A 265,216-nucleotide genomic window follows, 5' to 3' on the forward strand; every position below is an offset into this window, starting at 1 on the left:
TTATTCCTCTTTCACTCCTGTCAAACTCATTCTGGTTCCCACAATGTGGATGTAACACCAGAGTAATAATAACATGAAAGAGGGAAGAGGAAGAGGAGGAAGATTATTATTATTATTATTATTATTATTATTATTATTATTATTATTATTATTATTCATTACCTTGGACCTTAGTCTTGGATAAATATATTTGGAACCACTATCTTTGACCTTTATCAGTGAAGATACTGTATAATAAGAAAAGAACATACCAGCAGCTAAAAGTGGCAGAATTTGCATCCATATCAACAACGGGCAATAGATTTTTGCAAGTATTCCCCGAAAATGTTGTCTTGGGGTTGTGCAGCACACAACCTTTCTGAGTCCGCACCTAGCAGCAGGCTTTAATTCTGCAGGAGAGGAGACAAGTGCTTGTGTTCCCAGAGGCGCACCAGGAGAATCCTGTGTGTTTGGGATTGGTTGCTTTGACAACCAGCGCTGCCCAGCTATTTATGCCTGAGCGCACAAGCATGCCTTTTCTTCTGAGCAAAAGTTGTCTGCGTGGGGGAAAATGGTCAGTGCCAAGGAGAGAGTATGGTTAATGCAGCACTTGAAGGATTCGGCTTGTGTTACTCCATGGTGGTTTAGAGATGGCTTAGGTAACTGGAGGCTAAAATATGAAGGACGGTTACAGGAATTGGGTATGTCTAGTTTAATAAAGAGAAGGACCAGCGGTGACAAGATAGCAGTGTTCCAGTATAGGGTATAGGGTTTCCTGCCTGAGCAGGGGTTTGGACTAGATGACTTCCAAGGTCCCTTCCAACTCTGCTATTCTATTCTATTCTATTCTATTCTATTCTATTCTATTCTATTCTATTCTATTCTATTCTATTCTATTCTATTCTATTCTATTCTATTCTATTCTATTCTATTCTATTCACTGGAGGTTTTTAAGCAGAGATTGGACAACCATTTGTCTGAAATGCTTGTGGGTTTGGACTAAAAGACCTCCAAGGTCCCTTCCAACATCATCATCATCATCATCATCATCATCATCATCATCATCATCATCATCATCATTATTAAACATGAAACTCAGTCAACTGAACACTCAAACTGACTGGCACTAATGGTTGACACGGGCTGCTGCCAGCATCCTAGGTATCAACCAGGTATCTCCTTAAATAGTGCAGTTTTTTGTAGCTTTGCTGGAGTTATTGCAGGAAGCTGCAATTTCTTGATCTATTTTGCAAAGTTTTTGGACATAGTTCCCAGTGCCCTGATGACAATGGGTATCACTGTTACACATTTATCCATAATTGTACAGTTTCGATGGCATTATTATTATTATTATTATTATTATTATTATTATTATTATTATTATTATTATCATCATCATCATCATCATCATCATCATCATCATCATCTCAGGGGCTGCTACAAAGAAGAGGAGGGGGTGTCAACCTATTCTCCAAAGCACCTGAGGGTGGGACAAGACACAATGGATGGAAACTCATCAAGGAGAGAATCTAAAACTAAGGAAAAATTTCCTGACAAAGCAATTAATCAATGGAATAAAATGCCTCCAGAAAATGCGGGTGTTGTATCACTGGAGGTTTTATTTATTTATTTATTTATTTTATTTTATTACATTTATATACCGCCCTTTCCCGAAGGACTCAGGGCGGTTTACAGGGTGATTAAAAAACCAAGATACAAAAGTTAAAAACAATTTTTTTAAAAAAATTATATTTGTCCCTGCATAAATAAAACCCCAGTTAAAATTAAGATTAATCCTCAGCCTGGGCCAGAGAGCTCGAAGAGCCAGGTCTTCAGGTCCCGGCGGAATGAACGGAGGTCGGGGGCAGTCCTCAGCTCCATGGGCAGCTGGTTCCAAAGGGCAGGCGCCCCCACTGAGAAGGCCCTATCCCTGGGTGTTACCCGCCGGCAATCTCTTACCGGTGGGACCCTGAGAAGACCCTCCCTGTGGGAGCACACTGGACGAAGGGAGCTTGATGCCGGCAGCAGGCGTTCCCTCAGATATCCCGGACCCAAGCCATGTAGGGCTTTATAGGTCATCACCAGCACCTTGAATCTCACCCGGAGGGCAACCGGAAGCCAATGCAGCTCGCGGAGTAGAGGTGTTTTCAAGAAGAGATTGAACCACCATTTGTCCGGAATGTATAGCGTCCCTTACTCAAGCAGGGGGTTGGACTAGAAGATCTCCAGGGTCCCTTCCAACTCTGTTATTCTGTATTGGGAACTTTTACAAGGAGTTAAGGGCAAGATGGGTGCTTTGAGCCTTTTGGGATTAATCACAGTCACAATCATAATAGAGTTGGAAGGGACCTTGGAGGTCTTCTAGACCAGGGCTTTTCAACCTTTTCACCCATTGTACCACTTTTAGGATATCACAACATCCGAGTATCACCAGTCGCCTAGCAAGGTGTCAAAAACTTGATGACCAAAAAAAAAAAAAGGAAAAAAGTGATGAAGTACAGGTAGTCCTCGACTTACAACAGTTCGCTTAGTGACTGTTCAAAGTTACAGTGGCGCTGAAAAAAGTGCCCCCCAAGCCACAGCCGAGCAAGACACCTGCCTGCCCGCCCGGCGGCGCTCTTCCTCCTGTCCGAGGTTTTCATTGTTGTGAGCATTTCTGTTGAGGATTGGCAGTGGGGGTGGGGTGGTGCTTGGTTTTTATCCCCCCCGTCTGCTGGGTGGTTGCAGCAGGTTTTGGTCACTTCACATGACCCTGGGACACTGTGACCATCATAAATATGAATCAGTTGCCAAGCATCTGAATGTAAATCACAAGACCCTGGAGATGCTGCAACATTCCAGCTGATCGGTGCTTCTTCTGGGCTCAGCAGAAGGGTCAGGATCAGCGCCGAGCTCCAGCTGGATCCTGGCACTGATCCTGGCGCTTCCGCTGAGCCCTGACAGCCCTGCAGCTCCAGCCGTCTCTCGCTCAGGCTTGTGCGGTGCTGCCACCGGTTCAGCTCATTCCCCTCCCCCGCTACCACTTGTCTAGAATGGTCGCATACCACCTGCCAGGTGCCAATGGACCACAGGTGGTACCCGTACCACTGGTTGAAAAGCCCTGTTCTAGTCCAAGCCCCTGCTCAGGCAGGAAACCCTATACCATTTGAGACAAATGGTTGTCCAATCTTCTTCTTAAGGTCCCCTACCAAAAAGCTTTTCGAATATGGCTATCGATCCACTCACTAAAGTCTGATACATCTTTTGAGTTGACACCAGTTATCGAATCTGGTTTACCATCTTGCACAGCAAACTTGAACCTGGCATGGTGCAGAGCCTCTGTTCAAGGGTATCCAGAGGGTATAGTTCAAAAAAAATGAAGATGGCAGCCACAGCAGCACAACACACAGAGAGAGAGACACAGAGAGAGGTGGAATTCTGATCGTAAACCACCTAGATCTTTCTGACTATAGGCTGGGCAGGACCTATTGAATTCTGAAGCCAATGCTGTCTTAGATATCCCCCCATATCTGGACAGTCAAATATCTCCCAAGTTAAACTTGACAAGACTGCACGAATACATCCATGAAATTACATGTGGAATAAGAAAGTATGGAAGTATTATGTAGTTCCAAGAAACAAGAACTTAGATTTTCCCAGTCTAGGAATGCCTTGAGATTCTGTGGTGGAATCCATCCAAACATTAGCCTCACCTGTCCCTGCTTAGCTTCCCATCCTTGGTTTTCTCCCTAAAAATGAGTGGTTTTTTCCTGGCTCTCAAAACAAGGTTTTCTGCCAGCAAAAGCTGATTGCAACCAAGGAAATTTGGTTGGACACGTCCATACAACCTTTCTTCTCTTCTCGTGACAAAGCTTGCAATTTTTAATCAATGTGAACACTGCTAGCTGTCTGCCTGGCTTGGTTATTTTTTTAAAATTTATTTTAATTCCATTTATATCCCGCCCTTCTCCGAAGACTCAGGGCGGCTTTACAAACTTAGCAGTAGGTTATGTCTTATCATGAATTGTGAACCAGCTTGATCAAACCGAGGTCTTCCCAATTATTGAATATCTATCTGGTCAGGCTGCAAATTTGTTGGGGTACTATTTTCAGACTTTTCTCACGGAACAATGGGCTTTTGATTCAGTTGACACTTGCATCTTTCATTCATGGGTGATGCTGGCTGAGAAGTTTGGGAACGTCACTTCCAAAATGTTTGGATGGTGCCGGAAAAGAAGTTAAAAATGTCCAGATTCCATCATCACCTTCACCCTAATCTAAAAACAAACGCTCTCTGATCATCTTCAATTACTAAAGATAGAAGAACTGTGAGGTCCTTGGTGCTCTCTGAGCTTGGTTCTTTTCTTGCAGACGTTTCATTACCCAACTAGCAACATCATCAGTGCTAGAAAGGAGTGTGGCAGAAGAGGAGAAGGAGGAGGAGAAGGAGGAGGAGGGGGAGGAGGAAGAGGAGGAGGAGGAGGAGGAGGGGGGAGGAGGAGGACTGTAGGGTCCTTGGTGCTCTCTGAGCTTGGTTCTTTTCTTGCAGACATTTCATTGCCCAACTAGCAACATCATCAGTGCTAGAAGGGAGTGTGGCAGAAGAGGAGGAGGAGGAGGAGGAGGAGGAGGAGGAAGAGGAGGAGGAGGAGGAGGGGGAGGGGGAGGGGGAGGGGGAGGAGGAGGAGAGGAGGAGGACTGTTGGGTCCTTGGTGCTCTCTGAGCTTGGTTCTTTTCTTGCAGACATTTCATTACCCAACTAGCAACATCATCAGTGCTAGAAGGGAGTGTGGCAGAAGAGGAGGAGGAGGAGGAGGAGGAGGAGGAGGAAGAGGAGGAGGAGGAGGAGGAGGAGGAGGAGGAGGAGGAGGAGGAGGAGAGGAGGAGGACTGTTGGGTCCTTGGTGCTCTCTGAGCTTGGTTCTTTTCTTGCAGACATTTCATTACCCAACTAGCAACATCATCAGTGCTAGAAGTGAGTGTGGAGAAGAGGAGGAGGAGGAGGAGGAGGGGGAGGAGGAGGAGGGGGAGGAGGGGGAGGAGGAGGAGGGGGAGGGGGAGGGGGAGGGGGAGGGGAGGAGGGGGAGGAGGAGGACTGTGGGGTCCTTGGTGCTCTCTGAGCTTGGTTGTTTTCTTGCAGAGGTTTCATTACCCAACTAGCAACATCATCAGTGCTAGAAGGGAGTGTGGCAGAAGAGGAGGAGGAGGAGGAGGAGGAGGGGGAGGAAGAGGAGGAGGAGGAGGAGGAGGAGGAGGAGGGGAGGAGGAGGAGGACTGCAGGGTCCTTGGTGCTCTCTGAGCTTGGTTGTTTTCTTGCAGATGTTTCATTACCAAACTAGGTAACATCATCAGTGGTAGAAGGGAGTGGGGGTTTGCTCTCTGTTTATATGCAGTGGCTTGCCTTGTGAGTGTTGGTACCAACAGTGTTATATACGTATATATAAACAGAGAATAAACCCCACTCTCTTCTAGTACTGATGATGTTACCTAGCTGGGCAATGAAACGTCTGCAAGAAAACCACTAAGGTCAGAGAGCACCAAGGACCCTGTAGTTCAACCCTGAGCTACAAATATTCTCTTCTATTGAAGAGTTGGCAGTTCTTTTGTAACATCCAGTATTTGACCTGGGGAGTGAGCAACTCTTAATCCGGACCTACATAATTCCATAATCACAATACGGCTCATACTCCACCACTTTTTGGAGACAATTGACCTGGGACTATGGAGAATATCTCCCATCACGCCTGAAAGGAGCTAATTAAACTTTATGGAAAAACCCTGAGTTTCAACTTCTAATATTGCTACCATTTAGGAGAACTTGGTGGAAGTTTCGGGAAAATCCCCATGCTAAATCTTCCTAAAGATTATATCATATTGAAGTTAACGATTAACCGCAAAGGCCACTGTGTTCGTGGTGTAGAGATATTTTGAGAAGGACATGTCTGTGGACCCACAAAATGCTCCCCACATGGCATTTCGTAAGGCTTGCCAAGCGAATGACTCAAAGAGTTCCGCTCAGTTGTATAACTGTTACACAATCTACTTACAAATAAATTAGCATAAGTGTTTTCTCTAAAATAAAGTTGCATTCCTTTACTGGGGATTTGTCCAAAGCAGATGTGGGGGGTTGAAAGCTGGGCCAGATGTAGTGTTTGTTTGTTTTTCCCCAAGGGCCAGAAAAAAATGAACTTTAGTCAAAGGAGAAAAATTTCCTTCCGAAGCCATAAATTATTTTGTCCGTATGTGTCCTCTTTTCTCCAGTTAGCAAAACATGATTTGTAAGCAGAGAAACAAGTAAACAACTGGCATTTTTCATAAAAACCATCCGTTCCTACAGTTATTGCCCATTTCTATTCTCCCAGCCAAAAAAATACTTTTTGTTTCATTTCCAGGACCCAAGTCCCATGTTGACTGATTCTCCAAAACTTTCTTTGCAGAATTACCCACATGGGAAAAATCAGAAACAATGTTTTAGATGAGTTCCTTCCTCTTTCAAAATAGCATTGCTAGGATTTGCTCTGCTGGCTTTGAGGGAACACACACACAAACACACACAAACACACACACACACACACACAAAGACAGAGAGAGAGAGAGAGAGAGAGAGAGAGAGAGAGAGAGAGAGAGAGAGAGAGAAACACACACAAATGCATATTTATTATTTATTTATTTATTAAATTTTTATACCGCCCTTCTCCCGAAGGACTCAGGGCGGTGTACAGGGCAATAAATATCAGAATATAAATACAAAAGTTAAAAATGGTTTTCCACATGCTAAAGATATTTTTGCATTTTGTATTTTTGCAGGGTTTCCACATCCTAACCCTAACCCCTTTTAAACTTTAATTTTAATCATGGTGAGATAGTTAGAGGTGTTGAGGATCCAGAGTCAAGAAAACAAATAGATAAAAAAAATAGGAAATAAACGAATCAGCAAGTTGCTTTTTGTAATGCAAAAATACATTAAAAAAACAGACAATCAAAAAAGACAAACCCAATCTGTTCGTCAATTAACCATCAATTAAAGTTTCTCCTTATGTGCCAGGTGGAACAAGGAGATTTTAACAGTTGTTCCCAAAAGCCAAATGAGATGGGGCTGAATGAGTCTCTGTGGAAGAGGGTCCCAAAATGTGGAGGTTATCTATGAAAAAGCTCCTTCTGAAGCCTATCAGATAGCAGTCCCAAAAGAAACAGAACAGGCAGAGGACTATAGGAACATTTGGTTCTTCAGATAACAAGATTGTCAAGCCTTCTTTAAGAATAACAGAATAACAGAGTTGAAAGGGACATTGGAGGTCTTCTAGTCCAACCCCCTGCTCAGGCAGGAAACCCTATACCATTTCAGATAAATGGTTGTCCAATCTCTTCTTAAAAGCCTCCAGTGATGGAGCACCCACAACTTCTGGAGGCAAGTCATTCCACTGATGAATTGTTCACACTGTCAGGAAGTTTCTCCTTAGTTCTAGGTGGCTTCTCTCCTTGACTAGTTTCCATCCATTGCTTCTTGTCCCGCCTTCAGGAGCTTTGGAGAATAGCTTGACTCCCTCTTCTTTAGGGCAGCCCCTGAGATGTTGGAACATTTTAGCTCTTCTTTGTTTGAAGGAGTGTTTCTCCTCAACTCCTAGCATAATTTTTGTCATAGGTACTATTTGGGGCTGTTCAGCAAGACCCAGTTTGGTCTTGCAGTTATTTCTAGGCACCGGGGCTAAAAACAGGGAGGCAGGGAGTTCTAGTCTTGCCTTAGATATGGAAGCCAACTGGGCGACTTTGGCCAATCACCAGGAGACTGTGAGTTCTAGTCCTGTCTTAGGCATGAAAGCCAGTCGGGTGAATTTGTCCAGTCACACTCTCCCAGCCTAACTCATTGCATTGGTTGTTGTGGTGGGGAAAATAGGAGAAAGAAAGTGTGTTGGATATGTTCACTGCCTTGAATTGTTTGTAATTATCATAAAGGTGGGCTACAAATAAGTAAATAAATGTCGTGGATGATGTCATCAGGGCTGAGATTCAGCTGTGCAGGTCATCTGCTTTCCTCAATCTTCAGGATCCTGGATCATGAGTCCAACAGCCTATAGGCATCTGGATATTAGCACAAACATGCAAGCATAATCACAAAAGTCGTGGATCTTGAAGTGAGGCCCAGGGGTTTCACTCTTATCTGTACCCTCGAAATATTAAATTGTGACAAATAAGTATATGTAGAGGAGAAAACCAAGATCATGGCATCCGGCCCTCTCAATTCCTGGCAAATAGATGGGGAAGAAATGGAGGTAGTGACAGATTTTATTTTCCTGGGCTCCAAGATCACTGAAGATGGGGACTGTAGCCAAGAAATTAAAAGACGCTTGCTCCTGGGGAGGAAAGCCATGACAAACCTAAACAGTACACTAAAAAGCAGAGACATCACCCTGCCAACAAAAGTGCGTATAGTCAAGGCTATGCTCTTCCCAGTTGCAATGTATGGCTGTGAAAGTTGGACCATAAGAAAGGCTGAGCACCAAAGAATGGAGGCCTTTGAACTATGGTGCTGCAGAAGACTCCTGTGAGTCCCTTGGACTGCAAGGCGATCAAACCGGTCAGTCCTAGAGGAGATCAACCCTGACTGCTCTTTAGAAGGCCAGATCCTGAAGTGGAAACTCAAATCCTTTGGCCACCTAATGAGAAGGAAGGACTCAATGGAGAAGAGCCTCATGCTGGGAAAGATTGAGGGCAAGAGAAGAAGGGGACGACAGAGAATGAGGTGGCTGGATGGAGTCCCTGAAGCAGTAGGCGTGAGCTTAAAGGGACTCCAGAAGGTGGTAGAGGACAGGAAGGCCTGGAGGAACATTGTCCATGGGGTCACGATGGGTCGGACACGACTTCGCAGCTAACAACAAGAGGAGGAGGAGGAGGAGGAGGAGGAGGAGGAGGAGGAGGAGGAGGACAATGACGACAGGGAATTACACTTCCTGTGATGTTCTTCATTCTTTTCCTTCCTTCCAAATTTGACAATGACAATTTTGTCATTGTGGGATTTTTGTGTGGGCGCACTTCCCTATGACTGTTGCTTCCCTGTAATTATTTTCGATCAGTTTCTGGTTTGCTATAACATCTGCTTTCGCAATGTCTCAGTCTTGGAGGCCATCCAAGGAAGCAAAGACGACGTCCAACTACTCAGATACTCATCTGTTTGGGAAGCTGTTTTTAAGGAATGTTTCAGATAAGCTGGAAAAGTAGTGGAGAGGATCAAGAGATCAATGAAGAGAGAGTGAAGTAGCTGGTCATGGGTCCCCTTGAAAAGAGAAGGCTTCAGACATTGAGAGTGTCACACAGCAGAAGATCCAGAACTGGTCTATAATGAATCAGAATAGAGCTGGAAGGAACCTTGTAGGTCATCTAGTCCAACCCCCTGCTCAGCCAGGAAACCCCATACCATTTCAGACAAGTGGCTGTCCAGTCTCTTCTTAAAAACCTCCAGTGATGGAGCACCCACAACTTCTGGAGGCAACTTCTGTTCCACTGGTTAATTGTCCTCACTGTTAGGAAGTTTCTCTTTAATTCCAGGTTGCTTCTCTCCTTGATTAGTTTCCATCCATTCTTTCTTTTCCTGCCTTCTGGTGCTTTGGAGAATAAAGTGACCCCCTCGTCCTTGTGGCAGTCTCTCAAATACTGGAATACTGCTATCATGTTTTGGTTTTTTGATTGTGGAAAATGTTTTGGACTGTGGAGAATGGAAATAAAGGAGAAGGGAGGCAAGGCACCTATCATGTTGTGAAATTGATTTCTCTCCCAAAGGAGGCAAGTAGAAAGGTGAAAAGGTGAAACTTGGAGGTCTTCTAATGATCCAACCCCCTACTCAAGCAGGAGACCCAATACCAAGGATCTCCAACCTTGACTACTTTAAAACCTGTGGACTTCAATTCCCAGAATTCTCTAGCCAGCGTGGCTTTGCTTCATGGCTGGTGGAGGAATTCTGGGAGTTGAAGTCCACGAGTCTTAATGTAGCCATTTTTGGAGATTCCTGGTGTAGGATCTCTTGCTTGAGCAGGAGGCTTGGGTTAGAAGACCTGCAAGGTCCCTTTCAACTCTGTTATCCCGTTATGTAGTCTCTCGTCCTTGTAGTATAACTGCATGTGGCTAATGGTTTCACCTTTTCTCCCTCCCACTTCGGGGAGAAATCAATTTCACGAGAGATTAAAAAAAAATCAAATGACACCTACCCCGCAAAAGTTGATCAAAAGATGTGCGAGGGCGAGTAACAAAAACAAATCCAAAGTTATCAGCAGGCCACAAGGTCCCGATCCACTTTGGATCGGGAGCCGTCAAGTCATCTGGGGCAACAGATTGCTTTCAAGTTAAGTGTTTGCTTCCAAAGAGTAAGGAGAAAAGTCAATATTGAACTGAGTCTACACAGAACGCCCGACTTGCACAAATAAATAAGGAACGCTTAAGCCACATACAAAGCAATTAAAACTAAACACAACATCTAACTGGAGCAGTTAAGCACAGAGAGAGAGGCAGAAATACTACGATGCCCAATGCAAAGTCCTCTGCTACAGATAACCCTTGACTTATGACCACAATTGAGCCCAAACTTTCTGTTGCTAAGGAAGACAGTTGTTAAGTGTGTTTTGCCCCATTTTATGACCTTTCTTGACGGAGTTGTTTAAGTGAATCACTGCAGATGTTAAGTTAGTAACACGGTTGTTAAGTGAATCTGAAGTTCCCATTGACTTTGCTGCTCAGAAGGTCACAAAAGGGGATCACACGACCCCGGGATGCTGCAACCGACATAATCATAATCATAATAGTAAAGTTGGAAGGGACCTTGGAGGTCATCTAGTCCAACCCCCTGCTCAGGCAGAAAACCCTATACCATTTCAGGCGAATGGCTGTCCAGTCTCTTCTTAAAAACTTCCAGTGTTGGAGCATTCACCACTTCTGGAGGCAGGTTGTTCCACTGGTTAATTGTTCTCACTTTCAGGAAGTTTCTCCTTAGTTCCAGGTTGCTTCTCTTCTTGATTAATTTTAATTTAATTTAATTTAATTTATTAATATTTGTATACCGCCCTTCTCCCGAAGGACTCAGGGCAGTGTACAGGGCAAGAATAAAACACAAAGCTACAAAAATTAAAAAGTAATTAAATACATGCCCAACAATAAATACATTAATAAAACCCCAATAAAGTGATAGTAAAAACCCCACCAATCCCCCCTCAGGCCAGGCCGGCTTGTTCGAACAGGTATGTTTTCAGATCGCGGCGAAAGGAGCGAAGATCGGGCGCCGTCCGGAGCTCAACCGGTAACTGGTTCCATAGCTCCGGGGCGCCCACAGAGAAAGACCTCCCCCTGGGGGCCACCAATCTACATTCTCTGACCGGTGGCACCCTGAGGAGGCCCTCTCTGTGGGAACGCACAGGGCGGAGGGAAGTTGACGCCGGCAGCAGGTGTTCCCTGAGGTACTCCGGACCCCTGCCATGTAGGGCTTTAAACACCATGACTAGTACCTTGAATCTCACCCGGAAGACAACTGGCAACCAATGCAGCTCACGGAGCAGAGGTGTAACATGGGAGTATCGGGAAACTCCCAACACAACTCTCGCGGCTGCATTCTGTGCCAGTTGGAGCTTCCGGGTGGTCCTCAAGGGCAGCCCCATGTAGAGAGCGTTGCAGTAGTCTAGTCGAGAGGTCACGAGCGCGTGAGTGACTGTGCATAGATCATCCCGGCTTAGATAGGGCCGCAACTGGCGCACCAGGCGAACCTGGGCGAAAGCCCCCCTAGTCACAGCCACTATGTGGTCTTCCAGAGTGAGCTGTGAATCCAGGAGGACTCCCAAGTTGCGAGCCCTATCTACGGGGGGTAATAATTCGCCCCCCATAGAAAGAGATGGAATGTCCGAATAAACCCGGGATGAAGGGTATGCAAAGCCACTCGGTCTTGTCGGGGTTGAGTTGAAGTCTGTTCCTCCCCATCCAGACCCGAACCGCCTCCAGGCAACGGGACATCACGGTGAGGGCATCACTGGGGTGGTTTGGGGTCGAAAAGAAAAGCTGGGTATCATCAGCATACTGATGATACCCAACTCCAAAACCACGAATGATCTCACCCAGCGGTTTCATATAGATGTTGAACAGGAGAGGCGAGAGGACCGACCCCTGAGGAACTCCACAAATGAGAGACCTCGCGGTCGACCTCTGCCCTCCTGCCAACACCGACTGCGAGCGTCCCTGGAGATAGGAGGAGAACCACTGTAAAACCGTGCCTCCCACTCCCAATCCCCTAAGACGTCGCAGCAAGATACCATGGTCGATGGTATCGAAAGCCGCTGAGAGGTCTAATAGGACCAGAACAGAGGAATGCCCCCTGTCCCGGGCCCTCCAGAGATCATTCACCAGCGCGACCAATGCCGTCTCCGTGCTGTACCCGGGCCTGAAACCCGATTGGTACGGGTCTAGATAATCCGCTTCATCCAGGACCAGAGGGAGCTGATGTGCCACCACACTCTCAACAACCTTCGCAAGAAAGCGAAGGTTGGAGACAGGACGAAAGTTGTTCAATACAGCTGGGTCCAAGGCAGGCTTCTTGAGGAGAGGCCTCACCACCGCCTCTTTCAAGACGGCGGGGAAGCTACCCTCACTCAAAGAAGCCGATATAACTGCCTGGAACCAGCTGCGTGTCCTCTCCCGGGCTGCATAGACCAGCCAGGAAGGGCACGGGTCCAATAAACATGTGGTGGTGCTCAGCCTCCCCATGATCCTGTCCACTTCCTCCGGAGTCACAGAATCAAACTCCTCCCAGGTGATATCGACAAGACCACCCGTGTCCTGCTCGACAGACTCTGCCCAGTCAGAGTCCAGACCGATCCGAATCCGAGCGATTTTGTCCGACAGATGCTGGTTAAACTCCTCGGCACGACCCTGCAAGGGATCCTCCCTCACCTCCTGATTCAGGAGGGAGCGAGTCACCCTAAACAGGGCGGCCGGGCGATTATCTGCGGACGCGATAAGGGTGGCGAAGTGGTTAGACCTCGCCTCCCTTATCGCAGCGAGATAAGACCTAGTGTAGGTTCTTAGTCGCAATCGATCGGATTCGGATTGGCTGGATCTCCAACCGCTCTCTAGGCCCCGTCTCCGACGCTTCATCTCCCGGAGCTCCACGGAGAACCATGGGGCTCGACGGGATCTGCACCGGGTCAGGGGCCGCAGGGGTACAACTCGGTCAAGAGCCTCAGTGGCCGCCCTTTCCCAGGCTTCCACTAAGGCGTCTGCCGAGCTGTGAGCAAGGGAGGCAGGTGGGGACCCCAGCGCCGCCTGGAACCTCTGGGGATCCATTAAGCGTCTGGGGCGGTACCATTTGATAGGTTCCACACACCCACGGCGGGGGGTGGCAAAACGGAAGACCAGCCGCAGGAGATGATGATCGGTCCATGACAGGGGCATAACAATTGGGGAGCCCCCACCAAGATCATCTAACCACCGTCCAGATAAGAAAACTAGGTCAAGGGTGTGGCCTCCCTCATGAGTCGGTCCCGAAATTACTTGCGTCAGGTCCATGGCCGTCATGGAAGCCATGAACTCCCGAGCCAACTCAGATGATCCTCCCAGAGATGGTAGATTGAAGTCCCCCAAAACTATAAGTTTCGGGAACTCAATCACCAACCCAGAGAGGACATCGAGAAGCTCAGGCAGGGCTGCTGCTGCGTGATTAGTTTCCATCCGTTGCTTCCTGTCCTGCTTTCAGGTGCTTTGGAGAATAGCTTGACTCCCTCTTCTTTGGGGCAGCCCCTGAGATATTGGAACACTGCTATCATGTCACCCCTCACTCTTCTCTTCGTTAAACTACACATACCCAATTCCAGCAACCGTTCCTAATACGTTTTAGCCTCCATACCTCTAATCATCTTTGTTGCTCTTCTCTGTACTCTTTCCAGAGTCTCGACATCTTTTTCACATCGTGGTGACCAAAACTGGATGCAGTATTCCAAGATGCAGTATTACCAAGGCATTGTAAAGTGGTATTAATACTTCACGTGGTCTTGATTCTATTCCTCTGTTAATGCAGCCTACCACCGTGTTGGCTATCTATCGTATCAAGTAGTAGTTTGTGATCTACTTTATCAAATGCCTTACTGAAGTCCAAGTAAATTATATCCACAGCATTCCTCTGATCCACTAATTTTGTCACTTGGTCAAAGAATGCAATAAGATTTGTCTGGCACGATCTGTTTTTGACAAACCCATATTGGCTTTTAGTAATGACTTTTTTTGAGTCAGTTGCCGAGTGTCTGAATTTTGATCATGTGACTATGGGAATGCTGCAACGGTCTGTGTGAAAACGGTCATTTTTTCAGTGCCCTTGTAACTTTGAACAGTCACTAAATGAATTATTGTAAGTCAAGGACTGCCTGTATTTTGTAAGCTGGACACACACAGACACACCTCAATTTATTGGAAATACCAGCTGTTGGGAAGGTGGAATTTCCACTTGTTTTGCCAGTTCAGGCACAAAAAGATCTTGTTCTATTTCCCCCCAAACTGCTTTTTTCTCGCTTTTTTAAAAAGCTTTTTACATTTCTGCCTAGGAAAATCTTCTGAATATACATGCTATAATGCCCACGCCTGAGACATAAACAGGATTTAAATTCTACTTGGCATTTAGACTGGCAGGGAAGAACAGAATAGCAAAGGTTAGCTGCTTAGTCATAACAGCTTTCCTGGCAAGTGGCCATTTACACTGTTCCCATGAGACAAAAAATAGTCAGTTTATTTTTTCCCCTTCCGTTCTATCATATCTGATTCTTGGAAACTGCCTGGACAGGTTTTCTTGGCATTTCTTTAAAAAGTGGTTGGCCGTTCTCTCCTTCCTAGGGCTGAGAGAAAGTGACTTGCCCAAGGTACACTATACTGCCTCTCTTATTCCATTTCCGCATGCAGGATATTTATTCTAATGTAGGGGTCTTCAAACTTGGCCCTTTTATGACTTGTGGACTTCAACTCCCAGAATCCCTCAGCCAGCAAAGCAAAGCTGGCTGAGGAATTCTGGGAGTTGAAGTCCACTAGTCATAAAAGGGCCATGTTTGAAGACCCCTGGTTTAGATAGTTGACTTAACAACTGCCTGATTTGCTTAACAACTGTGAGGGGGGGTGGGGTGGGAAAGGTTGTAAAATTGCGACTCACTTTACAACGGCCTGGCTTAACAATACGTAGAAATTCTGGTTCCACTGGTTCCATTATCTGCATTAGAGCCTATAACAAAGCAGTAGGATTCTAATATTTTATTTATTTTAATTTAAATGTTGTCTACCTCGCAAGCTCCAGCCAACCAAGAAATAGGCAGCATTTCCTGTGGTATCTGTTTCCTGAGTTGGCCAACTACAAAGAGCTGTGACAGGACCTTTCTCCTTAAGGGGGCAAAAAAACAGTCACTTTCCCTAAAGGGATTGGCTTTCACTGTTTCCCTCCAAACTATAAAGTAGTATTGGTAGTCCTTGCCCAGGGATAGGCAACCTTGGCTCTTTTATGACTCGTCAACTTCAACTCCCAGAATTCCTCAGCCAGCCATGCTGGATCAGGAATTCTGGGAGTTGAAGTCTGCAAGTCATAAAGGGGCCATCGTTCCCCCATGCTGGCTCAGGAATTCTGGGAGTTGAAGTCTGCAAGTGATTGAGGGGTCATCGTTCCCCCATGCTGGATCAGGAATTCTGGGAGTTGAAGTCCATGAGTCCTGAAGGGGCCATCGTTCCCCCATGCTGGCTCAGGAATTCTGGGAGTTGAAGTCTGCAAGTGATTGAGGGGTCATCGTTCCCCCATGCTGGCTCAGGAATTCTGGGAGTTGAAGTCCACGAGTCATAAAAGAGCCAAGGTTGCCTACCCCTGTACCTTGTCAATATCTGTGTACTTCTAAAAAGGACTTTCTCATTCAAACTTTCCCTATTTACACAACTGCGTGACTGCACAGCTGCTCCTTGGATTCAGCGATTAGCACCAGATTTAATAAAATCTGTATTTCCTGCCTTCCTTTCTGTTTGTCTACAGCTGGACTGCAGGAATAAATCCAAGGCAGAATATGCCCATTTTCCCCAAACAGGCAGACAAACAGACCAGGAGCCCCAATAAATTCGATTTACTGCAGAACCCTTGCCCGGCAGAATCTGAATTATATTTTCTCAGTCCCACCTGGGTTTTGAATAAAGGATGTAACATCATGCACATCAGTCCCAGATGCCGTGCCCACCCCATTGCCGGCAATGGCCAAACCGTCCCGATACGTTGCGCGACGTCACGTGAGTTGACATGTCTGTTCTAGAGTTAAAATTGAGTACAGTAGTCCTTGACTTAACAACAGTTTGTTTAGTGGTCATTTGAAATTGCAACGGCATTGAAAAAAATGACTTATGACTGTTTTTCACACTTAGACCCTTGTGTCATCCCCATGGTCATGTGATCAAAATTCAGACTCTGGGCAACTGACTCATATTTATGACGGTTGCAGTGTCCAGGGGCCATGTGATCTGTTCTGCGACCTTCTGACCAGCAAAGTCAATGGGGACGCCAGATTTCACGTAACAACTGTGTTACTAACTTGACAAGTACAGCGAGAAAGGTCATCAAATGGGGCAAAGCTCATTTAAGAAATGTCTCCCTTAGCGACAGAACCTTTGGGCTCAGCTGTGGTCGTAAGTCAAGAACCCTCTATAGAGGTGATTCAGGTTTCTTGCTAAATAAACAAAGGGCAGTCTAATGTGGTATCGGTTTCTGGACTGCTAGAAAAGTAAACATTTCAACATAAGAGAAAGAGACAGAGATTTGGCAAAGGACAAAGGGAAGGTTTTCCCCAAGTTTTACACCTAGAGACGCACACGGATTTAAAGGTAGTAATTTTATTTACAGGAAGTCTTGTGGATTAAGAACAAGTTCCCATCTCTGCCTATAACTCAAACTTGTATGTAAGTCAGAAGTTGTACTCACAAATGGACTAAAAGGTAAAGGTAAAGGTTCCCCCGCACACGCGTGCTAGTTGTTTCCGACTCTAGGGGCCGGTGCTCATCTCCGTTTCAAAGCCGAAGAGCCAGCGCTTGTCCGAGGACATCTCCGTGGTCATGTGGCCGGCATGACTAGACGTCAAAGGTGCACAGAGCGCTGTTACCTTCCCACCGTAGTGGTCCCTATTTTTCTACTTGCATTTTTACGTGCTTTCAAATTGCTAGGTTGGCAGAACAGACATGTCAAACTCACGTGACATCGCGCAACGTATCGGGACGGTTTGGCCATTGCCGGCAATGGGGTGGGCACGGCATCTGGGACTGATGTGCATGATGTTACATCCTTTATTCAAAACCCAGGTGGGACTGAGAAAATATAATTCAGATTCTGCCGGGCAAGGGTTCCGCAGTAAATCGAATTTATTGGGGCTCCTGGTCTGTTTGTCTGCCTGTTTGGGGAAAATGGGCATATTCTGCCTTGGATTTATTCCTGCAGTCCAGCTGTAGACAAACAGAAAGGAAGGCAGGAAATACAGATTTTATTAAATCTGGTGCTAATCGCTGAATCCAAGGAGCAGCTGTGCAGTCACGCAGTTGTGTAAATAGGGAAAGTTTGAATGAGAAAGTCCTTTTTAGAAGTACACAGATATTGACAAGGTACAGGGGTAGGCAACCTTGGCTCTTTTATGACTCGTGGACTTCAACTCCCAGAATTCCTGAGCCAGCATGGGGGAACGATGGCCCCTTCATGACTCATGGACTTCAACTCCCAGAATTCCTGATCCAGCAGCTTAAGCATACACAGGATGTCAGCACAGCAGGAGGTGTGGGGCTGGACAGCTCCAGGCTATAACTGCATTTGGCGGAAAGCCTGGTTTAAACGAGTTTGACAGCCCCGGGCTATGGCCAGCTCTGGCGGGAAGCCAGGGTTTAAATCTATTGGTCACCTGCACTGGCGGGAAGCCCAGGTTTGAATCTATTGGCTGGTATTCACCTGGGCAGGTATAAAGGTACGCCAGGTAACCCCTTTTCCTCAGCTCCGTTCCTGACTGCAATAAAGAATTCTACATACCCAAGCTGAGCGTCTGTCATTGTGTGAGACCACGCGACTTTACAGTCCCTATTTTTCTACTTGCATTTTTACGTGCTTTCGAACTGCTAGGTTGGCAGAAGCTGGGATGAGTAACAGGCGCTCACTCTGTTACGCGGCACTCGGGATTCAAACTGCCGACCATCTGATCGACAAGCTCAGCATCCTAACCCACTGAGCCACCGCGTCCCTTACAAATGGACTGCCTATTACTAAAAAAAATTGTAGCCCCACCACCACCTGTCCTTCCTCAAGTCGACAAAATGCTGAAGCTGTACAATGCTTCCAGGAAGTGAGGAAGAATGACGGCACACAGGTAGTCCTCAACTTACCACCAGCCCAAAAGTTTTGTTGCAAAATGAAACATTTGTTAAGTGAGTTTTGCTCCATTTTATGACCTTTCTTGCCACAGTGGTTTAGTGAATCGTGGCAGTTGTTAAATTAGTAACACGGTTGTTAAATGAATCTGGCTTTTCCCCCTTGCCTTTGCTTGTCAGAAGGTCACAAAACGGGATCACATGACCCCGGGATGCTACAACGGTCATAAGTGTGAGTCAATTCCCAAGCGTCTGAATTTTGATCACGTGACCATGGGGATGCTGTCTTAAGTGTGGAAAAAGGGTTGTAAGTCACTTTTCTCAGCAACGTGGTAATTTCGAACGGTCACTAAATGAACTGTTGTAAGACGAGGACTGCCTGTATTAAAAATGTGTGGCTTCAGCATTTCTTGAAAACATTCTGAGGCTTCCACACTTTGTTGGCTTCAAGGTACACGGACTAGAAATTCAAATCATATACGTCTGTGCTACTTTTATTGTTAGCTTATAGCAGGGGGATCTTCAAACTTGGTCACTTTAAGACTTGTGGACTTCAACTCCCAAAATTCCTCAGCCAGCCCTCAGGAATTCTGGGAGTTGAAGTCCACAAGTCTTAAAGTGGCCAAGTTTGAAGACCCTTGGCTTATATTAATAGAACTGTTTCCATTTTATATTTTGTTTTCATAAACTCAAGAAATGCTAAAAATCCTATACTTGAATTACTTGAAGGCATTCCATTTCCACACAGTATTTTTTTTTATAAACTGAAAAATAGTTAAAATGGCTCTCATGCTTGAGGTACTCAAAGGCGCACTGCTTCCTTATTTAGAAAATGATTAACTATGGGATCAGTATGCCTTCAAGTATCCCAGGCGCAAGAGGCATTTTAGCTACAGGGAATCCTCGACTTACGACCACAAGCCCAAAATTTCTGTTGCTAAGCGAGAAAGTCGTTACGTGAGTTTTGGTCCCATTTTACAACCTTTCTTGCCACAGTTGTTAAGCGAATCACTGCAGTTGTTAAATTGGTAATATGGTTGTTAAGTGAATCTGGCTGTCCCCGTTGACTTTGGTTGTCGGAAGGTTGCGAAAGGGGGATCAAATGACACACACACACCCGGGGCACTGCAAACCATCATAAATACGAGTCTGTTGCTAAGCATCTGAATTTTGATCATGTGACTGTGGATGCCACTACAGTCGTGAGTTGAAAAGCAGTCATAAGCCATTTGCTTCAGTGCTGTTGTAACTCTGAACAGTCACCATATGAATAGTTGTAATTTGAGGACTACCTGTATTTTTCAGTTTATGAACACAATACCTAAAATTATAAGAACTATTTTATTTTGTTATTTAACATCAACATTTATTTATTTCATCTTAGCTTACAGCCTATGAGAGCCACTAGAGCAACTTTAGATGTGTGGGCTTCACTTGAAAAACAGTGAACTAGGATAAAGAAATGAGAGAAACTAGAGAACTTTTAAAGGTAAATTTAGATATGTCACCGAGGATTGCATTACTGTTACTGGTGGAAAAACAAGATATATACGAAGCAAAAAAGGAATTGATTGTAAATTTGACAAGGGCAGCTAGATTACTGATGGTTAAATATTGAGAATTGGGTTATTCAAAGAAATGAGCGGTATAATGAAATATGGCAATAAATGATAAATTAACAACAGAAATTAAATTTAAAAAAGGGATCATTAAAGTAAATAATTATAATGAAATATGGGATGATTTTATAAAAAAAAGTCTTGGTGGAAGGCAAAGGGAATGAACCTGCTCAAGAATATATGCTGTTTTGGAGGGGATAAGGGCACAATTGAAATATATTGTACATTGTGAGTTGTTTTTATGAGAAGAAATATAGGTAATAAAAATGGTCTTCAGGGGTGCGGGTGCACTGGAGTATTTGTATTTTTATATATTGCTTTTATTTAGATTTATATGTATTTTGTATTATTGTATTTGAATAAAATAAAATAAAAATAGAATAAAGAAACGAATTAAACTGAGCAATGAGTCTTGATTCCTACTTTGTACCAAACCATGGTTTGTTTAACTACAATGTTTTGAATAAAACATAAAGCACTGGGTTCACACAGTGTACTCCAAGCCACATCCTAGCTTAGAATAGCAAAAATCCAAATATTGGGTCAGCAGCAATTTGAATTCACACGAAAGACGATGGTCCATCCAAGCTGATTGTGGAGGCATTCCATAGAAAGGCCTGCACAGTTTTGTTGGCAACAAAATCAGGAAATGGAAAAAGGGAAGAAGTGGAGGGTCAGCGTAGGATTGAAAGGAAAGCAGCTTGTCTCTTTTTTAAAAAAAGAATTGCAATACACAGAGCGTGGGTGTGCTTTAGTAGTTACGACCTACATAATTGTTTATTTGCTAAGGTAAAATGAGTGGGAAGTGAAAGTGAGTAGGATGGGGATTCCCTGAAGAATAACAGTGGGTGAAGTTTGGCAATAAATTAGCAGTTCACCGAGTCAAGATCAGTTCTTCTCTGTCTGGATCACAAGCAGGAAAGGGACTCAAGCGTAGAGATGCTCAAACAAAGTTTCCTCGCCGTCCTTGTTCTTCTGGCTTGTTTTGTGGCTCTCATGAAAGGTAAGAAAAAATGATCTTGTTCTCTTTCGGGTTCTAGAAGGGAGGCATTACCAAGCTCGCCCCCAGATTTTCCTGTTTCTTCTACTTCTCGCCCCACTGTCCTTGGTGCAAGTTCTTGGTGTCACTTCGTGTACCCTTTCCGTAACCTAGAAATAAGGAGAAATTTCCTGACCGAACAATTAGGAACGGCTTGCCTTCAGAAGCTGTGAGCGCTCCGTCACTGGAGGTTTTTGAGAAGAGATTGGACAACCGTTTGTCTGGAATGGTGTAAAGATTTCCTGCTTGAGTAAGGGGTTGGACTAGAAGACCTCCACGGTCCCTTCCAACTCTGTTGTTTATTATTTGGTCTCGCTTTCTGTATTCCTAGTCTTTTGGGATATCTGTTTCTGGCTTTGAAGGGGGGGAAAAGAGAGCTGAAAGGATCTGGCTTAGGAAAATAAGACTTACCTTATGGGAGCAGGGTCGTGAGAAGGCAGCCGCCGAGCCCACTAAAGGGATGTATTCATGGGTGAAACCATACATGCAATCCATGCTATTTATTTGCCATCTCTGTTTGAGAGATTCTCAATCCTAAGGTTCCCCCTTTGGGACAGATCAGATAGCACCTCACCTCTTTTGTAGAAGAAGCTGTCCCTTCTCATGAAAATCAGTTGGCTGGGGAAAAACAGCAGGGTGAATTTATTTATTTTTTATTTTTTATTTATTTTAATTCCATTTATATCCCGCCCTTCTCCGAAGACTCAGGGCGGCTTACAAGCTTAGCAGTAGCCTTCATTCTATGTATATGCCTGCTTATTAGGGCTTTCACACACACACCCCAAGCGGCATTATTACAAAGTCAGCTTAATTGCCCCCAACAATCTGGGTCCTCATTTAGCCAATAAATTTAGCCAATAAACTAACCGTTAGCCCAGATATTGCATCACCACAAGCAGGAATAAAGATTCAGCACAGAGATAACCATACAAAAGTTTCTTTCCCTTCCTTGTCCTTCTGGCTTGCTTGTCGTAATTCTCATGCAAGGCAAAACTATTTTTTTTCTTTTTCCTTCTTTAGTTTTAGCAGCATTTCCAAGCTCACCCCAGATTTTCAAGAGCGGGGGGTCCCCCAATAGACCCTTTTCCTGATTCTTCTATTATTATTTTTTTGCTCCTTCCTCCTTTGTGCAAGTTGTTTGTGTCCCTTTCTCCAGCCCTGGTCCTGGGGGAAGGTCTGTTTCTGGCTTTGACAATTATCAGTAGAGAAATTATGGATTTCTGGGATTTAGCTGGAATGGGAGAAATATATATTTTTTTTCCATGCAGGCTGCTGGTGTAAGTCATAGTATAGTTTGATTTTACTTCACTGTAATGCACAAACACTCTGGAGAGAGAAAGAGAAATTAAAAAGAAGGGGAAATGAGCTATTTCCATGACCTTGTATAAACCATGACACAGTAAGTGATGAAACATTCAGCGCAGAAGCTGGATTTGCAGAGCAATATAGTTTTGAATTCTTTGTAATATGAAGTTTCTGCTCCTCATTGAGATTGGCTGATGCAGACACACACACACACACACACACACACACACACACACAATTTCTCCTTAGTTCCTGATTGCTTCTCTCCTTAATTAGTTTCCATCCATTGCTTCTTGTCCTGCCTTCAGGTTGATAGAATAGGTTGACACACACACCCCTTTTCTTTGTTGCAGCCCCTTAAATATTGGAAGACTGCTATCATGTCACCCCTAGTCCTTCTTTTCATTAAACTATAAAAGGTAAAGGTAAAGATTCCCCCGCACATGCGTCGTTTCCAACTCATCCGGCTCATCTCCGTTTCAAAGCCGAAGAGCCAGCACTTGTCCGAGGACGTCTCCGTGGTCATGTGGCCGGCATGACTAGACGCCAAAGGCGCACGGAACGCTGTTACCTTCCCACCGTAGTGGTCCCTACTTTTCTACTTGCATTTTTACGTGCTTTCGAACTGCTAGGTTGGCAGAAGCTGGGACGAGTAACAGGCGCTCACTCTGTTACGCGGCACTCAGGATTCGACCCGCCAAACTGCCGACCTTCTGATCGATAAGCTCAGCGTCCTAACCCACTGAGCCACTGCGTCCCTTCTTCATTAAACTAGACATACCCAATTCATGCAATGGTTCTTTCATATGTTTTAGCTTAATGAAAGCTTAAGGATATAAAACGATGGATATATAAAAAAAGGGAATCCTTCAAAGAAGGAAAGTTGCCTTTAAATCCTAGGGAAATAACAGCAAAAGTGATAACCTCTATAGGAAAAGAACCCCATTCCTAAAAAAAGGTCTCAAGGGAAGTTTTGAAGACCAAGTTAGTCAGGAATTAACTCAACTATATAGTAACAAGCCACTCATAGTTAAAACTGATTAAATTATCTACTGGGCTGTCCTGCCTTTAGGTGCTTTGGGGAATACATTGACACCCCCTCTCATAACAACAACAACAACAACAACAATAAGTTGGAAGGGACCTTGGAGGTCATCTAGTCCAACCCCCTGCTCAGGCAGGAAACAAATGGCTGTCCAGTCTCTTCTTAAAAACTTCCAGTATTGGAGCATTCACAGCTCTTGGAGGCAGGTTGTTCTACTGGTTAATTGTTCTAACTGACAGGAAGTTTCTCCTTAGTTCTAGGTTGCTTCTCTCCTTGACTAGTTTCCATCGGTTGCTTCTTGTTCTGCCCTCAGGTGCTTTGGAAAATAGCTTGACTTCCTCTTCTTTGAGGCAGCCCCTGAGATATTGGAAGACTGCTATCATGTCCCCCCCTCGTCTTCTCTTCATTAAACTAGACATACCCAGTTCCAGCAACCGTTCTTTGTATGTTTTAGCCTCCAGTCCCCTAATCATCTTAAAGTTACTGGGTTGACAAACACTGCTTTAGACGTTGGTGACTGATGGGTAAAGAATTCACCTTCTCTAAATAACCCCTTGCAGGATTACCCACCTCCAGCCGTGAGCGCTGTTTGTGCAAAAGAGCAGGAGTGGTGTCTGTGAACATGGACCGGGTGGCCTCAGTGGAGTACTACCAGCCAAGCAGCAGCTGTGGCCGAGAGGAATTGCTGTAAGTCCTGCTGTCTTCTCCTGTTGAAGCTATTGAATTGCTCTATAGCAGGGGTCTTCAAACTTGGCCACTTTAGGACTTGTGGTCACACAGTCAAATGGTAATATGGCTGAAAACCAAGTAGGAGCAGCGCCTACTTCAAGGCCCTAAGGTAAAGGTAAAGCTTCCCCCGCACATGCGTGCTAGTCGTTTCCGACTCTAGGGGCCGGTGCTCATCTCCATTTCAAAGCTGAAGAGCCAAGCGCTTGTCTGAGGACGTCTCCGTGGTCATGTGGCTGGCATGACTAGACACCAAAGGCGCACGGAACGCTGTTACCTTCCCACCGTAGTGGTCTCTATATTTCTACATGCATTTTTACGCGCTTTCGAACTGCTAGGTTGGCAGAAGCTGGGACGAGTAACAGGCGCTCACTCTGTTACGCGGCACTTGGGATTTGACCCGCCAAACTGCCGACCTTCTGATCGACAGGCTCAGCATCCTAACCCACTGAGCCACCCTAGGTGTGGTTTAAAACAGATGCCCTAAAGGAAAAAAAAAGAAGAAGATAAATTTGTTTATTTTGTTCAATCCGTACAAATGCACAGTAAACCTTATGAGCAGACCATAAAAATAATTAATTCACACAATAAACTGGCACAGACAGAAATAAACCTCAGAAATAAGAAAGTGTTTCTTTCAAACAACCAAATTCCAAAGTTGCTCCCCAGAGGGATATGAAAATCTTGCATATGGTTTCTCCACTTATGCCTGAGGTCTTCTTTGTTTGAGGCCAACTGGTGTGGGTATGTTGAATTTACAGCTGACAGTCTAGAGAGGTAGGAAGGCAGGTGGGTGGCTTCACCACCCTTGCACTGACAGTCAGTTAATGATGAATGTTAATAACATCAAGCAATCCTTTGTCTAATTTGGTCTCTAATTTGCACATATGCAGAGTGATCCTTAAAAACAGACGGAGACGCTGTATGAACCTGAACGAGGAGCAAGGCAGGACAATTAAAGAGGTAAGCACAGATCGTGTGGGTAGAACTTTAGATGTGTTTCTGTTTTTTCTGAGGACCAATAAATCAAAATCTTTTGCCAGCTGTCTATTTACATGCAAATAAGAGAGCCTCAGGCTTGGGAATCAAGCATCCTGAGTAAAAGTTGGCTCAGATATTTATACAAAAAAACGTTCTTTGTTATTTGCCGCATGTCATTCTCTCAAGGTTAGCATTCACACTTGGCTGATCACATTTCTCCTATTTAGTACACAATTACTCATAGCGGCTACTTCGAAACCTTACGAATTCTATCTCATTGACAGATGTCTATGGAGGTTCTCAATCATGCAGGTCAGAGTTGTCTCAAAGGCGCTTTTTCAAAAGGCAACTGGACGTTGATTTTTCCTTGAGGAAAAAAGAAGTTTCGCTTCTCATCCAAGAAGCTCCATCAGATGATGAAGACCAGATGACTGCAAAGAAATATATTCCTTCCATCCCTCCACCAGAATCCTGTCAGAAGCTACCTTTCCATATTCCTACCGTCCAGCCAGAACTGATGAAGCTTCCTGGATGAGAAGCGAAACGTCTTCTTTTTCCTCAAGGAAAAAACAGTCCAGTTGTCTTTTGAGAAAGCATCATTGAGACTCACGGTCAGACATTTTCTGCTTTGTATCTGTATATTCTTACGCTATCAACATATGAAGAACGGTTGCTGGAATTGGGCATATCTAGTTTAATAGAAATAGAAATAGGAACGCGGTGGCTCAGTGGGTTAGGATGCTGAGCTTGTTGATCAGAAGGTCGGCAGTTTGACGGGTCGAATCCCGAGTGCCGCGTAACAGAGTGAGCGCCTGTTACTCGTCCCAGCTTCTGCCAACCTAGCAGTTCGAAAGCACGTAAAAATGCAAGTAGAAAAGTAGGGACCACTGCGGTGGGAAGGTAACAGCGTTCCGTGCGCCTTTGGTGTCTAGTCATGCTGACCACATGACCACGGAGACGTCCTCGGACAAGTGCTGGCTCTTCGGCTTTGAAATGGAGATGAGCACCGGCCCCTAGAGTTGGAAACGACTAGCACGCATGTGCGGGGGAACCTCTACCTTTACCTTTACCTAGTTTAATGAAAAGAAGGACGAGGGGTGGCATGATAGCAGTCTTCCAATATCTCAGGGGCTGCCCCAAAGAACAGGGAGTCAAGCTCTTCTCCAAAGGGCCCGAAGGCAGGACAAGAAGCAATGGATGGAAAGTAATCAACCCTAACACCAAGGAGAAATTTTCTGACACTGAGAACAATTGTGGGTGCTCCAACACTGGAGGTTTTTAAGAAGAGACTGGTTGGCCACTTGTCCAAAATGGTACAGCGTCTCCTGCTTGAGCAAGGGGTTGGACTAGAAGACCTCCAAGGTCCCTTCTAACTCTACTATTCTGTTATTCTGTTAGTTAGAACGTGGAGTGAAAGGATCAGAAGAAGACCATTAACTTTCAAGGCAACCCTTTGTAGTCTGGGAAAACTAATCAAGGGTCCCACTTTCTATGCTTTCTTTATAGGCAATTATGAAGAACAGCAATGTCAAATAAGGAAGATCAAGCTGTTTTAAAGAAGGTGTTTCACAAATGCTTCACTTCCTGCAGACATGTAATCAGCTTCTGAAGGACCCAAGTTGGGAGCCACTGATGCAACAGCCGTATTTTTATCAAGCTGCTGGGGTTTAGAAGTAACCTCAAGAACGTCCTGTAGGAATTTCATTAAAACAAGCACAAGAACCATGTAATGGGGCAAAATGTCTGTGATTTTGTCCTGATTTTGACATATCCTCACCATGGAAGATCTTCATTCTTCCAAATCAAACAAGCCAGGACAATGTGACATTGGCATCCTTTTATTCCTGAATATTTTATGCTCGTTATACCAATACAGATAGTCCATGACTTATAAATATAACAAAATCTCGCCCAATGTTTCCGTTGCAAAGCAAGACGGTTAAAAGTGAGCTTTTCTCCATTTTGTGACTTTTCTTGCCGCTGTTCTTAAGTGAATCACTGCAATTGTTTGGTTAGTAACATGGTCATTAAGTGTATCTGGCTTCCCCATTGACTTTTCCTGTCAGAAGGTCACAAAAGGGGATCACATGACCCCAGGACACTGCAACCGTCATAAGTATGAGTCAGTTGCCAAGAGTCCAAGTTTTGATCATGTGACCATGGGGATGGTACAACGGTTCTAAGTGTGAAAAATAATCATAAGTCACTTTTTTCCAGTGCCGTTGTAACTTCAAACATTCACCAAATGAATGGTTGTAAGTCAAGGAGTACCTGTGTTTTATTCTTGTTATACCATTACGGGTTTCTATTCCTAATCATGAACTTTGTGTGCTGTAATGTTGCAATCCAAGCTTCATCATTTTTAGTAGCATTGCAATTTTGTGGGCAAGTACATAAATCACAGAATGGAATTTATGACACCATAACACACCATACTGCCCACTGAGTCTTCTGTGGGCACCTATATTTACAATCCACAGTAATTAAACAGAATATTTCTTCAATAAAATTCATTCTCCTATTCTGTTGGACCTTTAATCACGCAGTGTGTCCCCAAAGTACATTTAACTTAATAAACCCAAATCCTGGGTTCCCGCATACTCTAATAATAAGTTCACCAAACAGGCTAACTTACACAACACACACACCTCACGCAAGCAAAGCTTTGCCATTGTAGAAATGTAGCATCCAGATTTGTATCTGGTTTTGTTCAATTTACAATGCTTGTATTTTTCAACCAATATAAAGTCTCATGCTCAAATTTGACATGATTTTAAATGTGTATTTGTAGTTTACTTCCCCTATGTTTTTGTTGTGAAATGATGTCGTTTGACGGCTGAGGCGCCTGCAAGAGGGTTTTAAAAAATCAAGATGGCGGCCACAAATTGATCAAAGCTGCCATCTTGACAATTTTGACCTTCGTGCCCTCAGCTAAAGGGGTGATCAAAGACTGGGAAATGGAGCTGCCTGTCTTTCTCTGAAGCCAGACGAGGGGTAGGCAACCTCGGTTCTTTTTTGACTCATGGACTTCAACTCCCAGAATTCCTGAGTCAGCTATGCTGTCTCAGGAATTCTGGGAGTTGAAGTCCATGAGTCATAAAAGAGCCGAGGTTGCCTACCCCTAAGCCAGACTGAGAATGTTTCTCTTTTGACGCTGGATTTGGCCCTGAATGGCTTTAAGAATCGCAGGCTAGGAAAAATAAAAAATATATAAATAATAGAAAACACAAATGTAATTTGCACTGAGCCAGAGAATACAAGATAGAGGATTGTTAACATTTTGGCTCATGCTAAAAGAAAACAAAGCTTTTGGGAGCTGCGCATGATTAAATTAGCTCTCAATCTCTGGGGTCCTGGTTTGTATCTTCAATCTGGAACGAATTAAAGAAAAAAATAATAAATATCCATTATGCTCGTTTGTCATCTCTGCCTTCTGAGGAAAGTTTCTCCTCACTGGAAATCCATCGAAACTTTGGGGATTAAAAATTCAGAAATTCCTACCCAGGACAAGAAAAATTCAGTTCTAAATAGGATTACTAGACATCCTCCATCCAGCAGGCATAGCCTTAAAATTAAACATTGTACAGGTAGTCCTCAACTTATGGCCACAATTGAGCCCAAAATTTATGTTGCTAAATAAGACGTTGATTAAGTAAGGGTTGCCCCATTTTATAACATTTCTTGCCACAGTTCTTAAACGAATCATTGCAATTGTTTAAGTTAGTAACACAGTTGTTAAGTGGATTTGGCTTCCTCGTTGACTTTGCTTGTTTGAAGGTGATGCTATTACATGCCCCAACTACATGTATGTGTAAAAAAAAGCCACAGTTTGCACAACCGTGTCATGACATGAAAATGGACTTTCCATAGCAAAATTTGAAGACACTTGTATCTGAAATAATAATAATAAAGTTGGAAGGGACCTTGGAGGTCATCTAGTCCAACCGCCTGCTCAGGCAGGAAACCCTATACCATTTCAGACAAATGACTGTCCAGTCTCTTCTTAAAAACTTCCAGTATTGGAGCATTCACAGCTTCTGGAGGCAGGTTGTTCCACTGGTTAATTGTTCTCACTGTCAGGAAGTTTCTCGTTAGCTCTAGGTTGCTTCTCTCCTTGACCAGTTTCCATCCATTGCTTCTTGTCCTGCCTTCAGATGCTTTGGAGAATAGCTTGACTCCCTCTTCTTTGGGGCAGCCCCTGAGATATTGGGGCACTGCTATCATGTCCCCCCTCGCCCTTGTCTTCATTTAGCTACACATACCCAATTCCAGCAACCGTTCTTTATATGTTTTAGCCTCCAGTCCCCTGATCATCTTTGTTGCTCATCTTTGTACTCTTTCTAGAATCTCAACATCTTTTTTACATTGTGGTGACCAAAACTGGATGCAGTATTCCAAATGTGGCCTTACCAAAGCATTGTAAAGTGGTATTAATACTTCCCGTGATCTTGATTCTATCCCTCTGTTAATGCAGCCTAGAACTGTGTTGGCTTTTTTGGAAGCGGCAGCACACGGCTGGCTCATATCTAAGTGATTGTCCACTAGGACTAGTCCAGGGGTAGGCAAACTTGGCTCTTTTATGACTCATGGACTTCCCAGAATTCTGGCTCAGGAATTCTGGGAGTTGAAGTCCATGAGTCATAAAAGAGCCAAGGTTGCCTACCCCTGGACTAGTCCAACCCCCTGCTCAGGCAGGAAACCCTATACCATTTCAGACAAATGGCTGTCCAGCCCTTTCTTAAAAACTTCCAGTGTTGGAGCATTCACAACTCCTGGAGGCAGGTGGTTCCACTGAACTAAGGAAATTTCTCCTTAGTTCTAGGTTGCTTTTCCCCTTGGCTAGTTTCCATCAGTTGCTTGTCGTCCTGCCTTCAGGTGTTTTGGAGAATAGCTTGACTTCCTCTTCTTTGGGGCAACCCTGCTTGATCCTATTGATCCTGCTTGCCTGAATGTTCATTACATGATTCAAGGTTGGAACCAGCAACTTAAAGAAGTAATCCACTCAGTGACCCTGCCAATGGTAAAGATTGATGGAAAAGGAATATATCACGAGAGTCTTACAACAAAGTGCTATACCAGGGGTAGGCAACCTTGGCTCTTTTATGACTCGTGGACTTCAATTCCCAGAATTCCTGAGCCAGCATGGCTCGGCTTGGAAACTCTCCCTTTCCCCTCAGCACAGCTGGCTCAGGAATTCTGGGAGTTGAAGTCCACGAGTCATAAAAGAGCCAAGGTTGCCTACCCCTTTGCTATACAGAATAGTCCTCAACTTACAACCATAATTGAGCCCAAAATTTCTGTTGCTAAGCGAGACAGTAGTTAAGTGAGTTTTGCCCCATTTTATGAGGGTTTTTTGCCACAGTTGTTAACTGAATCACTGCAGTTGTTACTAACAAGGTTGCTAAGTGAATCTGGCTTCCCCATTGACTTTGCTTGTCGCAGTAGATGATTACGTGACCCCAGGACATTGCAACCGTCATAAATAGGGGCCAGTTGTCCAGCGGACAAATTTTGACCACCTGTGGGAAAGCTGCACCGGTCTTAAGTTTGAAACACGGTTGGAAATCACTTTTTTAGTGCCACTGTAACTTCAAACGGTCACTACATGAAGGGTTGAAAGTCAAGGACTTCCTGTAACCCACTACCAAGAAAATTGAATTCCCTTCAAAGTATTGCTGGATTCTTACAAGAAATAACAACCAGAATTCACCTATTGTCTTTCAGAGAACATCTTGGGCTTCCCCTTGATTTATCTGGCAGGCACATTCCTTCCCTTTCCTTGAAAACAAGAGATTTCGCCTAAAAACCAGATTTGGGTTCAGTTTCAAGATTGTAGTGAGTCATAAGCAAAGAGAGTGGAAAGAAAACGAAGGCTACACTGATTGTCTGATAATTTTTTTTTTAAAAAACACCTTTTTTAGTTAATTAGCTTTTTTCCTAAATGCAGATTAAGGAGGAACTATTAGAACTATTAGATAGAAAAAAGATATTGAGACTCTTGAAAGAGTACAGAGAAGATTATTAAAATGATTGGCGGTTGGAGGCTAAAAGACCGGAATTGGATATGTCTAGTCTGCTCAAGCAGGAGACCCTATGGTTGTCCAATTTCTTCTTAAAAACTTCCAATGTTGGCGCATTCACAACTTCTGGAGGCAGGTTGTTCCAATGATTAGTTGTTCTCACTGTCAGGAAGTTTCTCCTTAGTTCTAGGTTGCTTCTCTCTTTGATTAGTTTCCATCCGTTGCTTCTTCTCCTGCCTTCAGGCTCTTTGGAGACTAGCTTGACTCCCTCTCCTTTGGGGCCGCCCCTCAGATATTGGAACACTGCTATCGTGTCACCCCTCGTCTTTCTCTTCATTAAACTGGACATACCCAATTCCGGCAACCGTTCCTTATACGTTTTACCCTCCATACCTCTAATCATCTTTGTTGCTCTTCTCTGAACTCTTTCCAGAGTCTCAACATCTCTTTACATCATGGTGATCAAAACTGGATGCTGTATTCCAAGTGTGGCCTTACCAAGGCATTGTAAAGTGGCACTGACACTTCATGAGATTTTGATACTATCCCTCTGATGGCCTTCTCGGATACTTCCCCGTACACCTTGCCGGATGTCAGATCGGAGGTGGATGAGCCATTCCCAGGCACGTGGGGCAGAAGGGGGACGGGACAGCACGCCCGGAGGTAGCACCAAGCCAGGACCAAGTGCAGTGGACCAGTTGCAGAGGGAATGACCAGATGAGCAACTGGCTGAACGTGGGACAGTTAAGGCACAGTTGCAAGAGGACACCCCTGAGACTGCGGGTGGAGAGATCCCCAGTTGCTGCCAAGCAGAATGGATGAGGAAGAACTGCTTCTTCCATGCAATCTAAGAGCACGCAGAGCAGAGAAGAGGCAGGAGCAACAGCGGTCAGCCCAGCTACCCGCGAGGCAGAATAAACGAATGCTTGTAAATTGAGGATTACCTGTATTTTTTTAGCTTATGAAAAAAAATACAGAAAATTATAAAAAACTAATTCTTTTATTTTAAGATTTAATATCAGTAATATTTGTATGCTTTATCACAGCATAAAACCAGGACAACCATAGCAGTATTTTTCAAACTTGGCAACTTAAACTTATATACCTCTTCACAGTGCTACACTGTCCTCTCTAAGTTGTTAACAGAGTCAACATATTGCCCCCAACAATCTGGGTCCTCATTTTACTGACCTCAGAAGGAAGGCTGAGTCAATCTTGAGCTGGTCAGGATCAAACTAGTGGCAGTTGGCAGAGTTAGCCTGTAATACTACATCCTAACCTCTGCGCCACCACGGCTCTACACTCATAAAAAGGTGAATTAAATGGAGCAAGGAGTTTTGAGTCGTACTTTGTGCCAAACCATGGCTTATTTATTTGAATAAAGCACAAACCATTTTTTTATACATGGCGACAGCAGCAATATAGCTTTATGTACAAAAATGGAAGGATGTAAAAAATATATGAAAGAATTTTTTATAACAAATATGCATAAAGGTACTTCTATTGAAATGGTTTGGGACGCGCAAGTAAAGCTTATATGAGAGGTATGCTAATATATTTAAATAATAAATATAGACGTAAATTGGAATATAAGCGCAAAGAGCTAGAGGAGGAAATAAAGATGAAAGAGAAGGCTTTTATTTTGAACCCATCTAATAAGAGGGTGAAAGAAGCAATTAATCTGTTGAGGGCAGTTTAATATGTTGATGGCAGACCAAGTGGCAACTAAAGTAATTTACGGTATGCTAAGCATAATACTTTTTCTAATGCTAATAAGCCAGGTAGGTGGTTAGCTTATCTGTTAAGGAAAAAACAAAAGTTACGTAATATAGATAAGATAGAATATAAGGGTAAAGAGGTATTTCAGCAAAATTTTATTAAAAAGGCTTTTGTTGAATTTTATTCTCAATTATATGCTAGGGATGTAACTCAAGGTTTAGATATAGATAGATATTTACAAGGTGTGAATATCCCGGTACTTACACAAGAGCAAAGGGAAGGAATGAATCAATTGATAACTGTTGAAGAAATTACTTTAGCAATTAAACAATTAAAAGTGGGTAAGGCACCTGGAACAGATGGTTTGACAGCCATTTATTATAAAAACTTACAATTAGAAATGGTGGAACCTTTAAAAGAATTATTTAGAACAATTCAGTCTGGAGGAGAAGTTCCTCCTTCGTGGAAAACAGCTTTTATAACGTTAATTCCAAAGGAAGATCAAGATCTTACTCAAACTAAAAATTACAGACCAATATCGCTTTTAAATACTGATTATAAGATATTTGCTAAAATCTTAGCAAATAGATTAATGAAGGTTATGCAGCAAAAGATTCATAGTGATCAAACAGGATTTATAAGTGGTAGACAAATGAAAAATAATGTGAGACATATTGTAAATTTATTAGAATTTTTGGAAAAAAATAATCAAGTCCCCGCAGCGCTGATCTTTTTGGATGCTGAAAAGGCCTTTGATCAATTGAATTGGCAATTTTTATTTAAAGTTTTTGAGAAGATGGAGTTAGGGGATAGGTTTTTACAACCTATTAGGGCAATATATCAGAAACAAACAGCTGAAATAATAATTTCAGAGCCTTGGTGGAGCAGTGGGCTGATGCCTCCTTAAGTAACACCAGCTGCCTGCAATTAGTGCAGGTTCGCATCCCACCAGGCTCAAGGTTGACTCAGCCTTCCATCCTTCCGAGGTAGGTAAAATGAGGACCCAGATTGTTGGGGGCAATAAGCTGACTTTGTAATAATGCCGCTTGGGGTGTGTGTGAAAGCCCTAATAAGCAGGCATATACATAGAATGAAGGCTACTTCTAAGCTTGTAAGCCGCCCTGAGTCTTCGGAGAAGGGCGGGATATAAATGGAATTTTAAAAAAAATTAATGGTAGTTTAACAGAGGCCTGTAAAATTGAAAAGGGTACAAGGCAGGGTTGTCCGTTGTCACCTTTGTTGTTTGGAAATATTATTGATTAAGATACGTGATTCAAATAAGATAAAGGGAATTAAAATAAAAGATCAAGATTATAGATTAAGGGTGTTTGCGGATGACTGTTGCAGAAATTACATTATTACATTAACTCAACCAACTTTCTTGGTTGTAGATTTGATGGAGATAATTTTGCAATATGGAAAAGTTTCTGCATTTAAGATAAATAGTCAAAAAACTAAAATACTGTCTAAAAATATGACCATAGAACAAAAGGAAGTCCTAGGAAAATTAACAGGATTTGAAATAGTTAAAAAGATTAAATATTTAGGGGTATATATTTCAGTTTCAAATGTGAAATTATATAAAAATAATTATGAATTGTTAGGGTTGAAAGTACAAAAAGAGTTAAATAGTTGGAGAAAATTACAATTGTCTTTATTGGGAAGAATTGCAGCAGTGAAAATGAATATCTTACCAAAATTTTTATTTTTGTTTCAAATGATACCTATACTTAAAAAAGATTCAAATTTGGAAGAATGGCAGAAAGGTATTAATAAATTTGTTTGGGCAGGGAAAAGACGGAGAGTAAAACTTAAGATAATGCAAGATATACGTGAAAGAGGTGGTCTTAAAATGCCCAATTTTAAATTATATTATGAGGCTGCGGTTTTATCATCAATTAGTGATTGGTTTAATTTAACACAAGGAAGATTACTGAATATTGAGGGATGTGATTTATTATATGGTTGGCATGCATATTTGTTGTATGACAAGAAGGTGGATAATATTTTTAAAACTCATATATTAAGATATGCTCTGTTGCGAGTTTGGAAAAAATACCGATATAAGCTAAATTATAAAATACCAATTTGGGCAATACCTAAACATGCAATAGAAAATATAAGTGTGGGATTTAAACATGATGTGATTACATATAAAGAAATTCTTAGAATGGAAAGGAATGTATGGCAATTAAAGTCCTTTAATATTTTAAAAGAAGAAAAAATAGTTCAGACCTGGTTTCAGTATGGGCAGTTACAAGCTAGATGGAAAGAAGACCAGAAAATTGGCATTTCCATAACTGATGAAAATTTGGTAAAACAAATTAGAGATCAAGGTCAAGCACATATAAGAAGGATATACTGTATAATGCATTAATAGAAATAGATTCAGAAACGGAACTTGTTAAAGGTTGTATGATAAAATGGGCCCAGAATTTTCAGGAGCCAATAACGATGGATATTTGGGGAAAAATTTGGGTCAGAAATGTAAAATTTACACAGGCACAAAATTTAAGAGAGAATTTTTATAAAATGTTTTATAGATGGCATTTAGATCCGAAAAAATTAGCATGTATGTATCCAAATTATCAGCCTAAATGTTGGAGGTATGGTTGTGAGGATACAACGTATTATCATATATGGTGGACTTGCAAAAAAGTTAAAGCTTTTTGGATTAAAATTTGGTGGAATATGCAGAAAATATTTAAGAAAAAGATAAGGTTTTCTCCACAGTTATTTCTGTTGGGTATTATTACAGATTGTACTGTTACAGAAACCAAATTGATGTTGAATTTAATAACGGCAGCAAGACTTTTGGTATCTCAATATTGGAAGAAGGAGGATGCAGTGGCGTAGCGTGGGGGGTGCAGGGGGGGCCGGCCGCACCGGGCGCCACATCTGGGGGGGGCACGCTCGCACTCGCAGCTCTCTGCCCCTGCCTGGCTCACTCACTCTCTCTCACTGCAGTGCTGGCTGTGCGAATCTGATCTGAGCCGCCGGGTCGCCGCCCACTGTGGAGGGGGGGTGCCAGGCGTGCGGTGCGGTGCGGAGAGAGAGCGAGGGACTATCTGGGGGAGGGACAGTGCAGCGGCCGGGTGCTTGCCCCGGGTGCTGACAACCCACGCTACGCCACTGGGAGGATCTGCCTACGATAGAAGAGTTGACTTTAAAAGTTTCAAACCTGGCAGAAATGGCAAAAATTTCAGCATATTTGAAAGAACAATCGCAACAGAGATATATTGTGGAATGGAGAAGATGGATCGATTATATTCAGAATAAATATGGGACTAAAAAGTTTCATTTAGCAAATGAATAAGTATTAGTATTATAAGATGTATTATTATTTAGTTATTATTATTATTTAGTTATCTAGTTATGTTTAAGGGGAGTTAAAGTGCGATAGAATTTTAAGTGTTTTTTTTTAGTTAGGTAGCTTATTTTAGCTTAAGCTTGTAAAAGTTTATACCCTGTATTCAGCTCTGGGAAGTCGGGGGGAGGGGGAGGGAGGGAGTTTATGTTTTTAAAATGTATTTTAAAACTTTTCAATAAAAAAAAATATGGAAGGATGTTTTGATTCCCACCATGGAAGAATGGCTACGAAAGCTGATGGAAATAGCAGATGAGAGCTAAACTGACTGTTTTGATAAAAGAAGAGAATTCAAGTATTTTTGCTTCTACTTGGAAACCGCTTCTGATAAAGCAAGAAAATACTGGAGTAGGGTCCATATGTTAATAGAGAAAATTCTTAAACTAAATATAGAAAGAAAACCAGAGACTTGGGGCTAATGGATAAAGACCTGGGGGGGGGGGGAAATAAGGAACTTTGAGGTCAACATGGGGGGGAAAAATGAAATTTTGATTGTGGACTTTACCAATTAGATAGATTTGATGTTATTGAAATGGCTAGTTTATGTTATTTTGTAAAAGTAAAAAGTTAGGGTTTGAAGTTGATGCCCCAAAGGAAGTCGGAAGTCAATGCCTTTCCCCCCCCCTACTTTTCTCTCTTACCTCACTTCTCTACTCTCTTTTCTCTTCCCCATCTTATCCGCTATTTACTTTGTATTTTGATTGTATCGTATATTATAAACTAATAAAACTTTGAATACAAGGAAACCGCTTCCGGACTTAGTGCTTGAGGTGGAAAAAAAAATGATATTATGATTTTGGGTTTTAGTGATTAGATTGATTTGTTGGTATAGAAATGGCTAGTTCATACTACTACAGAAATGTAAAAATTTGTGATTCGATGTTTACTGTAACAGAGGAAGTGGTAAGTCACGCCTTTTCCCCCCCCTTCCTCTCCACACCTCTCTTTTTCCCCTTCCCCTACCGTTGCTCCTTCCTGTTTGCTTTTCTACTTTATATTTGACGTTATAAGTGAATAAAAATTATTTACAAAGGAAGAAATGAAAAGGGAAAAAAAGCACAAACCATTAGATTCAAAAACAGACTAATCCAAACCACATCCCAGCTTGAATGTAAAAATGTACAAATCCCAAACTTTGGGTCATCAGCAACTTAAAATCAACATGAAAGTTGATGATCTGTCAAATAATTGCCTGAGGATTCCACAGACATGTCTATACATGTGGAGGGAAAGCACAGAATAAAAAATGAAAGAACAAATTTTTGGAAAAAGATAATTGCAGTACGCTACTGGGAAAATGGCAGTACACTACTGGGAAAATTGCCATATACGACCGTGGGTGTACTGTAGTTGGGACCTACCATAAGGAATGATTTCTTTCTTTATTTAAATGAATGGGAAGTGAAAGTGAGTAGGATAGGGGATTCCCTCAGGCATAATACTGGGTGAACCTAGGCAATAAATTAGCTGTTCACCAAGACAAGGACACCTCTGTCTGGATCACAAGCGGGAAAGGAGACTCAAGCGCAGAGATGCTCAGACTATCTTTCCTCACCGTCCTTGTTCTTCTGGCTTGTTGTGTGGCTCTCATGCAAGGTAAAAATAATAATAATGATCTGGTTCTTTTGGGGTTCTAGAAGGGAGGCATTTCCAAGCTCACCCCCAGATTTTCAAGACCCCTTTCCTGTTTCTTCTACTTCTCGCTCCTTCGTTCTTCATTCAATTTCCTTGTGTAACTTTGTGTAACCTTCTGAAGAAATTTCCTGGCAGGGAGAACAACTAATCAGTGAAGTGGCTTGCCTTCAGAAGCTGAGGGTGCTCTATCACTGGAGATTTTCAAAAAGAGACTTGACAACCATTTGTCCGGAATGGTATAAATGCAGGGGTAGACAACCTTGGCTCTTTTATGACTTGTGGACTTCAATACCCAGAATTGCTGAACCAGCCATGCTGACTCAGGAATTCTGGGAGTTGAAGTCCACGAGTCATCAAAGAGCCAAGGTTGCCTACCCCTGGATAGGGTCTCCTGATTGAGCAGGACATTGGACTAGAAGACCTCCAAGGTCCCTTCCAATTCTGTTGTTCTGTTATTCAGACTCTCCTTCTCTGTTGCTAGTCCTCTAAAACGTATTTTTCTGGCTTTGAAGTAGGGGAAAACAGAGTTAAAAGAGCCTGGATTAGGAAAGTAACATTTGCCTTCTTGGAAGAGGTGAGAGTCAAGGGAAAACAGCTGACAAGTCCATTCGGGAAATGCATTTGTGAGCGAAACCATACATGCAATCTGTGCAATTTATCTATTGCCTCTATTTTGACAGATCCTTAATCTCAAGGTTCCCCTTTTAGGATAGATTCCTGTGTTTCTTATGTAGCATTTCAGGTATTTTGTAAAAAAAAAATAGGTCCTTAAAATTAGTTGGTGGGGAAGAATTTAGCCAGTAAAGTAGCCGTTGGCCAAGATATCTGAGGGAACACCTGCTGCCGGCATCAAGTTCCTTTTCGTCCAGTGCGCTCCCACAGGGAGGGTCTTCTCAGGGTGCCACCGGTAAGAGATTGCCGGCGGACGACACCCAGGGATAGGGCCTTCTCAGTGGGGGCGCCTGCCCTTTGGAACCAGCTGCCAGTGGAGCTGAGGACTGCCCCCAACCTCCGTTCATTCCGCCAGGACCTGAAGACCTGGCTCTTCGAGCTCTCTGGCCCAGGCTGAGGATTAATCTTAATTTTAACTGGGGTTTTATTTATGCAGGGACAAATATAATTTTTTTTAAATTTGTTTTTAACTTTTGTATCTTGGTTTTTTAATTACCCTGTAAACCGCCCTGAGTCCTTCGGGAAAGGGCGGTATATAAATGTAATAAAATAAATAAATAAAATAAATATCACAACTAGGAAAAGAGACTCAACACAAAGATGATAAAAGACATCTTTCTTCCCATCCTTATTCTTCTGGCTGGGTAATTCTCATGCAAGATTTAATGATTTGATTCCTTTTTTTTCTTTTGGTTTTAGAAGAGGCACATTTCCAAGTTCACCCCAGATTTTCAAGAGTGGGTTGTCCCCCAATAGACCCCTTTCCTTTTTTTTCTTCTACTCCTTGCTCCTTTGTTCAAACTGCTTGTGTCTCCTCTAGATCCTGTGAAATGTCTGTTTCTGGCTTTGACAATCATCAGTAATCTAAGTATATGTTTCTGAGATTTAACTGGGACAGGAAAAAGATTTTTTCTCATGTAGGTTGTTGAATAAGTTATAATATAGCTTGATTTTAATGCACAAACATGGAAGGGAGGGAGGGAGGGAGGGAGGGAGGGAGGGAGATGCAAATTGGACTTGTTTGATTAGGGAAAAATCAATAATTACATTTTTTAGTGGCTGGAAACCCTCTATGGGCTTTTTGCTGCAGACTCATGATTTATGGGTTTGATAATTAGAAAGGGTAGACTATGGAAAGAAGGGAACCACAATATAATCTTAGACAGAGAGGATAAAATATAAATATAATTATAACTGTAAAGAAGATGAAAAGTCACTGCTGTCTATCTTTTTCTTCTTTTCTGCCCCTCTTCTTTCTTATTTACTTCATTTTTTCCCCCTTTACATTTGTACTAATTTCATTCTGTATAAAACTTTTCAACTTTTTTAAAATAATAATAATTTATTTTATTTATTTATTTATTTGGATTTATATACCGCCCTTTCCCGAAGGACTCAGGGCGGTTTACAGGGTGTTTAAAAAAAATCAATACAAAAGTTAAAACAATTAAAAAGATTAAATCAGTCCCTGAGAGAAAAATAATAAAACCCCCAATTAAAATTAAAATTCTCAGCCTGGGCCGGAGAGCTCAAAGAGCCAAGTCTTCAGGTCCCGGCGGAATGAACGGAGGTCGGGGGCAGTCCTAAGCTCCGCGGGCAGCTGGTTCCAGAGGGCAGGCGCGCCCACTGAGAAGGCCCTCCCCCTGGGTGTTACCCGCCGGCAATCTTTAACCGGTGGCACCCTGAGAAGACCCTCCCTGTGGGAGCGCACTGGACGAAGGGAGCTTGATGCTGGCAGCAGGTGTTCCCTCAGATATCCCGGACCCTCGCCATAATAATAATAATAATAATAAATGGACGGACGGAGAGGCAGGTAGATAGATAATACCAATTACACTATATCATGATGATAAACTGTAATCAGTATGCTGGAAGGCTTGCAAGCGAACTTTCTCATACTTTAGATCAGTGTTTCTCAACCTCAGCAACATTGAGATACATGGACTTCAACTTCCAGAACTGAACTGAACTCATCTTAAAGTGGCCTGTTCGAGAAACGTAGGTTATTACAAATGATGGGTGAAGAACTCACCTTCTCTATATGATCTCTTGCAGGAATACCCACCTTCAGCCGGGAGCGCTGCCTGTGCAAAGAATTGAAAGAATTTGTGAGGAAGAATCATATGGTTGAAGCTCAGTACCATGCGCCAAAGAGCACCTGTAGTAAAGAGGAACTGATGTAAGTAGTTTTAGCAGCATCCTGATGCCTTCTCCCTTTATTGTTGTTAGCTGCGAAATCATGTCCAACCCATCGCGAGCCCATGGACAACATTCCTCCAGGCCTTCCTGTCCTCTACCATCTTCTGGAGTCCATTTAAGCTCACGCCTCCTCCTTCAGTGACTCCATCCAGCCACCTCATTCTCTGTCGTCCCCTTCTTCTCTTGCCCTCAACCTTTCCCAGCATTAGGCTCTTCTCCAGTGAGTCCTTCCTTCTCATTAGGTGGCCAAAGTATTTTGAGTTTCAACTTCAGGATCTGGCCTTCTAAAGAGCAGCCACGGTTGATCTCCTCTAGGACTGACCGGTTTGATCGCCTGGCAGTCCAAGGGACTCGCAGGAGTCTTCTCCAGCACCGTAGTTCAAAGGCCTCGATTCTTTGGCGCTCAGCCTTTCTTATGATCCAACTTTCACTGGCATACATTGGAACTGGGAAGACCATAGCCCTGACTATACGCACTTTTGTTGACAGGGTGATGTCTCTGCTTTTTAGTGTGCTGTCTAGATTTGCCATTGCTTTCCTCCCTAGGAGCAAGCGTCTTTTAATTTCTTGGCTACAGTCCCTGTCTTCTCCTGTTGGAGCTATTGAATTGCCAAAAACATTCATTGCTAAGTGAGACAGTTCTTAAGTAAGTTTTGCCCCCCTCTGCAATCTTTCTTACCAGCGTTGCTAAGTGAATCACTGACCTCGTTCAGTTAGTGACACAGCCATAAAGTGAATCTGGCTTCCCCATTGACTTTGCTTGGCAGAAGGTTGCAAAAGGTGACCACATGACCCTGGGACACGGCAACCGTCATGTATGCATGCCAGTTGCCAAGTCTCTGGATTTTGATCATGTGATCATGGAAAGGCTGCAATGATTTTAAGTGTGAAAAATGGTCCAAAAGTCACTTTTCCCAGTGCCAGTGCAACTTTGGCAACTAAATGAATGGTTGTACATCACTGATTACTTGTAATTGGTCACATGATCTTGTTTCCATTGAATCTTTAGGCTGTCTTCCCACCATCATCGCCACTCTTCATGCATATCACCCATCTGGTTCATAAAAATGGGGGAAAGTAGGTCTACTAGTAAGCTGGCATGGGGCCTCTTTCCCTTTCTTTTTCCTTTTTCCCTTCCTTATTTGCACTTTTTTCATTTACTTGTTTCTTTTCTTTACTTCCCTTGCTTTAAATTCCACATGTGTGTGGGTGGGTGTCTATGTATCTTGAAAAAGCAGCAAAGCTGTGGGATTTTAACCTAGTCGATTTTCCATATTCAATATGTTAAACCACGTTAAAGCAAAGTTTGATGTCATTGTATGTATGTCTGTATAAATGTATATGTTATGTATTGGGCTTGTGGTGTTATACCACGTGCGTTGCTGGAGGAGCTAACGGCTCTCCGGCAACCCAGACAAGCCGTCTCCGGTCCGGCAATTGGTTAGCCCCAGGTGGCAAGAGTGGGTTCAAACCTATTGGCTGCCGCCTAGGGGCTAGACTATATATTGTGGCTGGTTGCGGCCCAAGTTCCAGTACAGTTCCAACAAGAATAAAAGTATGAGTTATCCTGTACTCAGCCTCGTGTCATCATTCCTGCTCCCAAGAGCCCACAACATAACAGTATACATCAGACATGTCAAACACAAGGCCCGGGGCCCAGATCTGGCCCGTGAAGTGGTTTCATGTGGCCCGCAAAGCCATCCTGGAAACAGTGAGGGAATGGCCCCCACTGCCTTGGCCCTGGCCCAGAGACCCTCCTTCTGCCAGAGACCCTCAGATCTGTCCCACTCCTGCCCAGGCCCCCATAGGCACCCTTGATGCGAACGATGTAGAGCTGGCCACGCCCACCCAGTAGGCCACGCCCACCCAGTAGGCCATACACACTCTAGCCACGCCCACCCAGGCCACACCCACCCGGCCCCTTGAGGGCAACCGCAATGCTGATGCGGCCCTCAATGAAATTGTGTTTGACACCCCTGGTATACATGATTCTATGCCTGTCTGTCTGTGTGTCTTTCTTCAAAAGTAGTCCTATTCATACAGCAGAGTGTTTTTTTTTCCTGCCCCGACACGGTGCAGCATCCGGGCTGATAGTTAGGGTGGAAAAATGGGTGATCTCAGAATTGTTTCATTTTTCTGCTCTGTATAGTTGCTTAGTGGTTTCCAGTTTCCTATCCTCTGACAGATAAATACAAGGATAGGCCAAACTGCCTAATTTAAAAACAAAACTGGAGAACGTAAACAATTATTTTCGTTGCTTTCAATAGTCACGTGGCAAACATGTAGCTACCAAGAAATAAGACCAGAGAATCTCTCAAGGCCAAGAGGTGATTTAAAACAGATCCTCTAATGAAAAAAAGGATAAATTTATTTTGTTCTACAGGTGAAACTCGAAAAATTAGAATATCATGGTATGAAATAGACATCTCTGTCTTAATTAGAGAAAGTCCTTCTAAGGACTCCAGCTTGGATCTCCAAGAGCAGGGATCCCCAATCTCTGGGTCCATGGACCAGTACCGGGCCGTGGCATGTCAGCAACCGGTCCACAGAAACGAGCAAAGCCCCATCCGCGAGATGCAGGCAGCACACAAAACCACTCCCCCTCCAGTCCACGCAAAAACCTCTCTCCACGTAACCAGTCCCTGGTGCCCAAAAGGTTGGGGACCTCTGTCCTAGAGTTTTTCTGATTCTTGCTGAAACCAGGATCAGAATAAGATGATCTTAGTTCATTTACCTGTCCTAGTAGCCAGATATATAGTATGGATTTTTTAAAATCCCAGAGTTTCTCTCCAGAGGGAATATGAAAATCTTGCATATGGTTTGAGGTCTACTGGAGTGGGTATGTTGAGTTTGCAGCTGACAACCTGGAGTGGTGGGTTGGCTTCACCACAGTTGCATTGATAATTAATGAAGAATGTTAATAACATCAGACAATCCTTTGTCTAATTTGGTCTCTAATTTGCATATATGCAGAGTGACCCTCAGAAACAAACAAAAATACTGTCTGAACCTGAACGGGGAGCAAGGCAGGAGAATTAAAGAGGTAAGAAGTGAACATGTTTGGTGGAACTTGAGCTGTGCTTGTGTTTTGTCAAGGACCAATAAATCAAGCTGGACTCTTTTTTTCAACTGTCGATTTCTGTGCAAATAGAGAGCCTCCAGCATGGGAATCGAGCATCCTGATTAAAAGTTGGCTCAGATATTTATACCAAACTTTGTCATTCTCTCTGTGACTTCTTTCACAAGGTTAGCGTTCACACTTGGCTGAATACATTTCTCATATTTAGTACAAAATTACTCATAGCGGCTCCTCGAAACCCTACCAATTCTCATTGACAGATGTCTGTGGAGGTTCTCAATCATCCAGGTCAGAGTTGTCGCAAAGGTGCTTTTTTCAAAAGGCAACTGGACGTTGATTTTTCCTTGAGGAAAAAGAAGTTTCGCTTCTCATCCAAGAAGCTCCATCAGATGATGAAGACCAGATGACTGCAAAGAAATATATTCCTTCCACCCCTCCACCATCTACGGTAGTCAGAACTGATGAAGCTTCTTAGATGAGAAGCAAAATGTCTTCTTCTTCCTCAAGGAAAAAAACAGTCCAGTTGTCTTTTGAAGAAGCACCTTTGAAAATCATTGCCAGATGTTTCCTGCTGTGTACCTGTGGCTTGTTTGTCAGTTTTGCAAGGAAGCCAGCAAGGAGAGGGGAAGTTTAAACAGTCTAGTGTAGGGGTCTTCAAACTTGGCCCTTTTATGACTTGTGGACTTCAACTCCCAGAATTCCCCAGCCAGGCACACTGGCTGAGGAATTCTGGGAGTTGAAGTCCACAAGTCATAAAAATGACCGAGTTTGAAGACCTCTGGTCCAGTGGATAATTTAATCAGTTCTAACTACAGGTGGCTCATTTCTACATAGTTAGGTTAAATCCTGACTGACTTGGTCTTCAAAACATCATTTGAGACCTTCTCTTAGGAATGAGATTCTTTTCCTTTAAAAGCTATCACTTTTGTTGTTGCTTTCTCTAGGTTTTAAAGGGGACTGTTTGAAGGATTCCCTTATTTTATACTCTTCATCATTTTATATTCTTAGGCTATCAATATATGAAGAACCATTACAGGAATTGGGTATGTCTAGTTTAATGAAGAGAAGGACGAGGGGTGACATGATAGCAGTTATTCCAGTATCTCAGGGGCTACCCCCCAAAAAAGGGAGTCAAGCTATTCTCCAAAGCATCAGAAGGCAGGACAAGAAGCAACAGATGAAAACTAATAAAAGTTAGAAGCAACCTAGAACTAAGCAACATTTTCCTAACTGTTAGAACAATTAATCAGCAGAACGACTTGCCTCCAGAAGTTGTGAGTGCTCCAATATTGGAGGTTATTAAAAAGAGATTGGGGCTATCATTTGTCTAAAATGATATAGGGTTTCCTGTTTGACAGGCATTTGGACTAGAACACCTCCAAGACCCCTTTCCAACTCTGTTATTCATTTTGTTGTTGTTGTTGTTAGTTGCGAAGTCGTGTCCGACCCATCGCGACCCTATGGACAACGTTCCTCCAGGCCTTCCTGTCCTCTACCACCTTCTGGAGTCCATTTAGGCTCAAGCCTCCTGCTTCAGTGACTCCATCCAGCCACCTCATTCTCTGTTGTCCCCTTCTTCTCTTGCCCTCGATCTTTCCCAGGATTAGGCTCTTCTCCAGTGAGTCCTTCCTTCTCATTAGGTGGCCAAAGTATTTGAGTTTTAGCTTCAGGATCTGGCCTTCTAAAGAGCAGTCGGGGTTGATCTCCTCTAGGACTGACCGGTTTGATCGCCTTACAGTCCAAGGAACTCGCAGGAGTCTTCTCCAGCACCATAGTTCAAAGGCCTCAATTCTTTGGCGCTCAGCCTTTCTTATGGTCCAACTTTCACTGCCATACATTGCAACTGGGAAGACCATAGCCTTGACTCTACGCACTTTTGTTGACAGGGTGATGTCTCTGCTTTTTAGTGTGCTGTCTAGATTTGCCATGGCTTTCCTCCCCAGGAGCAAGCGTCTTTTAATTTCTTGGCTACAGTCCCCATCTGCAGTGATCTTGGAGCCCAGGAAAATAAAATCTGTCACTACCTCCATTTCTTCCCCATCTATTTGCCAGGAATTGAGAGGGCCAGATGCCATGATCTTGGTTTTCTTAATGTTAAGTTTCAACCCAAGTTTTTGCACTCTCCTTCTTCACTCACAACAAGAGGCTCTTTAGTTCCTCTTCATTTTATTATTCATTTTATATTCTTATAAAACGAACCTATCAGTCAGAACATGGAGCAGAAGCATCAGAAGATGTTCAAGGCAACGTTTTGTAGACTGAGAAAACTAATCACCTGTCTTAATTTCTATGCTTCTTTTACAGGAAATTTTGAAGAACAAGAGTGCCAAATAATGAAGTTCAAGCTGAGTTTTGGAGAAGCTGCTTCACAAATGCTTCCCTTCCTGCAGACATGTAATCAGCTGCAGAAGAGCTCATAATTTAGTTGGCAGCCACCGATCCAACAGTGTTATTAACTCCAAGTATTACCTATAGGAATTTACTAACACAAGTACAAAAGCCATATGAAGAAGCAAAATGTCTGTGATTTTTTTCTTGATTTTAATGCCTTTGACCATGGAAGAACTTCATTCTTCCACTCAAACAAGCCATGACAATGTAACATTGGCATCCTTCATTCCTGAATATTTTATGCTTGTTATAACATTAGAGATGGTCCTTGGCTTATGATCACAACTGAGCGCAAAGTTTCTGTGGCAAAGCAAGACCCTTGGAAGTGAGTTTTTATCCCATTTTACAACCTCTCTTGCCACAGTTCCTAAGTGAATCACTGCAGCTGTTAAGGTAGTAACATGGTCGTTAAGCGAATCTGGCTTCCCCATTGACTTTGCTTGCCAGAAGGTCACAAAAAGGGATCATATCCCCCTGGGACATATGCAATTGTCATATATGCATGTCAGTTGCCAAGCTGACAAATTTTGATCACATGACCATGGGGATGGTACAACGGTTGTAAGTGTGAAAAGCAGTGATGGGTCACTGATTGCAGTGCCATTGTAACTTCAAACAGTCACTAAATGAATGGCTGTAAGTCGAGGACTACATGTATTTTATCCTTGTTATATCATTATAAGCTTCCGTTCCCTAAGCATGAATTTGTGTGTTGTATGTTGCAGTCCAAGCTTCACCATTTTCAGTAACATTGCAATTTTTTGTGCAAGTAGATGGACAATGGACAATGGAGTTCATGACCCCATAACACACCATACTGTCCATTGATTACTCTGTGGCCACCTATGTATATCATCTACTATCATTAAAGAGAATATTGCTTCAATATTTCAATGTCTCATTCAGTTATTTTCTATCCAACGTTTATTCACACAGTATGTCCTCAAAATGCATTTAACCTGATTACTGAATAACCCCAAATCCTGGTTTCCCCATATACCTCAAATCATAAATTAGACAAGCAGGCTGAATTACAAAACACAAACATCCCTCACAAAATAAAGCTTTGCCATTGTGGAAATGTAGCAGCTAGATTTGTAACTGATGATGCTTGAGGGTATTTTTTTCAACCAATATAAAGCCTCAGGCTCACATCTGACATGATTTTAAATATGTATTTGTATTTTAGTTGCAGTGTATTTTTGTGGGAATATGACATTATCTGACAGCTGGGGCATCTGGAGGCAGATTTAAAAAATTCAAGATGGCAGCCACAGCTGAGTGATCAAAGCCACCATTTTGATTTTTTTTAACCTTCATACCCTCAGCCAAAGGAGTGATCAAAAATTAGGAAATGGAGCATGGACCTTCTTTTCTTTCTGTGAAGTTAGCTTAAGAATGTTTCTTTTTTTGAAGCTGGATTTGACACAACGTAGGTTTAACAACTGCAGGCTAGGAAAAATAAAAAATATAAAAAATAAAGGACAAAATGTAATTTGCACTGAGCCAGAGAATCCAAGATAGAGTGTTGCTAATATTTTGGTTCACGCTAAACAATTTTTTTAAAAAAAAGGTTTTGGGAGCTGTGCTTGATTAAATTACTCAGTAGGCCCCTTTTGTATCTTTGAAATAAAAAATAAATATTAATTATGCTCATTTGTGATCTCTGCCTTCTGAGGGAAGTTTCTCCTCACTGGATATCCAACAGACTTTAGGGATTAGAAGTTCCCAAATTTCTAGTTAGCACAAGAAAAATTCAGCTCTAGGATTATTAGATCCATTCAGCAGATATAGCCTTAAAATTAAAATAAATTAAAATTAAATATTGTACAGCTTTTTGAGTGTCTTGAGTTTTTAATTCTTTAGTCTGCTTTTACAGAATTACAGGTAGTTCTAGACTTACAACTACAACCGTTGCTAAGCAACTTTTTTTTTGCCATGGTTGTTAAGGGAATCACTGCAGTTGTTAAATGAACCATGCGGTTATTGATTGAATCTGGCTTCACCCATTGGCTTTGTTTATCAGAAACCGGCTAGGAAGTCACAAATAACAATCTTGTGACTCTGGGACATTGGAATCATAAATACATGCCAATTGTCAAGTGTCCAGATTTTGATCATGTGACCAATTGGGGATGCTGCTACAGTCGTACGAGTGAGGACGGGTCATAAGTCCCTTTTTTCAGTGCTGTTGTCATTACGAATAGTTGCTAAAATGAATGGTTGTAAGTTGAGGGCTATATGTAGTCCTTCAAATTTTTGTTTATTTCTACCTTGAAAATTATCTGCTTCTTTTGTAACTTGTCTGTCAACTAACTCAACAGCTATTTATTTCCTGATTTCAGTCATCAGCTTCAGTGCAGCCCCTTCTAGTGTACAGGTAAAACTCGAAAAATTAGAATATCATGCAAAAGTTCATTTATTTCAGTAATGCAACTGGAAATGCTTGTCCAGTCTACTTTTGAAAACCTCCAGTGATGGAGCACCCACAACTCCAGGAGGCCAGCCGTTCACTGTTTAATTGTTCTCACTGTCACAAAATTGCTCCTTATTTCTAGGTTGGATTTCTCTTTAACAAGCTTCCACCCATAACTTCTTGTCCTGCTCTTTGGTGCTTTGGAAAATCAGACGATCCCCTCTTCTCTGTAACAATCCCAGGGGACTGCTATCACGTCTCCCTTATAATAGATTGGATGCTCAGATACAATATTCTAATGTCATTTGCACTTTTATTAAGGCTCAGGAACCATGTCTGTTTAAGATTAGTTGGCTATTTTACACTTTATTGTTCACGCAACTTGACTCTTCCACCCATTACCTCTTCTCCTGCCCCCTCTGGTGCTTTAAATCAACCCCTTATTTTATGTGACAACCCCTCAGATTCCAGAAGACAACTATAGTATTTTTAAGTCAGACATCTAGCTGCCTCAACCGCTCAGAAAACTTAAAAGATGACAGCAAAGAAGGAAGTTCCTTATATGGAATGATGTGAAGAGGGAAATGAGCAACCGGAGAAGGGTTACATACAGGTGAAACTCGAAAAATTAGAATATTGTGCAAAAGTTCATTTATTTCAGTAATGCAACTCAAAAGGGGAAACTAATATATGAGATAGACTCATTACATGCAAAGCAAGATAGTTCAAGCCGTGATTTGTCATAATTGTGATGATTATGGCGTACAGCTCATGAAAACCCCAAATCCACAATCTCAGAAAATTAGAATATTACATGCAATCAATAAAACAAGGAGTGTACATAGAACAATATCGGACCTCTGAAAAGTATAAGCATGCATATCTACTCAGTACTTGGTTTGGGCCCCTTTTGCAGCAATTACTGCCTCAATGCGGCGTGGCATGGAAGCTATCAGCCTGTGGCACTGCTGAGGTATTATGGAAGACCAGGATGCTTCAATAGCGGCCTTCAGCTCTTCTACATTGTTCGGTCTCATGTCTCTCATCTTTCTCTTGGCAATGCCCCATAGATTCATTATGGGGTTCAGGTCAGGCGAGTTTGCTGGCCAATCAAGCACAGTAATCCCACGGTCATTGAACCAGGTTTTGGTGCTTTTGGCAGTGTGGGCAGGTGCCAGGTCCTGCTGGAAAATGAAGTCAGCATCCCCATAAAGCTTGTCTGTGGAAGGAAGCATGAAGTGCTCCAAAATCTCCTGGTAGACGGCTGCATTGACCCTGGACTTAATGAAGCACAGTGGACCAACACCAGCAGATGACATGGCTCCCCAAATCAACACAGACTGTGGAAACTTCACACTGGACTTCAAGCATCTTGCAGTGTGTGCCTCTCCATTCTTCCTCCAGACTCTGGGTCCTTGGTTTCCAAATGAGATGAAAAAGTTGCTCTCATCAGAAAAGAGGACTTTGGACCACTGAGCAACAGACCAGGTCTGTTTTTCTTTAGCCCAGGTAAGAAGCTTCTGACGTTTGTTGTTCAGGATCGGCTTGACAAGAGGAATATGACATTTGAAGCCCATGTCCAGGATCCGTCTGGGTGTGGTGGCTCTTGATGCACTGACTCCAGCCTCAGTCCACTCCTTGTGAAAGTCCCCAACACTTTTGAATGGCCTTTTCCTGACAATCCTCTCCAGGCTGCGGTCATCCCTGCTGCTTGTGCACCTTTTTCTTCCACACTTTTCCCTTCCACATAACTTTCTATTAATGTGCTTTGATACAGCACTTTGGGAACATCCAACTTCTTTTGCAATTACCTTTTGAGGCTTTCCCTCCCTATGGAGGGTGTCAATGATGGTTTTCTGCACAACTGTCAGGTCAGCAGTCTTCCCCATGATTGTGATTCCTACTGAACCAGACTGAGAGACCATTTAAAGGCTCAGGAACCCTTTGCAGGTGTTTTGGGTTAATTAGCTGATTAGAGTGGGACACTTTGAGCCTAGAATATTGCACCTTTTCACAATATTCTAATTTACTGAGATTGTGGATTTGGGGTTTTCATGAGCTGTAAGCTCTCTTCTGTTCCAGCTGCAGCTATTTGGGGATGAATTGTGATCGCAAGGCGAAGACTACCTGTACTCCATCATGCATATGAACCAGTTGCAAAGCATCCAAATTTTAATCACATGACCAAGGGGATGCCGCAATGGTCCTAAGTATGAAAAATAGCAATAGCACTTAGACTTATATACCACTGCATAGTGGCCCTCTCTAAGCAGTTTACAGAGTAGTCGTCCGTCCATTTTTTCAGTGGCCTTGTAACTTTGTCACTAAATGAAGCCTGGTAAGTTGAGGATTACCTGCTGTTTCAATACACAACTGCAAAGGTAAAAATTTCCAGGTTCACTAGCAGTCCTCAACTTAGGACCACAACTGAGATGTTTTGTTGTTGTTGTTGTTAAGCAAGTTGCTTGTTAAGTGGGCCGTGAACAATTCTGCAACCTTTTTTTGCCATACTTGTTAAGGAGCCTTGGTGGAGCAGTGGGCTAATGTCTCCTTAAGTAAGACCAGCTGCCTGCAATTAGTGCAGGTTCGCATCCCACCAGGCTCAAGGTTGACTCAGCCTTCCATCCTTCCGAGGTAGGTAAAATGAGGACCCAGATTGTTGGGGGCAATTAAGCTGACTTTGTAATAATGCCGCTTGTGGGGTGTGTGAAAGCCCTAATAAGCAGGCATATACATAGAATGAAGGCTACTGCTAAGCTTGTAAGCCGCCCTGAGTCTTCGGAGAAGGGCGGGATATAAATGGAATTAAAATAAAATAAAAATAAAAAATAAGCGAATCACTGCAGCTGATAAGCAAATATGCAGTTGTTAAATGAATCTGGCTTCACACATTCACTTTGGCAACCTGGAAAGGTCACAAATGGCAACCACATAGCCCCAGGACAGTGCAACTGTCATAAATATATGCTGGTTGCCAAGCACTCAAATTTTGATCACATCGCTGTGGGGATGCTGCAACCGTTGTAAATGTGATGACTGATCGTGCCGTTGTAACTTTGAATGCTCACTAAATGAATAGTTTCCAAGTCGAGGATTCTCAGTAACACGTGGACTCTCACTTTCCTCTTGGCCTCCAGAATTGACTGCAGATGGTACTCAATTTACAACCGTTCATTTAGTTACAACTGCAATAAAACAGTGACATTTTTCAAACTTATGACCGTTGCAGCATCCCCATGGCCACGTGATCAAAATCTGTATGCTTGGCAACTGGTTCGTATTTATGACGGTCGCAGCATCGGGGGGGGGGGTGTCACGTGATCCCCCCCTTTTGTGACCTTCTGACAAGCAAAGTCAATGGGGAAGCCAGATTCACTTAACAACCGTGTTCCTAACTTAGCAACTTCAGCGATTCGCTTAACAAATGTGGCAAGAAAAATCATACAATGGGCAAAATTCACTTAACAAATTTCTCACTTAGCAACCTAAATTCTGGGCTCAGTTGTGATTGTAAGTTGAGGAGTACATGCATTGAAGTTGAAGATTTTGATAAAATCTTCAACCAGAAGGCAAGACAAGAAACAATGGATGGAAACTAATTAAGGAGAGAAGCAACCTAGAATTAAGGAAAAACTTCCTCACAGTGAGAACAATTAGCCAGTGGAACGGCTTGCCTCCAGAAGTTGTGGGTGCTTCATCACTAGACGCTTTTAAGAAGAGACTGGACACTTGTCTGAAATGGTATAGGATCTGTGCTTGAGTAGGGGGGTTGGACTAGAAGATCTCCAAGGTCCCTTCTAGCTCTATTCTGATTGTTTGGGTCATGTGATCATCTTTTGTGACCTTCCCAGCCAGCTTTCAACAAATAAAGTCAATGGGGGGAATCCAGATTCCTTTAAGGACCAAATGATTCACTTCACAACTGCAGGGATTTACTTAACAACCGTAGGAAAAAGGTTCATAAAATCAGACACAACTCACTTAAGAACTGCTTTGCTTAGCAACAGAAATTTTGGTCCCAAATGCGGCTGTAAGTCAAAGACTACCTATACTGGCAGGTTCTCAAATGGATCGAGATTTAGAAGATGTGGACACCTCCAACTCCATTGTTATCAATCGGGGGGAAAAATCACAATTCCAGGACATTGAGGAAAGCAGCACCCTAACATATCCCGAGAAATAATTTGGAGGGTGGACTTCACCTGTTGATCCTGCTTGCCTGAATAGTCATCGCACGATTTGAGGCTGGAACCAGCAACTCCAACAAGTAATGCACTCAGTGATCCTATCCATGCAAGGACGGATGGAAAAGGAATATGGGAGAGTCTCATCATCAGAGTCTCACAAGGAAGTGCCATACAGGTAGCAAGCCCAAAATTTCTGCTGCTAAGTGAGACAGGTGCTAAGTGACTTTTGCCCCATTTTGTCGCAGTTGTCAAATAATAATAATAATAATAATAATAATAATAATAATAATAATAATAATAATAATAATAATAATAATAATAATAATAAGAAGAAGAAGAAGAAGAAGTAGTAGTAGTAGTAGTTGGAAGGGACCTTGGAGGTCATCTAGTCCAACCCCCTGCTCAGGCAGGAAACCCTATACCAGGGGTGTCAAACTCAATTTCACTGAGGGCCGCATCAGCATTGTGGTTGCCCTCGGGGGGGGGGCGGGGGGGGCCTACTGGGTGGGCGTGGCCAGCTCTACATTGTTCGCATCCAGGGTGCCTGTGGGGGCCTGGGCAGGAGTGGGACAGATCTGAGGGTCTCTGGCAGAAGGAGGGTCTCTGGGCCAGGGCTAAGGCAGTGGGGGCCATTCCCTCACTGTTTCCAGGATGGCTTCGCAGGCCACATGAAACCACTTCGCGGGCCGGATCCGGGCCCCGGGCCTTGTGTTTGACATGTCTGCTCTATACCATTTCAGGCAAATAGCTGTCCAGTCTCTTCTTAAAAACTTCCAGTGTTGGAGCATTCACCACTTCTGGAGGCAGGTTGTTCCACTGGTTAATTGTTCTAACTGTCAGGAAGTTTCTCCTTAGTTCTAGGTTGCTTCTCTCCTTAACTAGTTTCCACCATTGCTTCTTGTCCTGCTTTCAGGTGCTTTGGAGAATAGCTTGACTCCCTCTTCTTTGTAGCAGCCCCTGAGATTTTGGAACACGGCTATCATGTCCCCCCTCACCCTTCTTTTTGTTAAACTACACATACCCACCCCTTCATGGATTACTGCCTTGTCGTGGCGAAGGGGCTTGCGTAATTCAATGAAGCTATGAGCTATGCCGTGCAGGGCCACCCAAGACGGAAAGGTCATAGCAGAGAGTTCTGACAAAATGTGATCCACTGGAGAAGGAAATGGCAAACCACTCCAGTATCTTTGCCATGAAAACCCTATGGACAGTACTAAAAGGCAAAACGATATGACGCTGGAAGATGAGCCCCTCAGGTCGGAAGGCGTCCAATATGCTACTGGGGAAGAGCAGAGGACTAGTACTAGTAGCGCCAGAAAGAATGAAGCGACTGGGCCAAAGCCGAAAGGACGCTCAGCTGTGGATATGTCTGGTGGTGAAAGGAAAGTCCGATGCTGTAAAGATTTTTTCTCCATAGGAACCTGGAATGTAAGATCCATGAATCAAGGAAAGCTGGACGTGGTCAAACAAGAGATGACAAGACTAAACATCGACATCTTAGGTATCAGCGAACTAAAATGGACAGGAATGGGTGAATTTAATTCAGATGACCATCAGGTATACTATTGCGGGCAAGAATCCCTCAGAAGAAATGGAGTAGCCTTCATAGTCAATAAAAAAATAGGAAAAGCAGTACTGGGATACAATCCTCAAAATGACAGAATGATCTCAGATCGAATCCAAGGCAAACCATTCAATATCACAGTAGTCCAAGTCTATGCCCCAACCACCAGTGCTGAAGAGGATGAAATTGACCGGTTCTATGAAGCCCTACAGCACCTTATAGAACTAACACCCAAAAATGATGTCCTTATCATCATGGGGGATTGGAATGCTAAAGTAGGAAGCCAAAAGATAACGGGAATAACAGGCAAGTTTGGCCTTGGAGTACAAAATGAAGCAGGGCACAGGCTGATAGAATTTTGTCAAGAGAATATGATGGTGATAGCAAACACTCTTTTCCAACAACCCAAGAGACGGCTTTACACATGGACATCACCAGACGGTCAACACAGAAATCAGATTGACTATATGCTCTGCAGCCAAAGATGGAGAAGCTCTATACAGTCAGTAAAAACAAGACCAGGAGCTGACTGTGGCTCAGACCATGAGCTTCTTGTTGCAAAGTTTAGGCTTAAATTAAAGAAAGTAGGGAAAAGCGCTAGGCCAGTCAGGTATGAATTAAATCATATCCCTGTTGAATATACAGTAGAGGTGACAAATAGATTTAAGGAATTAGATCTGATAGACAGAGTGCCTGAAGAACTATGGACAGAGGTTCGCAACATTGTACAACAGGTAGCAACCACAACCATCCCAAAGAAAAAGAAATGCAAGAAAGCAAAATGGCTGTCTGAGGAAGCTTTGCAAATAGCTGAGGAAAGGAGGGAAGCGAAAGGCAAGGGAGAAAAAGAAAGATACGCCCAATTAAATGCAGAATTCCAAAGAATAGCTAGAAGAGATAAGAATGCCTTCTTAAATGAACAATGCAAAGAAATAGAAGAAAACAATAGAATAGGGAGGACCAGAGATCTTTTCAAGAAAATTGGAGAGATGAAAGGAACGTTTCATGCAAAAATGGGCATGATAAAGGACCAAAATGGCAGGGACCTAACAGAGGCAGAAGAGATTAAGAAGAGGTGGCAAAATTACACAGAAGAACTATACAAGAATGAGCTTAACGTCCCTGATAATCACAATGAGGTGGTCACTGACCTCGAGCCAGACATCCTAGAATGTGAAGTGAAGTGGGCCTTAGAAAAGCTGAGCAACAACAAAGCTAGTGGAGGTGACAGTATTCCAGCTGAGCTATTCAAAATCTTAAAAGACGATGCAGTAAAAGTGCTACACTCAATTTGCCAGCAAATTTGGAAAACTCAACAGTGGCCACAGGATTGGAAAAGATCAGTTTACATTCCAATTCCAAAGAAAGGCAGTGCCAAAGAATGTTCAAACTATCGCACCATTGCACTCATTTCTCATGCTAGTAAAGTTATGCTTAAAATTCTACAAGCTAGACTCCAGCAGTATGTGGATCGAGAACTACCAGAAGTACAGGCAGGATTTCGAAGAGGCAGAGGAACTAGAGATCAAATTGCTAACGCACGCTGGATCATGGAGAAAGCTAGAGAGTTCCAGAAAAACATCTACTTCTGCTTCATTGACTATGCTAAAGCCTTTGATTGTGTGGATCATAACAAACTCTGGCAAGTCCTTAAAGAGATGGGCATACCAGACCATCTTATTTGTCTCTTGAGAAATCTATATGCGGGCCAAGAAGCAACAGTGAGAACTGGACACGGAACCACTGATTGGTTCAAAATTGGGAAAGGAGTCCGGCAAGGCTGTATACTGTCGCCTTGCCTATTTAACTTATATGCAGAGCACATCATGAGAAAGGCAGGGCTAGATGAATCAAAAGTTGGAATTAAGATTGCCGGAAGAAACATCAACAACCTAAGATATGCAGATGATACCACTCTAATGGCAGAAAGTGAAGAAGAACTAAAGAGCCTCTTGTTGCAGGTGAAGAAGGAGAGTGCAAAACTTGGGTTGAAACTAAACATTAAGAAAACCAAGATCATGGCATCCGGCCCTCTCAACTCCTGGCAAATAGATGGGGAAGAAATGGAGGTAGTGACAGATTTTATTTTCCTGGGCTCCAAGATCACTGCAGATGGGGACTGTAGCCAAGAAATTAAAAGACGCTTGCTCCTCGGGAGGAAAGCCATGGCAAATCTAGACAGCACACTAAAAAGCAGAGACATCACCCTGCCAACAAAAGTGCGTATAGTCAAGGCTATGGTCTTCCCAGTTGCAATGTATGGCAGTGAAAGTTGGACCATCAGAAAGGCTGAGCGCCAAAGAATTGAGGCCTTTGAACTATGGTGCTGGAGAAGACTCCTGCGAGTCCCTTGGACTGCAAGGCGATCAAACCGGTCAGTCCTAGAGGAGATCAACCCTGACTGCTCTTTAGAAGGCCAGATCCTGAAGCTAAAACTCAAATACTTTGGCCACCTAATGAGAAGGAAGGACTCACTGGAGAAGAGCCTAATGCTGGGAAAGATTGAGGGCAATAGAAGAAGGGGACGACAGAGAATGAGGTGGCTGGATGGAGTCACTGAAGCAGTAGGTGTGAGCCTAGATGGACTCCAGAAGACGGTAGAGGAGAGGAAGGCCTGGAGGAACATTGTCCATAGGGTCGCGATGGGTCGGACACGACTTCGCAACTAACAACAACAACAACAACAACACATACCCAATTTCAGCAACCATTCCCTATATGTTTTAGCCTCCAGTCCCAGTGAATCACTGCAGTCATTCAGTTAATAACACCGTTGTTTAAGTGAATCTGACATCCCCATTGACTTAGCTCAGGGGTCTTCAAACTTGGCCCTTTTATGACATGTGGACTTCCACTCCCAGAATTCTTCAGCCAGCGTGCCTGGCTGAGGAATTCTGGGAGTTGAAGTCCACAAGTCATAAAAGGGCCAAGTTTGCAGACCCCTGACTTAGCTGGTCAGAAGACGGCATGACGTCGGGATATTGCAACCGTCATAAATATGAACCAGTTGCCGAGCGCCCAAATTTTGCCCATGTGACTATGGGGATGTTATAATGGTCTTGAGTGGGAAACGTAGTCATAAGTCCCTTTTTTCAGGGCCGTTGTAACTTGGAGCGGTCACTAAATGAATGCTTGAAAGTCAAGGACCTCCTGTAACTCACTACCAAGTAAAATGAATTCCCTTCAAAATATTGCTGGGTTCTTACAAGAAATAACAACCAGAATCCACTGATGGTCTTTCAAAGAATATCTTGGGTTTCCCCTTGATTTATCTGGCAGTCAAATTCCTTCCTTTTCCTTGAAAACAGATATTTCTCCTAAAAGCCAAATTCACTTTCAGTTTCAAGATCATGGTGAGGCATAAGCAAAGGGGAAAGAAAAAGGAAGGCTACATGGTCTGACTTTTTTAAAAACAAAACTAAATGGCCAAAATTAGTTAATTAGACTCCCCCCACCCCGTAAGTGCAAATTGGGGGGGGAACTATTAGAACTATTACATATTAAAAAGACTCTGGAAAGAGTACAGAGAGGAGCAATTAAGATGATTAGGATGCTGGAGGCTAAAATATATGAAGAACGGTTGCAGGAATTGAATATATCTAGTCTCATGAAAAGGACGAGGGGTGACATGATAGCAGTCTTCCAATATCTGAGGGGCTGCCCCAAAGAAGAGGGAGTCAAGCTATTCTCCAAAGCACCCGAAGGCAGAACAAGAAGCAACGGGTGGAAATTGAATCAAGGAGAGATTCAGCCTAGAACTAAGGAGAAATCTCCTGTTTGTTAGAACAATTAATCAGTGGAACAACTTGCCTCCAGAAGTTGTGGGTACTTCACAACTTTTAAAAAGAGATTGGACAACCATTTGTCTGAAATAGTATAGGGCTTCCTGTCTGAGCATGTTGTTGGACTAGAAGATCTCCAAGGTCCCTTCCAAGTCTGATGATGATGATGATGATGGGCTCATTTAGATAGTATTGATAGTTCTGATTTTGGCTGGTCTGGACTACCTTCAGAGGCTGACAAGTGCCCCCCCCCATAAAAGTTGGATTCAGTAAAGCATTTTTTAAATTTAGGTTTCCTTCCCTTTTAAGTGTGATTATGTTTAAGTTATCAACTTGCACAGAGTTTCTATTCGGCACCCTTAGTATTTCGTCTGTCCTTCTTTGTCGTGAGCTGCCCTTAAAACCTTCGCTTGGGCCCTTCGCATTCCTTTTCTGGCAAAGTTTAACATGTTTCCCCTCATTCCATTTCCCCCCCAAAACTGTGTTTTCTCTCCTAAATAAATACTGCCCTTGAGAACTTCATCAAGTAAGTATCCAGGACAGGATTTTTCAAACTTGGTAATTTTTTGACGTATGGATTTTAACTTTCAAAATTCCCCAGCCAGCAAGTTGAAGTCCACCCTTCAAAAAGTTGCCAAGTTTGAAAAACATTGATCTAGGACAGGGGTCCTCAAACTTGGTTACTTTAAGACTTGTGGACTTCAATTCCCAGAAATCCCCAGCCAGCCATGCTGGCTGGGGAATTCTGGGAGTTGAAGTCCACAAGTCTTAAAGTGGCCAAGTTTGAGGACCCCGATCTAGGAAATCTTCTGGATGGAGACATGGTCCTAGTGGTTAGAGAAGACAAATGACTCCATTGTGGCAAGCCTGCTTGGAAGGTCACAAATGGTGCTCATGTCATGGTTCCGAAAGATGAGACCAAAAAAAAAAGAACTCCAAGGCAAAAATAATTTCCTTAAAGAACATTTTGATTTGGCTACATAATAACGGCACGTTCAAAAATGAACCAAAACTGAACCCCTGTTCTGTACCAGCCTGCTACCGGCCTTGCAGAAAGGCAACCCCTGTACAAACGGCAGAGGCTGGAGAGCGTCTGAGGCTGGAAGGCGTCTGCCAAGATTTATGACACAAACAACAGAACAAGATACAAAACACCGGAACTGTGATCCTCAAACGGAGCGGTTGCTTTCAGCAACCAGCCCTTCCCCAAACACTCCCTTTATTAGAGTTCAGGGCGTGGCCTCCCTGTGCCTCCTTCCGAGGAGTCCCACAGCCTTTCTCTGCTTGTTCCTGCTTGACTGCCTCCTGCATCGGGCGTCCTTGAACAGGGCCAGCTGTGGGTCATCATCATCCGCACTGTCGGGCTCGCGCAGCTGAGAAGAGGGCCCTGGCTGGGGGCTCTGCGAAGCCTCCAAGCCATCATCAGCAAGTTCGTCTTCAACACCCTCCTCCTCCCCCTCGTCTGAGTCATCCGAGACATCCGAGCCGGCTGCCAGACCCACAGGCTGGCCCTGAATCACAACAACCCCCCCAAAAGGTTACAAAATTACAAAGTTCAACTTCCCACCCCAGTAGTGTGTCATAAACCACATTCCCCAATTAACTACTTGTGTGGGCTTTCTAACAGAAACTATAGCCTGCCAAAATGCAGTTAGCAATGACCTTGGTTCCCACAGAACAATTTATTGTTATGTCTAAGATAAAACACTCATCCCCCCCTCCCAATTCAGTGGCAACCGAAAAAACGAAGGGAAGATGGCTTCAGCTAGTCTCGTTTTAGAGTTGACAGATCCCAGGGCAGCACAACTGACACGAATACTGTACATGCCAGTTGGCAACTGTCCAAATTTTGATCATGTGACCCCATTGAGACGTTATGGTGGTCACAAGTCATTTTTTTTCAGTGCCATTGTAATGTTGAACGGTCGTTAAATAAATGGTTGTAAGTCAGGTTTTTAAGAAGAGATTGGACAACCATTAGTCTGAAATGGTATAGGGCAGGGCTTTTCAACCAGTAGTACAGGTACCACCTGTGGTACATTGGCACCTGGAGGGTGGTACGTGACCATCCTAGAAAAATGGTAGTGAGGGAGGGGAATGAGCTGAAGCGGTGGCAGCACCGCACAAGGCTGAGCAAGAGACGGCTGGAGCTGCAGAGCTGTCAGGGCTCAGCAGAAGCGCCAGGATCAGCGCCAGGGAGCTTGGCACTGATCCTGGCGCTTCTGAGCCCAGAAGAAGCACCGATCAGCTGGAATGTTGCAGCATCTCCAAGGTCTTGTGATTTACATTCAGATGCTTCGCAACTGATTCATATTTATGACGGTCACAGTGTCCCAGGGTCATGTGAAGTGACCAAAACCTGCTGCAACCACCCAGCAGAGGGGGGGAAAATAAAAACCAAACACCCCCCCACCCCACCCCCACTGCCAATCCTCAACAGAAATGCTCACAACAATGAAAACCTCGGACAGGAGGAAGAGCGCCGCCGGGCGGGCAGGCAGGTGTCTTGCTCGTCTGTGGCTTGGGGGGCACTTTTTTCAGTGCCATTGTAACTTCCAACAGTCACTAAGCGAATTGTTGTAAGTCAAGGACTTACCTGTACTTCATCACTTTTTTCCTTTTCTTTTTTTTTGGTCATCAAGTTTTTGACACCTTGCTAGGCGACTGGTGGTACTCGGATGTTGCCATATCCTAAAAGTGGTACAATGGTTGAAAAGGTTGAAAAGCCCTGGTATAGGGTTTCCTGTCTGAACAGAGGGTTGGACTAGAAGACCTCCAAGTTCCCTTCCAACTCTGTTATTCTATTCTATTCTATTCTATTCTATTCTATTCTATTCTATTCTATTCTATTCTATTCTATTCTATTCTACTCTAGTCTACTCTGTTCTGTTCTGTTGTTCTGTTCTATTCCATTCCATTCCACTACACTACACTACACTACACTACACTACACTACACTACACTACACTACACTACACTACACTACACTACACTCTACATTCTGTCCTGTCCTGTCCTGTCCTGTCCTGTCCTGTCCTGTCCTGTCCTAGACTAGACTAGACTAGACTAGACTAGACTAGACTATAGACTAGGCTACCTGTACTATATAATTAATGAATGTGCTTGTTCAAATTGTTGACCAAGCAAATAATTTCAGCATGTCCCACTGCTGGCGATATATCCATGGTTTAGAAAATACACACCATGCCAACAATTGCAAGGTATCACTGCCCTGAGTTGAGGGATAGCCTACACTTCCCTTAATGGGAACTCTTGGTTGAGCTACTTCCAATGTTATCTTTTTGGGGTCATGCAATGCCAAGACACTGTAACCGTCATAAATATGAATCAGTTGCCAAGTATCCGAATTTTGATCACGTGACCGTGGCGATGCTGAAATGGACCTCAGTGTGAAAAACGGTCATACGTTGCTGTTTTCAGCGCCGTGGTAACTTCGCATGGTCACTAAATGAACTGTGGTTAAGTCCAGGATTACTTGTACAGGGCAGCAGAGAGGAAGAGAGAGCTTGTGTCAAGATTCAAACCAGAAGTGAAAATGAAAGCTTCCCATTTCCTAAAACAGAAACTTTTTCCTAATATTTGCAGTCAAGTGGGACTTTTTCCTAATAAAGTCAAGTGGGACTTTCCCTTAAGCAATCAGAATGACCAATCGGCTTTCAGGAGGGAGAATTCTCTGGCTATAAATCACAGCATTTGCTTAGCCTCAGAGAGAATTATAAATCACAGCGTTTGCTTAGCCTCAGAGAGAATTACAAATCACAGCATTTGCTTAGCCTCAGAGAGAATTAATACTCAAGGAACCATGAAGAAACTGTGTGTTGGTTCCATTTCTTTGCTCCTCCTGCTTGCAGTGGGACTAGAAGGTAAGGAAGAATTACAGCATGTGGGGGTGGGGGTGGGGCTGAGTATGTTTATCCTACAATGTGCACTGATTAATTCCTTAATTTCTGGAAATTAATTTCCATCGATTTATATTGCCTATGATATTGCAGTGTTTCTCAACTTTGGTAACTTTCAAATGGGTGGACTTCATTTCCCAGAATTCCCCAGCCAGCAAAGCTGGGGAATTGAACTGTCTATTGAACTGGTCTATTGAACTGTTTTGTTAAAGCTCAGAGCAAGTCTAAAATTCAAGTTTTCACTGTTAGTCCTGATAAAGTCTAGTGTAGGGGGTAGGCAACCTTGGCTCTTTTATGACTCATGGACTTCAACTCCCAGAATTCCTGAGTCAGCTTGTCAAGTTAAAGATTTGTGGACTTTGTAACTCTCAGATTTCTTCAGGCTGCCATGCTGACCGAGGAATTCTGGGAGTTGAAGTCCACAAATTTTAAAGTTGACAAGGTTGAAGACCCCTGTCACGTTTAAAAAATTTTCTTGTAATTTCTTCAATCATCTCTTTCATTGATAAGAAGAGCTGCTGAACAATTCCTCAAGTTTTAAGACCTTTTATTGCCCTCACTGGCAATATTTCTTTTTTAAAAAAATTAAATCCCTCCATTACAATGCAATAATTACAATTGCAACTGTTTTGTGACTAAATAAAGCAGCTTTAAACCATCAGGACGTCTGCCTCAAGTGCTCAGCTGCATAATGAGGCACATACAGGTAGTCCTCGACGTACGACCACAATTAAGCCGAAAATTTCTGTTGCTAAGTGTGAGAAATGAGTTTTTGGTCCATTTTACGACCTTTACTGTCATGGTTCTTAAGTGAATCACTGCAGTTGGTAACGTGGTTAAGCGAATCTGGCTTCCCCATTGACTTTGCTTGTCAGAAGGTCGCAAAAAGTGATCACGTGACCCCCGGGGACACTGCAACCGTCCTGTAAGCTGCCCTGAGTCTTCGGAGAAGGGCGGGATATAAATGGAATTAAAATAAATAAATAAATAAATATGAGGCAGTTGCTAAGCATCTGAATTTTGATCACGTGACCCTGGGGATGCTGCAAGCAGTCATAAATGTGAAAAATGGTCATAAGTCCCTTGTTTTCAATGCTGTTGTAACTTCAAATGAATTACATGAACACTTGTAACCTGAAGGCTATCTGTAGCTTTGTCTAAATGTTCCCTTTTCAGTCACATTTGCAACTCTTGATGCTGAGGCAACCAGCCAGGATGAAGCCGGCTTAAACATATGTAGATAGTTGCATTTCAAAATGTCGCCCTGGATTTGTAATCGCATTCTCGTCTTTTTTTTGCATGGGGTCTAGGAATAGTGACAAGTCCCAGGAATACTTGTAAGTGCAGAATTGTGTCTCCCAGCCCTATACGAATAGGATCCGTGAGCAAGCTTGAAATCTTCCCCATTAGTTCTTCCTGCAACAAAGATGAATATATGTAAGTACTGGATCCTCTCCAGAGCAAATTGGGGAGGGAGGAAAGGAAAAACGACAAATTCTGATTTATGAATATTGCTGCTATAAACCTAAGTTGGAGTCTTGACTGCCTTTCTCAATGTGTGCCTCAAAGAACGCACAACAATCTTTGATTTGGGAGGGGATATACAAATAGTCCTCAACTTATCACAACAACAACAACAATAATAATAATAAAGTTGGAAGGGACCTTGGAGGTCATCTAGCCCAACCCCTTGCTCAGGCAGGAAACCCTATACCATTTCAGACAAATGACTGTCCAGTCTCTTCTTCAAAACTTCCAGTGTTGGAGCATTCACCGCTTCTGGAGGCAGGTTGTTCCACTGATTAATTGTTCTAACTGTCAGGAAGTTTCTCCTTAGTTCTAGGTTGCTTCTCTCCTTGACTAGTTTCCATCCATTGCTTCTTGTCCTGCCTTTGGGCGCTTTGGAGAATAACTTGACTCCCTCTTCTTTGGGGCAGCCCCTCTTTGTCATCCCTCTCTGTGGAACATCCCTGCAGAGATAGGATTGGCCCCCACTTTAACACACTTTCGCAAGACACTGAAGACCTGATTCTGCCAGTGGGCCGAATGATATGCAGCTCATCAAGTAGTTTGTTTGATTACTGTGGGGTGAGGTTGTTGTTGCTTTTTGTATTCTTGCCGATGTTTCACTAGGCTACCACTGATGATGTTACCTAGTACGGTAATGAAATGTCTGCAACAAAACAGCCAAGCTCAGTGAGCATCAAGGACTTCTCGTTTCAAGCCTGAGTTACAAATATTCTCCTTTATTGGCCTTTTGTATTATTTTTGGAGGGACGCGGTGGCTCAGTGGGTTAGGACGCTGAGCTTGTCGATCAGAAGGTCGGCAGTTTGGCGGGTCGAATCCCGAGTGCCGCGTAACAGAGTGAGCGCCTGTTACTCGTCCCAGCTTCTGCCCACCTAGCAGTTCGAAAGCACGTAAAAATGCAAGTAGAAAAATAGGGACCACTACGGTGGGAAGGTAACAGCGTTCCGTGCGCCTTTGGCGTCCAGTCATGCCGGCCACATGACCACGGAGACGTCCTCGGACAAGCGCTGGCTCTTCGGCTTTGAAACCGAGATAAACACCGGCCTCTAGAGTTGGAAACAACTAGCACACATGTGCGGGGGAACCTTTACCTTTACCGATGCATGCAGATTCATTGGATAAGGCAATGATGCTAGGAATGGTTAGTGGAATAAGAAGAAGGGGCAATACAAGAACATCAAATCTGATACAAAGATGAGCATCCAACTACTGAAAGAAGCTGGACTTGACATGGGTAGCATGGAGAGCACTTCCTTATACACTCTCCAAGAGTTGGACACAACTGAATGGTTAAAACAACAAGAAATTGTTTTTGTATGGAGATTTTATCCTTGTAAACTGCCCGGAGTCAGTAAAAGTAAGTTGGGTGGCCATATGAATTTTCTTAAATAGGGAGCAGAATTCCTGTTGCTAAGCAAGTTGATCAGAATTGCACCTGAGTTTACAATCATTTTTTGCCACTGCTGCCGCATTGAACAGACAGTTGTTAAGTCAGCTTGGCTTTTCCCATTGATATTGAGGGGAAATCAGCTGGGAAGTTTGCAAATGGCAATGACATGATTGTGCAGTGATGCAACCATCATGTATAAACACCAAGTGCTCGGATTTTGACCATGCAGTTGTTGGGATGTTGGGATGGACACAAGAGGGAGTCATTTTCTTCAGTGCTGTGGTAACTTTGGCCACTAAATGAATGGTTGTAAGTTGAGAACCACCTGTAAATGTAATAAGTGAGGACTTTGTTCATTGTTTCCTTCTTTTAAGAGTGACACGGAAAATCTCAGGACAACGGCAGTGCCTAGACCCAACTTCAGAAGATGTGCAGACAATGTTGAAAAAATGTAAGTTCAATCAATTTTATTTACAGTTGAAAAGACCAAAAGAAAGTTAAAAACTTAAACTTGGCGTGGATGAAACAGTTTAACAAGTAAAAAGATTTAACAAGCAAAAGATTTAATAAATGTAACAAAATAGACTTAAAACTGCAGCTCATGGATTTATTACTAAAAGCTTTAACTTCATAGCCATAGTTAGCAATTTGATTGTTGCCACTGTAATCTTAGGATTTTCATCTGCAGGTAAATTTTATACATTTTATACATATTTATAAAAAAAGTATGCCTTCCTGGTTAGATTTTAAAAACAGCCAGATGATTTCCTCCTGAAGACTCATAAAATTCACAATTGCTTCTTGGTCTTTTGGCTAAGATCAAGTGTAGCAAAATATAAGTTGACCTGAAGGCTAAACACAAATGCTATTTAGGTTTGGCACACTTGAGTGGCATCAAACTGGCTAGGAAGATGCTTCTGCGGCAGCTGTATTTTGGCTGAAATTAACGGTCCTTCCAGGAAAGTTGTTTTCACCTCTTCCATTTTGTTTAAACCAGTAATACATGGGAAGAACCAACCAGGAAGAAGACCACTAAGATCTCAGTAATTTCATCCAGGCAACGGGTGATGGTCTTCATTGGATATCCCACGCATGCCTCAGGAACAAAACTGCTTCAGCCAAAGAGGATGCAAGCTGGTGGAAGTCTGCAAGCTTGTTCTGTGTTGTTCCCCCCCCCCAAAGCCATATATTTGGTAGATCTTGTACTAATGTACCAGCTAAGGCATCATGCAATTTACTAGACTTCATAGCATGACAACTTAGCTGTTTAAATATAGCTAACTCTGTTGAATGAACCAAATGATGGTTAGACAAGGGTTTAAAGCCAGTCTGGGAGGCTCTTGCACTTGGCTTACATATCACACCAACTTTGATCTGGGCCAAGTGTGTTTTTTTTTATTTATCAGATGTATATGTAGCACAATCCCAACCTTTTCTGTGTTGTAAGCCCTCATTCATGATTAGTGAACCCAGCCAATTATGATCCTAACACAAGTATTATGTATGGTTCCTGGTTCTGTTTGAGAGCTAGCACAATCTAGTAGGATGGCCAGAATGATTGAAATAATTATCCAAAACAAACCCCACAACCACGCTTTAATCACTATTGATGGGTTCCAAAAAACTATGTGGTTAATTTTAGATAAACAAGGACCTTTGCACCTACACTTAGAAAATAGAGAGTATATATAGCTCAGGATTGCACTGTTAAGCTGCAGAGGTCTTGTGAGTCTGGTTTTCTATGGCAGTTGCAAATGTTCATGGCTGCAAATTAGCAAAATTAGGTTAAGTGGCTTAAGCATAATTGTTGGCTTGCTGATAATCTTTGGTTTATTTTGTCAACATCCCTTATTGTTTCTTTGTTTCATTGACATTGTTTTATTGTTTTGAATGTGTGATAAGCTGCCCAGAGCCACATCTCCAGAGTGGACAGCTGCATAAATGAATTTAGTTAACCACAGAAATAACCAAAGATTAAGCTGGAATGAGATCACGGTACCGCTCCTCTTTCTTACCCAACAATTAACCAGATAACAGGCCAGTCTTGCAGTCAACAACTGCATTTAACAGGGCAGCTCACCAATGACATGTAACTGATTGTACAGACATTAATATATTTTACAATGGAAAAATCCCAGCTGGCAGCATTGCAGATCTGATTTGGGAAGTAATGAAATATTTGCAAATGGGAAACTAAGCTTGGAGAATATAGCTTTATTGAATAAAGTTCCTCGGTTTTGTTGAACTGCTTTAAAATATATTCTGTTTTCAACAAAAATGTGCAAGGAATTCACTACTATATATTCTTAAGACTTTAGATATGCTTACATAACTAGTTCTTTCAATCTGCTAAAATTAACAATGTAATTTATATTATTCATCCCACCTTGTGTGAGAATTTAAAACTAGTCTCATCACTGCAAGAAATCTGTAGAAAATTTCAGTCTTCCTTTCCATTTTATGTAGCACAGACAAAAGTACTTTCTTATAAGTCAGTTCTAAAGATTTGCTTCTGTTAAATGTATTTTTAAATATATGAAACAGGTACATTTATATCTGAGATGATGTAATCCACATTTGTTCAACTGTTACCGGTATCCCTTACAGCTTTAGTTGAAAATGTAATTTGTTACATGTACTCAGGAAAAATAAACTATCAGGATGCCTGTAAATATACGCCTGTTAATGTTTTAAAGAATGTATTTAAATTAAGACGTCTAGAGGAAATAACTTTTTACCTAAGAAAATATAAATTATTCAATAAAATTTAACAAAACACAGACTTGTTTTATGGTGTTTTTCAATTATTAAAAGCAATGTTTCAATTCCCCTTTTACATAAGGGCAGCAAAAGATTTTCTTTTCAAAACACTGGAAGCCAAACTTCCACCTGAAACAAAGTGTTGGAAGATTTTCTTCCTTACCAAACTCATTTCTGAGCCGATATCCAGAAAACAGGCAGATCCATGGATTAAGTTCTTTATTCTTCACTGAAGAGCAATGACAGAAAGCTGTTACTAGGGGGCTGCAAAGGCCCAATCAGCACAATTTATATACAATCAGTTCCTCCTGTAGAATATGTAACCCTTCTCCGGTTGCTCATTTCCCTCTTCACATCATTCCATATAAGGAACTTCCTTCTTCGCTGTCATCTTTTAAGTTTTCTGAGTGGTTGAGGCAGCTAGATGTCTGACTTAACAACACTATAGTCTTCTGGAAACTGAGGGGTTGTTACATAAAATAAGGGGTTGATTTAAAGCACCAGAGGGGGCAGGAGAAGAAGTAATGGGTGGAAGAGTCAAGTTGCGTGAACAATAAAGTGTAAAACAGCCAACTAATCTTAAACAGACATGGTTCCTGAGCCTTAATAAAAGTGCAAATGACATTAGAATATTGTATCTGAGCGTCCAATCTATTATAAGGGGGACGTGATAACAGTCCCCTGGGGTTGTTACAGAGAAGAGGGGATCGATTGATTTTCCAAAGCACCAAAGAGCAGGACAAGAAGTTATGGGTGGAAGCTTGTTAAAGAGAAATCCAACCTAGAAATAAGGAGCAATTTTGTGACAGTGAGAACAATTAATCAGTGAACGGCTTGCCTCCTGGAGTTGTGGGTGCTCCATCACTGGAGGTTTTCAAAAGTAGACTGGACAAGCATTTCACTGGGATGGTATAAGGTCACCTGCCTTGACCAGGGGGTTGGACTAGAAGACCTCTAGGGTCCCTTCCAGCCCTATGATTCTATATTCTATGAGAATAACTAAGGATAATCCTTGGGAGGATCACCTTATCTCACTTCCCTGGAAAAACTATTTTCAAGTACTGTGAACAATGAAGTGTAAGACAGCCAACTAACTAATCTTAAAGTCTACAAAGGTAGACACTGTCTCTGAGCCTTAATAATAATGCAAATACTCAAATACAAGATTCTAATACCATGTCATAAAAAATATTTTAACACACTGATGGGAGATTCTCTACAACCGGCCATTTTGGCACCATATCGTACACTACGGCTCTACAAACTTGGCAACTTTTAAGATTTGTGGACTTCAATTCCCAGAATTCCCCAGCCAGTGGATTGTACGAACAATATTGTATGGACAGTCACTTGTCTGAAATGGTATAGGGCAGGGGTAGGCAACCTTGGCTCTTTTATGACTCGTGGACTTCAACTCCCAGAATTCCTGAGTCAGCTATGCTGCCTCAGGAATTCTGGGAGTTGAAGTCCACGAGTCATAAAAGAGCCAAGGTTGCCTTGAGCAGGGGACTGGACTAGAAGACCTCCAAGATCCCTTTCAGCGCTATTCTGATCTTGATCATAACGTGAGGGTTAGCATCCCTTGGTTGCTGAGGTTGAGAAACGCTGCTCCGACTTAAAACCCAGCTGGAGAAGTTGGAACTCCAACTCCCAGAGTTCAGTGCGCCCGCTGGGCAATTTTGGGAGTCTCAATGCAAGCAGATGATGAGTTGGCAAGATACAGTACCGCGTCTGAGGCGCTTTCGCGTTAGAAGGACGAAGGACCCTACGCGGCTGCCTTACCCACGTGACTTAACATGGCGCCACCCATCGAAAATCCCACGTTGCCGGCCCGGAAGAAGCTGCGCTGTTCGCCGTCATGGCTGCTCGCCATAACAACAAGCTGCCGTTCAACCTGCCGCAGTTGCAGAACTTGATCAAGCGGGACCCGCCGTCTTATATCGAGGAGGTAAGGAATTGGCGGTGGCGGGGCTGCCTTCACTGGAGGATAGCCTGAAAAGGGGTCCTGCGTGATGTTTCTGTCCAAGGGGGTTGGACTAGAAGACCTCTGAGGTCCCTTCCGACTCTAGTCCTTTCTGCGGGGGTGTTAGCGCTTGCCGGTTTTGCAACTGAAATAGCAAGGGCAGGGGTAGGCAACCTCGGCTCTTTTATGACTCATGGACTACAACTCCCAGAATTCCTGAGCCAGCTTGGCTGGCTCAGGAATTCTGGGAGTTGAAGTCCATGAGTCATAAAAGAGCCGAGGTTGCCTACCCCTGAGCAAGGGAGAAGGTGCCTCTGAGCATCTACAGCAGGGGTCTTCAGACTTGGCCCTTTTATGACTTGTGGACTTCAACTCCCAGAATTCCTCAGCCAGTGTGCCTGGCTGAGGAATTCTGGGAGTTGAAGTCCACAAGTCATAAAAGGGCCAAGTTTGAAGACCCCTGATCTACAGAGCGACTTAGGTTGTGCAGAGAGAGCTATGGCAGGGGTAGGCAACCTCGGCTCTTTTATGACTCATGGACTTCAACTCCCAGAATTCCTGAGCCAGCCAAGCTGGCTCAGGAATTCTGGGAGTTGAAGTCCATGAGTCATAAAAGAGCCGAGGTTGCCTACCCCTGAGCTATGGGATCTGGATTGAAGATTAGCGCTTGGTGGCCTTGCAGCTGTTAGAGCAACAGAAGCAACAGAAAGAGAATATGCTTAAACGACGGCTAAAATTAATTTAGATGGCAGAAAAAAATGAGGAGATAAGGAGGGAGACCCAGGCGACACAGTATTGCATAACCGGAGGTAGTATAAAAATTTATAGAGGTATATACCGAGAAGGCCAGATTTATAGAAATAGAAAATTAATGTTATCATACCTAATATATTGAAATTCTAAGGAGAGTTGCTGCTCGGACATTACCCCTGAATTGTATCGGAAGAGGAATGGGAGGGAAGAAAGGAGAGGAGAGAGAGAAAGAGAGTAGAGGAGGGGGAAGGAAGTAGGAAGGTTGGAGGGAAAGAGGAGGAGAAGTGGGGAGAAACGGGAGGGGAGTGGTGAGGGAAAGAGGAGAGGAGAGGAAGGAGAGGGAAGTAGGAAAGAAAGGAGAAAGGGAGAAAAAAAGTAGAGAAGAGGAAAGAGAGAGGAGGAGGGTGGATACAGTGAAAGGGGAAATGGACGAGCAGCACCCAAACTTACGTGTATGTATCTATGTATTGCGGTATATTTGTTGATTTGTTTGTGGAAGAAATGGAAAAATAAAAATGAATATAAATAGGGGAAAAAAGTTTTACACACAAACAAAAAAGGGTGCCTCTGAGCACATACAAAGTGACTTAGGTTGTGCATCTTGATAGAGATGGGATCAAAGTCGGTCCTAGCCGACTTTGTAAACCTAAGCGAGGGTGATCTGGTGATTTTGGTACCTGGTTAAACCACAACAACAACCCTGTGAAGTGGGTTGGCTGAGAGAGAGAAGGACTAGGCTAGCCCAAAGTAACCCAACTGGCTTTCATGCCCAAGGAAGAACTAGAACTCCCCATTTCTAGCCCAGCACCTTAGGCACTACACCAAACGGGCTCTCCTCATTTAGCAAGGACATCCATTCCCTCTAGAGTAGTCCTTGACTTAACAACCGCTCACTTAGTGACTGTTCAAAGTTACAATAGCACTGAAAAAAGTGGCATGACTTTTTTTTCACACCGATCTTCGCAGCGTCCCTAAAGTAACATGATCAAAATTGAGACGCTTGGCAACCGACTCATATTTATGACTGTTGGCAGTGTCCTGGAGGTGTCATGTGATCCCCTTTTGCAACCATCTGACAAGCTAAATCAATGGGGAAGCCAGATTCACTTAACAACCCTGTTATTAAGAGCTGCAGTGATTCACCGAACAAGCAAGGTCATAAAATGGGGCAAAACTTAATTGTTTTACTTAGCAAAATAAATTTTGGGTTCCATTGTGGTCGTAAGTTAAAGACTATCTGTAATTTGCCGTAAAATATTTCATTGGATTTTAAAACCACTCCCAGTAGTTCCTCTAGCTTTTGTAATTTAGTACTGGTGTAATGAAAGGAATTATAGAAGATGTGATCCAGATAGGACTGTTTTTAATTGGTTGTGTGTTACCTCGTTCCGTTGGATAATATAATGGAAAGTTTTGTTTGCAAGTTCGGAAAATTTGCCATTCCTAATAAATCCTAGAAATCCACTTCTCCTTTTGAATGGAATCTTCTTATTTGTTGTTGTTTTTTTTGAGCATCCTTCTCAATCTTCATTCCCAGCTGAAGTTCAGGCGTGGATATTTAGCATGGAAGTAATTTTTCTTCTTTGGATTTCTTCTAGTTTCTTCAACAGTATCGCCATTATAAGTCCAATGTGGAAATATTCAAGCTTCAGCCAGCAAAGCCCAGTAAAGAACTGGGTGAATTGGTGATGTTTTTGGCCCAGGTAAAATTCAAGGTGTGGGGGGGGGGAAGAGAGAGAGAGAGAATTTTGCTTGAATTAGTTTAAGCCTCCCTCACCGAAGGAAAAAAAAATATCGAAATTATTAAGAAAATAAAAACATTAAGGCTTCAGATGATTCATATAATTCTAATGGAAGGTTCTAAATGTAAGCGAGTGAGAATAATCACTTCTGACAATTCCAACGTATGGAGCTCAAATTGATTTAGTAGTTTCTTCTGTTTGAATCGCCATTTTGAATGTGGCTTTTAACAATATTTGCAAAGAAAATTCTTACCATTCTTGAGTTGCAAGGATACTGTGGTGGGAAAAATACAGTGTATGGAATAGAAGTTATATAGCGAGGAGTCCAGTGCTTCATATTCAGTTCCAAAAAGTTGGTTTGGGGTGGTTGGGAGCATAAACATATCACCCACGGTTAACTTTTTAAAGCAGCTGCATCTTTGCCAGATAATGTCATGAAAGATACACTATCCTAGGAAACGACGCGGGTGCTTTGCAGAGTAATCTTCAAAACTAGCATTCTGTCCTCTGAAATAGTTTATTCCAAAGTATTACTAAACCCTGTAATATGTTTTGAAACATGCATTCGTGCGTATTAAATGGAAAATGCCATGTAGAGAGAAAGTGGTCACTGGTACCCAGTTGATAGCAAGACTCATTAGGGGAAAATATCCAGTTTGGCAGTGAAACCATGGTGGAACTGACATCCAATAATTTCCAGGGAATGCCAGATTAGGGAAAACTGCATTGTGGATTGAATGTTTATCTGTGGGACGTGGGAATGGGAGAATAAGGTATTAAGAGGCATTTCTCCTTGGGACAGGGATTCGCAGTGTCCTCAGAAACGGGGTTGTCCCAGTTGCTAAGATAGAAACTCGTGCAATCCCCAAAACTTCCAAGGTCCCAATGACTTCAAAGCTGAGGTTTCATGTAAGAATGTCAAAATCTTTTAAGGGTTCCAGATAGTTTGTTTACTGAGATCACTTATTACAGGGGTAGGCAACCTTGGCTCCTTTATGACTCGTGGACTTCAACTCCCAGAATTCCTGAGCCAGCCTGGCTCAGTTTGGAAACCTCTCTCTTTCCCCTCAGCATGGCTGGCTCAGGAATTCTGGGAGTTGAAGTCCACAAGTCGTCAAAGAGCCAAGGTTGCCTGCCCCTGACCTATTATAACGTGTGGATAGCCTTGGGGGATGAAGGAAAAAGATGTTGCTTAGGGAATTATCAGACAAAAGGCAGGAGTTCTCAGTGGCTTAGCGGTCAGAGGAAGAAACTTAGGTAGGACCTGCCCTAATTGATCAAATAGTGGCAGCAGGAAGCTTGTTGTACCTTCAGACTTGCAAGATGCTGTTAATGTAGCCTTACAGTAAAAATAGATTTAGCTCATCTACCCTGTTTCCCTGGAAGTTTATTTATTTATTTATTTATTTATTTATTTATTTATTTATTTTTGGGACTCAGGGCGGCTAACAACAATAAAACACAATAATACAAATGTTAAAAAAGATCAAATAAGACCCAACTGGAAAATAAGCCCTGGCATGATTTTTCAGGATGCTCATAATATTAAGCCCTACCCCCAAAATAAGCCCCAATTAAGATTGTCAGCCAGATGGACGCATTTAGTACTGTATTGCTGGAATTGGGTTTGTGTAGTTTAGCGAAGAGAAGGGTGAGGGGTGACATGATAGCAGTGTTCCAGTATCTCAGGGGCCGCCACAAAGAAGAGGGAGTCAAGCTATTCTCCAGAGCACCTGAAGGCAGGACAAGAAGCAACGGATGGAAACTAGTCAAGGAGAGAAGCAACCTAGAACTAAGGAGAAACTTCCTGACAGTTAGAACAATTCACCAGTGGAACAACCTGCCTCCAGAAGTGGTGAATGCTCCAACACTGGAAGTTTTTAAGAAGAGACTGGACAGCCATTTGCCTGAAATGGTATAGGGCTTCCTGCCTGAGCAGGGGGTTGGACTAGATGACCTCCAAGGTCCCTTCCAATAACAACTACTACTACTACTACTACTACTACTTCTTCTTCTTCTTCTTCTTCTTCTTCTTCTTCTTCTTCTTCTTCTTCTTCTTCTTCTTCTTCTTCTTCTTCTCCTTCTCCTTCTCCTTCTTCTTCTTATTATTATTATTTCCCCAAAAATAAGACTTAACTGGAAAATAAGCCCGAATGCGTCTTGGATTAAAAATAAATATAAGACCCGGTTTTATTTTTGGGAAAATATGGTGGTTTCCTTTCTGATTTACCTGAGAGGGTTGACACCTGTGCTCTGGCAACTAGTGAGACTGAGATTGTCGTAAAGATTCATTCAGAAATCCATTTCAGCCACCAAACATGCCCCCTTAATGTTATTTGACATTAACCAAACAAACTTTCTAATTGATGTGGAATTTTTTTTACTCCAATTTCCTTTTCTTTTTGAGACAGGTTGCCCATTGCTACCCTAAATACCTAGAAGACTTTCCACAACAGCTGAAGGAATTGTTGTCCTATAGTCACACCGTCTTGGATCCAGATCTTCGGATGGTGAGCATCTGCAATCCAGATGTTTGATTCCTGGAAGGAGAGGAGTCTCGGAGGGGACAATTTTGCTCAACGTTGCTTTAGTTTCTGAGATTGGAGCCAATGGTCTGGAATAGCATAAGACTGGTACCTCATGCTACCCTGCTGATAATTTATATAATATCTTTTTGTTAAGGGAAGGTGAAAAAGAGCTGTGAAAAACACGGTTTTTCACTGCTTCACGCTTGCTGCGAGTTTCTTACCCTGCTTGTAGTAAGTCATGATGGCGGTGACTTTGGACAAAATATTCAGAAACTGTTACAAAACTAAAAGGGAGGGAAGCATGCCTTGAGCCCAGGAAAAGGAGAAAGTATTAGGAAGAAATTCAGTTTGGGTTCTCCCTGACCTTCTAGGACAGGGGTTGGCAACCTTGGCTCTTTTATGACTCGTGGACTTCAACTCCCAGAATTCCTGAGCCAGCCATGCTGAGGGGAAAGGGAGAGTTTCCAAGCTGAGCCATGCTGGCTCAGGAATTCTGGGAGTTGAAGTCCACGAGTCATGAAGGGGCCATAGTTTCCCCATGCTGGCTCAGGAATTCTGGAAGTTGAAGTCCATGAGTCATAAAAGAGCCAAGGTTGCCTACCCCTGGCCTAGGCCTAGGCCCCTTCATGGCTCGTGGACTTCAACTCCCAGAATTCCTGAGCCAGCCATGCTGAGGGGAAAGAGAGAGTTTCCATGCTGGCTCAGGAATTCTGGGAGTTGAAGTCCACAAGTCATAAAAGAGCCAAGGTGGCCTAACCCTGCCCTATACCATTTGCCCATGCTTTGAATCTTCTGTCTACCAACATTAAAGAGCAGTGGTTTTCTGTTCTGTGAGCTGTGTTGGTACATTGGTTAGAATCTGGTATTGCAGGCCGACTGCCCACTGCCAGGAGTTCGATCTTGACCGGCTCAAAGTTGACTCAGCATTCCATCCTTCCGAAGTTGGTTAAATGAGGACCCAGATTGTTGGGGGCCATAGGCTGACTCTGTAAATCGCTTATGGTTTAAAGCACTAGGAAGCGGTATATAATGCTAAGTGCTGTTGCTAAGTGCTGCTTAAAAAAAGAGCAAGCTGGAAAAAAAATGAGAGGAAGGAATAGGATACGGTGGTTATTTTAGTATTAATGTTGCTGTCTGGCTGATTCACACTTTATTATTGCCATTTGTAGTAATCCCTTCCTCCCTTTTGCAGACGTTTTGCAAAGCGCTGATCTTGCTACGAAACAAGAACCTAATTAATCCCACAAGCTTGTTGGAACTGTTCTTTGAGCTCCTCCGTTGCCATGATAAATTTTTACGGAAAGTGAGTAGCTGAACTGAGTTTAGAATAAAAACCCTTGCCAATTTTACTCTTAAAAAAAAGGTTAATGAAAAAAGAAAGTAAAAGCCACAACACATTTAGCATTTCCTTTAAAGACTGAGAAAATGATGAACAATCTAATTTCAGTACTATACGTTTTCCGGTAACCTCGTTTGCCTTTTTTGCGTCTGAGCGATGTTGATGGAAATAATCTGTTACATAATCTGTCCCAGAATTCCATTTTTTTAAAAAAAAATGCTTGCATTTGGTCTCTTGACCATAGGCTGCAAAATTCCGGGTTTTTTTCTTTTTTCTTTTAAAAAAAAATCCCCCCAAGATAAAACACAAAGCAAAAGTAAAAAACAAAACGAGAACTATAAACAAGAAAGAAGAATGAGGAAAAAAAACTGTACATAACAAATATAAAATTAACTGGAAAAACACTACAGCTCCACCCTAGCTGAATAGTGATACCTATATCTCAAACACATCTAGTACGTTCCCCCCCTCACTTGCTCTACAGGTATAGAGATAGTTGTACATTTTCCATCTATACTTGCTAAATTACTATTTTACATTGCATTCTCTTATGCAAGATTACAGTAGGCTAGATTCTGTAATAGCTTTGTATCATTTAGGATCAACCTTGTCAGTTTTTTTATGCTATATATTCAAAATAGACTGATTTATATACACACACACATAGACACACACATATGTGTGTATGTATGTACGTATGGACCCACTTACCTTGCACCCAAGTCTGTCCTTGCCGGCCCACTTCTTCTTCTGAGGCCTCTTCTGCAGCCAGGCCTGCGTGTCTCAGTCACAGGCCTTTCCGGAAGGCCTCTGCAGGCAAGATGCAAGCTATGAATTCAATCTGTAGCTCGGTTCTGCAAGCCCTCAGCAGCTGAGCACAAAGCTAAGGATTTGATCCATAGCTCTGTACTTGGCTGCTTAGGCCTTCTGGAAAGGCCTGACTGCAAAATGCAGGACCGAATGCAGCTGCAGAACTTCGACCCTAGAAGAAGTGGACCGGCTGGGTGGGGCTGTTGGTGCCAGAGGTGAAGTAAGACCTACTCCCAAAATAAGACCTGGTGCCTTTTTTGGAGGCAAAAAATAATAACACCCAGTCTTATTTTCGGGGAAACGCGGTATATATACACATACATACAGTATAGGTGTATGGGTGTGATTCTTTCGGATCGGAATTTCATTTTAATCTGTGCCATTGCACACACAGACAAATGACGAAAAACCTTATCTATCTCAGACTGATCCATCATGGAGTGTCTGCTTCTGCTTCTGTACATCTTTTTCTCAAAGAAAGATCGACAGTTATTCCTACTGAAATTTAGCTTTCTTATTTCGACAGACATTATACACTCACATTGTCACCGACATCAAGAACGTCAATGCCAAACACAAGAACAACAGAATGAACACTGTAAGTTTTCGGCTCCTCCTACCAGCTTTTAAGTGGGATAGCTCCAGGCGACTCTTCCTCAAAAAACAAGTGTCTGCTTTTTATCTTTATTTTATTATTATTGATTTATTTATTTTTGCAGATCCTTCAGAGTTTCATGTACACAATGCTGCAAGACAGCAACCCAACTGCAGCCAAGATTTCGCTGGATGTGATGGTTGAACTGTACCGAAGGAATATCTGGTAGGTTGCAGGTTAAGAGTCTACAGTGGGCAGGAACAATGGTGAAACCTCATAGAAAATAAAACATATATTTAATTTCTCATTCTCCGTTGTGTAAACAGTCTTTTTTTTTTTAAAACAGGAACGATGCCAGAACTGTGAATGTCATAACGCTGGCTTGTTTTTCCAAAGTCACCAAGGTAAAGTAAACATTTTGGTCCAAGTACAGGTAGTCCTCAATGTACAGTAGTTCATTTAGTGACTGTCACTGAAAAAAAATAACTTAGGCCTGTTTTCACACTTAACGACCATCGCAGCAGCATCCCCCGTGGTCACGTGATCAAAATTTAGACTGTTGACAATTGGTTCATATTTATAACTGTCCCACAGTCGTGTGATCCCCTTTCGAGACTTTTGACAAGCAAAGTTAACGGGGAAGCCGGATTCACTTAATGACTGTGTTCTTAACAATAGTGGCAAGAAAGGTCGTAAAGTGGAACAGAATTCCCTTCACTGTCTTACTTAGCACCAGAAACTTTGGGCTCAATTGTAGTCATAAGTCAAGGACTACTTGTAATTGTGGAACTTCTGGTTTATTCCATGGGGTCTTCAAACTTGGCCACTTTAAGACTTGTGGACTTCAACTCCCAGAATTCCTCAGCCAGCATGGCTCAGCTTGGAAACTCTCTCTTTCCCCTCAGCATGGCTGGCTGAGGAATTCTGGGAGTTGAAGTCCACAAGTCTTAAAAAGTGGCCAAGTTTGAAGACCCCTGGTTTTTTCAGTACATTTAGTCCTCAACTTGTGACAGTAATTATGTCCTCAATTACATCTTAAGTTATGGCAGTTGTTAATAAGGTCAACCTGACAGCATCCGATTTTACGACCTATTTTGCAGGGCTCCATTAAGCGAACGCCATAATCCCGAAGCGAACACCGTGATTGTTAAGCAAATCCATTGTTCGCTCCATTTCTGACCATAAGTAATTGCGGTCACATGACTCCAGTATGCAAAGGGTTACCAGGTGTCTACAATGCGGAGCTGTTATTGGGAGTAATAAGTACAGGCAATCTTCAACTTACAACAGTTCATTTAGCGACCGTTCAAAGTTACAACAGCACGGAAAAAAGTGACTTACAAGTGACCCTTTTTCAGACTTACGACGGTTGCAGCATCCCCTTGGTCAAGGGATCAAAATTTGGATGCTATGCCAACTGGTCCCTATTTATGACGGTTGCATCCCCTTTTGCGACCTTCTGACAAGCAAAGTCAAGGGGGAAGTCAAATTCACTTAACAGCCGTCTTACTGCGTTAGCAACCGCAAGGATTCACTTAACAACGGTGGCAAGGATGCTTATAAAATGTGCACACAACTCACTTAGCAAATGTCTTGCTTAGCGACAGAAAGTTTGGGCTCCATTGTTGTAAGTCATGGACTGCCTGTACTTTTTTCCTAATTTGAGGCGGGAAGGGATAATATTTCTGATTTTGTTAGTTTAGCGGTGTATGAAACCTGCTTGCTCAAGGAGTTGTTTTTTTTTTTTTTTAAAAAATTCCTTTGGCTCTTCCTTGTCACCTCTCCTGGCTCTGTAGATCCAAGTTGCTGGCTTGACGTTTTTCCTTGGGAAGGATAAAGATGAAAAGAAAGACAGTGATTCAGAATCGGAGGTCAGTGTTCCTGGAATCCAGAATAATAACTTGGACCTAATTCTCAAAAGATGAGAAGTGTGCCACAGCTTTTTTTTTTAATTTTAATTCCATTTATATCCCGCCCTTCTCCGAAGACTCAGGGCAGCTTACAAGCTTAGCAGTAGCCTTCATTCTATGTATTATGTGCTTATGTCTTGATTGAATGCCCCACCATGAAAAGCCGAGTAACGTCCACGGACAATGTCACAGAAATTTGGTAAATTAGAAATAGAACAATAAGATTTGAAAGAGACCTTGGAGGTCTTCTAGTCCAACCCCCTGCTCAGGCAGGGAAACCCTATACCAGGGCTTTTCAACCTTTTCACTCATTGTACCACTTTTAGGATATGGCAACATCCGAGTACCACCAGTCGCCTAGCAAGGTGTCAAAAACTTGAGGACCAAAAGGAAAACAGTGATGAAGTACAGGTAGTCCTCGACTTAACAACAGTTCGCTTAGTGACTGTTCGAAGTTACAATGGCACTGGAAAAAAGGGCTCCCCAAGCCACAGACGAGCAAGACACCTGGCGGCGCTCTTCCTCCTGTCCTAGGTTTTCATTGTTGTGAGCATTTCTGTTGAGGATTGGCAGTTCCTGGTTGCTTCTCTCTTTGAAGAGTTTCCATCCATTGCTTCTTGTCCTGCCTTCAGGCGCTTTGGAGAATAGCTTGACTCCCACTTCTTTGGGGCAGCCTCTGAGATATTGGAAGACTGCTATCATGTCACCCCTCGTCCTTCTCTTCATTAGACTAGACATACCCAATTCCAGCAACCGTTCCCTATATGTTTTAGCCTCCAGTCCTCTAATCATCTTTGTTGCTCATCTCTGCACTCTTTCTAGAGTCTCAACATCTTTTTTACATTGTGGTGACCAAAACTGGATGCAGTATTCCAAGTGTGGCCTTACCAAGGCATTGTAAAGTGGTATTAACACTTCTCGTGATCTTGATTCTACCCTTCTGTTAATGCAGCCAAGAGTGTGTTGGCTTTTTTAACAGCTGCGCCACATTGCTGGCTCATATTTAAGTGATTGTCCACTAGGACTCCAAAATCCCTCTCACAGTTACTACTGTTGAGCAGTGTACCACCTATACTATACCTGTGCATTTGTTTTTTCTTCCCTAAATGTAGAACCTTACTTTTTTCGCCATTGAATTGATGCAGAGGATTCTATGGTCCTTTTGTCTCTAAATTTATTTAACTCATTGTTGCCAAAGTGTCATTATTTTCAATTCCATAACCACTTCACTGTGCACTGCCAAGAAAATATAGCACAAGATAGAGGAAGGTGTACAAAATTACTACATGTCTGTACACCCAGGGAATAGAGTTTGATGTAGATTGGTAGTTTCATGTTTCCTCATGCAAAGTTTTACTGAATCTTAAATTTCTCTTTCACACACTCTTTATTTTTCAAGGATGACGGTCCCTCAGCAAGAGACTTGATGGTACGGTATGCCACGGGAAAGAAAACGACAAAAAACAAGAAGAAACTCGAAAAAGCTATGAGAGTTTTAAAAGTGAGTAGCCTGGTTCGGCAGACCTGCCTGTTCTCTAAGCCTCTCCCAATATAGATAATCCTGGAGTTATGACTGTAGTGGAGCTTGCTCGTGATGGTCATAAAGAAGGTCGGTCACGTAACCAGCCCGATTTTGGTAATTTGTTGATTGCAAGTGGTCATTAAGAGAACCCATGGTTTGCTGTGGGTGTGGTTTTGCCAAAAACCAAAAGTAAATGCCTTTTTTTTTTTGCAAAACCACAGTAAAAACACGGTTATGTGACTGTGGGACTCAGCAAATAGCCATTAAAATAAAGAAAGAAAGAAAAAGAAAAGGTGAGGATGGCAGAACAGATTATTGGCGGTTCCCTCCCTTCTATCCAGGATGGCACATAAGGGTCTTCAGGATTGTCTAGGATGCTACACAACCTCTTCACAACCTGTTACCTTCTGGGAGGAGGGGGCTCCGTGGCATCCGAAGCAGAACATCCAGATTCAGTCACAGCTTTCTTGCGTAGGGTATTACCGTATTTTTGTATAAGACGCTCTGGCATGTGAGTTCCAAGCTTTCGGCAAACAAAGTCCCTTCCCCCCCCCCCCCGTTTCTCTGCGCCGATCAGCTGTTTGGCGGAGCCATTTTAATATTTAATATTTCCTTCTCGTGGGGGGGGGGCTGACTTCCCACACAAGACAGCTTAAATCTGGAACTAGGATACCAGAATAGCTTTACGTATCTCTTGCCTAAAAAAAAATATATATCTGATGTGCAGTGTGGAGATGGGTATAAGATGGACAGAAGTTTTTAGGCTACTTTTATTTTAAGAATTAATCCATATTACATGGATTAACACCCCCCTCTCCTGTAAAGCAAATAAGTGGGGCCCTTTAATTAGAAGAGAGCAAGCTATAATCCATTGAAAGGGCTACAATTACTTATGGTGGATGTGGAATCGCTTGGTCAGCAAGGATGGAGGGGGGAAATCTCATCAGAAGCATGAGAAGATGCTGGTTAATATTAATAAGCGCTAAATGTCAAGCCTTTTACATTACTAGGTGCCTAGCACAGGGGTAGGCAACCTTGGCTCTTTTATGACTTTTGGACTTCAACTCCCAGAATTCCTGAGCCAGCCATGCTGAGGGGAAAGGGAGAGGTTTCCAAGCTGAGCCATGCTGGCTCAGGAATTCTGGGAGTTGAAGTCCACGAGTCATAAAAGAGCCAAGGTTGCCTACCCCTGGCCTAGGCCCCTTCATGACTTGTGGACTTCAACTCCCAGAATTCCTGAGCCAGCTATGCTGAGGGAAAAGGGAGAGGTTTCCAAGCTGAGCCATGCTGGCTCAGGAATTCTGGGAGTTGAAGTCCACGAGTCATAAAAGAGCCATGGTTGCCTACCCCTGGCCTAGCCTTTAAGCATGTTGATGAATGGAATGCCAAAGAGCTGAGCCGGCAAATCCAGAAGTTCGGCTGGCCAACGATTTTGCCCCCTCCCCACTCCCATTAGTGGCAAACCCACAGGGGCTTGACACCTGCACCAGGCAACATGGCAGCGGCATGTAAAGGCATGCCCTGTGCTGCAGAGGTTACCATTATTTTTTCCGTGTATAAGACGTTGCACTTGTTATAAGATGCACCTGATTTTTGAACAAGGTGTTTGCAGGAAAAAATAGCGTCTTGTACACGGAAAAATACGGTAACCTTGTGAACTCTCAATTTTCCTCTTTCCATTATGTATTCAAGATGGACAGTGATTAATATTTACATGTATTTATATGTAAGGGTGTAGGTATATACATACGTTGTATGTGGCATATTTATATGTGTGTTATGTATGTGTACGCTTTTGAGAGCAGGCAACAGAATTTCATCTTTAATACATGCTTTTAATGTGCCATCTTATAAATGCCACCCAGTTGCTGAGCACTCATAATGACCAGGGCCGCTGTGATTGTCGTAATTTCAAATGGGGGTCCTAAATATCCTCCAGGTATTTATGTCTTCAGACAGTCATTGAGCGATCAATCGTAAGTTGGGGGCCACTTGTATATTGATTTCTGTGTATTTCTGGGAGGTCTCTTGTGAAGTGACAGTTAACAATCTGGAAAATGAAGCGTCGGAGACGGGGCCTAGAGAGCGGTTGGAGATCCAGCCGATCCAAATCCGACCGATTGCGACTAAGAACCTATATTAGGTCTTATCTCGCTGCGATAAGGGTGGCGAGGTCTAATCACTTCGCTACCCTTATCGCGTCCGCAGATAATCGCCCGGCCGCCCTGTTTAGGGTGACTCGCTCCCTCCTTAAGAGGTGAGGGAGGAACCCTTGCAGGGTCGTGCCGAGGAGTTTAACCAACATCTGTCGGACAAAATCGCTCGGATTCGGACCGGTCTGGACTCTGACTGGGCAGAGTCTGATGATCAGGACACGGGCGGTCTTGTCGATATTACCTGGGAGGAGTTTGATTCTGTGACTCCGGAGGAAGTGGACAGGATTATGGGGAGGCTGAGCTCCACCACATGTTTATTGGACCCGTGCCCTTCCTGGCTGGTTTATGCAGTCCGGGAGAGGACACGCAGCTGGTTCCAGGCAGTTATATCAGCTTCTTTGAGTGAGGGTAGCTTCCCTGCCGTCTTGAAAGAGGCGGTGGTGAGGCCTCTCCTCAAGAAGCCTGCCTTGGACCCAGCTGTATTGAACAATTTTCGTCCGGTCTCCAACCTTCGCTTCCTTGCGAAGGTTGTTGAGAGTGTGGTGGCACATCAGCTCCCTCTGGTCCTGGATGAAGCGGATTATCTAGACCCGTACCAATCAGGTTTCAGGCCCGGGTACAGCACGGAGACGGCATTGGTCGCGCTGGTGAATGATCTCTGGAGGGCTCGGGACAGGGGACATTCCTCTGTTCTAGTCCTATTAGACCTCTCAGCGGCTTTCGATACCATCGACCATGGTATCCTGCTGCGGCGTCTCAGGGGATTGGGAGTGGGAGGCACGGTCTTACAGTGGTTCTCCTCCTATCTCCAGGGACGTTCGCAGTCGGTGTTGACAGGAGGGCAGAGGTCGACCGCGAGGTCTCTCGTTTGTGGAGTTCCTCAGGGGTCGGTCCTCTCGCCTCTCCTGTTCAACATCTATATGAAACCGCTGGGTGAGATCATTCGTGGCTTTGGAGTTGGGTATCATCAGTACGCTGATGATACCCAGCTTTTTCTTTCGACCCCAAACCACCCCAGTGATGCCCTCAACGTGATGTCCCGTTGCCTGGAGGCGGTTCGGGTCTGGATGGGGAGGAACAGACTTCAACTAAACCCCGACAAGACTGAGTGGCTTTGCATACCTTCATCCCGGGTCTATTCGGATATTCCATCTCTTTCTATGGGGGGTGAATTACTACCCCCCGTAGATAGGGCTCGCAACTTGGGAGTCCTCCTAGATTCACGGCTCACCTTGGAAGATCACATAGTGGCTGTGACTAGGGGGGCTTTCGCCCAGGTTCGCCTGGTGCGCCAGTTGCGGCCCTATCTATGCCGGGATGATCTATGCACGGTCACTCACGCGCTCGTGACCTCTCGTCTAGACTACTGCAACGCTCTCTACATGGGGCTTCCCTTGAGGACCACCCGGAGGCTCCAACTGGTACAGAATGCAGCCGCGAGAGTTGTGTTGGGAGTCTCCCGATACTCCCATGTCACACCTCTGCTCCGTGAGCTGCATTGGTTACCAGTTGTCTTCCGGGTGAGATTCAAGGTACTAGTAATGGTGTTCAAAGCCCTACATGGCAGGGGTCCGGAGTACCTTAGGGAACACCTGCTGCCGGCATCAACTTCCCTCCGCCCTGTGCGTTCCCACAGAGAGGGCCTCCTCAGGGTGCCACCGGTCAGAGAATGTCGATTGGTGGCCCCCAGGGGGAGATCCTTCTCTGTGGGCGCCCCGGAGCTATGGAACCAGTTACCGGTTGAGCTCCGGACGGCGCCCGATCTTCGCTCCTTTTGCCGCGATCTAAAAACATACTTGTTTGAACAAGCCGGCCTGGCCTGAGGGGGGATTGGTGGGGTTTTTACTGTCATTTTAATGGGGTTTTTATTATGTATTAACTGTTTTTTAATGGGCATGTATTTAATTACTTTTTAACTTTTGTAATTCTGTGTTTTATTCTTGCCCTGTACACCGCCCTGAGTCCTTCGGGAGAAGGGCGGTATAGAAATATTAATAAATTAAATTAAAAATTAAATGGCCACGATACACAGGATATTCCTATTGGACTTGACATTCATGGCCCCCAGATAGATTTTAAGCTAAGACGTGGATGTTCAACAGGTCTAGAGCAAGCATTTCCCAGTAGCTAAATGTCTCAGGCTGATTCTCTGCATCTGTATCACCTCTCCCAGGAAGAAATTAATTCAGACAACCTAATGAAACATAATTATAGAACTCAAGTCTTCACTGAACATGTCTGTTTCTTTCTTCTCCAGAAACACAAGAAAAAGAAGAAGCCAGAAGTGTTCAATTTTTCAGCAATTCATTTAATCCACGATCCCCAAGGCAAGTTCGTTTGATCCGAGATAAATCGTTGCAAGGAGGAGCTTCTGACTTACCTCTTTAATTGTCTCTCAGAAGCTGAGCGGGGTCAGTCCTGGTTAGAGTTTGGATGGGAAGACATGGTCCTGAGTTGCAGATTCTGCCTCTACTGTGATACACAAGTATCTCCAGGTCACACCATGGAAAAGCAGCTTCAGGAATATCCAACAATCTCCCCTTCCGTTACTTAATGCCAAGGGTCTTCAAACTTGGCCCTTTTATGACTTGTGGACTTTGAATTCTGGGAGTTGAAGTCCACAAGTCATAAAAGGGCCAGGTTTGAAGACCCCTGCTTAACACCGTCGCCTTTGCGGTATTTTCATCTCTAGGGCAAACACACCTCTACACAGGTGTTTTAATCAGGGATGAAACTACTCAGCATCGGTGGGACACTGAGCCTAGTTTTGCCACACAGAAAAAAAATAAATCTTTAACTTTGAGGCCCTCAGGACAGCCCCGCCCTGCCCCAGGCTTTTCTCTGATGTTCATCGGTTTCCTGCTGATTTCAGACTTTGCTGAGAAACTGTTAAAGCAACTGGAATCCTCAAAGGAGAGGTTTGAAGTGAAGATGATGCTGATGGATCTCATTTCAAGGCTGGTTGGGATTCACGAGGTACAGTTTGCGTTCTGAGTTATTTTTCTGTCTTTTCCGTTTTCGTTTTGCTTTACTTTTGTGTAAGCTGGGCAGAAAAGCCAACGCAGTGCTAGGCTGCATTAACAGAGGGATAGAATCAAGATCACGTAAAGTACTAATACCACTTTACAATGCCTTGGTAAGGCGACACTTGGAATACTGCATCCAGTTTTGGTCACCACGATGTAAAAAAGATGTTGAGACTCTAGAAACAATACAGAGAGGAGCAACAAAGATGTTCAGGGGACTAGAAGCTAAAACATATAAGGAGCGGGTGCTGGAATTGGGTATGTCTAGTTTAATGAAGAGAAGGACGAGGGGGGACAGGATAGCAGTGATCCAATATCTTAGGGGCTGCCCCAAAGAAGAGGGAGTCAAGCTATTCTCCAAAGCACCTGAAGGCAGGACAAGAAGCAACAGATGGAAACTAATCAAGGAGAGAAGCAACCTGGAACTAAGGAGAAACTTCCTGACAGAACAATTAACTAGTGGAACAACCCACCTCCAAAAGTTGTGAATGCTCCAACAGTGGAAGTTTTTAAGAAGAGACTGGACAGCCATTTGTCTGAAATGGTATAGGGTTTCCTGCCTGAGCAGGGGTTTGGACTAGATGACCTCCAAGGTCCCTTCCAACATCATCATCTTTTTTTTTTTTTTTATTATTATTATTATTATTATTATTATTATTATTATTATTATTATTATTATTACTATTATTACTATTATTACTATTATTACTATTACTATTAAAAATGCTAGCAAATTTTGTGGCCATTGATCAAGAGCACGCACGGGCATCTTATGACCGCAATTGAGCCCATAATTTCTGTTGCTAAGTGAGACAGCTGTGAAGTGAATTTTGCCAATAATAATAATAATAATATTATAATAATAATAATAATAATAATAATAATAATAATAATAATAATAATAATAATAATATAGTAGTAGTAGTAGTAGTATGATGATGATGATATTGGAAGGGAACTTGGAGGTCATCTAGTCCAACCCCCTGCTTAGGCAGGCGACCCTATACCATTTCAGACAAATGGCTGTCTGGTCTCTTCTTAAAAACTTCCAGTGTTGGAGCATTCACCACTTCTGGAGGCTGGTGGTTCCACCGGTTAATTGTTCTAACTGTCAGGACCTTTCTCCAGTTGCCTTTTGAAAAAACACCTTCGGGGTCTGGTCCATATGCTTTTCTCTCTGGCTTTGCTGGAAAGTCACCCTGGTGGTGGTTGGGATTATTTAACTCAGTCGTCCATTTCATTCATAGCTGACCTCTTGACAACCCTCTTGTGTTTCCACAGCTTTTCCTCTTCAACTTTTACCCTTTTATACAACGATTTCTGCAGCCCCACCAAAGAGGTAAGTGGCTTCAATACATTCTTCCCAACCTCCTTGTTTCTCTTTGCTTCGAGGCTATACCAGTTGCAAAAAACGAAGAGAATTTTGTTTACTCTGCTTTGTGCCCCTTTGCTGCTGTCTCGTTTTCATTTTAACCCGTCTGAAACTTTCTGGCCTTTTGCAGCCATTTCAGGACTCGGAGCAAGAAAACAAATTACTCGGATCCAAAGAAAAGCACAGATTATGGGGATTTTTCTGTGCTTCTTATGAAAATGAATCCTAGGCTAGCAGAAAATACTGCTCGGTTTCATGAGCAGCAGTGAAAAGTTCCTCTCTTTATTTCAGGAGCTTCCTGGAAAAGCAAAAAGCGCGGCTTTTTCTACCTGCTTCTTTGTTTGACCCATTTTATTTTATTTTGGTAACAGCCTTGATTTTGAAAGAAGAAAACGATAAAAGCAGATGTTCCTCTGCCAATAAAAATCTGAGTTGCAAAGTGTTGTGTTGTCGTTCAGTCACTGTGTCTGACTCTTTGTGGACCACAATACCCCACATTCCCATAATCCTCCACTGTTTGCCAGAGTTTGGCCAAATTCACGTTCATTGCGTCAATGAAATTTATCTAACCATCGCATCCTCTGCCATCCCTTTTTTTTTCTTTTGCCTTCCATCTTTCCCAACATCTGGATGTTCTCCAATGAGTCCTCTTTTCTCCTTTGCCGACCAGAGTATTTGAGCTTCAGTTACAGTGTCTTGTCTTTCCAAAGGACAATCCGGGTCAATTTCCTTTAGGATTGATGGATGGGATCTCCTTGCAGTCCATGGATCTCTCAAGGGTGCTCTCCATCACCAGTTTAACTTTTTAGGAAGTTGGAAAATACTGGAAATATGGCCTCGCTCAGTGGCAAATCACTTTTATCAGGCCCAAAGATTCGCTTTATTATTTAATTTATTTATTTAGATGTCAAGCACGGTATTGCCGGTGTGGCAAATATTGCTTCTCAGCTTGCCAACGAACCGGGGGAGTGGGGGGGATGTTGGGTTTGGAATGCAGACTTCAAAGATTAAGAAGCCGGACCTTGAGACCCAAGGACGTTACACCAGGTGTCTGGCCAGACCTAGAGATGCTTTCTCATAACAATATTTTCTACTTGATTGGGCAACGCGTGACCTGACCCAGAGGGAGGAGGCGAGAATTCAATGCTTTTACTATATGGGTTTGGGAGGGGGTCTAGCCAGAGCTGGTTTTGCCTTCATTAGTGCCGAAGTGATGTACTCAATAAAGTTTTACATTAAGACGGGTCTTCAAGCTTGGCCCTTTTATACCTTGTGGACTTCCACTCCCAGAATTCCTCAGCCGGGCATGCTGGCTGAGGAATTCTGGGAGTTGAAGTCCACAAGTCATAAAAGGGCCAAGTTTGAAGACCCCTGCATTAAGAGATTGGAATGTCTCAAAGATGTTTGCTTGGTTGGGTTCATCATTTGGAACCTTGACATTAGATATATACTTTCTTTTGAGAGCAGACAAAAACAGAATTTTATTTTTAATATGGGCCGGTGCTCACAGTAAAATTGACAACAAAAGTTATCTTATTTGTCAAATTTAGATACTGCCCATCTGACTGTCCAAGGGGCTCTGGGTGGTTTACAGAACCTTGAAATCATTTTTCAAGCTTCCACATCTTCACCCTTCAATGAAGATAAGATAACCTTTGTTGTCAATTTTACTGTGAGCACACTAGCCCACATTAAAAATGAAAAATGATTAAATGATCAAATATGGAGAACCACTGCCAGTTGTTGCCAACAGCTCTAAACAACAAGATTCATCAATGATAAACTTAACAGAATTTTTTTTCCTTTCTGTTTGAGGAACTGATGTATCTTTTGGTCCATCATTACAACTGTCCTTTTTTTTGTTGCTCTTGTTGCAGAAGTTACCAAGATTCTTCTTTTTGCTGCACAAGCTTCTCACCAACTTGTCCCACCAGAGGTGAGGCCTTTGTTGACCAAGATGACTAGGAAGAAGTAATTGTTTTCTTTCAGAAGTCTCGCCCAAAGGATAAAAATGGGATTTCTCCTTTATAGGTAGTTGGTATGGCTTAATAAAATAAGTCAGTGGTGGCAAACCTATGGCATGCGTGCCAGAGGCGGCACTCAGAGCCCTCTCTGTGGGCACGCACGCCATTGCCCCAGCCCTACCTCCCCCTTGGCCCCCTCCTCACCAGCAGCCCCCCTGGAGGAGAGTCACCTCCGAGTGCAGCCTGTGTGGAATAGCATTGCCAACGACATGTCAGCGGGGACAAGACTCCACCCTAATGCCCCATCATGCGCAGTTGATGCTGTGGGGCACGGGCAGAGGGCGTGGCCACTATGGTGCTGCTGGGCTGCCTGGGTGATCTGCGGCATGCCGTGGAGGTGGTGAGTGGCCCTATGGGTGGACGGGGTGGGGACGGAGCAGGGACCAGGTGGAGGCAGGGCGGGGTGGAGTAGGGGCAGGCTGGGGGGCAGTGGCAGTTTTTGGGCACTCGGTCTCCAAAAGTTTCACCATCACTGAAATAAGTGTTAGCCTGTGCTGATACAGGAATTTCTTGACTTACAATAGTTCATTTAGTGACTGTTCAAAGTTGCAACGGCACTTGAAAGAAGTGACATGACCGCTTTCCACACGACCATCGCAGCATCCCCATGATCACGTTATCAGAATTCAGACACTTGACCACGGACTCATATTTATGATAGTTGCAGTGTCCTGGGTTTAGGTCAGGGGTAGGCAACCTTGGCTCTTTTATGACTCATGGACTTCAACTCCCAGAATTTAGCTGACTCAAGAATTCTGGGAGTTGAAGTCCATGAGTCATAAAAGAGCCGAGGTTGCCTACCCTGGTTTAGGTGATCAGCTTTTGTGGCCTTCTGACAAGCAAAGTCAGTGGGGAAGCCAGATTCACTTAACAGCTTGTCACTAACTTAGCAACTGCAGCGATTCACTTGCCAACTCTGGCAACAAAAGTTCGGAAAATGAGGCAAAACTCACTTAACAAATGTCTCAGCTGCAGAAATTTTGGGCTCAATTGTGTTCGTAAGTTGTACATATTGATCAAACTGGCTAAACTTTTTGTGTTGTGTTGGATAGGGTGGGAAGGAGAACCCAGGTATGTTGGTTCAGCAGTGTAGTTAGAGAGTCAGTTTGGTGTAGTGATTAAGGTGATGGCTTAGAAACCAGGAGACGGTGAGTTCTAGTCCCACCTTAGGCATGAAAGCCGACTGGGTGACTTTGGACCAATCACCACAAGATGGTGAGTTCTAGTCCCGTGTTAGGCATCAAAGTCGGCTGGATGACTTTGGGCCAATCTCTAGGAGACTGTTAATTCTATTCCTGCCTTAGGCATGAAAGTCTGCTGGGTGACTTTGAGCTAGTCACCAGGAGACTGTGAGTTCTAGTCCCACCTTAGTCATGAAAGCCGGCTGGCTGACTTTGGGCCAATCTCTAGGAGGCTGTATATTCTAGTCCCACCTTAGGCATGAATGCCAGCTGGATGACTTTGGGCCAATCTCTAGGAGACTGTGAGTTCTAGTCCCACTTTAGGCCTGAATGCCAGCTGGATGACTTTGGGCCAATCTCTAGGAGACTGTGAGTTCTAGTCCCGTGTTAGGCATCAAAGTCGGCTGGATGACTTTGGGCCAACCTCTAGGAGACTGTATATTCTAGTCCTGCCTTAGGCATGAATGCCAGCTGGGTGACTTTGGGCCAATCCTTTGCCTAGTTGTTCCTGTTCATTTAAAGCCCCACTCAAATGTTCCGTGTAACTCAAGAGTTTGCTATGCCAGCACACCTTGATGTAATTAAATTCCATTCTCCGTTTACTAAAGAATGAACAATTCTTCAACCTATTTTTTTTCCTTCTTTTCAACAGACTATGCAGCCAGTCCTCATGACAATAGCCAACAACTTTGTCACGGACAAAAACTCTGGGGAAGTCATGACTGTTGGGTAAGCATTTAAGAGCTTGGGAGCAGCATATAAACTTTGATGCAGCATCAAAGGAGGAGATAATGTGGCTTTGCAAAATTGACTACAGGCTGTCCTCAACTTATCCAGTGGAGCTCAGAATTTTGGCCACGCGTTATTGTGGTTGTAAGTTTGAGTCACCATGTGACTGGACTAAATTTTACAACCTTTTTTTATGATAGCTGTTAAGTGAGTCACTGGTCATTAGGCAACTCATTAAGTTGTTAAATGAATCGTGGCCTTAAGCCCAAAACGGCAAAAACAAATTGCAGATCACAGTCACTAGTGCCTGAAATATGATCACGTCCCCACGTGGGTGATGCTAGTTTTCCAGGGCCATCCTGACTTTGAACTGTCGCTAAACAAGGCTGTCATTAACTCAGGACTGTTTGTAAGGCACAAAAAGTAGATTTCCGTATAGCTTAGGCAGAATCCAACTTTTAAGAATTTTATGGCTTTGGCCCTGAATTTAATTTCAGTTGCTGCACAGTGCCGCATTGTGAATTATTTCAGAGTCGTGCAGTGCCAGTCTCCTCAGGTCCTCTGAAGTGTGTAAAAGAACAAATTTAGCCCTTGTGTGCGACACTTCAAACAATTTCATCTTTTTTAGGAACATGAAGCTGCTACCAAGTCCTGTGTTTGTACTCCTGAACATTTCTCGGATATGTTTTACATTTTTTTAATTTTTTAAAAAAACTTTTAAATTTAGATTTTGCCGACAAAGAGTTAAAGGGAGACTAATATAGCTATTTTGAGCTATTGAGCTCTCATCAGCTAACCATACCCTTCTGAGATTTGAACCGCTTGCACGTTAGGCAGCTGTATTAACCTCTAGGCCAGCGATGGCGAACCTTTTAGAAACCAAATGCTCAAAATGCAATCCAAAACATCACTTATGTATCATCGGGTGCCGGGTGGGCATGGCCCATTGGGTGGGCGTGGCCCATTGGGTGGGCGTGGCCGCGGTGGTAACGGCACACTGGGTGGGACTAAAAAGTTCAATCAATTCCAGCTTTGCGAGAACTTTTTTTTTCTCGCAAGAAGTCGATTGATTGATTGATTGATTTTTTTTTTGCACACGGCGGCAGAGGCCTAAAGTGAAAAGGTTTTATAAAACCCAGCTTGAAGGCCTAGGACTGGGATGACGGCGCGCGTGCCCACAGAGAGGGCTCTGTGTGCCACCTGTGGCACCCGTGCCATAGGTTCGCCACCACGGCTCTAGGCCAATCACAGAAAGGTATGGCTAGCTCAGGGGTAGGCAACCTCGGCTCTTTTATGACTCATGGACTTCAACTCCCAGAATTCCTGAGTCAGCTATGAGTTGAAGTCCATGAGTCATAAAAGAGCCGAGGTTGCCTACCCCTGGCTAGCTGATGAGAGCTAAATATCTCGAAATAGCTATACTAGTCTCCCTTTAATTCTTTGTCAGCCAAATCTAAATTTGACACAGAAATAGTTTGTTGCAATAGAGTCTGCCTGTAAAGGCTCCTTAGATTGGGGTTGAAAAGCGAAAGCAATAGCAGATTGCTCCGTCCCATATTTGGGTAGACCGGTTTCCCTGGAAAACACTTAATATATATATATTATTCAAAACTTCCCCCCCCCCCTACTTTTTAGGATCAATGCTATTAAAGAGATATCTGCTCGGTGCCCTCTGGCTATGACAGAAGATTTGCTTCAAGACCTGGTTCAATACAAATCTCATAAAAACAAAAGTAAGTCATTTTTGCGTGTGTACAAAATGAATGATCTCTGAGGGACCTTGTTTAGTTGATTCAGAGGCTAGGTAGCTCCGCAGAGCTCCATTGCTATTAATTCCAAGTGAGTGTTTTCTTTTAATCAGCTTTTTAAATTTTATTTCCAATACTTCTGAGAGCTTCGCTGTTGCCGTATTATTTGTTTTCCGCTCAGAGTCAGCTTGTGGGGGAGGTGGGAGGCATAATTTTTTTTAAACAAATAATATATATATATATATTTCTGAACTTAGCTTTGCAAGCCACGCTCAGGGTTATTAATTGTTCTTCACAGACGTAGTGATGTCAGCAAGGACACTCATCCACCTGTTCCAATCACTGAATCCACGGATGTTGCAGAAAAAATTCCGGGTAAATAATTAATTTGTGTCTGGGAAAAAGAATGAACTGCTAACCATTGATGCTTGCCTCCTGAATTTTTTTTTTTAAAAAGAGGCCAGTAAAATTAAGAGTTGGTATGAAACATCTAGGTCATGGGTCTCAAACTCCCAGTCCGTGGACCAGTGCCGGGCTGTACAAACAAGCAAAGCCCCATCCGCAAGATTCAGGCAGCACACAAAACCACAGACCCTCCCTGGTGGCCAAAAGGATGGGGACCACTGGGCTAGGCCAGGGGTAGGCAACCTCGGCTCTTTTATGACTCATGGACTTCAACTCCCAGAATTCCTGAGTCAGCTGACTCAGGAATTTTGGGAGTTGAAGTCCATGAGTCATAAAAGAGCCGAGGTTGCCTACCCCTGGCCTAGGCAAAAGTTTTAATCTCTTGACCTCATAAGTAGGTTGTTTCTTACACGCTGTTTCTTGCTATATCTGCTGCGGATCTTCTGATTTTGATTCTGGATTTGTAACACTTCAGCGTGTTTGTTTGTTTTTTTTGCCATTTTGGTGGAACTGGTCCACCCTGGCTTGGAACTCTCTTTGCACCTGTCGAGGTTGAAGAAGACAGTTCTGGCTTGTTTGAGCTTTCTGTGATTGCCATCCATCTTCTTTCGGTGTCTTCTAAAACAGGGGACTTCAAACGGGGCAACTTTGAAGACTTGTGGACTTCAACTTCCAGAATGCCTCAGCCGGCTAGGGAATTCTGGGAGTTGAAGTCCACAAGTCTTAAAAGTTGCCCCGTTTGGAGATCTTGAACCCATCCTAGTTGTGTTGAAACATCCTTCCTAGAAATAAGTATCCTGCTGTGTTTTCCCGAAAATAAGGCCAGCACCAACAATAACCCCTAGCTTGATTTTGGGGGGGGGTGGGCCTAATATAAGCCCTATCCCAAAAAGCACTAGTTTTGGGGCAAGGCACACACCTAAAAATCAAGCTGGGGTGGGGGGGTTGCCCCACCCGCCGTGCTCCCACAGGCCTCTCCTTGCTGGCCTACTTCTTATGAGGCCTCTTCTGAAGCCAGGCCTGCTTTTCTCAGTCACAGGGCTTTCCGGAAGGCCTATACACCCAAGAACCAAGCTATGGATTCAATCCATAGCTCGGTTCTGCAAGACCTCAGCAGCCGAGCACTGAGCTATGGATTGAATCTGTAGCTCGGTTCTTGGGTGAATAGGCCTTCTGGAAAGGCCTGACTGCAAAATGCAGACCCAAATGCAGCTGCAGAACTTTGGCCCCAGAAGAAGTGGACCGGCTGGGTGGGGCTGTCGGTGTCAGAGGTGAGATAAGGCCTACCCCAAAAATAAGACCTGGTGCCTCTTGGAGGGGGAAAAAATAAGACCCGGTCTTATTTTCGGGGAAACTTAGTAGTAGGATGTAGCGTTCATTAAGCACTGATTTGTCTGCAGGGTAAACCAACGGAAGCCACTTCAGAAGCCAAGATCCATGAATATGGGGAATTGGATGTCAAAGATTATATTCCAGGAGCTGAAGTCCTGGAGCTCGAGAAGGAAGAAGAAGAAAACCTTGAAGAAGGAGGTCAGTTTGAGTTTGGCATCAGTACATTTCTGCTCCTGTTGCTTAGAATTCTGGGAGTTGAAGTCTACAGGTGTTAAAGTTGCCAAGGTTGGATACTCCTGATTTAAGGTGTGTAAGGGAGTATCTTATGGCGCTTTAAAGTCTAATCATATTTTTTCTATAAGAGCTCAAAGGATTTTATGGATTAAATTTCATTTCATATTAGAAAGTGTTATCCTAACTGGTACATCTTGGAGCACATCTTTCTCCTTCTGTCCTGGCTACTTTTTACAGAGACACAATTGGGAGCACTTTAACAAACTGCATCAGTGTTTGGTTTGGTTGGTAGCAGAGCCTCAGATAAAAGGTCCATGCAAAGTGGTAAGGACCGCCGAGAAGATTATAGGAAGCCCGCTTCCCATTATTCAGGATATGGCTTACAAGCATTTATATGTGCTTAAAGCTTGGAACATTGTTAGAGACCCCACACACCCACTTCACGGTCTGTTCCTTTTGCTCCCCTCTGGGAGGAGGTTTCAAAGTATTTATAGCAGAACTGCTAGATTCTGTAACAGTCTTCTTCCTTATGCCATCCGTCTTGTAACTTCGCAGGATTCTTTTTTTCTGCCATGTATATGTATACATTTGAATTAGACATAACATTTTTATTCTATTCCATTTCGTTCCATATTTTCTATTCCTGTTTTGTTCTGTTCTTTCTATTCTGTTCCATTCCATCCCATCCCATCCTATCCTATTCTGTTCTATTTCATTCCATTTCATTCTATATTCTATTCTATTCTATTCTATTCTATTCTATTCTATTCTATTCTATTCTATTCTATTCTATTCTATTCTATTCTATTCTATTCTATTCTATTCTATTCTATTCTATTCCATATCATATTCTATTCCATATTCTATTCCATATCATATTCTGTTCTATTCTATTCTTATTCCATTCCACTCCATTCCATATTTTCTGTTCTGTTCTGCTCTGTCTGCGTTGTGTACACAAAGACATACAGAATAACTGGAAAAACTATAATTGGTACGATTACAGGTAGTCCTTGATTTGCAATCAGAGTGTCAACAAATCCGAGAAAGGAGACCTCCGACCTGGATCCAAAGTTTTGAGTGCCCGGGGTGGGGGGGGGTGGCAGTCATGTAACTGCACTTCGGTCACTCTGCAACATGCTTGCCTTTGCAGAGTTGTGACTGCATTTTACGATGGTTTTGCCAAACACTGGCACTTATTATAGTGCCAGTATGGAAATTCAATTAAATAAATAAATAAATAAATATTTCCGAGTGTTGGCAAAATCACGCCCCTAGCGAACCATCTGTTCACTTCACAGCTGAGGTGTTTGCTTATGGACCTTGGCAAAACCCATTGCTGATGACCGTTACAACTTAATAACCACAACAGGCAGGCCCGTTACAGTCATAAATCAAGGATTATCAGCAGAGGGAAAGCCGAGACAAGATCGGCAGATTAATATTTAGTATTAATATTAGTAATAACGGTGATTGACAAAGTAATTCCGATAGGCAACCTCCATTGGCCTTAATTCACCTTTTAATGACGGCTGTAGCCTTTAGGCTTAAACCTTAATGAAGGTCTGAAGAAAGCAAAACTCCCTCTTAAAATAATTTCATTTTTCCAACTCTGCTCCACCACTCACCTCTTTTTACCTCTTTACAGACGGTTGGGAGACAGCCAGCTGCAGCGAAGAGGAAGATGATGAAGAGGGAGAGTGGGTGGACGTGTATCACTCCTCGGATGAGGAACAGCAAGCGATAGTAGGGCGTTCTTTTACCCTTATATTTTTGCCAAACATTTTCCTCTGCGATGATAATTATGCTTGGCTAAGTTCCTGGCTAATTTAGCTGCGCCTGAATTTGCAGGGTGAGATAGGCAGGCACATCCTAGAGCAGGGGTCAGCATCCTCGGCTCTTTTATGACTGGTGGACTTCAACTCCCAGAATTCCTGAGCCAGCCATGCTGAGGGAAAAGGGAGAGGTTTCCAAGCTGAGCTATGCTGGCTCAGGAATTCTGGGAGTTGAAGTCCACCAGTCATAAAAGAGCCAAGGTTGCCTACCCCTGGCCTAGGCCTAGGCCGCTTTATGACTCGTGGACTTCAACTCCCAGAATTCCTGAGCCAGCCATGCTGAGGGGAATGGGAGAGGTTTCCAAGCTGAGCTGTGCTGGCTGAAGAATTCTGGGAGTTGAAGTCCACGAGTCATAAAAGAGCCAAGGTGTCCCTACCCGTGTTCTAGGATGATGGTCATGCTTGTTTGCAAAGAATCCCTCATTGTGTGTAAATGTGACTCACTGCTGCAAAACATTCTCAGTGTACAAAGTAGTCCTCAACAATCATTCCTTTAGCGACCACATGGCCCTGAAGAAAGCGACTTATGACCGTTTTTCATACTGACAACTGTTGCAGCATCCCCACGGTCACGTGATCAGAATTCAGAAGCCCGGCAACTGACTCACATTCATGACGATTGCAGTGACCCGGGGGGGGGGGGGGAAATCCCCTTTTGCAACCTCCTGACAAGCAAAGTCAATGGGGGAAGCCAGATTCACTTAACAACCGGGTTACTAGCTTAAAACAACTTTTAACAGTGATTCACTTGTAACAAACGTGGCGAGAAAGCTCATAAAATGGGGCCAAACTCATGTAAAACAGCCGTCTCGCTTAGCGGCGTAAACGTTGGGCTCCATTGTGGTCGTAAACTGAGGACTGCCTGTCGTTCTTAGTTAAAAAGTGGGTGGACTTCATCCGTCCTCCGGGCCTCACCTGTTCTGCCTCTTCCCTTATAAGGCTGAAAAAATCGAAAGCCTGCCTGTGGAAGAACGGAAGGCCAAGGCCACCGCCGTCAGCACTGGCCGCCTTCTCACTCAAGAAGACTTCCAGAAAATCCGGCTGGCTCAGCTGAGCAAAGAACTCAAATCTGCTCCTGGCAAGGCAGCCAAGAGGAAGAACATAGAAATAGACAGTGAAGAAGAATCAAGGTAAAAACAAATTATTGATGCAGGCAAGGGGCCCTGTTGTTGCGGGAGGGAGAGCAGCAAAATCCGACGTGGAATGGCATAGCCAGGTTCTTGAAGGACCTCTAAATGGGTCACCTCTCATTCTTCTTGCTCTAAAACCTTAGGCATGAAAGCCGGCTGGGTGACTTTGGGCCAGTTGCTAGTAGACTGTGAGTTCTAGTCCTACCTTAGGCATGAAAGTTGGCTGGGTGACTTTGGGTCATTCTCTAGGAGACTGTGAGTTCTAGTCCCATCTTAGGCATGAAAGTTGGCTGGGTGACTTTGGGCCAGTCTCTAGGAGACTGTGAGTTCTAGTCCCACCTTAGGCATGAAAGTCGGCTGGGTGACTTTGGGCCAGTTGCTAGGAGACTGAGAGTTCTAGTCCTACCTTAGGCATGAAAGTCGGCTGGGTGATTTTGGGTCATTCTCTAGGAGACTGTGAGTTCTAGTCCCATCTTAGGCATGAAAGTTGGCTGGGTGACTTTGGGCCAGTCTCTAGGAGACTGTGAGTTCTAGTCCCACCTTAGGCATGAAAGCTGCCTGGGTGACTTTGGGCCAGTCTAGACTGAGTTCTAATCCCACCTCAGGTATGAAAGTCGGCTGGGTGACTTTGGGCCAATCTCTAGGAGACTGTGAGTTCTAGTCTCACCTCAGCATGAAAGCCGGCTGGGTGACTTTGGGCCAGTCTCTAGGAGACTGTGAGTTCTAGTCCCACCTTAGGCATGAAAGCTGCCTGGGTGACTTTGGGCCAGTCTAGACTGAGTTCTAATCCCACCTCAGGTATGAAAGTCGGCTGGGTGACTTTGGGCCAATCTCTAGGAGACTGTGAGTTCTAGTCTCACCTCAGCATGAAAGCCGGCTGGGTGACTTTGGGCCAATCTCTAGGAGACTGTGAGTTCTAGTCTCACCTCGAGGATGAAAGTCGGCTGGGTGACTTTGGGCCAATCTCTAGGAGACTGTGAGTTCTAGTCCCACCTTAGGCGTGAAAGCCAACTGGGTGATTTTTGGACCAATATATAGGAGACTGTGAGTTCTAGTCTCACTTTAGGCATGAAAGCCAGCTGGGTGACTTTGGGCCAATCCTTTGCCTAGTTGTTTCTGTTAATTTAAGAACCCCGGACTGAAACGTTCCGTGTAACTCAAGAGTTTGTTATGCCAGCACATCTTGATGTAATTAAATTCCATCCCTTGCTTTTTAAAGAAGGGAAAATGTCTCATACCCAGGCTTGGTAAGGGCCGTGGTGGTGTAGTGGTTAGAACGCAGTATTGCAGGCTAACTCTGCCGATTGCCGGCAGTTCCATTCTCACCGGCAATTCCATCCTTCTGAGGTGAGTAAAATGAGGACCCAGATTGCTGGGGGGCTCAAGATGCTGACTCTTTGAACCGCTTAGAGACGGGTGTAAAGCACTACAAAGGGGTATATAAGTCTCAGCGCTATTGCTCTTGACCAGCCTCTGCAACTCGGACTATTTAGATCTGGAATTTAAAATGATTGTTAAATTTTTAACTGTAAGCTGGTGGCGATTCTCAGGGTTCTCTGAAATTTTCATATGGCAACGCCAAGAAATGATGGCGCAAGAGTTGACAGTTGCCAACAGTCTTGCAGGGCAAAGAAATATAAACGTTTGGGATCTGAGCTTGGTTGTTTCGTTGCAGACATTTCATTACCGAAGTAGGTAACATCATCAGTCCTGGAAAAAGTGGGATACAGCAATATAAACTGAATTGGGGAGGTAGATAGAAGTTTACTGAGGCAAGGAAGACATTTCTGCCAATATTCTTTTCCATCAAAAGCCTTCCCCTGTTCAAGAAACCAGCACAAAACGGAGGGAACTTTGAACCGCCTTTGTCCATTTGTAAGATTTTATTCCTGCTTTTATACAGGCTGTCCTCAGCTTACGAGCACAATAAGGAACGGGGAAATTCGTTCTTAAGCGGTGTCGTCAAGTGAGGCATCCTATGGCCTCACCAATTTTATGACCTTTTTTACCACAGTTGTTATACAAATCACCCGTGCTCATTAAGTGAGACATTCCATGACTGACATTCTTCCCTGCTGGCTCCACCGATGACTTTGTTTGTCAGAAGCGGGCTGGAAAGGTGCCAGAGGGCTATCGTGTGTGTTATAAATGTGTGACAGTTGCCAAGCGCCCAGATCATGGCCTTCGTGACCAGCGGGATGCCGCAGGGGTCACAAGTGTGAGGACTGATCATAAGTCACATTGTCAGCAGCATAACTTCAAACAGCCGTCATAAGTTGAGGGTTACCCGTAATTGGAAACTCATGATAGTGCATATATACTTAATGTTCCTGCCTCTTTTCTTCCCAACAACACCCCTGTGAGGTAGGTTAGGCTGAGAGAGAGAGAGAGAGAGAGTCATGCAGCCACTTTCATGCCTAAGGAAGGACTAGAACTCAGGATCTGTTGGGTTCTAGCCTGGTGACCTAACGACAACTTAGACTGGATCTCAAGTTTCTCCTCCTCTTGAAGGAATATTTTTTGTCCTTTCTGGCCTCAGGCTGTTAGTATCTTTGTGATCTTTTACAGGGGGGAGCTGCTGTCGCTTAGAGACATCGAACACCTCCACAAAAAGCCTCGGTCTGATAAAGAGACAAGATTAGCCACCGCAATGGTGAGTTGCGTGTGTGTAGACATGCGAGATTTACATTTGCTTCAGTCGTTCAAAAACACTTGAAAAGCTCCGCCAGCGTTTTTGCTGTCTCCATGTTGATGTACCGTCTGGAAGTGGGTATGCCAAAGGAACTTTTTCTAAAAGGCAGCTGGACTTTCTGGATTGGTTTTTCCTTTGAAGTCATTTCACTTCTCATCCAAGAAGCTTCTTCAAAAGTTCAGAACTGGTTAGAATTAAAGACACGCCTTGGATGAAGAGCGAAACATTTTCAAAGAAGAAGAAAACCAAGAAAGTTCAGTTGCCTTTTGGGATAGCCAGGATTTGGATGACTTGAGAATCTCCATAGACAAAGAAATGGGGCGGGGGCAGGAGAAAATGGAATCTGGTTATAGTGACATTTTTGGTACATTTACTATTTATTTACTTATTTATTTATTAAATTTTTATACCGCCCTTCTCCCGAAGGACTCAGGGCGGTGTACAGGGCAATAAATATCGAAATATAAATACAAAAGTTAAAAAAGATTAAATAATTATGCCCAATATAATACAATAATGATGGCTCTGCTAGTATACTGTCGTTTTTGCTTTCTGTCACTTAAAAATTGCAAAGCAACGCCATTCAGCAGGAACAATTCAGGTGGCACCTCACTCCGTAGTAGTAACTGAGGGGGATTTTGAGGTCCTAGTAGACGATCACTTAAATTTGAGCCAGCCGTGTGCTGCAGCTGCCAAAAAAGCCAACACAGTGCTAGTCTGCATTAACAGAGGGACAGAATCAAGATCATGTGAAGTGTTAATACCACTTTACAATCCCTTGGTAAGGCCACACTTGGAATACGGCATCCAGTTTTGGTCACCACGATGTAAAAAAGATGTTGAGACTCTAGAAACAATACAGAGAAGAGCAACAAAGATGATCAGGGGACTGGAGGCTAAAACATATAAGGAACGGTTGCTGGAATTGGGTATGTGTAGTTTAATGAAGAGAAGGACGAGGGGGGACATGATAGCAGTGTTCCAGTATCTCAGGGGCTGCCACAAACAAGAGGGAGTCAAGCTATTCTCCAAAGCACCAGGAGGCAGGACAAGAAGCAACGGATGGAAACTAACCAAGGAGAGAAGCAACCTGGAACTAAGGAGAAACTTCCTGACAGAACAATTAACCAGTGGAACCACCTGCCTCCAGAAGCGGTGAATGCTCCAACACTGGAAGTTTTTAAGAAGAGACAGGACAGCCATTTGTCTGAAATGGTATAGGGTTTCCTGCCTGAGCAGGGGATTGGACTAGATGACCTCCAAGGTCCCTTCCAACTCTCTTAGTCTCTTAACTTGGACAAATCCTATCTCATTTGGGCTGGAGGCTTTTTGTGAAGAAGTGTCAGTGGATCCTCCCTCCACTTACCTTGCTCATCTTCTGGGGGCTGTGCTCTACCTCCCACCTCCATCAAAATATGTAGACCTCAGACAGAGAGTGAGTGAGTATATCCATCTCAGTTGTAAAGTCATCTGAGCTTGTCTCTAGATCCTTGGGACCACCAGGTGTGGTGACACAACCAGGTCTTGAGGGACCTAGAATCATAGGGCTGGAAGGGATCTTGGAGGTCTTCTAGACTAGCCTCCTTCCCAAGCAGGAGTCCTTATACCTTCCTGAACAAGGGGTTTCCCCGTTTTCCCTTGAAAAATCTCCAGCGATAGAACATCCACAATTCTGAGGGGTGAGTTGTTCCATTGCTTAATCGTTTTCACTGTCAAGAAATTGCTCCTTAGTTCCATCTTCCATCCCTTGCTTCTTGTCCTGCCTTCAGGTGCTTTGTGGAAAAGGTTGGCCCCCTTGTTCTGTGGGGCAGCCCCTTAGATGTTGAAAGACTGCTATCATGTCACCCCTAGTCCTTCTTTTCATTAGACTAACCCAGGGGTAGGCAACCTTGGCTCTTTTATGGCTGGTGGACTTCAACTCCCAGAATTCCTGAGCCAGCCATGCTGAGGGGAAAGGGAGAGATTTCCAAGCTGAGTCATGCTGCCTCAGGATTCTGGGAGTTGAAGTCCACCAGTCATAAAAGAGCTGAGGTTGCCTACCACTGACCTAATGCATCACATAGGGCAGTTGTTGTGGGGACAATAGAAGGGAGGTGCCTTGAGTTATTTGCTGAGGGGAAAGAGAGAGTTTCCAAGCTGAGCCATGCTGGCTCAGGAATTCTGGGAGTTGAAGTCCACGAGTCATAAAAGAGCCAAGGTTGCCTACCCCTGGATTAGACAGACCTACTTGAAGAGTCGTAGTGGTGCAGTGGTTAGAATGCAGTATTGCAGCCTGACTCTTGTCTACTGCCAGGAGTTCGATCCTGACTGGCTCAAGGTTGACTCAGCCTTCCATCCTTACGAGGTTGGTAAAATGAGGACCCAGATTGTTGGGGGCAAGAGGCTGACTCTGTAAACCACTTAGAGAGGGCTGTAAAGCACTGTGAAGCGGTATATAAGTCTAAGTGCTATTGCTGCTTCCCTTAGTTGTTCATCCTATAATTTAGCCTGCAGAAAGTTTATCATGTTATACTTCCAGAATATCATGTGCGGAGCTAAGCTAATTTATGAGGGAGGAGGGAGAATACCCCTTAAGGTGGGCACTGCGTCAGAGAAAGCCCACCCCCCCAAGACTCAGCAAATATAAGTCTCTGACAGATCATACTCGCAGCACGCCTCCTCTGCTAATAATAGCTGCTTATTACAATGTGGCATTTCTGCAGCGAAGCTGTAATTTAATTGGCGAGCTTCCTAATTTACTTCTGCAAGGCGTGCTGCATATTTTAAAATTAAAACGCATTCGTGCATTTCAAAGCAAAAAGTGAACCGGGACGTAAAAGAGCGATGTAGCTAACCTCTCTTTTCCTCCCCGTGGTTTTTAGGCTGGCAAGACCGACCGAAAAGAGTTTGTGAAAAGGAGAACAAAGCTCAACCCTTTTGCCAGCTCCACAAACAAAGAGAAGAAAAAGCAGAAGAATTTCATGATGATGCGATACAGCCAAAACGTCCGGACGAAAAATAAGCGCTCTTTTAGGGAGAAGCAGGCAAGTGACGTAACAAAAAAGATTCCCAAACACAGGCGGTCCTCGACTTAGGACCACAACTGAGCCCCAAAAATTTCTCTTGCTAAGTGAGACAGTTGTGAAGTGGGTTTTGCCCCAGATTATGACCTTTCGTGCCACAGAGGTTACGTGAATCACTGCCGTTGTTAAGTTAGTAACACCGTTGTTAAGCGAATCTGGCTCCCCCATTGACTTTGCTTGTCAGAAGGTTGCAAAAGGGGATTAATTACATGGCCCCGGGACACGGCAACCATCATAAATAGGAGCCAGTTGCCAAGCATCCAAATTTTGATCGCATGACCAAGGGGAAAACGGTCATAAGTCGCTTTTTTCCACTGCCCCTTGTAACTTCGGTCACTAAGCGAACCGTTGTAAGTCCAGGACTACTTCTACGCTTGAGCAAGACACAGGTTTCTGCATGTTATTAAGGCAGATTATTTTAAGTCCTTAAAAACCAGATCAAGGATTGCTGGAAACGAGTAATGATAATGTTTGCTTACGTCTGCTTGCATCTCGCCTGAATGAAGACCAAACTGAAAATTACTCCGTGTTAATTAAACATTAGAGATCATGCAGAGTTGTCAGTTGTTGCGAGCTACACACGTACTTTTTGGATGAATTAAGCATTTTTATTTCTGTGCAGTGAGCAGCTTTCACTTCATTAGCTTAATGCTTTCAGGACCTGTCTTTTCTGCTTCCCAGCCCCAGTTTCTATTTTAGAGTAGCTGCAAATGCTAAACATAGTCGTACAGGTAGTTCTCAACTTACGACCGTAATGGACCCTACTTTACGAGTCATGACACTCGTAAAGCAGGTCACCCTGTGGCTGATGTTATGTGAACACCACATTCGTTGAGCAAACGCCGCAGCTGTAAAGTGGAGCCGTTGCTTGTTATTGGCCATTTTTGGTGAAAAACAGAAGTAAATGCCTTTATTTTATTTTATTTTTTATTTATTTATTTAAATTTGTTCGTTCATTTGTTTGTTGTAAAGGGCAGTCATATGACTACAGGACACTGCAAACAGCCATAAATGTTGAGGCAGCTGCCAAGTGTCTAATATTGATCACATGACTAGGGGAGCAACCCTTGGAACTTCGGAATTCGGCCATAAATACCTTTTGAGGGGGTCTGTTGTAACTTTGAATAGTCGCTAGGCAACTAGTCGGGACTCCCTGTATTGGTTAAAACCATGTTTTTCACCCTTGGCCCCTTTAAGACGTGTGGACTTCGATTCCCTGGGGAATTCTGGGAGTCGAAGTCCACACATCTTAAAGGGGCCGCGTTTGAAGAACACTGGCTTAAGAAGGTTGAGTGATGAAACAAAGCACTGAAATTCTAACCTTTCTACTTTACTGATTATTATTTTTGAACATGCATCGGTGAGCGTAAGAGGGTTCTTTCATTCATGTGGTGGGGGGAACCATCTAGTTCGTTTAGCATCCTTTTGGTTTAGCATATGCTATGGATTAGAATAGGATGCGAGAACTACCGGTAATTTTGAATAGGGGAACACAGGAGATTTTATAAGGGATATTGTGCAATGTATAAATTCAGATATTTTTTTTAATTATTTTTTTTAAACTGCAGCTGGCTCTACGGGACGCCCTTTTGAGACAGAAAAAAAGACTCATGAAATAACCACCGCATGGCAGAGGATATAAATGTCAGAAATTATAGTTTTGAAAAGCCAAAACTAAGAGGACTGGAGAAAGATAGCTGAAAATGGTGAACTAAAGCAATACACCGATTTCATTCACAAGATAATTTAAAGAAGACTTCTATACATAATATGCATAAGAAAAAAAAGTATTAATGACACTCAGTTCTTTCTCTCAGCTCATGATGGAAGAAAAAATTTGTTTTGAACATGAAGGGGGGAAAAAGTACAATGCTAAAAGGCAACGATTTGTGTTCCGGCCTTCATAATCCAATCCAAATCCTATGAATTGCAAAGGGATTGTTTTGCAAGGAAATGGAGCTGCAGAACTGCATCAGCCTTCAAATTTATATATGTGGGGAAAGCTTCTACCTGACAGTGAAACATGGTTTTAAATATATTTTAAAATAAACATATATTTCTGCCTTCTCATTTATTGACTAAACTGTAACATGAGTTGGACTGACTGACCTAACTCATCTTGCTGAAGAACCTTTTCACAGAAACAAGAGTTGGCAGAGATTGTAGAGGTCATCTAGCCTAACCCTCTGGTGTAGGAGCATTTTTTGACAGATGACCCTCCGACCTCTGGCTGAAGACTTATTTTAGGTCCCTATGACAATTGAGTTGCCTATTTCACTGGGTTTGTGTCACCCCACTTTTACCAGAAGTGTAGTAATTACATAATGCATTTTAATGACTTCTGACCTCAGCCTTGGATATTTCTTTCTTTTTTTTATTGAAAAGTTTTTCAATACATTTTATCTTTAACAACCTCTCCCCCCTACCCCCTACCCAACCCTTCCTAGCCCACCCTTCCCCCCTCCCCCTCCCCGACTTCCCAGAGCTAAATACAAGGTATAAAAATAAAAACAATCATAAACAACCATATGCTAACAACAATAAACTATTAAGTCTATCGCACTCTAGCTCATATAAAATGACTACAAGCAATACTATTATCACATCAAAACTTATGCAAATGCTAAATGAAACTTTTTGGTCCCATATTTGTTCTGGATGTAATCAATCCACTTTTTCCACTCCATAATATAACGTCGTTGCGAATGGTCTTTCAAGTAAGCCGATATCTTTGCCATTTCCGCCAGGTCAGAAACTTTTAAAGTCCATTCTTCTATAGTCGGCAGTTCCTCCTTCTTCCAATATTGACCTACTAAAAGTCTTGCTGCTGTAATTAAATTCAACATCAACTTAGTGTCCACAACAGTAGTATCCGTAATTATGCCCAATAAAAACAATTGCGGACAAAACTTTATCCTTTGCTTAAATATCTTCTGCATATTCCACCAGATTTTAATCCAAAAAGCTTTAACCTTTTTACAGGTCCACCAGATATGGAAATACGTTGCATCTTCGCCACCACATCTCCAACATTTAGGTTGATAATTCGGATACATACTTGCAAGCTTTTTAGGATCTAAATGCCACCTATAAAACATTTTATAAAAGTTCTCTCTTAAATTTTGAGCTTGCGTAAATTTTACGTTCCTCACCCAGATCTTTTCCCAAGTGTCCATTGTAATAACTTCTTGAATATTCTGAGCCCACTTTATCATACAATCTTTAACAAGTTCTGTTTCTGAGTCAATTTCTATCAATGCAAGATATATCCGTTTGATATTTGCTGGACCCTGATTTCTAATTTGCTTCACCAGATTTTCATCACTCATTGAAAAACCAATTTTCTGATCTTTCCACCTGGCCCGTAATTGCCCATATTGAAACCAGGTTTGAACAATCTTCTCTTCTCGTAGAAGATTATACGGCTTCAAACACCATACGTTCCTCTCCAAACTTAAGATTCCCTTATATGTAGACACATCATGTTTGAACCCAACATTTATGTTTTCTATTGTGTGTTTCGGTATTGCCCATAAAGGTATCTTGTAATTTAACTTGTGTCTATACTTTTTCCAAACTTGCAACAAAGCATGTCTTAAAATATGCACCTTAAATACATTATCTACCTTCTTATCATACAATAAATATGCATGTCAGCCAAATAACAAGTCATGGCCTTCAAGATTTAATAATCTCCCTTGTGTTAAATTAATCCAATCACAGCCTTGGATATTTCTAAATACAATTTATAAGGCTGTGTGAAAAGTGCCGTTTTAGCATTCCTACGTGAACTTTGCACTACTTTGGTATAAGTTCAATGAACTTTCCTGCATGGTTTAATAAATCAGCTTTATTCACATTACTACAGGAAGATGAAATGCAATATATATATATATGGTTGATTTATTAAATCATGCGTACCTCCCTTCCTGCTCACCTGGTTGCTCAAGACAGTATCTGCAAAGTGTGGGTCAGAGGGGATGACTAATTCATGATTTCTTTTAGTGGAGGTTGTGATTAACAATTCCCCAGGGCTGAATTAACCCATAATATAGTTTTGAGGCTTGAGGGCCTAAGGCAGGGGTGTCAAACTCAATTTCATTGAGGGCCGCATCAGCATTGCGGTTGCCCTCAGGGCCTGGGTGGGTATAGCCTGGGTGGGCGTGGCCTACTGGGTGGGTGTGGCTAGAGTGCGTATGGCCTACTGGGTGGGCGTGGCCAGCTCTACATCGTTCGCATCCAGGGTGCCTATGGAGGCCTGGGCAGGAGTGGGACAGATTTGAGGGTCTCTGGCAGAAGGAGGGTCTCTGGGCCAGGGCCAAGGCAGTGGGGGCCGTTCCCTCACTGTTTCCAGGATGGCTTCGCGGGCCGGATCTGGCCCCCGGGCCTTGTGTTTGACATGTCTGGCCTAAGGGGAAAGGTGGGCCTAGCTTTGCTGAGTTGCTCGGCAAACCATCTTCCTTGTTGCTCTCTGAGCTTGGTTGTTTTCTTGCAGACGTTTCATGACCCAAACTAGGTAACATCATGAGTGCTAAAAGGGAACGAGGTTTGTAGAGTGGAGGAGGAAGAAGATGACTGTGGGGTCCTTGGTGCTTTTTTTAAAAAAATTCCATTTATATCCCGCCCTTCTCCGAAGACTCAGGGCGGCTTACAAGCTTAGCAGTAAGCTTGACTGTTTTGTTGCAGACGTTTCATGACCCAAACTAGGTTAACAGCATTGGTGCAAGAAGGGAATGGGTTTTTCTCCTTACTAACACTGATGATGTTACCTAGATGGGTCATGAAACGTCTGCAAGAAAACAACCCAAGTTCAGCACCAAGGGCCCCTCATTTCAACTCTTCAGCTACACATCAAAAATGTACTTCAAGCAAACCGTGGCTTGTGATGGGCATCTTGGGCAAGGGAAGCAAATTGGGGGCAAACTCCGCCTGCAAAACGGGAGAAATTCCTCTCCCTTAGCAAACAGCAGGATTTACAATCATTGGCCGGCGATGCAGAGGAATCAAAACACGCATCTCCTTGCTCAACCAGCCTGCGGCTTCCCGCTTCCTTCCATCTGAACCCCTGGTGGAAAAATGGGGCAGACGCTGCTTTTAAGCAAGAGGGCTGTGTTCACACAATGCCTTGAACCCCATCAATGACTTCTTAATGACTTGGTGGGATGTTGAGCGGGTGGGTTTTGTAAACAGAGGCATAGAATCAAAATCGCGTGAAAGTATGAGTACCACTTTATAAAACCTTATTAGTAAGGCCGCATCTGGAATACCGCATCCAGTTTTGGTCACACCGCATTACAAAAAAGATGTTGAGACTTTGGAAAAACGTGCAGAGAAGAAGAGCAATTTAAGATGATTTAAAGGCCCCGGAGACTAAAACCTATGAAGAACTTGGCTTTGGCTAGTCCAAAGAAAAGAAGAAATAGGGAACATGATAGCAGTGTTCCAGAATTTGAGGGGTTGCCACAAAGAAGAGGGGGTCAACTTTTATTGTTTTAGCTGGGCATTGTGTTTTAATTCTTGTTAACTTTTGTATCTTTGTATTTTTATATGTTTGCCCTGTTCACCGCCCTGAGTCCTTCGGGAGAAGGGCGGTATATAAATAAAATTATTATTATTATTATTATTATTATTATTATTATTATTATTATTATTATTATTATTATTATTATTATTATTATTATTATTTCCATTTATTATTATAAATAATAAATATTATTATTATATTATAATAAATGCCATTTATTATTATTTATTATATTATTATTATTATTATTATTTATATTATTTATTATATTATTATTATTTTTATTATTATTAATTATTATTATTATTATTATTATTAATTCCATTTATTATTATAAATAATAAATATTATTATTATATTATAATAAATTCCATTTATTATTATTTATTATATTATTATTATTTATATTATTTATTATATTATTATTATTATTATTATTATTATTATTATTATTATTATTATTATTATTATTATTATTATTATTATTATTATTATTATTATTATTATTATTATTTATTATTCTCCAAAGCACCAGAAGGCAAGAAAAGAAACTGGATGGAAACTAATCAAGTAGAGAGCAGCAATGTGGAACTTAAGGAGAAATTTCCTAGCAGTGAGAACAACCGGTGGAACAGCCTGCCACCAGAAGTTGTGGGTGCCCGGATTTGCGCTTTTCGCCCCGGGGATCCCCTTTGCCAGCCGCGCCCAGCCGCCAGCGCAGCTCCGGGCGGGAAAGGGCGGCGTGGAGTGGCAGCGGGGCAGCCAATCCAAACGGCAGGGCCGGCCGTGGAAAGCGGAGGCGATCGGCGGGTGGCCGCCGCGTCCTGCAGTTGCGTCCATGGCCGGGCAGAGGCGCGGGGGCTCCGGCTCCTTCCCGGCGCTCCTTCTGGGGCTGCTTCTGCTGGCGCTGGCCCGCGGCGGGGCGGCGGTTTCCCGGTCCCAAGTGGCCCCTTTGCGGTGCAACGTCAGCCTGGACAGCCCCCCCGAGCTCCGCTGGGCCGCGGCCGCCCGGCACTTCGAGCCGGTCTTCATGCGCGCCGTGCTCAATCGCATCATCGAGTGAGAGCGCTGGGGGCTCGCGCGGCTGCTCCGCTTCGGCGAGCGGACGCTTCTGCGAGGAGGCGAAAGGGCGGTGGGGAGGCGGGGTGTGTGTGTGTGTGTGTGTGTGTGTGTGTCGGGGGGAGATCCCTGAACGAGCGGATCTTAAGCCTAAACCGTAGAAAAAGCCGTAGGGTCTGGTCTTTGAAAGGGAAAGCACCGGAGGGTCTTTGAAAGGGAAAGTGGGGGAGGGTCTTTGAAAGGGAAAGCGCCGGAGGGTCTTTGAAAGGGAAATGTGGGGGAGGGTCCTTGAAAGAGAAAGCACCGAAGGGTCTTTGAAAGGAAAATGTTGCGAAGGGTCTTTGAAAGGGAAAGCGCCGGAGAGTCTTTGAAAGGGAAAGTGGGGGAGGGTCTTTGAAAGGGAAAACGCCGGAGGGTCTTTGAAAGGGAAAGTGGGGGAGGGTCTTTGAAAGAGAGAGCACTGAAGGGTCTTTGAAAGGAAAATGTGGGGCAGGGTCTTTGAAAGAGAAAGCACCGGAGGGTCTTTGAAAGGGAAAGTGGGGGAGGGTCTTTGAAAGGGAAAGTGGGGGAGGGTCTTTGAAAGAGAGAGCACTGAAGGGTCTTTGAAAGGAAAATGTGGGGCAGGGTCTTTGAAAGAGAAAGCACCGGAGGGTCTTTGAAAGGGAAAGTGGGGGAGGGTCTTTGAAAGGGAAAGTGGGGGAGGGTCTTTGAAAGAGAGAGCACTGAAGGGTCTTTGAAAGGGAAATGTGGGGAAGGGTCTTTGAAAGGGAAAGTGGGGGAGGGTCTTTGAAAGGGAAAGCGCCGGAGGGTCTTTGAAAGGGAAAGTGGGGGAGGGTCTTTGAAAGGGAAAGCGCCGGAGGGTCTTTGAAAGGGAAATGTGGGGAAGGGTCTTTGGAAGAGAAAGCACCGAAGGGTCTTTGAAAGGGAAAGTGGGGGAGGGTCTTTGAAAGGGAAAGTGGGGGAGGGTCCTTGAAAGAGAGAGCACTGAAGGGTCTTTGAAAGGGAAATGTGGGGAAGGGTCTTTGAAAGGGAAAGTGGGGGAGGGTCTTTGAAAGGGAAAGTGGGGGAGGGTCTTTGAAAGAGAGAGCACTGAAGGGTCTTTGAAAGGGAAATGTGGGGAAGGGTCTTTGAAAGAGAAAGCACCGAAGGGTCTTTGAAAGGGAAAGTGGGGGAGGGTCTTTGAAAGAGAGAGCACTGAAGGGTCTTTGAAAGGGAAATGTGGGGAAGGGTCTTTGAAAGGGAAAGTGGGGGAGGGTCTTTGAAAGGGAAAGTGGGGGAGGGTCTTTGAAAGAGAAAGCACCGAAGGGTCTTTGAAAGGGAAAGTGGGGGAGGGTCTTTGAAAGGGAAACTGGGGGAGGGTCTTTGAAAGAGAGAGCTCTGAAGGGTCTTTGAAAGGAAAATGTGGGGAAGGGTCTTTGAAAGAAAAAGCACCAAAGGGTCTTTAAAAGGAAAATGTGGGGGAGGGTCTTTGAAAGAGAGAGCACTGAAGGGTCTTTGAAAGGGAAACTGGGGGAGGGTCTTTGAAAGGGAAACTGGGGGAGGGTCTTTGAAAGAGAAAGCACTGAAGGGTCTTTGAAAGGAAAATGTGGGGCAGGGTCTTTGAAAGAGAAAGCACCGAAGGGTCTTTGAAAGGAAAATGTGGGGCAGGGTCTTTGAAAGAGAAAGCACCGAAGGGTCTTTGAAAGGAAAATGTGGGGGAGCGTCTTTGAAAGAGAAAGCACCGAAGGGTCTTTGAAAGGAAAATGTGAGGGAGGGTCTTTGAAAGGGAAAGTGGACCGAGACTATCCCGAATCCTCCAGGACTGTCTCCTGCTTGAGCAAGGGGGCTGCATTAGAAGACTCCCGGTGCTTCCAGCTCTGTTCTGATTCATTCGCCTGTCTTTTCCTTTGCTTCGGGTTGTTTGCGTCCTGGCTTGCTTGCTTGGTTGCTAAAGGGAGGACTCTCTTCTTTGCCTTCAGAAGATGACGGAGAGCAGCAACCTGGAATTAAGGAGAAACTTCCTAACAATCCAGTGGAACTGCTTGCCACCAGAAGTTCTGGGTGCCCCATCACTGGAGGTTTTTAAGAAGAGAGTGGACAGCCACCTGTCTGAAATGGTATAGGGTTTCCTGCTCGAGCAGGAGGTTGGGTCAGATGAACCTCAAAGGTCCCTTCCAGTTCTGTGACTCTACGTTAGATTCTTCCCAGCTGAACAAAAGTGTGAACCAGGTGGAGGAATTAGTTCTTTCCTTCCCACCCACCCTGTTTGTTTGTGTTTCAGACTGAATTTCTCAAACTGGAGCCAAGTTCACCTGAGCAGGGACAAAGTGCATGTTTCTCTTGGCTGGGTGGACTTGAGAGACCTTCTCTGATGGGGCATTGGAGGAGGAAGAGGTGGAATAGAACAGAACAGAACAGAATAGAATATAGGGATAGGATAGAATAGAATAGAATAGAATAGAATAGAATAGAATAGAATAGAATAGAATAGAACAGAACATTTCAGACAAATGGTTGTTCAGTCTCTTCTTAAAAACTTCCAATGTTGGAGCATTCACCGCTTCTGGAGACAGGTTGTTCCACTGGTTAATTGTTCTCGCTGTCAGGAAATTTCTTCTTAGTTCCAGGTTGCTTCTCTCCTTGGTTAGTTTCCATCCGTTGCTTCTTGTCCTGCCTTCAGGCGCTTTGGAGAATAGCTTGACTCCCTCTTCTTTGGGGCAGCCCCTGAGATACTGGAACATTTGCAAGGAGTATAAATCCTTCCATTCCCCACCATCCAGTCAGAGCTGAAGAAGCTTCTTGGATGAGAAGCGAAATGTCTTCAAAGAAAAAATGAGTGTCAAAAAGCACCTTTGGGATAACTATGACCTGGATGGCTGAGATTCTCAATAGAGATCAGAGTTGGGAGGGACCTTGGAGGTCTTCTAGTCCAACCCCCTGCTCAAGCAGGAGACCCTATACCATTTCAGACAAATGGTTGTCCAATCTTTATTTAAAAACCTCCACAGCTTCTGGAGGCAAGCCATTTGACTGAATATAAAAGGAACGTAGAGGAAAACGTGTTAGCTGAGCAATGAATGATGCAGAGTCTCCTTTTTCTTCCAGTTCAGTGATCCCCAAATGGGTCCATGCCATTATTCGACCTATGGCAGAAGAAATAGAAAAATTCATCCCCCAGCCTTATTATGGAGAAATTCGGGGACTTTCCAAATACTTCGGGGTAAACGTTGGCGATGGGCTCCTGCTGAATCTGGCCTACGAATTCACCGCGTGAGTGTTGCAATGCATTGTGGGACTCAGGAGGTGGTGGTGGTGGGAATTCATCACGGCAAGGGCCTGTTGCAAAGATCAAGAAAAGGAAGAAGGCTATCTTTTCCTTAGCTTTCCCTAGCAAAATTTTGTAAGGAAAAAGATGGCCAGTGTCAGAATCCATTTATATCATATTCATAAATGTATGTTTAAAACATTATTCCATGGATTCTGCCATCTCCTGAAGAGAAGAGAATGGATGTGTATTGAACCGGCAATAGGCATTTCAAAGGAAAGGAGAAGCCTTTTGAACTGGGGAAACAAAAGGGGGGGCTAGCATCTGGCTTGTGTCACGGAAGAGAGCAATAAACATGAAGGGTCCTAAGTTCCTTTTTCCCACGAGAGGGATGATACGAGAAAAGGATGGGGGACTGACCAAATGGGGCTAAGGGGGGTTAAATCGGGAACTCTATATAAGGGGTTAGTTCGTGGAATAATATTAAGTCCTGTCTCGTATTCCTACAACCAAGCATGTCATAGTAAAGATTCTTTTTGGAATAGATTTGACTCCAAGAATTTTGTCTTCCTAAGACGTGGTTTGGGGTGGGTCCTGACAACCAGGCTAAGCTGCTGGCACAGAGAAAACGATCTCTGGTTGCTGTCGAGTTCTAAATAAGTTTTCTCCTTTCTCTAAACAAAATGTGAGGACATCAAGAATACATCGATGGGACAACGTCATCCGATGAGATCCAGGACTTTCTGCTGTCTGGAAACAGTGAAGATTGAGTCAGCCCTAAAAGTCTTTAAAAACTTGGGTTTTCCCACAAGCCTTTTGGGGCCCAAGCGGGTGGTAACCATCCGCTAAGATTATTAATTAATAATTAAGATTTGGATGTTTTATGTCCTTCTAAATGGAGATCGTTCTTTTTCTTTGTTATATCGTTTTAGCTTGTTTTCTGCCTTGCAGGTTTTCCAGCGTTCTAAATCCAGCAGTGTCCAGCCTGGGCAACTTTTAAGAGTGGTGGACTTCAACTCCCAGAATTCAGCACAGCTGGCTGAGGAATTCTGGGAGTTGAGGTCTATCAGTCTTAAAAGTTGCCAAGGTTGGTCATCCCTCATCTAATCAGTCCAGGGATGTATTTAAAATTAGCGTAACACAACAAGGTACAGATAGTCCTTGACTTACAACAGTTCGTTTAGTGACTGTTCTGAAGTTACGATGGCCCTGAAATCGTGACGATTTTTCACACTTATGACCCTTGCAGCATCCCCATAGTCACGTGATCAAAATTGTGCTTGGCAACTGAATCATACTTATGACGGTTGCAGTGTCCTGGGGTCACGTGATCCCCCTTTTGCAACCTTCTCATAAGCGAAGTTGATGAGGAAGCCAGATTCACTTAATATCTGTGTTATTAACGTGACAACTGCTGTGATTCACTTAACAACTGTGACAAGAAAAGTCATAAAATGGGGCAAAATTCACTTAACAAATTTTTCACTTAGCAGCAGAAATATTGGCCTCAATTGTGGCCATAAGTCGAGGACAACCTGTAGCCCAAACTAAAATATCGATGCCATATAAGCTAGGCCGCAGGGGTAGGCAATCTTGGCTCTTTTATGACTTGTGGACTTCAACTCCCAGAATTCCTGAGCCAGCCATGCTGAGAGGAAAAGGAGAGTTTCCAAGCTGAGCCATGCTGGCTCAGGAATTCTGGGAGTTGAAGTCCATGAGTCATAAAAGAGCCAAGGTTGCCTACTCCTGGCACTAGAGCTACTTTTATTGTAAGAATGATATTTATTTATTTGCCACTTATCTCACTGTGGGGCTACTCTAGGATCACATGACCCTGGGGACAATGCAACTGTCATAAGCCCATGCCAGTTGCATAGTGCTTCAATTTTGATCACATGACTGCGGGGATGCTGCAGCAGTCATAAGTGTGAAAGCTTGTCATAAGTCACTTTTTTCAGTGCTATTGTAACTTTGAATGGTCACTAAACAAGTGAATGACCTATATCACTCTAGAGTCTAGGATCTGATGGAAACATCAGACTGCTTATTTTGTTCACCATTGTAGGTTCAAATCCAGATAATTCTGGACTTTTGACCAGTCACTTAGCTACTATTTGAAGTTATGACAGAACCATCAAAAGCTTCTTATGAGCAGATTTCAAATTATGACATCTTCCCCCATCCCACGGTCACGTGTCCACATTTTGGGCGCTCAACAGTCAGCGCACATGTATGACCATTTGCAGTGCCCTGTGGTCATGTGATCTCAGTTTACATTTCCCCCCCAGAACCTGGTATTTATTCCTGGTTCCTGGGAAAAAAATGTTCCTTAGCAAATAATGGGTTTGCATAACTACAGTTGTGTTTGCTTAATGACCACCATAAAAAGGTTGTAAAATTGGATCGGTTCATGCGTTGATAGAATAAAATAAAAATAGAATAACAGAGTTGGGAGGGACCTTGGAGGTCTTCTAGTCCAACCCCGATTAGGCAGGAAACCCTAAATTCCCTAAAGATGGGTTCCAGCACGAGTCCAAAACCTTGGAAGACAAAATCTTTGGTCCCAGTAACTGACCCCAATTGGATCCTGCAACATTATCCCAGAACTTCCTTCATTTAAAAAGACACCCTGGGAAAAATGAATTTAGAAGTCCAGCCTTTTCTAATACAGTTGCTATTCTTTTTTTTCACAGCTTCTGCACCAGTATTGTTGCTCAAGACAAAAAAGGAAATATATACCACGGTCGGAATATGGATTTTGATTTTGGAGAGTATTTACGCAAAATTACAATTGATGTGGATTTTATCGAGAAAGGGCAGGTACAAAAAAAAAAGAGCCGGACAAGCATAAAAATTATTGGCAAGTAGCGTAGGAAACAGTTCCTGTTGAGATACAGGTAGTCCTTGATTTATGCCCACAATTGGGATGATAATTTCTGTGGCTAAGCGAAGCACTGAATTTTACAACCTTTCTGCCATGTCGTTAAGGGAAACATTGCAGTTGTTAAATGAATGATGTGGTTGTTAAATGAATCCAGCTTACCCCATTGACTTTGCTTGCCGGAAGCTAGCTGGATAGTTGCAGTTGGAGATCACATGACTTCAGGACAGTGCAACTGTTGTAAATACGTGCCAGTTGCCAAGTGCTTGAATTTTGATCACATGACTGTGAGGATGTTGTGATCGTCATAAGTGCGAGAACCAATTGTAAGTCCCTTTTTTTTAGGTCGTAGCTTCAAATGGTTGTTAAACGAATAGTTGTAAGTTGAGGACTGTCTGTACATGCAGTCAGTAGCCAAACCATAGTATGGTCAGTAAATCAATTGTACTGCAAACATTTGTTTTTCAGAATCTTTCTTTCCAACTTTTATAAACGTGACCCTCCATAAAGTTTGGTCATTAAAACTAAATACCCAATTGTTCTAAAAAACAATTTAATTAATGTGTTTCTTTTAAAAGGAAAGGGAGAAAGGAAAAAATGCATAGAAATTACAAAATTCAGATATTATATGGAAAAGATTGCAGAGTAAGAGAAAATTAGAAGAAAATACCAATTTCTGTACTGGAACAAATTTATCAACTTTTATATTGATATATCATTTTTATTTTATGTAAGTCATCAAAAATGTTCTTTTTAATTGTGGTTGGACAGAAATACATTAAATAACAAATGCATTACATATTTGACTTTGGATTATTAGAACAAATACGTACAAAGATTGTTTTGCTAAAGCGTTAAACAATTGTGCAACTCTATTTGCTGTAACCCAAAGCCATTTAACACGATGGCAGTTTCACAATTTTTACATTTAGCTTGCATGGTTAAGAATTGTAACGAGCAGCTACAATCATGTGACTTTCTACTCTTACACTACACCACAAAAAAGCTTACCACTTGCATTCGTAATATGAGTCATCTCTGCAGCTGTTGTCTATTGCAGTGAAATTTAAACAAGCTTATTTAACAGAGGGAAAGAATCAAGATCATGTGACATATTAATGCTGCTTCATAAAGCCTTAGCAAGGCCCCACTTAGCATCCAGTTTTAGTCACCATATTATGAAAAAGATGTAGAGACACTGGAGAGAGTGCAGAAAAAAAGCAACAAAGATGATTAGGCAACTGGAGGCTAAAACATCTGAAGGAATGTTTGGAGGAATTGTGTCCAGTTTAACGAAAAGAAGGACGAGGGGGGACATGATAGCAGTCTTCCAATATCTCAGGGGCTGCCCCAAAGAAGAGGGAGTCAAGCTATTCTCCAAAGCGCCTCAAGGCAGGACAAGAAGCAACGGATGGAAGCTAATCAAGGAGAGAAGCAACCTAGAATTAAGGAGAAACTTCCTGACCATTAGAAAAATTCATTGGTGGAACGGCTTGCCTTCAAAAATTGTGGGTGTTCCATCACTGGTGGGCCATTTGTCTGAAATGGTATAGGGTCTCCTGCTTGAGAGGGGGTTGGACTAGATGACCTCCAAGGTGCCTTCCAACTCTATTATTCTGTTCGTTTCCCTTCTGGGTTTGTGAGGCAAACTTTTTAAATAATACTTCCAGTGAACTTTGTTCCATTTCTGGATAATGTGGCAAGCAATGGAATGTAAAAGAGAGGAGAAAGATCGAGGAATATAAATAATAAAAAGGATACCAACTTTGCACTGAACTGGTTTGAGGAAGAACGGAGCAGGTGCAGAAATTATGCTTCCTTAAATTTGTTCCTCTTTTTTTTTTGCAGTACTAAACAAATTGTAATGACTTATAACCTTTTTCCTACACCCCCTAAAGCATTTTAACTCTTATTTTACACTTAAGTAAAGACAGGTTTTCATCAAATTAAAGGACTCCCCAATCTCCCTGGCCTGTTTACTATTTTGGAGAGGACTTAATATCGAAAGTAATGAGGAATAATTATAGCTTCTTCTGTCCTTTAATTATTTCCAGGTAAAATTCAGAGGCACTACGTTCTTCGGCTACGTCGGTTTATGGACGGGGCAAAGTCCACACAAGTTTTCCATCAGTGGGAATGAGCGAGGTAAGGCAAATTTTATTTTTACCCAGATAAGCTGATAATTTGCTGACTCAGCTTGCCTGGTTCTGAAGACAAAAGACCAGTGATGAAACATTTGTAAGGAATGTCTGTTAGATCGTTCTTCTAGAGAAGGCAGGTTGACAGTTTTGGGAGAAAATTTAAGAGATGCAGCACTGCTGAAAAATTCCAGAACAGATTAACTGAACAAGATTTGGGAGTAGAGAATAGAATATAGAATAACAGAGCTGGAAGGGACGCTGGAGGTCTTCAGGGGTAGGCAACCGTGGCTCTTTTATGACTTGTGGGTTTCAACTCCCAGAATTCCTGAGCCAGCATGGCTCAGTATGGAAACCTCTCTCTTTCCCCTCAGCATGGCTGGCTCAGGAATTCTGGGAGTTGAAGTCCACGAGTCATAAAGTGACCTAGGCCTAGGCCAGGGGTAGGCCACCTTGGCTCTTTTATGACTCGTGGACTTCAACTCCCAGAATTCCTGAGCCAGCATGGCTCAGTTTGGAAACCTCTCTCTGGCTGACTCTGCCCACTTGCCAGCAGTTCGATCCTGACTGGCTTGAGGTTGACTCAGCCTTCCATCCTTCCGAGGTCGGTAAAATGAGGACCCATATTGTTGGGGACAATACTGTACGCTGACTCTGTAAAAAAAAACAAAAAACCTAGAGAGGGCTGTAAAAGCACTATGAGGCGGTATATTAACCTTGTATTAACCTTGTGAACTCTAAAGCTTCCTCCTTCCATTAAGTATTTAAGATGGAGCGAGATTAATACTTATATGTTACTTACAGGTAAGGGTGTAGGTCTACACGCATGTTGCATATAGTGTGTTTAAACGGGTGTTACAGTATGTGTTGCATCCACTCTGAGAGCAAGCAACTAAATTTCATTTTCAATGTGTGCCACTGTGCCCGCAGTAAAAAATGACAATAGGTAAAGGTAAAGGTTCCCCCGCGCATGCGTGCTAGTCGTTTCCGACTCTAGGGGCCGGTGCTCATCTCCGTTTCAAAGCCGAAGAGCCAGCGCTTGTCCGAGGACGTCTCCGTGGTCATGTGGCTGGCATGACTAGACGCCAAAGGCGCACGGAACGCTGTTACCTTCCCACCGTAGTGGTCCCTATTTTTCTACTTGCATTTTTACGTGCTTTCGAACTGCTAGGTTGGCAGAAGCTGGGACGAGTAACAGGCGCTCACTCTGTTACGCGGCACTCGGGATTCGACCCGCCAAACTGCCGACCTTCTGATCGACAAGCTCAGCGTCCTAACCCACTGAGCCACCGCGTCCCTTAAAAAAAAAATGACAATAAAGGTTATCTAATTTAATCTGTAAATCTAAGCGCCCTTGCAAGATGAAGAGCGAAAATGGCGACCTTCCTCACTTAAATGACATCAGTCCCGTGGCCGCTGAGAAAGAGGAAATACAGTTTTCAACCTGAAGAACTTTGCTTAATCCTAAACTGATCTAAATTGAGGTTCTGCAGGGTTCTGCATATTGTAACTCTACCTGGCAGTCCTCTACTTATGACCCCGGTCTCTTAGCCAATGTTGTGTTTTCTATACCGGCTTACCGATTTTATCACTGCCCTTTGTTATTCCACAAACTCTTGCAGCTTCATTATTTACTTATTTGTTTACTATTATTTTCAATGGCACATTTCACTTCACTGTCCAGCAAAGGTAGTCCTCGACTTACAACCATTTGTTTAGCGATCATTCGGAGATTTGAGAGCCCTGAAAAAGTGACTTATTACCATTTCACACACTTAGCAATCATCGCAGCCTCCCCAAGGTCACGTGATCAAAATTTGGGTGCTCGGCAAGTGACTTGCATTTATGACACTTGGAGCATCCCGGAGCCGTGAGATTGCCAACTTGGGGCGGTGGAAGCAAGCTGGATTTGCTTAAAAACCACAAAATTCAGCTAGCGACTGTAGTGATTAGTTTAACAACCATGCAAAAAAGGTCACAATATTGGGCACGACTCACTCTACAGCCATGTTGTTTAGCAGTGGAAATTCTGGTCACGTGGTTGTAAGTTGTGGATACCTGTAGCTTTGGCTTTAACGTAGTGGATCAAACCTGCATACATACCTTTGATTTTAGGATCGTTTTTATGTGGGAGCTTCATCACTGGAAGCTTTCAAGAAGAGACTGGACAGCCGTCAGTCAGAAATGGTGTAGGGTCTCCTGCTTGGGCGAGGGGTTGGACTAGATGACCTACAAGGTCCCTTCCAACTCTGTTATTCTGTTATGTTCTGTTCTATTATGTTATGTTCTGTTCTATTACCCTAGTCTACTCTACTCTACTCTACTCTACTCTACTCTACTCTACTCTACTCTACTCTACTCTACTCTACTCTACTCTACTCTACTCTATCTATTCTATTCTATTCTATTCTATTCTATTCTATTCTATTCTATTCTATTCTATTCTATTCTATTCTAATTTCCATTCCATATTTTCTATTCTATTCTATTCTATTCTATTCTATTCTATTCTATTCTATTCTATTCTATTCTATTCTATTCTATTCTATTCTATTCTATTCTATTCTATTCTATTCTATTGTCCTGTCCTATCCTATCCTATCCTATCCTATCCTATCCTATCCTATCCTATCCTATCCTATCCTATCCTATCCTATCCTATACTATACTATACTATACTATACTATACTATACTATACTATACTATACTATACTATACTATACTATACTATACTATACTATATTATACTATACTATACTATCCTCTGTTCTGTTCTATTTTTGATAATAACTGGTTTTCCTAAGGCATTTTTCATTTTTATATTCTATTTTACAGATGTTGGCTACTGGTGGGAGAATGCCATAGCAGCCTTTTTGGCTCGATACAGTCCGGCCAGCTGGCTTATCAGAACCGTGAGTAACTTTTTTTTTTAATATTGAGGTAGTCCTTGACATACAACCACAGTTGAGCCCAACATTTCTGTTGCTAAGTGAGACATTTGTTAAGTGAGTTTTGCCCCCTTTTGCAACCTTTCTTCTGTTGTTAAGTGAATCACTGCACTTGTTAAATTGGTGAGATGGTCGTTAAGCGAATCTGGCTTCCCTCGTTGACTTTGTTCATCGGGAGGTCGCAAAAGAGGATCATGCGACCCAAGGACACTGCAATCATCATACGTATGAATCAATTGACAAACATCTGGATTTTGACCACATGACTACGAGGAGGCTGCGACCGTTTTAAGTGTGAAAAACGGTCGTAGGTCCCCTTTTTCTGTGCCGTTGGAACATTGAACGGTCACTCAATGAACTGTTGTAAGTCGAGGACTATGTGTAAATTTTACAAACGTTGAAAGGAAACCCTTAAATCCTATCCCAGGGGTAGGCAACCTTGGCTCTTTTATGACTCGTGGACTTCAACTCCCAGAATTCCTGAGCCAGCCATGCTGAGGGGAAAGGGAGAGGTTTCCAAGCTGAGCCAAGCTGGCTCAGGAATTCTGGGAGTTGAAGTCCACGAGTCATAAAAGAGCCAAGGTTGCCTAGCATGTATTTTGTGCTGTTTTCACAATGAAGCTCCGCAGTCAGGCTAACAGAGGTTTATCCAAACTTGGCATTAATTCATGAAAATGTTTTTTTGTAGGTTCTAAGTAAAGCAGAAGACTTTGAAACAGCTACTCTGATGCTCTCCAAGACACCCATTATAGCCGATGTTTATTATATCATTGGAGGCATAGCACCCAGACAAGGAATAATAATTACAAGAAAAAGAAAAGGCCCGGTGGATATTTGGCCCCTGGATCCTTTAAATGGGGCGTAAGTTGCATAGGATCTGAGTTTTATAAGGCAAATGGCAAGCAACTGACCAATCTGTTAGGATGATGGGAGCAACAAATTGTTGTTGCAAGCTGCCTGAATAGTCCCATGGCGAGATAGGCAGCAAATAAATTTAACGAATAAGTAAATGCTTTTCTTTTTTTTTTTTTTTTTTATTGAAAAGTTTTAAAATACAATTTTCCTTTGAAAAACCCCCCTTCCCCCTCCCTCCTCCCCTCCCTACCTCCCCCCCTCCCCCTCTCCCTCCTCCCTCCCCTGCCTCCCACCCCTCTACTTCCCCTCCTCCCCCCCTCCCCCCCCCCCCGACTTCCCAGAGCAAAATACAAGGTATATATCTAAAAAGCAATCATAAACAATCATATACTAACAATTATAAACTCTAAAATCCATCACTCTCTAGCTTATATAGAGTAAACCAATCCTTAACAATACTAAATATGTATAAAGAACTAAAATAAAAGAAAACTAGCATCATTCCCATCTATGTTCTTCCACAATTCACTATTACCTAGACATATTCTCACTTACACATCACAAGCACCAATCCCTATTAACCTCTCTAGCCAAAATAGGCTATAATAGATAGTTCTTACACAAATTAACCCGCATTAACCCACAAAATTTTCTTCCTCTTCCTCTGTAGTAAATTGTCCATTAATTCCAAATTGAACATTCTGTTACCATAGATATCATCCCAAAACTCTTAAAAACACAGCTACCACTTGACTATAAGTATATTGTGGAAGTTCCATAGATTTCTACTGGTCTTATTTTTTAATCTTTTTTGAGCGTTTTAAGGCAGCACGCGTCACCCTCTGTTCTCTAGGATCATCCAAAAGAGTTGCAGCTTGATCTCCTCCTGTACCCTTCTCGTCTATCTGTCCATCTTCATCCTCTTGATGTTCTCCTTCTCCAGATCCCTCTGCAGCTTCCAGAAGTGTTGATGGGGTTGCTTTTAAAACATTGTTGTAAAAATCATGCGCTTGCTTCACAGTACCCAAACAGTACCTTTTGCCATCATACATGAAGCTCAACCCAGCTGGGATCTCCCATCTGAACCTTATATCTCTTTGCTTGAGCTCTTGCACAAGAAATATAAAGTCCTTCCTTCTCTTTAAAATCTTTGGAGGAATTTCTTTTAGAACCAAAACTTCTTGACCAGCAATCACAACTTTAGTATCATAGGCAGCTTGTATAACTTCATCTCTAATTTCCCTTTTTACAAAATAAACCACCACATCTCTAGGCAACTTTCTCTGCTTAGCAATCCAGGAATTCACACGAAACACTTTGTCCATGCCTTGTTTTATTTCAGATGCTGGATGGTTCAATACCCCCTCAAAAGCCTCAGAAACCAGCTGCTTTAAATCTTCCTTAATATTCTCTTTTAGGCCTCTAATTCTAACAGCAAACTGCATCTGGTAAAATTGAGCCAAACTCTGTTCGCTATCCATTTTGTCTTTTAAATCTTCAATTTCCAATACTTTTGCTTCTAATATAGCATTCTTTTGAGTCAAGTCTTCCACTTGATCATCCAGCACCTCCACACATTTAGCTACTTTATGCACTGAGGACAAAATGTCTACCTTCATCTCTCTAAGTTTCTGCTCCATCCTTTCTTCCATTCTCTGCTCCAATTTCTCCAATTTCTCCTCCATCTGTGCAAATTTAACACCCATTGACTCCAAAATTAACTGGGTATGTTTTTCAAGATCCTTCGATGTCAATACATCAGGAGAATGCAACGCCTGCAGTAATGATTGTTGTTGCACCGGAGAATTTCCAGCACTCCGAAAAGTTCTAGGGGGAGGTTTAGCCGCCATCTTTTACTTACAATTGTGACGCACTTTCACTTTAAGTTTTAAGCATAGTCCATCAAGCTTGAGAGTAAAATAAAATAATCCTCTTCATCTCTTCACCTTTTCCTCTTGTACCGCTCTGCCTGCTCCTTTAAATCATAGTCCTTTCTTCAGGCAGGGATGGTTCGCAGACGCCTGGCTCTGCTCCAGGAAATTCGGAGCAGAGACGACGGCCAGCTGGGAGCAACCCAGGCTTCGGGGGAGTTCGATCCTTCAGCCGCCCAAGCTCGAAGCTCAGGCGGCCTCGGAGAACTCTACCCCTACCTGGGGCCTCACCCCCTCCTCTTCTCCCGAGGAGGGGGCTTCAATTTCGCCCGAACAGCTGATCGGCGCTGTTTCGGGCGAAAAAACAAACAGCTGAGCCGCGGGCAGCCAGGGGAGGCTGTCTTCGGCGCCGCGCCGCCAGCGGAAGTCAGTAAATGCTTTTCTTTGTGTGTGTGTGTGGGGGGGGGTATGGTGGCTCAGTGGCTAAAGACACTGAGCTTCATACCCCTGGTTCAAGCCCCTGCACAGTGGGGTGAGTTCCCGTTCCTTGCTCCTGCCCACCTAGCAGTTTGAAAGCATTCAGATGCGAGTAGATAAATGAGTACCCCTTTGGTGGGAAGGTAACAGCGTTGTGTGTGCCTCTCGTGTATAGCTGTGCTGGCCACATGACCACGGAAGCATCTTCGAACAATGCTGGCTCTCTCAGCTAAGAAACAGATGCGCTCCGTCCCCTAGAGTTGGACATGAAACTAAGTTTACCTTTAAATGCTCTTTCAGGGCTTTTAACTGGGATTTGTAGCAAAAGAACATGGACTGGTTTTGTGTGTTGCCTACTAAGTGCAAACCAAATACTGAATAGCTAGAAAGAGGGGGGAATGGTGAATTCTAGTCCCTCCTTAGGTGTGAAAGCCGCCTGGTTGACGTTGGGCCAATCAGCAGGAGACGGTGAGTTCTAGTCCTGCCTTAGGCGTGAAGGCCACCTGAGTGACTTTGAACCAATCACCAGGAACCTGAGAGTTCTAGTCCCGCCTCAGGCATAAAAGCCACCTGGGAGACTTTGGGCCAATTACCAGGAGCCTGTGAGTTCTAGTTCCGCCTTAGGTGTGCAAGTCAACTGGGTGTCTGGAACCAGTGATTCTCTCTCAGCTCAATAACCTCACAGGGTTGTTGTTATGGGAAAATAGCTACAAATATTCTCTCCTATTGGTACGATTGTTGAAACCTGGAATTAAAAGTTTCCATAAGCAAAAAGTCTGGAAGGAATCTCTGGAGGGTATTACAGCCATTCCTCGGCTTACGATCACCATGGAGCCCAAAATTTCAGATGCTAAACAAGACATTCTAGTTCTAGTCCTGCCATAGGCGTGAAAGCCACCTGAGTAACTTTGGGCCAATCACCAGGAGATGGTGAGTTCTAATCCCACTTTAGGCATGAAAGCCATGTGGGTGACTTTGGGCCAATCACCAGGAGACTGTGAGATCTAGTCCCATTTTAGGCATGAAACAGCTGTCATTCTCTTTCAGCCTAAACCAGGGGTAGGCAACCTTGGCTCTCTTATGACGTGTGAACTTGTGGACTTGAACTCCCAGAATTCCTGAGCCAGCCATGCTGAGGGGAAAGGGAGAGGTTTCCAAGATGAGCCATGCTGGCTCAGGAATTCTGGGAGTTGAAGTCCACGAGTCATAAAAGAGCCAAGGTTGCCTACCCCTGGCCTAGGCCTAGGCCCTTTTATGACTCGTGGACTTCAACTCCCAGAATTCCTGAGCCAGCCATGCTGAGAGAAAAGGGAGAGGTTTCCAAGATGAGCCATGCTGGCTCAGGAATTCTGGGAGTTGAAGTCCACGAGTCATAAAAAAGCCAAGGTTGCCTACCCCTGGCCTAGACCTAGGCTGCTTTATGACTCGTGAACTTCAGGAATTCTGGGAGTTGAAGTCCACGAGTCATAAAAGAGCCAAGGTTGCTTACCCCTGGCCTAACCCATCACATATGGCAGTTGTTGTGGGGACAATAGAAGGGAGGTGTGTTAGATATAAACTCTGCCTTGAGTTATTTGTAAAAATAATAAAGGTGGAATACAAATAAATAAATAAACGTTATAATATGTCTGCTTTTAAGTATATTTTCTGTTTTTTGGAAGGTGGTACCGAGTGGAGACCAATTATGACCACTGGACAAAACCACCGCCTTTTGATGATCGAAGGTAATGTATGTTTTTCTGGAAGGATACCCACATCAAGATATGAGCCAGCTGGGTGCAGCAGCAGCAGCCATAAAAGCTAATACAATCCTGGGTTGTATAAACAGAGGCATAGAATCAAGATCATGAAAAGTATTAGTACCGATTTATAAAAACCTAGTGAAACCACGCCTGGAATACTGCAGCCAATTTTGTGTCGCCATATCACAAAAAAGATGTTGAGAGCTTGCAAAAAAATTCAGAGAAGAACAACTAAGATGATCAAAAGCCTGGAGACTAAAAGGTATGAAGAACAGTTGCAGGACTTGGGTTTCGCTAGTCTAAAAAGAAGAAATAGGGGTGACATGATAGCAGTCAAAACTGACTCAAAGGTAGACACGTACGCACACCTGCAAAAGTATAATGAGCTATAGGACATTTTAAAACGTACGTCTGACTCTGAAGGTTCACCCATCAGTTGTTTGGCCCAGACTGAGGGGTTTTAATTTAATTTAATTTAATTGGGTTTTAGTTTAACTTCAGGGTTGTTGTTGTTAGCTGCGAAGTCGTGTCCGACCCATCGCGACCCTATGGACAACATTCCTCCAGGCCTTCCTGTCCTCTACCATCTTCTGGAGTCCATTTAAGCTCACGCCTACTGCTTCAGTGACTCCATCCAGCCACCTCATTCTCTGTCGTCCCCTTCTTCTATTGCCCTCGATCTTTCCCAGCATTAGGCTCTTCTCCAGTGAGTCCTTCCTTCTCATTAGGTGGCCAAAGTACTTGAGTTTTAGCTTCAGGATCTGGCCTTCTAAAGAGCAGTCAGGATTGATCTCCTCTAGGACTGACCGGTTTGATCGCCTTGCGGTCCAAGGGACTCGCAGGAGTCTTCTCCAGCACCACAGTTCAAAGGCCTCAATTCTTTGGCGCTCAGCCTTTCTTATGGTCCAACTTTCACTGCCATACGTTGCAACTGGGAAGACCATAGCCTTGACTATACGCACTTTTGTTGACAGGGTGATGTCTCTGCTTTTTAGTGTGCTGTCTAGATTTGCCATGGCTTTCCTCCCCAGGAGCAAGCGTCTTTTAATTTCTTGGCTACAGTCCCCATCTGCAGTGATCTTGGAGCCCAGGAAAATAAAATCTGTCACTACCTCCATTTCTTCCCCATCTATTTGCCAGGAATTGAGAGGGCCAGATGCCATGATCTTGGTTTTCTTAATGTTAAGTTTCAACCCAAGTTTTGCACTCTCCTTCTTCACCTGCAACAAGAGGCTCTTTAGTTCTTCTTCACTTTCTGCCATTAGAGTGGTATCATCTGCGTATCTTAGGTTGTTGATATTTCTTCCGGCAATCTTAATTCCAACTTTTGATTCATCTAGCCCTGCCTTTCTCATGATGTGCTCTGCATATAAGTTAAATAGGCAGGGCGACAGTATACAGCCTTGCCGGACTCCTTTCCCAATTTTGAACCAATCAGTGGTTCCGTGTCCAGTTCTCACTGTTGCTTCTTGACCCGCATATAGGTTTCTCAAGAGACAAATAAGATGGTCTGGTACTCCCATCTCTTTAAGAACTTGCCACAGTTTGTTATGATCCACACAATCAAAGGCTTTAGCATAGTCAATGAAGCAGAAGTAGATGTTTTTCTGGAACTCCCTAGCTTTCTCCATGATCCAGCGTATGTTGGCAATTTGATCTCTAGTTCCTCTGCCTCTTCGAAATCCTGCCTGCACTTCTGGTAGTTCTCGATCCACATACTGCTGAAGTCTAGCTTGTAGGATTTTAAGCATGACTTTACTAGCATGAGAAATGAGTGCAATGGTGCGATAGTTTGAACATTCTTTGGCACTGCCTTTCTTTGGAATTGGAATGTAAACTGATCTTTTCCAATCCTGTGGCCATTGTTGAGTTTTCCAAATTTGCTGGCAAATTGAGTGTAGCACTTTTACTGCATTGTCTTTTAAGATTTTGAATAGCTCAGCTGGAATACTGTCACTTCCACTAGCTTTGTTGTTGCTCAGCTTTTCTAAGGCCCACTTCACTTCACATTCTAGGATGTCTGGCTCGAGGTCAGTGACCACCTCATTGTGATTATCAGGGACGTTAAGCTCATTCTTGTATAGTTCTTCTGTGTAATTTTGCCACCTCTTCTTAATCTCTTCTGCCTCTGTTAGGTCCCTGCCATTTTGGTCCTTTATCATGCCCATTTTTGCATTAAACGTTCCCTTCATTTCTCCAATTTTCTTGAAAAGATCTCTGGTCCTCCCTATTCTATTATTTTCTTCTATTTCTTTGCACTGTTCATTTAAGAAGGCATTCTTATCTCTTCTAGCTATTCTCTGGAATTCTGCATTCAATTGGGTGTATCTTTCTTTTTCTCCCTTGCCTTTCGCTTCCCTCCTTTCCTCAGCTATTTGCAAAGCTTCCTCAGACAGCCATTTTGCTTTCTTGCATTTCTTTTTCTTTGGGATGGTTTTGGTTGCTACCTGTTGTACAATGTCGCGAACCTCTGTCCATAGTTCTTCAGGCACTCTGTCTATCAGATCTAATTCCTTAAATCTATTTGTCACCTCTACTGTATATTCAACAGGGATATGATTTAATTCATACCTGAGTGGCCTAGTGCTTTTCCCTACTTTCTTCAGTTTAAGCCTAAACTTTGCAAGGAGAAGCTCATGGTCTGAGCCACAGTCAGCTCCTGGTCTTGTTTTTACTGACTGTATAGAGCTTCTCCATCTTTGGCTGCAGAGCATATAGTCAATCTGATTTCTGTGTTGACCATCTGGTGATGTCCATGTGTAGAGCCGTCTCTTGGGTTGTTGGAAAAGAGTGTTTGCTATGACCATTGTATTCTCTTGACAGAATTCTATCAGCCTGTGCCCTGCTTCATTTTGCACTCCAAGGCCAAACTTGCCTGTTATTCCAGTTATCTTTTGGCTTCCTACTTTAGCATTCCAATCCCCCATGATGATAAGAACATCATTTTTTGGTGTTAGTTCTATAAGGTGCTGTAGTGCTTCATAGAACTGGTCAATTTCATCCTCTTCAGCACTGGTGGTTGGGGCATAGACCTGGACTACTGTGATATTGAATGGTTTGCCTTGGATTCGAACTGAGATCATTCTGTCATTTTGAGGATTGTATCCCAGTATTGCTTTTCCTACTCTTTTATTGACTATGAAGGCTACTCCATTTCTTCTGAAGGATTCTTGCCCACAGTAGTATACCTGATGGTCATCTGAATTAAATTCACCCATTCCTGTCCATTTTAGTTCGCTGATACCTAAGATGTCAATGTTCAGTCTTGTCATCTCTTGTTTGACCACGTCCAGTTTTCCTTGATTCATGGATCTTACATTCCAGGTTCCTATGGAGAAAAAATCTTTACAGCATCGGACTTTCCTTTCACCACCAGACATATCCACAGCTGAGCGTCCTTTCGGCTTTGGCCCAGTCGCTTCATTCTTTCTGGCGCTACTAGTACTAGCCCTCTGCTCTTCCCCAGTAGCATATTGGACACCTTCCGACCTGAGGGGCTCATCTTCCAGCGTCATATCGTTTTGCCTTTTGGTACTGTCCATAGGGTTTTCATGGCAAAGATACTGGAGTGGTTTGCCATTTCCTTCTCCAGTGGATCACGTTTTGTCAGAACTCTCTGCTATGACCTGTCCGTCTTGGGTGGCCCTGCACGGCATAGCTCATAGCTTCATTGAATTACGCAAGCCCCTTCGCCACGACAAGGCAGTAATCCATGAAGGGGTAACTTCAGGGACTGTAATTTAATTGTTTTAATTGATTTTAATTTTGTATACTATGTATTTTAATTTCCCTGTAAACCGCCCTGAGTCCTACGGGAATAGGGCGGTATATAAATTTAAATAATAAATAAATAAATAATAATCATGCAGAACACCTACTGTTATATTGAATCAGTATAAAGAAATCTTGATATATGGATTTAGCTTTGGCTCTGGGTAAACCATCAAAGCATTCAGTGATTTTCTTCCTCATGAATAATTTTTACAACATGTAATGTCTATTTCCTAGAATGCAAAATACAACCCAAAATATAGAGTTTCTAATAGAAAAAAAAAGTGGGGGCGGAGGTGTTATGTATCCTGATGCAGGCAGCCGCATAGCAACAGCCACCAGGGGGCATTGGCCTGGACGGTTTTGGTGGGAAACCTAGTTTCGGCAGGAAACCTAGGGCCAACCCCATTGGCTGGTTGCCTACCTGGCAAGGTATTTAAGGAGGCCAGGTAGCCCTTGTTTTCCAGTACGTTCTCCCCCAATAAAGAGCTGAACATGTACTCCGGCTGGCGTCTCTTCCTTGCGTAGGTCCCACTACATTACAGGAATCTTAAAGGGAAAAGCATTTTTGGATGTCCATGTAGGAAACGAAGAATTGTATTTTCTATACCTGGGAAAATGGATTGGGTGCAAAGGAAAATATCTGGACCTCTTCCTGAAATAAGAAATAATCCACTTCTTTAAAATCCAGCAATAGAGGCAACTTTTTAAAATCCAGGTTCATACACTCTTGACGTGAAATCAGTTATATTGGTCAACTAACATTTTATTTTTATTCCGCAGAACTCCAGCTATTAAAGCACTAAATAGGACAGGACAGGAACATATCAATCTCAATTCCCTCTTTAAGGCAAGTCTAAATCATGATCCTTTTGCTGTTGTCCGTGGAGGAAACTGGGTTCGCTTAATGACTATTTGATTCACCTAACAGCTTCAATGATTTGCGTAATTTCAAAGTATTTCTAGCAGGACTACCAGATTCTGCAATAGCTTTGTTCCCTATGCCATCCGTCTGGTAAACTCACGGAATTTGTTTTTCTGACCACGTACATATAATATATATCCGAACTAGACTGTTGTTTCTTTGGGCCACATACAGTATGTGTGTGTATGTGGGTATATTTTATTTATTTTATTTTATTTTATTGGATTTATATACCGCCCTTTCCCGAAGGACTCAGGGCGGTTTACAGGGTACTTAAAACACTGATACAAAAAATTAAAAACAATTAAAAAGAATTAAATTTAATTCTTAAATTTAATAATAATATAATAATATATTATAATATTATAATATAATAATAATAATATGCATAATTTATTTTATTTATTCATTTTTGTCATGTTTAAGCAATGTACATTGGAGGTGGTTCCCCTTGGAGAGCTGTATGCGACAAAATCTCATTTTAACATATGCTGATTAGTGTACATTTAAAGTGACAATAAAGTTATTCTGTTCTGTTCTGCTCTGCTCTGCTCTGCTCTACTGTACTCTATTGTATTCTATTTTATTCTTATTCTTATTCTTTATTCTATTCTTATTCTTTCCTGTTCTCTATTCTATTCTATTCTTATTCTTTCCTGTATTCTATTCTGTTCTGTTCTGTTCTATTCTATTCCGTGAAAAAAATCAATTTTCTTTTTTCTTTTAGAATTTAACCCCCCCACACACACACACACATTTACATATCAAGCATTCAAATTTATACTTAGAAGACAACATTTTAGGACGAGACAGATTTAAAAAACTTAACTAGAGCTCTTAGTCATGGTGCGCCTTTAATTTACAATTTCATGAAATACCCCTGCAAGGCGTGACAGTATTACTATCCCAATGGACCTTTCCTTGGATCGAAGTTTCACACTTAGCTTAGATATTGTAGTTAACAACGTGTGCGAAACTTTCCTAGCCTTAAAATATCCTGGGAGACCTTGAAGTGGCCGCGTTTGGGGTCAAATCATTTCTGACAGACTTCGATTGGCCTGATATTTTGGACATGAGTACATGTTGTTCCAAGTTTGGAACACTTCAGCAGGAGGCATTTTATGCACCTCTAGGCTCAACCAAGATAATTTCTGGTGGGTGTTCTGTGGATCGTGGCGATCCCAGTGTCATTAGTCCAACTATCCAACCCAACAAAAGGATTCCACAAGGCAATTAAGTCTCAAAAGGCAAAACGAGATACACCATCTTGGAACTGGAGAAAAAAAACCACCTCTGGGTTTCCCGTGCAAAAGCTTGCTTATGTTCTGTTCCAGCCTATGACCAGCCCTGTTTGAATGTCAGGGACAACCCCTTTTTATAGTCAATAGGCTGGAAAAAACCCAACCAAATTTATTTACAAAGAAATCAAAAGTTCAAACAAGAGTTAAACAGGAATAACAGACCAGGACTCTAGCAGAAGATCTTCAAACGGTTGCCTTCAGCAACCAGCACCTTCCACACCTTCCTCTTTTATCAGCAGTCCCAAGGCGTAGCTTCTCATTGCCTTCTTCTCCTCTCACCAAGTTGCCTCATTGCCTTCCTCTGTTCTGCTCTGTTGGATTGCCTCTGGCTCCTAGCGTCCCTGAATAGATCCAGCTGTGAATCATCTACATCCAATCCCTTGTGCTCACACGGCTGAGTCTGAGGAGGAACATGACGGGAGGGGCCAGGCTGAGAGTCCTGCAGTGCATCAGAGCCTCCCTCTGATACCAAAGGCTCTCCAAACCCATCCTGCTCCTCCTCCTCTTCAGAATCATCAGACTCAGCTGCTGGTATCACAGGCTGACGCTGAATCACAGCAGCTTAGTTAAACAATAGATTCCCTTGCCCCACCTACCGGGTGTTCACATTGTCCAATACTAATATTTCTTTTTGCTATGGGAACAGTTCATGTCTCCATCAAGCACCTGCGGTAGTGACCTTGCCATTTTCCAGGCCCTCACAGTCCGTGAATGGCTTCTTGGCATTGCATTTTCTCCCTTCACTGTCGACACTTCCCACCTTTTTCTATGGCAAGTTGACTAGCGATAGAAACTAGCAGGCATCCTAGTGATTCAATCTTGACACCCAGCGTGGGACCTCCTTGATGCAACACATTTGGGGAGCTCCAGTGGGGAGAAAGTTGCCCTAATACGGGCAGTCCTTGACTTATGACCACAACTGATTTCCACAAAATTTCTGTTGCTAAGACAGTTGTTAAGGGAATTTTGCCCCATTTTGTGACCTTTCTTGGTGGAATTGTTAAATTAATCAACTGCAAGTCGTTAAGTTAGGAACACGGTTGTTAAGTGAATTTGGCTTCCCCATTGACTTTGCTTGTCAAAAGGTCGCTGCCTAGGGACCTTGCAACTGTCATAAATATGAATCAATTGCCAAGCATCCAAATATCGATCACATGGCCATGGGGATGCTGCCACAGTCAGAAGCATGAAAAATAGTCATAAGCCACTTTTCATCGGCACTGTTGTACTTTGAACGGTCGGTAAATGAACTCTTGTAAATTGAAGACTACCTGTATGCTGTGCAGCTGCACTTGTGAATCTTTTGCTTAATATGTTTGGACTGGTATTCATTGTCAAAAGTCTAAATGCATGACCATCTTGTGCTTTATTTTTTTTTCCAGGTGTTATCAACAGTACCTGTATTAAACCCGTAAGTTTTTTTAAAAAAGTAAAATGCATTCATTTTGGATTTCACACAGCCTTTTTTGGGAAAAGATAATCAACCGGGGGTTATGTGCAAAAGCCTCTCCACACAAACTGTTCTGTGCTTAGTATACCCCGTGTCCCCCCGAAAATAAGACTCGGTCTTATATTTATTTTTGCCTCCAAAAGTGGCACCAGGTCTTATTTTCAGAGGATGTCTTACCCGTTTACCTTAGGACCGCCGCACTTATTGCATCACTGCCCAATTTCTTCTGTGGCTGCTTGCAGCCGGACGGCACGTGGCTCATCGTGCCAGTGCCACCACTCCATCAGGAGGCCACATGGCTCATCGTGTTGGTGCCACCACTCGCAGCAGGAGGTCACGTGGCGTGTTGTGCTGTGGAGTGGGCATCCGGCAGCACTGGCACGACGAGCCACGTGGCCTCCTGCCGCGAGTGGTGGTACCAGCGCGATGAGCCACAAGTGGTGGCACTGGTGCAATACGCCATGTGGCATCTGGCCGCGAACAGCAGCAAGAGGACACAGTGAAGTCGGGCAGCGGCACAACAGGTGTTGGGCTGTGGGGGGCCTGGCTGCGGCAGTCCTAAGGTAAGCAGGAGCGGGGCGTGTGGGGCAGCCCCCCTACCCCCGCCCTAGGTTGATTTTTATCCATGTGCCTCGCCCCCACCTCGTACAACCAGATGGTGGGACGGAGTGGGCGGGGTCTTAACGAGGGCTTGTTTTTGGGGTAGAGCTTATATTAGGGGCACATATGCTGCAGTGGTTGTAAGTGTGAAAAACAATCGTGTCACTTTTTTCAGTGCTGTTGTAACTTTGAGCAGTCACTAAGTGAACTGTTGTAAGTCGAGGACTACCTGTATTCTTTCCACCACCATATACCTCTAGGGCTCCATATACGCCCCTGCAAATTAACATTTCAGTGAGGACTATGAGCAAATAGCAATAGTAGGAGAGAACGCTTGATGTCATGTCCCTCCGTAGGAATCCCTGAAACATCTGGCTGTTCTTTGCAAAACATGGGATTTGGCTGAGTTCACACATCATGCAAGGGCTGAATTTGGTACTTTTCTAGTTGTAATGTGATTTATGACATCAGAATAACAGAACAGAGTTGGAAGGGACCTTGGAGGTCTTCTAGTCGAACCACCTGTTCAGGCAGAAGACCATATACCATTTCAAATAAATGGTTGTCCAATCTCTTCTTAAAAACTTCCAGTGTTGGAGCATTCACAGCTCCTGGAGGCAGGTGGTTCCACAGATTAATTGTTCTAACAGTCAGGAAATTTCTCCTTAGTTCTCGGTTGCTTCTCTCCTTGGTTAGTTTCCATCAGGTTTATTGTCCAAAGAATTGTCAGGCAAACACAGACACTGTGATGAATCTGATGTTTATTCTCTTCCAATTGGGTTGGACTGAAAATTTGATCTGCTCCTGGACTTCATTATTGGTTTTTGTGTGTTTTCTTTCATCAGGCTCACCGTTTACACCACTTTGATGAGTAATGCAGATCCAGACAAGTATCAGACTTGGATCAGACTTGAGTGAAAATGTGTAAGTCTTGAGCATTGTGATGCCGATGGCCATTTGTGATGCTGATGAGCCTTTGAAGTGTCATTCCAATTCTACTCTTCATGTCTTCTAAAAATATTAAGGCCTTGATCCTCATTTCTTTGTTCTCCTAAAAAAAAACTCCAACAAAGCAGAAGAGACCCATTGACAGACTGTGTAGGTAGGAGAAGCATAAGCAGAACTGGGGGTGGAGTTAAGTGAGTCATCAGCATAGAATTGTTATGTTCCAACGAATGCTGTAAGTCCAGCCTCTCTTGAATTGTGTCAACCTTGTATCGGGTGCCAATTCGTCATTAAACTTTAGTTGACTAGATCCTTGTGCCTAGGTTTGAGCAATAAATCTTTCGAACTGCAACTTAATGTATGGTCCTGATCCTTTGCACTTGACAGACCGCAGTTGTATGTATAACTTTTCTGTGGCTTGAGAAATGGGTGAAGGGTTTAACATCTCAACATGCAAGTCTTGCAGTTCAGTTGGGCGTGAAATGGGAACCCTGCCAAATCAATTGCAGTTCTTGAAAATTCTTGGCATTTAATTTCCCCCAAACTCAGTTCCGGGAGCTGAACATTGATACGACATCTAACCCTGATTCAAATAGAATTTTGCTGCTGGCAATCGGTAGACACCCATTGAACCATCTTGGTTGATAATTTGGGGCATTATAAGTACATACAAATAGTCCTTGACTTATAACCATTTGTTTAGCGACTGTCTGAATTTACAACGGCATTGGGGGGAAAAACTTATTGTCATTTTTCACACTTAGGACTGTGGCAGCATCCCTATGGTCAAAATGATCAAAATACAGGCACTTGGTAACTAGCTTGTATTTATGATGGTTGCCCTGTCTCAGGATCATATTTGTAATCTTCCTAGCTGGCTTCTGAAAAAACAAACTCAATGGGAGAAGCCAGATTTGCTTAACAACTATCTGGTTCGCTTAACAACTAAATAACATGCTTTAATTAAACATTTCCCTGATGTTATATGACTCCCAGATATAATACCTTAAAGCGCTTAGATATCATCCATTCCAGATTCCTTAAAAGCATTTTTCTGAATACTATGCTGTGATCAGGGCAGCCCATCACTGAAATCCAGGATGAAACCTCTGAACTCCAGGGTTTCCAGATGCTGGTTTTATTTCTTGCTTAAGCACTTAGCGCTAGTGCTTAGACATATATACCACTTCACAGTGCTTTTACAGCCCTCTCTAAGCGGTTTACAGAGTCAGCATCTTGCCCCCAACAATCTGAGTCATCATTTTATCGACCTCAGAAGGATAGAAGGCTGAGTCAACCTTGAGCCGGTGAGAATCAAACTGCTGGCGGTCGGCAGAGTTAGCCTGCCATACTGCATTCTAACCACTGTGCTGCCATGGATCTATCAATAGCACTTAGAGTTATATACCACTTCACAGGGCTTTACAGCCCTCTCTAAGTAGTTTACAGAATCAGCATATTGACCCCCAACAATCTGGGACCTCATTTTAGCGACCTCGGAAGGATGGAAGGCTGAGTCAACCTTGAGCCGGTCAGGATCGAACTGCTGGCAGTGGGCAGAGTCAGCCTGCAATACTGCGTTCTAACCACTGCACTACCATGCCTCCATGATTCACTTAACAACTGTAGCAAAAAAAGGTCATAAAATGAGGCGCAACTCACTTAACAACTTTATCTTGCTTACCAATCGAAATTTTGGGCTGGATTGTCGTCATAGGTTGAGGACTATTTGTACACTTTTGGGGGGCTGATTGGGCTACGTTATTCACGCCACCACCTTGACCTCCTTCAACATCAAAAATTATAATTGGAAGACCTTGGCATTAGAGCTCTTAGTATCTGGCATACAGCAGCTACTTCCCCAGCAAACCCATCTAATATAATTAGTAATTTGACATTTATTTATTTGTCATCCTGCCTTTATTATTTTTAGAAATAACTCAAGGTGGTGAGCATGTCTGCAGAATGCTGGGAGTTGAAGTCCACGCATCTTAAATTTGCCAAGATTGCGATACATTGATCTAGAACAGGGGTAGGCAACCTTGCCTCGTTTATGACTCGTGGACTTCAACTCCCAGAATTCCTTAGTCAGCAAGGCTCAGCTTAGAAACTCTCCTTTTCCCTCAGCACAGCTGGCTCAGGAATTCTGGGAGTTGAAGTCCATGAGTCATAAAGCAGCCTAGGCCTAGGCCAGGGGTAGGCAACCTTGGCTTTTTTATGACTTGTGTACTTCAACTCCCAGAATTCCTTAGCCAGCACGGCTCAGCTTAGAAACTCTCCTTTTCCCCTCAGCACAGCTGGCTCAGGAATTCTGGGAGTTGAAGTCCACGAGTCATAAAGCGGCCCAGGCCTAGGCCAGGGGTAGGTAACCTTGTCTCTTTTATGACTTGTGGACTTCAGCTCCCAGAATTCCTTAGCCAGCATGGCTCAGCTTGGAAACTCTCCTTTTCCCCTCAGCACGGCTGGCTCAGGAATTCTGGGAGTTGAAGTCCACGAGTCATAAAAGAGCCAAGGTTGCCTGCCCCTGATCTAGACCAAGGGTGTCAAACTCACAACGTCACGTGACGTGTTGTGACATATCGCGGCTTTTTCCCCATTGCCGGCAATTGGGCTGGGCTTTTAAAAAAAAACCACACTACTTGTGCAACTGAGAATTGATCACAAATTCTGAGTAAAAAATTCAGGGAGCTTTTTAAGGTGGCAAAGTTTCAGTGGGTGTCAGATTACCCCAATGGGCTTTTCTAGATTTGATGATGATGATGATGATGATAGAAGGCTTTATTTTAATCGACAGAATTAAACTACATTTTGAATTCAAGAAACTTCAATAGACTTTATGTAAGCCAGTCAGAGACCTTTTTTAATTGTGGCTGGATAGCATGACATCAGATAAATGGGTAAAAGTTAGATATAGAAAGAGCATACTGTCAACAGGTCACGTGGCTGATGGCTGCAATTCACCTTAAAATGTTTTTAAAATATCCATCTCTTTTTTTTTCTTTCTTTTCTCTCTCTCGTGAATCAGGAAATGAAGGAATGAAAATCTTTGAAAACGCAAAAGCGGGAGCTACGTTTATTAACTGCATATGCAAAATAACAAACTGATGTATACTATTCTCTTCAGAACTACCATCTTTAAAAGAAGAAAAAAGAACTTAGGGCTTAAGGTCCAGGCAATCGATGGTCAAATAATAGATGAGGGATAAGAGCCAGTTTCCAGTCTTAAGGGATAGTATGTATCTCCACCCCTTCTTTTATTTGATTAAACATCATTGGCCTATTGGCTATTTTAGCCCATTAGTACAAAAATCAGATTTCCCTGCGGTTGTATGACATTGCTATGTCCCGACTAGACGCATTTCGTTTGATATCCCTGAGAAAATGTATTAAGACCATAAGATATGTGTGGTTCGCATCAGGACTTGGATGGATTACCTTGGATCTACGTATTTGGCCAACGGCGAGATACACATGTAGATATTTGTGGTGACTCTGTTCTCCTAGCTGTATGGAAAACCCTGAGTTTGGACATCTGTTAATTTCCAAGGTGGACGAAGAGCTCTCTGCATACCCAGCTTTTGCAGAATGTACCTTAAAATGGAGGGGTGTGTGTGTGTGTGTGTCTGTGTTTTCTCTCTCAGCTTGGTTGTTTTCTTGCAAACGTTTCATTATCCAACTAGGTAACATCATCAGTGCTAGAAGAGGTTTTGCTCTCCGTTTATATACAAGAAAACAATGGAGCTCAGAGAGCAGCAAGGACCCCACAGTTCAATTGCGAACTATAAATATTTTCTTCTGTTGGTATTTTAAAGTATAGCACAGAGTTCTCCAGCCTTTCCGAGCTCGCAGCCTGGAGGGGAGAGCAGCTTCCAAATTACCGCATGCACGCAAACGGGGCCACACCCAGTGCCACAGTACTAGCGGCTGCGTTTGTGCATGAGCTGGAGACATGCGCATGCACAAACAGCCGTGCACCCCCCGTGGCGGCTAGTGCCCATTTGTGCCTGCGTAAATAGGCCTCAGACACACACACACACACGCTAGCGCCCCATTCATGCATGCACAAACTAGGTACGCACCCACCCCCTGTGCTAGTGTTCCCATTCGCAGGGCCGCGGGCGCTAGTGCAAGTGGAGAATGCACGGCCATGAGTGTGCACCCTGGCCAGCCATTTCTGCAGCCCGCTGGCCAAGACCCCACAACCCGGTACCAGGCCGTGGCCCATAGGTTGGGGACCCCTGGTATAGGAGATAGGCAAAGAAAATTCTGGCCTTCTCTTCTAGAAGAATGGAGTCTTGCCGGCCCTTTTTCAAGTGTCAACTATAAATGCACTGCCATTTTCTTGTAAAACTGGGAAATTATTTTTTTTTTAAATAATAATAATTAAAATTTTAAAACCCTTTCCTGCTAGTAGTTTTAGTATCCCCAAAGCATCAGGATTTATACTTTGAAATGTCATTTATCTTTAAATGCAAGCCTCAGGCCGTATTTTAAAAACTGCAACCTTTATTTCTTATTCTTTGGTTGTTAAATCATCACAAATGATTTAACAATAGGGCTGAAAATAAATTGACTTGGAAAAGGGCGGAGTCTTGCCTGTTCTGTTTTTCCTTCTTTCTGGAAAGAAAGCTCTAATGCTGGGGAAGATGGAAGGAATGGGAAGTGGACAATCGGCAACAAGGTGTGGCAATGTGGGGTAGTGGTTAATGTTTTGGGTAAAGCCACTTTCAGACCAACAGCATCCTGTATGAAAAATGGACTATGAATCAAATATATTTCTGACCTGTGGCCGAGAAAATCAACTCATTTTCAAACCCACGCTTACACCAAGGATGCAAGCTCACTAAGGAAATCTTCACCTTTGCCTACTAAAATTGTGTTTCCTAGTTCCTGATCTTGGGGCTATTAAGAAAAACTGGGCATGCTTTTCTGCCTCTTTAAAATCCTTTAGGGAAATATATTCTCCCTTTTAAATATTTCCAAAAACATTTCTTTCTCTGACTTCCCACACTACCTTCAGAAAAACTGAATCATACTGACCTGACCATAAAAATTCATCGAGTATAGTCTAATGCTGGATTAAAAACACGTAATAAAATTAATTATAAACGATTATTAAAAAGATCTAAAATGTTTCGTTGTGTTTCCAGCGAATGCCCAATGCTGCTGCGCAGAATCTAGCCACCTGTGCTGTGATCACTGCCTGCTCGTCCTTAAGCAGCCCCTGGAGATAAATCCTTTCGAAACAACCAGGATACCTATCAATTATGGGGCAGATATGGTTTTTCCGAATAGCTCTATAGAAGGAACATTGAAGGAGGCCTCTTAGTCATCTCAAGCCTGTCATTAGTGTGCCGCTAATGGGAGTTTGTACAGACTTTGTGGTTTGAATGCTTAGTAAATATGTTATATCTTCAAAATGATTTCGTTGCTTTAGATCAGAGGGGTCCAATCTTGGCAATTTTTAAGACTTCGACTGGACTTCAACTCAGCATTGATTAGCTGGGGAACATTGGTAGTTGAAGTCACCGGTCTTAAAATTTGTCAAGGTTGGACATCCCTGCTTTAGGTGATCCATCTTCTGTCCACCAGACTTCCTACAGCTTTCCTTAAACCTGCCCAAATTCATTGACCTGTAGGCTCCATGGGGATATCTGATGATTGTTTACTATCTTCCAAAATCATGTTCATCAAGTCTACTGGGAAGCAACTGTAAGGGGTGACATGATAGCAGTGTTCCAATATCTCAGGGGCCGCCACAAAGAAGAGGGAGCCAAGCTATTCTCCAAAGCACCTGAAAGCAGGACAAGAAGCAACGGATGGAAACTAGTCAAGGAGAGAAGCAACCTAGAACTAAGGAGAAACTTCCTGACAGTGAGAACAATTAACCAGTGGAACAACCTGCCTCCAGAAGTGGTGAATGCTCCAACATGGAAGTTTTTAAGAAGAGACTGGACAGCCATTTGTCTGAAATGGTATAGGGTTTCCTGCCTTAGCAAGGGGTTGGACTAGATGACCTCCAAGGTCCCTTCCAACATTATTATTATTATTAGATGATCTACTGTCTTCCTATTCATGTTGAAGAATGCCCCCAAAGCAACTCATTGGTCTATGTGTTACACAGAATGCTAGATTAGCTATATCCTTGGCTTGATCCATCAAGGGACTGGAGAGTAAAACATATGAAGAACAGTTGTAAGAATTGGGTGGCTCAGTGGGTTAGGACGCTGAGCTTGTTGATCAGATGGTCGGCAGTTTGGCGGGTCGAATCCCGAGTGCCGCGTAACAGTGAGCGCCTGTTACTCGTCCCAGCTTCTGCCAACCTAGCAGTTCGAAAGCACGTAAAAATGCAAGTAGAAAACTAGGGACCACTATGGTGGGAAGGTAACAGCGTGTTCTGAACCAGCCTGCTACCGGCCTTGCAATAAGGCAAACCCCTGTTCAAACAGTAGAGACTGGAGAGCGTCTGAGGCTGAAAAGCGTCTGCCAAGATTTATTACACGAACAACAGAACAAGAAACAAAACACTGGAACTTGAATCCTCAAACGGAAGGGTTGCTTTCAGCAACCAGCCCTTCCCCAAACACTCCTTTTATTTAGAGTTCAGGGCGTGGTCTCCCTCTGCCTCCTCCCGAGGAGTCCCACAGCCTTCCTCTGCTTGTTCCTGCTCGACTGCCTCCTGCGTCGGGCGTCCTTAAACAGGGCCAGCTGTGGGTCATCATCCTCCGCACTATCGGGCTCACGCAGCTGAGAAGAGGGCCCCGGCTGGGGGCTCTGCAAAGCCTCCAAGCCATCATCAGCCAGTTCGTCTTCCACACCCACCTCCTCCCCCTCATCTGAGTCATCCGAGACATCTGAGCCGGCTGCCGGACCCACAGACTGGCCCTGAGTCACAACACTATCCCGCACCGCAGGGCCCTTCCCCTGGGTCTGCCGATCCGGATGCGGTCGGGATGGGAATTGTTCGTGAAAAGCAGTCACCAACGCAGGGGCATGAACGGCGGTCGCGTCTTCCCATGTGAAGTCCTCCGGCCCGTACCCTTTCCACTCGATCAGGTACTGGAAGCGACCTTTCAACCAACGGGAATCCCTGATGCTGGCGACCTCGTACTCGGGGGTGCTGCCTCCATCACGAGGTCCTGATGGGGGAGGTTCCGCTTGGCGAAGTGGACAAGCCGGTTGTTCGGGGACCAACAAGGACCGATGGAAGACGGGGTGCACGCGCAGGGAACGTGGCAGAGTTAAACGATAGGCGACCGGATTAATGACTGCCTCGACAGGGAATGGTCCTAGGTAACGGTGGTCCAGCTTCCTCGCCGGCCGTGTGGATGGTAGGTTCCTGGTGGACAGCCAGACCCGATCCCCCACCGATAGTGGAGGCGTATCTCGTCTCGACCGATCGGCGAACCTCTTGTAGTCGGCCTTGGCCTTCTCCAGCTGCCGTCGCACCAACCGATGGATCGCCTGTAACTCCGCCATGAAGTCGTTCGCTGCCGGCTCCGGTGAGTCGACGGGGGAAAGGGGGAAAAACCGGGGGTGATAACCCACATTGGCCAAGAACGGTGTCATCTGCGTGGAGGTGTGCTGCGAGTTGTTAAAGGCAAACTCGGCTATGGCCAAAAAGTCCACCCAATTGTCCTGCTGCAGGTTGACATAGCAGCGCAGATACTGCTCTAAAATACCGATGACCTTCTCGGTACCCCCGTCAGTTTGAGGATGATGCGCGGACGAGAGGCAAACCTTAATGTCCAACGCACGCATCAACTCCTGCCAGAAACGGGCTGTAAACTGGGCCCCCCTATCGGAGACGACTCTATCGGGAAGGCCGTGTAGCCGAAACACCTGTTGGATGAACATGCGACTAGTGGCGCGAGCTGACGGTAAGCCGCGACAGGGGATGAAGTGCGCCATCTTGGTCAGCATGTCCACCACCACAAACACTGTCGTGAAGCCAGAGGACGGGGGTAGATCCGTCAGAAAGTCCATGGACACAGCCCCCCAGGGTCTCTTGGGTGTTGGCAAAGGCTGCAGTAAACCAGGCGGGGCCCCTGTCGCTGACTTGGCCTGTCTGCATGGGATGCAGGAGGTGACATAAGACTGGACGTCGTGTCGGACTCGGGGCCACCAGAAGGTACGGGAGACCAGGTTCAGAGTCTTGAACAGGCCAAAATGCCCCGCAGCCGGGTTATCATGACACTGGCTGAGGACGAGTCCCCTGAGTGGCCCTCCCGGAACATAGAGCCGGTCACGATAATACAAAAGTCCATCCGTGACCGACCAAGGCGAATCTGGCCCCACCTCTTCCTTCCGCTGAGCCACCCACGCCTCCTGCTGCTGCGCCTCCCGGATCCGAGCCCGTATATCCACCGGCTCCCGCACCGCAGCAAAAGACTCGACGGGGATCACTGTCCTGGGCAGAAGCTTGTCTTCCACTCGGGTATATTCGGGCTTCCTGGACAGAGCATCCGCTCTCTGATTGTGCCCGCTTGGTATGTACCGCACCCGAAAGTCAAACCTCGCAAAGAAAAGGGACCACCGGATCTGGCGTTGGTTCAAATTCTGAGCGGTCTGCAGGCTTTCCAGATTCTTGTGGTCCGTCCGGACCTCGATTTGATGCCGCGCCCCCTCCAGATGATGCCTCCAAGCCTCGAACGCCGCCTTGATGGCCAGCAGCTCCTTCTCCCAGATGGTATAGTTGCGCTCCGAGGGGTTCAATTTCCGAGAGTGATACGCGCAAGGGAAAAAGGTACCGCTGGGCGTCGTTGCCTGGAGTAACACGGCCCCAATGGCAATGTCGGAGGCGTCCGCCTCCACGACAAACGGCCGTTGCGGGTCAGGATGCTTCAAGATGGGCTCCTTCATGAAGGCGTCCTTCAAAGCCTGGAACGCCTGTTGTTCGGGTGCGTTCCACTGGAAGCGAGTCTTCTTCCTCAGGAGCCGGGTGAGGGGGGCTGTCAAGGCAGCAAAGCCAGGGATGAATGTTCGATAGTAGTTGGCAAATCCAAGAAGTCGCTGAACATCCTTCACGCGACGCGGGGGTTGCCAACTCTGCAACGACTCAACTTTACTCGGCTCCATGGCGATGCCCTCAGGAGAAATGCGGTGACCCAGGAAATCGATGGTCACCTGGTAGAACTGGCACTTCTCCAACTTGGCAAACAGCCGATGTTCCCGGAGGCGCTGCAGGACCTGACGGAGATGCTAATGATGCACTTCACGCGACGGGGAGTAAATCAGGATGTCGTCCAGATAGATCACGACAAACTGGTCCAACAGATCCCGAAAGATGTCGTTCATAAAATGCTGAAACACAGCGGGGGCGTTGGTCAGGCCAAACGGCATCACCGTGTACTCGAAATGTCCATAGCGAGTACCAAACGCCGTCTTCCACTCATCACCCGGCCGAACCCTGACGAGGTTGTAAGCTCCACGCAGGTCCAGTTTCGTGAAGATCTTAGCCTCCGGGAGTCGGTCCAAGAGCTCGGGGATGAGGGGCAGCGGGTAACGGTTGCGCACCGTGATGGCGTTGAGTTTCCGGTAGTCACAACAAAGCCGTAACTCGCCCGACTTCTTTTTGACGAAGAGCACGGGCGCAGACACTGGCGAGGACGAGGGCCGGATAAAACCGCGAGCCAAATTCTTTGTCAGGAAGTCCCACAATGCAGCCAACTCGGGCTCCGACATGGAGTACAAACGCCCCACTGGGAGAGGCGCATCCGGGACTAGATCAATGGAGCAGTCGTAGGGCCTGTGCGGGGGTAATTGATCCGCCTCTGACTCGCTGAACACATCAGCAAAGTCGGACAGTTCGGGAGGCAAAGAAACCCCTGGGGAACCCTCCACCTGGCCGGCACAGATATGGCGGGAGTGGTCCACGCACTGCAAACTTGGGAAGGTGACCAAGTTCTGAGACCAATAGATCTGTGGATCATGCGCCCGGAGCCACGCCCCAAGACCACGGGGAAGTGCAGATCCGAAGTGATGTAGAACTGGATGGCCTCCACATGGGAACTGATGGCCATACACACGGGTTGCGTGGCGGCCGTAATAGGCCCGGACAGGAGCACTCAACCATCGATAGTCTCCACAAGCATGGGCGGATCCACCGGACACTGGGGAACAGCCCATTTGGCCACAAAGGCCGAGTCCATAAAGTTAGTGGTAGCCCCAGAGTCAATTAAGGCATGGACCGGAATCCCCTCTGGCTTGCCAGGAAGGATCAGACGTGCCTCCAAAATCAAATGCCGTGGAGGTTCACAGGCACCATCGGAACGGCGTCGCTCGGTGTGGTCGTTGTGGGTCGCCCGATCTGTCACACCGTCTAGATCGGGCTCGGGCCGTTTCCCGACAGCAAAGTAGGAGACTTTCTCGGGGCAGGCTTGGTCACTGATGCCCGCTGACGCTTCTTTGGACAAGAAGCGGCCAAATGTCCAGGGTCCCCACAGTAAAAACACAACCCCCCCGATCGTCGTCTGTCCATTTCCGTCGCCGATAGACGGGACCTGGCGGCACCCAGCTCCATTGGCTCCTCCCTCTGGACTGGGGGCTCACGCACTACAGGGGCGGCAGGGGTCTGTGGGGTGGCACGGCGACTCTTTCGCTGCTGCAGCCGGGCATCGATCCGCAGACAAAGATGGATCAGCCCATTCAGGTCTGAGGGAATGTCCACGCGGGCCAGCTCATCCAACATCTCCTCCGACAATCCATCCTGGAAGGCATCCACGAGCGCAGCCTCATTCCAGGCGGAATCCTGGCTAAGCAGCCGGAAATCGCTGATATAGGCCTGTAGGGGGCGTTGACCCTGCCTCAGAGCTTTCAGGCGTCGGGTGGCAGTCTGCGCCTTAATTGGGTCCTCGTACATTAAGCGCATATGGTCACAAAACCCCACAAAGTTATCCAACAAAGGGCTAGGTTGTGCCAGCAGAGGCGTGCCCCAACGAGCTGCATCCCCCGAAAGAAGGCTTAACACGAATCCCACCTTATCCCGGTCAGTGAGGAAATCAGCTGCTCTCACGCTGATAAAAAGCTGGCATTGTCCCAGGAAGGCAGGAAACAGTTCTGGATTGCCAGCAAATTTATCCGGCATTGCTATCTGACATTTCCTCCTGGGTGGGGGTGCAGCATGTACCTGAGCTTGCAGTTGAGCCACCTGAGCTGCCAGCAAAGTGAGTTGCTGAGTGAGCTGAGCATTCTCGGCACGTAGCTGCTCCATCGTAGTAATAAGGGGTGGGAGGCTGAAAGCAAACTGTTCTGAACCAGCCTGCTACCGGCCTTGCAATAAGGCAAACCCCTGTTCAAACAGTAGAGACTGGAGAGCGTCTGAGGCTGAAAAGCGTCTGCCAAGATTTATTACACGAACAACAGAACAAGAAACAAAACACTGGAACTTGAATCCTCAAACGGAAGGGTTGCTTTCAGCAACCAGCCCTTCCCCAAACACTCCTTTTATTTAGAGTTCAGGGCGTGGTCTCCCTCTGCCTCCTCCCGAGGAGTCCCACAGCCTTCCTCTGCTTGTTCCTGCTCGACTGCCTCCTGCGTCGGGCGTCCTTAAACAGGGCCAGCTGTGGGTCATCATCCTCTGCACTATCGGGCTCACGCAGCTGAGAAGAGGGCCCCGGCTGGGGGCTCTGCAAAGCCTCCAAGCCATCATCAGCCAGTTCGTCTTCCACACCCACCTCCTCCCCCTCATCTGAGTCATCCGAGACATCTGAGCCGGCTGCCGGACCCACAGACTGGCCCTGAGTCACAACACAGCGTTCCGTGCGCCTTTGGCATCCAGTCATGCCGGCCACATGACCACGGAGATGTCCTCGGACAAGCACTGGCTCTTCGGCTTTGAAACGGAGATGAGCACCGGCCCCTAGAGTCGGAAACGACTAGCACGCATGTGCGCGGGAACCTTTACCTTTACCTTTTTAGATTAATGAAAAGACAGATTAGGGGTGACATGAGAGCAGTCTTCCAAAATTTTAGGGGCTGTCACAAAGAAGATGGGGTCAATCTATTCTCCAAAGTACCTGAAGGCAGGACAAGAAGCAACGGATGGAGATTAATCAAGGAGAGAAGCAACCTAGAACTAAGGAGAAATTTCCAGACAGTGAGAACAATTAGTGGAACAGCTTGCCTCTAGAAGTTGTGGATGCTTCAACACTGGAAGTTTTTAAGAAGAGACCGGACAACCATTTGTCTGAAATGGTATAGGGTCTCCTGTTGAGCAAGGGGTTGGACTAGAAGATCTCCAAGGGCCCTTCCAACTCTGTTATTCTGTTAAGTTCTCAAGTCAAGCTTTAGAATGGACCTCTTCTCTTATCAAAGATTCCGGCCAATGGAAGCCAAGAATGTTTCCTCCAGTTTTTTCCCATTGGGTGATTTAAGACAATGGGGAAGCGGGCTGCAAATCAGGCGGCTTGGTTTGTTTCAGAATGTCCTTGGGTACCGGTTAAAAAGATGCGGTTATAAAGTATGGAAAAGAAGCAACTGAAGAAGAATGGAGCTTCAGAGAAAACCTCCGGTTCATGCGGAGAAAAAAATAGCCCTGAATTCAGGTCGGTACAGAGGCATGTTGGAACTGCCAAAATGGAGGTCGCGATTCAAATCCACACATTCTGATCTGATTTGTTATCAAGTCATGAATTATGGTCACCACCACCACCACCCCCAAAAAAATCTGACCCGGCTTCCACAAATTATTGATTTGGTGTCTTCATTTATCCTTCCTAGATTTGTTCTCTCTGAACTAAATAGTGAACTTTAAAGCAGTGCTCCTCACCGTTGGCAACTTTAAGATGCGTGGACTTCAACTCCCAGAATTCCCCAGCCAGCTTGCATCTTAAATTTGATGACGGGCCCGAGTTTTGGGTCTCTGAGAGATGGCTGGGCAGGGGCAGGGGCCTTCAATGTAAATCTAGAAAGCCTCTGATTATTTTTTTATCTAAATTTTTTATAGGGCTAGGGAGCGGGGTGGGAGATAGGGGTTGTTTGGCTATGGGGGGTGGCCGATCTACCATGGTTCAGACCAGACTTGGGTCTGATTGCACGGGGGGAGAACGGGGTGGCATTGTCGCCGGGGCTCATGAACGGGTCGTGGGATTATCAATTCCCACGACGGGGAATGGCAGCAGGCGGATAGACAGGGGGCCGTATCGCTACCGGGAGGGCCGTCCCCGCTACTTGCAAGCGGTGAGGCGCTCCGACCCTCTGCTTCTTCCCCGAGATCCCGGGAGCGAGGATGTGCAGCCTCCTGAGCTCCGGCTGGTGTACCTGAATGCCAGGTCCGTGGTTAACAAAGCTCCCCTCGTTAGGGATTTAGTTGAGGGTGAGCATGCGGACCTGGCTTGCATCACGGAGACTTGGTTGGGCCCAGAGGGTGGGGTCCCTTTGGTTGACCTCTGCCCACCAGGCTTCCGGGTGCTACACCGGCCACGAGCTCATGGTAGGGGTGGGGGAGTGGCGGTTACTATTAGGGAGACCTTATGCCCGCGGGAGACCACCGTTTCTCAGATAGTCGGGTGTGAGTCTCTCTTTGTGAGATTTGGTCCTGGGGCGCAGTTGGGCTTGCTGCTGGTGTACATTTCACCTAGTCGCACAGCGGCAGCCCTGCCCGAGCTGCTCGATATCCTCTCGGGTTTGGTGGTTGAGTTTCCCAAACTTATAGTTTTGGGAGACTTCAATCTACCATCCCTGGGAGGTTCATCTGAGCTAGCTCGGGAGTTCATGGCTTCCATGGCGGCCATGGACCTGACGCAAGTAATTTCTGAACCAACTCATGAGGGAGGCCACACTCTTGACCTGATTTTTTTGTCTAGACGGTGGTTGGATGATCTAGGTGGGGGCTCTCCATTTATTATGCCCCTGTCATGGACCGATCATCATCTCCTGCGGCTGGTCTTCCGTTTTGCCATCCCCCGCCGTGGGGGCACGAAGCCAATTAGATGGTACCGCCCCAGACGCTTAATGGATCCTGATAGATTCCAAGCGGCGCTGGGGTCCCCACCTGCCTCCACTGCTCACAGCTCGGCGGATGCCTTAGTGGAAGCCTGGGAAAGGGCAGCCACTGAGGCACTTGACCGGGTTGTACCCTTGCGGCCCCTGACCCGGCGCAGACCCCAGCGAGCTCCATGGTTTTCCGCGGAGCTCCGGGAGATGAAGCGTCGGAAACGGGGCCTAGAGAGCCGCTGGAGGTCTAGCCGATCCGAACCCGACCGGTTGCGGTTAAGAACCTATATTAGGTCTTATCTCGCAGCGATGAGGGTGGCGAGGTGTAATTACTTCTCCACCCTCATCGCGTCCGCAGATAATCGCCCGGCCACCTTGTTTAGGGTGACTCGCTCACTTCTTAATCAGGAGGTGAGGGAGGATCCCTTGCAGGGTCGTGCCGAGGAATTTAGTCAACATCTGTCGGATAAAATCGCTCGGATTCGGACCGGTTTGGACTCCAGCTGGGCAGAGTCAGGCGGTCAGGACACGGGCGGTCTTGTCAACGTTACCTGGGAAGAGTTTGATTCTGTGACCCCTGATGAAGTGGACAGGATTATGGGGAGGCTGAGCTCCTCCACATGTTTGTTGGACCCGTGCCCTTCCTGGCTGGTTTATGCAGCTAGGGAGAGGACACGAGGCTGGCTCCAGGCGGTTATATCTGCTTCTTTGAGTGAGGGTTATTTCCCCACCGTCTTGAAGGAGGCGGTGGTGAGACCTCTCCTCAAGAAGCCTGCCTTGGACCCAGCTGTATTGAACAACTTTCGTCCAGTCTCCAACCTTCGCTTTCTTGCGAAGGTTGTCGAGAGTGTGGTGGCGCATCAGCTCCCTCTGGTCCTGGATGAAGCGGATTATCTGGACCCCTACCAATCGGGTTTCAGGCCCGGGTACAGCACGGAGACGGCATTGGTCGCTCTGGTGAATGATCTCTGGAGGGCTCGGGATAGGGGATATTCCTCTGTCCTAGTCCTATTAGACCTCTCGGCGGCTTTCGATACCATCGACCATGGTATCTTGCTGCGGCGTCTCAGGGGATTGGGAGTGGGAGGCACAGTTCTTCAGTGGTTCTCCTCCTATCTTCTGGGACGCTCGCAGTCGGTGTTGGCAGGGGGGCAGAGATCGGCCCCTAGGTCTCTCGTTTGTGGAGTTCCTCAGGGGTCGGTTCTCTCGCCTCTCCTGTTCAACATCTGTATGAAACCGCTGGGTGAGATCATTCGTGGTTTTGGAGTTGGGTATCATCAATATGCCGATGATACCCAACTTTTCTTTTCGACCCCAAACCACCCCAGTGATGCCCTCGCTGTGATGTCCCGTTGCCTGGAGGCGGTTCGGGTCTGGATGGGGAGGAACAGACTTCAACTCAACCCTGACAAGACTGAGTGGCTGTACATTCCGGCATCCCGGGACATTCAAAATGTTCCATCTCTTTCTATGGGGGGTGAGCTCTTACCCCCCGTGGATAGGGCTCGCAACTTGGGAGTCCTCCTAGATTCACGGCTTACCCTGGAAGATCATATAGTGGCCGTGACTAGGGGGGCTTTCGCCCAGGTTCGCCTGGTGCGCCAGTTGCGGCCCTATCTGAACCGGGATGCCCTGTGTACGGTCACTCATGCGCTCGTGACCTCTCGCCTTGACTACTGTAATGCTCTCTACATGGGGCTTCCCTTGAAGACCACTCGGAGGCTCCAACTGGTACAGAATGCGGCCGCGAGAGTTGTCTTGGGAGTTTCCCGGTACTCCCATGTTACACCTTTGCTCCGCAAGCTGCATTGGTTACCAGTTGTCTTCCGGGTGAGGTTCAAGGTTTTGGTTATGATCTTTAAGTCCTTACATGGCATGGGTCCGGGTTACCTTGGGGACCACCTGCTGCCGGCATCAACTCCCCTCCGCCCTGTGCGTTCCCACAGAGAGGGCCTCCTCAGGGTGCCGCCAGGAATGCCGACTGGTGGCCCCCAGGGGGAGATCCTTCTCTGTGGGCGCTCCGGCATTATGGAACCAACTGCCGGTGGAGCTCCGGATGGCATCAGACCTCCGAACTTTCCGTCGTGGCCTGAAGACCCACCTATTTGAATTAGCTGGTCTGGCCTGACGGGGGATTATGGGTTTTAAATTGTTGTTTTAGAATTGTATTACTGTTTTTAACTGGGCATGGGTTTAATCTTTTTTAATTTTTGTATCGTTTTTTTATATATGCCCTGTGAACCGCCCTGAGTCCCTACCAAGGAGAAGGGCGGTATACAAATTAAATAAAACTTGAAACTTGAAACTTGAAATTTAAATGTAAATTTAAATAAAAACACATCCTAGAATTGTTAAGGTTAAGAAACGTTGCTAGCTGGCTGGAGAATTCTGGGAGTTGAAGTCCACACATGTTAATATTGATAAGTTTGAAAAACAGTAAAAGTAGTTCTCGACTTACAACCAAAACTGAGCCCAGAATTTATGTTGCTAAGCGAGTGAGTCAAGTGAGTTTTGGCCCATTTTACAATCTTTCTTGCCTCAGTCGTTAAGTGAATCACTGCAGTTGTGAAGCTAGTAATGTGGTTGTGAAGTGAATCTGGCTTCCCCCATGATTTTGCTTGTCAGAAGGGGGAAGTGATCCCATGACTCCGGGACACTGCAACCGTCATAAATATGAGTCAGTTGCAAAGAGTCTGAATTTTGATCCTGTGACTAGGGCAGGGGTAGGCAACCTTGGCTCTTTTATGACTCATGGACTTCAACTCCCAGAATTCCTGAGCCAGCCATGCTGAGGGGAAAGGGAGAGTTTCCAAGCTGAGCCATGCAGGCTCAGGAATTCTGGGAGTTGAAGTCCACGAGTCATAAAAGAGCCAAGGTGGCCTAGCCCTGGACTAGGGGGATGCTGCGAGGGTCATAAGTGTGAAAAACAGTCATAAGTCGATTTTTTTCAGTGCCTTTGTAACTTCAAGTGGTTCCTAGAGGAGGAGTCCTTTATGGCCAGAATTGTGCCCATTTTTAAAAGCGTTGCCAGAGAAACACCAGAAGGAATTTCGACTGTCTTTTGGAGAGAAGGCTGAGCATATTAGCAATGTTTTCATTATTCATAATTACATACTCAAATAAAAATGTGCCTCTGAAATATGGTGGTTGCTTCAGGATCCTTTTGCTCTCTCTTTTTGTACCTCAGCCCTTAGATCAGCTATTCTGATCCAACGGTGGTATCGACGCTTTGTAGCCCGGCTCGAAATGCGACGGAGATGCACCTGGCGCATCTTCCAATCCATAGAATATGCGGGAGAACACGATCACATGAAGGTATGGTGGCAACATGTGTGTGGAAGCATCAGCTCCCAGAATAACTTGCGTTGGGAGGGACCTTGGAGGTCTTCTAGTCCAACCCCCCTGCTCAAGCAGGAAACCCTACACCATTCCAAATAAATGGCTGTCTGATTTCTTCTGGTAAACCTCCAATGATGGAGCACCCACAATTTCTGGAGGCAAGTTGTTCCCCTGGTTAATTGTTCTCAAGGTCAGGAAATTTCTCCTTAGTTCCAGGTTGTTTCTCTCCTTGATGAGTTTCCATCCGTTGCTTCTTGTCCTGCCTTCAGGTGCTTTGGAGAACAGATTGTGGCAGCCCCTCAAATACTGGAACACTGCTATCATGTCACCCCTACTCCTTCTCTTCTGAACTTTTAGAGAATACAGAATAACAGAGTTGGAAGGAGCCTTAGAGGTCATCTAGTGCAACACCCTGCTCAGGCAGGAAACCCTATACTATTTCAGACAAATGGTTGTTGTTATGTATATAGTCGGTGTGTGTGTGTGTGTGTGTGTTCTGTTACAGTGCAGCCACTGATAACACCAGGTGGCGCCTGTAAGTGTCCGGATTGGTTGGCCACTGCAAGGTGGGAAAATCCAACATTCTGAGTGGACCAAGCAGGGTATTTAAAGGACACTGGGATATGTGCATGTGTGTTTTTCTTTGTGTCTTCGTTCTGTACTCAATAAAGGCTGTTACTGTTGAATCTGGTCTGCTGTCTCCACGTGGTCCTGAACCCACTACTTTACAGTTGTCCAATCTCTTTCTAAAAACTTCCAGTGTTGGAGCACCCACAACATCTGGAGGCAGGTTGTTCCACTGGTTAATTGTTCTCACTGTCAGGAAATTTCTCCTTAGTTCCAGGTTGCTTCTCTCCTTGATTTAGTTTACATCCATTGCTTTTTTTTTTTCAATAAAATTTTATTCATTTTCTAATTTTTACAAATCATAAATGCTTAATAAGCAGCGTGTTGTCTGGGGTTTTTTTTTACTTAACAATACATATTAAAATTATTCTGTATCTTCCTTTTCTTTGTTCTGCAATATCGCTCTTAGTTTCTGCACATTCTGACATTTTTTTTAATCCTCTCTTCTTCAAGTGATGTTTCTTCACGTTTCAAACACTAAAGATACACTTCTTTCTACTATTAATATATATAACATACAGTATTAAATATATGTTTCTTCATCATTGTATGCTGATACAATTGCTTCTAAATTACAACATCTTTTCAATCCAATTTGTCACTCAATTTTATTTGCAATTACAGTCACCTTATTAGGCCAATACTCTTGTTTTCCCAGATCTTGTTTCCATTTTGTTTTCCCCTCAGTGTTCAAAATATCTTTATACATTACGATTAGTCCTTGTTTTCATTAGACAGGGGTAGGCAACCTTGGCTCTTGTATGACTCATGAACTTCAACTCCCAGAATTCCTGAGCCAGCCATGCTGAGGAGAAATGGAGAGGTTTCCAAGCTGAGCCATGCTGGCTCAGGAATTCTGGGAGTTGAAGTCCACGAGTCATAAAAGAGCCAAGGTTGCCTACACCTGGCCTAGGCCTAGGCCGCTTTATGACTCGTGGACATCAACTCCCAGAATTCCTGAGCCAGCCATGCTGAGGGGAAAGGGAGAGTTTCCAAGCTGAGCCATGCTGGCTCAGGAATTCTGGGAGTTGAAGTCCACGCGTCACAAAAAAGCCAAGGTTGCCTACCCCTGGACTAGACATAACTAGACATAGTTATGGTGAAGGATGGTAACCCAGGAGGGCAAAAATAAGAAAAGAGAAATGTATGTTTCCTCTAGGTTTTGACTATTATTTCGATCTTTCGCAGCTCAACCGTTTCTTTGACTATCTCATGGAGAACGTCACATCAAAAAGCACGCAAGACAGTAAGTGTATATATTCTATCTATCTATCTATCTATCTATCTATCTATCTATCTATCTATCTATCTATCTATCTATCTATCTATCTATCTATCTATCTATCTCCAGTCCACGATTTATGGCCCCCAGTTGAGCCCCAAATTTCTATTGCTAAGGAATCCAGTTGTTGAGTTTTGCCTCTTTTTATGACCTTCCTGGCCACAGTTGTTAACCACTGGAGTGAACCAGTTAGTAACCAGATTGTTAAGTGTATCTGGATTCCCCATTGACTTTGCTTGTCAGAAGGTCACATGACTAGGGGACATAGCAACGGTCATAAGTATGAGTCAGTTGCCAAGCACCTGAATTTTGAACACATGATCATGGGGATGGTTCAAAGGTCATAAGTGTGGGGGGAAAAACAGTCGCAAGTCACTTTTTTTCAGTGCCATTGTAACCTTGAAGAGTCACTAAATGAATTATTGTCAAGGACTCCCCGTGGGCGCATTTTTAACTTTTCTGATTCCTGAAAGAAAGGACCTTCTGCATAATATCTGAAATATTTTAAAATTTTGCTCTGCTCCTGCCAAGGGGATTTCATTAACCGCATCCTGTCGGAGACGGATAATACGAGACAGATCAAACTGGAAAAAAGAATGGAATCTATGGAGGTACCAGTTAGTTACAAGGGCCCTCGACTCAGTTTCCCCCTGACGCCGGACGATGCAGTAAACGTCCTGGAAGCCTTCAGAAACAATCAAGTAAGTACTTGAAGAACAACTATCTCCATGTTGCTTACGGGAATGGATCAGAGATCCCTAAAACTCTTTCCAGGTAGTCCTCGGCTTACAAGCTTTCATTTAGTGACCATTTGAAGTTGCAATGGCACTAAACATGTGACTTCCCATTGTTCCTCACGGTTACGACCGTCACAGCATCCCCACAACCATGTGATCGGAATTTGGATGCTTGGCGACTTATGACCTTTTTTCACACTTACGACCATTGCAGCATCCCCATGGTCATGTGATCAAAGTTCAGACACTTGGGAACTGACTCACATTTATGATGGCTGCAGTGCCCTGGGATCACAGGATCCCCTTTTGCCACCTTCTGGCAAGCAAAGTCAATGGGGAAGCCTGATTCACTTAAGAAGTGTGGCAAGAAAGGTCATAAAATGGGATAAATCTCACTCAACAAGTGTCTTGCTTAGCAACAGAAATTTTGGGCTCAATTGGGGTCGTAATTCGAGGACTATCTGAAATTCAGGTCAAGGCTCAACCTCTCTCCTGTTGCCTTTTCTAATGTTTTTTTTCTTTATTCCCAGTAGCAGCTTCATCCTTACTATGTTTTAAAACTCTTCCAAGAGGCAGAACAGCATCTCAGCCAGCTGCCAAATATTAACAGAATCTCTACCTGCTACAGCGAGGAAATCACCGTGTGTGGTGAGTCTACCTGTTGTAAATAGGTACAGCCCTCTGGCAAAGTTGCAAGGCAGAGGAGAACAGCACTCCTGAGTCCAGGAAAGGAGACCGGGCTGTGTTCCTCCTGACCGTCTCCAGATACCCAAAGCAGAACTAGATGAAAAATTTTCTCCTCTGTTTCATTCCTGTCTTTTCAACTGTTTCTATATTTATACCTGGGTTTTATGTCCCTATCTTATTGCACTGAGATAGATAGATAGATAGATAGATAGATAGATAGATAGATAGATAGATAGATAGATAGATGATAGATAGATAGATAGATAGATAGATAGATAGATAGATAGATAGATAGATAGATGATAGTTAGCAGATAGATAGATAGATAGATAGATAGATAGATAGATAGATAGATAGATAGATAGATAGAGGTGATGGTGATAGGAGATAGATAGATAGATAGATAGATAGATAGATAGATAGATAGATAGATAGATAGACAGACAGATAGATAGATATACTGTAGATAGATAGTGTCAGAATTCATTTATATCACATTCATAAATGTATGTTTAAAACATTATCCCCCCCATGGATCCTGCCATCTCCCGAGGAAGGAGAAGCGCATGTGGATTCAGCCTGCCTTAGGTTATTTCAAAGACCAAGGGAAACCTTTTGAACTGGGGGAACAAAAGGCAGGGTTAGAGAAGAAGGCATCTGGCCTGTGTCTCCATTTGAATCTGTAGAGGAAGAAGGCAACCATAAAGATTTGAAGTTCCCTTTTTTCACACAAAAGGGATGACACGAAGTAAAATGATGGGGGGCTGACCAAATGGGGTTGAGGGAAGGGGGGTTGAACCGGGAACTCTTTATAAAGTTTCAATTTGTAAAACAATACCAAGTCCTGTCTTGTATTTCCACAACCAAGCATGTCCTAGTAAAAATTCCTTTTGGGCTAGAACTGACTCCAAGAGTTTTTGTTTTCCTAAGATGTGGATTGGGGTGGGTCCTGACAGATAGATAGATCAGACATGTCAAACACAAGGCCCAGGGGCCGGATCCGGCCCGCGAAGTGGTTTCTTTTTTTTTTATTGAAAAGTTTTAACATACAATTTATCTTTAACAGTCCCCCCTCCCCCTCCCCTCTCCCTCCCTCCCTACCCCTCCCCCCCTCCCCCCCCCGACTTCCCAGAGCTAAATACAAGGTATAGAAAAAAACACAACAATCATAAACAACCATATACTAACAATCATAAACTCTAAAATCTATCACTCTCTAGCTTATATAGGATAATACAAACCTTAATAATATTAAATATATATAGAGAGGGAAAAAAAAGGGAAAAAAAGAAAGAAAAAGAGAAGGAAGACTTATTCAAATGCTACATGAAACTTCTTAACCCTATATTTGTTCTGGATATACTCAATCCATTTTCTCCATTCCATAATATAACGTTCTTGCGAGTGATCTTTCAAATAAGCTGAAATCTTTGCCATCTCTGCCAGGTCGGAAACCTTTAAAGTCCATTCTTCTATAGTCGGCAGTTCCTCTTTCTTCCAATACTGACCAATTAAAAGTCTTGCTGCCGTAGTTAAATTCAACATCAACTTAGTGTCCACAACCGTAGCATCTGTGATTATTCCCAACAAGAAAAGTTGCGGACAAAACTTTATCCTTTGCTTGAAAATCTTCTGCATATTCCACCAAATTTTTATCCAGAAGGCCTTAACCTTTTTACAAGTCCACCATACATGAAAATATGTTGCATCTTCATCACCACACCTCCAACATTTTGGTTGATAATTCGGATACATACTTGCAAGCTTTTTAGGATCTAAATGCCATCTATAAAACATTTTATAAAAGTTCTCTCTTAGATTTTGAGCTTGTGTAAATTTTACGTTCCTCACCCATATCTTTTCCCACGTGTCCATTGTAATAACTTCTTGAATATTTTGGGCCCATTTTATCATACAATCCTTAACAAGTTCTGTTTCTGAGTCAATCTCTATCAATGCAAGATATATCCGTTTAATATGTGCTGGTCCCTGATTTCTAATTTGCTTTATCAGATTTTCATCAGTCATTGTAAAACCAATTTTCTGATCTTCTTTCCACCTGGCCCGTAGCTGAATATATTGAAACCAAGTTTGAACAATCTCCTCATCTCGCAAGAAGCTATATGGTTTCAAACTCCAGACATTTCTTTCCAAGCTTAAAATCTCTTTATACGTAGTCACATCGTGTTTAAAACCCACATTTATATTTTCTATTGCGTGTTTTGGAATTGCCCACAATGGTATCTTACAGTCTAACTTATGTCTGTACTTCTTCCAAACTCTCAGCAATGCCTGTCTTAAAATATGCACTTTAAACACACTATCTACCTTCTTATCATACAACAAATATGCATGCCAGCCAAATAACAAGTCGTGGCCCTCAAGATTTAATAATCTCTCTTGTGTCAAATTAATCCAATCACTTATTCCTGCTAACGCAGCAGCTTCATAGTATAATTTAAGATTGGGCATTTTAAGACCACCTCTTTCACGAGTATCCTGCATAATCTTAAGTTTAACTCGTGGCCTTTTCCCTGCCCAAACAAATTTGTTGATACCCCGTTGCCATTCTTCCAAATTAGAATCTTTCTTAAGAACCGGTATCATTTGAAATAAGAATAAAAATTTAGGCAGGATATTCATTTTCACTGCTGCAATTCTTCCCAACAAAGATAATTGCAATTTTTCCCAACTCTCCATTTCTTTTTGGATTTTTCCCCATAGTTTTTCATAATTATTTTTATATAACTTTGTATTAGAGGGTGACAAAAACACCCCCAAATATTTGACCCTTTTAGCAATCTCAAATCCAGTTAATCCTTCTAAAAGGGCCTTTTGCGATACTGTCATATTTTTGGCCAGAATTTTAGTTTTTTGTACATTAACTTTAAATCCAGAAACCCTCCCATATTGCATTATTATCTCCATCAGGTCCACAACAGAATTTTCTGGCTGGGTCACTGTAACAACCAGATCGTCTGCAAACGCCCTCAGTCTATAATCCTGATCTCTGATTTGTATACCCTTAATTCTTTCCGAACTCCGTATTTTTACTAGTAATATCTCCAATGTTAACACAAATAGTAAAGGCGATAACGGACACCCTTGCCTTGTGCCCTTCTCAATATTACATGCTTCAGTCAAACTATTGTTAACTATTATTCGGGCAGTTTGTTTTTGATACAATGCCCTAATTGGTTGCAAAAATTTATCTCCAAAATTCATTTTATCTAAAACTTTCATCAAAAATTGCCAATTCAATTGATCAAAAGCTTTTTCCGCATCTAAAAAAATTAGCACCGCAGGGATCTGGTTGTTCCTTTCCAAAAACTCTAACACATCAACTATATGCCTCACATTATTTTTCATTTGCCTACCACTAATAAACCCAGTTTGATCCCCATGAATCACCCGTTGCAGAACCCTCATCAATCTATTAGCCAACACCTTAGCAAATATCTTGTAGTCTGTATTTAATAGTGATATCGGTCTGTAATTTTTTACTTGAGTAGCATCTTGGTCTTCCTTTGGAATCAGAGAAATAAAGGCAGTTCTCCAAGATGGAGGCACCTTTCCCCCTCTCTGGATTGTCTGGAACAATTCCTTTAACGGTTTAACCATCTCTAATTGTAAATTTTTGTAGTAGGCCGCAGTCAGACCATCTGTACCTGGCGCTTTATCAACCTTCAACTCCTTAATTGCTGTAAGTATTTCTTCTTCTGTAATCAATTGATTAATCTCCTCTTTTTGTACTTGCGTAAGAACCGGGATGCTAGCATTCTCCAAATATTCATCAATGTCTTTTTCGTTAATCTTCTCCTTAGCATATAGTTTAGAATAAAAATCCACAAAGGCTTCCTTAATAAAATCCTGTTGAAACACTACCTTCCCCTTATGTTCAATTTTGTCTATGTTAGAAGCCCTCTGCTTTTTCCTTAGTCTATAAGCTAGCCATCTACCTGGCTTATTAGCATTGCAAAAAGTATTGTGCCTGGCAAACCTCAAGTTGGTTGCCACTTGATCAGCCATTAATTTATCAAATTGTCCCCTTAATAGCTTGATAGCCTCCTTGGTCTTCACATCCAATGGATTCAAAATCAAAGCATTCTCTTTTTCCTTAATTTCATTCTCCAATTCTTTCCTTCTAACTTCCAAAGTACGTCTATGTTTGTTATTCATATATATCAACACTCCTCTCATATAGGCCTTGCTAGCATCTCAAACCATATCCATAGAAGTATCCTTATTCATATTAATTTCAAAAAAATCCTTCATTCGCTGTTTACACTCTTCCACATTTTTCTGGTTTCTAAACAAGTTCTCATTTACGTGCCACGAGCGCCTATCTCTGTTGTCCTTATTGATCTCTAACCATACTGGGCTATGGTCAGAAATAGCTCTTGCACAAATCTTTACCTTCTTAGTCCTAGAAAAAAAATCATTAGTCAGCAAAATAAAGTCAATCCTAGAAAAAGATTGATGTCTATCAGAAAAAAAAGTATAATCCTTTTCATGCGGGTGTGTGTCACGCCAAATGTCTCGCAATTCCAAATCATCCTTCATTTCGAAAAAAGACTTAGGCAATCTGGCATGACACGGAACATGCTTAAAAAAACCAGCCTTATCCATCTGTACGTCCAAAACGCCATTCCAATCCCCCATAAAAATAAACGATTTGTAATCCAACTGAGTAAGCTTTGTATGAAGTAAGCTAAAAAAGTCAGCTTGTTGTTGTTGTTGATTAGGAGCATACAGTCCAACTAAAAGCGTTTTTTTGCCTTCTAGCAACAAATCTATCATTACGTATCTTCCATGCTTATCTGCTTCAATTAAGTCCGCTGTTATAGCACTTTTAACATAAACAACCACTCCGTTTTTCTTATTCATTGCAGAGGCAACAAATTGCGTACCCAACCTTGAATTCAGTAGAAACTTTTGATCCATAGCCCTAATATGCGTTTCTTGCAAGCATATAACATCAGTCTTAAATTGTTTTAAATATTGAAAAACTTTCTTTCTCTTCTGAGGCGAATTTAGTCCATTAACATTCCAAGTTAAAAATTTAGCCGCCATACTTGTCGCCCCGAAGCTTTTGGAGCACCTCTTCAATGGCCCCTTTGTCACCTTTGGGCCGCGCTCCTCCCACTGCCTCGCTGTAAGTACGCTTTGAAAGTTCCATAAACTTCTGCTGGTCTTGTTCTTTTATTTGTTTTGCTCTTTTTAAAGCAGCACGCGTCACCCTCAGCTCTCCAACATCAGCCAACAAAGTTGTAGTTTGATCCCCTCCAGCACCATCCTCCTCTGTCTGGCCATCTTCAGCCTCATGAGGTTTTTCTTCACCAAATCCCTTTGCCACTTCCAGAAGTGATAGTGGGGTTGCTTTTAAAACATTATTGTAGAAATCACGCGCCTGTGTCACAGTAACCAGACGGTATCTTTTACCTTCATGCATCGCCACCAGCCCAACTGGAATCTCCCATCTGAACCTTATATCACGTTGCTTAAGTTCCTGCACAAGAAATGCAAAGTCCTTTCTTCTCCTTAAGATCTTTGGAGGAATTTCCTTTAAAACCAAAACTTCTTGGTCAGCAACCACTACTTTAGTATCATAGGCAGCTTGAATAAATTCATCTCTGATTTCTCTCTTTGCAAAATAAACCACCACATCTCTAGGTAACTTCCTCTGTCTAGCAATCCATGAATTTACACGAAAAACTTTATCCATACATCCCTTTATTTCAAATGCTGGCTGACCCAATACTGCTTCCAGGGCTTCAGAAATCAGCTGCTTTAGGTCTTCTTTAATATTTTCTTTTAAGCCTCTGATTCTAACAGCATACTGCATCTGGTGAAACTGAACAAGACTCAACTCTCTGTCCATTTTGTCTCTTAAATCTTCATTCTCCAATACCTTTACTTCTAGTACAGCATTTTTTTGAGTCAAATCTTCCACTTTTTCTTCCAAACCTTGCACACATTCAGCCACACTTTCCACTGTAGACAAAATGTCTACCCTCATCGCACTAAATTTCTCTTCCATCCTCTCTTCTATTCTCTCCTCCATTTTTTCCAATCTCTCCTCCACCTTTGCCAATTTATCACCCAGTGTTTCCAAAATTACCTGGGCATGCTTTTCAAGAGCATCTTGTAAATCCTTCGATGTCAATGCAGCAGGAGGAAGCAAGGCTTGCAACGATGTCTGTTGCACCGGAGAAGTTCCAGCACTCCGAAGAGTTTTTGAGGGAGGTTTAGCCGCCATCTTTTACTTTCACTTGTGACGCACTTTCACTTTAAGTTTAAAAAGTCCATTAAGCTCGAGAGTAAGAATAAAAATCCTCTTCACCTTTTCCTCTTGTACCGCTCTGCCTGCTCCTTTTATTCCAGAGTCTTTCCTTCTGGCAGGGGTGGTCGCAAACGCCTGGCTCTGCTCCAAGAATTCCGGAGCAGAGACGCTGAACAGCTGGGAGCAACCCAGGCTACGGGGGAGTTCAATCCTTCAGCCGCCCAAGCTTTAAACTCAGGCGGCCCCGGAGAACTCGACCCCTACCTGGGGCCTCTCCCCCTCCTCTTCTCCCGAGGAGGGGGCTTCAAATTCACCCGAACAGCTGATCGGCGCTGTTTCGGGTGAAAACAACACAGCTGAGCCGCGGGCAGCCCGAAAAGGCTGTCTCCGGCGCCGCGCCGCCACCGGAAGTCCCCCGCGAAGTGGTTTCATGCGGCCCGCGAAGCCATCCTGGAAACAGTGAGGGAACGGCCCCCACTGCCTTGGCCCTGGCCCAGAGACCCTCCTCCTGCCAGAGACCCTCAGATGTGTCCCACTCCTGCCCAGGCCCCCATAGGCACCCTTGATGCGAACGATGTAGAGCTGGCCATGCCCACCCAGTACGCCATACACAGTCTAGCTACGCCCACCCAGTAGGCCACGCCCACCCTGGCCATACCCACCCAGCCCCTTGAGGGCAACTGCAATGCTGATGCGGCCCTCAATGAAATTGAGTTTGACACCCCTCAGATAGATGATAGATGATAGATAGATAAATAGATAGATATAGGTGATAGATAGATAGATGATAGATAGATAGATAGATAGATAGATAGATAGATAGATAGATAGAAGATAAAGAGAGAGAGATTGAGAGATTAGATAAATATTTGCCTAAAGGTCTAAACGAAGGGTCTCCAACCTTGGCAGCTTTAAAACTTGTGAACTTCAACTCCCAGCATTCCCCAGGCAACATTGCTGGCTAAGGAATTCTGGGCGTTGAAGTCCACGCGTCTTAAAGTTGCCGAAGTTGGAGACCTGCTCTAAACCATTGCAATATGCAGTGAAGTTTGGGCTCTTAAATGAGGGGTAGGAGACCTCTGTGTGACTGTTGCCCAAACTCCAAAACTAGCAGGCAGAAATTCAATGTCTAGCCAAGGTTGACTATTCTACTGCTACCTGCTACAATAGTAAGCAGCCTTCAAGAGTTAATATCTTCCAGGAGTTTAGTTTAATTCCTGATGGACCTGTCCATGTTATCTTACCAGCAATGAGGAAATATTTTGGAATTTTGATAGCTTAGTCTTCTCTCAAGCTTAGCAATGTCCTGCTTGATATTAAATCGAACTACTGAACTGTGCAAGGAGCTGGATTAAATTGACTTTAAAGATGCTTTCCAAATTATATATTCTAGGATTCTATCAAATTCTTCACCGAGATAACACTTTCTCCTTTTCTTTTATTAGGAGACTTACATGGGCAAATATTTGACTTGTTTCACATATTTTACAAGGTAAGCAGAGCGTGCAGGATGATATGTCAAAAACAATCGAAATGAATCAAAAATACCTTGATTCTAATTTTCTGTGCAAGAAAAGACATGGCAACTCTTCCCTAACCAAGATAAAAGAAATTAACTACACTTTTTGCTGATTGTTAGGCTTGCTATGGTGGAGCAATAAAACGCACAACATTCCACGGCATCAATGAAGAACACTCCCATCAACACTGGCAGGAAAAGCCATTAATACATAAACAGGGAGCAGAGCCCTATCCCTTCTAGAACTGATGATGTTACCTAGTTGGGTCATGAAACATCTGCACGAAAACAACCAAGCTCAGAGAGCACCAAAGACCTCACAGTTCTCCTCCTCCTCCTCCTCCTCCTCCTCTTCCTCCTCCTCCTCTCCACATATCCCACTCCTTTCCAGCACTGATGATATTACCTAGTTGGGTAATGAAATGTCTGCAAGAAAGCAACCAAGCTCAGAGAACACCAAGGACCTCAGTTCTCCTCCTCCTCCTCCTCCTCCTCCTCCTCTCCACAAATCCTACTCCTTTCCAGCACTGATGTTGTTACCTAGTTGGGTCATGAAACGTCTGCACAAAAACAACCAAGCTCAGAGAACACCAAGGACCTCAAAGTTCTCCTCCTCCTCCTCCACTGCCTCTACTCCACAAATCCCACTCCTTTCCAGCACTGATGATGTTAACTAGTTGGGTCATGAAACGTCTGCAAGAAAACAACCAAGCTCAGAGAGCACCAAGGACCTCACAGATTAAGGCTTACTGGGAGCTTGTCTCCTAATCTTGCCATCCCACTGAAGTTCAATTTTAGGGATTTTTTTTTCCTCCTTACAGAATGGACTTCCTTCTCCGCAGAAGTTGTACGTCTTCAATGGTGACTTTGTGGACAGAGGCAAGCATTCCATTGAGATCCTGATCATTCTCTTTGTATTCCTCTTGATTTACCCCAAAGAGGTCCACCTGAACCGAGGCAACCATGAGGATTACATGGTCAATTTCCGGTATGGAATTTAAATCATTTGCAGAAAAGTAGGCTATTTTTACTTTGTTTATTTTTGTAAGCCACCCAGAGGAACTGGGAATGAGTTGGATGGCCATGCGTATTTTTTAAATAAATAAATAAATATTTTCTTCAGTATACATATTATTATTGGGTAGACAGCATCACCCAACAGATGGATCTGCAATTTACTGACCCACCACATCGAGTGTGTAGTGCTTAATGGAACTACATCTACATGGAGGGAAGCATGCAATGGGGTATCCCAAAGATCTGTCCTAAGCCCAGTACCCTTCAACATTTTCATAAACTTCAATAGTCACTAAACAAAATCTTATAAGTTGAGGACTACCTCTAAAAGGTATAGGGAATAACCTTGATGAATAGGCAAAAGAACGGTTTGCAAGATAAGTGGATCCTGAGCTCTGGCCAAGAAAGTAACCTGAGAAAGCATTGGGATATATGTTAGAATGTATATTGTATTGCAACAGAATTATTCAGCCAGTAGATGACAGTGTTTAGTATGCATCTATGGCTATAATCTATGGTTTCTTTATTTTGTGAGAAGAGCTTCCTGTTTTCTGTTACAGTAATAGAGTTGAGCAGTAAAGCACATGGTGACTGTGCTCTTTGTTTTCTCTATGTGGTCCTTTATATAAAACAGAATTTCTAACAAAAAATATCTCAGACAAGCCCCTCCCTAGTTCATACCAAAATAAAAGGATGGGGGGGTAACCCATTCCAACTGCCAAGACTCTGTTACTGTACCTGCTGCAATAAAACTAGTGCCGTCTTACATGACATTGGTTTCTTGGTCTGATTTATCTCGCAGGGCTGAAAATAAGTCAAAACTACAGGTAGTCCTCCATTTACAATGACAACTGAGCCCAAAATTTCTGTTGTCAAGGGAGACATTTGTTAAGTGAGGTTTGCCCCAGCTTTTCTTGCCACAGTTGTTAAGTGAATCACCACAGTTGATCAGTTAGTAAACCGATTGTTAAGTGAATCTGGCTTTCCCCATTGACTTTGCTTGTCAGAAGGTCTCAAAAGGGGATCACATAACCTTGGGACACCGTAAAGGTCATAAATATGAGTCAAGCGTTGAACGTTTGCCCACGTGACCGTGGGGACGCTGCCACGGTTGTAACGGTCATAAGGCACATTTTTCAGTACTGTGGTACCTTTGAACAGTCACTAAACGAACTGTTGTAAGTTGAAGACTACCTGTAACACTTTTAATATTGTCATTGTTGTTTTGCTCTCCTTCCAAGACATCTATTTAAAACCTTCTCTTCTCTTCTGCCTGTAGCTACGGGTTTACCAAGGAAGTCACACGGAAATATAAGGTACTCCGGTTTGCCTACCTATTGCATCTTCTGGGTTGTTGGATACCCTTGAATTGTGCAGCCTACTTTTTGCACTCTGCTCCTCTTCTCTCTAGGATCATGCCAACAGACTCCTGGCGGTGATCAAGAACGTCTTTAGCAGCCTGCCATTGGCAACTGTGATTGACAGAAAAGTCCTGATTGTACATGGAGGCATATCTGATAAGACCGATTTGGAAGAGCTAGCCAAAGTTGAGAGGTGTAAGGTATGGCGTTAGACGAGGACCTGCTTTTATTTGTGGCTGCATCCACGGAACAGAACAGAATAACAGAGTTGGAAGGGATCTTGGAGGTCATCTAGTCCACAAACCCCTGCCCAGGCAAGAAACCCTACACCATTTCAGAAAAGTGGTTGTCCAAACTCTTTTTAAAAACTCCCAGTGTTGGAGCATTGACAGCTTCTGGAGGCAGGTTGTTCCACTGGTTAATTGTTCTAACTGTCAGGAAGTTTCTCCTTAGTTCTAGGTTTGAATTTTGAATTTGAATTTTATTGAATTTATATACCGCCCTTTCCCGTAGGACTCAGGGTGGCTTACAGGGTACTTAAAACAACGATACAAAAATTAAAAACAATTAAAAAAGATTAAATTAAATCCCTGAAGAAATATAAAAACCCCAATTAAAACAGGTTGCTTCTCTGCTTGATGAGTTTCCATCCATTGCTTCTTGTTCTGCCTTCAGGCACTTTGGAGAATAGGTTGACCCCCTCTTCTTTGGGGCAGCCCCTGAGATATTGGAACAATGCTATCATGTCACCCCTAGTCTTTCTTTTCATTAAACAAGACGTACCCAATTCTAGCAACCGTTTTTTATATGTTTTAGCCTCCAGTCCCTTCATCATCTTTGTTGCTCTTCTCTGCACCCTTTCTAGAGTCTCAACATCTTTTTTACATCGTGGTGACCAAAACTGGTTGCAGTATTCTAAGTGTGGTCTTATTAAGGCATTATAAAGCAGTACTAACACTTTGCGTGATCTTGATTCTATCCCTCTGTTAATATAGACTAGGACTGTGTTGGCTTTTTTGAGAGCTGCAGCACACAGTTGGTTCATATTTAAGTGTTTGTCCACTAGGATTCCACCTCTATAGATGACCAGGAAATCCCTTCTTATTTGAACTTTGGACCTCTGTCTTCCTCTTCGTTCTTGTCCCACTTTCAGCAGCTACAAAGAATAAATTTACACTTTCTTCCCTGTGACAGCTTTCAAATATTGGGAGGGTTCTATCGTACCATAGCTTCTTTAGGATAAACATGCCCAGTTCCTTTAATCCAGGGGTTCCCAACGCCCGGTCCACGGATAGTACCAGGCCGCAGCATGCCAGCAACCAGTCTGCACAAACAAGCAAAGCCTCATCCGCGCGATGCAGGCAGCATACAAAACCACGCACCCTCTGGTTTGCGGAAAAACCTTTCTCCACGGAACCATCCTCGCCATCTTCTCTGTAGTCTTTCCAGTTCTTCAGTACAGGAAGTCCTTGTCTTATGACCACGATTGAGCCCCAAATTTCTGTTGCTAAGCGAGACATTGGTTAAGTAGGTCTTGCCCCATTTTACCACCTTTCTTGACACAGTTGTTAAGTGAATCACTGCAGTTCTTAAGTTAGTAACACGGCTGTAAAGTGAGCCTGGTTTACTCATTGATGTTGCTTGACGGAAGGCTGCAAAAGTTGATCACGTGATCCTGGGACATGTGGCAACCATCATAAATATGAATCAGTTGCCAAATGTCTGAATTTTGATCATGGGGATGTTGCAATGCTTGTAAGTGTGAAAAATGATCAAAAATGATTTTTTTTACTGCTGTTGTAACTTTGAATGGTCACCAAACAAATCACTGTATGCTGAGGACTATCTGGGTCCCTTTTGTATTGTAGCAATCAGAACTGAACACAGGATTCAGGAGAGACAAAATATAGACACTCCAAGATCACTTTGTTTGTTCTTTCCAATTCCATAACTGGATTGAAAATATGTTTCTAAAAAATACCTGATTCTCAGTCACGTATTCAGTCTCTTTCTTAACAGCTCCTCCTTTGGTGTCTCCTTCTCAACTTAGATTCTCTCTGTGTTAACACCAAAGAGAAGAAAATCCTTAGAGTATATCCCATCTAAAGTTGGCAAGTTGGCCAGGGATAGTTCCGCAATCAAAGTCTGCCAAGGGGGACAACAGGAAGATGCAAAATCCTCCCGCATGTCCCCTGGAGTCCAGAAAATCTTAGGACACAGTTCATCTGTGGAATCAGAGGACTCAAATGATTCCAGATGCTATGAAGATGATGACATTGAACAGGTAAGCACTTGGAGAACTGCCAAAATTCCAGCAAGCAGAAAAGTAGAAATGAATCCAGCTTAAGGTAGCAATACCTGACCAACCTGTAGGAGAAAGAGGGCAGAGCCTGGGGGGTGGAGTCAAGAGAGTCATCAGCCTAGAATCATTACGCTCTCACAAGTCCAACCCTTCTTGAATTCTGTTAATTCTTTTTTTTTAAGTTTTATTAATTTTTAAGAATTACAATCTTTGGAGCTTAATAAACAACATGTTGTCTGGGTTCACATATTTAACATCAACTTCTTCAATATAAATCTATTCAGTATTGAACAATTCAGTATATTTTCCCTGATCCTCCTTTCTTCCCCATATTGTTTCCATTTTCTCCTCATTACAGAATTACAATTCTTGGTACTATTGATGCATACAAAGTTAGATATAAACATCTTTGTCATATTTTACTAACATTATACAAATAACAATAATATCAATTCATAGATCAATATCCTGTTTTTCATGCTTTTGTTAAAGTTCGATTATCCATCAATATTTAAAGTATCTTAGTTATGATTTTCTCAATATTAATTACATTTATATAACAAATACTTTGGAGTCGTTATCTGGGAACTTTCTAGTTGTAGATTTAATTTGGAGATTTGCTCATTTATATTATCTAAATTATTTTTAGTCTCACTATAGTTTCTTTTTATGTTCTCTTTGTATGCAACAATTGTTTGGTGAATTAGTTGTAGTGTAGAGTATATTTCCTTCTGAAAGGTGTTTATTTTTTCTTGAGGCATCATTCCTGGAAATCCTCTAATACAGGGCTTTTCAACCTTTTCAACCATTGTACCACTTTAAGGATATGGCAACATCTGAGTACCACCAGTCACCTAGCTAGGTGTCAAAAACGTGATGACCAAAAAAAAAAACAACTAAAAAAGTGATGAAGTACAGGTAGCCCTCGACTTACAACAGTTTGCTTAGTGACTGTTTGAAGTTACAATGGCACTGAAAAAGTGCCCCCCAAGCCACAGATGAGCAAGACACCTACCTGCCCACCCAGTGGCGCTCTTCCTCCTGTCCGAGGTTTTCATTGTTGTGAGCATTTCTATTGAGGATTGGCAGCGAGGGTGGTGTGGGTGGTGTTTGGTTTTTATTCCCCCCCCTCTGCTGGGTGGTTGCAGCAGGTTTTGGTCACTTCACATGACCCTGGGACACTGTGACTGTCATAAATATGAATCAGTTGCCAAGCATCTGAATGTAAATCACAAGACCCTGGAGATGATGCAACATTCCAGCTGATCGGTGCTTCTTCTGGGCTCAGAAGCGCCAGGATCAGTGCTGAGCTCCAGCTGGAGCCTGATGCTGATCCTGGCACTTCTGCTGAGCCCTGACAGCCCCAAAGAAGCACTGATCCTGGTGCTTCTGCTGAGCCCTGACAGCCCTGCAGCTCCAGCTGTCTCTTGCTCAGGCTTTTGCGGTGCTGCCACCGGTTCAGCTCATTCCCCTCCCCAGCTACCACTTTTCTAGGATGGTCATGTACTACCTGCTAGGTGCCAATGTACCACAGGTAGTACCCATACCACTGGTTGAAAAGCCCTGCTCTAATATCACCAGTCTCAGTAAGAGTAGAACAAAGTTTCCTCTAGCTTTCTGGTCTTTATATATAGCCTTTATAATCCAATAGATTCCAGAATACAGGTTCAGCCCCCAAAGCAATATTTTATAGTGATCCTTTGTCTCAGGCATCCAAAAATGTCAGTCAAGCAAGGTTATAATCCACAATGTTCAAAGTGTCCAACCTCCCTGAAAACAGCTCAAAGGTCTCTCCTAGCCAGACATAATCAAACGTCAAAATTTTCTTTCTCTCCCAATAGCTCTTGAGATTAAAAGTCCAAGCTCAGTAAGTGTGATAAGTATGCCAAAATATTTCCTTTATTGCCAGCTGTTCTCCCTTAAACTAGGAGTTGCCAAGCAGCCAGGAAGCTAGTTATAGGGCTGTACTCAAATCCACCACTAGATATCATTCAAAATCCATTTTCCACTTAAGACAAAGGATCGATTTCTTATATTTCACCTCAATGTTTTTTTCCAAAGAGAAAATCTTAACAATTATCTCAGTTCTCAAATTTCAAAACTGTACCTTTATGTTACTTCCACTTCAATATTATGTATTTCTGTCCCCCATAGAAATTGAAATGCCGCTTTCGTTCACATTCAGAGGTTTTTAGGAGCCTTTTCTTGGGAGCCTTTCCCAGGAAATTCAGTTGTAAAATAGTAAAGAAAGGATCAATATTCTCACCCAGTTCCAAACATGCTGTTTACAATGTGTTAATTGTTGCTCTTCTTCGGTTGTCAGCAGCTAATGGCTGACTATAGGAATGTACCCAGTCTTTCCCCTGCCAGTTTGGAGGGCTTTTCTCAGATCGAATGGAAAAACCGCCCTCTCTCTGTAATCGATGAGACACCCCTCCTTCTTCATTGCCTCTTTGGGGTGACTTTAGGCCCTTTTTAGGGCCCCAGCAGGGCAAAATTGGGTGTGGAGGGCAGAGCCCTGCCTTCCTGCATCTGTTTCGCTGTGACGCAAACCCGAAAGTCTGAATTCTGTTGATTCTTATCTGCCCCTAATTTAGTGCTGACAGTTAGTTGACCAGATTCTTGTGTAGAGGCAGGAGCAATAAGTCATCTTAGCAAGTGGTCCTGATTCTTCATACCCAGTACAACAATTAAGGGAGTTAAAGAGTAGATAATAGGAAAGCTCTCTTTCTAAGAAGTTAGAACAATCTCTTTACAATGGAGGAAACCATGGTGACAGGGGTGGATCAAAATCTCAGGGCAATGACAACCCCCCACCAATCTTGAGGTGGAAAAAATTGAAACTTTGATTTTGGGTTTCGCTGATTAGATAGGTTTGTTGTTAGTATATATTATATGAAAATAAAAAAGGTGACATATGTTATTACTGCACCAAAACGAGTCAGAAACCAATGTTTTTTTCCTTTCTTTCCCCCCCTTTATCCTACATTTTTCCTCTTTCCCCTTCCCTTATTTTTCCCTTATTTTCATTTTTTTTTCTTTGCATTTTTGTGTTTTATGTTTTGATGAACTAATACAAATTCGAAACTCTCAGAACTTCAAATGTTGATGCTATTCCTTACTGACTTTTCTTTTGAATGTGGACTCACATACCTAACGCATGAATGAAATTAAAATAAAGCAACATGTCTGTGATTTTGCTTGTAGGTTGTGGATATTCTATGGAGTGACCCTGATCCTAGACCTGGATGCACATTGAATGCAGAAAGAGGTGGAGGCTGTTACTTTGGACCTGATGTGACGGATATGTTTCTGCAGAAACACCGCCTGCAATTCATCATCCGTTCTCACGAATGCAAGCCAGAAGGTTATGAATTCAACCACAATCGGAAGGTAGTTTTTAGGATATTACTGGAGAGGTACAGCAAAAGCTTCTGGATTGCAAAAGTGCATAGGGAATAGAATCGTAGAATCACGGAATCACAGAAACATAGCAACAGTGAATCACAAAGTCACAGAATCACAGAATCACAGAATCACAGAATCAAAGAATCACAGAATCATAGAATCACAAAGTCACAGAATCACAGTATCATAGAATCACAAAGTCACAGAATCATAGTATCATAGAATCACAGTATCATAGAATCACAGAATCACAGAATCACAAAGTCACAGTATCACAGAATCAGAGAATCACAGTATCATAGAATCATTGTATCAGACTCATAGAATCATAGGATCACAAAATCACAGGATCACAAAATCACACAGTCATCATAGAATCATCATAGAATCATCACAGAATCATAGACTCATAGAATCAATCATAAAATCATAGAGCTGAAAGGGACTTTGAAGGTCTTTTAGACCAGCCCCCTGGCTAAGGCAGGACTCCTTTTACCATCCTGGACAAATGGTTGTCTAATCTTTTCTTGAAAACCTCCAGCGATGGAGCACCGAAAACTCCAGGAGGCAAGCTGTTGCATTGATTAATTCTTACATTCAGGAAATTCTTCCTTATTTCTAGGTTGGTTCTCCTTCTGACAAGCTTCCCCCATGGCTTCTCATCCTGCCCTCAGGTGCTCTCGAGAATAAATTGAAGCTCTCTTCCCTTTAAGTATTGGAAGACAGTTATCATGTCTCTCCTAAACCTTACTTCGGTTAGGCTAAACCTAACTAGATCCCTTAGCTGTTCATCTTATGACTTTATTTCCAGACCCATTGTCATCTTTGATGCTCTTCTCTGCCTTTCTTCTGGGAACTCGGCATCTGTTGTGTATATATCAACTCGCTAAGCAACCCAGTTTTAAGTTAATGAGCACCTACAGAAATAAAAGCATGGGTTGTATCATCAATATGAAGCTCAACCCAGTGGCAACTCCACAAGCTAACCCATTTCTTCGGGTAGTAACTTACCAGCAGACTTAGACAACATGGGATCCAACCATTGTAGTCAATGGACGGGTGGTGTTTTTTTTTTGCCAGAATATGGAAGCAAAAGCTAAAGGTCATAAATTGCAGGACACTGTGACTACGCTTTCTTTTTGTGCTGCTTACATTTTTATTTGGGAGATTTGTGACAATCATTTTGTGAATGATATTAATGACAGGTTTGCTGTGCAAATAATGCACAAATGTGGATTAAGGGAAAAGGAAAGTTTTCCCCAGCCAGTCGTGTCCAACTTTAAGGCACGGTGCTTATCTGGGACCTTGGTGGAGCAGTGGGCTAATGCCTCCTTAAGTAACACCAGCTGCCTGCAATTAGTGCAGGTTCGCATCCCACCAGGGTCAAGGTTGACTCAGCCTTCCATCCTTCCGAGGTAGGTAAAATGAGGACCCAGATTGTTGGGGGCAATTAAGCTGACTTTGTAATAATGCCGCTTGGGGTGTGTGTGAAAGCCCTAATAAGCAGGCATATACATAGAATGAAGGCTACTGCTAAGCTTGTAAGCCGCCCTGAGTCTTCGGAGAAGGGCGGAATATAAATGGAATTAAAATTAAAAATTAAAATTTAAAAAATCTCCGTTTCTTGGATGAGAGAGACAGCCTTGTCCAAAGATGCTTCCGTGGTCACGTGGCCAGCACGGCTATACACCGAGGCACACAGAGCGCTGTTATCTTCCCACCAAAGTGGGTACCCGTTTATCTACTCTCATCTGCGTGCTTTCAAACTGCTAGGTGGGCAGGACCTGGAGCAAGGAACGGGAGCTTACCCCGTTGTGCGGCGTTCAGGTCTCGAACGTAGGCTGTCAGCTTTCCAGCTGACAAGCTCGGCATCTTTAACCAGTGAGCATCGTGCCCCTACAAACCTGGATTAAAGCAAAGCAAAGATGAACACGTAGGTTTTAACATGGGAACTCCTGTAAATCTGTTGTCCTCTGTTTTGTCTTGACTAGGTCATCACCATATTTTCAGCTTCCAACTATTACGCAGTGGGCAGTAACCGGGGTGCTTACATCAAACTGGGACCTGACCTCATACCTCACTTGGTGCAGTTTCAAGCCACCAAAGGAGTATCCCGTCAACTGAACATAACTCAACGGTCAGCCAGCATTGCGCGGACAGTTGTACCCCAACTAGAGATGGGAAGGCCTGGGGGGGGAAAAACCAGGAAAAAATGGGGGGAAAAAACAGGGTTTTTTCCGTGTTTTTTTCCAAAACTTTTTTTTTCTGAAAAAATTGAAAAAACCAAACAAAACTGAAGTGTGCAATATGTTCTTTTCCAGTAACAAATAATATGACATGGTATTCAAACTGTATAACACGAAGACCTTAATGAAGGATTTCTGAGACTTTTTGTATAGTCTTAAAATTATTGCAAGTTCTCCCTAGCTGAAGACAAGCAAATCCTGGATTACAATTACAATTCAAGTAACCATGTAGTTCTCAGTGCAGTTCTCAAACAAGAGAAATATTCATTTGTGCCACTAGTTTAGTTTGCACGTTGATGATTTCTTTGTTGCTTTTGAGGGAAAGGGCGGGGGGTTACCTGTTTTATTGCAAGCATAATACTTTTATACACACTGCATTTCATTGTGAGACACAATGGCAATAAAGATTTCTATTCCATTCTATTCCATTCCATTCCATTCCATTCCATTCCATTCTATTCTATTCTATTCTATTCTATTCTATTCTATTCTATTCTATTCTATTCTATTCTATTCTATTCCATTCCATTCCATTCCATTCCATTCTATTCCTTTCTTTTCTTATTCTATTCTATTCTATTCTATTCTATTCTATTCTATTCTATTCTATTCTATTCTATTCTATTCTATTCTATTCTATTCTATTCCATTCCATTCCATTCCATTCTATTCCTTTCTTTTCTTATTCTATTCCATTCCATTCCATTCCATTCCATTCCATTCTATTCTATTCTATTCCTTTCTTTTCTTATTCTATTCTATTCTATTCTGTTTCTATTCTGTTTCTATTCTATTCTATTCTATTCTATTCTATTCTATTCTATTCTATTCTATTCTATTCTATTCTATTCTATTCTATTCTATTCTATTCCATTCCATTCCACTCCACTCCACTCCACTCCACTCCATTCCATTCCATTCCATTCTACTCTACTCTACTCTACTCTACTCTACTCTACTCTACTCTACTCTACTCTACTCTATTCATTTCACGCAATTTGTAAAACTACAAAAAAGTGAACTTTTCTTTTTCATTTTTTCCAAAATTTCTATTTTTTTCTGGAAAAAAATGTTTTTTTCCCTCTTGCCTTCAAAATTTCTGGAAATTTTACATCTCTAACCCCAACCACTCCTGAAAGGACTTTGGGGAGAGTTCCAAACCAGCAACCCCTAAGTTGACCTTGAACTGTAGTACAGATAGTCCTCAACTTACAACAGGGTCTATAAGAGTGAAAAAATGGTCATCAGTCACTTTTTCCAGTGCCATTATAATGTTGATCACTAAACAAACTGTTGTAAGTTAAGGACTATCTGTACTATGACCAACTGGCTCATATTTATGACAGCTGCAATGTCCCAGGGGGGTGTCACGTGATCCCCTTTTGCAACGTTCTGACAAGCTAAGTCAATGGGGAAGCCAGAGTCACTTTACATCCTTGTTACGGACCTAACAACTGCAGCGATTCATTTAACAACGGTGGTGAGAAAGGTTGTAAAATGGGGCAAAACCAGTGATGGGATTCAGCCGGTTCACACCACTTTGGCAGAACCAGTAACTAATTTTTTGTGGCCCAGGCCCAGAACGGACTTCCAGAAGCGGCATCCACCCAGAGAACTGGTTGTTCCCATATTTGAATCCCACCACTGGGCAAAACTGTCTCACTTAACAACCGAAACTTTGACTTCAATTGTGGTCACATGTCGAGGACTCCTTATATTAATCATATTAGTGAAGTAGTTGTAATAGTATAAATAAATCATTCTTTAGGAGATAATGTTTCAAGCAGAGGTATAAAAGGGAAAGTATTTAATCCTTTCGCTGTGGTGGCACAGTGGTTAGAATGCAGTATTGTAGGCTAATTCTGCCCACTGCGAGCAGTTCGATCCTGATCAGCTTAAGGTTGACTCAGCCTTCCATCCTTCCGAGGTGAGTAAAATGAGGACCCAGATAGTTGGGGGCAAAATGCTGACTCTGTAAACCGCTTAGAGAGGGCTGTAAAGCACTGTGAAGCGGTATATAAGTCTAAGTAATATTGCTATTGCTACCTAATCTGCGGCAGCTCAGTGGTTAGGATGCAGTATTGCCAATTAATTCTGCCCACTGCCAGGAGTTTGATCCCGACCGGCTCAAAGTTGACTCAGCCTTCCATCCTTCCAAGGTTGGTGAAACATGGACCCAGATTGTTAGGGGCAATTAAGCTGACTTTGTAATAATGCCGCTTGGGGGTTTGTGTGAAAGCCCTAATAAGCAGGCATATACATAGAATGAAGGCTACTGCTAAGCTTGTAAGCCGCCCTGAGTCTTCGGAGAAGGGCGGGATATAAATGGAATTAAAAAAAACCAAACCACTTAGAGTGGGGTGTAAATCACTATGGAGCAGTTTATAAGTCTAAGTGCTATTGCTATTGCACCGTAATGCCAGACAAAAAAAATCACATTTGCAGTTTACTATGAGTAGGATATATGGCTAGGCTTGTCCAAATGAATCAAGCTAGATATTTAGCCCATACGTATTAACTTTCTCTTATTTTTCATAATAGTAAAGTTGGAAGGGATCTTGGAGGTCATCTAGTCCAACCCCCTGCTCAGGCAGGAAACCCTATACCATTTCAGACAAATGGCTGTCCAGTCTCTTCTTAAAAACTTCCAGTGTTGGAGCATTCACAGCTTCTGGAGGCAGGTTGTTCCACTGGTTAATTGTTCTAACTGTCAGGAAGTTGCCCAATGTTCTTCCAATGCATTATATTGGCTGAGGATCATGGGTTAGGAAGCTCAACCCAGGAAGGCTGGAATATAGGTAGTTCTCAACTTATGACCATAATTGTGGCTAGAATTATAGTCACGCTGGATGTTAAGCAGGTCATCGTTGGTCGTGCCTGATTTTTACCACCATTTCTTGCGGCAGTTGCTAAGTGAACATGACGGTAAGGAAGTGGACACTGCGGTCATTAAGTAAACCTATTGGTTCTTGTCAATGGGTATTTTTTGCTGGAAACCAGTCAATCACATGATTGCAGGACAATGCAAACAATCATAAATGGAGGCCAGTTGCCCAAAGTGTGATCACATGACAATGGGACAGGGGGCTGTCTGGATTTTGAATCCAGGTTGTAAATATTTTTGGGGGGTTGGAAATAAAGGAGAATATAGGAAGCTCAAGGTTGTAATGAGGGTCCTTGGTGCTCTCTAAGCTAGGTTGTTTTCTTGCAGGCATTTCATTACCCAACTAGCTAACATCGTCTGCTAGTAGGGAGAGCCAGTCCATTCCCTACTAGCACTGATGATGTTACCTAGTGTGAGTAATGAAATATCTGCAAGAAAACAACCAAGGTCAGAGAGCACCAAGGACCCCTTTTGAGGGTTGGTCAGAACTTAGAATGATAGCTAGATGACCCGTTGTAAGTTGAGGACTACTTGTAGGGAAAAATAAATGGTGATTCACGCAAAGTTTCCCCCCCCCCACACACACACACCCTTAATTCCATCTGATTTATTCCAGGGAAAATAGACGATTCTGTTCTGTGATCAGTCTCTCAAAGCCAGTCATCCCGAAAGGGCAAATTGTTTTTGTGCAATTTTACATGGCAGAAATGTCTTTTTTTTTCTCCCAGGATCAGCCGAGTGGAGGAGTCAGCATACCAAATTTTAAAGGAGCAGCTGTTTGCTCACAGGTCAGAACTCACCGTCGCATTCAAGGCTTACGATCGGAAGAACACAGGTAAGGCTAACAAAGAGACACTTTTTTTTTGACAGGGAGTGAACATGGTCAGAAAATCAAGATGGGGGTCTCTACCATAAAAACTTGGCAGTGTTGATGGCACCATGATAATGAGCCTTGGTGGAGCAGTGGGCTAATGCCTCCTTAAGTAACACCAGCTGCCTGCAATTAGTGCAGGTTCGAGTCCCACCAGGCTCAAGGTTGACTCAGCCTTCCATCCTTCCGAGGTAGGTAAAATGAGGACCCAGATTGTTGGGGGCAATTAAGCTGACTTTGTAATAATGCCGCTTGGGGTGTGTGTGAAAGCCCTAATAAGCAGGCATATACATAGAATGAAGGCTACTGCTAAGCTTGTAAGCCGCCCTGAGTCTTCGGAGAAGGGCGGGATATAAATGGAATTAAAATAAATATAAATAAATAAATAAATACCAAGGAAGGAGAACGTTTGTAGCTCAGGGTTGAAGTGAGGGATCCTTGGTGAACCCTGTGTTGGTTGTTTTCTTGCAGACGTCTCATTACCCTAACTAGGTAACATCATCAGTGCTAAAAGGGAATGGGGTTTATGGAGAGGAGGAGTAGTAGTAGTAAGAGGAGGAGGAGGAGGAGGAGGAGGACTGTGGGGTCCTTGGTGCTCTCTGAGCTTGGTTGTTTTCTTGCAGACGTTTCATTACCCTAACTAGGTAACATCATCAATGCTAGTCAGACTAACACTGATAACGTTGCTTAGTTAGGGTAATGAAATGTCTGCAAGAAAACAACCAAGCTCAGAGAGCACCATGATAGCAATAGCAATAGCACTTAGACTTATATACCGCTTCATAGAGCACTAAGTGGTTTACAGTAGTGGCCCCTAACCTTTTGAGCACCAGGGACCGTGTTCCATGCAGAGATTTTTCTGTCGGCCTGAGGGGGCGTGGTTTTATAGAGGGGGGGCTTCACTTGTTTGTGCGTTCCAGTTTCTGGCATGCCGTACCCCAGTGCCAGTTCATGGACTGGGAGTTGGGGACCTCTGGTTTACAGAGTCAGCATATTGCCCCCAACAATTTGGGTCGTCATTTTTACCAACCTCAGAAGGATGGAAGGCTGAGTCAACCTTGAGCCGGTCAGGATCGAACTGCTGGCAGTGGGCAGAGTCAGCCTGCAATACCGCACTCTAACCAGTGCGCCAGCACGGCTTCTTTGATGCCACCACCTTGATTTTGTTGACACCTTGGAGACCTCTTTTAGTGCAGCCCATCAAGAAGGGTGAGGCTGCCTCCTCGCAAGTAATCTGGCTGACCTTCTCTGCTCCTGCCTGCAATGTTGGTCCTTCACCAACTCATTCCGAATCACCCTATTTTTGTGTTCTCATAGGCCTCATCACTGTAAACGACTGGGCAAAAGCCATAGAGTCGGTCCTCCAGCTGGGACTGCCATGGCGGATGCTGAGACCACATCTGATATTGCAGCTGACCAATGGAAAAGTGGACTACAGGACGTGGCTCAAAGACATTGTGACGGAAGAGAAATCTTCAATCCATGAGGTATTGCAGTAGAGCAGGGGTGTCAAACTCGTAACATCATGTGACGTGTCACGACGTATCGTGATTTTCTTTTGCCATTGCCGGCAATGGGGTGGGTGCGGTTTTGCTATGATGTATCTGGCCCATGGGCTGGCAGTTGTGACGCCCCTGCAGTAGAGGGTCTGTGGGAATGAAGTAAACCAGCATCATGTAAATAGTCCTGTTCTCCTTCTACACTTAGGTAACAAAAAACAAATGTACAGGTACAGATTAGGTGAAATTTAACTCAACAGCAGTAACTGTAAGAGGAATCTTGGTGTCCTAGTGGACAGTCACTTAAATATGAGCCAGCAGTGTGCAGCAGCAGCCAAAAAAGCCAATACAATCCCTGGCTGCATTGACAGAGGGATAGAATCAAGATCACATGAAATATGAGTGCTGCTTTATAAAGTCTTAATAAGGCCAAACTTGGAGAACTGCATCCAGTTTTGGCCACAATATAAAAAGATGCTGAGACTCTAGAAAGAGTGCAGAGAAGAGCAACAAAGATGATCAGGGGCTGGAGGATAAAACATGAAGAACAGTTGCCAGAACTGGGTATGTCTAGTTTAATGAAGAGAAGGACGAGGGGTGACATGATAGTGTCCCAATATTTGAGGGGCTGCCACAAAGAAGAGGGAGGTCAACCTATTTCCAAAGCACCAGAAGGCAAGATGAGAAACAATGGATGGAAACAAAAAAGGAGAGATCCTATCCAGAACTAAGGAGAAATTTCTGGACTGGGAGAACAATTAATCAGTGGAACATCTTGTCTTCAGAAGCTGTGAATGCTCCATCACTGGAGGCTTTTAAGAAGAGACTGGACAGCCATTTGTCTGAAATGGTATATGGCCTCCTCCCTGAGTAGAGGATTGGACGAGATGACCTCCAAGGTCCTATTCTATTCTATTCTATTCTATTCTATTCTATTCTATTCTATTCTATTCTATTCCATTCCATTCCATTCCATTCCATTCCATTCCATTCCATTCCATTACTTCTATTCTGTTCTAATTCTATTCCATTCCATAATTTCTATTCTATTCTATTCTAATTCTATTCTGTTATTCTGTTATTCCTTCTTTTTCTCCTTCTTTTCCTCTTCCTGAAATGTCTGGCCAATTATGGATTTTGTTGACAATATGAAAACCAGTGAGGCTGAAGAAAGAACCATCATTCCATAGACATACACAAGACACAAATACGTTTTCAATATCCTTTTTTCACCCTACGCTAAGCATATCTGACTAATTCTACCCATATTTCCAAAACCAATTAAGGGATTTTTGCGTGAACGGCGGTCTCGTTTCTTTCAGCGCCTTCAGTCGAGTTTGCTGGAAAACATTTACCGAAACCTTTCCAATCTGGAGACTATCTTCAGCCTCATTGACACCGATTGTTCAGGTAAAACGCCTTTTATTATCTGCCGATTTCCTTTTTTAAATAGCCAAAGCGATTATTCATGTACCAAGGGCAAAGCCTAGTGTTAGAGTCTTATATCCATGTGGAAGGTACAGTAGTATTGCAGCATTTTATAATAAACCAGCAGAGGCAAGAACAATACTGTTGCTGGTTTTATAAAGAACTGACCATGTGGTTTCTTAGGTCACTGTTTCAGAGAATATTTCTTTACCTAAAGCAGAGGTCTTCAAACTTGGCCCTTTTATGACTTGTGGACTTCAACTCCCAGAATTCCTCAGCCAGCATGCCCGGCTGAGGAATTCTGGGAGTTGAAGTCCACAAGTCATAAAAGGGCCAAGCTTGAAGACCCCTGATCTAAACAGAGAAACAAGATGACGTCAGGTGCCAAGTCAAAATGGCAGCTGCCATCTCAGAACAACAACAACAATCTCAGAATCAAGTGCATTTGAAAAGTGGCAGAACTTTTAAAGTGTAATTATTGTACAGCATGAAGCGGTACATAAGTCTAAGTGCTATTGTATTACTCCCGACCTCCCTATCCTAAAAAGATTCTTTCTATCTTCTCATCCAGCAGGATTTATTTTAAAGTGTATTTATTTTACAGCACGAAGCAGTATATAAGTCTAAGTTCTATTGTATTATTCCCGTCCTCCTCATCCCAAGAAAGATTATTTTCTTTCTTCTCCTCCCGCAGGATTTATTTTAAAGTGTACTTATTTTACAGCATGAAGCGGTATATAAGTCTAAGTTGTTAGTTGCGAAGTCATGTCTGACCCCATGGACAACGTTCCTCCAGGCCTTCCTGTCCTCTACCATCTTCTGGAGTCCATTTAAGCTCACGCCTCCTGCTTCAGTGACTCCATCCAGCCACCTCATTCTCTGTCATCCCCTTCTTCTCTTGCCCTCAACCTTTCCCAGCATTAGGCTCTTCTCCAGTGAGTCCTTCCTTCTCATTAGGTGGCCAAAGGATTTGAGTTTTACCTTCAGGATCTGGCCTTCGAAAGAGAAGTCAGGGTTGATCTCCTCTAGGACCCACCGGTTTGATCGCCTTGCAGTCCAAGGGACTCGCAGGAGTCTTCTCCAGCACCATAGTTCAAAGGCCTTGATTCTTTGATGCTCAGCCTTTCTTATGGTCCAGCTTTCACTGCCATACATTGCAACTGGGAAGACCATAGCCTTGACTATACGCACTTTTGTTGGCAGGGTGATGTCTCTGCTTTTTAGTCTGCTGTCTAGATTTGCCATGGCTTTCCTCCCCAGGAGCGTCTTTTAATTCCTTTGCTGCAGTCCCCATCTGCGGTGATCTTGGAGCCCAGGAAAATAAAATCTGTCACTACCTCCATTTCTTCCCCATTTATTTGCCAGGACTTGAGAGGGCCGGATGCCATGATCTTGGTTTTCTTAATGTATTATTCCTGACCTCCCCATCTCAAGAAACATGTGTGCTCTTTCTTCTCACCCTGCAGGATGTATTTCTCTCGAAGAGTTTGAACAAATGTGGAAGCTGTTCAGTTCCCATATGAATATTAACATCTCAGATGAAAATATTCGCAATTTGGCCCGGAGCATTGATTTCAACAAGGACGGGAAGATCGACTTCAACGAATTCCTTGAGGCCTTCCGCCTTGTCAGACAGCCAGCTTCCTGATGAAAAGACAAAGCCGCCGTGAGCTGGACGGGTGGGTAGAACCCTCTTCCGTGCTTCTGTATTCAACTTTTAACTCCAAAATGTGCCTCTGAACCAACTCCAAAGGGTGAACTATTTACTGCTACAGATGGAGCCATTTTCACTTTACTTGAAGTCCGAAAATCTTCCCTCTCAGTAACTTTCAAGCATTGAAACTTTTTTTTTAGTTCTTGAAAAAATGCAAACACTTCTGATAAAAGCTGCATTGCTTTTAATATCTCACTCCATTTTAAAGCATAATACAAATAAAGTTTTACCGGCTGTATCCAATGACTTGAACGTGGGTCTAATACAAAAAAAAATGTTTATGTTATCATTGCCAGGTTTGGCCGATTAATACATTAGCAAAAGAAGGTTCAAAATTAACTCTTATACAATTCATTATCTAATCCGAAATCAAAAAGTATCTTTGTTTCAAGACTATTACATTTACATGTTGATTTGTCAGAGTTACATATTTTTTCAAAACCGCTGTATTTAATTTTTCAAGAGACATTAACATAGAAGAATAGTAGAAACTTGAGTTCTAACCAGAATTGCTAATCTAAATTTCAAAAATAGTTTTTTATTCCAGTCTTAAGTATAGGTTCCATTCTTCAATATTAACTTAAGTCTTTTTTTCTCTTTAGTCTCCTTTTGGATCTTACATTTTTAAAAAGGTTATTAAATTAAAGGAGGAGACCAATTAATCTCTCATTGCCCATCCATAGTCTTCCAGTAGGCAAAAATACTGTCTACTGCTGTTGACCAAAATCCTCTTGGCAAATTGGTAACAATCAGGAAATTTTCTACAAATGTGCCGACAATGATACTGGGTTGATTTTGCTCTAAGTATTTGCAAGAACGAACACGGGGGGGAAAAAATAGCATGGGAATTCGTTTGCCTGTCGCTGTACAAGTACAGGGCTCTTGTTAACTGCCTTAAAACTGCATTTCCTGATCAATCTTCACATTCTTAGCAACTGCAAAACCTGAGAGCAGCTACCACCCACATCAGAGGTCTTCAAAGCTGGCCCTTTGATGACTTGTGGACTTCAACTCCCATAATTCCTCAGCCAGGCACGCCATGCTGGCTGAGGAATTCTGGGAATTGAAGTCCACAAGTCTTACTCAAGTTGCTAAGTTTGGAGACCCCTGTGTTTAAGCCACAGGCAGGGCTTCAAATGCAGGCTTCCTGTGTTGTTGTATTACTTGGGAACAGGACGTGGTGGATAGGGATCCTCTGAATCTCAAAGAGGATATTTAGGCCAACAGATTAATTAGTGATTAGGCAAGATTAAAACTCCTAGACCCAGTTTCCATCTGTCATTATCTTGAAAACAAGCGACCCGCTACAGAGAGCACATGGCCGAATAACTGAAAGCAGATTTTATTACCTTTCAGTAATACTGTAAATCCTGATGAATTGATATAAAATTATAGCTTTCTTTGCGATTGTGAAGCACAAGAGGGGAAAAAAACACTTTTGACCTGTGCATTTCTTTCCCAAACACTGCAGGTGTGTTCCACCTTTAAACCAGTTGCTTTGTGCTGTTTCTCATATAGAGTTGTTTTCCCCACTGGAAGTGTTGGTTTGGAAAATCAAAAAAACAAAAGGAGACACAGTTGATAAAATAGAAATGCAGGCTTAGATCACGGAGCAATATGCAAAGTATCTTTCCATCTTAAAAATCTTTTTAATATTTACCCTCTGACCTCCATGGTTGAATGCCAAGCGCCTGGCCCTCTCTCAGAATCTTCACTAAGATTTAAGGTCCAAAAAAAACCAACCAGTGAATTTCAGTCAAGGCAAACAACGTGTTTTCTATGCCCATACAGTCAATGGAAGGGATCAACTGAAGACGCCCCCTCTAACCGGAATGGTCTCGTTTAAGCCATGTTCTATCAGCTTTATGTCTTCCAGGTCATCTTTTATAATACTGATCAGGTGACTTAGTCCTTCTTGCTGCTGCTTCAAATGCTAAAAAAAAAGAAAAAAGAAAAAAATGGCATGAGATTCGTTCCTTTGAGCATTTACGTATGTTATTTTGATCTTGCCTTTATTATTTTTAGAAATAGCTCAGTATTTACAGAAAGTTTCAGCTCAGTATTTTTTTTAAAAACAATGATAATCTAGACCAGGGCTCTTCAAACGTGGCCCTTTGATGACTTGTGGACTTCAACTCCCAGAATTCCTCAGCCAGCGTGCACGCTGGCTGAGGAATTCTGGGGGTTGAAGTCCACAAGTCGTCAAAGGGCCAGGTTTGAAGAGCCCTGGTCTAGATAAATTCTCTGAAGACCGTAAATTCTCTGAAGACTCAAGCAGAGATTTCAGCCCCGTGTTTATCAATTTAGTTCGCGATAAATCCCAATCCCTGCACACCTGTTTGATTTCCCGCAAGAGATCTGCATCGATATAGTATCTCTCCTCGGATCTGACAGCTCCGAAGTGATTCTGCATTCTGATCTGGGACATCAGCTCGTTCAACCGGCCCTGCAAGAGATAAGTTACAAAATGTAAATCTAGTTAAGGCATTCGTTACATGAGATGGGAGAGCGAGCCGTGTTATTTCTGTTGCATTTTCCTATCTACCAAAACAACAACAACACCTTTTCTATGTATAAAATTAGTGCCTTGGATGGAAGGGATCTTCATGGCTGTTGTTTTGCACAGTCAAATATTCAAAAGTGTGATTTCGTTGCTGGCAACTTAAAAGACGAAAGATTACCTAACTCATTAAGGCCTTTAAAGCTGTAGCCTGAAACAAATCCATATGTCAACGCTGCTAACATCGGATGTTTTTACATTGACAATGAGAGTCCAGCTAGACATAACAACACTAAACGTAGCGTGAGAATCAAGGTTACTGAGCCCAGAGCTGATAAAAGAACTGGCGGGCTGGAGAGGAAGCCTGCTCTTCAAGCTAATTGGGGAATGTGATTTATGACTGTTAATTGGGGGGGGGGGGGAATTGTGCTTTGATACTATGTGTCCAGGGGAGGGGAATTCAGTTTTTGGCTTCGATTATGTAAGTGCCAATATTATGCTACTCGAATAAAAAATCCTTTAAGGTAAACAACGCCTCAAAGTTCTTTTGAAGAGTTTCATCTGTCGGAACCGTGACACCATAGCTGTTCAAGGACCCCATGGCTTAATCTGCCACTCAAGATTTTCAAACAAGAATACTGCTATTAAAACTGCATGGGCCTATCTGGAAACCCTCAAAGGAGCTTTCTGAAATGCAATTTAAGTCTTAACATGGCCTGTACAAACTTTGACTTTCAAGGCTTATACAGCCTTAGTCCTCGACTTACAACCATTTAATGACCGTTCGGAATTTCAATGGGAAGAAGTGACTTAGGACTAGTTTTTCACTCTTTTGACCGCTCCAGCATCCCTGGAGTCACGTGATCAAATTCCAGGCACTTGGCAACTGGCAGGAATTTATGACAGTTGCACTGTCCTGGCGTCATGCGATCACCCTTTGGTGAACCTTCCAAGCTGGCTTCTGACAAGCCAAGTCAATGGGGGAAGCCAGATTCACATAACCACTGCATGAGACACTTAACTACGGAGATCTGGCTTAATAATGGTGGCAGAAAAAGAACGTGAAATGGGGCACAATTCATTTAACAACCGCCTTGCTTAGCAATGGAAAAATCAGGCTCACTTGCGCTTCTCATTCCAGAACTAGATTCGATTAGATAACCTTTATTGTCATTTTTTTTTCTCCTGTGGGCACAAAGGCACACATGAAAAATGGGATTTTGTTGCTTGTTCTCCAAAGCGTGCACATTCATAACACACATTTAAACATGCTATACACAACATATCTGTAGACCTACACCCTTTGCGTATAGCATATAAATATTATTAATCACTACCTGGAAAGCACTGGAACCACAGCTGAAAGAGAGGTGGTCCCAATTGGGCAGCTTAAGAGTCCATTCAGGGGAGGAAACGTGACACGAGAAACCCTTTAGGTCTACTATCTGCTGTTTCCTGAGGGGAGGCAGACAAGTCCGGCAAAATTCTTGTAATGTAGGTCAGGGCTTTCCAAACTCGGCAATTTTAAGACTTGTGGACTTCAACTCCCAGAATTCCTCAGCTCAGCCAGGCTTGGAGACCCCTGCAAGGCACAGTGGAGGAATTGTGCCCTGTATGTTGTAGGAGGTCGTTCTCTCATTCCTCGTGTCTGGATCGCAGGAGTCTTCAAACTATGACTTGTGGACGGGAGTTGAAGTCCACAGGCCTTAAAGCTGTCGAGTCTCGAGGCACCCAATATGTGTGACCAATAGTAAACAAACCTATTTGACCTATTGTTAAAGAGTTGTTCTGGCTGCTTAGAGTCTGACGTTCGGAGTTTCGTCGTAGGCTTCTGAGCGCCTCACCTTGAACTGGGTAGGGGCGTTGAGTTCGCACTGAATCGTATCCAGCTGCACCCGGAGTTGCTCTTCATCCGCCTGGATGGCGTAGCCGCTTTTCCTCTGGATTTCCTGCTTGATTAGCACCTGCCACAAAGATTAAAAAACAATAACAATAAACAAATTATTACAGGTCTCTAAAGCTGTATTCTGTAAAGTTAACCCTTTGGGAGCAGGGAGAACCTGGGCCGTGCTTATTCTAATGGAGCGCCATCCCACCGCATGCCATGAATGTTGTGGTGGGATCTCCAGCTAGACCGGGGGGGGGGGGGGGAGAGACACACACAGACACACACACAGAGACACAAACCACCCAGTATAGGATTCCTGAAACCTTTATCTGGCAGTTCCCAAGAGAATGCAGTATATAGAATGAGAGAAAACCCCACTCCCTACTAGCACTGATGAAGTTAGCTAGTTGGATAATGAAACGTCTGCAAGAAAACAAGCAAGCTCAGAGAGCATCAAGGACCCCATAGTCCTCCTCCTCCTCCCCCATTCCCTTTTAGCACTGATGATGTTACCTAGTTAGGGTAATGAAATGTCTGCAAGAAAACAAGCAAGCTCGGAGAGCACCAAAGACCCCCCCCCCAGTTCAACCCCAAGCTATAAGTACTCTCTTCTACCAGTAGAATGTAGTCGGTCTGGTGAGATTCCTGTAAATAGGCAAGCAACAATAAAGAAGCAACTCTGGTCAGTTCAGAGTGTCGTTCTGGTTCTTTTTGACTGACTGCTTACTACCTACTTTAAGCCACAAGGGCAATGTGGAGGTTTCACAGTGAGATTTGAAAACTGTAACATATACTAAGAGAGAAAGGGCACGGAGCATCTGGCTAGCGATATTAAGATTGCAGAACCCAGCACCGTTTCCCCTTATATCTAAAACAGATGGGAAGAGGGAGAAAAAATGGACTTCTAGCAGACCTTAGCAATTCAGCCTCTATTTAGCTCTTTATTTTTCCATCCCTACATCGACTGCAAAATCTTGCCAAAATCTGGAGGTATTTCTATGCGTATTTCTCTTAATATAAGCGTTTTCCTCTAGAAAAGCCCTGTTCATTTCTCTCTTTGGCAAGTAAGGTTCTACCATATATTATATGTCATATTTTTTTAAATACATACATTAACTTTATATTTATGAATATTCCAGTCCCCGATGCATGTATTTTTGTAGGCTATCAGATGGACTAAGAATAATTTCAATACGTGGATAAAACAGCACGGCAACATTTGGAAAGTGTAACTCTTCAGAATACAACTGTATTTCTACACATTTACAAGTCTCGGAGGTGCCTTTTTTCTCTAGCCCGAATCTAATGCCATCTCATTGGGTGGACTTCCTGACTGAATTAAAGATTTCTGTGCCTTTTACATTTTTAAACCAAAATAATGCGAACCTGCTCAGTCCTCTTTTAGTGAAGGGCTTAAAAAAAAAAGTATGTGCCAGCACAGGCCTACCTGCAAAGTTCGATGGGAAAGATCCATTAGCTTTCTTTTGTACTGAGCAATTTTGGCCATCGTTGTAGTCTGATTTTTTTGAAGCTCGCTTATATCTTCTGATATTATCTGCAGATCAAAAGAGTGACTGGCTCAGAGGGAACCGGCAAAGAAACCCACTTTGAACAATCCATTTTTCTTTCATCCCTAGAATCTTTTCACCTTTTCCACTTCTCTTGGGTACCTATGGAACTCCAGAGTCCCTCTCAGTATAGAAATTAATGTATAAGCAAGCAAATAAATAACATTTTTTGCCTGAACTAGACTAAAGCATGGAAGAGCCTTGGTGGAGCAGTGGGCTAATGCCTCCTTAAGTAACACCAGCTGCCTGCAATTAGTGCAGGTTCGAGTCCCACCAGGCTCAAGGTAGACTCAGCCTTCCATCCTTCCCAGGTAGGTAAAATGAGGACCCAGATTGTTGGGGGCAATAAGCTGACTTTGTAATAATGCTGCTTGGGGGGGGGCGAAAGCCCTAATAAGCAGGCATATACACAGAATGAAGGCTATTGCTAAGCACATTGATTTGTGCTTTAAATTGTAAGCCGCCCTGAGTCTTCGGAGAAGGGCGGGATATAAATGGGATTAAAAAAAAAAAAGACAAACGGCTTTTTTTTTAAATGGTTGGGCAAAAAGGCTGACTTTTAGACATCCTTCCTGAGTTTAGTGCTGTGGAGAACAAAAAGAAGAGAAAGAGGAACGAGGAAGGCTGCTTATCAACATTTACGCAAATATCAGGGCGATTCCTCTCCAACTAAGCACGTACTAAAACAGTCTAAAATTCCAAGCCTTCTTTCTTTTGAGTAAGTCCACATTTTCCTCCCAGAAGCAAATTAGGAGTTTTCTAACATACTCCCTTCCTTAACCGAGTCACTGATGGTGGGCTAACATGGTTTCTGTACCTGCACCACAGATTTCATAGCTGTGGGACTCTGGAGTTGTACATTAGCTCTCAAACAATCTTTAAAAACCACAAGCGTTAAAAGAGATTTAATGGTCGGACAAGAGAACAGCACCGGGAAACATCTCCAATTCCAAAAATGTGATTCTTCCCACGTTCAAGACAGTAAAAATATTAGCTTGTACAAGGCAATCCTTGTACGGCCAGCAAATATCAAAACTAGACATTCCTGAGCGCCAAATATTTGCGATATTGTTTTGGGAATTTATTCTGTCCACAGATGATGAACAGTTTTTTAACTGGACCATTATTATTATTATTAAATTTATTTGCTGCCCATCTCACCAACGGGCTAAATAAAAGAAGAAGAACTAAAAAGGGAGTGGAGAATAAAATAACAGAATAATAAAATAATGGAATTAAATCAAGAAAGAAAAAGAAAAGAAAGAAAATACATCAATATCGCTAGTAAAAACGATGGACAAGTGGGGAGCAGAGAGCGAGGGTGGTGGTGGGGAGGTGGAGTCTGCTGTCAATCTAGCAGCCACCTCCAGAGCTCCATCATCTCCACCAACCCTGGTCAAGCTTTTAAGTATTTCAGAAGAGAGGGGCGGGGTCAAAAAGGGGATATTTACGTCCAATCGGCTTTGATGTTGCTTTGTCATTTGGTCTTGAACTTTCAATCTCCGTAAGAGTTCCTTGAAGCCAACCATTGGGACCGGAATCAGCCTGCAGAGGTTAAGAGCGTGGATTCAGCGAAAATTACCGTTGCTATCATCAAATTTTATCCCTTCTTCTTAAAGGAGCCCAGTGTAATGTACAGAGAGCAGTTAAAAATTAAGGAGATTATTAATGCAGCTATTTACCCTAAAACAAGATAATACAAATGCAAAAAAATAAAAACACAATTTAAAAGGCAGTCCGGTCCTGGAGCAATTATTACCTTGCGGATAGTAGATTGAACAATAATTTAAGCCAGTTATTTCTCAACCTCAGCGAGTTTTGAGACATGTATTCTCCGATTCCCAGAATTCCCCAGTCAGTCATACTGGCTGGGGAATTCTGGGAGTTGGACTCCACACATCTTAAATGCTGTTGAGGTTAAGAAACATGGATTTAAATGAAATGCTGTTGGTGCCACGGGGGGAAACAGAACGAGTGCTGTAAATCTGCAGGGTAAAGGAATAACTCTTTTGTACATCATAAAGGGAAAAAAAACCAAGATCTCCTATGGAGATAACCAGGAGCCTTTACAAAAATTGCTATTTCTTGTTAACAAAAAGAAGACAAACGGGGAGTGACTAAGAAGGCCTAGCTGCCCTTAGGAAGAGAAGGAAAAAGAAATGGAGAACAAAACTGCGTTGATGAGAAGAAAACGAATTGAATATAAAAGGTAAAGGTTCCCCTGCGCATGCGTGCTAGTCGTTTCCAACTCTAGGGGCCGGTGCTCATCTCCGTTTCAAAGCCGAAGAGCCAGCGCTTGTCCGAGGACGTCTCCGTGGTCATGTGGCCGGCATGACTAGACGCCAAAAGCGCACGGAACGCTGTTACCTTCCCACCGGAGTGGTCCCTATTTTTCTACTTGGATTTTTACGTGCTTTCAAACTGCTAGGTTGGCAGAAGCTGGGACGAGTAACAGGCGCTCACTCTGTTACGCGGCACTCGGGATTCGACCCGCCAAACTGCCGACCTTCTGATCGACAAGCTCAGTGTCCTAACCCACTGAGCCACCGCGTCCCTGAATTGAATATAGGAGAGAAAAAAGCCTCTCTCAAACAACAACTAATATTCAAAGCAGCCACTTTGCAGCAAGAATCTTTTTTTTTTTTGTCTTCTGAACCAACTGCAGGTCGTCCTCGACTTACAACAGTTCAATTAGTGACCATTCAAAGTCACAACAGCACTAAAAAAAAAAGTGACTCCTGAGCATTTTCCCCATCTACAACCATTGCAGCATCCCCGTGGTTACATGGGTCAAAATCCAGACGCTTGGCAACCGGCTTATACTTACGACGGCTGCAGTGTCCCGGGATCTTGTGATCCCCTTTTGCGTCTTTCCGACAGGCAAGGTCCACGGGGAAGCCAGATTCACTAAACAGCTGGGTTACCCACTTACCAACAGCAGTGATTTACTTAACAACTGCAGCAATTTACTTGACAACTGTCTCGCTTAGCAACAGAAATTTTGGGCTCAATCGTGGCCGTAAGTCGAGGACTACCTGTGCTTCAATTTCCCCGTCCCTCCTCTGGAAAACACTGTTATTCTCTTTGCAAAGGTGCACTTTTTGTATGTCATCCTGCAGACCCCACTTACTTTTCAGCATCCGGATTATCCACTTTGGCCTGTTCCCAAATGATCGGATCGACACCTGCAAAGGGAGAAGAACAGAACTGGTTTCTGTTCCATCTTTATTACTACCACAGAGGGTCAGAAAAAAGGCTCCACAAAGCGATCCCTTTCTTTGTAAAAAAGAACTATCCATTATGTTTTAATCCTTTAGGTCTCTGAAGTTCAGGGGAAATGCTTGAAATTCTAGCAGAAATAATAAAACAGGCCGTGCCAATTAGAGCTTTGCCTTTTAGGTTCACAAGTAAAACTGATTTCCAGAATTAAATCAGACCCTCAGACCTAGGTACAGTGCAGAGAAATGATGAGTGTATAAGCAAATTTATATATTTGCCTTAGGTGAGATGGGTGGCTACAAATATTTGATTAGTAAGTAAATAAAATAACATAAATCTCATTTCTGGAACTCATTCATGTAAGAAACCCCAAATCCTTGAATACCCAGGGATTATATGTTATGAGGGTGTTTGTGTGTGTGTGTGTGTGTGTGTGTGTGTATGTGGTTTTAGTCTTTGTATGCTGCCTAGATCAGGGCTTTTCAACCTTTACACCCATTGAACCACTTTTAGCATATGGCAACATCCGAGTACCACCAGTCGCTTAGCAAGGTGTCAAAAACTTGATGACCCCCCCCCCAAAAAGGAAAAAAGTGATGAAATACAGGTAGTCCTCGACTTACAACAGTTCACTTAGTGACTGTTTGAAGTTACCATGGCATTGAAAAAAGTGCCCCCCAAGCCACAGCCGAGCAAGACACCTGCCTGCCCTGCCCGGCGGCGCTCTTCCTCCTCTCCGAGGTTTTCACTGTTGTGAGCATTTCTGTTGATTGGCAGTGGGGGTGGGGTGGGGGGGTGTTTGGTTTTTATTCCCCCACCACATCTGCTGGGGGGGTCGCAGCAGGTTTTGGTCACTTCACATGACCCTGGGACACTGTGACCGTCATAAACATGAATCGGTTGCCAAGCATCTGAATGTAAATCACAAGACCCTGGAGATGCTGCAAGATTCCAGCTGATCGGCGCTTCTTCTGGGCTCAGCAGAAGCGCCAGGATCAGTGCCGAGCTCCAGCTGGAGCCTGGCGCTGATCCTGGCACTTCCACTGAGCCCTGACAGCTCTGAAGAAGCGCTGATCCTGGCGCTTCCGCTGAGCCCTGACAGCCCCACAGCTCCAGCGATCTCTCGCTCAGGCTTGTGCGGTGCTGACACCGGCTCACCTCATTCCCCTCCCCTGCTACCACTTTTCTAGGATGGCCGCGTACCACCTGCCAGGTGCCAACGTACCACAGGTGGTACCCGTACCACTGGTTGAAAAGCCCTGGCCTAGAGTCGCTTGGGAAGCCATATTATAAATCATGGAAGGATGGATGGATGGATTGGATGGAAGTTCTCTTTAATGAGTCAAAGACAGCTGAATAATAGAATTTCTCTTGCTTAAAGGTAATACAAACACAGGGATTTTTTTTCTTCTTAAGCAGAAGCATCTGAGAGGTTTCGTGCTGAGTGCTGACCTTCCTGTCCTAAGGTGGTCTCTTTTGAAACTGTAAAATGCCGTCCAAATTACCTCACGGAGACTCAGTGAGGAAAACCTTTTGGCAGTCTTTCCAAATTGCAGGTAAAATCAGAATCAAAAGGTACCGAGTTCCTCAACCCTGTTCACGAAGCTCTCTCTCTCTCTCTTCCTTTATAAGGCATTCGCTCCAAGAATCGCTCCAACGTTCACTCCTTAAAAAATACCCACTCATCCACTCGCTCGCACGACAGGAAGGCTTGATCATCATCCATCCCAAGCCTGGCTTACCTGCAGGTGGATGCTGCAGCAGCTGCTTCACCTGTGCTGGAGGCAGCTCCATCCTGGCCATGGCGAGGGTCACGCCAAGCTGCTGCAACTGGCTTTTGATGTTGACTTGTTCAAAGTGCGCATAGAGGGTGGTGGCTGGAACTCGCCGGGAGGTCCCGTTGGGCGACCGCTCGACCACGTAGATCACGATTTCTGTTCTAAAAGAGCAGGGAAAGGATTCGGATTTGACGTATGGGCAGGCAGCCCTCCACTTACGACCGGTCGCTTAGCAACTGTTCCCAGTTAGGATGGACCCCCGAAAAAGGGTCAGACGACCCAGATTTGACGTCCTGAGGACTGCCTCTCCGGGGGTCACGTGACAGCATTGTGGGTGCTTAGCAACTGGCCCGCATTGGCAGCCATTTGCAGCGACCCACAATCACGTGACCCCAATTTATGCCCGGTTTGGGACCAAAAAAAAAAATCCCACAGAGAACAATGGATTTGCTTAAGGATCTCCACATTTGCTTCAAGACTGCACAAACACAAAAAAAGGTTGTAAAATCTAACGTGGTCACATGGCAACCTGCTTAATGGCTATGACTTACAACAAAAAAATACAAGCTCAAAATTGTGATTGTAAGTCGAGGATTAACCTATTGAAGATTTTTGAATTGTGTAGTGGCTCAGTGGGTTAGGACGCTGAGCTTGTCGATCAGAAGGTCGGCAGTTTGGCAGGTCGAATCCCGAGTGCCGCGTAACAGAATGAGCGCCTGTTACTCGTCCCAGCTTCTGCCAACCTAGCAGTTCGAAAGCACGTAAAAATGCAAGTAGAAAAATAGGGACCACTACGGTGGGAAGGTAACAGCGCTCCGTGCGCCTTTGGCGTCTAGTCATACCGGCCACATGACCACGGAGACGTCCTTGGACAAGCTCTGGCTCTTCGGCTTTGAAACGGAGATGAGTCGGAAACGACTAGCATGCATGTGCAGGGGAACCTTTACCTTTACCTTTTTAGCTATTTGGCGTTGAGTGGCATGCTGCAAAGTCCAACCGATTGAATGTTTAAGGAAGTAAGATGTCTCCCTGCTCGGTTCCCATTGTTTTCAGAGGCTAATCTCACATGGAACCCTATGCGCTGAAAATAAGAATCTAGGAAAAAGAATTCATTTTCTCTTAGCTCTTATTGAATTGTTGTGAGAAGGCAAAGGGTATGGGTGAATTTCCCCAGGATGAAAAAAAAATCTCTGGATGAATTCCAAAGATGCTTTTTCACGAGGCAACTGGACATCCTTGTTTTGTTTTTTTTTGAAGACGTTTCGCTTCTCATCCAAGAAGCTTCTTCGGCTCTGACTGGATGGTGGGGAATGGGAATCCAGAGCCGAAGAAGCTTCTTGGATGAGAAGCGAAACATCTTCAAAGAAAGACAAAGGAAGTCCAGTTGCCTCTTGAAAAAGCACATTTGGGACAACCATGCCCTGGATGACTGAGAATCTCCACAGACACGCTGGATGAATTTCACTTTTTGCTACCAGGGAGACCGATAGGTCAGAAGTAGCCCTTCCCACATCTGCAGCTACGTTAGAATTTAACCAGTATTTACTGAATAAACAACTGACTCTCTTTATAAAGGCAAAAAGGTAAAGGTTCCCCCGCACATGCGTGCTAGTCGTTTCCGACTCTAGGGGCCGGTGCTCATCTCCGTTTCATAGCCGAAGACCCAGCGCTTGTCCGAGGACGTCTCCGTGGTCATGTGGCCGGCATGACTAGACGCCAAAGGCGCACGGAACGCTGTTACCTTCCCACCGTAGTGGTCCCTATTTTTCTACTTGCATTTTTACATGCTTTCGAACTGCTAGGTTGGCAGAAGCTGGGACGAGTAACAGGCGCTCACTCTGCTACGTGGCACACTAAACTAAGCTGTTGTTTAAAAATAATGGCAATGGAGTTCACTTGATGAACATTCAATATAAATATAAATATAAAGTTCATACACACACACACACACAGAGAGAGAGAGAGAGAGAGAGAGAGAGAGAGAGAGAGAGAGAGAGAGAGAGAGAGAGAGAGAGAGAGGTTTCTATATCCGAACTAGGTAACATCTGCAAGAAAACAAGCCAACTCAGCACCAGGGACCCCTCCTATTCCGTCCCAGCCTACGTACGCACTTGTTACTTCACAAGGCAACCCCTCTTTTAACAGTAGACTGGAAAAATAAACCCATTTTTATCTGAGTTACAGACCTTGCCCAGAAACAAAACAGAGCATGAGCCAAAACAGGAAATAACTCACTGGTAAAATAAACAGACCATCATTTCTTGACACAGAGGTCCTTAGCAAATGGTTGCCTCCAGCAACCAGCCCTGCCCACACGTTCCCTTTTTATTACGCAGCCCCCAAGGTGTGGCTTCTCACTGCTTTCTCCTTCTCCCCTGGAGTCGCCCCGTTGCCTCCCTCTGATTTACTTGTGTGACCTGTCTACATTTACGTGCCTCTCTGAGGTCTTCCAGCTGTGCTTCCTGAGTCTGACTCAGCCTCCCAGCACAGCTGGCTTTCAGCTTGATCACGAGTGATGGGGCCAGGTTCTTCCTCACTTTGTAACTCATCAGAGCCTTCCTCCAACTCTGATGGCTGCCCAAGCCGCCCCTCCTCCTCCTCCTCCTCCTATTCCCTGGACTCAGCTGCCAGGATCACAGGCTGGTATGGAATCACAACACCTCCTCTTCCAGCCCTGAGCTACAAACATTCTCCTTTATTGTTAGCCTGAAGCACTGCATTCTAACCACTGCGCCACCACAGCTCTCTTTTGGTTTTAAACAGACTATCCAATCTTACTGTTCATCGGGCATCGTCTTTACTCCTTCTACGTTGACCATAAGCGTCTGATTCGAACCCAAGATTTTGTGCAACGATTCCACAAGTTGCTGCTGCTGACCACGGATCTCCGTTTCTTTTTTATTGAAGACTAGTGTCACCAAGCCATCTTCGTCCTTCTGGTTGGACATGCAGCTGTAGCCCACAGCCTGCGAAGAGACAACTGTCTTTTCAGCTGCAGATGCTCGTTTTTTTCTGTGTCAAGCACGGCACTCAGGAAACATTCGAATTTAGCACTGGGCCTGACCCAGAGAAGATCAGAGATAATTCCCAGCAGAGGGAACAGTTCACCCGCAGCCCACCAACTGAACGTTTCAATACAGCAGAGGTCTTCAAACTTGGCCCTTTTATGACTTGTGGACGTCAACTCCCAGAATTCCTCAGCCAACTGTGCTGGCTGAGGAATTCTGGGAGTTGAAGTCCACAAGTCATAAAAGGGCCAGGTTTGAAGACTCCTGCAATCCAGACACAAAGATGAGAGAACAACCTCTTACCTTAAATCTGCAGAATGGATTCTCCTGGGTAAATTCCACTGGGGCAATGTTGTTGTTGAAGTACCCTTTGCCTGTGCCCCAAAATGCCTGCAGCTGGTTCCACTTGGCCAAAATGGCGTCTCGCTCATCTCCCAAGAGGCTGGGGGCGGAGAGCGCGCTTGCTGTGTTGATCAGGTGATTGGACTGTGCAGGGGCTTGAGCAGGCTGGCTGAAGAGACCTCCGAGTGCTACGTTTGGATGAGAAGAGCCCCGATTAAGAGGCAGTTCAAATCTACCAATGGAATATCCTCCGGGGTTCACCCCCAATGCTTCTTCTTTTTTTACTTTCTTTCTCAAAAGTATTTAATAATCTACAGCGCTGCTTCTCAACCTCGGGAACTTGAAAGTCAGGTGGACTTCAACTCCCAGAATTCCCGTGGCTGGGAATTCCACATGCCTTAAAGCAGGGGTCTCCAAACGTGGCCCTTTGATGACTTGTGGACTTTAACTCCCAGAATTCCTCAGCCAACTTTGGCCACCTTCTAATAAGCAAAGTCAGTGGGGGAAGCCAGCTTCGCTTCACAACTGTGTCACTAGCTGAACTGCAGTGATTCACTTAACAACAACTGTGGCAAGAAAGCTCACCAAAATGGGGCAAAATTCACTGAACAATCATCTTGCTCAGCAACAGAAACGTGGGGCTCCGCTGTGGTCGTAAGTCAAGGAGTACCTGTACTTACTTGGTTGCTGCTGCTGAGGGTTGAAACCACCAAATCCCAAACTGGTGCCCAAGCCGGCGCCGAGCCCAGTTCCTGTACTTGGCGCTGTTCCAAAGCTGGTACCAAAACCAAAACCTTTGTTCTGGGTACCTCCAAACAACCCTGGAGGAAAGAGAAAGAATATCAGCTAAGATGGCGACTCGCAAACGGCCAATCAGAAAGTCACCTCTGCATCGGACACTTTCCGGCACTTACCTGTGTTGACAGGAGCTGAAAAACTAAATGTAGCCCCCGGTGCGGTGGTGGTGGTGGTCCCAAAGCCCCCAAAGGCTCCTGGGAAACCAAATAGCAAAGTTAAAAGGAGGATCACTTCTTGCAAGGCAATTAATTGTTCAATGACGGCATGCTGGTTGGTATTCGAGAGAGACGGTGACAAATGAATGTGGCTGAGGTGACCTGATACTCACGCAAGATCCAGTGACAGCAGAAAATAGCCAATATTAGTTTATTGTTGGAGAAAATATACATACACCTTTTTAAAAAAAAAAAAAAATCTAGTCTTTGCTCATAACTCAAATAAGGAGGCGAGACATTTACTTTAGGCCAGTGTTTCTCAACTGGGACCGCTTGAAGATGTGTGGACTTTAATCAGCCAGCCATGCAGTTAAAACAATTATTTTTTTAATTATTTAATTATAATTATTTGAAGGGCGGTCTTTTCCGGGTCATATATACCTGACCCACTAGAGCGGAGACGCATGAAATGTTGTGGGTCCCCTCTTCTGAGGAGGTACAGCCTAGTGAGACCCACCATGGCAATTCCCTCCCTTTGGCGCATAATCTCTGTGGAGATTAGATTGCCCCCCCACTTTGACACTCTTTCTCAAGCCCCTGGTGTTGCCAATGGGCCCAGGCAGCCCAGAGCAGGTTATCAAGCAGATTATCTCTTGCTGACAGGGGTGTGGGATGGTATTGTTTTTAATGTTTGTAAGTTATATATTGGCTTTTTGTAAGGTGCCCAGAGTCACTGATAGTGAATGAGTGGGAATGAGAAAAGAAAGAAAGAAAGAAAGAAAGAAAGAAAGAAAGAAAGAAAGAAAGAAAGAAAGAAAGAAAGAAAGAGGAAGGAAAAGAAAGAAAGAAAGAAAGAAATAAAGAAAGAAAGAAAGAAAGAAAGAAGAGAAAGAAAGAAAGAGGGAGGAAGGAAGGAAGGAAGGAAGGAAGGAAGGAAGGAAAAGAAAGAAAGAAAGAAAGAAAGAAGAGAAAGAGAGAGAGAGAGAGAGAGAGAGAGAGGGGGGGGGGGGAGGGAAGGAAGGTAGGTCAATTCCTAGAAACTTTATGAACATGTTCATGTATCATCTTGACAAGAACGCCAGAGGGATTAATTATAGCTCTCTTGCAGGACATTTTCCCCCCCACACACACCTCTCAAACTAGCCTACAGTTTTCCAGGCTATCCTTCATCTAAATACTAACTAAATCCTGTTAAGCTTCTTTACCAGATCAGCCACACTTGGCTAAGAGAGAGAACATGTTAATGAAGCCACACAATATATAAGAAAGTGCGGTGGATGATTAATTCTGGAACTAAGCACAGGGACAACAGAATTTATTAAATGACTTCTCCAAATGTGGGAAGAATCAGAAGCGGTTTGTTATTGCTCCTTGGATAGCAACAACTGTTGGGCCATCTTTACAAGTTCTGTGAGCCTGTGTGAACAAGCAGCGCAGTTTCTATATGAGTTGCAGTGATCTAATCGTAGTTCTGTACCCCTTCTGCATTTTTTCCTTGCAAGCCAGCTCCACAGGAAATGCATACTGAGGAAACAACTCCAATGAATCATAAAACAGTGTTATGAGGATTATTACTTAAGGTGGTGATTACTTTTAACAGTGAATATGAATCTATAATACACTAAAATGTTGAAATGTCTGCATACATAGTACAGAAATGATGGGAACCATGGAATGAATATATCATATACGAGCAGCTAGAACATTTACTACAAAAGAAATATACAAAAGAATAGAGGTAAGTACAGAAATAATTGCTATTAAAGTCAGCAAAAATAATTTTTTTAAAAACAAAATGTCTTTATTATTGAATGTTTTTAATCAAAGCCAGCAGGGGATTTTTTGTTGTTTTCGGTGCTGATCGTATATAATTTTGTTTTTTCCACAGAACCTTGAGAAACGGATGGTAGATTCATGATAATTGAAATCCAATGAAGAGCCATAAGAAATGGAAAATATATATAAATGTAGTAGAGTCCAAGAATTCAAACAAACAAACAGAAAAGGGATACCGTACCTTTAAATTTTGAAATTATTTAGCCCTTATGCCATGGAATTACAGTTGTGTATACCTATTGTATTAAAAGTAATTGGGCTAATTTCATATTGGGGGGGGAAATGTGTCTCAATCTTGAGCCACATGGATTCAAAACAATTAGCATGTTTGTATAGACAGACTCAAAAACATACATTATGAAGTATAACTGAGAATACATTTGCCAGAACACTATATATCTTATATGTACATGCACACTTTTGCACATGTGTTTGTGTATGTATGTGTGTCCCTCTCTCTTTCATTGGCAAGATTTGTGTGCTTTTTTTGCTATGCATCTATTACCTGAATGGAAATACATTAAAAAATCAACTTAAAGCTCTGTGCAAATTTTACATTAGCTCTCAGTTCATCATTCTTAATTTCTTGGCTGCAGATGTAACTTGATATCTGCTTTCTTTTATGCAGCTACTGTTAGAAATGAGAACATATATTCATTATAATTCCTGTACCTCTAAGCACTGCTGAATCTTGTAGTTATTATCACCGATAAAACAATGAAGAAATCAGGCAAATTTCTGGAACTATTTAATGGATCTGCTTGTAATGTCAGGCTTGTGCTAAGGTGGATGAGGGAGCCCTGAACAATGTTCTGCTTTTGACTGTTATTATGCTGGTCTTTGGATAAATGTGTTTAATTATTATTTTTACTTGTTATGTATTAAGCTTGCTGCTCATCTCCTTGCGAAGCAGACTATTTTTTCCAATATGTTTTGTAAGCCACCCAGAGTCATAATAGATTAGTGTAGTCTATACAATTTATTTATTAAATTTACATGCTGCCTTGCCTCACCAATAAAGGCAACTCGGAGTTTTATTTTACAAAGAAAGCATTTCAGGTAGAAATCACACGTTAAATTATTTTTAAAATGAATAATAAAAGCAGAGAAATACTTTGTCAAATTTTGGCTTGAAGGACTTCTTACGGATTTTAATGCCACTTGGTTCATGAACTTTAAAAAAACTGGGAAGTGTAAAGTGAATTCTTGGATCCCTTCAAAAACCAAATAATTACGAGCATCACATGAATATTCTCTACCTGCGCTTGCCAGACTGTTACCAAAATTAAACGGTGGCGCCGAAGTAGAAGAGACACCAAAATTCCCAATATTAAAATTCGCCGCAGGATTAGCAGTTAAGCCAAAACCCCCAAAATTAAACCCAGTGGCAGCGGAATTTGCTGCTTCAAGCCCACCAAATCCTGATGAGTGGGAAGCATAAAGAAAGCAAGACAGAGTCAGTGAGAAATCAGACATCTTCTTGAAGCAATAAAACAGTTTCTTAACGACCAAAATACAAGAAAACCAATAGCAGGGATGTAAGAAAAACGGATTCCCATCAGCCCACCCCCCCCCCATCAACAGGACCATGGAAAGTCACCGCAAGGGTCCCCAAAGCTTGGAGGGCCATAGATCGCCAAGGTTAGATGTGGAACTTTCTTATAATTTTAGTTTAGTTTAGTTTATTAGACTTATATACCGCCCTTCTCCCATAGGACTCAGGGCGGTTCACAAGGTTTTTTTAAAAGAAACAATACCACAATTACAAAATTTAAAACAATTAAAATGATTATGTTAAACCATGAATATAAACCTAATTTAACATTGTAACTTTCCGAATTCTCATATATTGCCATTTTATACCTTGACACTGTCCTGGACAACCGCCCAGTCTCCCTCTCTGAGGGAGATGGGCGGTCCAGAAATGCCAAATATAAATAAATAACTTGTTTTTTTTTTACACAAGTTTTCGTCGGCTGGTGTTTCGGCAAGGGACCCCGACCAGCTGCCTACGAGCCCGAGCTGACGAAAACTTGCAAAAACGTCCTTTATTTATTTATTTATTTATTTATTTATTTATTTATTTATTTATTTATATTTGGCATTTCTGGAAGCCGCCTCAAAACAACGGGCCCCTGACCCACCCACCCCACCTCCATTTCCCTTTGGGCGAGAGGTAAAATTTTATTTTCCTCGCTCGTTTTCTCTTTTTGTTTTTTTTGTGAGGGAGCCCAGAGTCCTTCAGGCCGTCGGCGGGTTTCACGAACGTACAATATCACCTCAGGGAAGAGACGCCGGCGGCTTCCCTGCCTCCTGCCTCCATTCCCCTCAACGGTTTCAAGAGCCAGGCAAGCAGGCAGGCAGGCATTCAACGGGTGCAGCTCTCCCTCCCCCCCCCCTCCCCGCCCGGCCCGAAGGCCTTCTGGCGGCCCTCCCCGCCTCCGCACTCACCCGCGGGGTTTGGGGCGGCCGCGGCGCCAGCAGCCGCCCCGAAGTTGAAAGCCATGAGGCAACGCCGAGAGAGAGAGAGAGAGAGAGAGACACGAGCAATCGCGAGTCCCAAAAGGTCCGGTCGCCTCTTCCGTCCGGGCGGAAACCGTGACCCCGGAGAGAAGGGCCGAGGGCGGACTATAGATCTACGAAAGATGTAGAGAGTAGAGCTCGGATTCCAACTCCCGGTTCTAAATCCGTTGGCGCGTCACGGCGTCGTTGGAGGACGAACAGCTCGATTCGTGGCCATTTGACTTTCGGAAGAGGAGCGGGCTGAGGTAGGAATCTATATACGGAGAAAATCATTTTCATCATGGCAGAGGTGCGACTCTTCTATTTCTAGCTCTGCGAAGGAGGGCCGACGATCACTCGGGCATGAGAACTGGCTGCACAGGAGCTTGATGGTTGCTCCGGCAACTGGGCGGAGCGGCTGACGTCACTCGCGCGGCGTTCGTGAGTGACGTCATGAGACAGCCGTTATCCAGAGGTCCAAAATTACAGAGCGACTCATAAAGCTACGGGTTGAATCAAAATGTGGGCGATGCGCCCCCTTAGGGATTGGAAGAGAATTGCAACTCTTTCTCTGCTTTCAATTTATTATATTACAGGTAGTCCTCGACTTACGACAAGTGAGCCCAAAATTTCTTTTTTTTTTATTGAAAAGTTTTAAAATACATTTTATCTTTTATCTTTAACAATCCCCCCCTCCCCCTCCCCTACCTATCCCTCCCTACCCCTCCCCCCCCAAGTGAGCCCAAAATTTCTGTTGCTAAGTGAAACATTTGTTATATGAATTTTGCCCCATTTTACAGCCTTTCTTGTCACAGTTGTTAAGTGAATACTAGAGTTATTTATTTATTTATTTATTATTGGGACTTATATGCTGCCCTATCTCCCGAAGGACTCAGGGCAGCTAACAACAATAACATACAATAAATACAGAAGATAAAATTAAAGGCCCCTGTAAAAAAGGTAAAGGTTCCCCCACACATGCGTGCTAGTCGTTTCTGACTCTAGGGGCCGGTGCTCATCTCCGTTTCAAAGCTGAAGAGCCCCTGTACAATATATTAAAATTAAAATAAATTAAAAATTAGAGTTAAAAATTAAAAACATAATTAAAATCCCTGTCAGTCCAGGTCAGCCAGGTGGAAAAGGAGTGTTTTGAGGCCGTGGCGAAAGGACCGGAGATCTGGGGCCATCCGAAGCTCAGGGGGGAGCTGGTTCCATAGGACTGGCGCTCCCACAGAGAAGGCCCTACCCCTGGGGGTCGCCAGCCGACATTGTCTAGCCGACGGTACCCTGAGGAGGCCTTCTCTGTGTGAGCGTACTGGGCGATGGGAATTCGTTCCCGGCAGCAGATGGTCCTGCAAGTATCCCGGGCCTAAGCCATGTAGGGCTTTAAAGGTAAGTACCAGCACCTTAAATCTCACCCGGAAGGCAACCAGTAACCAATGCAGCTCATGCAGGAGGGATGTAATATGGGAGTATCGGGGTGCTCCCATCACTACCCGTGCAGCCGCACTCTGCACCAGCTGAAGCCTCCGGGTGGTCTTCAAAGGCAGCCCCATGTAGAGAGCACCGCAGTAATCTATACGGGAGGTAACGAGTGTGTGGGTGACTGTACGTAGGGCATCTCGGTCCAGAAAGGACCGAGAGTTGTTAAGTTAGTAACACGGTTAAGCGAGCCTGCCTTTCCCCTTGACTTTGCTTGTCAGAAGGTTGCAAAAGGCGATTTACATGACCTCTGGATACTGCAACCGTCATAAATAGAAGTCAGTTGCCAAGAGTCTGAATTTTGATCATGTGACCATGGGGATGCTGCAACCGTCATGTGAAATATGGTACCGAGATACTTTTTTCAGTGACGTTGCAACTTTGAACGGTCACTAAACCACTGTTAAGTTGAGAACTACCTGTACTTCTGTTTGTATGCATGCTCGTTTATTTTTGAGCTAGATGCTGGCTTCCAAGGGATTTTAAGAATATTGTAACTTATCAATAACGTCCTTTTGTTTAAATCCCAGTTTACCGAGATCTGCTTGGCACACAAGTCAGACAGAATCTTCTAACAAGCAGTTGTAGAAAACTTTGCATCAAGCACCATTCGGTGCCAGTTCTTAAATCACACTGGTTAATTTAGCTTCCCAAACTAAACGTGAAGTGCAGAAGTCAAATTAAATTTTATTTTTAATGGGTATGAAATGATACTGGCGAGGAGCATCATGCTTTTAGAAGCATGCCTAATCAAACATTTGGGCTAGTTATGTATTTGGTATCATCATACAAGTCTCCCTTCTTCTCCTCCCTCCCGTTTCTTTCCTCTTTTTTTTCTTCCTTCTTTCCCCCTCCCTCCCTTTCCCCCAGCCCCCCTGAGCATGAAATGCATTTTCTTGCTTGTTGCCGTCTTTCCCTTTTAAGACATAAGAAAACGAAATGAAACAACCAAAAGATCTTTTACTGCTTGTATTGTTCCAACATTCCATAAAAGTGTGTTAGTCTTCAGGGAGACACAAGACTGTTTTTAAGGCCAGCGCTTGTCATTAACTCAGTAACACAACCTTGGAAAAGCAGCTATGGCACAATCTTAGCTTCCCATCTTCTAAAGGAGTTAGTATTAGTGTATCTTGTACAACTCGTAGGATACAGAGACATCAGAAGCTCTTTGTGAGTTAAGAGAAGCATTAGATAAATGTGATTCAGCCGGATTTCAGCTTGTATAATTGAAGAGGAGTTGAGTCAGTCTAAAGAGAGCAGTTTTAATGGCTTCAGCCCAAGATAGTATGTTGGTCAATGCACACATCCACACTCGTGCAACTGCAGGACTCATATTGGTAGCGATGTCCAGTCGGGTTACAAGGAACCTGCAAATTCTTGGGAACTTGGTGTGAGCCTCAACATCAGGAGCAGAAATAATGGCAAGCAACTTGCAAAGTGTGCCCATCATCTCTAAATTTGTACAAGAGACACAGCTAGGCCTTAAGTACCAGCAGCAATTGCCTTGACCATCAAAAATAGGAACATCTGTTTGGGACTAGATCCTAAAGTCTGGCTTTTAAATATATCCATCATCATCTTCAGCAGCACACACATTTGCCAGTTATATCGGTTTCAAGACTAGGGAGACTTTAGCCTTGTGGTTTTTTTCCCCCCCTTAACAAGAAACCCCAAATCATCCATCAATTATAGCCAGCTATAAAAGATGTTTAAAATTAAATAAGCAACATTCCAAGCACATTTAGGGCCTTGAGATTTGATTTCAGTTCTGACTTCACAAGCAGCGCATAGTCCTGTGCCAAAATCCAGTTGTGGTTCTCCCCTCCACACTGTCTTAAACTGACTAATCTTTTTGAAAAGAGGAGAAACTAACCCTTTGATTTATTAACAGCTATTACAAAACTTTGCGTATTTAAAGCTGCTATCCAGAGTGTCAATTACTAATCCCATATATGATTACATCTAGTTTTTACCAGATCAAGCAAGAGACTTAACAACAGAAGAGAATATTTGAAGCTCAGGGTCTTTGATGCTCTCCGAGCTTGGTGGTTTTCTTGCAAACGTTTCACTATCCAACTCTATATAAACAGTGAATAAACCCCGCTCCCTTCTAGCGCTGATGAAGTTACCTAGTTGGGCAATAAAACGTCTACAAAAAACAACCCAGCTCAGGGTGCACCAAGGGCCCCAAAGAGACTAAACAGGCCAACTTTTCAGGCCTTTTTTTTGCAATTGTGACAGAGGACTCTCCTTTGAAAGCAAGAGTAATTTCACTGTGCCTATAATCTGCCGGTTATATCACTCCTAGGGTAAAAGCTATCTGTGCAGCATAGGCCAGAAGTCCACAATCTTGATCTACGGCATTGTGTAGTAAAACTACCGGGCTCCTAAGGCTGCAATATATTATTATTTTTCCTCGTCTCTGCAAATATTCAAAACTGTCTCCCTTTCTGCAAGAACTTTTTGCACCGTAATAGGACATTTTCGTTTCTGAGCTGAAAAAAAAGTTGATATTCAGATTTTAATTTCTCACGACATAGCTTGCATAATTTGCCCGACCTTGGAGGAAACAACTAGCTTTGGAAAACATGTGCCTCTAATCTCTTAGATTAATTCTACCGCCGACGTCACCTTCAAGCTTGGTTAACTTCCCAGGACTCTGCCTGGCACAATTGGTAATGAAATGCCCAAGCTAAGGGACACTTGGTAAGATCCAGGAAAAACCATTTTTTTAAAGATTTAAGTTAAAGAATACAACGGACACAGCAAAAGCCACGGGAATTTATCCTAATCCAATGGGAAAATTGAAGATTGCAAACTCAAGGAATCACTTCCTTTCCTAACAGTAGAATTCCAACAACTGGACATTTGGGAACTATGAGTATCGTAGTGAGACTTCAGGTAATAACTCAAGTGATAGGTAAACACTACAGAAATGAAGGATGGGGAAGTATCAGGGACACAGCATCTATTTTCACTGCTTACTTAATAGGGAAAAAAAGGTGTTCCAAGCCGAGTTTGACTCCTGGTCTTTTCATGGACATCCATGTTGTTTTCCTGGCAAAAAGTAGTTTGCCGTCGCTTTCTACCAGAATTTTTTTTCCCCAACTTCCACGATACGAGATGTCTTGGTTTTTTCCTTGTCATCTCCTTTCCGAATTATCAAGCACAACTTGTGTTCCCAAGCAGGGCTAGCCAGATGCTACCACCAAAATTACTGGCTACTACCTTTTTACTTTCAGGACCATCTCAAAAAAAAAAAAAAGGATTCCAGCTTCCCTTCAGCAAATCAGTGCAGTTCACAACGAAGATGTGGGCCCCCTTCTCATTCCTCCAGTGCAAATGAATGATCAAATAAATGATCGCTTTTTTTTCCTCAAAATGAGCACGTTAATCTTGACAATTGTAGGCTTCGGCCAGCAAGGTTTAAATTCCGTTTTGACTATAATGGTGGAGACTCTGATCTTTTTTTTTTCTGTCTCTCCTAGGTTGAAGGGGGAAATCACTACACATTTGGATGCCTCTGAGGGAAAGACCTTTAGATCTTGGAAAGCCACGTGTCGGATTCAGAAAATAAATCTGTTGTTCCCAAATCACTTTTAAAGGAGACACGAGAGAGGGAGCGGGGGGGGGGGAGGGGGCAGGGAAAACAACCTTCACAAATGGGAGTTTTGTATTCTTGGAAAATATGTCCAGTTTGCAGAGATGGCTCCTTCAAACATACTTTGTGTGTGCACTTTTTAAAAAATAATAATAATAATAATAAAGCAATTAGAATCCCAGTGAATCTTTTGGCCTAGACTAGAGGCTGGATCTTTTAAACTCTATTTCCATAGATACAGAAACAGGAGAGAAATCGCTATTGAATACCTGCGCCAGCCTTCTTCAATCTGGTGTTCTCTAAAAAAAGGGTACCAGGTTGGTAAAAGCCGATCTAAGCTTTTACCTCAAAAGGACATTCTAAAAAACAAACGCTGAATGGGACATCTGATGGCCTGAACAAAAATGGAAAATTGTAGAAAAATTGTATATAGAATTATTCCTCTTTTTTTTGTCCTTTTCCAGTGCAAAGATTTACACTAGGGGAAAAGTGAAACTCCGAAGTAGATATGGCCCATAAGATTCACCAAGAAATCAAATTATGGCAGGAGAAGGCTGTGCTAGCAAAACCTTCTAAATTAACAAGGAAGTCACCAAGGTTGACGTCACCTTTCATGGCACCTCCTATAAGCCAGCAGGGAGGCAGGCGCAGGCGCAATTCCACAAGTCCAAGAAAAAACGCAAATGTAGTGAAATACTGCTAGTTTCACACTCCGGGAAGACAGCGGCAAATGGGGGTCCAACTAACCCCTTATTAAGCCTGCCAGTCTGCCCTCAGTTTGGGTTTGACTTACAAATGCCCTCCTTCCTCAGAAGCAGATGGTTACTAAATGCTAAAGAGACGACTACTTCAAGGGAGCCGTTGAAGTGGTAGGTTGTGGTGGCAGTTAAAAACGTTTGCCCCTGTTCAGTCATCATCGTGAAGCTCTTTTTTTGTAGATGTGTGTGGTTAGGGAAATCGGGCTAAGTCCGGATAAGTGGAGCTCTTTCGTCGACGGTACCCTGTTGTTAGGGGAGGCAAAAAAAGAAAGAAAGAAAAAAAAGAAGAAGAGTTAATTTAGAGATTGTGTTTACACAACCCATTGCATCTATCGGCTCCTGCAACTTTGCTGGAGATGGCGAATCCAAGCAGACTTTTCTCAAGTCCTGTTCACAGATAAATTGTTGATAAGGTAAAGGTAAAGGTTCCCCCGCACATGCGTGCTAGTCGTTTCCGACTCTAGGGGCCAGTGCTCATCTCCGTTTCAAAGCCGAAGAGCCAGCGCTTGTCTGAGGACGTCTCCGTGGTCATGTGGCCGGCATGACTAGATGCCAAAGGCGCACGGAACGCTGTTACCTTCCCACCGTAGAGGTCCCTATTTTTCTACTTGCATTTTTACGTGCTTTCGAACTGCTAGGTTGGCAGAAGCTGGGACGAGTAACAGGCGCTCACTCTGTTACGCGGCACTCAGGATTCGACCCGCCAAACTGCCGACCTTATGATCGACAGGCTCAGTGTCCTAACCCACTGAGCCACTGCGTCCCTACAATTGTTGATAAGTGGTCTCTAACTGAGCTGATCTGACAGAAGGGAATTATCTGCAGCTCAGGGTTGGGAGGTTGGGTCCTTGATGCTCTCTGATCTTGGTTGTTTTCTTGCAGATGCTTCATTTCCTGAGTGCCAAAAGGGAGTGTCTCACCAACACTGACAGGGCAAGCCACTAATATATAAAAACACAGACCGACTTTACTATAATTTCAATGGGGAAACAGTGAGCATCCTAGGCCAAGCTAGAGAATTCCTGGAAGCCTGGCACTCAAAAGACAAATCTGCCCTCAACGGTCACCTGGAGGTAAACAACATCTACAGGCCATTCAAAAAGCGACAATCGAAAAGCTACCCAGCAATCAACACCCAGATAATCAGAGATTAATGCCAAGATTAATTCTAGACCATCAAGCGAGAAACAATTTCCCAATCAACTCTTGACAAACAATCAAACCAGGGGTCTCCCAACCTTGGCAACTTTTAAGACTTGTGGACTTCAATGGCCAGAATTCCTCAGCCAGCTTGGCTGGCTGAGGAATTCTGGGAGTTGAAGTCCACAAGTCTTAAAAGTTGCCAAGGTGGGGGACCTCTGAATCAAACAATAATCAAGGGACCATCCAGAACAAATTCTGGGAGTTGAAGTCCACAAGTCTTAAAAGTTGCCAAGGTGGGGGACCTCTGAATCAAACAATAATCAAGGGACCATCCAGAACAAATTCTGGGAGTTGAAGTCCACAAGTCTTAAAAGTTGCCAAGGTGGGGGACCTCTGAATCAAACAATAATCAAGGGACCATCCAGAACAAATTCTGGGAGTTGAAGTCCACAAGTCTTAAAAGTTGCCAAGGTGGGGGACCTCTGAATCAAACAATAATCAAGGGACCATCCAGAACAAATTCTGGGAGTTGAAGTCCACAAGTCTTAAAAGTTGCCAAGGTGGGGGACCTCTGAATCAAACAATAATCAAGGGACCATCCAGAACAAATTCTGGGAGTTGAAGTCCACAAGTCTTAAAAATTGCCAAGGTGGGGGACCTCTGAATCAAACAATAATCAAGGGACCATCCAGAACAAATTCTGGGAGTTGAAGTCCACAAGTCTTAAAAGTTGCCAAGGTGGGGGACCTCTGAATCAAACAATAATCAAGGGACCATCCAGAACAAATTCTGGGAGTTGAAGTCCACAAGTCTTAAAAATTGCCAAGGTGGGGGACCTCTGAATCAAACAATAATCAAGGGACCATCCAGAACAAATTCTGGGAGTTGAAGTCCACAAGTCTTAAAAGTTGCCAAGGTGGGGGACCTCTGAATCAAACAATAATCAAGGGACCATCCAGAACAAATTCTGGGAGTTGAAGTCCACAAGTCTTAAAAATTGCCAAGGTGGGGGACCTCTGAATCAAACAATAATCAAGGGACCATCCAGAACAAATTCTGGGAGTTGAAGTCCACAAGTCTTAAAAGTTGCCAAGGTGGGGGACCTCTGAATCAAACAATAATCAAGGGACCATCCAGAACAAATTCTGGGAGTTGAAGTCCACAAGTCTTAAAAATTGCCAAGGTGGGGGACCTCTGAATCAAACAATAATCAAGGGACCATCCAGAACAAATTCTGGGAGTTGAAGTCCACAAGTCTTAAAAGTTGCCAAGGTGGGGGACCTCTGAATCAAACAATAATCAAGGGACCATCCAGAACAAATTCTGGGAGTTGAAGTCCACAAGTCTTAAAAATTGCCAAGGTGGGGGACCTCTGAATCAAACAATAATCAAGGACCATCCAGAACATTCCCATCAATATTGAGAGGGGAAGCCACTTGTATACAAACAGAGAGCAACTCTACTCCTTTCTATCACTGATGATGTTACCAAGTTGGGCAATAAAACATCTGCAAGAAAACAACTGAGCTCAGAGAGCACCAAAGACACCACACACAATCTGAACTATCTGAGCAGATCTATCTAGTGGCGTTGTGTTCCAAAGACAGTCCTATCTTAGACTTACAGGGAAAGGGTCACATGTACACAATGGCCTTTTACTGTAATAATAATAATAATAATAATAAACCTTTATTGTCAAAGTACAACATGTGTACATTGAGATTAGCTGAGCCTCCCCCCGTGCTCTCTCCCCCCAACACACAGTGACAACAAACCCTCCATCCCACCACACTATGTGAACCAACCACACCACACACCGGCCTCCCAAGTCAATTCTGCATAAGATTATGTCCCATTTAAAAGCCTAACAGCCCACGGATAAAAGCTATTTTTCAGCCTGTCGGTACGGCTGGCTATATTCCTATATCTCCTACCGGATGGTAGGAGAGTAAAGAGACACCGTCCAGGGTGTGAGTCATCCCTGAGAATCTTCCTCACTCTTCCAAGGCAACGAGCCCTGGCGATGTCATCCAGTGGTGTCGGGACAGCCCACAATGTCTTGTGCTGTGCTCACAGAAATTTCTCATTTCTGGTGAGAAATGGGCCCAGTAGGGAGACGTTTTTAGCCAAAACTGTATTTCGCTGAGCTGTTGTATTCCTACAGCAGAGAAAAGTGTTGGTCTGTTTCCCCCCCACCCATGTTTACTACTCCAGCAAGGAAATAGGAGAAGACCACATTGGCAAGAGGTAACAATATTGGACTGTTGAATTCAGTTGCAATTCAGCTGCCAATTTTGGGCGAATCGGTGGATCTTTCGATCTGGGCTCTAAAAACATTACAAGGGGAACGAGCACCACATACCTTTGGGTCCCCACGCTGAGAAGAACATCTTTCTGAACCTACCTTGTTTCTTTCCCCAAGAATACGGAAAAACAACCAGCTGCTTTTAAAAGAAACGTAAATCCCGCTAGGAAAGTACCTTCACCAGGGCCACTAGACCAGGCCGAACCAAATCTATACAAGAGCAATATTTATAAATCCCTTTAAGATCGGAAAAGTGAGCTGAGCGATTACAGGAACCCCCTTCTAGCTTTTCTCCACTCTTCAGACCAATTAAAGCCCTACAGACCCATAGACAAAGCCCAAGAGATACCCCAGCACAGAATGTGTGTGTGTGTGTGTGTGTGTGTGTGTGTGTGTGTGTGAGGGGTCCTCTCACAGTTTGGGACCCCTGTTTAGAATATGCAGCACCCAGAAGTCAAAGCAGGAAATCCTTTTCTCAGAGGTTGCTCCTCGCCCGTCCCGTACGAATAGGCAGACCCTCGAATTAGGACCACAACGGAGCCCCAAATTTTTGAGAAAGTTGTTAAAAGTGAATTTTGCCCCACCTTAGGACCTTTTCTTCCCAACCGCTGTTAAGCGAATCCCTGCAGTCGTTACATCAGTTAACGGCGAAATCAGGTTTGCCCGTTGACTTGGCTTGCCAGAAGGTCGCAAAAAGGGGATCACGTGATCCTGGGACCCCGTGACTGTCATAAATAGGAGTCTGTTGCCAAGTGCCTGAATTTTGATCACGTGACCCCCGAGGAAAGCCGCAACGGGCGTTAAGTGTGAAAAACGGTCGTACGTCACTTTTTTCCAGTGCCGTCGTAACTTCGGTCACTAAACAAGCTGTTGTAAATCGAGGATTACTTGTCCTGTGGGTGCTCGACTTAAAAGACTGGGGGATCTAGCTTCTCCCCAGTCTGTGCAAGGGCCCACATAATAGTTATGTAGGGAAAAAAGAGGGGGGTATTTCCTAGAAATATGCTAGCTTTTCAGAGTAGGCCTGAGTAGGAAGCCAGAGTTATGAATGCTAACATAATAGAACTTTGCAAGATGGAAGATCCTTCCTCCATCCTTCCCTTCATCTTTGCGAGAACCATAGAGAGGATCTTGCTTGAGACGCTTTCTCAAATTACTCTTCTAAGCCCAGACTCAAGTTTCTTTTCTCTGGCCACCATTTTGGTAACAGCTCTTTCTTCAGTTCCTCAAAATTGCTCCTACTCTCCCATTACAGGCAGTCCTCGAGTTACGACCATTCGTTCAGCAGCCACTTGAAATTACAAAGGTTTCTTGGTGTTTGGCCCTTGGGGCGGGTGGCTGCCCTATGCCCCACTGTGGAAGCTTGCTGGCTGGGGAATTCTGGGAGCTGAAGTCCACACATCTTCAAACTGGCCAAGGTTGGGAAAAACTGATCTAGTTGGTGTTACGGTATCCCTTTGGCACATAGAAGAGAATGGCTTTCGTGACAAACCACGCATGAACTGAAATTTTTAGGCAAGCACCAGTGTTAAAAAGTAATAAATGGCCTGATTAATCTAGGATATCACCTTAGTGTCTTTTGTTTCATTTTGAAATGGCTCCAGCTAAGCCATCCCAAGGCTGTTGCAATCTACAGAGAGTTGAGAGTGGCCTAGGTCAGGGGTAGGCAACCTCGGCTCTTTTATGACTCGTGAACTTCAACTCCCAGAATTCCTGAGCCAGCGCTGGCTCTGGAATTCTGGGAGTTGAAGTCCACGAGTCATAAAAGAGCCGAGGTTGCCTACCCCTGGCCTAGGTTATTAAAGCAGAATAATTTAATCTCAAAACTGGTTCACACATGTATAATTTATACTTTGTGATGCTCAAAGTTCCAAACAGTCCTACCTGAGCTCAAAGTAAGGGATAATCATCATTTATGAGATACAATTTTAAATAACCAATAGGAATTTCTGCGCCCATAGAAGTCAGAATGCCGCTAAGTGGCTGGTACATGTGCAAAACCAAGCTTTAAGATTTCAGAATTCCCTATTCCAGCTCCTCGTTGGCGCTTAGTTTGGAGACCCCAGGAAGAGACAAAGTTTGCTTGTCTTACCATGAGATATAAGTTACGAGCAGAATGTTGCTGAGACGCATTTACTGTGGGTCTATTAAACCTCTTCCCTAGAATGAACAAGCAGGTAGGTGAGGAAGGAAGGAAGGAAGGAAGGAAGGAAGGAAAAGATAGGAAGGAAGGAAGGAAGGAAGGAAGGAAGGAAGGAAGGAAGGAAGGAAGGAAGGAAGGAAGGAAGGAAGGAACAAAAAGATAGGAAGGAAGGAAGGAAGGAAGGAAGGAAGGAAGGAAGGAAGGAAGGAAGGAAGGAAGGAAGTTGCTTTTAAAATAAAGTAACAGGGAAATGAGCAGACCCACCAACAACCTTACCTCCTCTTTTTTCCCTCTGGGCCAATAGGTGACTGTCAGAAACACTGCTCCACAAATAATTCCTAGTGCCAACATGATGAACGGGACAGCTTGGATCAGATTGGATTGAAGCAAACCAGCCCTGAGTTTTCCTGCATTTACATCATCCAGCGCATAACTCTGAGAAGGGAAAGAACAAACAAGGAGATGGAGGAGGAGACACATCGTGGCTTTATCTGCCCATACCCCTGTGGTCAAGTATGGCTTTGGAAAGAGAAGCCCCCCAATTTTATTTTTTTTTGCGGCTAGACTTAATTTAATTTAATTTTAATTTTATATTGTATTGTTTTTAAATTTTGCCTTGTAAACCGCCCTGAGTCCTTTGGGAGTAGGGCGGTATATAAACCGAATAAATAAATAAATAAATAAATAAATAAATAAATAAATAAATAAATAAATAAATAAATAAATTTAAGGCCAGGAGAGGAGGCTTGGAACAAACCAGGTAAGCATACTCCAACCTTTATTTATGACTGAGTATATTAAGGGATTATATTATATTATATTATATTATATTAATTATTATATTACATTACATTACATTACATTACATTACTATACTAATTATATTATATTATATTATATTATATTATATTATATTATATTATATATTATATTATATTTATTATATTATATTATATTATATTATATTATATTATATTATATTATATTATATTATATTAGGTACGCGGTGGCTCAGTGAGCGCCTGTTACTCGTCCCAGCTTATGCCAACCTAGCAGTTCGAAAGCACGTAAAAATGCAAGTAGAAAAATAGGGACCACTCCGGTGGGAAGGTAACAGCGTTCCGTGCGCCTTTGGCATCTAGTCATGCCGGCCACATGACCACGGAGACGTCCTCGGACAAGCGCTGGCTCTTCGGCTTTGAAACGGAGATGAGCACCGGCCCCTAGAGTCACAAACGACTAGCACGCATGTGCGGGGGAACCTTTACTTTTTATATTAAGGGGAGGGGGCAACTCTGTGAGATGCCGTTTCTTCCTTCTCATGGACTTCCTGATCAATAGATCAATCCTAAGAATTAAGGCTGAAATGTTCAACTGGTCCTTGTCTGCCATGCATGAAAAGTCAGAATTGGAAGAGACCTTGGAGGTCTTCTAGTCGAACCCGCTGCTCAGGCAGGAGACCCCACACTATTCAGGACAAATGGTTGTCCAATCTTTTCTTGAGAGCCTCCAGTGATGGAGCACCCACAACTTCTGGAGGCAGGTTGTTCCACTGGTTAGTTGTTCTCACTATTAGGAAGTTTCTCCTTAGTTCTAGGTTGCTTCTCTCCTTGGTTAGTTTCCATCCTTGTCCTACCTTCGGGTGCTTTGGAGAATAGCTTGACTCCCTCTTCTTTGGGGGCAGCCCCGAGATATTGGAAGACTGCTATCATGTCACCCCTTGTCCTTCTCTTCATTAAACTAGACATACCCTGCAACCATTCTCCAGTTCCCTTCCCAGGTTCAGAGAACATCCTTACAAATTGCAGGGGTGAAGTTGGGGAGGTTTGATCAGTGCCTACCTCATTAAAATACATCACTGGATAGAGCATTCTTCTGATATTCCCCGTTTGACTGAAATAAGACAAAAACGTAGATTAAAGCAGACGGTTTTCCAGTGATTCTCAAGAGAATTATCCTGCTTCGAGGATACATGATGGGAAAGCACCTCATTAGCCTTCAGAGCTCAGGAAAATGGAATATAGTTTGTCCTCGTGGAGCAAGCACAATTGAGACAGACAACCCAGCTGTTATGCAAAGCAGTTGATAAGGCCAAGTGCAATTGTGCTGATCAATGTATTTCAGCTTTCCTTTGCATTATAACAGAATAATAACAGAATAACAGAACTGGAAGAGATCTTGGAAGTCTTCTAGTCCAACCCCCTGCAGAAGCAGGAGATCTATAGACTTTAAGAGGAGTGGGCTTCGACTCCCAGAATTCCTCAGCCAGGCACGCTGGCTGAGGAATTCTGTGAGCTGAACTCCACAAGTCATAAAAGGGCCAAGTGTGAAGACCCCTGATATAGATCTTAAAAGGAATGGACTTCAACTCCCAGAATTCCTCAGCCAGGCACGCTGGCTGAGGAATTCTGAGAGTTGAAGTCCACAAGTCATAAAAGGGCCAGGTTTGAAGACCCCTGTCCTATACTATTCTGGACAAATGGCTGTCCAATCTCTTCTTAGAAACCTCCAGCGACAGAGCACCCAATTCTCAAGGCAAGCCCTTCCACTGATTTAATTGTTCTCAATATCAGGGAATTTCTCCTTAATTCTAGGCTGGATCTCTTTGTTAAGCTTCCATCTGTTACTTCTTCAGCTCTGGAAAATAGCTTGACCCCCTCTTCTCTGTGGCAGCCCCTCAGATATTGGAACACTGCTATCATGTCACCCCCTAGTCCAGGGGTAGGCAACCTTGGCTCTTTTATGACTCGTGGACTTCAACTCCCAGAATTCCTGAGCCAGCATGGCTCAGCTTGGAAACTCTCCCTTTCCCCTCAGCATGGCTGGCTCAGGAATTCTGGGAGTTGAAGTCCACGAGTCATGAAGGGGCCATAGTTCCCCCATGCTGGCTCAGGAATTCTGGGGGTTGAAGTCCACGAGTCATAAAAGAGCCAAGGTTGCCTACCCCTGCCCTAGTACTTCTCTTCATTAGACTAGACATACCTTGTTCCTACAACCCTTCCTCATATGTTTTAGCCTCCAGACCCCAAGCAAAGGTGCCAATGCGAGGATTGGGGGCAAAGTTCTTCTTCCATCACTGTTATGCAGTTGCTAAACAACACAGTCGTTAAACGAGGACTACGCAAGTACGAACCTGTTTGGAATGCAGCCCAGAGGCAAATCTCTTTACTCTGAGGCCCCATCCCACCCGATTCCCCAAAAGATGCCCCATTCCAGGCAGGGCTTTGGGGAGCCCCTTAGCGCCCCCCCCCCAAATGGGACACAATGCTATAATATTTCCAGAGAGAGTAAGGTTGAGCTCTACACCCCCATTTTAAATGTATTTTTCCTCGGAAGAGGAGATTAATTTAGTGAATTACCTTAACGTTGCTGAGGCTGAGAAACCCAGACCTGGTGAATAAATATCTGGTGAATAAATTCACCACGGCAGCAGCATCAAACACAATTTGACCATCTTATTTATTTACTGAAATGATTTTCCCATGGTAACTGATTTGATTTGGCTGCCTGTTTTGCTGACCTTAGACCGTAATGAGAGACGCTGAAATTAAACCACAGCCTATTTCATAAACTGGTTTTTTTCTGCTGAGTATCTTTCTCGCTGCTTAAATACACCGATGCATTAAAAATTCTCAGGGACGACTCACACCCTGGTCGGTACCTCTTTACTCTCCTACCATCGGGTAGGAGATACAGGAGTATAGCCAGCCGTACCAACAGGCTGAAGAACAGCTTCTATCCATGGGCTGTCAGGCTCCTGAACGGGAAATAACTCTATGTATGATTGAGTTGCCAGGCCAGCGAGTTGTGCAATTAGCTCACATGGCGTAACAAGACGGTGGGTTTGTTGTCACTGTGAGTTGTGGTGGGGGGGGGCACGAAGGGAGGCTCAGCCAATCTCACCGTACACACGTTGTACTTTGACAATAAAGGTTCATTCATTCATACACATATATTTTCCTACTGTTTGTAGAGGCGTGATTTATTCTGTTTCACGGAATGAATGAATATATATTAAAACACAGCCGGGTTCTCTGTACAATACTTACATAAATTCAGGCAGCGTCTCAACGTAAACGTTGATCTGCATCCTTTTGTTCGCCCGCACCAAAACTCCCGTCAGCTGAAAGGGGAAAAGGAAATGTGCTTTTGCTTAAATTGTTTCAAAGCCAGGGCAAAATTTAGTACAGGGAGTCCTCGACTTACAACTGCTTGTTTAAGTGACCGTTCGAAGTTACAACAACACTGGAAAATCTTAGGATTGTTTTTCAAAGTTACAACGGTTGCAGCATCCCCAGGGTCGCGTGATCAAAATTCAGGTGCTTGGCAACTGGCTCGTACTTATGACTGTTGCTGTGTCCCAAGGTCATGTGATCATCCTTTCACCAGCAAAGTCAACGGGGAAGCCAGGTTCACTTTACAAGCAGATTACTACTAACTTATCAACTGCAGTGATTCCCTTAACAACTACGGCAAGGAAGGTCATAAAATGAGTCAAAGTTCACTTAAGCGTCTCGCTTAGCAAACAGAAATTTGGGGGTCAAGTGTGGTCGTACGTTGAGGACTGTCTGTATTCCTACCTTAGTTACAAGCAGCTACATCCACCATATCCTTGGTGGAAGGCAAACACAACTGGTGGCTCAGTCCCAGATATAACAATCTGGAGGTAAGCGACAGCCCAGCGAGGTAGACCAGGCTAAGAAACCAATCCCATGACAATATAATAATGAGCTGTGTGAATAACCTAGAGATGCGTTTCTTAACTTGGGGCAATTTAAGATCTGTGGATTTCCCAGAATTCCCCCAGCCAGTCTGCTGGCTGGAAAAAAAAAGACAAATGTAATTTCAGAAGCATAATTTCCAAATCACAGGAAATATTTTGTTACTCTATAGGGTCCTTGGTGCTCTCTGAGCTTGGTTGTTTTCTTGCAGACATTTCATCACCTAACTAGGTAACATTATCAGTGCTAGAAGGGAGTGGGGTTTGATCTGTGTATACTAGCATACTTGTCCCGTCACCGTTCGTCTTCGGCGATTCCTGGATTTGGCTGTTGTTTACTGCCTGATTGTTGGTCTGGGTTGGTAGTTTCTTGACTGGGATATTCTTTACAAACGGATTGTTGGTCTAGTGTTAACCTGTGTTAATCTCTGCTTATCTGGGCGTTTATTGCTCGTGAGGAGGTGTTTTGTTGTTGTTGTTTTTTGGTTTCCTTCTTAGCTTTTTGATGGTCTCTTTGGAATGATGTGCAGTCATTGTTTATCTACCAGTGCCCGTTGATGGCTGGCTTGGCTTCCAGGGTTTTGTAATTGTACAGGTCCCACCTTCAAATTTTACCTACCTACAAGCACCGCCCTTTAAGAGGGGCTCAGAAAAATAGAAACTAGCTAACGCTATGTGAAAAGTGACATAAGGTGAGACGGGTTTAGCGGTGGAAAAAAAAGACAGCTGAGAAGGAATGACGGCATTCTTTAAATACCTAAAAAGATATCACAAAGCAGCCAGCCAGGATGTGTTCTTTTCTCGTTCCACAGTACAAGACACAGAGTTATGGATTTAAGTTACAAGGCAGGCAAATTCCGGCTGAGGTTTGGAACAACGTCCTAGCAGTAAATGCACTTTAAGAGTGGAGCCAATGACTCAGCGGAGATGGTGGATTCTCCTTCATTTGATTTAGTCACATGCCTGGGAGATTTTTAATTTGAATTCCTGCATTGATCCGGAGGCTGGCCTGACTTTCCAGCCTCATTTGTCCTTTCCAAATTTTGAGTTCCATCAACAGTCATCACTTTTCAGATGAGTCAGACCTGTGCAAAGCCAATGTGACCGAATGCAGGGGAGAGAATTAACAGGCCACCCAAGCCACAAAAACTCACAAAAGCACCGTCCAAATAAAACTCTTGAAACGGGATTCTATGACCCACTAAGCTTCCAACTGCATTTTAAATTGCTTTTATCAAATTTTAATAATATTCTGTTTCGGGAACTTTGCACTTTGGTATGGCCCAAGGGCTAATAGGGCAGGGGTCAGCAACCTGAAACAGTGAAAGAGCCACTCGGAACCGGCTCCCTCACAAAAGGAAAAACTGGGAGCCGCAAAAAATGTGTGCGCATGCGCGTACATGCGCGCATGCGCAGAACGGGTTGACTGAAGAGTGGAGCCAAGGTGAGATATGCACCTACCCTGCATATTTGAATTGATTGGTTGAACTTTTTTAGTCCCACTGTTTTGTTTTGTTTTGTTTTTTTGGACTGCACATGGTAGAGGACTGGGAGCCACAGGAGACAGCTGAAAGAGCCGCATGCGGCTCCGGAGCCGCGGGTTACAGACCTGTGGTATAGGGTTTCCTGCCTTAGCAGGGGGTTGGACTAGATGACCTCCAAGGTCCCTTCCAACTTCTTCTTCTTCTTCTTCTTCTTCTTCTTCTTCTTCTTCTTCTTCTTCTTCTTCTTCTTCTTCTTCTTCTTCTTCTTCTTCTTCTTATTATTATTATTATTATTATTATTATTATTATTATTATTATTATTATTATTATTATTATTATTATTACTACTATTATTACTTACTGGGTTAATATCCAGAAACGTGCCATGATTCTCTTTATTTGGATGCATGCCGTCTACCAACTTGATGTACGTCTCCTCAGCATAGAGGAAATGTGGGAGCGATAAGAATATTGGTGCCCCTATAACAACAACGACAAAAAGGGTTAAAAATGAACAAATAAGGAAGGATCAGGCAGCCACGCATTTCAAAATGCCTCCCGTACACCTGATCGGATTCCGTAATCACTTCTCAAATGCAGCAGGCTGTATTCCAGGCTATCATGCTCATTCCTCGATCCGTTAAAAATCAGTTGACCATTGCTATCAAAAAATCGGTAATGCTCTCTGGCAATTATGGAGAGCACTGTGCTGCCCCACTACACACACACACACACACACACACACACACCCCTGCATGTACAGCAAGAGTCTACATTCGAAGCCCCCCAAACAGGACCTTGTTGCGCAGATCCGGATTCCAAGCTCAGCACGGCAAGTCACTGGGTAACCAAATCCAACGGGCATACACAAAGTCCAGGAAAGCAGACCACGAGTCGAATGGGTCAGGATACACGGCACGAGCACACAAGACGCAGGAATGGCCGCATTGCTCCAGCAACGCTGAAGTTAAGTAGGCGATGCCGGTACAGCCTGTCATGAGAGGCAAGGTTGCCTCCTTGCAAATAGCCTAGCTGACCAGCATTGTGCCTGTCTCCTCTCTGCCGTACATGTCCTTGTGTTGGGAGGAGGTGTGGACTCCACCTCCTTCTCATTACTAACAGGCAGCAGCTGCGCCTGGTTCTCGCCTGGAGCCTCGTGGTGAACTTGCTGCAGCTGCGACTCGCCGCCCTCAGTCTCAGCCTGTCACTTAGCTGATCGACCCAGCTGAGGCTGCTCCGTCAGGCTAGCACTTTCCGAGCCCGGATCCTGACCAGCACTCAGCTCCGGGCTTTCCTTTGGAGACTCAAAATCACCCTAACCCTGGCGACGGGCTCAGGTGGTTAAATCTATGACAAGCACCTATTTTCAGCCATCCTGGCTAGAACTACAGGTAGTCCTTGACTGACGATTGAGTTACTTAGGAACTGCTTGAATTACAACAGATCCCCCGAAAGGTATTTATGACCTGGATTCAAAATTCTGATGGTCCCACCTCCCTGTGGTCACACGATCCCATTCTGGGTGCTCAGCAACCAGTTGGCATTTACGGCCACTTGCAGCATCCCGCAGTCATGTGACTCTCTTTTCTGTCAGAAACCAGCATTTAATTTAATTTAATTTTAATTTTATTTTATTTACTTCTGGTTTCCAGCAAAAAAAAAAGTCCATGGCAGATAATGTGTTTGCTTAATGACCGTGTGTCCATTTCATGGCCATGGCGTTCACTTAAGGAACGCTGCAAAAATTGTCACAAAATTGGGTCAGTCATGCGGGTGCCTTGACCTGCGACCCTCATAACATACAATGGAAATTCTGGGATCCATTTAACAGGTCAAGAACTACCTGTTAAAAGAACTTATAAAGACTGGTACTTGACTCCCTCTGGTTTGTGACTTCACTAACCTTGTTTGCAAACTGTGGCATTCAGGACTCCAGACCCCATACAGTGCCCAGCAGGGACACAAAACCCAGCGTTGTCTGGATTAACCGAGGCATTGGCAAACATTTTCAAGGGGGCTGTAAACCGATAAGTTGGAATTCCCAAAACGGTTAACTCTTTCTCAAAGTTTAGATATACAGATCTGAAAAAGAACATAAATAGCATAAAAAGTCTGCTTTGGTTATTTATTTATTTATTTATTTATTCACATTTATATACCGCCCTATTCCCTGAGGACTCAGGGCGGTTTACAGGAAATTAAAAAATCCACCATACAAAAGTTAAAAAACCAAATTAAAAAATATTAAATTGACCCTGTATACTTAAAACCCCAATTAAAATTTCTCCTCAGCCTGGGCCCGAGAGCTCAAAGAGCCAGGTCTTCAGGCCCCGGCGGAATGATCGGAGGTCGGGGGCAGTCCTCAGCTCCACCGGCAGCTGGTTCCAGAGGGCAGGCGCTCCCACTGAGAAGGCCCTATCCCTGGGTGTCACCCGCCGGCAATCTCTCACCGGCGGCACCCTGAGCAGACCCTCCCTGTGGGAGCGCACTGGGCGAAGGGCGTTTGATGCCGGCAGCAGGTGTTCCCTCAAATAGCCCGGACCCAGGCCATGTAGGGCTTTATAGGTAATAACCAGCACCTTGAATTAAGGCACGTAAATTTGCAGAGAAAAGCCAGGTTGACACATTGTACGAAGTTTTTTCGCCCTAAGCTTTAAATCATGTTTTACAAAGCACAAAGGCCGAAGAGTCCTTGGTGCTTTCCGAGCTTGGTGGTTTTCTTGTAGACGTTGCATTACCAAACTAGGTAATATCATCAATGCTAAAAGAGAGTGGACTCTGCTCTCATTTTTATATGCTAGTGGCTTGCCCTATCAGTGTTGGTGAGAATGTTCTTGATATTACAGTAGCTTGTTTATCTGCATTGGTGGTTCCTTCACTGGGGTGTTATTTGATTGTTGGTCTAGTGTTAATCTTGGTGTTAATCTCTCTAATGTTAATTTTGGTGTTAAATCTCTGCTCATATGGTTGTTGATTGCTGGTGAGGAGGGGCGTTGGTCTGTTTCCTTTAGGGCTTTTTGTCTTTTTTGAGTGGTATGTAGATGTTGTTTATCAGTGTGTGCCTGCTGATGGCCGATTTGTCTGAATGCCAGGCTTCTAGGAATTCTCTCACGCTTTTGGACTTGGCTTGGTCTAGGACAGGGGTAGACAACCTTGGCTCTTTTATGACTCGTGGACTTCAACTCCCAGGATTCCTGAGCCAGCCATGTTGAAGTCCACGAGTCACAAAAGAGCCAAGGTTGTCTACCCCTGGTCTAGGATGCCCACAGTTTCCCAGCTGAAGCTATGGTTAAGTCTATCCAAGTGTTGTCAAACTGAGTTTTCATCGTGTCTTCCGATTGCTAGTCGGTGTTCATGGATGCGCACTGCTAGTCTTCTGCCTGTTTGTAATGAAACGTCGACCACAAAACCACCAAGCTGAGATAGCACCAAGGACATCACAATTAAACCCTGAGCAGCAAATATTCTCTTCTATTGGTGCCACAACGGCTGTGTTCACCAGACACAATAGACTGAGTGAGAAAAATCTTTTACTCTCCTAGGAAACATGACACTAGGAATTCAAGCAAGATCCAGGATGAGTCAGTATGGCGAAGCTTTGATTCAACGTTGAATTCCAGGCAGCACTTCCCACTGTTCTTACCTACAGAAATCTGTAGAAAAGACATAGATTGTGTCATCTTTGCTGATCAGTGGGTGGAATGTCCCTCCATCTGTTCCATTGATCATATTACAGCTGGGTGTTGTCCACCAGTCTAGCTTGCTATCACGAGAACAGATCAGAAGGAATCAAGGATTAATTTCAAAACATAAAAGAGAAATCCTGCTGGGTCAAAAGATCAAAGGCCTCTTTCATCCAGGATCTCTGATCCTCTTTTGAAACAAGCCCAGACACCATCTTGTGAAGGCAAAGTCTGTGATCTAATTACCGGCTTGAGTTTTTCAAGACAGGGAAAATAAACATTGTCAATCCCTAATACAAACCCATTCAGAATAAACCACCTTCTTTCCTAATCGTGATTGCGGATTTTCCTGAAACCCAACTTGCCAAAAAAATAGAGGCGATGTTCCTGGAAGCATTCTCCTTTTTTTTAATGTACTTACTCGGAGGCACTGAGGAAGAAGTTGTTTATCTCCACCCCGAGCCAACCCAGTGATGCCCTTGACGTGATGTCCCGGTGCCTGGAGGTGGTGCGGGTCTGGATGGGAAGGAAGAGGCTCAGGCTGAACCCCTCCAAGACCGAGTGGCTGTGGATATCGGCATCTCGTACTGTCCAACAGGTTCCATCACTTCTGATGGGGGGGGAAGCTATTGCCCCCCTCAGAAAGGGCCCGCAACTTGGGTGTCCTCCTGGATTCACGGCTTAATTTGGAAGATCATCTAACTGCCGTGACCAGGGGGGCTTTTGCACAGGTTCGCCTGGTACGCCAGTTGCGCCCCTTTTTGGACTGAGATGCCCTATGCACGGTCACCCATGCCCTTGTCACCTCTCACCTGGATTACTGCAATGCTCTCTACATGGGGCTGCCCTTGAAGTGCGCCCGGAGGCTTCAACTGGTGCAAAATGCGGCCGCGCGGGTGTTACACCACTCCTGCGCGAGCTGCATTGGCTTCCGGTTGCCCTCCGGGTGCGATTCAAGGTGCTGATAATCACTTTTAAAGCCCTACATGGCTTAGGCCCGGGGTACTTGCGAGACCACCTGCTGCCAATGTCAACCTCCCATCGCCCGGTTCGCTCCCACAGATTCGGCCTCCTCAGGGTGCCGTCGGCCAGGCAATATGTCGGCTGGCGACCCCCAGGGGGAGAGCCTTCTCTGTGGGTGCACCGACCCTCTGGAACGAACTGGCCCCGGAGCTGCGGACGGCCCCTGACTTTCGGTCCTTCCGCCGTGACCTAAAGACCTGGTTATTCCAACAAGCGGGCCTGGACTGATCATAGTTTTTAAATTTGGTTTTTTATTGGTTTAAATTGTTCTTATTTCTTATATTGTTTAATCCTCTTTTAATTTTTGTATTTATATCTTTTAACTTTTTATTGTTGTGAGCCGCCCTGAGTCCTCAGGGAGAAGGGCGGCATATAAATTTAATAAACCTAAACCAAAAAATAATTCTTATCTTATTGAGTCTGAAGCAGGGAGGTTTAGCTCATGGATCTTGAATAGCAGCGTCTGAAACTTTTTTTATCCAAGCTATTAAGAATCTTTGGGAAGGAGAGGGAAAAACCACTAGATCTAATGGAGCATTTTGGGATAGGAGGTTTGGTTTAGGGTTTAAGGGACTGACCTAGAACCAGGAGACTGTGAGTTCTAGTCCCACCTCAGGCACGAAAGCCAACTGGGTGACTTTGGACTAGTCCCCAGGAAACGGTAAGTTCTAGTCCCTCTTTAGGCATGAAAATCAACTGGGTGACTTTGGGCCAGTCACCAGGAGACGGTGAGTTCTAGTTCTTCCTTAGGCATGAAAGCCAGCTGGGTGACTTTGGGCTGATCATCAGGAGACTGTGAGTTCCACTTTAGGCATGAAAGTTGGCTTGGTGACTTGGGCCAATCACTAGGAGATGGTGAGTTCTAGTTTTGCCTCAGGCATGAAAGCCAGCTGGGTGACTTTAGGCCAATCACTAGGAGACAGTAAGTTCTAGTTCCAGTTTAGGCATGAAAGCCGGCTGGATGACTTTGGGCCAATCACCAGGAGATGGTGAGTTCTAGTTTTGCCTCAGGCATGAAAGTTGGCTGAGTGCTTTGGGCCAATCACTAGGAGATGGTGAGTTCTAGTCCTGCCTTAGGCATGAAAAATGGCTAGATAACTTCGGGCCAGTCACTCTCCTCAGCCCAACCTACCTCACAGGGTTGTTGTTGTGGAGGAAATAGGAGGAGGAAGGAGCATTAGGGAAGTTTTCCACCTTAAATTATTTAGAAACAATAATGAAGGCGGGATAAAAAAAAACCAAACGAATGAATTAAAATAAATTAAAATATAAGACAAGAATTACAATGTGCACTGCAAGAGAGATATAAGGACACCAGTGAAGGAAAAAGAAGAAGCAGCAAACATTACTCTTTGCCATTCCATTCAATTACTCTTGTGAAGTCCAGGTAGCTATTTTCTCCAGATAACATGACATATTCACCATCATCGGTCCCGTTCATCTATACAGAAAAACAAAAGAAAACGATGCAAAAGAAAAGATTTTTACTTTCAGGCAGCTTTTCCAAACGGTTCCAAATGGGAATAAAGTGTACACATATTAGATGCAAAGAATCAGGACCATTCATGTAGGTTGCAGCATTAACGATTTATTGAAGCCTATGTGCAAAAATCTGGTCAACTAAATGGCCAGTGCTGAATTAGCCCAGGAGAAGAGTCAATGGAATTCAAGGGAGGGGCTGGTCTTGGGTGGTCTTGTGGTAACACAAGGACTCTAAAGTGATGGCACATTTTGCTCCGCCCTCTAGCTCTGCCTGCTCTTCTTCTACATCCTAAGTCAAGGGTCCCCAACCTTGGCAACTTTAAGACCTGTGGACTTCAACTCCCAGAATTCCACAACCAGCCATGCTCCGCCCTCTAGCTCTGCCTGCTCTTCTTCTACATCCTAAGTCAAGGGTCCCCAACCTTGGCAACTTTAAGACCTGTGGACTTCAACTCCCAGAATCCCACATCCAGCCATGCTGGCTGTGGAATTCTGGGAGTTGAAGTCCACAGGTCTTAAAGTTGCCATGGTTTGGGGACCCGTGTCCGAAGTCTTTATTTGATGCCTCATCCTATTCCAAGGAGCAGGAAATATTAACATTTGGAGTCCTCCACAGATGGGCGCCATTGCAGAACCGTTCTTCTTTTTGCACTGTTTTTTTAAAATTAATTTTGCTTCAAAAAGGGGAAATTTGCAGGTTGTCCAATAAACGATCAACCTGAAGCACAATCTGGATTCTCACAGTGGTTCCAGACGATTCTAGCGCATCTAAAAGTGGGGAAGTCCAAGCACATGGTTTATCGGTAAGCACTCTTGTGAGGCTGGAGGGGGTGGCAGGGACCCCCCTCCCCCCATATATTTTGCTTCCGGGTCCGATTCAAGGTTGGCTGGCTGTCACCTTCAACGCTCTACATCAGGGGTCTTCAAACTTGGCAACTTTAAGACTTGTGGACTTCAATTCCCAGAATTCCTCAGCCAGCTTCTGGGCCTTCTCGGTGGGGGCTCCCTCCCTCCTTGTGAAATATCCCTCTAGGACAGGAGTAGGCAACCTGGGCTCTTTTATGACTCATGGACTTCATCTCCCAGAATTCCTGAGTCAGGTATGCTGACTCAGGAATTCTGGGAGTTGAAGTCCATGAGTCATAAAAGAGCCCAGGTTGCCTACCCCTGCTCTAGGAGATAAGATTGGTCCCCACGTTGATGCTCTTTCATAAGAGCCTGAAGACATGGTTCTGCCAATGAGCTGGACTGTTTTTCTCTCCAGTGGCAATTTTTTTTTTAAAAAAAACTTCTTAAAATTGTCATAAACTTCCTGGAAGTCTAATGCATCTACTTTAGTTTGCCTCACAACAATATATCCTGTGCCGAGAGGAGACTGGCAAACTGTCCATGGCCTTTTTTTCTGCCCTCTAAATGGCCAAAAAAAAAAAAACCCCACCTATTGAAGAAAAAAAAGACAGCCGCAATCAGCTCTCTGAAAGGGCTGCTGTTGATTATTCTCATTTAAAAAAGACAGGGAGCAATAATGAGATGCTAATCAGCCGAATATTTAGGAGACATTGGAGTCACAGGATATTGGGCCAGCACAGCATGTTTTAATCGCCGCCCTGTTTTAAAAAAAAGCAGGGGTGACAATCTTCAAGCAATATTCATCTCTCACGACTGCCTAGATAAGCATTTCCATACTGACAGGGTAGGCTATTTCTGCTGACTGCCGGCTGCCAGCAGTTCGATTCTCACCGGCTCAAGGTTGATTCAGCCTTTTATCCTTCTGAGGTCAGTAAAATGAGGACCCAGATTTATTTTGGAGGGGGGGGAGCAATATGCTGACTCTGTAAACCGCTTAGAGAGGGCTGTAAAGCACTGTGAAGCGGTATATGAGTCTAAGTAATATTGCTAGTGCTATGTTACTAATTAAACAACTGCAGCGATTCACTTAACAACTGTGGCAAGGAATGGTTGTAAAATGGGGCAAGCTCACTTGACAAATGCCTCACTTAGCAACAGAAATTTTGGGCTCAATTGTGGTCGTAAGTCAGGGACTACCAATTGTGGTCATGTCAGGGACCCAGAAGGCAGGAGAGGTGAGGGGAATGGAGGAGTTGAGTTCCACAGGGCCACACTTTTTCTTGGCTTAAATTCCCTTATTTTATCTTTTTTTTTTGAAAAGGAACATCTAAGACTAGATCAGGGGTAGGCAATCTTGGCCCTTTTATGACTTGTGGACTTCAACTCCCAGAATTTCTGAGCCAGCACGGCTCAGCTTGGAAACTCTCCCTTCCCCTCAGCATGGCTGGCTCAGGAATTCTGGGAGTTGAAGTCCAAGAGTCATAAAAGAGCCAAGGTTGCCTACCCCTGGATTAGACGTAGGAAAGGGTATACTGGGAACGTGACTACGATCCTTGGTGCAAATCAACATTTTTCAGCCTTGTTTTTTTGGGGGGAGCAGGCGGTGAAGGAAAAGGTGCACAAACTAAAAGCAAAGATCATGAGAAGGAGCCGATCTATCCTTGACGACAACCATAGATAAGATAATCTTTATTGCCATTTTTTTTACTGCGGGCACAACGGCACACATCAAAAATGAAATTTAGTTGCCCGCTCTCAAAGTGAAACGCATAAATGACACACCCCTAAAACATACTGTGAACAACATATGTATAGAACCACACCCCTGCATATATATAAAAAGGTAAAGGTTCCCCCACACATGCGTGCTAGTCGTTTCCGACTCTAGGGGCCGGTGCTCATCTCCGTTTCAAAGCCAAAGAGCCAGCGCTTGTTCAAAGACATCTCCGTGGTCAAGTGGCCGGCATGACTGGACGCCAAAGGCACACGGAACGCTGTTACCTTCCCACCGGAGTGGTCCCTATTTTTCTACTTGCATTTTTACGTGCTTTCAAACTGCTAGGTTGGCAGAAGCTGGGACGAGTAACAGGCGCTCACTCTGTTACGCGGCACTCGGGATTCGACCCGCCAAACTGCCGACCTTCTGATCGACAAGCTCAGCGTCCTAACCCACTGAGCCATATAACTATAAAATATTAAATACTGTCCATCCTGAATATATAAGGGAAGGAGAAAGCCCGAGAGTTCACAAGGTTAATATTGTTTGGAATGAAACCATGTTTACCTGATTAAAGTAGCCGAAAACCGGATCGACGTCAGGGAAAAACTTGTGTACCGCCTTGAGGAACTTATCCGTGTATCCCCATACAATCTCATCAACTGTATGGATGGTGAACATGTTTTCCTGGTAAGCCAGCAGCAGCAGCTCTGCAGGAAAAGTGAAAGGCGTCCTACGAGCCATATTCATGGCCATCTTTCATGAAGGAAAAAAAAAGATGTTACGACTTTTATGATTATGTTACTGTTATCTATAACAGTAGGCATGTATTGGTTGTAGGCAGTCCTTGACTTAAAACAGTTCATCTAGTGACTGCTCAAAGTTACGACAGCACTGGAAAAAAAGTGATTTATGACTGTTTTTCCACACTTAACGACCACTGTGGTATCTTCATGCTCAAAATTCAGGTGCTCGTATTTATGACGGTTGCGGTGTCCCGGGGTCATGTGATCCCCTTTTGCGCACCGTCTGATGAGCAAAGTCAGTGGGGAAACCAGATTCACTTAACAACTCTGTGACTTGACTTATCAATTGCAGAGATTCACTTAACGACGGTGGCAAAATAAGGTTGTAACATGGGGCAAAACCCACTTAACAACTGTCTCAGTTAGCAGTGGAAATTTTGGGCTCAATTGTGGACATAAGTTGAGACCCACCTGTATTTTTCTCTCCCTTAGTGTTATTCCTGAGGAAAAAGAAGCTAACACTTTAACAACCGTGTTACTAACTTAACAGCTGCAGTGATTCGCTTAACAACTTGGGCTAGAAAGGTCATAAAATGGGGCAGAACTCAAACTTAACAACTGTCTTGCTTCACAACAGAAAAGCTGGGCTCAATAAGTTGAAGAGTACCTGCATTTATCAGGTATTCAATAAAAACACAAAAAATATAATTGATGGGCAGAACTAAAGTTACAAGGGTTGAAAAGGACATTGTTGTTGTTAGCTGCGAAGCCGTGTCCAACCCATCGCGACCCCACGGACAACGTTCCTCCAGGCCTTCCTGTCCTCTACCATCTTCTGGAGTCCATTTAGGCTCATGCCTGCTGCTTCAGTGACTCCATCCAGCCACCTCATTCTCCGTCGTCCCCTTCTTCTCTTGCCCTCAAACTTTCCCAGCACGAGGCTCTTCTCCAGTGAGTCCTTCCATCTCATTAGGTGAAAAGGACATTAGCCACAGCTTTAAAAGTTGAAGTTCACATTCAGTGGAGCTGGCTGTAGAATTGGAGCGAAGGGTGTTCACATCACTGAGTGGATTTGTTTTCAAAGGATGCCCATTACAGAAATGAGGTTATAAGAACTCTCGCTACTTAGAATAACAGAGTTAGAAGGGACCTTGGAGGTCTTCTAGTCCAACCCTGGACTCAAAGCAGGAGACCTTATACCATTTCAGACAAATGGCTATCCAATCTCTTCTGAAAAACCTCCAGTGCTGGAGCACCCAGAACTTCAGAAGGCAAATTGTTCCATTGATTAACTGTTCTCATTGTTACGAAATTTCTCCTTAGCTCCAGGTGTAGGCTCTCTCTTTCATGAGCTTACTTCTTTGTCCTTCCCTCTGGTGCTTTGAAGAATAAGTCCACCCTTTTCCTCTTTTTTCTACCTACCGTATTTTCTGGTGTATAAGACGACTTTTTAACCCATGAAAATCTTCTCAAAAGTCAGGGGTCGTCTTATACGCCGGGTGCTGAAACTTTAGGGACAGGGCTGGCTGGAAAACCTGGAGTGGATCTCCCATTTGGTCTGCGCAGGGAAAGCGGGACCAATTGGAGAAGAAGCTGCAGTCTGTGATTTTTTACAGGCTGGGGTCTGGGCGTCTTTCCTTCTAAAGTTGAAGAGCAGCTGCAGTCTATCTCAACTTGAAAGGCAGGTGGGGAATGCAGCAGCCAGAGCAGCTGCTTAGCCCTAAGGACACATTTGACTCAGGAACTGGGCGGGCTGGCTGGAAAACCTGGAGCAGATCTCCCATTTGGGAAAGCTTTAGAGTGAATTAGGAAAAGTTTAATCCGCTTGCACTGTTTTATGTTTACATGTTTGATGACAAACAGCCTTATGTTTATAAGTGACAGTTTTCCTACTAAGTACCTGCATGTCATAAGCATTTGAACTAAAATTACCATATTAAAATCAAATCTGATGTTTTTTAATTTTTATTTGGTGTGCGTTGGAAGAGGGGTAGTCTTATACAGCGAGTATAGCCCAAACCCTATAATTTAACAGGAAATGTAGGGGGTCATCTTATACGCCCAGTCCTCTTATACGCCAGAAAATACGGTAGAAAAAAGCCCCTGTCTACAGCTTTGCAGAACACAAATTACAAACCAGTTTTATTCCAATTTCAAATACACCAGAGCAGAGCTTAGAATCAGCAAGCAAAATGCTCCAAAACAAGGATTTCATTTAGCCCAGAATCAAAGTCAACTCAATAGATCGCATGAAGTCTTTTTATTTTATTTTATTTTTTGCCTCATTTTGCCACCCAGTCGCAAATCTCAAGACTTACCACTGCGGGCAAGTTCACTGTCCGGATCCGATCCACTTCCGGGTCACCCACAGACAGCTCTCGCTCAAAGTAGTAAGTGGTTGGCTGAAAAGAGGACACTTTTGAGCCGTTCTCCAGAATGTGCACGTCCCGTCGCCATTTCCACTCCCTGACAAAAAGAGCAAGAGGTAAAATGCAGTTTTCTGCCGCAAACTGAAGTCATATAAAATTCAACTCTTAAGGAAAGTGAAGGTTAAGGTCTTTTCTGCGAATTCTCTCTCTATGCTCGCTTTAAATCGGTGTGTCTCAAACTTGGCCACTTGGAAGATGGGTGGACTTCAACTCCCAGAATTCCACAGCCAGCCTGGCTAATCACAAGGCAATGGTAAGTTTTACTCCCGCCTTAGGCATAAGGCAGATGTGACTTTGAGCCAATCAGCAGGAGACTGTGAGTTCTAGTCCCGCCTTCGGCATGAAACTGGATGGGTGACTTTGGGCCATTCCCTCTCTCTCAGCCCAACCTACCTCACAGGGTTGTTGCTGTGGGGAAAATAGGAGGAAAGAGTTTTATCTATGATTGCTGCCCTACGTTACTTGTAAAAGTAATAAAGGCAGGATAAAAATCTAATAAATCCACTAAATAAAAGGGGAGTCTTGAAGTTGCTGTTTTTCAACAGAGGATACCCGCTTTTAAAAAAATCTCTGCTCAACTTTGCCGATAAAAATACGCAGGGCTTTTTTTGTCATAGAACGCTCAGAACGGAGTTCCGGCACCTTTTTTGGATAGAACCTTGTAGGGTAGGCAAGGCAGGCTGTATGACATGTGTGAGTTCCGGCACCTTTTTCTTTAAAAAAAAAACAACCAAAACACTTAAAATACGATAGCAAAACATGAAATTATTGAGGCCTGGTATTCCAGCAAAGGAGCAATTAGCAAGCATACTGATCTAGATCCAGCATATGAATATGTTAGAAACCAGACCATTCGAAGTGTCAATCAACAAGAGAACCAATCAGCTGCTCTGAATTCAAATATAGCTCCAAAGGAACAACCAGTCGCAGGGCCAGCTGACCCCACTGGCACGCAGGACATTTATAAGCTAAGGAGAATAGGATAAGAAAATCCTACTGATGATGTTACTTTAATTAATTAGATAACCTTTATTGTCATGTTTTCCTGCGGGAACAATGGCACACATTAAAAATGAAAGTGACTTGCTTTCTCTCAAAGTGTACACACACATAACACACATTTAAAACATACTATATACAACATATGTATAGACCAGGGCAGGGGTAGGCAACCTCGGCTCTTTTAGGACTCTTTTATGACTTGTGGACTTCAACTCCCAGAATTCCTCAGCCAGAACGGCTCAGCTTAGAAACCTCTCCTTTTCCCCTCAGCATAGCTGACTCAGGAATTCTGGGAGTTGAAGTCCACGAGTCCTAAAAGAGCCGAGGTTGCCTACCCCTGGTATAGACCTACACCCTTACATATAAGTCACATATAAACATTATTCACTGTCCATCTTGAATACATAACGGGAGGAGGAAGCTTTCGAGTTTGGCAACGAAACGTTCAGAAATTACACGGAAACAAGCTTGGAGAACAAACCACAGCCAAAATCGAAAAGCCAGAGCTAGAAGTATTTTCTATCGTGTCAAGGACAGTAACAAGCTCAGGCTCTTCCTCTGAAGACAACATTCATTTTAAAAGAATATAGCTCCTTAGCCCCAAGGTTTTCCAAAAGCAGGCACGGCAAGGGCTGGGTTAAAATTTGGAAATATGTGGACGAAATTAACACAGTTAAGTGAGATTCCGGATAAGTTTATTCTCCCCATCCGTAACTTTTGCTAGAGGACAAAGAAAATATATATATATATATATTTAAAAAAAAACAGACCCAAGCAAATACAACAAAGTGTTCCTGCTTATTTATTCCGCATAGCTAAGGCAGGGAAGGTTACTTGACAAAGAATGCAGTCATCTCAGCTCACTGCCAAGGCAAAGCAGCCCAAGCAAATAAAGCTACATAAAGAGCTATTTAAACTTGCAAATACAAAGGGAAGTTCAGTTCCCTGCATTGCCTATTGAAATTCAGGCTCGCTCTGTCTTGGCAAGCTGGCGCAAACCAAGATAACCGAACAAGGTAGGGAAAGACTACAAAAGGAAGACTTTGCCGCTGCTTAAAAAGCTTTTCTAATTGCAACAGGTCATCTGTCCTTTTAACTGGCATGGCTGCCTTCCTGTCCTCTACCTGAAGAAAATTTGCTCAAGTTATCCATCCAGCAGACAAAGCTGCCTTAAATTAGACCACTGATCCGAAGGAGGAGGAACACTTAGGGATTTAGTAAAGTCTTTAATAGAATTATTTGCTTTTTCCCTCCAGGAGGTACCAGAGATGAACAGGAGCTGAAGCAACACTACAGCTATGCCCTACTATGAGCAAAAGCATTCTACGGGTAGTCCTCGACTTACAACAGTTTGTTTAGTGACCGTTCAAAGTTACAACAGCACTGGCCATTTTCCACACTTTCAATCCTTGCAGCATCCTCGTGGACACATGATCAAATTTCAAATGTTTGGCAACTGACTCATATTTATGACGGGGTCATGTGATCACCTTCTGCAACCTTCTGACAAGCCGAGTCAATGGAGAAGCCAGACTCACTTAACAACTGAGTTACTAACTTAACAGCTGCCGTGATTTAACCACTGTGGCAAGAGAGGTCGCGAAATGGTGTAAAACTCACTTAACAAAGGTCTCGCTTAGCCACAGAAACATTGGGCTCAATTCTGGTGGTTAGTTGAGGACTATTTCCATCTGTCTACCAGTCAACGTACAAAATTGCACAAAACCTAACACTTTCTTCACCATGATTGGGTAAACAGGCCACAATTGGTTGGGATAGGCAAAACCTAAGGCAGGGGTATCTAACCTTGGCCACTTTAAGACTTCAACTCCCAGAATTCCGCAGCCAGCCAGAACTTCCACAGCCCTGGCTGGCTGAAGAATTCTGGGAGTTGAAGTTGAAGTTCACAAGCCTTAAAGTGGCCAAGGGTGGACATATCTGGTCTAAGGCAAGGCTTTTCAACCAGTGGTACATTGGCACCTGGCAGGTGGTACATGACCATCCTAGAAAAGAGGTAGCGGGGGAAGGGAATGAGCTGAACCGGTGGCAGCACCAACACAAGCCTGAGCAAGAGATGGCTGTCAGGGCTCACCAGAAGCGCCAGGATCAGCACTTCTTCAGGGCAGTCAGGGCTCAGGGGAAGCGCCAGGATCAGCACCAGGCTCCAGTTGGAGCTCGGCGCTGATTCTGGCACTTCTGAGCCCAGAAGCAGCGCCAATCAGCTGGAATGTTGCAGCATCTCCAGGGTCTTGTGATTTACATTCAGATGCTTGGCAACTGATTCGTATTTATGACGGTCACAGTGTCCCAGGGTCATGTGAAGTGACAAAAACCTGCTGCAACCACCCAGCAGAGGGGGGGGGGGAATAAAAACCAAACTCCCACCCCCACCCCAGCCCCGCTGCCAATCCTCAACAGAAATGCTCACAACAATGAAAACCTCGGACAGGAGGAAGAGCGCCGCCGGGCAGGCAGGCACGTGCCTTGCTCGGTTGTGGCTTGGGGGGCACTTTTTCCAGTGCCATTGTAAATTCAAACAGTCACTAAGCGAACTGTTGTAAGTCGAGGACTACCTGTACTTCATCACTTTTTTCCTTTTTTTTTTTTGGATCATCACGTTTTTGACACCTTGCTAGGTGACTGGTGGTACTCGGATATTGCCATATCCTAAAAGTGGTACAATGGGTGAAAAGGTTGAAAAGCCCTGGCCTAAGGGACCAGCATCTGCAATTCCATTTTTTTTAAAATGATGCTTGATGCACTTTGTTACTTTTTGAAAGGCCCTGAAGATGTGTTTTGCTAACAGGCCTGGGGGGCCAAGAATGATAAGCAGCTCATCAAGTGGTTTGTTTGATTGTTGTCGGTAGGGTAGTAGGGAGTTTATTGAGTTTTGTATTGGGGGGTTTATTCCTCTAAGCCAGAGGCCCCCAACCTTTTGGGCACCGGGAACTGGTCCCATGGAGAAAGGTTTTTCCACGGACCGGAGGGGGCGTGGTTTCATGTGCTGCCTGCATCCGGTGGGTGGGGCTTTGCTTGTTTGCGCAGCCCGGTTTCTGGCATTCCACGGCCCAGTACTGGTCCACGGACCGGAGGTTGGGGACCTCAGTTCTAAGCCACCCGGAGTCACCATGTGTTAGTTGGGCAGCCATATGAAGTTTAATTTTAATACAGATAGTCCTCAACGTACAACAGTTCATTTAGTTCAAAGTTACAACAGCCCTGAAAAACGGGACTTAGAATCGTTTTCACACTTATGACCGTTGCAGCATTCCCCAGCGTCACATGATCAAAATTCAGACGCTTGGCAAACTGACTCGTACTTATGACGGTTGCAGTGTCCCCGGGGTCATGTGATCACCTTTTACCACCTTCTGACCCAGGAAAACCAAAGCCAGAACTAGGTTCACTTCACAACCGTGCTACTATCTTAACAACTGCAGTGACTCACGTAACAACGGCAGCAAGCAAGGTCGTCAAAATGGGGCAAAATTCAGTGAAGAAATCTCTCGCTTAGCAACAGAAATTCTGGGCTCAATTGTGGCCGTAAGTCGAGGACTCTCTGTATCTCATCATTTGGCAGCTCAATTTCGGAAGCCTGATCTCAAGAAGCTTGGTCTGTGTGTATGAGGGTGGGGGGAGAAGACTGCTGACAGCACATCTAGGTTTGTAAACCATGGTTTACAGCTTAGCAAAGGAGTGCTAAGCTATGAACCATGGTTCACAAACCTAGATCATCAGCTTTGCGAAGCAAATTAAGCCACAAACAAACCTGCCACACAATCAATGGACTCAGCTTGAGCACAACCAACATGTACACCCATATACACACCCTTGATTTGGATCTGGAAGTTACGATTGTTATTCATTAAGGAACCACCACATTAATTCACCTAGCGTATATTGCGACAGGCAAAGCATAAAAGGCTGAAGCCAATGAGGCAATTATCCCAGGCCTGAGGAAACTGCTATATAAGCAAGGGAGAGATTGCACAAATATTCGTGGTGGGAATATTCCAAGCAGTCAGGCTTGGGAATGTCTACTTGGTAATGCAGAACGGGAAGAGGGTTGAAATCAGTATGCGGGCATGGAGCCTCAACGTAAGACGCTCTCCTGGATTTCAGACAGGAGACTTGAAGAGGTACCAAGGGCTGAACATGGGGCATTGTGCAGGCTTTGTTTACTACCGAGTACCTTCATTCGTTCCTCTCTGGCTCCCACTGAAATCACAACCAGCTCTGAAAATACGCTGTGACCCTCTCCTCCATTTCTGGTTACTGAGAACAGCAACAGCGCTTAGCACTTAGCCTTATATACCACTTCACGGTGTTTTACAGCCCTCTCTAAGCGGTTTACAGAGTCAGCATCTTTGCCCCCAACCATCTGGCTCCTCATTTTACCCACCTCGGAAGGATGGAAGGCTGAGTCAACCTTGAGCCAGTCAGGATCAAACTCCTGGCAGTGAGCAATGAATTAGCCTACAATACTGCACTCTAACCATTGCATCGCCACGGCTCTAGAACCGTGGTGGCGAACCTATGGCACGTGTGCCACAGGTGGCACGCAGAACCTTCTCTGTGGGCACACGAGCTGTCGCCCCGGGTCCTAGCCCTTCAGCTGGGTTTTATAAAACCTTTTCGCTTTAGGCCTCCACCGCCATGTGCAAAAAAAAAAGGTTAATCAATCAATCAATTTCAACTTCTCACTGGGAAAAAAAAGATCTCGCAAAGTTGGAATTGATTGATTGAACTTTTTAGTCCCACCCAGTCTGCCGTTACCACTGCAGCCACGCCCACCTAATGGGCTACACCCACCCAATTGTCCACACCCACCCGGCACCCGCTTATACATAAGTGGGTTTTGGGTTGCAGTTTGGGCACTCGGTCTCCAAAAGGTTCGCCATATTAAGATCCTAGAACCACAGGGCTGGAAAGGACTCCAGAAGTCTTCTAGTCCCTGCTCAAGGCAGGAGACTTCATACCATCCCAGTCAAATGGCTGTTCAGTCTATTTTAGCAAACCTCCAGTGATGGAGCATCCGCAACCATGGGAGGCACTGATGAATTGTTCTCGCTGTCATAAAATGTCTCTTCTAGATTGGACCTCTCTTGAACGAGCTTCCACCCATTACTTCTTGTCCTGTTCTCTGGTGCTTTGGAGAATAAGTCAATCCCCTCTTTTCTGTGACAGCCCCTCAAGTACAAGGGGACAGTTAGAAGAGTTGGAAGGGACCTTGTAGGTCATCTAGTCCAACCCCCCCCAAACAGATGGCAGTCCAGTCTCTTCTTGAAAGCTTCCAGTGATGAAGCTCCCACAACTTCTGAAGGCAACTTCTGTTCCATTGGTTGATTGTTCTCCCTGTCAGGAAATTTCTCCTTATTTCTAGGTGGAATCTCTCCTTGATCAGTTTCCACCCGTTATTCCTTGTCTGGCCTTTAGGTGCTTTGGAAAATAGGTTGACACACACACACACCCCTCTGTGGCAGCCCCTCAAATATTGGAAGGCAGCTATCATGTCTCCCCTGGTCCTTCTCTTCGACAGACTAAAGATATCTAGCTCCCTCAACCATTCATGACACAGTTTAGCCTCTAAACCCCTGAACATTTTTGTTCTTGTTCTCTGCACACTTTCTAGGGTCTCAGCATCTATTTTGTATTGTGGTGACCAGAACTGGATACAGGATTTTAAGTGTGGCCTCACTAGTGTGGTACAAAGTGGTACTATCACTTCTCATGATCTTGATGCTATCCCTCAGTCAAGGGATATTCCCAACTATCTATTCTCTGCAACTTCACCACCTACATTCATGAGGGCTAGAAGCATGCTTTTTACAAATCCCATCTCTACAGTTTCCTGCAAATTGCAAGCTCTTTTCTTTGGGAAAGAGAAACTCACAACTGCCTCCATATTTTCCCTCCCTTCCTAGGAATTTTCCTTTGGAAAAGGAAATGAAATCCTCCCCCCCCTTATAAGGTTGAAAATGAAGGATATCACATTACCTGTAGCTGTAGGGGCCAATTTCCTTGACAATAGGTTTTTCCCCTTGAAGCACTTCTAAAGGATTAGTCAAGTTAAAAAAATAGAACTGCAGGAGAAGGGGTATTGCAGGATTCTCCCAGAACTCAAAAGTTTCCGAATTATTTCTTAAGATTGTTCCCTAAAGAAGAAAAGTCAAAAAGAAAAAAACAACTACAATGAAATTCTAGCAAAAGCAGAAGATACAATTGTGCATGAAGGCAGAATAACAAGAGTTGGAAGGGAACTTGGTCTTCTAGTCCACACACACCCCACTTGCTCAAACAGGAGACTCTACCATTCTAGATAAATGGTTGTCTGATCTCCTCTTCAAAACCTCCAAAGACGGGGCACCCACAACTTCTGGAGGCAAGTTGTTCCACTGATTTAAATTGTTCTCACCGTCAGGAAATTCCTCCTTAATTCCAGGTCGCTCCTCTCCTTGAGCAGTTTCCCTCTGTTGCTTCTTGTCCTGCCTTCTGGTGCTTTGGAGAATAGGTTGAACCCCTGTTCTATGTGGTAGCCCCTCAAATATTGGAACATTTTGATAATATCCGTATTTCTAAGACTACAATGCAGCAGTGAGAAGAGAGATCTATGAAAACTACACATTGTGACTCTATGTACAAACCTCGCTAGGGAATAAGCTTTTGTGAGACCCTTGGTGCTCTCTGAGCTTGGTTGGTTGTTTTGCAGACGTTTCATTACCAAAGTAGACAACATCATCAGTGCTAGTAAGGGAGTAGTGTTTGGCCATTTGATCATTTTATATAGTAATGGTTTCCCCTGCCGGTATTGGAAGGAGTGGACTTGGTGATTCCTTGACTGGGCTGTTGCTTATACTGTTAGCTTACTTGTCTGAAAGCTGTAACAGCCCAATCAAGGAACTACCAAATTAACTCCCACCAACACTAATAGGCCAAGCCACTAGACAGGGGTAGGCAACCTTGGCTTTTATGACTGTGGACTTCAACTCCCAGAATTCCTGAGCCAGCTTGGCTCAGCTTGGAAACCTCTCCCTTTCCCCTCAGCATGGCTGGCTCAGGAATTCTGGGAATTGAAGTCCACAAGTCATAAAAGAGCCTAGGCTGCTTTATGACTCGTGGACTTCAACTCCCAGAATTCCTGAGCCAGCTTGGCTCAGCTTGGAAACCTCTCCCTTTCCCCTCAGCATGGCTGGCTCAGGAATTCTGGGAATTGAAGTCCACGAGTCATAAAAGAGCCAAGGTTGCCTACCCCAGCACTAGTATATAAAAGGAGAGAAAACCCCACTCCCTATTAGCACTGATGATGATGTAGTTGAGTCATGAAACATCTTCAGGAAAACAGCCAAGCTCAGAGAGCACCAAGGCCCCCCCACAGTTCAACCCTGAGTTACAAATATTCTCTTCCATCGGGAAAAAAGTTTTTCTTTTTCTTCTAGATACTTTAAATTTTCTGCATGTGACAGTCCCACTGCTCTCCGCACAACGGAGGGCTCAGAAACTAAATTATGACATCTGATTGGAATCGTGAAAGCCAAACCACCATTGGTGGCTTCATTGTAGGCTAAGATATCAACAAAAACAGACATTGGGGGGAGGGGGGAAGAGGAACATACACAGAACTTCCCAATCTTGTGTCCGATCAGCTACAGCAATGCAAGCAAGGGTGTAATTTACAATCTCTGGGGAAAATCACGTTTCAGGTTTTGCAAACTATTTTGTACAATTACATCTCTGGAAAGCTCTCTGCCGCTCTTTGCTTAAACAAAAAAATAATTATGACCTGATTGAATAAATGAAGTAATATCATGGATGAGGCAGACAATTAACTCCGGAGCTGCAACTTTTTTTAAAAAAATAATAATAATAATCTCATCACAAATTTGCTAAGGTCTGTATGGGGAAGTCAGGCGTGTTTGCGCCTGAAACTACAAATTCTAGACTGGTTTGTGCAATGCCTACCAGATTTTCCATATCTTTAAGTTAAACCATTAGATCTTTATCACAACTGCTAATTAAATGGCACTTCGTTGGGCCAGTGCCAACCCTAGCTCTTTCCCACTCTTGCCCTAAAAAGCGGGTCAGATGCATTTGCTTCCCTCACAAACAGCTGCCGAGACCCTTCTCTTCCCCGTGAAAATATCCCGTTGCTTCACGCGTGGGCTTTCTCGCTTCTGGAGAGGCGCATCAATTTTTTTATTATTATTATTATTATTATTATTATTATTATTATTATTATTATTATTATTATTATTATTATTATTATTATTATTATTATTATTATTATTATTATTATTATTAAAAAAAAAAAGAAAAACCTGCATTCACAAGTTCGGTTTTGCAAGGTGCCACCAGCCTGAAGGGTGACCGAGAAAAAGCAGGGTGCAAAGAGCAACCAGGGAGGGCCCTGCAAAGGAGCGGCTGCAACCAGGGGGCTGGACACGCATTTGCAGGGATCGTGGGGAGCAGCAGGGCGCAGAGCTCAGGGCCTGCATCAGGTGCGCCCCAGCCCCGAGGTTTCCCACGTGCGGGCACAGGATGGGTGTCCAGGCGGGGGGGGGGGAAAGTGGGGCCCTCTGGAAGAGAGAAGTCTCCAGTCCCCAAAGGAGACGCGTCCACCGTTCCTTAAAGCGCCCCCGGCCGGAGGATCGCAGCCCAGAAAGATGCGCGTCCCCCGTTTCCTCACCTGCTTGATCTGGCCGTCCACCAGATTCTCCATGACGTGGGCCGCCAGGAGGGCGATGCCGGCGATCAGGAAGGCCGGCGCCAGCATGCCCAGCGTGACAAGGCAGAGCCGCTTCATCGTGAGCCGGGAAAGAGGCTCGCCGGAGCCCGGGGACTTTGCACTTAAGCCAGGCGAGAAGGGAGCGAAAGCACGGCCGCGTAAAGATGCCCAAGCCCGGGAAGAGAGCGCGGGGGGGGGGTGGTGGTGACGGAGCCGCCTCCTCCTCCTCCTCCTCCTCCTCCTCCTCCAAAGGGGAACCTCCCGGCTCCGAGAGGCGGAGGCAAGCCGGGAAACGCAGCTCCGCTTTGCCCGATTGCTTACTTTCGCTTTCCAAAGCAACCGCGGCTTGGGAGGAGATCAGGATGGCGGCGCCTGGAATGGCTGCGGCTGCATTGGCTCTTGAAGGCGAATAGTTTTGGGAGGGATAGTAAGGGCTATAGGCCACATGATCAGGAAGATTTTAAGGTGTTTGAGCAACACGGTGGAATTAAGGTAACACACGACCTATGACCGAAAATCCTTGCTGGCCTGGTGAGTTTCTAGTTCAGGGGTCTTCAAACTTGGCCCTTTTGTGACTTGTGGACTTCAATTCCCAGAATTCCTCAGCCAGCCATGCTGGCTGAGGAATTCTGGGAGTTGAAGTCCACAAGTCACAAAAGGGCCAAGTTTGAAGACCCCTGTATCTAGTTGTTTTGGAACTGTTGGTGAGACCGTTAAAAGTCGTTGGCGCTGTTTGAATTTGTTCTGCCAGCAGCAAGATCTGACTGCTGGCCCAGTGATGGATTCTACTGCAAATCAGGGCTGTTTCCAGAGGAGGACCTGGAGCTTATGGAGCGAAGGAACTGGATGAGGCTGTCGGCAGGCCCAGAGGAAGAGAGAGAAGCTTTTGGAGGAGTTGGTGGCGGTGGCAGCAGCAGCAGCAGCGTGCTCCAGGGGCGAAAAGAAGCAAGGCCTCTTTAAGGAAAAGGTGGAAGAGTCAGGATCAGAAAAAGGAAAGAGGGCGAGGTTGTCAGAACACAAGCGAATTTGAGGGCTAATCCACAGGGAGCCCCATTTCCATCTGTCCTGTTTGCCGTCGTTCACTCCCTAGAGCACAGGTCTGCAACCCGCGGCTCTGGAGCCGCATGCGGTTCTTTCAGCCGTCTCCTGCGGCTCCCAGTCCTCTGCCATGTGCAGTCCCCCTCCCAAAAAAAGTGGGACTAAAAAAGTTCAACCAATCAATTCAAATATGCAGGGTAGGTGCATAGCTCGCCTTGTCTCCACTCTTCAGTCAAACCCTGTTCTGCGCATGCACGCATGTACGCCCATGCGCACACATTTTTTGCGGCTCCCAGTTTTTCCTTTTGTGAGGGAACCGGTTCCGAGTGGCTCTTTCACTCCTGATCCCCTGCCCTAGAGACTAAAATGGACAATGTGAAATTTGAGCGCCCCTCCTCTGAACAAGGAGCGTATATGGGAGGTGGTGACCCTTTGAGAGCTGTACGCAATGAAATTTCATTTTGATGTATGCTGATTGGTGTACATTCAAAGTGACAATAAAGTTATCATTATCATAAAGTTATCATTATCAAAGCAAGCTCGGCGTCACCCGGGCGGCGCGCGCTGGCTCGGGAGGAGATCAGCTTGGTGGGCAGGTCGCGCGCGTGCCCTCCTGGCCTGCCCCCCCCCGTGCTCTCTCCTCCGGCCCGACCGGTTGCTTCCAGCTGGCGTGCTTGCAGATTTCCCCTTCCCCTCCCCCTCCCGCCCCCTAAATAAATAAATAGAAAAGGCCGATTTGAAAGGTAGTTCGGCTTAAAAGGGAGGAAGGGAAGGAAGCTGGGCTGGAGCGGCGAGCAGGCAGCGCTTCTTGCACGGGCAAGCTGGGGCTTTCGGCAGGTTTCGCCTGCAATTAAGGCAGGGCGAGGTTTTGGGCTTAAGAGGAGAGGGAGGTGCACGGGGTAATAAAAACCAAACACACCCCCACCCCACCCCCGCTGCCAATCCTCAACAGAAATGCTCACAACAATGAAAACCTCGGACAGGAGGAAGAGTGCCGCCGGGCGGGCGGGCAGGTGTCTTGGTCGGCTGTGGCTGGGGGGGGGGCAGTTTTTTCAGTGCCATTGTAACTTCGAACAGTCACTAAGTGAATTGTTGTAAGTCGAGGACTACCTGTACTTCATCGGTTTTTTCCTTTTTTTTTTTTGGTCATCAAGTTTTCAACACCTTGCTAGGCAACTGGTGGTACTCGGATGTTGCCATATCCTAAAAGTGGTACAATGGGTGAAAAGGTTGAAAAGCACTGAAGTAAGGGATTTCTAACACCGCTGCCATTTTGACTTTTTTGACCTAACTCCACAGACGCTTCCATTGATAAAACTAATATTACACACGACTGGATGCACATGCACATCTGCAACCAAATCTACTTTAAGTATTTTAAACAGGAAAAGAGAATAACAGAATTTAGAATTAAACATTTCCATTGCCTGATAATCTACTACTCTTGCATAGAATATTCACTAAAAAATCACAAATAATTTTTTATTGAAATTCTCTGTTTCTTTAAAGTAAACAGAACAAATCCAGAGATGGCATGGCTTTTGAACATGGGCAGGGTGTGGGAACTGCCTACAGAATCATTGTGAGAAATTGGAAATATAATATTACACCAGATATTAAGGACAGGATCCAAGAAATGAGTAAATTGCATATTTCTGACAAGTCCATATACTAATCAAAAAATGATGCAATATGTTTTCCTTTGGCACAGATTTCATGATTCTTTACAACAGAGTTTTCAAACTTGACAACTTTAAGATGGACAGACTTCAGCTTTAAGATGGATGGACTTCAACTCCCAGAATTCTCCAGCCCGAAGGCTGATGGGGGAATTCTGGGAGTTGAAATCTGCCCGTCTTAAAATTGTCAACTTCGAAAAATCACTGCTTTACAACAACAGAAACTTTTTTTAAAAAAAACCTGAAATATTTATATATTATTAAGCATTTGATATATGTGATATACTTAAAATGTTTATACTTTTATTTTTATTTATTTAATTTACATAGCTGCTCACTCATAAATCGCAACTGGATGGCATGTAGCAATCAAATAATAACCTTTTCAGTTTTGTTTGTTACTTTATTAGATTTTTTTTAAAAAAAACATTGTTTAAAGTTGTATTTTTTATTCGTTGGTGAGTTTTTGCATTCTTCTGGTGTTTAATCAAATTTTAAGCTAACTTTAAAAAAAAACATTTTAATGTTCTAATTTTAAAATATTTAAGAAGGAATGAGATTGCTTTAGAATTTAGTGTACAAGAAGGTTGGGGTAATGCTGAGCACAATTTTTTACTCCTTGCTGCAGGATTGCTAGAGCAGCTGAACGAAAGTAATTTATCTGAAATACATTAAGGGCCTTATTGTAATTCATTGTCATCTTGCATATTTGTCTTGATTGTGTCTTCATTTAAAATACATGATGCCTCTCATGTATTGTAAATTTATTTATTTCCATTGGAATGGATCCAGACTTGGAGAACGCAGATCAGAAACCAGCAAAGTAAGTGAATTGTTGGTGCTAATGAGAATTGCATTAATGTTCATCCTCTCCATAGCTATGTTGGCAATACAGGTAATCCGCAATTTATGGCCAAAATTGAGCCCAAAATTTCTTCTTAGATGAGAAGCAAAACATCTTCAAGGAAAAACAAAGTCCAGTTGCCTTTTGAAAAAGCCTCTTTGGGACCTGGATGAGTGAGAATCTCCATAATCTCACAATTGAGCCCAAAATGACATTTGTTAAGTGAATTTTGCCCCATTTTACAACCTTTCATGACAGTTATTAAGTGAATCACCTCAGTTCTTAAGTTAGTTACACGGTTGTTAAGTGAATCTGGCTTCCCCACTGACTTTGCTCAGGGGTCTTCAAACATGGCTCTTTTATGCTGGTTGAGGAATTCTGGGAGTTGAAGTCCATAAGTCATGAAAGGGCCAGGTTTGAAGACCCCTGACTTTGCTGGTCAGAAGGTTGCAAAAGGGGATCACGTGACCCCCAGGACACGGCAACCGTCATACATAGGAATCAGTTTGCCAAGCATGCGAATTTTGATCACATGACCATGGGGATGCTGCAACGGTCATAAGTGTGAAAAGCACTCAAAAATCACTTTTTCCAGTGCCGTTATAACTTTCACTAAATGAAGAATTGTAAATCGAGGGCTATCTGTATACTGTAAATCAAGGACTACTAATGGCTATTTTTAGCACCTCACTCTCCTTGCTCATTGTTGCAAATCAGGCTCTGTCCATAATCCTCACAAAAGGTTTTACTAAGTTTAATGAAGCCACAATGTCTTTGCTTTACTCTGCAAGACTAACACTAACCAGTGTCTTTGCTTTACTCTGCAAACCGGTAACATGCTGGAACCACAGAGAATCATGTTAATATCTGCAAGCATCCTTGGTAACCACAGGGACCCCTCTGGCAATGTAGAGCAAAGATTTCATGCACAGCAGAGATTCTCTCGGCCACATCCTTGCAGAAAGAGATGTGCAGAAATGGATTCCCTTGTCCAAGACTAGGTAAAGGTAAAGGTTCCCCCGCACATGCGTGCTAGTCGTTTCCGACTCTAGGGGCCGGTGCTCATCTCCGTTTCAAAGCCGAAGAGCCAGCGCTTGTCCGAGGACGTCTCCGTGGTCATGTGGCCGGCATGACTAGACACCAAAGGCGCACGGAACGCTGTTACCTTCCCACCGTAGTGGTCCCTATTTTTCTACTTGCATTTTTACGTGCTTTCGAACTGCTAGGTTGGCAGAAGCTGGGACGAGTAGCAGGCGCTCACTCTGCTACACGGCACTCGGGATTCGACCCGCCAAACTGCCGACCTTCTGATCGACAAGCTCAGCGTCCTAACCCACTGAGCCACCGTGTCCCTACTTGTCCAAGACTAGAAATAGATTTTTCTGGGCACCAGGGAAAAAGGTAGGGGAACGTTGTCATGAGGTTTCAAGAAGGTTGTGAGCAGATACCTAATTCTTTCTCAAAGCCCTACCTTATCAGAGGAGTCATTTCCATTCACAAGTTTAAAAAAGGTAAAGGTTTCCATGTCCAATCAAAGCAGCAGAAGGCCAGAGAAGAAGCAATGGATGGAAACTCATCAAGGAGAAAAGCAACCTAGAACTAAGGAGAAATTTCCTGACAGTGAGAACAATTAGTCAGTGCAACAGTTTGCCTCCAGAAGTTGGGAATGTTCCAAAGCTGCTGGGAGATTGGACCACCATTTGTCTGAAATGGTATAGGGTTTCCTGCCTGAGCAGGGGGTTGGACTAGAAGATCTCCAAGGTCCCTTCCAATTCTGTTATTCCGTTATTTAGTCTGTTATTTTATGCTAGGGCTAAGTGCTCCTCTCCGTTTCTTGGCTGAGTATTGTCCGAAGATGCTTCCATGGTCATGTGGCCAATGTGTCTATACACCAAGGCGCATTAAACGCTATTATCTGTTTGATACCTATTTATCTACTTGCGTTCGCATGCTTTCAAACTGCTAGGTGGGTGGGAGCTGAGGCAAGGAACAGCTGCTCACTCCATTGCTTAGAGCTGAAGAAGCTTCTGGGATGAGAAGCAAAACGTATTCAGAGAAAAACAAGAAAGTCCAGTTGCCTCTTGAAATAGCACTTTTGGGACAACCGTGACCTGGATGACTGAGAATCTCCATAGACATTAAGCTGTAATATGGTGTTTTATTTTGACTGTTAGTTCTAAACCTCCAATTCAGTGGTGGGATTCAGCCAAAGTTTGCACCAGTTTGGCAGAACCGGTAGCTCATTTTTTTGTTGCCCAGGCCCGGAACGGACTTCTGGAAGCGGCATCCACACAGAGAACTGGTTGTTTCCATATTTGAATCCCACCACTGCTCCAATTACTGAGTTTTAAATCTTAATCTAAGGGTTAGATTAGCATGGCTGGCTGGGGAATTCTGGGCATTGAGGTCCGCAAATCTTAAAAGTTGCCAAGGCTGGACACCTCTGTTCTAAGCCAGGAAGTCATTTAGGAAGCTTTGGACAAACTTGCAATATTTTAAGATTATTTTCTGCCACTGGAGACTAATAATACCAACCTTTTCCAGTTTATTTTGCTTTTGCTAGTGATCCCTAGCGCGGGTGATGGTGAACCCATGAGTCAAAGGTGACACGCCATGAGATTTGGGTAACATGCCGGCGTTTACCAACACCCGACAAAATCTATTCCCAAAAGCACGCCCTGTTGTGAAATTGTTGGTGGTTGCAGAGGCTGTGTGAGAACGGGGTGTGCTTTCACATAGCCTCCAGATCCTGCAAAAAAAAAGAGAGGGGGGGGGCACGTTCTCATGTGGTTCCTGAGCCTCTGAAAATTTGTTTACTTATTAGACTTTTATTCCATTATTTTTATTACTTTGTATAACAACAACAACAACGTTGGAAGGGACCTTGGAGGTCATCTAGTCCAACCCCCCTGCTAAGGCAGGAAACCCTATACCATTTCAGACAAATGGCTATCCAGTCTCTTCTTAAAAACTTCCAGTGTTGGAGCATTCACAACTTCTGGAGGCAGGTGGTTCCACTGGTTAATTGTTCTAACCGTCAGGAAGTTTCTCCTCAGTTCTTAGGTTGCTTTTCTCCTTGGTCAGTTTCCATCCATTGTTTCTTGTCCTGCCTTCGGGCACTTTGGAGAATAGCTTGACTCCCTCTTCTTTGGGGCAGCCCCTGAGATATTGGAAGACTGCTGTCATGTCACCCCTAGTCCTTCTCTTCATTAAACTAGACATACCCCATTCCAGCAGCCATTCCCTATATGTTTTATCCTTTGTTGCTCTTCTCTGTACTCTTTCTAGAGTCTCAACATCTTTTTTACATCGTGGTGACCAAAACTGGATGCTGTATTCCAAGTGTGTAGCTCAAGGTGACAAACATAACTGACGCTCCTTCCTCCTCCTATTTTCCTCACAACAACAACCCTGTGAGGTACTTTGGGCTGAAAAAGAGGGATTGGCCAGTGAGTCTGTTTTACTAACATTCCATTTCTAAAATGCTTTGACCTTACTTCATGTAATAAAGATAGTCCTGGACTTAACAAGCATTCATTTAGTGACTGTTCTAAGTTACAACAGTGTTGAAAAAGTGGCTTATAACCCTTTGTGACACTTATGACCATTGTTGCATCCCCATGGTCACATGATCAAAATTCAGCCACTTGGCAACTGGCTCATATTTACAACAGTTGCAGTGTCTGACCAGCAAAGTCAATGGGGAAGCCAGATTCACGCAACAACCATGTTTCTAACTTAACAACTGCAGTGGTTCACCAACTGCAAAAAAAGGGGGTTAAATGAGGCAAAACTCACTGAACAAATGTCTTCCTTAGCAATGGAAATTTTTGAGCTCAATTGTGGCCATACGTTGAGGACTATCGCTAGTCCACTATTGCTAGTATTTTTGCTTGTATTTTTTTTTCCAAATAAGTCAATGTGTAAAAAAAATGTTTCTCTTTTCTTTGGGGATGGGGAGCATGGGTGACCCACCAGCAAAGTCGAGTTACCCACTTTCCTGATTTTTAGCACCCTAAGCCTCAAATCAGAAGGTCGGCAGTTTGGCGGGTCGAATCCCGAGTGCCGCGTAACAGAGTGAGCGCCTGTTACTCGTCCCAGCTTCTGCCAACCTAGCAGTTTGAAAGCATGTAAAAATGCAAGTAGAAAAATAGGGACCACTACGGTGGGAAGGTAACAGCGTTCCGTGCGCCTCTGGCGTCTAGTCATGCCGGCCACGTGACCACGGAGACGTCCTCGGACAAGTGCTGGCTCTTCGGCTTTGAAATGGCCCCTAGAGTTGGAAACGACTAGCACGCATGTGCGGGGGAACCATTACCTTTACCTTAAGCCTCAAAGGTTGGCCATAGCGGCTTTTCTGCTGATGGTACAAATGGTACAAAGTCACAACCTCTTAAGATAGGTCCTATTTTCATTTTTATCAGGTCGACTTCCCTCTTGAACCCACAGCCTCAATTTTATTCACAATCTATGAAGGAAACAGTCTCAAGTCACCTCTGGATGTACCTGATTAAAAACAACACGTTCCGTTTTAAGTCAATGTGCTAAGGAATGTAAGATCTGTAACTCTCTGTCAACTTTAATATTGGAAACCAAGCCAAGGGGGGGGGAAGAGAGAGAGAGAAGAGAGAGAGAGAGAGAGAGAGAGAGAGAGAGAGAAGAGTTGAGTTGTTTTTAGGGAGTGTTGAAAATACAAGTATGTTCCCTCCCGTTTAGCCACTAACCAGTTTCTGCTGCAAACATTTTTCTCCAATGCTGGCCCTCTCCATTAACATTGGCTGCCTGAATTTCTTTGTCAGCCTTGGTGGAGCAGTGGGCTAATGCCTCCTTAAGTAACACCAGCTGCCTGCAATTAGTGCAGGTTCGAGTCCCACCAGGCTCAAGGTTGACTCAGCCTTCCATCCTTCCAAGATTGACCCAGATTGTTGGGGGCAATTAAGCTGACTTTGTAATAATGCTGCTTGGGGGTGTGTGTGTGAAAGCCCTAATAAGCAGGCATATACTGTACATAGAATGAAGGCTACTGCTAAGCTTGTAAGCCGCCCTGAGTCTTCGGAGAAGGGCGGGATATAAATGGAATTAAAATAAATAAAATAAAATAAAATAAAAAAATCTCCCTAACCTGCTTTTGAAACCTACTTCTCTGAAGGCTTCCAACAAGTGAGAGGATGGATGGGAATGAAGATGGGGCTTACCTGCACCGTTGTACTGAAATGGGGATTTTGGCCTTTTGATGCAGCTAGCCCTAAATAACAGAATAACACAGTTGGAAAGGGACCTTGGAGGTCTTCTAGTCCAACGCCCTGGACAAGCAGGAGATACCATTCTGCACAAATGGCTGTCCAGTCTCTTCTTAAAAACTTCTAGCGATGCAGCACCCACAACTTCTGGAGGCAAAGCCGTTCTACTGATTAATTGTTCTCGCTGTCAGCAAATTTCTCCTTAATTCTAGATTGTCAAGGAATAATTCTTCCTATCAGAGGGCGACCGTGCTTCAGATGATGCATAATGTGTGTGGGTGAAGGAAAACAAAACCCGACGCATATTCTATTAAAAACCTTTAATCACAAAAGAAAAAAATATATAAATAAAGAAAGCTAATCGACTACATCCTCTCTCATCAGACAGTAATATATTTGATCCTGTGACCATGGGGCTCCTGCAGCAGTCATAAGTGTGAAAAACGGTCGTGAGTCAGTTTTCTCAGTGTCGTTGTAACTTTGAATGGTCACTACACAAAAGGCTGCAACTAGCTAATTACTACCTAGGACAGGGGTAGGTAACCTTGGCACTTTTAAGACTTGTGGACTTCAACTCCCAGAATTCCTGAGCCAGCCACGTTGAGGGGAAAGGGAGAGAGGTTTCCAAGCTGAGCCATGCTGGCTCAGGAATTCTGGGAGTTGAAGTCCACGAGTCATAAAAGGGCCCAGGTTGCCTACCCATGATCTAGTACAGGGGTCGGCAACCCGAAAAAGGAAAAGAGCCACTGGGAACCGGTTCCATCACACATAAAAAAAAGTGGGAGCCGCGTGCGTGCGTCCATGCACGCACATGCGCAAAAAATGTTTTGCGCATGCTCAAAATGGGTTTTTCTTGCGCATGCGCGGATGCGCGCAGTTGCCTTTTTTTTTATGTGTGATGGAACCGGTTCCCGGTTGTGCGACGGCGACGGCCCATCTGCAAAGCTGCCGCTTTCGGCAGCCTGCAAACGTGCTGCGGCAGCTTTCGCAAGAAGCAGCACCGGTACCCATTCCGAGAGGTGCGCGCGCACCTCTCCGAACGACCGTAGGTGCGCGCGCGCCTCCCCAAACCTCCCCAAACGTCGGCAGGTCTCCGTACCTCTGCGCGAACGGGCAGCGGCCCCGCTTCTTGGGAAAGCTGCCGCGGCCCGTCTGCAAAGCTGCCGAAAGCGGCAGCCTGCAAACGTGCCACGGCAGCTTTCGCAAGAAGTGGCGCCGCTACCCATTCCGAGAGGTGCGCGCGCACCTCTACGAACGACCGTAGGTGCGCGCGCACCTCCCCAAACCTCCCCAAACGTCGGCAGGTCTCCGTACCTCCGCGCGAACGGGCAGCGGCCCCGCTTCTGGCAGCTTTCGCAAGAAGCGGGGCCGCTGCCCATTCGCGCGGAGGTACGGAGACCTGCCGACATTTGGGGAGGTTTGGGGAGGTGCGCGCGCACCTCCCCAAACCTCCCCAAACGTCGGCAGGTCTCCGGATGGCGGCGGCTTGGGAGAGGTGCGCGCGCACTCTCCAAACCGCCGCCATCCCGTTTGCACAGCTGCCGTGTTCGTCAATGTTTGACGAACGCGGCAGGTCTCCGGACGGGACGGCGGTGGCTTGGAGAGGTGCGCGCGCACCTCCGCCCTTCGGAAAGGTGCGCGCGCACCTCTCGGAACGGGCGGTGCCACTCTCCATTTGGAGAGGTGCGCGCGCACCACTGCCCGTTCGAAGAGGTGCGCGCGCATCGGGCGGCTGGGAGCCGCAGGAGACGGCTCAAAGAGCCGCATGCGGCTCCGGAGCCGCGGGTTGCCGACCCGTGATCTAGTAGTACCTAGCTAGCTGTATAAGTATCTCAGCCCTTCAAGGTAGGCCAAACCAGGCCACTGACTCCAGCAGTTTCAGTGTAACTATGTTTTATTGATATATAGGCTAAAATAACAGACTCTTGAAAGCCTAATTGGTCCTCCCCTCCCTCCCACTTATAATTCAGAAAATAAGGGCGGGGCTGGTCTTGAGTTTCTTCCTGATGCTTTCTTGGTTTCCTGGGCTTCGAACACATTTTTGTACATGTCCTTCTGTAAACACCTCCGCATAGTTTCTCCACAGCCTCCCTTTTGTGGGTCTCTGCCACCTCCCTTTTCTCTGGGGCTCTTTGTGCCCTGGTGTCTTGGGAGAGACCTACCTGTGGGGTGGAAGGAAGAGCAGACAAACTAACCTTAAAGATCACTAGGCAGAGTCCAAAGGCTTAGCAACCAATCAGCTTGCCTCCAATGAACAGCATGCTAAAGAAAAGAGAAAAATAGGGCAATGTCTTGTGACATAACAGAAGTAAGAAAAGGAGAGCAATACAGGCGGTCCTTACAATCCCTTGTTTCGTGACCGTTCGAAGTTGCGACTGACTGAGGACCGGTTCTCACTTTTAAGACCGCTGCAGCATTCCCCACGGTTACGTGGTTAAAATCCAGGAACTTGGCCTGCCGTTATGAGGGTTGCACTATCCATGTGCGGCCTTCTCAGTCACCTTCCAACAAGCGGAGTCAGTGGTGGGAGCCAGATTCATTTTAACGACCGCCTGATTGACTCAACAACTGCAGTGATTTGTTAACAACTGTGGGAAAAGAGGTCATAAATTGGGGCGCTTAACAGCTGCCTTGCTTACCCAGCAGAAATTTTGGGGCCGTTGTAGTTGTCACCAGTGGTGGGATTCAAATATGTGAACAACCGGCTCTCTGTGTGGATGCCACTTCCGGAAGTCCATTCTGGGCCTGGGCAACAGGTCCCCTGCATCTTTATTTGGCCCAAGCAGAATACAGGTACTCCTCAACTTATGACGACTGAGCCCAACATTTCTGTTGCCAAGGGAGACATTTGTTAGCACTTTCCTCAGTCTTGTCTTCCAGTGTATCTCCTAGTCTTTGAGTTGGCAGAACTTTGAGCCAGCGTGAGATCCACTTCCGCCATGGCTGATCCCTGCCCTGCTTTTACTGTATGTTTTCTGAGTGACTGCCAAATTGTGCTGATCTGATTAAGCATGTGATAAGCCTGTGACAAACTTAGCAGTAGGTTGTTCTCTTCGCTAACGGGGGTGAGAACATCCATTAGTCATCTCATTACAGCATGGAGGAATACAGAGATAGCCTTGAAGAAGATATGGAGAAAGGTGTTATTAAAGTACCAGCCCAGAAAGACAGGAAAGGGTTAGGAAGAAACTCAAGATTGGTCCATCTCGATTCCCTTGGAGATAAGTGGGAAGGAAAACCGCAACTCCCACCAAACTTTTAAAATTTTGTTAATAGAGCTTAAATCAATACAGGTAGTCCTCAAGGTACAACTGTTGATTTAATGATGGTTCGAAGTTACAACGGCACTGGAAAAAGTGGTTTATGGACATTTTTCACACTTGCGGCCATTGCAACATCCCCATGGCCACATGATCAAATTTTGGTTGCTTGGCAACGGGCAGGTATTTATGATGGTTGTAATGTCCCAGGGTCATGTGATCATCTTTTGTGACTTTCTGGCAAGCAAAGTCAACGGGGGGGGGGGGGAAACCAAATTCACCTAACAAGCATGTCACTAACTCAACAACTGCAGCAAATCACTTAACAACTGTGGGAAGAAAGATCATAAAGCAGGGCAAAGTTCACTTAACCAATGTCTCACTTAGTAACAGAAATTTTGGGCTCAGTCGTGATTGTAAGTCGAGGACTACCTGTATTCTGTTTGGGCCAAGTCAGAAGTTTTCAGCCATTTTTTTTAAAAAAAGGATTTTAAAATATATTCATTTTAAATAAATTGTGGAGGTCAGGGGCAAAAGTTGAGTTGTGCAAGAGATTCCCTGACCTTTGGATCATCACCCTTCCCCCGCCCCAAAAAAAATAAAGTTTCTGTTCTTTCATTTCCAGGTTTCTTCATTTCATTGTGGACATCGTCTGCCAAACTGGCTACTCCAGTCTGCCCAACCAAGCAGGATAAAAGTATAGACAGCAAGAAAAACCTGGTAATAGATTAAAAAAAATCATCTCACTATGGATATAAAATAAGAACGCTCCAACTTCTGCTGTAATTCCGCAGAAAGGATACTGTAGTTTTTATGCATCTCTGCCCTTATTTTAAAACATGTTGCAAGTGTATGTAAGGGAATGTGTGGGTGACGCTGCTAATATCTCAGAAACCTGTGGTTGAATAGAGTTTCCAGTTCCTCAGCATTTTGTGTAGCTCTTTGTCCCTCCTAATGATTGAAAAAGAATAAATTACACAAGAAGGTTATAATGCAATGTGTAATGAGCTCCCTTTCGGCGCGTGCATTTGTTATAAGGAAGCAGACTGGTAGATTCCGATTCTTAACAGATCAGGAAACATATTTGCCCCACAATAAGAGCCTTGGTGGAGCAGTGGGCTAATGCCTCCTTAAGTAACACCAGCTGCCTGCAATTAGTGCAGGTTCGCATCCCACCAGGCTCAAGGTTGACTCAGCCTTCCATCCTTCCGAGGTAGGTAAAATGAGGACCCAGATTGTTGGGGGCAATTAAGCTGACTTTGTAATAATGCCGCTTGGCTGGGGGGGGGGGGGCAAAAGCCCTAATAAGCAGGCATATACCTAGAACAGGGGCCAGCAACCTGAAACAGTGAAAGAGCCACTCGGAACCGGTTCCCTCACAAAAGGAAAAACTGGGAGCCCCCCAAAAATGTGTGCACATGCGCATACATGTGTGCATGTGCAGAACAGGGTTTGACTGAAGAGTGGAGCCAAGGCGAGATATGCACCTACCCTGCATATTTGAATTGATTGGTTGAACTTTTTTAGTCCCACTTTTTTTTTTTTGGACTGCACATGGCAGAGGACTGGGAGCCGCAGGAGACAGCTGAAAGAGCCGCATGTGGCTCTGGAGCCGCGGGTTGCAGACCTGTGACCTAGAATGAAGGCTATTGCTAAGCACATTTGATTTGTGCTTAGATTGTAAGCCGCCCTGAGTCTTCGGAGAAGGGCGGGATATAAATGGGATTAATATATATATATATATCAGCTAATGGAAGATTTGAAAATTTATTGTGATCTGAATTGAATAGAATTGAATAACAGAGTTGGAACGGACCTCGTAGGTCATCTAGTCCAACCCCCCGGCCCAAGCAGAGGGCAGTCCAGTCTGTTCTTGAAAGCTTCCAGTGATGAAGCTCCCACAACTTCTGAAGGCAATCTGTTCCATTGGTTGATTGTTCTCACTGTCAGGAAATTTCTCCTCATTTCCAGGTTGAATCTCTCCTTGATCCATTTCCATCCATTATTCCTTGTCTGGCCTTCAGGGGCTTTGGAAAATAGGCTGACCGCCTCCTCTCTGTGACACCCCCTCAAATATTGGAACACCGCTCTCACATCTCCCCTGATCCTTCTCTTCACTAGACTAGCCATGCCCAGTTCCTGTAACCATTCTTCATGTGTTTTAGCCTCCAGTTCCCTAACCATCTTTGCTGTTCTTTTTCTAGAGTCTCAACATCTTTTTTATAGTGTGGTGACCAAAATTGAATTGGGGTGTTCCGTTAAAAGCTGTATTTTTGAACCACACCAGTTTAGTCTTGCAAAAGGTTGTTTTTTTTTTATTCTTTCTCTTGACAGCAGTGTTAACATTATCTCTCCAAATGTCCATTTTCTTCTCTCTATATGTGTGTATTAGTATTTGTGTATATGTGTTTGTAAGTACAGGTAAGCCTCGACTTACAGTTGAAGCCCAAATTTCCATCGTTAGTGAGACAGTTGTTTTGAAGTGAGTTTTGCCCCTTTTTTCTTGATACAGTTGTTAAGTGAATCACTGCAGTTGTTAAGGAAGTAACACAGTTGTTAAGTAACTCTGGCTTCCACATTGACTTTGCTTGTCAGAAGGCCGTAAAAGGTGATCACATGACTTTGGGACACTGCAACCGTCATAAATACATACCAGTTGCCAAGTGTCCAAATTCTGATCACGTGCCCATGAGGATGCTGCAATGGTCATAAGTGTGAAAAATACTCAAAGGTCACATTTTTCAGTACTTTGAATGGTGTTGTAACTTTGAAGGTGACTAAACAAATGGTTGTAAATCAAGGACTACCTGTATATGTGTAAATGTGCTTGAATAATTTACACTTCCTCAAATGTGCTTAGGATGGATAAGTTATAATTTCACGAGTAATTTAATTTTATGAAATTTAATTTCCTAATTACATTTCCAAAATAAAACCATCTTGCTGGAGTACAAATATCTCACTTTACTTTGAAGGATCAGTCGTTACAATTCTAACATTAGCCTGTTTATATAGGAAAAGATTTTTTTTAATCCCCCCGAAGTACCAGTGTTTTTATTTCAATTTATTTTTATATATAATTTTAATTTTTACTAAGTAAAAGTAACAGGAAAAGTAAAAGGAAAAGAAGGGAAAGTAATAGAATACATGCATGTATATATTTATTTATTTATTTATTTATTTAATTCAATTTATATACCACCCTTTTCCCAAAGGACTCAGGGCGGTTTACAGGGCAAAATTAAAACAATACAATATAAAAATTAAAATAAAATTAAATCAATAGCCCAAAAATTTAAAATTAGAATTTAAAAACCTTAAAACCCCTCAGTCCAGGCCAGCTAACTCAAAAAGCCAGGTTTTTAGGTCCCGGCGAAACGAACGAAGGTCGGGGGCGATCCGGAGTTCCATAGCAGTATAATCTGTAACTCATCTGTGTAGTTAATTATATGTCTTTATTATTACTATTTATTACCTATTTACTTATTATTCACTATTCTGTTATATATTCAAGATGGACAGTGTTTAATATTTATTTGTTATGTATATGTAGGGGTGTGGGTCTATACATATGTTGTATACAGTATGTTTAGGTGTGCATCATGCTAATGCCTCCTTAAGTAACACCAGCTGCCTGCAATTAGTGCAGGTTCGCATCCCACCAGGCTCAAGGTTGACTCAGCCTTCCATCCTTCCCAGGTAGGTAAAATGAGGACCCAGATTGTTGGGGGCAATAAGCTGACTTTGTAATAATGCCGCTTGGGGGGCCCCCGAAAGCCCTAATAAGCAGGCATATACATAGAATGAAGGCTATTGCTAAGCACATTGATTTGTGCTTAGATTGTAAGCCGCCCTGAGTCTTTGGAGAAGGGCGGGATATAAATGGGATTAATAAAAAAATAATAATAATGTATGTGTTCACTTTGAGAGCGGGCAACTAAATTTCATTTTTGATGTGTGCCGTTGTGCCCGCAGTAAAAAAAAATGACAATAAAGGTTATCTTATCTACTATTCTGGTTGCGTAAGCTTTATGCTAAAATGAGGAATGATATGAAAATTCAAAAACGTGATTTCATCCAGTCCAGTAATTTAATTGTATTTTTGAAGAAAAGAACTAATATTTCAATAAGTAAAAACATTCCAGCAGGTCCTCCCTTTTTTCTCATTCCAAACATGGGAGTTGAAAGATTGCTTTTAAAAATTCATTTGTACACATAGCAAAGGGAGAGTTTATCAATATATTACAAAGCATTTTTCAGAGAGGGAGGGTGGGGGGAAAGGGGGAAGTTTGGTCTAAAAGTTAAGACACCAGGCTAAAAACCAGGAGACGGTGAGTTCTAATCTCGCCTTAGGCATAAAAGGCAGCTGGGTGACTTTCTTCCAGCCTGGAAAAATAGGAGGAAGATGTAGTATTACGTATGTTTTCTGCCTTCGGTTATTTATAATAATAACAATGCAGGGATATAAACAAACAAATAAAGAGATAGGCAGGCAAAGAAGCTACTCTCACTTTTTTTAAAAAAAAATATTTCCGAACCAAATTGGCTTCTCTCTATAAGGTTAGCAAATTCTTCCCCAGTGTAAAGAATATGCTAACCTCTTGAAACTCATACAGTGTTTTAGTCCAACACCATGTTGGTGCACAAATTACCCACCACTGTATATCCTAATTCCCTTAACTCTTGTTTTCTGAGGCTGTGGGGACACTAACAGAGTTTGCACTTGCCTTTAATATTTGCTTTTCTTTCCCACGGAAAACTACCAAAGTACATAGAATTCAAGCTGGGACTCCGATTCCCAGGGACTAGGGGCATAAGCAACACTGGATGCAAGAACGAAAGATGGAAGAACCGGCAGCTTTCTAATATTGAGAAGTCTCTGGAAATTTTTCACTGAATGCTAGTGGGAAATGCCATTAGTTGCAAGAGAGAAAGGGAGAATAAGTTGCCTCTGCGTAGGAGGACTGAGAAGTAGGGTGGGGTTTCCCTGCTGTACTTCATAAAGTGCTCATAAACATTCCATTTTCAGTTGATTGCATTAAAACAATGTCTCGACAAAGCTAAAAAGCCCATGTATTGTTTTGGATATTTTCTTTCTTTCTTTCAGGAAAACAAAACACGTTAGCTCCAATTAATCAGTCCAGGAGCAAAGGACGCCACTGTGGCCTACTAAGCAAGTGCATCAAAGAATGTAAACGCTGATTGTTTGTACTTTCATATGAATGTATGGGACGCGGTGGCTCAGTGGGTTAGGACGCTAAGCTTGTCGATCAGAAGGTCAGCAGTTTGGCGGGTCGAATCCCCAGTGCCGCGTAACAGAGTGAGCGCCTGTTACTCGTCCCAGCTTCTGCCAACCTAGCAGTTCGAAAGCACGTAAAAATGCAAGTAGAAAAATAGGGACCACTCCGGTGGGAAGGTAACAGCGTTCCATGCGCCTTTGGCATCTAGTCATGCCGACCATGGAGACGTCCTCGGACATGCGCTGGCTCTTCGGCTTTGAAACGGAGATGAGCACCGGCCCCTAGAGTTGGAAACGACTAGCACGCGTGTGTGGGGGAAGCTTTACCTTTTACCTTATGAAAGCATACACATAGTCCTTGAGTTATACCCATTTGTTACAGTGACCTTTCGAAATTACCACAGTGACTTATGACCAGTTTTCACACTTACGACCGTTGCAGCACCAACATGGAGACATGATCAAAATTTGGACGCTTGGCAACTGACTCATATTTACGATGGTGGCAGGGCCCCCGGGGTCAAATGATCCCCTTTTGCGACCTTCTGACAAGCAAAGACAATGGGGAAGCCAGATTCACTTAACAACCGTGTTACTAACTTGAAAACTGCAGCGACTCACTTAAAGACTGTGGCAAGAAAGGTCGTAAAATGGAGCCAATCTCACATAACGACTGCCTTGCTTAGCAATGTAAATTTGGGGGTCATTTGTGGACGTACGTCGAGGACTATTTGTATTTTGCTTTCCTATGCAGGGGCATGTTTACGTGTGAATTGTTGAGGATCCTTGGGGCCTTTTTGATTTTATTCTGATGCATCATCTTTAATCCAAGTGCTTGACAGGATATGGCTGCTGCTAGTTCTTCAGTTGGAGCCACCTATGAGCCCAGCAAGTAAATAAAGCATCCAGGTTTGCAAAAGGATTGGGGGGAGGGGGGAGGTCTTGTCTTTGACTGCAAGGCTGACTACATTTCCCAGAATTCCCACTCGGTAGCCACCATGGCTTAGTTCAGGAAACAGTTGTTCCAACACATCTAGGAAACATCAGTGTTGAGGAGGCTTCTCTAGCAAAAGCAAGTAGGCCCAAACTAGTGTGGCAGTTGCTGATCTCTATGGTCGCCACTGCTTTGCTGTTGTCTCCTAGCAACTGGAACAAATGGTTGACTCAAGCATCCTGTTGCTGGGAGACAAGCATCCTTAGCACTACCCTGTCCTTTTTAGCAGAGGGAGTTGGATCCCTTTGGTCAGCTGTTGCAAGAGCTTGCCCTAATGCCAGTCAACATATATCCTGCCCCTTGGTGAGCAAGTAACAGTAAGCCGATGAAGTGTGCAGGTGACAAGGATGGGATGTCTATTTGAAAAAAGCATCATGGTGAACATTCACTCTCTAGAACTTATTTTAGGAACCGTATGACCTTGAAAGTTGACTCAATCCTAGTTAAAGCTGGCTTCAAAACAGTGAGCTAAATTAAAATGCTTAAACATGGTTTATTTGAATAAACCACAATTGGCTGGCACTAAAGCCTCCACTGTAACCAAACTAACCTATTTTGACATCTGGATGCAGGACAAGATTAGAAACTCGGCTTGGCCTAGGATGCTCACAGTTTCCCAGTTGAAACTATGGTTAGGTCTGTCCATGTGTTGTGAAATTAAATTTTCATCATGTCTTTTGACTATTAGTTGGTGTTCAGGAGTGTGCTGTACTAGACTTCTGCCTGTTTATCCTATATAGTGTCTATTGCAGGGGTCCCCAACCTTGGCAACTTTAAGACCTGTGGACTTCAACTCCCAGAATTCCCCAGCCAGCCATGCTGGTCTATTACATTCTTGCATTGGTTGTGTTGTAGTGGAGAGCAAACCCACTCTCTTTTAGTGCTGATGCTATTACCTAGATGGGTAATGAAATGTCTGCAAGAAAATAACCAAGCTCAGAGAGCACCAATGACCCCACAAGGTCAGAGATTCTAACAAATTCAGTCAAGGACCATCCACCAGGTTATTGAAAAGCCTAAAGCAGGGCTTTTCAACCGGTGGTACGGGTACCACCTGTGGAACATTGGCAACTGGCAGGTGGTACGCGGCCATCCTAGAAAAGTGGTAGCAGGGGAGCGGAATGAGCTGAACCGGTGGCAGCACCGCACAAGCCTGAGCGAGAGATGGCTGGAGTTCCAGGGCTGTCAGGGCTCAGCGGAAGCGCCAGGATCAGTGCTGCTTTCCAACTGATCGGCGCTTCTTCGGGACTGTCAGCTGGAGCTCGGCACAAATCCTAGTTGTTCTGCTGAGCCCTGAAGAAGCACTAATCATCTGGATAGCCGCACTGATCCCGGTGCTTCTGCTGAGCCCAGAAGAAGAGCCGATCAGCTGGAATGTTGCAGCATCTCCAGAGTCTTGTGATTTACATTCAGATGATTGGCAACTGATTCATATTTATGACGCTCACAGTGTCCCAGGGTCATGTGAAGTGACGAAAACCTGCAGCAGAGGGGGGGAGAATAAAAACCAAACACCCCACCCCCACCCTACCCCCGCTACCAATCCCCAACAGAAATGCTCACAACAATGAAAACCTCGGACAGGAGGAAGAGCGGTGCCGGGCAGGCAGCAGGTGTCTTGCTCGGCTGTGGCTTGGGGGGCACTTTTTTCAGTGCCATGGTAACTTCGAAGAGTCACTAAGCGAACTGTTGTAAGTCGAGGACTACCTGTACTTCATCACTTTTTTCCTTTTTTTGGGGGGGGGTCATCAAGTTTTTGACACCTTGCTAGGCGACTGGTGGTACTCAGATGTTGCCATATCCTCAAAGTGGTACAATGGGTGAAAAGGTTGAAAAGCCCTGGCCTTAAAGGAGCTTGTCAGGTTTCAAGAAAACTTACTTTAAGAAAAGTAGCTCTTTGCTGACATCTAGGGATTGTCTAGTTTTTGCAATCCAGAGATGATAGCCCTGATAACAGAGAATATTTGTAGCTCAGAGTTGAACTATATGGGAACTTTGGTGCTCTCTGTGCTTGCTGGTTTTCTTGCAGACATTTCATTACCAAACTAGGTAACGTCATCAGTGCTAGAAAGAAGTAAGGTTTGCTCTCCTTTTTATACATTAGTGGCTTGCCTGGTCGGCATTGGCGGGAGTGTTCTTGGTGATTCCTTGATTAGGCTATTGTTTACCGTTAGCTGATTTGTCTGCTTTACCAGTTCCCTCACCGGGGTATTGTTTACTTGATTCTTGGTGTAGTGTGAATCTGCACAATCCGGTTTGTTGAAGGTAGGGGTCAAGAAACAGGCAACAAGGAGGAGTACAACGGCGCCTTTTGCTAATGGGCCTCTAGGTAACCGTGTCTCCTGCCTTCACCATATTTAAACTCGGATTTATAGATCTGCGAAGGTCATCAATGTTTGTATTGGTCGCAAAGTTTCTTTTCCTCACTGTTGTAACTGTGAATGGTCGTTAAGTAAGGCAGTTGCCCAAGAAAGACTACCTGCACGTCCTTTGGCAAAACACAAACAAATGTTGATGAACTGAATATTGTAAGGAAAGCTAGGAAATTCCCAGTTCATTTTAGAACTATTGTAGCCCAGAGACCTTTGCTTTAAAATGCTGGCCATGCCTCTTTCCACCCAGGTATAAACAAAAATTGCCTTCCAAGTGTTTTCAAAAACAGGCCAGTAACAAAGAGAGATTCTCTGATTCTCTCAACGCTCAGCGATGGAGATTCCTGAAAAACGGCCTGGATGATTTCAGAAGTGGCTGCCCTCCACCTTCGGACAACATAATAATTCAGGGCACAAAAGGGCCCATCCCGATAATCCTACAGCATAAGAAACTGGATGCTTCACAGATTGTCCCTTACAAATCCAGAGACTTGCTGAGTAAGCGCAAAGTGATTCACTCCAGATTTCCTACACCTCAGAAAGTCAAGGCAGACAACGTTACTCCCACCAAGCATACCCAGCTGCAACACCCACTGGCACTTTATCCACATCTGGAAGAGAGTGTGCCTCCAGAGGTAAAATGAACTTGTTCATTCATTTATTTTGTATACCGCCTTTTATTATTATTTTTTTTACAAATAACTCAAGGTGGTGAACATATCCAACACACTTTCCTTCTCCTATTTTCCTCAAAACGAGCACCCTGTCAGGTGGGATGGGTTGAGAGAGAATGTGGGTCTGACCCAAAGCCACTCAGCTGGCTTTCATGCCTGAGGCAGGATTAGAACTTGCAATTTCCTGATTTCTAGCCTTACCTTAACCACTAGACCAAATGGTCTAAAAATGCAATAAAATGAATTTCTCTTTCATTATTAATCAATGATAGTTAATAGTAGTAGTAGTAATAACAACAACAACAAAGTTGGAAGGGACCTTGGTGGTCTTCTAGTCGAACCCCCTGCTCAGGCAGGAAACCCTATACCATTTCAAACAAATGGCTGTCCAATCTCTCCTTCAAAACTTCCAGTGCTGGAGCATTCACAAGTTCTGGAGGCAAGTCATTCCACTGATTAATTGTTCTCACTGTGAGGAAATTTCTCCTTAGTTCTAGGTTGCTTCTCTCTTGGGTTAGTTTCTATCCGTTGCTTCTTGTCCTGCCTTCAGGTGATTGTCCTCAATTTACGGCCACAACTGACTCCCTTAATTTCACGCATAAATCAAGGCAATACACAACCTGCCTCAAAGTTAAAACCATTATTTTTACAGCAGTTGTTAAGCAACTGACGTGGTCGTTTTACGGGAAACCATTTTCCCCAATGGCTGTTTTTTGCTGGAAACTGGAAGTAAACAACAGAAATCAGCAAAAAAAAAATGTAAATCGCGGTCACGTGACTGCAAGACAGTGTAAGGGGCCATTAATGTGAGCTAGTTGCCAAGTGCTCAAAACATGATCATGTGACTGCAGTGTGTGTGTGTGTGTGTGTGTGTGTGTGTGTGTGTGTGTGTGTGTCGATGGGGCAGTTGTAATTTTGAAAACAGGTAGCTGTGGGAGAGGAACAGCTGTAACTTTCAACAGTTGTTAAGTCCTCATAAGCTGAGGACTATCTACACACAGTATACCCTATGGAGATTCAGGATCCTTGACTTTTACAAGAGCACTGTACAAAAAGAGCATTGATAACTGTTTTTCCCACTTATGACCACTGCAGCATCCTTGTGGTCACGTGATCAAAACTCAGATGGTTGGCAACTGATTCATATTTATGATGGTTGCAGTATCCCAGGGTCACGTGATCCCCTTTTGCAACCTTCTGACAAGCAAAGTCAATGGGGAAGCCAGATTCACCTAACTGTGTTACTAACTTAACTGCACTGATTCGCTTAATAACGGTGGCAAAAAAAGGTTGCAAAATGGGGACAAGCTCACTGAACAACTGTCTTGCTTAGTAATGGAAATTTTGGGCTAAATTGTGTTGGTAAGTCAAGGAAACAGAAGTCCTTAAACGTCTGAACAAGCTAAAACATATGAAAGACGGTTGCAGGAATTGGGTATGTCTAGTCTAGTGAAAAGAAGGACGGGGGGAGACATGATAGCAGTCTTCCAATATTTGAGAGGCTTCCACAAAGAAGAAGGGGCTCACCTATTTTCCAAAGCACCAAAAGCAAGACAAGGAACAATGGATGGAAGCCATTCAAGGAGAGAAGCAACCTAGAACTAAGAAGAAACTTCCTAACTGTGAGAACAAATCACAAGTGGAACGGCTTGTCTCCGGAAGTTGTGGATGCTCCATCACTGGAAGCTTTTAAGAAGAGACTGGACAGCCACTTGTCAGGAACGGTATAGTGTCTCCTACTTGAGCAGAGGGCTGGACTAGAAGACCTCCAAGGTCCCTTCCAAGCCAGGGGTAGGCAACCTTGGCTCTTTTATGACTCGTGGACTTCAACTCCCAGAATTCCTGAGCCAGCCATGCTGAGGGGAAAGGGAGAGGTTTCCAAGCTGAGTCATGCTGGCTCAGGAATTCTGGGAGTTGAAGTCCACGAGTCATAAAAGAGCCAAGGTTGCCTACCCCTGTGACCTAAGCTCTTTGTTTTATTTTATTTTTTTAAAATCCCATTTATATTCCGCCCTTCTCCGAAGACTCAGGGCGGCTTACAATTTAAAGCACAAATCAAAGTGCTCAGCAATAGCCTTCATTCTATGTATATGCCTGCTTATTAGGGTTTTTGCCCCCCCCCAAGCGGCATTTTTAAAAAAATCAGCTTATTGCCCCCAACAATCTGGGTCCCCATTTTACCTACCTCAGAAGGATGGAAGGCTGAGTCAACCCTGAGCCTGGTGGGATGCGAACCTGCACTAATTGCAGGCAGCTGGTGTTACTTAAGGAGGCATTAGCCCACTGCTCCACCAAGGCTCATTTTCATATGTCTTTAATAATTCAGTGTCTTTCTCACAATGGAACCTGTAGCAAAAACCTCGA

The 265,216-nt window shown here is 43.9% G+C and overlaps 7 protein-coding genes and 1 long non-coding RNA gene across 9 annotated transcripts in view; 6 read left to right on the plus strand and 2 right to left on the minus strand.

Moving 5' to 3' along the window:
* The first annotated feature begins 20,841 nt into the window (after positions 1-20,841).
* CXCL9 (C-X-C motif chemokine ligand 9) lies at positions 20,842-27,677 on the plus strand. Its single transcript, XM_081332219.1, has 4 exons — positions 20,842-20,948; positions 23,895-24,021; positions 24,954-25,023; positions 26,548-27,677. Exons 1-4 carry the CDS (start codon positions 20,885-20,887, stop codon positions 26,575-26,577), a joined length of 291 nt encoding a protein of 96 aa, XP_081188345.1. The 5' UTR covers positions 20,842-20,884; the 3' UTR covers positions 26,578-27,677.
* A 34,180-nt stretch (positions 27,678-61,857) lies between these two features.
* LOC308670632 lies at positions 61,858-66,609 on the plus strand. The gene is made up of 4 exons (XR_014027049.1): positions 61,858-61,956; positions 63,303-63,429; positions 65,285-65,361; positions 65,908-66,609. It is a non-coding gene; the product is annotated as an uncharacterized lncRNA (long non-coding RNA).
* Positions 66,610-69,388: 2,779 nt separating this feature from the next.
* SDAD1 (SDA1 domain containing 1) lies at positions 69,389-105,828 on the plus strand. The gene is made up of 22 exons (XM_081332188.1): positions 69,389-69,618; positions 71,985-72,089; positions 74,540-74,638; positions 75,849-75,959; positions 77,332-77,403; positions 77,525-77,625; positions 77,747-77,804; positions 79,197-79,271; positions 80,710-80,811; positions 85,246-85,315; positions 85,861-85,964; positions 87,296-87,353; positions 89,264-89,322; positions 91,244-91,320; positions 92,956-93,053; positions 93,367-93,443; positions 94,874-95,003; positions 96,688-96,785; positions 97,814-98,004; positions 100,573-100,657; positions 103,558-103,719; positions 105,327-105,828. Exons 1-22 carry the CDS (start codon positions 69,529-69,531, stop codon positions 105,375-105,377), a joined length of 2,073 nt encoding a protein of 690 aa, XP_081188314.1. The 5' UTR covers positions 69,389-69,528; the 3' UTR covers positions 105,378-105,828.
* A 4,246-nt stretch (positions 105,829-110,074) lies between these two features.
* On the plus strand, positions 110,075-140,066 carry NAAA (N-acylethanolamine acid amidase). Its single transcript, XM_081333346.1, has 11 exons — positions 110,075-110,341; positions 113,426-113,590; positions 116,279-116,405; positions 118,521-118,611; positions 121,441-121,517; positions 122,242-122,414; positions 126,418-126,480; positions 131,053-131,119; positions 133,878-133,906; positions 135,391-135,469; positions 138,516-140,066. The coding sequence occupies exons 1-10, from the start codon at positions 110,121-110,123 to the stop codon at positions 135,461-135,463; spliced, it is 1,086 nt and encodes a 361-aa protein (XP_081189472.1). The 5' UTR covers positions 110,075-110,120; the 3' UTR covers positions 135,464-135,469; positions 138,516-140,066.
* On the plus strand, positions 139,638-182,683 carry PPEF2 (protein phosphatase with EF-hand domain 2; the record flags this gene model as incomplete). The annotated part of the gene is made up of 16 exons (XM_081333327.1): positions 139,638-139,731; positions 152,613-152,740; positions 154,580-154,637; positions 155,205-155,374; positions 155,944-156,058; positions 163,826-163,872; positions 164,721-164,887; positions 166,196-166,232; positions 166,328-166,477; positions 168,328-168,561; positions 171,787-171,972; positions 173,979-174,124; positions 177,846-177,952; positions 179,306-179,475; positions 180,810-180,897; positions 182,382-182,683. 16 exons carry the CDS (start codon positions 139,638-139,640, stop codon positions 182,561-182,563), a joined length of 2,079 nt encoding a protein of 692 aa, XP_081189453.1. The 3' UTR covers positions 182,564-182,683.
* A 115-nt stretch (positions 182,684-182,798) lies between these two features.
* On the minus strand, positions 182,799-202,524 carry NUP54 (nucleoporin 54). Of its 2 annotated transcripts, XM_081332801.1 has the most exons (13): positions 202,173-202,242; positions 200,981-201,142; positions 197,847-197,924; positions 197,613-197,753; positions 196,894-197,120; positions 196,361-196,548; positions 193,547-193,743; positions 191,716-191,770; positions 190,037-190,130; positions 188,465-188,572; positions 186,974-187,093; positions 184,965-185,075; positions 182,799-184,562 (listed from the first exon to the last, which is right to left on the minus strand). In XM_081332801.1, the coding sequence occupies exons 1-13, from the start codon at positions 202,225-202,227 to the stop codon at positions 184,434-184,436; spliced, it is 1,665 nt and encodes a 554-aa protein (XP_081188927.1). In that variant the 5' UTR covers positions 202,228-202,242; the 3' UTR covers positions 182,799-184,433. The 2 variants fall into 2 exon arrangements, with proteins under 2 accessions (XP_081188927.1, XP_081188926.1); XM_081332800.1 differs by lacking the exon at positions 200,981-201,142 and having other exon boundaries at positions 202,173-202,524.
* Positions 202,525-204,659: 2,135 nt separating this feature from the next.
* On the minus strand, positions 204,660-241,813 carry SCARB2 (scavenger receptor class B member 2). Its single transcript, XM_081332055.1, has 12 exons — positions 241,474-241,813; positions 238,788-238,945; positions 231,678-231,825; positions 229,181-229,369; positions 225,915-226,006; positions 223,503-223,622; positions 221,763-221,941; positions 220,221-220,339; positions 217,705-217,778; positions 215,497-215,548; positions 213,932-214,090; positions 204,660-208,307 (listed from the first exon to the last, which is right to left on the minus strand). Exons 1-12 carry the CDS (start codon positions 241,588-241,590, stop codon positions 208,269-208,271), a joined length of 1,446 nt encoding a protein of 481 aa, XP_081188181.1. The 5' UTR covers positions 241,591-241,813; the 3' UTR covers positions 204,660-208,268.
* Positions 241,814-259,614: 17,801 nt separating this feature from the next.
* The window catches only part of LOC308671256 (protein FAM47E-like), a 27,054-nt gene continuing 21,452 nt past the window's right edge, over positions 259,615-265,216 (plus strand). The window contains exons 1-2 of the mRNA XM_081333356.1: positions 259,615-259,704; positions 262,429-262,813. Coding sequence (XP_081189482.1) covers positions 259,658-259,704; positions 262,429-262,813 — 432 coding nt within the window. The 5' untranslated portion in view covers positions 259,615-259,657. The remainder of the gene's footprint in view (positions 259,705-262,428; positions 262,814-265,216) is intronic.

The sequence above is a fragment of the Vipera berus genome (assembly GCF_964194415.1).
Source record: "Vipera berus genome assembly, chromosome: 7".
Classification (NCBI taxonomy): domain Eukaryota; kingdom Metazoa; phylum Chordata; class Lepidosauria; order Squamata; family Viperidae; genus Vipera; species Vipera berus.

Excerpts from the sequence above, each read along its gene's own strand:
- NAAA (XM_081333346.1), top strand. The coding sequence starts at position 110,121 with ATGGCCGGGCAGAGGCGCGGGGGCTCCGGCTCCTTCCCGGCGCTCCTT. Across the intron at positions 116,406-118,520 it reads ATTTTATCGAGAAAGGGCAG|GTAAAATTCAGAGGCACTAC; the intron begins GTACAAAAAAAA and ends AATTATTTCCAG. Across the intron at positions 121,518-122,241 it reads CCAGCTGGCTTATCAGAACC|GTTCTAAGTAAAGCAGAAGA; the intron begins GTGAGTAACTTT and ends GTTTTTTTGTAG.
- SCARB2 (XM_081332055.1), bottom strand. The coding sequence starts at position 241,590 with ATGAAGCGGCTCTGCCTTGTCACGCTGGGCATGCTGGCGCCGGCCTTC. Across the intron at positions 231,826-238,787 it reads ATTGGCCCCTACAGCTACAG|GGAGTGGAAATGGCGACGGG; the intron begins GTAATGTGATAT and ends TCTTTTTGTCAG. Across the intron at positions 220,340-221,762 it reads TGCCACAGTTTGCAAACAAG|GGGCACCAATATTCTTATCG; the intron begins GTTAGTGAAGTC and ends TTGTTGTTATAG.
- CXCL9 (XM_081332219.1), top strand. The coding sequence starts at position 20,885 with ATGCTCAAACAAAGTTTCCTCGCCGTCCTTGTTCTTCTGGCTTGTTTT. Across the intron at positions 20,949-23,894 it reads TTTTGTGGCTCTCATGAAAG|GATTACCCACCTCCAGCCGT; the intron begins GTAAGAAAAAAT and ends AACCCCTTGCAG. Across the intron at positions 24,022-24,953 it reads TGTGGCCGAGAGGAATTGCT|AGTGATCCTTAAAAACAGAC; the intron begins GTAAGTCCTGCT and ends GCACATATGCAG.
- SDAD1 (XM_081332188.1), top strand. The coding sequence starts at position 69,529 with ATGGCTGCTCGCCATAACAACAAGCTGCCGTTCAACCTGCCGCAGTTG. Across the intron at positions 75,960-77,331 it reads ATGATAAATTTTTACGGAAA|ACATTATACACTCACATTGT; the intron begins GTGAGTAGCTGA and ends TTATTTCGACAG. Across the intron at positions 95,004-96,687 it reads AGAAAACCTTGAAGAAGGAG|ACGGTTGGGAGACAGCCAGC; the intron begins GTCAGTTTGAGT and ends ACCTCTTTACAG.
- NUP54 (XM_081332801.1), bottom strand. The coding sequence starts at position 202,227 with ATGGCTTTCAACTTCGGGGCGGCTGCTGGCGCCGCGGCCGCCCCAAAC. Across the intron at positions 190,131-191,715 it reads GATAATCCGGATGCTGAAAA|GCTGATTCCGGTCCCAATGG; the intron begins GTAAGTGGGGTC and ends TAACCTCTGCAG. Across the intron at positions 187,094-188,464 it reads TTTCCCATCGAACTTTGCAG|GTGCTAATCAAGCAGGAAAT; the intron begins GTAGGCCTGTGC and ends TCTTTGTGGCAG.